This window comes from Cydia fagiglandana, chromosome 3 (assembly GCF_963556715.1).
Source record: "Cydia fagiglandana chromosome 3, ilCydFagi1.1, whole genome shotgun sequence".
Taxonomy (NCBI): domain Eukaryota; kingdom Metazoa; phylum Arthropoda; class Insecta; order Lepidoptera; family Tortricidae; genus Cydia; species Cydia fagiglandana.
The window spans coordinates 13,817,587-14,062,517 of record NC_085934.1 but is presented as its reverse complement, the minus strand read 5'-3'; the positions used below and the strand labels follow the sequence as shown (position 1 = coordinate 14,062,517).

Below are 244,931 nucleotides of genomic sequence, written 5' to 3'. Positions count from 1 at the left end.
TAAACGTTTGAAACTAATCTAAACTAAATCGTTTAGGCTAGGTACGAACATTATTGATAATGATAAGCAAGCATAGATTAAAGAGACTACCTAGTTACACATTTTTCTATGTCTGTCTAGTAAGAAAGTAGGTAACACAGTAAAATCCTTAGGATCTTGACGCATGTGACGTCATTGCGTGTTAATAGAGTTAACAAACTAAAAATTACAAATGGTATGTATTTATAAAAAACCGACTAAGTATAGTAAGTATGCGCACCGGCTGGGATTTTTTTTCTTGCGCCATTTACTTTTCGATCTCATTGATCAAATTTTTTTGTTTTTAGTTAATTATTAACTAATTGTATTTTGAAATATTAATCTAAAAAACCATTTCCATTTAGTTAATCCGCTTTTTCACACTCACAAATTCACAATGAACCACACAAATCCAAATCTACCTTTTGGGAGCAGGCAGATCCAGTCGGGAACAGTTTCAGGATAACACACGCTACCGATCACTGCTCCAGTTCACACACACTGATCCAATGTCACAGTCTATCACTTTCGTTTGCGCGGGCGTCACGGGGCGCGCGCGCTGCGTGGTGCGAATACACTGGGCGCGGGCGCGGCGTCACCTGCGTTTTATACGCGAGAAAGTTCGCCGCTGCGGATCCTATCCCGGATCGCCGCGGATATGGAGTCCTTTGATGTCATCGGCGTGGGCTGATGACATGGCTGTTTTGTAATAGAGAGATTTGTTGACGCAGATTATAATGAGTGTTTTGTTGAATCATTTGGCTGCTATCAAAGTTAACGCACGCGTGTCTGAACCTATTACGAATATTACGATCCATGGTCTTATTATAAGAGGTAATTTCATGAAGCTTAGAACTAGTTACTAACTAATTAATTTACCTCACCTGCGTTTTATACGCGAGAAAGTTCGCCGCTGCGGATCCTATCCCGGATCGCCGCGGATATGGAGTCCTTTGATGTCATCGGCGTGGGCTGATGACATGGCTGTTTTGTAATAGAGAGATTTGTTGACGCAGATTATAATGAGCGTTTTGTTGATTTGGCTTCATGCGGCTAGCGATATATCAAAGTTAACGAATTCGTGTCTGAACCTATTACGATCTTGTGGTCTTATCATAAGAGGAGGAGGATGATGTTTTTCGTAATTAATGATAAAAAAATAGTATTTTTCTACTATAATATAAATATCGGGATCAAGGTAAATTTTACCATGGAATGCCACATGCAAGTTGTCTCAGGAGGTGCATTCATATTTTAAACCATTGATCAATAAGTTAAAAGCTGTACCCCAATAAGTGAGCGATTCATAAAATAAACAAAACAAAATAACAATGGGATACCAATTTGACACTGACATAATCCATTTCGTTTCTAGATCTAATTGACGTATCATAGTAGGTATCTCGTAAACTAAGCCTAATACTCTTATGCTTCCTATAAAAGACTTCAACGAGTGCTGGCTTCTGGCTTACTTATTAATGCTGATAAAAATCTACTATTTGAACCCTTCTCCGCATAATAATACACTTTTTTTCTATAACCTTATGTGATAAAATCATAATACTTGTATACATATAAGCTGGTAACTATTGTCTGCAAAAGTGACAAGCTTTATTATGGGTATGACAATTTCACGTGTAATTTGGGCGTTGTACTTAAAGTATATGTACTCAGAGTAACTAAGTAGAATTGGGTAGGTACCTTATTTTGATAGGCTTTTGATTTCAAAAGGGATACTATTGAAAATTGCAAATATATGTACTTCACACTTAAGCTACTGCAATGCTTCCAAAGGCATTTTCCTATAATGTTGCTACAGTAGTAAGTGCTTCTAGTTTAGAAAATACTTTTACTTACAAACAAGATATATCCTCTAGCCACCCAGAGACCTATAAAAAGGTCTCCTATTCCATTCTAATTTGAACTTTCTGTTGACAAAATAACATTTCTTTTTGGTTGGCAAGGTTTGACGTACCTATGGGCGGCTAGAGGTTAAACAGTGATATTACTTAAAGAAATTAATAACTAGCTTAAATCTAAAATAGGCCCTTGAGGCATTGTACCAAGGATGCTGGCGGCATTTCCTCGCTGTATCGCAATGGTGATACCTACTGATACGTTGTGCTTTATTACATTCCCATTTTGCGCGCGTCTAAAGTGATCAACTCAGCTGTGGCCCTATTCAAAACGTGTTAATGCGAGCTCGTTATTTACCGCATCATCTGTCTGTGTAAGTAATGAGTAATGACTTAATAAAACGAACTGAAATAATAACAGTTGACTGATAGAGACACGCGATAGCGATATCACGAGCTGTAGTTAATAACGCCATTTTATTAAACAGCGCGTCTGAAAACAATTCTTCTTGATCTGGACCCCTATTCGACAAGCGACGTTTGACGTATCGTGTTGATCTCCCGTCGATGTGGGAAAAATCCAAAGAATTATATGACAAAGAACAACTCTCAATCTTCAAAAGTGTGACCAAAAATGAAATGCAAGTGTGTGCGTAAATTGTCTATGTGAGATCAAAAATAGTGATGTCATGTTACAACATATTACTAATCTGTCGATGTTTGATTGCTTTATCGACTACTTTTTCAAATGTGTTATTTTAAACATTAAAATTCTACGACATTATGACGTACAAATAACAATTGCACTGCGTTTGCCATCAAAATCGTTACAGACTTATCTTAATGTAACTCTTACTGTGTTGCAAAGTGAAGTTATCATGACACGCTAAACATGAACACCTTCAAAAAGGTATAACAATCGTTATTATTTGAAATCGGTTATAAAAACTAATATCTTAATGATGTCTTGTGAAGAAATAATTACATAGCTATTAATATACCGACAAGTTATCGATACTGTCATATGAACATTTTGTCAAGCCCTAGCGTAAACGAACAGTTTATGTTTTTACACAAAATATCCTAAATTATTGACTAATATGATAAAATATTAGCACGGAACGGAAGAAAAACTTATAATGAACTGTATAAACCGGCTTCTTACACTTTTTACGCTGTTAATTTGACACAATATCGTTATGAAAATTTCGTTCGGAATATCATAAATCCTCTGAAATGAGTAATTGCTTGGATTATTTGGCCCTGTGACACTGCAATCCGGCACACTACAAGACACCATCTTCACTGAATTACTTTATTTAATACTTTTCGTCCTAATCCGTGTATATTTTTCAATTTGAAAATTACCGTGATACGCTCTTGGCCGTCCGCGGCCGTCGTCAAACTCAAAAGTGGTTACGTTTTCTCATTGGTAGTCTGACTCTTTCGCACTCATGGGATGTTCATATACGTGATGGCTTCCCTTTCGCACACTTCAGCTGTCTGTCAAGCGCAAGCGAATCCTAGGTCTATGGAAAAATCATAAGTTCTCGAATACGTACAATGTCAAAATTTGACATTAACAATCCACAGTTAGGGTGACAAGCAAACCAAACCGAACCACCCTTAGTTTAGAGTTGAGTTTTGGTTGTACCAAATGATATTATCCACCGTTGATGGAATCAACACTCAGTATGGAATAAAATCATCTGTTGATTTGACGTGGATGCGAAATCTGACAGTTGCGCATGTCGAATTTGGCCCCTGATTAGTATCCACCCGCGACCTCAAAGTAGAAGTTATTAAGAAGGTTCAACCTCATTTTCATCCTCTTAGGGGTATCATTTCAACAATTCCTGTTTTTGTGGAGATTTACAAACTTTTATATTTATACTAGCTGTTGCCCGCGACTTCGTCCGCGTGGAATCTTATCTTCAACATTTTACATCTTTAGTACCAATAATTTTCATATCCAAGCAATGTTGAAATTAAGTACTTTTCTTTTTTAGCAAGTTGTATGAAGTTTTAAGTCAAGTGGATTTTGATGTTGGTTGCTGAAATTACTTTTCTTGTGTTCTCAAAATAGGTACCTATGCCCTTATACAAAGATTCATATCCCGCGCTCGAAAAAATGTATGATATCCATACAAACTTTCAACCCCGTTTTCACCACCATAGGGATGAATTTTCAAAAACGCTGAAATTAGTTTTCTTGTATTTTAATTTAAAACGTTTTTACAAAGTTTCAAGTTCCTTGCTTAAAATAAAATTAGCACCCGCAGACGAATTTTCATCCCCTTTTTAACCCCCTTAAGGGTTGAAATTCCAAAAACGTTGCAATCACTTTTTTTATAATCGGCTATTATGCCTTTCTAAGAAGTTTCAAAACCATTTGTAATGGATTAAAACTTTCAACCCCTTTTTAACCCTGTTAGGGGATGAATTTTACAAAACGCTGAAATTACTTTTCCTGTCTTCCAATAATATCCCTAAATACAAAGATTCAAGTCCTACACTCGAAAAAATGTTTGATATCCATACAAACTTTCAACCCCTTTTTCACCACCTTAGGAGATGAATTTTCAAAAACGCTGAAATTAGTTTTCTTGTATTTTAATAATATATCTTTTAACGAAGTTTCAAATTCCTAGCTCAAAAGAAAACTTTAACCCCATACAAACTTTCATCCCATTTTTAACCCTGTTAGGGGATGAATTTTACAAAACGCTGAAATTTTTTTTATTGTCTCCTAATAATATCCCCAAATACAAAGATTTAAGTCCCGCAATAGAAAAAAAATTTCATATCCATACAAACTTTCAACCCCTTTTTCACCACCCTAGGGGATGAATTTTCAGAAACGCTGAAATTAGTTTTCTTGTATTTTAATAATATATCTTTTAACGAAGTTTCAAATTCCTAGCTCAAAAGAAAACTTTAACCCCGTACAAACTTTCATCCCATTTTTAACCCTGTTAGGGGATGAATTTTACAAAACGCTGAAATTACTTTTCCTGTCTTTTAATAATATCCTCAAATACAAAGATTCAAATCCCGCGCTCGAAAAAATGTATGATATCCATACAAACTTTCAACCCCGTTTTCACCACCATAGGGGATGAATTTTCAAAAACGCTGAAATTAGTTTTCTTGTATTTGAATTTGATACTTTTTTACAAAGTTTCAAGTTCCTAGCTTAAAATAAAATTTGCACCCGAAGACGAACTTTCATCCCCTTTTTAACCCCCTTAGGGGTTGAATTTCCAAAAACGTTGCAATCGCTTTTTTTGTAATGGGCTATTATGCCTTTCTAAGAAGTTTCAAAGCATTTATAATGGATTAAAAATTTCAACCCCTTTTTAACCCTGTTAGGGGATGAATTTTACAAAACCCTGAAATTACTTTTCTCGTCTTCTAATAATATCTCTAAATACAAAGATTCAACTCAACCACTCAAAATTTTTTTTGATTTCCATACAAACTTTCAACCCCTTTTTCGCCACCCTAGGGGATGAATTTTCAAAAACGCTGAAATTAGTTTTCTTGTATTTTAATAATATATCTTTTTACGAAGTTTCAAATTCCTAGCTTAAAAGAAAACTTTAACCCCATACAAACTTTCATCCCCTTTTTAACCCCCTTAGGGGTTGAATTTCTCAAAATCGCTTCTTATCTCTTGTACACATTATAAATGCAATCTGGTGTGCAAATTTCAACTTTCTGGCTTTTGTAGTTTCGGCTCTGCGTTGATGAATCAGTCAGTCAGTCAGTCAGTCAGTCAGGACACTTGCATTTATATATATAGATTTATTATAGATTTATTTTTCTAAATGTCTTTAGTTTCAAAATCATATGTTCGATTTTCTACTCATGTCTTTACCTACTTAGATAAGAAATTATGTATGAAACGTCTGGACTGTGGAGTTAGACCAAAAAAAGTCTGCAGCGATTTTGATAGCCCACGCAGTGCAAATATTATTTATAAGTCATAATTTCATAGAAATTTCACGTTTAAAATTACACTTGCACTGCGTGGGCTATCAAAATCGCTGCAAGCTTTTCTTGGTCTAACTCTAATACATGTTTAAGCTTACCTCTAAAATATCTTACAGGGATTTGAACCCGCGACGGCCGGAACTGGGTATTAATAATAGGTTACTACCAAGCTACTTTTAGCGTTCAGCATTAGGATTAAATACCAGCATAGGTACCTAATTAATTATTAATCCTTAACTTTCAGAGATATTTTGGAACATACTCGTATTATTCGCAGTATTATTGCATATGTATATCTAAGTGCCCGAGTTACCATTAGGTAAGCTATGTATAATATACATATCGACGCTTAAGAATCAATACAGTCTAACTAACATTTTTGACGTTTTTTACCTTTTAATGCAGTTAGGTGCAGAGAAAAATAACGAATAGGATGCCATAATTGTCTAAATTTTAAATTATTTGTTTCTTAGACAGTATTGATTCTTAAGCGTCGATATTATATTTACCAACACTGAAAATCTTAAGATAGGTAATTAAACTTAAAGTACTTTATGTTAAAGTATTAAGTTACGTAAGTCTAGACATTAAGCAGGTGCCTGAGTGAAATAAAAGGCATTGTTACGTGGCGTACGCACTAATCTCGTATTATATCAGATCATTCACCCGCACATGTTGGGGAAAGAAAGTAATACTTACCAAATTCGTGCACCTCACAATGGGCAATTTATTCAATTTCACTCTCTCCGCCAATTTCATATTTGTGCGCGCGCGCAATTAAAACGAAGAGAATAAACCAGTACTTTGACTCAATGACACTAAATAAATAAATATTATAGGACATTTTTACACAAATTGATTAAGCCCCACGGTAAGCTGAAGAAAGCTTGTGTTAGGTATGGGTACTCAGACAACGATATATATAATATATAAATACTTAAATACATACATAGAAAACAAACAACCATGCCTCTGGAACAAAATAATATATCTGTATCATCATACAAATAAATGACCTTACCAGGATTCGAACCCGGGACCATCGGCTTCATGGACAGGGTCACTACCCACTAGGGCAGACCGGTCGTCAATAATGGAGGAGGCAAGTTTAGGCCCCATTCTACGAGGACGAAGTCGTACATCTGCAACGCAAAGGGGCAGAATTGATAATGCATCACACTCTCGCATTAAATGGCCTTTCGATACGAATTCTCTGTGAAATATTACAAAAAGAAATGTTAGCATTGAACCTCTCGCAATGACAAGTGAGAAGGTAATTTTCGTATGTAAGGATGAAGCCATTTGAAGTTAAAATACTGATATAGTATAACTGTAACGCCGTCGGCGCTCGCGCTACATAACAATGTCACGGCTACGCCTGCGCGCAGCCCTAGCAGTAATTAACAAATTTAATTAAAAAGAACTTTCTAGAAGCCCTGAGCTTTAGCATGAACATGTGATGTAACCTCATCTTCATTACGATTTATTATAAACAAATAAGCATTAATTAAATTTTACATAGGTCCATACACGATTATAATTCGTTTCCTAGCGTTTAGGGCTATTTAACCCTATTAGTTTAAGATCGACCTTCACTAAAGTGCTTACCGTACGAAAATTATATGTATTGCATCAAATAAAATACTAAATACCTACGTGTCTTAATATACACTGGAAGGGTTGCTTCGTAGTTTTGCCCTAAAGTTGATTAATAGAAAATACCTCATGGCATTTAGGTCGCCTTTTGTACAATAAATAAAATATAAATAATACCTAGGTACTAATGCTATTTCTTAACAAAACTTTCAGCTCATGGATAGTTAGATATATGTATTATATTATTTAAAGAAACAGTTTCTCTAATGAAAGTAATGAACCTGTTTAAACAATAGCAGGGGACCAAGTTTGCTTGCAACTGGCGATTCATAAAACGGACCGCTACCGGACGCCGGACGCTACGCCGCGTTGCAGGTATATGTTACTTACATACCTAGAACCAGTAAAACCCCAAAGCCAGTATGTCCAATTTGTTGTTAGAATATTTTTACCTCTAGATTTGTAACACCTCTATTTGTATAATATACCTATATTCATTATGTAATCCAACCGGTGCCAATCCGCCAGTCGGTTAAGCTTCAAAATACAAATAATGAGGTAAGTAACTATCCTGCAAGTTATTTTGAAGTACTCTCTTTCACATATACATAGAGCTCGACTTTACCAGCGTTTCGAATATAACATCTTATTTCTACGTATAGTTTGTGAATAGCGTCACAGATCGCACCCTGTTCTAGCGTACCTAAATGCGTGTCTGCGGGCGTTAGAGTAATAGCGTCAGCGCTCCAACAACGGCAGGTCCGGTTTGCATAACAATACCGTGTCACAACTTTCATAAAACGGAACAAGGCACAAATTCGGATCTGCTTAGTCACTTACCTCAGATCTGTCGTCATTTGCATAAGAGGATTATTCTGGGTCTTATCGTTAGTGTTGCAAATTTATGACAAATGAATAGAACGACCACATACTTAAGCAAAGTAGTATAAATACGGTTAGAGACTATTGCAGTACAGAGTAAAAGTTATGACGCCATATTTAAAATGCAAATTCTAAACTAATCGATACCTAAACATGCTCATGCCACCGTACGGTTACAGAACATCTCTCAAACCACCAATTTATTTATAGACTATGCAAATTATGTTTGTCACTTTCATCTCTACTTTTGTTATTTCTAGAGAGTTCGTGAGCATGACTTTTAAATACATACCTACTCTCGTTGCTTACATTACGAGTTGTTCCCATTCTACTACTTCCCATTTGTTCTGTGAAACAGTAAATAACTTATGACAGATGAGTTCATATTCGGACTGAAATAAATATCCGTTCTATGAAACTTACTATAGTTCGTTTTTTAGGGTTCCGTTCCCAAAGGGTAAAACGGGACCCTATTACTAAGACTTCGCTGTCCGTCCGTCCGTCTATCACCAGGCTGTATCTCACGAACCGTGATAGCTAGACAGTTGAAATTTTCACAGATGATGTATTTCTGTTGCCGCTATAACAACAAATACTAAAAACAGAATAAAATAAATATTTAAATGGGGCTCCCATACAACAAACGTGATTTTTTACCAAAGTTAAGCAACGTCGGGAGTGGTCAGTACTTGGATGGGTGACCGTTTTTTTTTTTGCTTTTTTTTTGTTATTTTTTGCATTATGGTACGGAACCCTTCGTGCGCGAGTCCGACTCGCACTTGCCCGGTTTTTTTGCATTAGAAATAAGGTAAACAATATTGATGTGTCTTTTAATTGAAAAGCACATTTAAAAATAAGTTGCGGCAAATATGTAACAATTATGAATCTAATACGATCATTTATATTTTTTTGCTTTCATAAATAATAGTTACTGATTTTTAAAAAGCGTTTTTCAATTAAAAGACATGTCAAGATCGCTTACCTTCTTTCAAGTTCTTTCTAATGCTAAAAAAACGAACTGTAGTGATTACTCGAATGTTAGCGAGCCTAGATTATTCGTAGATGCTTATGCAATGCGCCAAATGAAGAGTATGAATGGGTCAGGCGCCGCTGTATTATTCAATAACGTCATCGGACGCACGCGCAAAGAATGAGGGCGGATCTGGGTGAGGTGACGTCGGTGCATTTCATAACACGGACTCACGAAAGAACTTAAGGAAAGCGAGAGTGGGGCGGATGTTGGGAGAACCCCTGCGACACCCGCAGCGGTGATGTAACATCTCTTATTACTCATGTAAACTTACTCTTATTATAAATATTAAAAAATTAAAGTTGTTTTTAAATGAGCAACAATTTGAGCTCTTCTTGACGCTTCCTCTTTAGATCCGGTCTTACGCCTTGCATGTTATAAACCTACATAGTAGCGGAATTTATAATCATTTAATTGCTCAAAACTTAGTATGTTACATATTTCTCTCTTAAATCACTAATTGAATTGAATGAAATTGCATTTTCACATATCTGCCATATGTAATGCTACTTTCGCTTAGAAGTATGAGTGTGTATCAAGCCACAAAATGATTTCATTGTGTGCAGATGAGATGTCACTTCGGAGTGGCCGTCATTGTTTCCAAGCGCTCACGCAAGCTTGGGAAGCCATGTAACTAGCTTCTTCAAATACATTGTTATATTTATTTTTTTAGATAAGTAGATCTCCTAAATTACAAGCATAACATTACAAACGCACAGTCGCACATAAATATAAAGTTATATTCCATTTACACGTGCGACTTGTTAAGAAAGTTTAGGCTATTAAAAATTACGTTATATAAAAGCATGCGCTCAGTTAACGCAATGATTCTACGCTTCTATTAAATCTGAGAAATTATTGCAGAAGCTTTCTAATATTAGACTGGCGGTAGATTATTTCGGATAGGTACTGAAGTGTTGCTAATTATATCGTAGCCTCGATGAGTCATTGTTATTGTTAAAATGCGGACAAGTTGTTGCACAATGTCCCAGACCACGCACGTAACCGTTAGGGGTCCTGCAGTAATGGCCCGTATGATTCAGCTGAGAGTGAAAGTGGCACATTTTGCGCAGCCCTCAACGTGCTCGTTTACGTACTAGTTTGTGAAAATATAAGTAAATAGTTCACGTTTTAACAATAACATAGATATTGGAATGGAAGAAAGCTCTTCAGATAATTTTTTAGATTATTTAAATTTATACTATTGGTATAGCAATGCAATAATATGTTACACAACGATGGCTGCACTGGGCGGGCTTTACAGGCGGGATACATTTTCTTAGTACTTGAGACTCAAATAAGAAAAACGGGGTACCTATGTACCAAAGTCGTTAATTTTTATTGTATTGCCCACAGAAATGACGTTTTCCTTAAATGCTCCGAAGTCCTGAATCAGAATTAATTGCGTGAGAACTACCAGGTTTGGAAAGAAAACCAAAAGAGTCGCATATTCTTGGGTAAGCTATTTGTATAGGTAAAAAAATTGCGACTATAGACCACGGTCTATAGGCCAGAAAGAAACACGACATGACAATAAGAATGGACTTTAAGCGGTGGCATATATCAAATTTGTAAAAGGCCCGTTTTCGCCATTGAAATCTAAGTGAATTTGCAAGGACTGACCGACTGAATGTCAACTAAGATATTTAGTTAAATTGTAAAGGACGAGTACCGAGTCCATTGGCCATGCTGTCTTACTTCGTGAACTTGTGAACTATACGTACTTTCACTGGCTGAATACATTTTAAGGCCATTGTTATAGGTAGGTTCTAGATATATCCGTCTGATGTGAAAAGTTCAAAAGTGTCGCCGTTTTCTCTGTTAATAACAAACTTAAGTACAGTGTTGGCAAAATATCAATTCGAATTGACGATTGACGATTGAGGATTGACCGATCAATTCGAATTGACGATTGACGATTGACGAAACTAATTCTAAATCTACTGATTGAAGATTGACGATTACTAATCGTTAATTCGAATTGACCGGTCAATCCTCAATCCTCAATCGTCAATTCGGATTGACGATTACTTTGTATGTACACCTAATGTCCTTTTTATTTAGGCCATTTTTTGAAACTGACCAAATGCGTTCCGAAGCGGTGTCCGAGTTTACCAAAGGTTCCGAAACATGTTTCTGACGGCATTATGAAGGATGTCCTTTTTGGAACATTTTCGGGATTTTCCTTGAAATTAACCGATAGCGTTCAAAATCGATATCTGAGGTGCCCAAAGGTTTCGAAACTTGTTTCCGAGGGAAATATTGAGAGATGCCCTTTATTGGGACATTTCTAGAAATTACCCGATTGCGTTTAAAATCGATATCTGAGGTAGCCAGAGGTTTCTAAACATCTTTTCGACTGCAATATTGAAAGGTGTCCTGTTTCAGGACATTTTAGTGACATTTTTTGAAAGTGACTGCTTGCATTCAAAATCGATATCTAAGGTGCAAAACATGGTTTCAACGGCAATATTTAGATTCTACCAGGGACAGGAACCGGTTACCTTAACCGGGGTTTTTCATAGGGTTATTTTAGAAGCGGTTGTAAAAACACCTACCATAACGGTAACCGTCTGATAAGGTAACACTTTGATTCGGTAACCGTATCAGATACGGTTAACCTCTGTTACCGGTAACCGAAATAAAAACCCAGTCTATTCAGTTACCTCATTATAAAGTTTTTGACCAGTTCAAACGATTGTAATCTTTATGCACACTTAAATTCAAGTTGTTATTGAATAACCGAGGTTGGCATGAGCGATCTATGAAGCCTCCAGCATAAACAAGTTTTTTTGCCGTTCCTCTGTTTATCTTTATATCTACCTGTGTGGTGTGTTCTTATTATAAATCTTATTATATTATAAATAAAAGAAATAAAGTAAAAGAAATAAATAATGTAAATAAAAGTAATTAAATACAATAAATAAAATAAATAAAATAAATAAAATAAATAAAATAAATAAAATAAATAAAATAAATAAAATAAATAAAATAAATAAAATAAATAAAATAAATAAAATAAATAAAATAAATAAAATAAATAAAATAAATAAAATAAATAAAATAAATAAAATAAATAAAATAAATAAAATAAATAAAATAAATAAAATAAATAAAATAAATAAAATAAATAAAATAAATAAAATAAATAAAATAAATAAAATAAATAAAATAAATAAAATAAATAAAATAAATAAAATAAATAAAATAAATAAAATAAATAAAATAAATAAAATAAATAAAATAAATAAAATAAATAAAATAAATAAAATAAATAAAATAAATAAAATAAATAAAATAAATAAAATAAATAAAATAAATAAAATAAATAAAATAAATAAAATAAATAAAATAAATAAAATAAATAAAATAAATAAAATAAATAAAATAAATAAAATAAATAAAATAAATAAAATAAATAAAATAAATAAAATAATAAATAAAAATAAAATAAATAAAAATAAAAAGAATAAAAATAAAAAGAATAAAAATAAAAAGAATAAAAAAAATCAAGTAAATCAAGTAAATAAAATAAATAAGATACATTAAATAAATAATATATAAAATAAATAAAATAAGTACTCCCGGTCCTGTAATAATAAAATTATAGGTCGTCAGTCAATACTGACATCAGGAACATGTTTTCGAACCTCTGGGAACCTCAGATATCGAATTTAAGTCCAGTAAGTAAGTCCCAAAAACTTTTAGGGACCTATGGTCGACATCGATTACGAATATGAACTTAATCGGCCAATTTCGAAAAATGTCCCAAAAAGGGACATCAGTCAATACTGACATCAGGAACATGTTTTCGAACCTCTGGGAACCTCAGATATCGAATTTAAGTCCAGTAAGTAAGTCCCAAAAACTTACACCTTTGAAAAGTAATCTTAGGGACTATGGTTAATCTAGATTGAGAATTGATTTAATCCGAATTGAGGATTGATGCGTTAATTCAAATTGATTCAATCGGATTGCCGCGTCAATCAGAATTGATTCAATTCGAATTGATCAATCCGGATTGATCAATTCGGATTGACGCGTCAATTCGATTGATCAATCCGGATTGATTTAGTTCAGATTGATGCCAACACTGCTTAAGTAACATAATAATTAATAAATTTTAACTAGGTTCCGTAGTATATAGTTACATACAACCTCATCTGAGTTAAATCATTTTATAAATGTAGTTTCATTAATCATTAGTATAAAACACCCATTTTGTTGCTTAACTGTGGCGTACGCTGATCCTATTCAATTTATATAAGCAAACAAATATCAAATGCCTTTGCCTAGATGTAACCATTTGATCGCAGATCTCATAATAATTGCAGAAGAGAAGTTTCACATTAGGGATTATCCATAAATTACGCCATGCTAGGACAGGTGGAGATGGGGTCTAAAAACAAAACACGAATGAAAAACAAATTACGATGTGTGTCGCAATATACATCGCGATTGACCAAACTTAAAAAAAATCATTTCGCATCTACTCGTATCGTAGTCGTTCTCCTTTGTTTTTATTTCCATAACAATTTTACTTTTTATCTATTACTGAAGTCTTGTTTCAGCTTATTTATAGTTTGGGATAGTAGATGTTGCTAATACTTAAAATAAATATCTTAAATAGTCAAAATACTTAAAATGTATACATATATGTACATTTTTTGCAGTACGAAAACTGCAATACTACCTTAGGTCTTCAACTAGAGTTTAGATGGATACAAAATCTAAAAATCTTGCATATTGTATGTAATATTCCATTGGCCTGTAACATAGTATACGTAAAATAGAGGTATTTTACTTAATTTGCGTAGGTACGCTTCGTACATAATTATGCTAAGTTTACAGGTGTACAACAAGGCTTATATTACATAATTACTTTTCTACGTACATAAGCATAGGTATTTAACCGCCTAATAAATGAGTGAATTGCTAAATAATTTTACGTAATTAAGCGCAGTTAAGGAGCTGTGATTAGTCTTAATTGATTCATTTGTGTTACGAAAATTAACTATGTAAATTGTATTGTATTTATTGTACTTAATTCGTACACATATAAGTCTACATATATCATACGCTAACACACTTTCATTCATCTAACTTAAATAGAAATGGCTTAACAGTCGTAACACAATGGAATCAATTAACCTTAAACTAATTACAGGTGCTTAACAATGTACATATTTTTTGCCATTCACTCAAATATTATGTAATTAAGTCGAAAAGGAAAGTGGTGTCAAGAAATATAAAAAAATAAGTTAGTACTCTAAAAAATGCTATATTTCGATCGTTCTGCATATAAATCTTATCACAGTTATCCCTGTTTAACAGACTGGCTGTAACTGTAGGGACGGATGGGGCTGCCTTTGCCTTGACTATTGTAGAAGTTGACCAAATCCTTGACACTGCCGGGTCCAGGAGTCGTGATGGGGTTGGCCACTGGCGACGGGTTAATGGGGGCTGGTTTGATTTGATTTGTTGTTTTCGGTTGAGCGGGCGTGACGGCGGGTTGCGCTGGTTTGGTGGTGACGACTGGTGCTGGTTTTCCTGTAGTCGGTGCTGGTTGAGCTTGGGCTGGTTTAGGTACTGGAGTTGAGGCGGGTTGAACCGCGGGTACTGGCTGAGGTTTAGATGCAGGGGTCGCCACGCCGCCCGGCCGCGGCGCTGGCTTGATCCCACCTCCCTCCATATTAATAAAGTCTACGTTGGCATGTTTGGGCAGGGGGGCATACGTCTTTTTACCTGTAATTTAAAAAAAAGTTTGGTAACTTAGTTTAGTTTTTGAAAAGATAAAGACCTGTACCTATGTAATTATGCGTATGTGCTAATGTTTGTATGATTATAATTACCCTATATACAATAATATATCAAATTCTACTACTATCTACTACTTATACAGCGTGTATTTCTAATTATTACCTCAAACCGTAAACAAACGGTGAAAAATATACGAGAGAGTTGATCTCAATATGAGCTAAAAATAACATTAAGTTCATTCAAAACAGCACATAAACATAAATATGCACTCATATATATATTTATTAAGCTTAGGTATATTAATAGGAAATTAACGATAATCATTGAGGTTAGATTTAAGTACTATGTATGTAAAATATTTACAAATTTTCTTCGACAGCCTGTCAAACATATATATAACCTAAATATAAGCAAACGCTTGTTTTTCAAGCAGATAGATATTTTAAAGATGCGTTCTAGTCATGCGTTTTGGATAGGTAGGATACGAGTGATGATACAAAATGGGCACTTACATTGCACGTAACAGACGACCAACAGCAAGGCAAATATTCCGGCCTTCATTGTTGTAGCGTGGCACTTGTGTTGTGTCCAAACTTAATATGCAGACTGAGCCTATATTTTATCGAATAGCAAATTTGGACGGGCACGATTCGCTCGTCGAGGTTAAGAAGTGATCTCACGACGCACTGGCGAGCTGGCTTGCCGGTCGACCTCTCTTGATAGCTGACCTCATACGATAAGAGTTTCCTGAATCAATTATACCCTTAACAGTAAGACAATAAGGTGCAAATTTAATCGAAGGTTTGGCCCTCATGCAAATTTCTTAATACCTACCTAACATTGTTGGTTACAGATTTGTTTGTTTGGGTTCAAGTACCTAATTATATTCTTTAAATATCAGTTTCCGAGAAATATTTGTGATGTAAAAGCGAGTTTCTTTAAGTGATAAGAAAATTAAATAATACGATCAAAACAGGAATGTCGCTAAATTGGTTTTCACAATTTACCTACTTATCTAAACATACCTCTGCCTACTTAGTCGTAGCCACTTAATTTTATGGACAGTGAGACAAGTTCTAAGTTCTAATGGATAGTAAAATTAGCAAGAGTAAATGGTAGGGAGTCATTAAATAATTGTGAAGATAGCTCCAGACAAACATAATGTATAACAATAATGTAGGTACCTATCAAATGGAAAAGTGAGAAAACTACAAACCAATCAAGTAAATCGAGAGAAAACGCGCATCAATATCGCAAAATCGTGTTAAAGTTATTGCCTCTAAGAAACATGCCCGTAATTATTAATCTTATCTCCGCAAAACCAGTTAGTTACTTGAATAACAAAACGGCTTGAATGTACACAAATCTGCTAAGAAATTATATAGCGTCTATAGCAATTATTGTCCTAATAGAGAATTGTGAGCGGTGAGTGTACAGTTGTAACAGTGGATGCAGGCAGATGATGCATAATACATAAAGTAAGATAGATTTTCCCGCCTCGCGCCGGCGCACGCGAGACGCGAGTGTGCATTGCGGCTGCGCGCTCGCCTGCGACCGTATGGTGACGATGTCTCTTCTCTGCTTTCTTTTACACATTGCCTAAACAATCGAGCACACGTGGCGGGAGAAACTGTAGCGAGATTAACAACTATTACCACTGTTACTACTAATTGGAGATAGGAATTATTAACAAAACAATGTGTATTTGCTATGAATGTTTTACACTCACGGTAGGTGGCTTTAAATACGTAATTAAGTGTATTTAAATGGTGTGGTACAGTCAACTTTAAAAATATGGGTGCACAAATCATCTCAAAAATATGTCCCGTCCCTTATTGGGTATGTCATCGAATTAAGAACTATGGGACATATTTTTGAATAAGTTGGCTACACCCATATTTATACAGTTGACTGTAAGTACATAATTATGCGAAGAAAAAGGTAAGCTAAAACAGCTTAGGTATTTTTTCGAGATATATGTATATATTTCTCAAATAGTATCTAGTGAAATTCGTGCTCTCGTACCTTGGCATAAAACTGTAGTTACTTTTCCTTTTTAGGGTTCCGTAGCCAAATGGCAAAAAACGGAACTCTTATGGATTCGTCATGTCTGTCTGTCTGTTTGTCCGTGTATGTCACAGCCACTTTTTTTCCGAAACTATAAGGACTAAATATACTGTTGAAACTTGGTAAGTAGATGTATTCTGTGAACCGCATTAAGATTTTCACACAAAAATAAAAAAAAAACAATAAATTTTGGGGGTTCTCCTTACTTAGAACTGAAATTCAAAAATTTTTTTTCATCGAACCCATACGTACTTCTAAAATAAGACAATGATAAAACTAGTAAAATTATAATATTTACATTACCATGCAAACTTCCATCGAAAATTGGTTTAAACAAGATCTAGTAAGTAGTTTTCTTTTAATGTTAAATCGTAAACCGCAATTTTATTATGTTACTTGCTGCTACGGAACCCTGCATGGGCGAGTCCGACTCACACTTGGCCGCTTTTTTAAACTTATCTGAGCATTACCACACACCTTCTTGGGTCTTCTCCGAGACCACGGGGACAAAGCCGTCCTCGAAACGTCGGAGGTAAAACTAAAATACGCGATTAAGTCTTTTTCAAACACCTTTTATACCTTTATTACATTTAGTTCTTAACTAGTTACGTCGCCTGCGATTCCTGCGAAGCCCTAGCACGTGTGAGGAAATAATTACAGCCATTAACCATACAGGCTGATGCCTAACTTTCAATCGTATAAGTATTCTTCGTTTCTAAACTAATCTCTCTAATTATCAGCTAACCATGACTGGATGTACAATAGCGTTTATATTCAGTTAATTAATTTATTAAAACGCCTTAAGAGTGTACTTTAAAGGGTTCCCAAAAAGTGACAATCGGAACCCTACCTAATTGAGGAGCTTAGGTATATTCAAAACGTGATTTGTCACAAAAACAATAAAATTGAGTTAATGTTATCAGACTATAGAGCATTAAAATTAGCACCTATATAAACGTTTCCTTACTGCATAAATCTTATTTTCCTATATTATAATAAAATTTTGTATAGCTGAATCATATGCAATAATAGTGTTGTCCACTAGAATTTGCCATGCAAAAAGTGATTTGTCACTTTAGATAATCGCTAGTCTACTTCTCCGCCAGTTTGCCTGAGGAGAAAACACTTTTTGTTTGGTTTGATGTAAACTTTCTTACGTCAAACCTCTGGGATTACGAACAAAATATGATTTGTCCTTATAACATACAAGCAAAACACGAATTGTCCATTTTTAAATCTCAAAAATCTAAGTTAATTTAAATGGGTAGGTACCTGCAGGTACTTATTCCGAATAATTTTAGAATAGTATTAGTCTACAATATTATTTTGAACTAACAGCGCAAAGAGAGCGCAAAGTTTCAATTGTATCAATGTATATAATAGGAAATACTAGTTTTTTTCCATTTACTTATCTCAGTTTGACATTGCTGTGATAAAATTAAATCTCGTTTTGAATAAAAGCTCCTCAAATACAAAATCACAAGATAGTACAGTATACGAGTATAGCGCGCGCGATAACAGTATACCTTCATATATATTTTAAATAAAAAATGCGGAATATATTTAAACGAATATTCCACATAGTTATCCACCTACTCTACAAACAGCATGCATTTAGCGACAAAAAATCAATTCCATTCATTCAACGACTTCAACGTGTTACGCTCTTAATAGGTACTCCTACATTTGATAAGGCCTCGCCTTTGCAAACAAAGCGCGTGCGAACCAATACGTTTCCTATCCAACTTCAATAAGTATGTCATTAGCTCGTCCAGGCGGCGTAGCACGGTCGCGTTTTTATCCCTTGTCACCATGCCTGTCACGTTCTAACAAGTATGTAAGTGCGAAAGGGACGCCCATAGTGATAGTCGATAAAAATGGAACCGTGCTGCGCCCGCAGATATGATGAGGAATCAGGGTTGTTATTGATAGCAACATACTTAATCTTAATACTAAAGTCAGACGGGAAGTAGGATCGCATTAGGTATTCAGGGCAATCACCGCAAATGGTGCAAAAACTGGAAGTCCGCAGGTTATTGAATACCAATAACATGCTGTATCTAATGCTATGTTATGTTCCACACAACATTTATTCACAAAACATTATTCCCACTGTCAGCACCTCCCTAGTGTAAAATGAACTTGTGATTAGTAACACCACCATATAATAGGTGGTCGGACTTACACTGGTTCAGTTGAGTGTAATCGATAACCGTTACGATGAACAAACTAGGATGACGTCACCCCAGAGGTCGCGCACATCAGCGCGGAGCGGGCGCAGCTCAGAGATCACTAGTGCGCCGTGACTGTATTCGACACCACGTACTGGACCAACATGAAGTGTGCTATAGTCCTCCTTCTGTGTCTAGCGGCCTGCCAAGCCGATGACCTAGCCTCCGCCGCCGGTCAAATCTTCAACAATATCCTTCCCAATCTCATCAAAAACCAGGCGACTTCTAGTGACGGAAACAGCGCCCAAAACACTCTCCAACAAATCGGTACTGTAGTCGGCGGTGTAGTGGATTATGCCAAGACAAAGAGCTATGAAGACCTTCTCAAAACAGTGCAGGACTCCACGACGGACGAAGATTTGCTGCGAGTCAGTGAAGAGATGTTCAACGCTGATATTAATAATGCATTCAACTACATCCAAGTGAACCTGCAGGGCCAAACCAGCCCCATGTCTAAGGACGATAAGGCTCCTGCTAAGTAAGTCGTCAACGCTTCTGCCTTTCATTAGACATGTTGTTTTGTAAACAATTTAGGTATTGATTTTCAATGTATTTTTGTCTTTATAGCCTCCTAGCTGTTAGCGATAACGTTTGGAACGGACCAACTATCAAACCATTCGTGGCTCTTTTCGACAACTACCACAAGAATGTCATTAGGCCAGAGTTCGTCACCCCTAATGTGAGTAATAATTTACTTTACAAATCACTATGTAATATGCGTCTTCACCGTATCTGTTTACTAGTTTCAAGTATCACGTCAATTGAGGAAACTTAACATGAGTGATGTCATTTCGCAGGAAGAGTCCGAGCAAACTACTTACATCAACACTATTTTAGCGACCGGACCTATTAGGAGTCTTATGTCCTTCCTAGTAAGCAAAGGTTAGTGCATTCTGTATTATAAACGCAGCGCCTGTACTGCATACTTCCGCTTGATTATTCCGCAACCTAATGTACAGTTAAAATATTCTCAACAGTACGTTAACACTTCACTTGTCTTCAGTCCCGTCTGAGCACTTACCTGTCTACTTTGAAAAAAGTATGACTATTGTTATGAGGATTTTTTCAATACAGAAATCCTCCTATTACCGTACGAAATGGAGAAACAGTCTCAGACATTGCCCATCATTAGGTGTTTTTACATCGCGATTGTCAAACGATTAACACAAGATCCGGCACTTTCATTCCGTCAACTACTGTCAGAAAGTGAGGTATGCTCGTTGTATGTTTTCTTCATCACGCAAACATCACAGGCCCACTGAGCACGAAACAAAAGCAAACGCTAAATAATGGATCTTTGAGATTAGGAAGAACGAACATACACTTCGATTTCGACGCATTCCGTTCATAAATTTCAGTTTTGACGTTGCTATGAATCACGCTTACTTAAAAAAAATTTAGTGTAGCTGAAAGCACTGAAATATATTCACCTACTTTACTGTAAAAATTCCAATGTTAACACAGGCTTGACTCAGCTGAATGAATACCAGGAACAAGTAAACCTGTTGAAGAAGATTTGGTTCACCAAGTACGCGCGCCACTGGACCGGTCTGTGCAAGTGCAGTTGTGCCTTCGAGAACATCTTCATGGCTGAACTCAAGTCCAATGATGTGTTAGGTACGTATGATAGGTACCTACCTATAAATGCCTACGAACTTTCATGGCCTTGCAGTGGCGGCTCGTCTAGATTGTTCGTAGGTAAGCCGTAGCTGAATTGCGATTCCTTTTCTTCATAAGATAATGGCCCAAGAGCCTGAATATCAGACAAGCCGATGGGAATCGAGTTCTATGGACGCTCCGCCACTGTGGCCTTGTCATATCAACAGGCAGAATCGACGTTCGATCGTACCTACACAATTGACGTTTTTGCAATTAGATATTTACTTACCTTACGAACAAAGTATCTTTTGAGTTCATAAATCGCAGTCAGTAGCAATTAGGCAGCTGGAAAAGCGTTAAATTATAATTAATGATAATATAAACTTACCTATTAGTTTTGTGTTAAAAGCTATTCGTTTCTTTTCACAGGTCTGCATAGTTGGCTGTTCTTCGCTAAGCGAGAACAAGACCACAAAGCCAACTACCTGGGCTACGTCTCCAAACTTGACTTGGCTGGAGTAAGTACCAGTACCTACCTATTCAAGTATTTATTGTTTATATGTATCATATCATTCATAACTCTTATAATGTGCCACTACGTACTGCGTTTGCCGATAAGGCCGATAACAATGTAGGCTGTTATTTCTATTGTTAGGTGTATTTCTAGAAAACCTACCTATTAGCCCTTGGGGCCTATAGTACGTTTTTTTAGCATTAGAAAGAACATGAAAGAAGGTAAGCGATCTTGACATGTCTTTTAATTGAAAAACGCTTTTTAAAAATCAGTAACTATTACTTATGAAAGCAGAAGAATATAAATGATCGTATTAGATTCATAATGGTTACATATTTGCCGTAACTTATTTTTAAAATGTGTTTTTCAATTAAAATACACATCAAGATTGTTTACCTTATTTCTAATGCTAAAAAAACGAACTACAGCAAGAGTAGCAAAGTCACAATCGTGCATCGGCAATCGAAAAGTACCTAAAAATTTATCGGATATTGTATGCTGTTTCCATACATTATTTATGTTTCGATTCGCCTTTCCTATCAACGAATGTCTTCTTGGCTAATAATAGGCACCTTTAGCGAACGACTGAAACGAAGGCTCGCTTTATCAAGGTTCCACATTTTCCCATGTCAGTCTCTGAAACGGTACCATAACAAAACTATTTTTCAGCAATTTTTAATATTTCTCCTGTAATCTTTCAGAAAGGACTAATTCTGAAGCAGCACTCCATCCTCAGTGAAACGAAGGATGCTCCCGAAGTGACCATGTTCGTGGGAACCTCCCCCGAGCTCGAGACGGCCCTGTATACCCTCTGCTTCATGGCTCGCCCTGACGGACAGTGCAGGCTGCGTTACAACAACGTGCCGTTCACCATTCAGACCAAGACTCTCAAGTCGGAGAACGTCAAGCTTATAGACACCGCGTACCCAGTGTTCTAAGTGATCGTATTTATTCAGATACTCTTAAGGTCGCATTAAGGTTGACTCACGCTAGACCGGGGCGTCCGACATGTTATTTTCTATGACGGCTGGTCTGTGATCACGTGGTGCTCTCCATGGAAGCTCCGGCCCGGCAACCGCCCGGTCTAACGTGAGTCATCCTTTACACTAAATTGAAGAAATATACCCATGTGAAATGACAAAAACCTACAAACGTCTATAGTTCATACTCGTAAGATGGTCAAAAGCAAGATAAGGCATAAGAATGAACTATAGCTAAGCTTAGCAAATAGGATATTGTGTACATGACAATAATACTCTTAAATAAATATTTAAAACTATTTACCTAGAACTGTTTACAAATATAATTTATGGACGTTTTAAAGCGATTTATTTCGTTATCTACCCTCAATAACCCTGTAAACGTTGGCGCGCGTCATTCCATTATGTACCTTATTCAATAAGAAGAAGGTATATAATTGAACGACGTTTACTATCTAAAGGTCAGGTCGGGTAACTCATGTGATAAACCCAGTCAAAAGTGCGATTCGCTCAAAATATATAATTAAAACAAACAAATCTCATATCAATATGCTTTTAATGACAAACAAGGTGATGATTTCATAATCAATGCAACTTTACGACAGAGACTCGATTATGCATTATTGTCTATACCTATGGCACAATTTAAAGAAACTAAGAGTCGCATTTACAAATGTCGTATACATGTATGGTCTAGGTCTCTAGGATGATTTTATGATGACAGCCATAAAAAAATTGAGAATATTGTTTTATACAGCGTGGGCGCAAACAACCCGACCAATTTTAACCATGAATTCCTGACAATATTGGGAATTAGAAGTAAATAAATCTTTAATTGTACCATCCTTATTTAGTTACTCGGAATAAAATAAATGAATATCGTTCAGGTCTAGTTTGTAATTAAGTAGTCGTATGAGGTCCTATTTTGTTTAGGACGGGATTTTCTAAAGATAAATATTTGAAAACGACATTTTGGAAAATAGGATTTATGCCCAAAAGTAGCCGTTATACGCATTAAATATCGGAATCTATGGTTTAACTCTGGTCAACCCTACGATGTACTTAGAGTTGTAGTGCATAATTATTTTCTATAGTATTTTCACGGAAACGTACGTTGTGTCTTGTTATTTCAATCAGTCTCGGTACAAAAAGTACTGAGGTTGACTGAAGTAGCATGACAAATACGAACTTTTCCGAGAAAATACGATGGAAAACAATTATGCACTATTACATCTACAACGCTGTGTACCTAACAAAAGTACTGGGGACTAGCCAAGATGACAATAATTTACGCCGTAGCGAACGAAACGCTTAATGTCTATCAGCATCACTCTAGCATATTAGTGCGATAGACAGAGAGAGGCGTTTCGTTGTCAGCACACGATTGTCAGCTTGGCCCCCTGAACAGATAACTTCACGCATATCGCATGCAAGACTCAAGTAGAAAATAGCTTATTTCTTTATTTTATTAATTTAGATATAAAAGTAGGGGCGTCAGCGGGCGTACTTATCACAGACTTGATATTGCTACTGGAAGTTTGGCTAGTAACTTACGAGTATCTTATGTAAGGAGGACTTGACAATAAAAGGTGCAATTACCTATATTAGTTAGAAGAAGTTAATTAACAAAAACTGACATTATGTTTGCCGCGTAGCTACATACTGTTTAAACACATTTTAAAAGTTTATTCCATATCATTAGAATTATATTCTAAGGAGTCATTAGGCGCTGACAAAATGTGCTTGTATGTATTGAATATAACAATCATTAAGGTCATGTATGCGTGAAGAAATCTTCCAAAATTATATTATTAAATGTAATTATTATAATTCAAGAAAAAGGTGAACTGGCTGTCGGTATCTATAAAACATATTATGTATCAATTTATATAAAACTGACAGTATCGTACCTACCTTTCGCCTGATAATTTTACAAATACCTTTACAAAAACAAAATCTCATACAAAATGCATCAACAATATTCGTACGAACTATAATTATCAAGACGAGTATAATAATCTAAAAAACAATAGTCAAAAATACTTAACAGTGATGTTCTAGGCCCTTTAGGGTTTTCTCATAACAACTATAAATATTGCACTTGAAATGCATTCAATAATGCAAGATTGCAGATACCTACATCATTAGTGATTTTCAACTTATACAATACATCCCACAGCTGGGCAAGACATCCTCTCTCATGGAAAAGTAGGGAATCTTAGTAAACTAGATAAAAAGTAAATTAGTTGTTTCATTCGATTTTACAAAGGGTAATTGATTTGATTTGATGATATTTCTATTTAACGAGCATTATTTAAATAAATATAACAAGATTAATAAGGTAGACCTCTTGAAAACGGCTTCAACAGTTGCAGTTTACGAAAACGGGATATCGTCCTAGCTGAGTTTGCTTCAAGGAAAACAGAGAATTTAACATCCCTTTTAAGGTAAGATGCCAATCGTTAACGCTTCGTAGCGAACGAAACGCAACTGTCTCTGTCGCACTAATATGGAAGAGTGATAGAGAGATAACTACGCTAAGCTACGGAGCGTGAACGATTGGCATCTTGTCTACGCACACTGATGTTCTCTCATCACAATAAAAGTACTTTTCTATGCAAATGTCGAAAGTGTTGGAAAGTGACGTTCTAGGTACAGTCTACGTCAAACATGTTTACATTTTTCGCCTCATTACAAAGGAGTAAGGGGTCATCCATTAATTACGTCACAAAAATTTCTAGGTTTTTTGACCCCTCCCCCCCTCCTTGTCACACTTGGTCACATTTGGCAAACCCCTCCCCCCTAGTGTGACGTCACATTTTTTCTACGAAATCGCCAAATCGAATGAAATAAGTACCTAAGTATTATTAATATTTTATCAAAATATTTTTGACGATATAAATATTAGTAATTTTATAACCCAAAACAGTTTAGGAAAGAAAATTAAACGAATCAAAACGATTATCGTTTTAAAAACTTGTTATTTAAATGTACAGCGAATAAAATAATTTAAATAAATTTTCGGTTACTGATGAAGTTAAAGTGACGTCACAAAGTTTGTGTCTCCCCCCTCCCACATGTCACAATATGTCACATTTTCTTGACCCCCTCCCTCCCCGTAAACGTGTGATGTAATTAATGGATGACCCCTAAGGTGCAAAAGAGTAAACATATCTTTGACCTCGACTGTACAACTACAACTACAACAAGGAACTATAGTCAACCTCAAAGTGTGAACAACGATTATATTGTATTAAAAATACTTCAATTCCATTTCATCCTTATAGTTAAACTGAAGGAACGAAAGGAAATAAATATAAACAACATGAACTTAATACTAGTCACTAGTAAATACTTCTGACTAGAAAACATTAGTTACATACTTGCGGGTAACTACAATGTATTACACGATTATCGTAGCTTCAACAATCTAAAGGTTATAATTAACTTTTTAAATGCCTTCTATTCTCCACGTTACAGTGCGTTCTACAAAATAACTAAGTTAACGTGTACACTATAATTATGTTAATTTATTTAACAACATTTTCAATATGGAACAACAGGAGTAAAAATAAAATAGTGTCATAGGCATTTAAAGAGTTAATGATAACGACAACATCCACCTACGAAAGCTAATGTATGCGAAATAAACTAGACTAGACCGGAAAAAATGTTGATATGTAACAATATTGACAAATACACATTTGACTCGATTTGCTTTTGGTGTATTTTATTCTAAAAAGCTAAGCAAAAATGCTGTTAACATTAAATTTAGTTCTTCTAAAATGCAATATTTCATCTCGTACAAACTACAAGACAAATAATTCAAAACTTTTAACTAGCATTAACAAATATACAAAGTATCAAGTTTAAACAATTATATTCAAAAATATTTAAAACGAATCGACTCGGTGTATTTACAAATTAGAATAACTATAAATATTTACAGATTCATCATATTTGCACTGATAGTAAGCTAATTTTTCTTAAATTAAGTATATAATTTAACGTATTCAGGTAAAAGGTTAACTTTGATGTTGACAAAAAGTATGGATAAAAATATAAATATAAGTCAATTCACCAATTATTGACTGACGACAAAGTTGTACCTTTTGCCTGAGTACGTCATAATAGTCGAGCCCAGAAGTAGCGAGGTACACTACAAATAGAACTAAGGTCCAGCTAATTTTAAGCCCGACTACACCATAAATTATTCTTCTTAATCTAAACGAAATAGGATCCATATTCGTGTGGCATAACACCGCGGCGTGGATAAAACGTATGCGTTAACGAGTAGTTGAGCAGATTCCTTATATTAGACGTGTAGATGTCCGCGAAACGGAACAACCTCCTCGAGAAGTACGTGGGGTTGTGGTAAGTCCGAAACACACTGCCGAACTGGGCGTTGAACACTGCTTTGATCTCATTCCTGGAACCGTCACAACATTTCCTACAATGCGAGAGCGTGAAAGGCAAATACACATGCGTTATTGATATTAATAGCCAATTGGGAACAGAAAATAATTTTGAATAATTATAGATGATAGACTATAATAGATAATATATACCTAAAGCTTCATATACTACAGTCACTTGCGTAGCAAAATAATGGTGTCATTCCATTTCTGACCGCAGCTGCACTACTACATAGTACTGAACGCGTCGGTGTAATTGTCAATTTCCATAGTAAAATGAACAGTAATGCAGCTGTCGTTGGAAATGGACTGTCACCTTAAACCTCAAATCAAAAGACTTGACGTCGACTGTGTATAATAATTCGTTAAAAATTTTGGTACTAGTGTATACTTAGCACAATATAGCATATCATAAGAGTATATAAATAATATAGATATGTATTTTCGCATAATAAACACAGCTGGTACGTAACGTACAAATAGCCATACATCTGACGTGCCCCTTCCCCGCAAAAATCGGCAGGCTGTTTTGTACAGAAAATGACAGATAAGGCGTCTCCAGTCACTAAATGCTCTAAGGCCATTATACAATGCAAATAGGAGGCAAAAAATATTAAGCAACGAGAAAGATCACTGGCCAATCAATATAAATACATCCACCAGATTTGAAATTACGTGCCAGCATTGACAATAGAATACGGTCAACCAATGAGAGCGCTGGGTAATTCTGATACGATTTGGTATACGCTGAATTTCCGACTTGAAGTGATAAGTGTTACAAACTTTAATTTTTAAGCATTGCGGTAAATATCTATATTTTTACCGTGTTTTACAATTAAAATATAGGCACATTTACATACTCAGGTGGCGAGAAAGCCACTTTCGGTAGAACACGGATAAAAGCCCGCATGGCGTTTCGTTACGTAGGCTAGCATCATGCACATGGGTTTAATCTTGTAAATTATGGCCGTTATTGGGTCAATGAGTAGAGGATGAGACCCGACAAACAACCAGTTCGCAAAACAGAAAGTTGTTAAACAAACAAATTTTCAATTTGGCGGCTATAGTCTGACCAACTGTTTACTGTGTCCAAATTTGACGCGGAATGTAGACCATCCATTTTTTTAATAATACTTACCAGACTATTTTTCAGTTCAATAGACAGCTAGGAACTCTGTGACCGATGGTAGCTTAGCTCAATCATTAATGTTAGAAAGTTGTAATTTGGCATGGTAATCAAAAACGTCGAAAACTTGAGTACCTCCTGTACACTTAAATTGGGGAGGATTTTTTTTCGTTTAGGGGCCGGATATAGGTCTTTAAAAAAATTGTGAACTTGAAAAGTGAATTTCGGAAATAATCGTTCCGAACGTCGAATGTGACGGACAACTACGGTAGGGTCTACAGTGAGCTTGGCCCGTCACGCTCTTGGCCGGTTTTCAAAAGTTATCATACCTCAGGAAGTCCCTCTCTGCCATCCACTGCGCAAGGACCTCCACAGCCTCGGGCTCCTTGTAGTCCTGGTGGTCCTCGATGAGCTGCGTGAGCATCTGCAGCCAGTTCGCGTTCTCCTTGAACTGCTGCGTGTTCAGCGTGTTTATCTCGTGCTGGAAAATAGTTAGCAGACATGTCAAATATATCTGGATACTCGTTACTCGTACAGTCAACAACAGAGCTATGAATACAGGCAAAGTGTCTAAAATATGTATACAGTACTTTATTGCCTGTACATTAAGGTCGTGTATACATATTTTTGGCACTTTGCCTGTATTCATAGCTCTGTTGTTGACTGTACAAAAACGTATTACGGTTGTGGTGCGTTACGCAACCACTTCCATGAGCCGGTCGCGGAATCGCCGGTATTAGACACCCTTCGGCCAAAACTCTGTATAAGCCCGCAACACACAGAAAAGTTTTAAGAAATATAATTTGAAATTTAGCATGCTTCAGTATGAGGAAACCACACTCATTCCATCATGGCCTTAATTTTCCAGGTGGGTTTAAGGTCAAATATGACTTATATGAAAATGAGTGCCTGCGCCAATTTTTGTCACTTGGTTTCCAATACCAAACCCCTAGGACCCTCCGGGATATAATCGGGAATGCGGTAAGAGCAAGACGATGACTCTTTGGCAAGACGTTTGTATGAGAACCGGCAAAACTGTCCAAACTGTATATATCTAAGACCTATGTGTAGCTAATTAATGTTTTACAAATAAATCATTTCGGATACTGATGAACATGTGGTCAGAGGACTGACCGTGAGCTCGTTGATGATGGCGCCGGTCCGCCAGCCGTGCTCGAGGGTGACGTCGGCGAGGTCGCTGTACGGGTGGTCGCCGAAGTACAGCACCTGGTGCCCGCTCCAGCCCGTTAGGTCTTGTAGCTGCTTCACTGTGCCCTACAAAATAAAATATATGTACCCTAACAAAATAAAATATATGTATTACATCGATATGTTATGATTATGACCCAATAAGAATTCATACATTGTTAAAGTTTTTTTTCGCAATCGGGGTTCATAATCTAAGCCATAGAACGCTTTAGAGAGGTCACGAATTCCAAGAGAAATCTTACCTCATAACGCGTATAGCATGCAAAACCTCCGAACAACTTCGGTTTGTTCAAGTTCGCGAGCATAATATCAAACTCCTTGTGAGGTTACACAGATAAACACCTTTACAGAAAGGGGCCTAAGACAGAGCCCTAGCTGTAGCGCTCCCATTTTTACTACCGTTCCACTTGACTGATACTAATTTAAATCAACTTTATTTGTGTTTTATCGGCTTGTTATAAGGACATTAGACTTCATGCATTGTTAGACATCGTCAATATGCTAATATCCGCATTGTGGTTCCATAATCCACGCAATCGTAAGCTTTAGACAGGTCACAAAATGTTCCACGACAATTTTTACCTCATAATAAATGATGCCTTTCTCTAATGAAGTGACCTTCTCCCAGATGTGCGTGTTGGCGTTCTTGTCGAACACTCTGATGGGGCGCGACACCTCGGTGAAGAACTTGGGCTTGTTCGCGTTCACGATCACCACGTCGAAGAAATCTCGCCAGTCCAGGCCCACCAGCATTTCCATGCCCGCGTTACTGTCAAAAAGAGAACTTTTGTTAGTAACTTCATTAACAGAACAGATTCCATAACAGAACACATTTCCAGAACCAACTAATCGCATATCTATTCTCATCGTTTGGTTCAAGCGTGAAACGGTAACAATCTGACAGACAAATTAAATACTTTTACAGTACACATGGTCATTCTTTCCGTGCATCTGTCAAAAGTTTAAATGGCCAAATGTACTGAAACGTTGTACGATACACGTGCGAATAGGTAATCCTCTTTTCCCCACCTGTATCGTAAATAACTATTGTATTAATAAAATAATATATTGGTCGCGAATTACAAACTTGAGACGTTCGATAATCAGTGAATAACCTGTTATGCTATTCTTATATGCACATATATAGCGTTGATTGCGAATTTATCAACTTAAATAGATGTTTTAAACAAAAAATAGTAGCCAAGGCTGTCCACATCTATTTAAAGCAATTTTTTTCTACAAAATATATGCACAACTTTTTCAACTACATTTTTTAAATAATGTAGAGGTACACAAATATATGAAACATTCATTTAACTGCAGATTAGAGAAGAGAACCATAGGTAATTTATACATATTAATTAATCAATTAACTCACACAAAGTGGTACGGACTGTTTGTAACCAGGAACAACTTCTTATCCGATTGCTGCAACATCTGGAAGTACTTTCTGAGGTCCGGGTTAGGCCTGATATACTCTTCCACGTTCTGTGCCACGATCTTATGCATTATGGGGTGACAGCTTTGTACAGAGTTCTGGAAACAGTAATTACACTTATTTTAGGGCAGAGAGACTAGTAGCAAAAGCTTTCACAATCAAACTTATTTCTGTGGCCCCTTGTGTGTTTCGGTTTATAGAAACTTTATTTGTCTAAGAAATTACAGGAATTTCACTTATAAGACTACATAAAAATAGTTAACTTAAAAATTATAAGTTACGCAATAAGCAAGCACTTATGACAATGTTCAATAATAAGTAAGTAAGTAAATATTCTTAAATACACAGTTGCATTTGGATTTAAACTAATGATTCAAACACACAGAATAAAATTAAGATTGGACCCTAATGGTCTTAACATAAGGTGTTTTGGAAGGATATCTGCCTCTTGAGTCATCTCGTATTCCCTTGATGTTTAGGAAGATAGAAGGTTTAGTTAAGACTCCGATGTAAATTTGAAAATACGCGTCGCACGCGTCCCATCGATTGGAAAGACCCATCGTGTACCAAAATTAAAATTAGTTAAGAGTTAGACCAGGAAAAGCCTGCAGCGGATTTGATAGCCCACGCAGTGCAAGTGTTATTTTAAACGTCAAACTTCTATGAAATTATGACGTATAAATAACACTTGCACTGCGTGGGCTATCAAATCCGCTGCAGACTTTTCTTGGTCCGAGTCTAGGAATTCGTGTACAGTCAGCAATACTATTCGCTCAGCACCATTGCATAGTACAAACTTCTATGCATGGGTATCACTTTTCTCTGCAGCTAACTGTAAGTATAAGCTACTTGGTTGTAACCAATGAAGTTGTAAAATGTAAACGTTAAGGTACCTACGTTCTATGCAATATAGCCCGAGGGCCTACTGCGGTTCGCGGTAGGCCCTCTGAAAAAATATCTGCAATAAAGTATACAAACCTTGATAAGAAACTACAATGACCTATTAAGACACCTGCAGGTGTAATGATTTATGTTACACTATAGACCTGATAGCAACGATACGAGAGAAGTTAACGACTACTGTTTTACGATGCGATTAAATCATTTTTAATACAGTTGCTCAAAAAGTGCTACTTTACGTAGCTGTTTAGCGTGCGGAAAGTTGGTTATCTCGCACTAGTGCTTTTCACTTTTCCATTTTTTAAATTTATACTTGTTCCAATTCACGACTACTTATTGATGAATGTTAATATTAGTTTCCTTTAAACGTCGTAATCAACATAAAAACCTACTGTTAATGTAAGAATACCAAAAATATACATATTTCATATTTTATTATTTACCTCTTCATCATTATAGAGTCTGTGCGGAAAGAGAAGAGTCGTGGCAGAAACGGGAACTAACATTTTAAATTTTATATGGCAATCAAACCTTTGACACCTGTCTTGTAAAAAGTAAACAAACTTCTGTCAATGTATATTTTTATTAACAAAAACCGCAAGTTTTATGTATAAAATATTTTCAAAACACGATAAAACCACAAGGAAAATTATATTTAATATTGTTCGGTTTTGTCAGCGGGAAGAAAACGGCTAAAAGCCGACTATCGACTTACGAAAACTCGCGGAACGTGTTTCCGCTATTCGCGGGTATTGATGTTGTATTTAATATTAAATAATTACCTATTTAATAAGCCCCCTAAGTAACTTGTCTCCGGTACATAATCGGTAAGTATATTCATTCAAAATATATTCATTTTCATAAATATGCAGGTCATTCATGATCTTTAAAATAACTGACAAATAGTCTCGATACTTGCCATTTTATGCATATTTATATGTAATGTAATTTCTTTTTCAGGATTGTGTAAAAGTACCTACGGTATCTCGAATAAAAGGCCGCTAAGTAGGTGATATGCAAGAATTCGTAATCTACGTGCCGGATTCAAGCACATCCAGTTCAGATGAAGATAGTTCTATGAGTGTCCCTGGTTGTTTTGAAGCTAGCTCAAACATAAGTGACGTTGAATATTTTAATTCAGACTTCGATTACAAAGAATAAAACTTTTTCTAATAAAATATATCTTTATTTGTAAGTTCGTTTACTAGGTTCTGAATATAACTTTTTCTAATAAAATATTGCTTTATTTGTAGGTTCTGTTAGTTACGAAATTATATTTCATATTTAGCAGTGACTTTTCGGCGAAGTAAAATATCGTGAGATGAGAGAACCGGACATATCCCAATAAGGCCTACCTACTTATGCACTATTTTTATTCATATTCATATTTATTATTAATAATGTACACATACATCACAAGTCAAGTTTACAATGGGTGAAATATATCCCAGATAAAATTACAGTTCTATTGCCCAATTTCTACCCGATCTACCCGGTTTTAATAACTGTTGGACTGCACAGATTAGGCAGTACATAAATGAGACTATCTTGTTTGGTACTAAAATTACAGTTGTATTGGGCAGATTCTTAACTAGTTTTAGCAGTTTTGTCAATCGCACTGTCACTTTTTAGTATCTGAGACATAAAAACAAGTGTGTTTTAAAATGAAAACTAGTGCCTGCGCTAAATCAGAGGATTGAGTTGACGAGCCGACACCACCACCAGGCTTCGTTTAGTAAGCCGTGGTAAAAAAACCGGAACAAAAGGGATTCAAGTATCATGACCTTTAGTATCGTACTATAATCACGTGACCAGTGTTGTCAGCATAGCAAAAACCATAAAATAGCACTGGCGCGCCCTCAAATCCCACGACTCTTCTCTTTCCGCACAGACTCTAATACGTTTATTTTTTAATATTGAATATTGAAAAACCGTTCTTAATAAGTTGTCTGAATGGAACGGAATAGCTGCCGAAACGCCAAACGCCTGTCAAAGCATTGTCAAAGAAGAGGCGTTTTTTTCTTACTGCAAGTATGTTTTAAGTTTCCAAAGGCAACATTCGATATTGTTTTAAATAATCGTAAACAACGATACTTAGGTAATAATAGTACAATGTTTTATATTTACAACTGTTTATGACTTATAGAACATGCATTTGAAAAAAAAACTTTCATTGAAGTGGTTCAAGAATAAAAACAAAATCCATTCTAGTCGAATAAAAGCTAAAAAAAACACCTCTTCATAATGTCAAAAATTTTCACAGGCGGAAGTTCGAACTTACAACGACTTGATTTAGTTTGTTTTCTAATCTTAAGATTCCAAAAGTATCTTATAAAAATGAGTGAATCAGACTCTGAATTTGATTTCACACCGCCAGATATCGGTGAGAAAGCGGCCATTGCTAATGAGAGTGCTTTACCAGAAAAATCTAAATATAAGTATATTGCTGTTTATGAACAGTTTGTGAACTGGAAATCGGAACATAAGGCAAAGTCGTTCTCAGAAAACGTTATTATAGCCTATTTTCTAGAACTGTCGAAAAAATATCAGCCCTCTACCTTGTGGTCTAAGTACTCGATGCTAAAAACTATGATAAAGACAAAGAATGATATTGATATCAAAAGTTACAATAAATTGACTGCATTTTTAAAGAGACAATCTACAGGTTATCAAAGTAAAAAATCAAAAGTATTAACGGCAGAAAACGTGGAAAAGTTTATTAATGATGCTCCAGATAATGTATATCTGGCTACAAAGGTACGAATTCACTCAAATTTATGATTTTAGTTCATCATAAGTTAAGTAATTCATTTAATTTTATAAGTAAAGTGTGATTTTGTTCATAGGTTGCACTCATATTTGGGGTTTGTGGAGCTTGCAGGCGCGAGGAACTGGTGAACATTACGCTTAAAGATGTTGAAACTCATGGAAATATACTATTAATACAAATACCTAACACCAAAAACAAAATACCAAGATCTTTTACTGTTGATGGCCCATTTACCGAAATTGTCAAAAAGTATCAACGTCAACGATCATCAAAGGGCAAAAGTGACAGATTTTTCCAAAATTACCAAAAAGGTAAATGCACAGCACAGGTCATAGGCCTAAATAAGTTTGGTAATATGCCCAAGGAAATAGCCAAATTTTTGAATTTGGCCGATGCTGATCAGTATACAGGACATACATTTAGAAGGACGTCGGCCACCTTACTCGCTGACTCTGGTGGTGATATTACAACTCTGAAGAGACATGGGGGCTGGCGTTCAAATAATGTTGCAGAGGGATATATTGAAAATTCGGTACAAAACAAACTAAAAATTGGACAAAAAATAGCATCATCAATTAACATAAAGCCGGGCCCAGCAGAGTTTCCAACAAAGCAAGTATCCACATTTCAACTGGACAACCCTGACAGTTTTGAACCCCAACCAGGCCCCTCTAAACAGTATGTGTTTGAACCTCGACTCTCCTCTGAACCGGGGGTAAATTTTGACTTTCAACCTGATCCCTGTCAATTGAATTCCAATTTTGAACCCAAGCCAGGCACCTCTAAACAGTCAAAACCATATGTAAATTTGGAACCACAACAGGGCCCATCTAATACTGACTCATGTGCAAACCGGACTGGACCAAGTGCCTTAAAATCTGGCAAACAACATTTATTGCAGCTCAATAAGGACCATAAGGACCCAGTGACAGAATCTTCACAGACATGTGAAATTAATAACTCACTCAGCCAAACACTTAATTTGCCAGCGAAAACTTTCAATATCACACTCAATAATTGTACAAATTGTGCCATTAATTATTATGTCAATAAAAAATAAATAAGATAAACTTGGTCAAGCAATACTTGTCAGTAGAAAAAGGCGGTAAATTTAAAAATTGTAGGCGCGCAGGGTTATCGTCCCATAGAAAATTTGAATTTCGCGCCTTTTTCTACTGACAAGATTTGCTTGACCAAGTATAGAACTGTTTTTAAAAAAATAATTTTTTTAACTGTATTACAATGGTGTTACAGAATTAATAATATAAAAGTTTCGAATTCCTTACTTGTTGTTTTTCTTATTTTTTCGCAACTGTATTAAAAAACGTCGTTCGATACACGTGCGGAAATGTCATTCTTCACTCGTCCCGTGTCTTGCCACTCGCCTGCGGCTCGTGGCAAGACATCTCGGTACTCGTGAAGTAATGACATACTTTCCGCACTAGCATCGAAATGTACTATTATATCGTGTCAGACCTTTGACACAACGTCTTGTCTTTTATATTCACGGTTGCATTTTTATATCATTAACGGCTACATTGAAATGCTCTATTCCTATATGTTTCTATATACAGTGGAACCTGGATAATTGCAATCTCAAGGGACCGGCCATTTTTTGTCAATTAACCAGGTTTTTCATTTAAGCAGGTCGTGTCAATTAACGAGGTTCAAAAAATCGTTGGGTCAATTATAGAGGTTTTCATTAATAGAGGTTGCGTTCTGACAAATTTATTTTATGGAGGTGCAAATAACTATTGAAAGTAGATTTACACGCTTACGTTCTGGGTTTCTGGTCTATATATTGCTTCTGTCTATACTTGCAGTTTTACACTACATTAATTACTACTTCATTTTCTTATCATTTGGGTTTAATAAATTCCCTTGAATTGTAGAAGAAAGTTTTATTAGAATGTAAAAAGCATACTTTGTTTTTGATTTAATCAAAACTATTTTAGCTACTACAGGCTGTGATCGATACCCAATAAATAAATTGAATTCTGAATGAAGATAAAAATAAAATGGATAAAAAAAATATTGTTTCTGCTTGTCTGCCTACAACTACATTATTTCAATTACAGAGGTAATAAGTAAGACTCGTTTCAATAATAGAGGTAAAAAGAAGAGCAAAAATAACGGATTTTTTTAGCACAGTGTCAATTATAGAGGTCTTCGTTTCGATGTGGTCAATTACAGAGGCAAAATTACGAAAAGCACTAAAATCTAAATTGCATTTATAGAGGTTGCAAAATTTCAATTATAGAGGCCTTTTGGTCTCAAGGGACCGGGACCGGACTTTTGGTTGCAATTATCGAGGTTTTCCATTTATCCAGGTGCCAATTAACCAGGTTTCACTGTACGTGACCGAGGAACATATAGAAATAGTGCAGTAGCGAGGTATTAAGTTCAATCAACGCCTATAGCACTTTCGCTGCTAAGGACCCGCTAGTCGCCGCAAGAAGTTAAGACAAAAGGTTTAGTTTATAATAATACAAGAGTGAACAGGCACCTTCTGGGCGAGCTCGCTCCATCGTAGGCCACGTCTACGCCTCGTCTAGTCTGTGGCCATGAGTAAGCCCATTCATAATTTTTTTTTAAAATACCTCTCCAGTTGCAAACATTTGTCTGGCACTTACAGTGCATTATTTGCCAGAATTATTGATTAATTTAGTCTGGCAAACCAATTACGTCAGTAGAAAAAGGCGGCAACGACTGTAAAATATGCTTGCTTTTAACTCTTTGACCCTTTGAACTCCACGTCTATTATATGGTAATAACACGCCATTGTAAACCTTATTGTAATTGTTGAAGGTCTATATTACACTGACGTCTTTAGCGGGCAAATCAAAGGGTTAAAGAATCAAAACTAAAGACATTCGATATGCCACTCACCTTAACATCTAAGAAGAGGATCTCGGGATGGTAATCAATATGGTTTCTAATGAAATATTCTGCCACGTTGCATAGCAGTCCCATTTCTGGCACGGAAAACAAGTCTGCTAGATGCACCATCTTCGCTCTGTTGGCCTGAAAATGTAAACAAATCTCTTTATAGCGGCTGCTTGTCAAAATCAAAATGCTCGTGTTTTATTTTTAAAGTTGCAGCTGTCAAAAAACTTGTTTCATCTCATTATATGTATCTATCTAGTCGTTATTAATTATTTTGAACTAATTAAGGTAACGCGCGTTGCCTAAATAAACAATTTTATAGTACTTACACAAAATTAATCAATTTTGTACCGTATTCTCACACAGCAAATTCCAAATTGAAACCACCATAGTTTTCCAATGGCTGACACTGGTGTTATGAATGATGGTGCAAAATATTAAGATGAAACTACAATGTTATCTTCTATCGTTTAGTATAGTTACATCGGTTGTACAGTGTCATGTAGGTAATCAGTGCCTGTTAGATTAGACTATCTATGTATTACGAGTACGTTATCAAAGCCGTAGCAGTTTTATAGAACGATTGTCGAACATGGAAGCAGTAGCAGTTATTTACAATCATAAATCAGTGTCATGTCACATACGGCAAGGGGTTCATTTCGACTTGTTGTTATTATAGCAGGTGTAGTGATCATATATATTTTTTATGAACTTTGCTGTTTGAAATGCATCAATTTGGTCTACCCGGAATTATTTATTTAATCTTAATCTAGGTAATTTAATTCAGACTTATAATGAACTTCAATCCTCCACTCTGACCACTCTATAAACAGGAAAAAAAATTAAAAGCAAATTTATTTATCCCTGTCAGGGATCTTTTCCAGAAACTTATAGTGATATACAGAATATGGGAGCTATTATTTGATTTCTGCTATTTACAAGTTATAGAAAGTTGAATACTATTTAACATACGGTGATACGGCAAATGTCGAATTATGGCTATTTTACAAGCCATCATAAAACAATGCAGAATAGCTCCCAAGGGGTGTGCACAAATGAATGATTGCTTACAAGTGCCATTGATTGCTCTGTGTCTATGAACATTCACACATGTTGAATGCTACATGTTTATGTATGTATATATAAGCATTCAACCGGGATCTATCTTTTGGTCAGTATTACGCACGTCGCATGTTGTTTATGAAGTTATTAATAGAATCACATGCATTAATCATATTATGGTATGCTTACTATGTATAATATATGCTACTCGTATTCTCTTGTTATGTACCTATTCACTGTTCACTCTCGCTTACCCTAAGAGGGTACCGTAATTTATTAAAGCATTAACTAATCGTGCTAACACTACGAGTCAATAAAAAAATTTAGAGCCCTAATAGACGGGCGTACCATACCGGAATGCGACCTAGGTCTGGTCTGCTCATCTCTTTATTGCTTTTATTAATACCTAAGCCTTTTACTAAGTACCGCTAGTTAATAAGTAAGTCATAGATGCTGCTTAAATCATCTGTAAAGATGCACAAGGCCTAATGATGATGAAACCTAAGTTGACTACTTAACAATTGTAATTTGCAGTTTGCCTTACAGGTTTCCGAGCTGTTCAATATTCAGATGTGCCACATTATGGACCTATGAAAGCAATAAATGACTCGCTGACTGATTACTTTATATCTTATAAAGGGAATGTATTTCCTTTAATTATTTGAAACTTAATTTCGAAGTGATAAGGTTCAATTTTTGTGGGACCCGGGTATGTCCTTAAACTACGTCCAGGACTCGGGTATGTCCATAAACCACGTCCAAGACCACCGGTGGACGGGCAGCAGCGTCCCTCAAATTCGGTGTACTCGACTGCGATCGCCAACCCGCCTGCCAAGCGTGGCGATTATGGCATTCACCCCCCAAAAAAGGGGGAGGCCTATGTTCAGCAGTGGACGTCTTATGGCTGAGATGATGATGATGAAGGTTCAATTTTACGTAATTTCAGACACCCTGATGCCCATAAAAGGGGTCAGCAGCAGATTTTTTTACAATGTTTGCTTTCATTAGTTTTTATTAACATGATTTCATACAGATGTTTTATTTTAATAATAAAATAAATAACTATGTGTCTTCAAGTAGAAAACGTTTTTAACATTTTTTTTTAAATAAAGAAAGGTATTAGGGCGTTTTCGGAAAAAAATATTTGGGTAAAATATCACTGTCCTACGACTTTGGTATACTTTTTTACCATCAAATACTGTTTTAAAGTGTACTACATGTATACAAAAATTGTAAAGTGATTTATTATCTGAGTATTTATGGTAAAAAAACTGATTAAAAGGTACTTTAAAGTAAAGAAAATGTACAAAAACTGAAGAAAGGGAGATGATTTTTGAGTGTCCCATGCACACTTTGCATACTTTGGATCCAAATATTATATATCTGCCTCCTTCTAGGCCCGAACCTGGTTGTTGTGTGATAAGATCGTACCAGCCAAAATCTATTAAAAACCTTATTTTTTAGCACCTAAAGTAAAAATATGCATTAAAGTTTAATTTATTGTTGTCCTTCAATATCGACGTAGTGGAAATTTCCACCAACGTCACGGAGTTTTTACCAACTTAGTAGCAAAAATCTACTAATATCATACGGATTTTTACATGATCGTAACATTATGTTCCTATAATTACCCGGTGTTTAGGTTTTACAAGGCAATTGGGCTCGAAAAAAGCTAGTGTAGGTTGTGCGTCACGATGTGCAGAAATTTGTTTTCCACAACGAACTGAATTAAACTGAAGATAAGGAGTCAATTATTGACTAAATATTTATGAATTACGTTAGATTATTATGTGTTGTATGATATCAAATAATTATAATTAAGAAAATTCTAACGATCAGACCGCTATTTCGCTTTATTAACCAACCGGCATGCCTACGTCACATCCAAAACGTTACGTGATGTATTAGTGGAACAAAAAAACGTGACGTATGGAATGAAAATGAACGGTTTACATGCCGTCAGTTTAAGTTGCCAAAATATAGTAGGTAGAGTGATATTAAAAACACACAGATAGATTTATTTCCATAAGGTACCTTTTCGTAAATGTATGGAGCAAATACTGTTATTGTTATGTAAGTTTAAAGTGGCATAAGGGGTTAAATATAGTATTTAGTTGGGGTTTTAGGATTTATTTCATCTGAATGACAGAATTTCTTTCATATGTGCTCAGAAAAATTGATTGTGTGTTACATTAATAATAATTTTATTCTAGCAATATTCTTCTAACTACTCGACCTACTAGTAAAATATTACTTAGCACCAGTGGCGGCTCGACCTAAGAAACGCTGGCAGGCGCAGGTTATGCTTTCGACTGCAGCAGTATTGCAGTACGACAATACTGCTAACTGCAAATGTCAAAAAACTGGGCAGCAACATCTATTTTGATTTTGTAGCAGTAATGCAGTCGGCAGTATTATCGTGCTGCAATACTGCTGCAGTCGAAAGCATAATTACTGCAAGAAATTCAAAATCTGTTAAGTTAAACTACTTATAATAATAGGTATGTATTACTAAATTATTTAATTTAGTACAACATTAAGTAGGTATTAAATTAAGTAGCTATTTTCCGCACATGTAAACCCTTCATGTAGTTCCTAAACGCGATATTATGGTCCATAACGTCACTTTGTCCTACTGTGGCTGTGATTGATTTTATTAGAATTTATATTAATTTTTAGGATAATTGATACTGATTTCGATCTCATTTGCAAGAATAATATATGATAATTATTAAAAACAACTTTTTATAATACCTTTACCTTACGTTTATTATAACAAAATGATTGCAAAGCAACAATTAAAACGAAAAATGTGACGTATTGGAAAGACTTCTTTAAATAACTTTATTGTAATACTTAGTATTGCAGTTGTTATTCGTTTTTAGAAAATTAATATTGTTTTGTATTCCAATAAATAAAAACTGGTTCACTTAAAACACTCCGATCTTCACTTAAAACCTGCCTAAAACTTGTAACGTAATGGCTCGTCACATTCGCTGTCATTCAGTTTAAAGTGATTTATTAGGAATATAAATAATTTATATAGAAGCAAAGTAACATTTTCATAAAATATATAAATAGTAGATTAAATTCAACCCATTTTTAGTCAAAAAAAAATTTTTTTTGGTGGGTGGAATTCCATTACGTGACGGACTCTAATTCTAAAAACGCCCATTAAAGAAATACTTACTTTGTGAGCTCTCATGTCACCTTCCACATAAGCTATAGGAATGATCCTATTCTTGTATATCTTGAGAACCTCTTCTGTAGACACAGGTGTCAGCCCTCGGTAAACCGCTCCAAATTGTATTTGGAGGAATGAATCCAACTTCAGTAGCAGGCCTTTTTCAATATCATAATGGAGACCTCTTACGGCAAAATTTGGTTTATACTCTAGTGTTAATATTTCTGCTGGATACTGAAAAAAAAAAAAATTTTATATTCTTTCCACCATCATCAAATATGGAGCTGCCAAAGTGCTCAAAAATATCTAAACATGCACTTGAACATGTTTGTAATAAATGTTCAGATATTTGTACACATGTTGGCCGCTCTGATGAATCCCACGGTGACTGTACAAGCAATTTTAGGTTACACATATGTTTCAAAAAGCACCTTTAATTTTAGGAACCTTCCGTTACTTTTCAATAAAAGACCACAGTAAGCCCAACATTTTGCACCACAGTACCTAGTACAGATGTAGTGTAATTACAATCATATTTTGTAGAAAATGTTCGTATTAGTCATGCTACTTCAGTACTTTTTGTACCGAGACTGACTAAAATAGCAAGACACGTTCGTATGTTTCCGTAAGAATGATGGTAAATAATTTGAATGACACAAAAAAATAATATTTTTAGAACTTTGCACCTGTATGCACCAATATCCTAAATAGCTTAACAGGTTAAACTTTATATAATATCTTCTAACCTTATATTTTTCCAGCAATAAATCTCTGCCGAGGTTGTAGAGTAAATGCTCCAGGGTAGGTTTGTAATGTGCCAGTGTGTAGTCATAGTCAAATCCATACACCTGCACTTCGGAGAGATCCAGCTCATTGCAGGCGAACACACCTCGCGGATTAACATCTTGAGGGAGCTTCTTGGCTATAAAATGAAGATGAAGCGTTTCTTACTAACAAAATAGCTTTTCATAACTTATCACATTTTTTTGGTTATAATTAATGCAAAGGAGACAAATCATGTTTATATTAATTCAGTTTAGATAGCATAATATTAAGTTGGTCAATATATTTCCTTTTTAGTGTTATTTATTTTTCTTTGTGTGTTTTGGTCAATTTATTTATACCTACATGGAAAAAGTGAAACTAAAAGAAATTTGTTTAACCATTTACCTTTTCCGTCTACAAAATATAATCAAAACAAAAGAGCTCTGAATCGTCTTGTCACGAACTATTAAACATGTGTCGAATATGCTATGACAATCAAAAGTTTAAATTTGGAATTCTATAATAAGATACTCACATCGGCATTTCAATTTCGTGCGACAATATGCTTCCTTCAGTAATTCGCGCGTTGAAAACTGTCGAGTACATCTAACGTCACCATTCTTTGGGACAGTGTGAGATAACTTGAAGTTTATTCTTTTAATTACACCGAATATAGAAAGGAAACTCATGTTTGCTAATAATGTTTATCTAAAACACCGACTACATTCAGAAAACAATGTCACTTCATATTTGTTCCTATTAAAATAACTAGACTGTATGCGAGTTTTAATTAGTTGCACTTAACACATAATTATTACTTCTTATTCTATAAAAACATATATGAAAATCGTTGCATAATTTAAGTCGATTTAGAAATGTGACTACTTGTCTAGCACGCAACGCGACGAATGCTACTAGGCTTGTGTCGGTCTCATGAACGAAGAACTGTTAAGAATGAATTCCCGTCAAGGACCGAAAGGAACAAAATCTTTTTGCACGCTCTTAATCGGTCTTTAGGTCCTTTAGTTCAGTGGGATTGATGAGCGCTTGACATGAATGAAACAGAAAATAGACTGACCGAAATGGTTTACAATGACGTTGGCACGAGTGCGAACGAGATAAAAGAGTGACAAACAGTCCTAAACATGAAAAGTATGAAAAAAAATCAAATTTTTTTTTTATATTTTTTATTTTATTTTATTGTGTCTAGTCTTTTTAATGTTTAAACGTCATATAGTATCGTACAACTTGAATCGTAATTCAGTTGCCAAAAATTTAGAAAAAAAACTAAGGTAAAATAAATCGATTCATACATTCCCAGCTCTCAAAGACCGAACTGAACTAAAGGAACTAAAAGACCGAACTAGTTCGTTTGACCGATTGACCGAGAGCGGAGCGCTCTCTGTAGTGACCGAGCAGGCACAAGCCTAAATGCTACTAACCCTACCCTACCCGCTCAATGAAATGGAGATAGATCGAGAATGGAGATGAACGAGTGAGGTGAGCGATGGGCGAGTCGAGTTGTCTGATTCGTTTAACTCGAATCACCGTACAGACAAGTCAACTCAAGTGGTATCCAGCCCGACGAGACTGATCGAATCGGTCGATTTGATCAGAAATGAAATTGGCGTCAGTCTCCAATTTTAGATTTATGGTGATATTAGAGCCCTCTAAATTGAAAAAAATGCCCAAAAACGAAAATACTGGCCTCACAAATTGGTATTCTTGCGTCCGCACCTACTGATTCGATCAGGCAATTGAATCAGATTGGCGAAAAATGGAGTAATCTGGATACGACGTCATAGTAAACTTCTTCTTCTTCAGCGTGTGTTCGCCCACCGTTGCGCATACGTCTCTCCAATAACTCTCCACTTTGAGCGGTTGTTACTCGTTTGGGACCCGTCGAACGCCGTCATAGTAAACTTAAGTAGTTTTTACTAGGGGACTATCACGAAATGTATTTTAATAGTCTTAATACATAAACATTTTAATACAAATTATTAAAAAAATGCTCGGGTTAGGCGCGTTAGATTCTCAACCCTCCATACTTTTAAAGTGGCACCCCCACCGAAGAATATCCCTATTTTTCTAATGTAAATATTTTTATACAACGTAACATGTGATAAAGTCTAATGTAATAAACACCTTAGCTATTGCTTATTAATGTTCCATTAGTATATCAAACGTAAAACATTTTAGAACAAAAATTAATTAAAAACCGCGAAATTAGTAAATTCGACTTCGATTATAAATGACACTACTCTATCGATTCATCGATATTGCCCTTTTCTTGGTCGAGTAGAGACGACCAAATCTCATTCGTATTCATTCTTTCCATTCATTCATATCCGAAACGTCATACTTACCAAACTTGTCAAGTTGTCAAAATTACTGTTGTAACAACAAGAAACCGGATAAATTTAAAAATGTGAAAGTAAATAATAAATAGAAAATGTACACAACGTACTTCTTAAATAGAACTGTGATATTTATTTAATAATGCAACATATCTTAAAAAATGACAAGCAAATTGAATTCGGTCGAATTATACTTTTACTTCAGTTTATGGATTTTTGCTAATTTATTTTCTTTGTTTAAGTTATTTCAGGTTCAGAGTGGTAATTGTATTTATTATGATATCAATATTACACTTTAGTAATTTCGCTATGGATCGAAATAATACCTTTTGGCTTTCTAAATACCTTAAATTTTGGCACAAACACAGACACAGGCCTATATGATAATGTTTTATAAATTTATAGTTGAAGCGCTGACGATAATATATTTGTCTCTAGTTATAAAGAATAACAAGATACTATACAATAATAAGTGTATATATACAATACCAACTTAATTCATAATTTTGGTTTTTGTGTCCCCTTGAAGAAGCCTGTTGCTGAATCATGAACTATGAATTGACAACTTCTTTCTGCTGTTTTTTCATGCCTCAATACCTAGAATAACTTTAGATTTGTTTCAGAATTGTTTGGTAATAATGAAAAGCCTAAATGGCCAGATCTGGTGGATGGCTGGAGCTTTCTGTCCAGGCACAGAGATGTTTCAGACCTTGAGTGGAGCTGTTGGAAATTTTTCTTTCAAAGGTCTTGGTATTACCTGATATTTCAATTTGTCATATCTGAAATGGTCCGCACATTTAACATGAAATACTTGAAATATTGGTATATATTATCAAGTATTATTTACATGCTAGCATATACGGGCATTAAACAAATGACCCTTGTTGTTTTTCAACCGATAATATACCTAGCAGTAATCTTCTATGGCGGTGGAAAAACCATTCTATGGACGCTCAGTATTGGTTTACTATTTTGCTTTAATGTTATGAAATACAAAAACTTCTTCTGGGATATTTTTGATGCTGAAAATTTTTATGATGAAGAGATATATTTGACGCTAGTATGTACTTCATGGATTGAACTGAGATGCATCAGTTTCTGCATTGACTACATAGACATGAAACATAAATTGAATGTCACTAAAATCGATGTTGTGACCAACATGTTAAGTTACATATTTTACTTGCCCCTTATGCATACTGGACCTATAGTGCTATATGAAAATTTTGAAAAAAGCTTATATGTTAAGAGCAATGATATAACAAAGAGAATGAAGGGATTCATAGTGGACATGATTCTATTTTCAATATATACTTTTCTACTGGATCTAGCTTTCCATTATATTTATTTTTATGCTATGCAGAATGAAATAGAGGTAAGTTTTTTTTTTTTAATATAATTTTAATGTTTCGTATGTGCCTGCTTACCAAAATAATATTTTCTTTTTTCTATATCATTTGACCCTATAAAATAAAGTCTCCCAATTAGTCTGTCTGTGTGTTGGAGATAAACTCAAAAACTACTTGACAGAATTATTTTCATGTGAATTTGACCTGTCAATAGAGGGGTTTTGAGGAAGGTTTAATTGTAATATTTGTTAAGGTTTTGTGTAACCCATGTGAAGCTGGGGCAGGTCGCTAGTGAGAAGTTATAACCTCTAGCCGCCCATACGTCAAAGTTTGCCAAGCAAAATGAAATTTTATTTTGTCAACACAAGGTTCAAATTAGAATAGAACAGGAGACCTTTTTATAGGTCTCTGGGCGGCTAGAGGATATAATATGGAACTATTAGGGGCTATTTCTGTAAAACTTGCTACTAATTGTGTTCCTAGATTTTTTCGAGACATTATAAAAAAAAAATCCGTACTAGTATTTTATCCATTTACAACCTTATTAGTTATTTATTAGACATAAAATGTTTAAATTGTGAACTCAATTTACAGCCATACTACAGTTGGATGGCTAGTAAGGTAATTAAGCATTATTATAAAGAAATTATTAATTAAAAAATATTAAAAGGCACAAGAGTTTCTCTCTCCTGGTCATGCATAATGAAAGTCACCAACAATACAAAATGCTAATGAAGAGATTATATTTTTTTACCTGGATAATGAATAATTACGGAAGAATATTCCTTTTCCGCCTGAATAATTTTACCTTAAATAGACTAACTATATTTTTTTACCTGGATAATGAATAATTACGGAAGAATATTCCTTTTCCGCCTGAATAATTTTACCTTAAATAGACTAACCATAAAATAAATTTAGATAAATTTTTACAGTCAAGGATTGACAAAGTGCCATAAATATGTACACACTACCTTACCTATCCTAATGTATCGGAAATAATGTAGTATACATGTTCTAAAAATTATGCCACTTACCTACTTAATTAAAAATTATGGTAATCAACTCATCATCATCACTCACCTTATAGGTACATATATCATACCAATACACCTATTAATAAAAAAAAAAATCTCCAGGCCTTTTGCACGGTGATTTCCCCCACAAATATTATTTAATTAATAATGTTTGTTTTAAATTGAAAGTATTAAACAATACTTAATGTAAGAGAGAACATTTGACATTCCTGTTACTTAATTTTTTTTTCAGGCAATCACAGACCTACCTACCATGGCTCTATGCGGCGGAGGGCTATGGATGGGTTTGGAGTTCCACATGAAATACGTCATATTCTACGGCACTACGTCGGCATTCGCGCGGCTCGACAATATAGAAGCCCCGCCGAACCCGAGGTGTATAGCCAGGGTACACGTGTATTCACACATGTGGAGATATTTTGATGTTGGACTGTACAAATTTTTGATAAAGTAAGTATTCAAATATCTTCGGAGTCATTAAAAATTCTCTTATAGACCATTTAAAACCTGCTTCCATTTTAAGTGGATTTTTCTAAGTTATCACTTGACAACCTAGCTGAATCCGAAAAAATATTAACAATTTGCATGCTAAATAAGGCAGAGGGAATATATTTCCCACATGATTTTGGAGTATATTTCACAGTGATAGGGTCCAATTTTGCATAATTTCTGACACCCTCACGTTTTATAAAGGGTTAAAATATTGTGTAATGATAGATAGGTATCTATGTTATGTATGTATCTAGTTACGTTGTGTATCTACTAGTCCCACTAGCTAATAGTAACCTAACCTAATACCGAAATAATCTTGGCTAGTCTAGCCAAGCTCTTGATCTTGATCAAAAACACTTATTATTTCACATTAATTTCAGATATATCTACAAACCCAGCCTCAGCGTAATACCAAGATATATAAATTTACCAGTGACAATCCTCAAATTGACTGCATCATTTTTTACATTTATATTTATCTTTTTCTGGCACGGCACTGTCTGGGACATATTTGTTTGGTCGGCACTTAATTTTATAGGCATCACCTTAGAACAACTGGGTAAATCTGCTGCAACCACTGAAACATATAAATGGTTCAAGAAAGAAGTGTTACGAACAGATGAAATGGAGATACGATTTTTAGCTATGGTATGCACTCCTCTATTGATAATGTCGGCTATATCGAACTTTTACTTATTTGCGGGTAGTAAGGTAGCCAATATATTTTTTGCATGTTTCCTTCAACCTTCGTCGTGGAACTCTGTGATAGTGACCTTAGCAATGTACAGTTGCTGTCACGTTTCTATAGCCCTTCAAAACGTCCCTTCCAGAACATATATTGATTACGAAAACTCGAATTTGAAGCCCGCAAAATTATGCAAAAAATCTAATGACTAAATGTAATGTGCAACGTAGCAGAATGCGGAGTCACAAGGTGCACATGACAAGATTACTAGATCATTTACGATTAAGCCATTTGTATTAGATCATAGACATTTTATTTACTTTCAATAATTTGAGCGTTTGAAGGCGTTATTTGGAACAACGTGCAACGATTTCACTGAACCTGTATTGTATGATAAATTCATATTAGTTTGTTCATTATTACCTAAATTGTATGTGTGGCCTTACCTATACTCTCCGGGCTCATAAAGTGAAGTGAAACTTTTTTTAAGTAACAATTTTATTTTCGTTTAAAACAATTGTAACAACTTACAGTGTTAGAATGAAATCAACTGATATAAGTTAGATCCCTTAAGTAATAAATAGGAGTGCGTATGCATAGCCTCTATGAGATCGTTTGGGTCCCCTGCGACCCCAGCCGCTCGGTGTACTTGTATCATTTCCTGCCGAGTGAACACGTCTTTGCCTAACTGGTGCGCCCGCCTTGTCAACGCATCCAGAAATTTCTTCAACTGTAATAAAAAATTAACGGGTATTAGGCTGACAGTTCAAAAATAACAATCGAATGTCAGTCTTACTGATCGAAAATAGAACACATGTTTGAAGTGCCGTATGTGGGAAATATATATCCCTTAGCCTGGTAAAGGGCTAACATGACCTAAGAGTCTGGCACTCAAGAAGTTTAAATCAATTGTACCAACAGGCCTTAAATGATCATTAGGTAATTAGCTAACAATGTGAACGATGGTAGTAATATACAGTTATATACATGTTAATTCTTCTGTAAAAAGTGGCGATTGGATTTAGTAAGAAACTAGGAAACTTATCACGATTCGTGATAGTGCAGTAAATGACACAAAACTGTCGAACATTATGTGGTGTTCATGTTCCTATATAGGTTGTAATATTTTTAAATAAGTGCATGTAGTCTTATGGCTAATAAATAGGTACCTTCTATTTTTAATCCGACTTTAATTGTTATCTTTTTTAAATAAACATTTAAATAAACATGGACTTAATTAATTTTTAAACATGCGGATACGTCTGAAAAAAATAATGGAAAAATTACGCTTCCGGCAGGACTTGAACCCGCAGCCTCCGCAATCCGTGCGTTAGCTCTGCCAATTGAGCTACGGAAGCCTACCAGAATCTTGCGAATCTTTCCATTCCTTCCCTTATGTTTACACGCCTTTGGGCCCAAAGGCGTGTAAACATAGGTATACGGTTACATAGGTAACGATTCTGGTAGGCTTCCGTAGCTCAATTGGCAGAGCTAACGCACGGTTTGCGGAGGTTGCGGGTTCAAGTCCTGCCGGAAGCGTAATTCTTCCATTTTTTCCTTTAATATATAATTTGGAACATGGACTTACTTTATTTCTAGAGCTGACACCCGATCCATTTATTGAGCGAGATAGTTGTATATTTCCAAACTCGTCACTGAACGTGTCTATGAGACTGTGTTTCAATAAGCTGATGACGTCATTGGCATCTTGGACCGTAGCTTCTTCTCTTAAGCCTGCTCTAGCTCGCGCCTAAAAAAAATAACTATATTATTTGGTTGACTATGGTGTGGTGTGTGGTTGATGTTTTACCTTATTCTAAATAATTTTATTTAGGAGAAGTACCTAAATTAAGTAATTACATCAGATATATGAGAGCGGCCAAGGTGTTCACAAATATCTGAATCTCTATTGTCAAGACGTTAAATTACATACTGTAGAAATATTTTTGAGTACCTTGGCCGCTTGTCCGCGCCGCTCCTGACCTGATGGCGACTGAACAAGATTGGCACAGACAGACATCCTATTTAACCCTTTGAACGCTTTACGTTATAAACAAAAAAGTCACTGACACGCCAATGATAACAAGCTAATGTAAACCTTACTTGAAAGTGTGAAGGTTTATTTTGACAGCGTCATATCACCTAATGACGACTTTAGGTATTAATGGCGTTCAAAAGATTACTCAACTTTCTTCTAGTAAGTAGTCAGTTTAGGTGCAGGATACTAAAATTATCTTGTCATTTAACCCTTTACCAGGCTGACAGTTCAAAAATAACAATCGAATGTCAGTCTTATTGATCGAAAATAGAACACATGTTTGAAGTGCCGTATGTGGGAAATATATATCCCTTAGCCTGGTAAAGGGTTAACAAAGTTACGAATAATATGCATGAAGTCGAGCTAAGTTCTTTTTAAAGTAAACGGAGCATTCCATGAAATTGTCTACCGTTGTCCCGTACAAACGCGAAGTTTCTGAAGATTTAAAGGTATAAGAGTTTCCTTTTCTATGACAAATGGTCAAAAATATGCACAGAAAAATAATCGCCTGCTTTAAATGCCGAGAAAAAAGTCGCAACACAGGAAATAAAATGCGTTTGTACGGGACAGCCCGTGGAATGCTCCAAACGTACTTTTTTTTTTTTTTTGTAGGGGGGAAAATGCATTCCGCATACCACCCGGGTGCGGGGGGTGACCCGAGTGGTTATGTGGGACTCCCGTCTAGGCTAATGAGGCCCACGGTATACCCACTAAAAACCCCCCATATACCGCCTCGCCGCCCTATTGGTGGGGTTACGGGGACGCTTGCGTACTCATCCGCGACCCCACCGGCGGCAGCCGCCCACGAGCGGCTCCTTAGCAAATGCCCGAAGGCCCTTCACGCTAGGCGCGCCAGATGGTTCGACGCGCCTTCCTCCTCCGCCTCCGTTCTGCACTGTAGCGGACCCCCCCCCGAGCCCGCCACAAGGAAGCTACGGGCGCCAGAAAGTTCTCCGGTGCCCGGCGACAGATCAGGTCTATGGGTCTGTCGCAAAACCACAATTCGGCTGCAGAGGACAGGGAGAACGGCACATCGTAACACCGACACTCCTCTTCCTCTGCAGCCCCACCAACGCCGCTACAGCGGAACGGCACCGCCAAGTTCGCAGGGGATAGGGCGAGTGGCGATCGTAATACCATCACGCCTCTTCCCCTGTGATCCCACCTCGGCCGCCGAGGATAGGGAGAACGGCTCACCGCAATACCGACACTCCTCTTCCTCGACGGTCCACCTCCAACGCGTCACAAGCGGGCTTAACAAGCCCACTTGGAGCGTCCTCCTCGGGCCAGCCCGACCGTCAAACAGGCCGGCCCTGGTTGCCGCTTCGCTTCACCGTGGGTGACCAAGCCACGATTACTAAGCCCCTCCACCACGACAAGGTGAGTGTTGAGGTGAGAGCTGTGGCTTGTGAATGAAAGCAGATTCAGGGATGTAATGACCTTTATTTAGAAAACCGTCTTCCTTTTATACAAGTTTGCAGTCATGAGACGAACATAGTAGGCACATGAGAAAGAAAGAGATAGAATGTTACTGCGCTGGAAAAGGGTAGTTTAAATTATCACTATTTAGGTTTACCTTACGCTAAAAATAACAAACAGCTACATGAGAGAGACAGAGACAAAATATTGGTATAACTAAATGGGTAGTTAGGAATTACGCAATTTAGGTTTACCCTATACTAAAATTATGATTAGTGTAGAAAGAGACAAAACATAAATAAATGCAAAAATATATGAAAAGGGTATTTGGGAACAAGCAGATTTCAGTTTACCCAAAACTTAAAACGTCACTCGCGTGTAGATGTTTATGCGGCCACAGTGCTCCCCCTCAAGCGAAGCGTACCACGGGTTTCCTTATTCTTCTTGAGCGAGTAGTCTTCGGTTCTGAATCAGCTCCATCTGATAAGTCGTCGTTAATTACGTAGGCAGGTTTCAGGCGATCTATGGACACATTTACTTGTCGGCCGGGCAGCTGTAGTTTAAATACTTTGCCGTCTCGGCTTAAAACCGGATAAGGGCCCTCGTATGGCGGTTTAAGTGCTTTGTGTCCCGTATCGATGCGTAGGAATACGTTTTGGCACGTTCGTAGGTCTTTGTGCACAAAAACGTTTGTATTTTTACGTGAATACTCCGCTGCTTTGTACTGGCTGATCGTTCGTCGTAGGTTGTCAACGTAGCCGTAGTCCATCGCTTGGTCGGTGGCAGTATTAGATGCGTCGAAAAAGTCTCCTGGCAACCTTATGCTACAGCCGTACATTAATTGTGCTGCGCTGACGCCTGTGTCGCTTCTCGTAGCAGCTCGAAGTCCCAGTAGTACGGTGGGTAAAACATCGAGCCACTTGTTATGTTGCCTAGCGAGGCTTGCTGTGATAGCTGTTTTCATCGATCTGTGCCATCTTTCGATAATTCCATTCGACATAGGGTGGTAAGGTGTGGTCCTGTACTTCTCGATGCCAAGTAGTTTAGCCAGCGACGAGAAAAGCTGGCTCTCGAACTGACGCCCTTGGTCGGTAGTGATGGTGGACGGGCAGCCGAATCTTGTGATCCATTTTTCGTATATTTCTTTTGCTACCACTTCCGCCGTTATGCTACGCAGTGGTATTGCTTCAGGCCAACGGGTTTTTCTGTCGATGATGGTGAGTAGGTATTGATGCCCGCGGTGTGATGGTGGTAGGGGTCCGACCAGGTCCGCATGAATATTCATCATTCGCTCGGCTGGTTGAAACGTACCATAGTCGCTGCTTGTATGGCGCTGGACTTTGGATTGCTGGCACGGGATACAGGCTCTCGTCCACGTTGAAATATCGGAGTTCATATTTGGCCAAAAGTATTTCTCCGTCATCATCTTTCGCGTAGTCCTCACACCAGGGTGGCTGAGGTTCACTCAAAAAGCCCAAACGGAGTCACTATGGCGGTCTTCTCTATATGCTTGCTATATACAGGAAGTTGTTGATATGCCCTATTGAGGTCGAGCGTGGAGAATATCTTCTTTCCATTTAATTGATACGTGAAGTCTTTTAGCCGTGGCACAGGGTAGCGATCTGGTATCGTGATGGCATTCAACCGTCGATAATCTCCGCATACTCTTAAATCGCCATTCTTTTTAGGGACAACGTGTAACGGGCTGGCCCATGGGCTCTTGCTTGGTCGGCATAAGCCCTGCTCCATCATGACTTCAAATTCTTTCTTGACAGCAGCGTAACGATGTGGTGGAATTGGCCGCGCCTTACAGTGTAGCGGTGGACCCGTCGTTTCAATATAGTGTTCGACGGAGTGCTTCGGTGCTTCTTTCATCGACGATAGACGCGTAATGTCAGGGTAATCTGCTAAAATGTCGTGGTACTTCTGTTGGATGTCTATACTTCTTATAGACGGTTCTTGGTACTTGCAGACTGGAGTTCTGACGGAGAGACTTGTTTGTTTGTCGATGAGGGTTCGGTCGGCGACATCCACGAGTAATTTATGATGTTTTAAGAAATCTGCGCCGATGATGGGTCTTGATACCGCGGCGATTATAAATTTCCAGCGATACGGCCGTCGTAGGTTTAAATCTAGCTCCATAGTTTTCTCTCCGTATGTAGGTATAACTGTGTTGTTCGCTGCGTACAAATTGAACGTTGTCGGCTGCATTTGTACGTTTCTTCTTTTAGGTATCACGCTGATGTTGGCGCCAGTGTCGATGAGGAACGAGAGTTTGGATTTCTTATCGGTGATAAATAGACGGTATGACTTGTTGAGGGCGCTGGATCCCGTCTCGTCCAACGCTGGTTTTAGTTTCCCGCTGTTGTAGTTGACTGCTGATTAAATGTACATGGTTGAGTACATCTATATGCATCCTGGCCGAATTTTTGATGAAAGTAGCAGTACGACGAATCGAACGGTGTTACGCTACGGTGTGAGCGGAAGCCGCGCCTCCGAGATACGGAACGGCTATGGTCACGGCGCCCGCGCCAGTTGCGCTGCGGCGAGCGACCGCGTCGGTCGTGCGTCTGCGTTGCGACGAGCTGCGTAATGGCTTCAGTCAATCTGTCTATTTTATCTTCTAATATGCGATGTTTTGAAGCTGATGATGTAGATGGCGCTGAATAAGGTTGAGCGGCGGCGAAAACTTCTTGTTGTGGTGCAGGTACAGGTTGGGATTGAGAGTGAGTACTGATCTGAATAGCGGACACTTCGTGACGCGATTGCTGTTCCATCATTTTATCCGCCATCAAAGCTATTTCTTGTAAGCTTGCCTTCTCGCTGAGTGCTAGCACAGAGCTGACGCTGCTAGGAAGCTGCATCAACCACTTGCTGCGAAGCGTTGCCTCTGACAGATGATCGCCGGATAGGTTTTGCATTCTTCTCAGTAATTGTGATGGTTTTAAATCGCCTAGCTCTAGACCGGCTAAAACGCGCTGCACATTTCTTTGCTCTGATTCTTCGTAGACGTCTATTAATCTTTGCTTGATGGCTTGATATTTGTTGCTTTCTGGCGGGTGAATCAATAGGTCGTAGATCTCGTCGATATCTTGACGTTCTAGTTGCCCCAGGACTAGCTCGTACATAGCTTGATCCCCTTTCTTCTGTGAATTCATAATAGCTTCGAAATGTGTAAACCAAGCTCGAAGCTTGTCGCGCCAAATAGGTGGGATACGCAGTCCAACTGATACTCCTGATATTTCATTTCCGCTAATAATTGGAATGATGGTAGGTGCCGAATGTGATGTTGTCGCAGGTGCTGGTACTGATGGTGTCGCTGGAGCTGGTGCCAGGGCTGGCGGCTGTTGCTTGTCGTTTTCGCCCATTCTGATCTTAACGCTGTAGTCGGGGTCACCACTGTTGAGGTGAGAGCTGTGGCTTGTGAATGAAAGCAGATTCAGGGATGTAATGACCTTTATTAACCGACTTCCAAATCCCAAAGGAGGAGGTTATCAATTCGGTTGTATGTTTTTTTTTTTTTATTTTTTTTATTTTTTTTTTTTTTTTTTTATGTTTGTTACTCCATATCTCCGTCATTACTGGACCGATTTTGAAAATTATTTTTTTGATTGTATGTATATGTATACAGATTGGTCCCGTTTTTGTCAAAATCTAGTTCTGATGATGGGATCCATGAGGAATCGACGGAACTCCTCAAATCTTAAAGGCATACATATGGTGATTTTTATGTTTTTAACAACAAATCAAGCATATACATTCAAAAACGTGACATTTGATGAAGTGGAACTGCTGATGATTATCAGAACGGAACTCTTCAACGACGCATAGTTCACCTTTGGCGATTTGTCCTCTCCGTTATGTTTGTTAAGCAAGTTAAGTTTTTAAGCCACAATTTTATCAAGCTTGAGTTCTGATGATGGGATCCATGAGAAATCGAGGGAACTCCTCAAATTTTAAAGGCATGCGTATAGAGATTTTTGTATTTTCATCAGAAAATCAAGCATTTTCATTAAAAACTGTCGCATTTGATGAAGTGGAAATGCTGATGATGATCAGAATGGAACTCTTCAACGACGCATAGTTCACGTTTGGCGATTTGTCCTCTTCGTTATGTTTGTTAAGCAAGTTTAGTTTTTAAGCCACATTTTTGTCAAGCTCGAGTTCTGATGATGGGATCCATAAGGAATCGAGGGAACTCCTCAAATCTTAAAGGCATACGTATATAATTTTTTGTATTTTCATCATAAAATCAAGCATTTACATTAAAAACTGTCGCATTTGATGAAGTGGAACTGCTGGTGATGATCAGAACAGAACTCTTCAACGACGCATAGTACATGTTTGGTGATTTCGAATTTCGATTTTGACTTGGACTGGGACCCGGACTCATACCCGGATCCGGTTCGGACCCGGACTCGGACTCGGACCCGGACTCGGACCCGGACTCGGACCCGGACTCGGACCCGGACTCGGACCCGGACCCGGACTTGGACCGGGACTCGGACCCGGACTCTGACTCAGAGACCCGGAAAACCACTATGATTACCTACCATAAAATGTGGGTATGATGATGCCAAACCCCTCCCGCTCAAACTCCCGTACACCGCACCGCATGCGCCGTTAAGTGGGTTAGGTTAGGTTTGAACTGCGATCCTCACAGAACCGAACAAAAGTGGGTTAGGTTTGGTTAGAACTGCGAGTCTTACAGAAATGAAATGCTACTAGAAAAGTGGGTTTGATTAGGTTCGAACTGCGATCCTCACAGAACCGAACTGCTATCAGAGAAGTGGGTTAGGTTAGGCTAGATAACTACGACCCTTACGGAAACGAAATGCTACTAGAAAGTAGGTACTGGTTTTACCTCCTTTTCTACATAGTGCACCATCTACCATAATCTTTCACCGGGCCCCATAGAAGTCGGTTTTTTTTTCTTAAAAATTATTTAGAAAACCGTCTTCCTTTTATACAAGTTTGCAGTCATGAGACGAACATAGTAGGCACATGAGAAAGAAAGAGATAGAATGTTACTGCGCTGGAAAAGGGTAGTTTAAATTATCACTATTTAGGTTTACCTTACGCTAAAAATAACAAACAGCTACATGAGAGAGACAGAGACAAAATATTGGTATAACTAAATGGGTAGTTAGGAATTACGCAATTTAGGTTTACCCTATACTAAAATTATGATTAGTGTAGAAAGAGACAAAACATAAATAAATGCAAAAATATATGAAAAGGGTATTTGGGAACAAGCAGATTTCAGTTTACCCAAAACTTAAAACGTCACTCGCGTGTAGATGTTTATGCGGCCACAGTGAGCAACCCGCGGGGGGGCTCCAAACGTACCTGAGTCAACCTAATGCAGGCTTCAAGCTGCCGGGTAGTGATAGGCGTGCCGTCGTCTTGGTGATTGTGACGCAACTCCAAATAGAACTCCTGCAGTACGTTTGCTGCATCGTTGCTTAGCTTCGGATGGACGTATCTCCGCGCGTAGGCGATATACTTGCGGAGTAGGACGAGAGGCAGCGTGTCAATCACTTCGCCGGGCCTTAGGCGTAACCGCTTGCTAAAAAGTAAATTACATAAATATATAATTTATAAATTTAAAATATGTAAACAAATTAATGCTATGTCATGCCACGCTTGCTGTGAATCGAAATGATTAAGTAATGGTTTTATGGATATAATTAAAAAAATGTTTTCGAATGAACACTAGGTGCCTATCGTGTGAAATTGAAGAAATTAACAATTAACTGAAATTAACGAAGTAGAATCAGTTGTCAGCTGGAAAATTGGAATATTAGTCACATTAAGTAAGTGTTAATGTGGAAAATGAGCCTATTTAATTTCTTGATAAGATATGAGCGGATGTTAAACTAGCATTTATTTATATTAAAGCATGATATTCCTATTTATTTCCCTGTCAAAATTTGCCCCTTCGAATAATGTAGGTACTACCTGTAGAAAGACTAGTTTTACAATAATATTACGTACGGCTTCCAAAACTGAGATCATGGGTTCGAATCCTGGCTGTACCAATTAGTTTCTTAGAACGTATGTATTTTATATTAACCATACCGCGGGCTTGATATTAGTATAGGTATTCAAGTATGAAATAAGTTCTATTTACCTTAGAGAGGCATCATTGTCACTTTGACTGGTATTGATGGTCGTGTTTAGAACATTCTTCGCGGAATTCTGGCGTTTATGCCCAGAATGCATTGCTAGTACGTGTTCTGATAGCATGGCGTCAATTTTCTAAAACAAAAAAAAATATCCTGAGAAAGTCCAAGGAAAATACCTATTAATAAAATAAACATCTCTCAGCATGATAGAATCACGTATTTGTTCAGTGCATCTGCACTGTATAAACTTTTTTAGAACCACTTGCATTGCATATTGTATTCTCTAGATGTTGATTGATAAGAGAAACTCACCTCATCAGGTTGATCCAGCAGTATAAACACGAGGTCGAATCTTGACAACAGAGCAGAATTAAGCTTCAAATTTTCAGCAACAGTCTTGGCCCTGTAAACCATATTATTATTATATATCTAACAATTTTTGGTCAAGTTACATTTTTGCCTATTCGCAGGTCGTTGATAAACCGTTGGGCCTGCAGACCTCTGGTCCGCCTTTAACCCTTTACCAGGCTGACAGTTCAAATATGACAATCTAATGCCAGTCTTACTCATCGAAAATAGAACACATGTTTGAAGTGCCGCATGTGGGAAATATATATCCCTTAGCCTGGTAAAGGGTTAAAACAGTCAACTGCCGGTTAAGTTCGATTTCTGCCCTCCTGCAGCTCAACTTTTTTTTTTTTGACGCAGGGGTAAATGCATTTAGGCATCTCACCCCCAAGGGGGAGGGGGTGGTATGTGGGACTCGCTCCTCCCGTAACTCCCTCTGCTAAGCAGAGGGAGGGGAAGAGAATACCCACTAACATCCCCTGCGGCGTTGCCCGCGTTACCGTTATTGGGGGACGCCACGGGTTCGCAGACCATTCCACCGTGCCCCCCCCCCCTGCAGCTCAACCTACACCATTCAAGGTGAAAGCGGGTTCCTCAAAGTCTGGTTTTACATAAAAAAACCATACCGCTGCAAACAACGTACTTCTGTTTTTTATTGATGATCATTTGGTTAAATATAAGTTAGGGTAAAACAAATATACAAAAAGAGCGTAAATTAACATAAATACCATAAATATAAACTAACTTATATAAAATATAGTTGCCATTGGGGTTGGCGGCGGCGAGTACGGTGGCGCGCGCGGCCAGTCTGCATACGACGACGCCGCCCTTTTCGATGCGCCATTGCTCCATGGCTTTTAAGACTGCTGTGGTGTGCCTTACCCCCGTGCCTTCGATATGCTGTTTCGTTTAACTAGGTCTTCGCACGGAAGCAAATCAAGCTGGAACGCATTGCGCATTCGGCTCTACGCTGGTCTAAAACTATAGCTTTTGCAAGCCTTTACATTTACATTACAAGCCAGTATCACGGTCAACTACTGGTTACATGAGTATTTCCCTCCTGCAGCCTGTCAGCCTTTTGTATGCTCGAAGCGCATCTTCAAAGTCTGGTTTTGTATTATAAAAAACCATATCGCTGCAAGCAACGTACTTGTTGTAGCTGCCCCCGTTAGGGTTGGCGGCGGCGAGTACGGTGGCGCGCGCGGCCAGGCTGCACACGACGCCTCCCTTGGCCACGCTAACGCGTCCTTGCTCCATGGCTTCTAAGAGACTGATGTAGTGAGCCTTACCTTCGTGCCTTCGAGATGTCGTTTCATTGAGCTAGATCTTCGCAGGGAAGCAAATCAAGCTGGAACGCATTGCGCCTTCGCCTCTACGCTGAGCTAAAACTTAAGCCTTTGCAAGCCTTTACATTCAACATTACAAGCCATTACACATTAAAACGGTCCACCACCGGTTACATCAAAGTTTTGCCCTCCTGCAAGTTAGCCTTTGGTAAGATTGAACCGGGTCTTCAGTTTGGTTTAGTATTATAAAAAACCATATCGCTGCAAGCAACGTACTTGTTGTAGCTGCCCCCGTTAGGGTTGGCGGCGGCGAGTACGGTGGCGCGCGCGGCCAGGCTGCACACGACGCCGCCCTTGGCCACGCTGACGCGTCTTTGCTCCATGGCTTCTAAAATACTGATGTAGTGAGCCTTACCTTCGTGCCTTCGATATGTCGTTTCGTTTAGCTAGGTCTTCGCATGGAAGCAAGTCAACCTGGAACGCATTGCGCCTTTGGCTCTACGCTGGTCTAACTTTAGATTTTGCAAGCCTTCGTAGCCCACCATCAGGCTTGCTGCCCACATTAACACGGTCAACTACCGGTTACATCAGAGTTTTGCCTTCCTGCAGCGCATCTTCAAAGTCTGGTTTTGAATTATAAAAAACCATATCGCTGCAAGCAACGTACTTGTTGTAGCTGCCGCCGGTAGGGTTGGCGGCGGCGAGTACGGTGGCGCGCGCGGCCAGGCTGCACACGACGCCTCCCTTGGCCACGCTGACGCGTCTTTGCTCCATGGCTTCTAAGAGACTACTGTGGTGTGCCGTCATCTGTAATTAAGTGCAATATATTTTTACAATAAAACGTTATCAATATAAGCATATGTTATTGCATACTGTGCTTTTCTTTAACCCTTTAACGCGTAACCCTAGTGACAACGACATGCACGATTACAGTTAAAAATGAACCTTCATGTTCACGTACCTACGTATCTACGCAAGACCTGTAGGTACAGTGTCACTTCTTATTGCGCCCATACTTGAATCAATAATATAATGCATACCATATGCAGTTTATCAACTGAGCAAAATATTTTATTCGCTAACATCAAAGTACCGGTTTCTAACGCGAAGTCTTCTCCCGCTTTATGTCCAAAGGCCACGGTCAAACCGCCCGCGAAAACCGAAGCACCTGCGCGGTAGACAGTAGACATCCGAGTAATGCGATTTTCAAAACAGACCTTATCCAGTTCATCGACACAGCAAACTCCTTTATCCGCTAGCACCAAAGCCCCGGCTTCCAAAGCGAAGTCGCCGCCCGCTTCCCGTCCTAAGGCCACGGTCAAACCGCCCGCGGAGGCGGAAGCACCACATACGTAGACACCTGAGTAAAATAATATTACATTTAATATATTATAACTCAATTCAAGAAATCTGAATGATCTTAAGATGGTATTCGACCTGTCCAATATCTTGGTCCAATGTCATTGCGTCTAACTCTATCCAAGTAAAATGTGAGACAAAAATGACAAAATACACATTGGACAAGGAAAATACCAGCCTTAAACAATAAAATATTTGTTGACTTTGACTAATATAGATGCATTGGCAAGTAGCTGGACACGCAAATTGACCAACGTTGCTATGCTAAGCTGCGTACACTATAGACCGACCGCTCAACTGCGTACACCCGCCCGCACCTTCCCCGCCACCCGCACGTCGCCCCGCCCCGTCGCCCGCGTACCGCGCAGGCGAGGACTCAGTTGAGCGGTCGGTCTATAGAAACACGAACTCGTTGAAAACCATCAAATCAAGAAATTATACTTTTTTCGATAGATGACGCTGTAGCCAACCAAGCCTATAAGACTAATTTCACGTATTTGCTCCTTGTCTAGAATTTCTCCAAGCCACGGTAACACCGAGTAAACTAATAGACCGAAAAGAACCTTATAATAAAGGTCATAAGGTTCATTTGATTTCACCTCTTGGGGCAGCATGAGCAGCTGCCTGTAGTAACTGCGACTTCCCCAAGCCAGGGTCCCCGACCACCAGCACGTGGGGGTTGGCCCGCGGGCCGTCCTCCAGCTCCGTGCCCCCCATGAGCCCGAGGATGAGGCCCGCTTTCACTGCTTCGTGCCCGAATATAGCAGGGCATAGAGAGTGGACTAGCAGACGGAATACGTCTTCGGAAGCGTGGATTTCCTGAAATACAGATAAATAAAATAAAAATGGATAATTTAGTTCAAGCTTCCGATTAATGACTTCTGAGTGAGTGAGCTTTAGGGCAGTATCGAGCTGTTGTTCTAGAGTGTACACAGTGTAAAAATATGAGTGTACAAATCATCTCAAAAATATGTCCCATAACCCTTGTCAGTGAATTAATTCACTATGGGACATATTTTTGAGTAAGTTGTCTACACCCATATTTTTACAGTTGACTGTAGCTATATATCAACACTTACAAGTGATGGTGAATTCTGCCCCACCACCACCACGTATAACTAGTTTTAATTGGAATTTTAACGCGAAAATACGGTAATGGGTATTGGAGTAGAAATAGGGCTCATTAAATTAATTATTTAGACGGCGTGATAACTCTCATGGGATTTGAATTACTTTACGAAGTATTGAGGTCACTTACATCATATTTTGCCGACCGATATCAAATACCGCCGTCCTTAATGAAAATCACATACGAGTCTTCGTACCGTCTACGTCTAATCTAATGGCCCGGCGACGACCGAGCGGCGGCCATAGGTTAGAGCGAGACACAGCGATCGGATCTTTCGTTCCCATGCACCTATGGTTGCCACCGCTGCCGCCGCCAGTCGCGCAAAGTCGTGGCCGGGCCATAAATGAGCCCTAAGAGAAGAACAATCAGTTAACCAAGTTACCTGGATAGCATAATAGTCTTTCAAAGTGAAAGAGAGTGTCGGATTGCTAAGGTTCCTCTGGCTGTGTATGGATACTGCTTCTATGTATAGTTGCAGGAGCCGGGCAGCTCTCTTGTCTTCGCCACCTTTGCTTTCACCTCGAACCTGCAAAGAGAAAAAGATAGAATTTGTATGATGATATGGACCCCAGTATGTCCTTAAACTACGTCTAAAAGAGAGATATAGGCACTGAAAAGCCAGTTGACATTCACCTCAATGTTTACTCTTTTGCACCTTACACCTTTGTAATAGTGTATAAAATATATACCTACCTACATATCTTGACTGTACATTATGGCGTATTAATTAATAAGAATTAAATGATATACTTGCACTATCCCAGTTACTGAGAGCACGTCGCCAGGACACGCTGTACCAACAAGGTCTCCTTTCAGCTCTATCTCCACACTTCTTGGAATGGTTCCGGAAGCAATCTAGAAAATATAAAGATTGTGTACGCTTTGTGCCTTGCGGGTTCAAAATAGAGTCTAAATCTGATAAATCATTGTAGACTACTTATACATGTTTCGGGCTGATTGTTGGTGTGTGCACACGAATAATATTTTATTTAGAGTTATTTTCCAGAACTGTTAAACTTGGCGGACAAAAATAATGTCCTGTATAGAAACAGGCCTATACCCGAAAGGGGTCCTTAATATAGTAAAATAAACAACAACATCATAATGAAATACTATTTAAGGAAAAATAAAGGCTTAAATAAAAATAAAATAAATAGAAACAGTGCAAGATGCATACCTACTGCACTTCAACACTGACCGCACATTGTAACAGAGATATATAAATAACTACATTGGATATTAATGGAAAGATTACCTGTGATTGTATTTCCTGAATTTTTGCCACCTGCCAATCCGTAGTAATGGTGAAAGGTGATGACTGCAGTGGTTCAAATTTAGTACCACTTCTACAACTCTGGCAAAAACTGGGCGCTGAAATTCATAATATTTATGTTATTTCTTTTACAATAGTTTTCTTCCCAAAATAGTAAGATAGTTATACTGGGCATTTTCCGCAAGTCGACAACCATTGTGCCTATTTTGCGTGAAAACGAAGTAGCACTACTCTAGCCACCCAGCTCCTCCATGAAACCTAGCAGTGTCTTCAGGTTGCTAACTGCCTCCTTAATAGTGAGATAAATCAGTGGTCTAAATCACCAGGAATAATGTTTAATGGATGCATCCTCGCTGGTGTATACCTCAATTGATTAATCCCTTCCAGAAACTTTTATACTTTTATAAGGCAGATATTTCGCACCTGATTTTGAATTTTATTTCAAAATGATAGTGTTCAATTTTGCATAATCCTGACACCCTTATGCCGTGTGTTAAATAGCAGAAATAAATGACGAATGAGTTAATTTCCAAGGAGGATTGATGTTTAAAGTTTTGGAAAAAGTGCTGTTTATATGTTTCACCTGTGAATACTCCCTGTGGCTGAACTACCGCTTGCACAGCATGACAACTGGAGCATTCAAACGCCATGCTAGTACATGTCAATCCCACGCTGCCGACCCTTATGACTGTGCCTTTGATGGTGACCAGCTTGCCTTAAACAAATGATAAAATTGTCTAATGCACCTGAATAAGGGCTGATTAAATTTAGACGGCGCGAGAATTCGTATGCGATTTTAGTTACATTGAGGACTATTGGTTACATTTAATTCAGCCGACCAATCAAATACCGCAATGTAATAAAACTCGCATGCGAGTTCTCACACCGTCTTGATATCTGCTAAGTAACACAGAGTCCATAGCGCATAGGTGCTTCACTACGATTTTTTTTCTTTTCAGGCAGAATCTTATTGATATCTTTATTAGAATGAACATAGTAAACTGTGTGTGATATTTTTTGTGGTGAAAGGTCTTAATAGTGTTGTTTAGACTAATTCAATAGCAGACCATAGTTTGAAAATAGTAGCCAGTTAGAAGTGGAAATGTATGCAATTGCCACTATTAATTTCCATAAATATATAGTCAATTTTAAAATTAATGACTTTAATAATCTTCTCCTTCGCCTATAGCCTTTTTCCATAACATTTGGGGTTGGCTCTCCTCGTCATTCTTCGCCAAGCGTATCTGTTCTGGGTCGTCCACACATCTACTTGGGCTTTCTTAAGCTCTTTACATCTATATTAAATATATTAAAAACCGGGCAAGTGCGAGTCGGTCTCGCGCACGAAGGGTTCCGTACCATAATGCAAAAAAAAACCAAAAAAGTAACAAAAAAAACGGTCACCCATCCAAGTACTGACCACTCCCGACGTTGCTTAACTTTGGTCAAAAATCACGTTTGTTGTATGGGAGCCCCATTTAAATCTTTATTTTATTCTGTTTTTAGTATTTGTTGTTATAGCGGCAACAGAAATACATCATCTGTGAAAATTTCAACTGTCTAGCTATCACGGTTCGTGAGATACAGCCTGGTGACAGACGGACGGACGGACGGACAGCGAAGTCTTAGTAATAGGGTCCCGTTTTACCCTTTGGGTACGGAACCCTAAAAAGGGTCACTCACGTATTTTAAGACCCGTTTTTAATATATTTAATATGTCTGTGTCTTATGGAAGTTTTGTTATTAAAACTCTTTACATCTACTTGGGATTTCTTAATGTCTTTAATGAATTTAATAATATGTCTAAGTTATATTTAAACGAGTGTTATATTTACCAAAGTAGTTGACCTTCAAATTGGCAATGGGCACAACAGGCTGGTGGTTTAGAATTCTTACTTTTATCTTTGTTTCACACTTGAGTGCCTGAAAGTTAAATATAAAATAAAAACAAAACAGTATTTATTTTTTCTTCTGTTAGCCAATAAAATTATAACTAGTCTACACTTAAGACTGATGTTAACCTTTGGACGCCAATGACCAATATATCCGCACTGTAGGTTCAACGCCAAAGACTGATTAATCCGTCACCAACCACAGAGCAACATAGACCTACGTGCATATGCATAAAGTTCAATTTCAGAGTTCAATTTCAGTTTTGACACTTCGGTGACATGGAGTTCGAGTGACAGCCTTTATGTTTGACATGGCATTGAAAAGGTTAATTGGAGGATCTTCCTGCACTATAATAATTAGAAATTACAATCAGGTTTTACTTCTCCACTCTCTGTTTTAGCATTTAGAGAATAGAGTGTTTATTCGTGACAAAAAACAAAACAACAAGTAACACAACAACATAATGGTCACGAAATTTATCCCGGTTGCATCCTCAGTTACTGCTTCAAGTAATAATGTAATCAAGTTTTCATAATAAAGGTTGGAAATTCGAAAATGTGAACTTGTATAGGTACCTCATGTAGACAGTATTCCAGTAGAGGCAAAGTAACATCAGGCTTCTCAGATAGATCGGAATTAAATGTTGACCACCCGCTGATAAATTGTTTATCGTTCAGTAAACTTTGAATATCCAAAGGGATGCTCCGAGTTTGGTCAATTTTCTCCAAATCAAACATATTCCTGTTCTCTTCTATGAACACTTTGAAGCATTTGATGTGGTCATTGATTTCAGGGTCAGATTGATCTAAAAATACAAACCGTGAATATAAAAATACTGTAACCACAAACTTAACATGTCTTGCAAGGAGAAGGGAGTTCGTGATTACAGTACTTAATTGATAAAACTTACCTCGTGAAGGGAAGTATAGACTCCACACATTATTTCCGGCATATATGGGCACAATAATCGGCAACTGATTTGCCGGTGCTCTAGACACGGCCGAAGTGCTTGGTCGTGTTGTATTACAGGAATCGTTCAAACTTCGATTATCAGCATTATTTGAACTGCCCTGATTACGAGGACGGTACCAATTATTTCTGTATCGGCCCCTCCAATTACGACGCATTTTATTTTCGAATTACAGTAAATAAAACGAGATTCCCGCGCCTTTTAACTTGTTTTCAATTAAATTACAAAAAGCTTTGACATTGACACTATTTTGTTTGTTTTTTTTTTTTAATTCGTACTTTTTGGACAGGCTAAGACCAAAGGCCATACTGCCTAGAGACGCTATTTTGTTATCAAGGCCCCTACGCTTTCTGTTCTCTTTGACGGCGCAGCAACTAGTATAATTTCTCTCTCCTCGCTATTTTAAAAATGCCATTTGTCAAAAAAGGACAACCATACTGTTGACAAGGTGAACTTCAAATCAAGTGTTGCCTTTTTTGATGCATCCAGGCTGTGTATGTGTGCGTAAAAACGTGTATGTGTGCTCTTTTAGGGATGTGAAAAGTCGATTTTAATCATGTTATATATCGATAAACGCTACACAGCGGAACGAAATAGCTATTAATTGAAGCTTTAATCTCTTCGTTAAACATATACATAATTGAAATGCTAATGAATAATAAATATATTAGAATATAATAAAATATTTCAATTACTGCGGAACACATATCTTAGTAGGTATTTATGTATTTTAATTAAATATCTGAACTTTCCCTTGGTTATGCTGGGGCGTGACGATAAAATTGTGATCTGATAACCACAATAAAGAATAAAAGCGTTTTTGTTCATTTTAGATATCGTCAAACCTTTGAAGTAAAATTAAAATTGTAAGAAATGTCGATAGTTTATCGATATAACTTTATCGATATGGCTACAGCAAGGTGGTGTTAAATTGTTAATCGTACACTAAACAAAAGTGGCAACAGTGACAGCTCGCTGAGACACTGTCTCTATATATTATAAGTCTATGTTTGTTATAGTTGTTTTTTTTTTTAATTTTATGGCCCGGTTACGAGACTTTTAAGCCAAAGAGTATTGACACTTGACAGCTTTCCTTGGGGATACCATATCCAAAGTAAAAAGTCCTAATTTTCTACCCGATCCATTTCCTTTTAATTCTGCCTGTACTTTTAAAGCTTTTTATTGTTATTTTTGTTCGACGAAGAAGAGATTGTTATTTTAAAGTCAAAAGCTACAAACTGGGGGCCTTGCTAAAATGACAACCGTTTTCAGAAAACGAAGCGAAAAGCTATTGTCTCTCCTATCACTCTTTAATAGTACCTAGTGCGTGTGCATGTGTTTATAATTTAATTATTAACGTTATTATTTAATGGAAGATTGTCGTTTAAAATAACACTTTCACAGTGTATGCTATCAAAATCGCTGCCAACTTACCTTGGTCTATCGTTATTACAGTCTTTGTCTACTTAAAACAGGAAACCTTTGAGAGTAGAAAAATGCATGAAATAGGAAATTTATATTAATGTGCTTGTGTGTTTCATAGCTTTCTCTATGCTATTCTTCCTTTATACCGTCCTCAGTTGCCTCACTCTCAGTCACAACCTCGTCACAGCCAAGGACTGTCAAATCAAATTTGTAAATCATACAACCTACCTCGGAGTAATTAACAATGGAGCCGCCATTAACAGGCGTTCCCCTCTGTCGAAAATAGGCGGCCAATGGTCAACCTCATGTCAACCATATGTATGGACTGACGTTTATCTGACATGACGTACCTGTACCAAAGGGGATGAATTTGGCACACATTTTATTTATGATAAAATTAATAGTGGAATTTATGAGATCTTTCAACACTATAGCTTATGCCTTAGTTCAATATAAATTATAACTCAGTAATTACAAATTACCTGCTTCGCTTGTTGGTGTTATTATGTAACTTTGTCTATGAACATACAAAATCTAACATTATGATAAATGAGGCTTTAATCTGTACGGTAGAAATATGGTCATCCTTACCTTATAATTGCTTCTCACGACATGGCCCGGGATGCCCAGAACTCCAGGTTAAGATTGCAGGTGAGCAGAGCACAATGATTCTCCCCACGACCTGTTAAAGTATTAACACATTGATTCCAACCGAATCACTAAATATTTCCTAAGTAAATTTATAAGGATTGTTACATAGAGTGGCAGTCAATATAGCTATACTCTTCATCACTGATTGTTTATAAGTTACCTTGCCAAACGCTTATGGCTCGAGCAGTTCACTGACCTGGTCTCATTAGATTGCCCTATACCATGGTATATCAATCCTAAATAATGGTATAAAGCCCATACACATTAGAGCTCGTTTAAGGTCTGCAACCACCACATCTGTGAATGTTCCCTACAAATGTTTTATGGGACCTAAAACGCTTACTTTGATCTTATTATAGGCCCACTCGTCCAAGTTTGTGGTAGATCCGCGACCAGCACATCGGTGCTATTACTTACAGGCTGGCTCCAGCGGTCTACAAACGAGTGCCTATTAACTATTACATGCGAATCCAACTTGCACGTAATAACTTTATTTAATTGGTAGATTATACCTGTCACATGCGAATCCAACTTACATGCGAACAACCTCGAGGTGAGCCACATACATTTATGTGAATCGTTCTTAGTGTTCTTACAGAAACTATTTAAAACGCTTGCCCCCTGGCCAAGCCAGATGTATCATGCGAATCGTTCTTGCATGTACATTTGAATAATCTGATTTTATTGGTAGGCTATACCATCCCTCAAACCAACACATGATTTGGAATTTTAATTTAATTTGCATGCCATCTTACATGCCCAATAAATGCTTGGAGTAAGCTTTAGTGACAATTTATAACACCACGCTAGAAATTAATGCTAGAAACTTAATGCATTCAACGTATAGATACATTTTTTATTCTCTAAATACTTAGCTTGCTTTTACGTGCTGAAACCTGGAAATCCCGAGCCACTAACACTGATTTTAAGTTTAATAACTGGACAAAGTTAAAAGTACAAACCGCCATTTTCATGGTAGTGAGCAAAAAAGGCATCCTTCAACTTACCATCGACAATATATTTTGTTTTTCTTTCTATTCCGTTTCCGGACTTAGTGTTGCTATGTATGCATTCACAATCATCGCGTATTTCGCGACACTGCCCCGCCTCTTTGATAGAGTTTATTGGATAGTTGACATTAATTCTTGCGTCCATCTATGGATCCTTTCCATAGCCTGAACGGCAGCTACTCGACGTTGATCACTTGGTTCAGCCTGGTGACTCGACGTCGCTTCATCATTCATTTCTGTGTCTATGCCAGAAGGAACTGGTTCTGGAGTGGTTTCCATAATTTGTGTCGAACTTGTATTCTCCAACAACTCGCTCTGATCCATCGTTAAATCGTTTTCATTATTCTTGCTTAGTTTTTGATGATCTTTGATAGAGCTAGTAGGAACATAGACGTTACTCTCTTCAGTTCTTAATGGTAAGGACTGAGAAAGACCATCAGTGCGGATGTGTAATTCTTTATCTTCATACACTGGGGATTCTTTCGTAGAATCTTGGAATGATGCCTCTTCATCCGCTTCCAGAGGATACAAATGTGCTATGGATCTTGTGAACACACTGTCTCCCACTTTTACCTTTGCAACCCTGCACAAACCGTCTTTTCCTTTTATTAATTCTGAAATTTTTCCTACCTTCCATCCTTCTCTATTTTTGGCTTCACCCTTTATTTGTACTATATCTCCAACCATTGGACTTTCATGAGACCTCACCCTAGCCTGTTTAGGTGAATTTCGATACCTTTCCCTGAGACTTAATAAGTATTGGTTAATAAACATTTCTTTGTATTCATCCATTATTCTGTTGCCACGATTCCAACCTTCTATAAGTTGTTGTTTGATCAGTGATCCTGAAAGTGGTAGACCTTCCATGAGTACTTCTATACTTAAACACTTTCCCGGTGTTAGAAAATCCGCAGGTTTAAGTATGTGCTCTACATTTGATCCTACATAAGTGAGAGGTCTGGTATTAGTAACCACTTCTACTTCTTTGATAATCGTTAAAAGTTGATTGTCTTCCAGCATATGTTTTTGAAGCGTTCTCTTTAAGCAATGCTTAACAATTGCTACTAGCCTTTCATAAGCACCTCCATGCCACGGTGCAAGTTGTGGGATAAATTTCCATTTTATGTTAGTAATAAAATTTCCTTCTTCCGTTAATATTTCTCCTAACAATCTAAATTGTGAGGCATTATCTGTTAATATAAGAGTCGGAGCCCCCCTTGTAGCTATGAATCTCTTAAATGCCATAAGACATTCGTTAGTAGTCAGATCCTTGACAACTTCTAGGTGTATTGCCCTGATCACTAGACACGTAAACAAGCAGATCCACCTTTTCTTTAGACCGCTTTCCGTTCTCACGACCATTGGTCCAAAATAGTCCACTCCTGTATAAGCGAATGAATTTGTATACTTCACCCTTTCTACCGGTAATGCAGGAGTCTTGGGTAATTCATACGGACCTCCTCCGTGTTTCACGCATCTTGGACATTTACTTAACGTTTTTTTGGACCTTACTTCTACCTTGAGGTATCCAATACTTCTGACGTATAAGGCTTAAAGTATGAGCCACTCCTACATGAAGATTCTTTTCATGAGTTTCCTTTATAAGTTTTTCAGTCAATTCGCTTTCTTTTGGTAAAAGAATAGGATGTTTTGCGTCGTAAGATAAGTCTGAATGCGCAAGACGACCGTCACATCTTAGTATTCCATTTGTGTCACAGAATAGACCTAGGCTGCGAGCTAGACTTGTTTTCTTTCCTTGTACTTCTTCCGGAAACATTGTTTCTTGTAGCTGTTTTATTTCTTGTAATTGAGGATCTAAGTTTGTTACTGGACTTGGTTCGGCAGACAATGTTTTAGCCTTTTGATGATTATCTGTGTTAGACAGACCCTCCGCCAACAGAAGAGAAACTTCAGCACCTGGGCTTTTTGGCCAGGTCTTTGAATCCTGTCGTAAGAAGGCGGGTCCATTTAACCACCCATTTCTCTCTTTCTTTGAGGTACTTGGTCGTGTTGCAGTGTCTGCTGGATTAAGTCCAGATGGAACATATCTCACAATTAGATTTTTATTTTTTCTAATTTCGTCCATTCTTCTAGACACGAACGGTTCCAGTAGTTTGTCTGAATAAAACCAGCTTTTTACGATCTGACTATCGGTCCACAATATTATCTCCGTTATATCCAGTTGTAAAAACTTGAAGACATATTTAATAAGTCTACTTCCAATTAAAACACCTAGTAATTCGAGTCTTGGTATCTTCAAATTTTCTTGATCTTTGGTAGGTACAAGACGTGACTTGCCTATTACAAACTGGACGTTATCTCCTTGCACCAGATATACTACAGCCGCGTAGGCTACTGTCGAAGAATCTGTAAAACAGTGTAATTGTGCCTTATGTCTATTTGGCACAGTCATATTTCTTGGTAGACGTATTGACTCTATTTCTTTAAGATCTTCTAGAATACTCATCCATTTCTGTTTTGTTTCATTAGATAATGAGCTGTCCCATTTGACCTTTTCCTTCCATAATTGCTGGAGAAGTAGTTTGGCTGGCAGTACTATGGGTACACTGAATCCACAAGGATCGTATATTGCCGCTATAGTTTTGAGTATTCCTCTCTTCGTAATCTCATTATTCTTATTTACTTTGGCTCTAAGTTGGAGTGAGTCTTCCTTTAAGTCCCAATTTAAGCCCAAAGTCTTCACTGTGGTCTCTGGAGCCACATCCTGTATTTGATTGAGAAAATCCTTTGAATTAGAACTCCACTCTCGAAGATTCATTGATATCTCAGAAAACTTGTCCTTTGCCTCTTTATACAGATCTAATGCTTCATCTACTGACTCTGTGCCTGTAAGTAGGTTGTCCACATATATGTTATTGGCCAGCTGTTTTGTATAATTCCCTTCAGAGGTCTGTAGATGATGCTTTATTGTAGCATTTAATAAAAACGGACTGGAGATAATTCCAAAGGGTACCCGAGTGAATCTGTATTGTATAAGGTTGTCTTCAGTAACAGGTTTTTCTGTATCTTTCAGCCATAGAAATCTAGTCACATCTCTATCATTATTATTTAATCCAATTTGCAAGAAAGCCTTTTCTACGTCTGCAGTTAATCCTACATTGTGGCATCTGAATTGAATTAATAATCCAGTCAGGTCTTCTAGCATCATTGGACCGGCATATAAGCATTCATTAAGACTTTTCGCATTCTTTACTTTCGCTGAAGCATCATATACCAGTCTAAGTGCTTTTCCATTAGCCATAACTCCGTGAAATGGTAAATAATGTATAGGATGATCCCTTTCTTTCTTGTTAGGAACTTCTTCTATAATTTTCTTTTATAATTGATCACTTAATGTCTTTTCATACATTGATAACGTCTCTTTATCCAGTCTTTTCACGAGCCCCACAAGTCTTCCATATGCTAATCCATAATTTGTTGGTAACTCTGGAGGATAATCCTTCCATGGCCAGCTGACATGGTATCTTCCACTTTCTAGTATTGTGTTTTCGTTGAAATGCTTGATCGCTTCTTCATCTCTATTGGTGTTAGGCGAGTCGACAATTCCTATAGATTCTAAATCCCATAAGGCTCTCATAGATGTATTATCCAACGGTAGATCTGGTTCATTTAATTTGGTCTCGTATGAGGCTTGGAAGTATGTAAGTACTGATAATTCTTCTCCTCTTTCTTCTCTTGATCGACCAGACAGCATCCAACCAAACACAGAATTCACTAGATATAGATTTTCCTTTATCTCTATCTTCTCGGATAGCATTAGTGACTGATAGTAGTCGTTCCCTATCAGGATGTCAACTTGATCCTCGAGTGATCCGTCATCGGATAGAATATACTTGTTTCGATGTTCCCATTCTAAGAAGTCCTTGCTAAAGGTGGATACTTCATGAGTCATAGAGCGCACAATGTTGACATATATTAACTTTAGTTCATTAGTTTTTGTTTGCAAGCAGAGTCTGGCCAGTGGAGTCTCCAACTCACGAGGTTTATCCTCAGCAAAGGTAAATACCGTGAGATGCTGTTTCTCTTCAGATTCCAGGTTAAGTTTTTTGGCTACCTTTTGTAAGATATAACTTCTCATGCTGCCACAATCGAAGAGCACACGACATTTGAGTATTGTATTGTTTCTGCCTATAGCGTTAACTATAACTGTCTGGAGTACTGTTGGCGAATCGTCATTGATATGTAATGAGGTCGTGGTTTCCTTCTTAGGTTGTTCCTTCGTGGGTTGTTCCTTCGTAGGGCACAGTGCTCTGTTGTGTTGTCCTTTTCTTCCACAATGTAGACAAGTTCTTAAATTTCTTTTACACGTTCTTGCACGGTGACCTAGATCTAAACATATGTAGCAGCGGTTATTTAACTTTGACTTTCTGAGTTGTACTGTTTTGAACTTGGTGCACTCATCATTGAAGTGATCTCCACTACAGAATATACATGAAATCTTTCTTTTCTTTTGAATAGGTGCAGAACTGTTTCTTTCTTCCATGAACTTTCGTTTATTGGCATATGTCTTACTAAAGGCAGTCAAGGTTGGTTGATGCTTCTTATGTGTGTCCTTGCTAACATCTGGTTTCCTCGACCTTGCTCTTTTCTTGTTCCTAGACTCTTGTATTAGAAGCGTTTCTGTAGTGAAGCTTTTCTCCTTATTTTTAAATTCTTCACAAGTTCCCTTTGCATCTTGTCTGGCTGTGAGCACTACTTGTAACTCTTTTCTTAACTCTTCTATAAACTCAGGTGGATGAAGAACCTGTCTTGTCTCTCTTAATTGAATAAGAGCGTTTAATTCAGCCAGAGTCTCATCACACTCCAACTGTTCAGTTGTCATGGTTGAAATCTCGTCCGCGTTTGGATTTGTTACTATTTTAAAGTACTGATATAGTTCGGTATTAAATCTTGTTATTACGGCTTGTAATTTTGCCGAAGCAATCTTGGCTTGTTCATATTCTTCATCGTTCCATGATTTTAACAAAATGAGGATCCTTGAGTTGTTGGATAGATTCTTTATTTCCGACACAAATTTGTTTAACCTCGTCAAATATATCTCTTCCATCTTTATTATTAGGAAGTGTTGTTGTGCACTGAGTCTGAAATTATTATCTTTGACTATAATGGATGGTAAACAATTTCTTAATGGACTAAGCTATAGTCTCATCAACACAATTTATTGGCAAGTGACTTTCATATACAGGTTGTGTATTGATTGTGAATTTAATTTATTAGACCCACTTCATACCATTCCCTGATAATGGCATATAACATTTTTAAATATTGGTCGTAGCTCTGAATTGTTACTCTTGCTTAGTGATATTTTATTTTATTAAAGTTCACATCCAGGTCCCACATATAGTTCGACCTAGCCTATAAACATAGCACTAATTCTCGAACCAGATATTACTTTCATTTTATTTGACTTGGACGTGACACTACCGTGCCCCTTCTTGGCAATTTACTCACAACAGCAAGAAACATCAAGAGCATTTTCTAGATTTATTTATTCAACAAGAATAATCACAATCAAAAACACAAGCCGACTAGTTTCCATTAAACTACATTATTATTCAGGTTTAATCCATCTGAATATTTGCAGTCATTTTTACAATTTTTAATTTTGTCCAGTGTTCCATTTCGTTTATTTATCTTAAATTAATAATTAATTTATTCACTTCCACATCAACCTTAATAACCAGAAATAAACTTGTAGTACTTGACCACGCTCTACCGTGCACCTTCATGTTTCAATGAATTTAAACTGTTTTAAGTAAATTTATTTCATAATGTGTAAATTTAAACATAACTGATTTATGTTTTTAGTGTGTTTTGTTATGGAGTATATATTTATTTACCAAGTTACTACAAATTAGCAATTTTATTAAAATAAACGCTGTTACCAGAAAACAATTTACATAAATATGAATGAAATAATCTTTGTATTAAAATATTACTAATTCCTTTGTATTTTAGGAATATGTGCACAGGAACTATAAAGTTATCAAACTGATTCATGGTTATTAACAATGTTTGATGAAAAATGTTCAACCAAATATTATTTTAAATAAACAATATGACAAATAATTATCATGAAAATTCAAATTTTCTCTCAAAGTGACTACTGTTTGTTGCCATAATGTTGTTTTGGACTAAATTCTTAGTTTGTATGTGATTTATTTCTTATACCAAATGGTTTCATTAAAAATGCAAGTTAAAATTTGTCAAGGAAATCAGTACTTGTTTTTACATACCTGGCCCGTTATAGAACTTTAGTTTCCTCTGTTAAATATCCTTTAATGATGGAGCAATATGTTTTCCTCTCAATTGAGCAATAGTGTAGCTATGTTGCTTGTGATATCCACTTATAACCTTGACGTAGTACCTTTTATAAATAAATAATACAATTTTATTGTTGTTAACTTTGTTGGATATGCGTCTAAAACTCGGATCGAAGTGTACTATTTCCTTCACTATAAAGTACGAAATTTTAAAGGCAACAACTTATTTTGCGCACGCAACTTGTTCGATAACATGTAAACAAAATTGTCTGTTCTCACCTGATGAACTAACAGATCGTCCCATCAAATAACACTTTTCTTTCGTAAATCACTGAATTCCTCTTGTGATTTCGCCTTATTTAAGCTAGTTGTGAATGTTTATTCGCAAAATAGCCGGCTTTTTAACTCGTACTTGGTTGTAGCAAACTTGCAAAATGTCACTACGTTGTTGATGTATAGATGATGTATAGTTATGTTGTCTGTGGAACGAATAATGAATTTCGCAATATGTTTCCGTTTTGACTTACTCTTTAAGTTATTCTCTATTAATTATTCATAAGAATTTCATGACTAATTAACAAAATTATGAAAATATTATTCAAATAAATTTTTTGTACGATTCCGATTCAAGTACAAAATCAGTTCACCACGCCATCTGTGGTGGAATAGCTGTCACTTTTAGATTTTATGCTAAAAACGCCATCTGTCAATCACTAGATGAACTACCTGTAAATTTCACTTACCGAACTGCTCTCGGGTTCTAGAACAAGCTAACTTAAATTTTATGTGGTATTTAATACTAAAGGGGTTTGTGAAATAAAATACAACAACATTTCTTTATTAAAAATAGCTGCCCGTCTGCTTACTGACGTAAATTATCCTGAAATCGTGCCTTATTATCATAATATAGCTAGTTTCAGTGATCAATCAAGTTTAGTCTATTCCTCTACAGATGTCGCCACCGTGATCCTGTTTCTAGTTTCAGTGATCAATCAAGTTTAGTCTATTCCTCCACAGATGTCGCCACCGTGATCCTAATTTCTCATTTAATTTTATATTTTACTGCTTTTTTAAGATAGGATGACTACATTCACCGTACAGAAACCTCTTATTATTATTTACTCCTTCTTAAATAATGAATCCCTCGCATCTACACCATAAATATGTACCAACGGGGATGAATTTGGCACACATTTTATTTATGATAAAATTAATAGTGGAATTTATGAGATCTTTCAACACTATAGCTTATGCCTTAGTTCAATATAAATTATAACTCAGTAATTACAAATTACCTGCTTCGCTTGTTGGTGTTATTATGTAACTTTGTCTATGAACATACAAAATCTAACATTATGATAAATGAGGCTTTAATCTGTACGGTAGAAATATGGTCATCCTTACCTTATAATTGCTTCTCACGACATGGCCCGGGATGCCCAGAACTCCAGGTTAAGATTGCAGGTGAGCAGAGCACAATGATTCTCCCCACGACCTGTTAAAGTATTAACACATTGATTCCAACCGAATCACTAAATATTTCCTAAGTAAATTTATAAGGATTGTTACATAGAGTGGCAGTCAATATAGCTATACTCTTCATCACTGATTGTTTATAAGTTACCTTGCCAAACGCTTATGGCTCGAGCAGTTCACTGACCTGGTCTCATTAGATTGCCCTATACCATGGTATATCAATCCTAAATAATGGTATAAAGCCCATACACATTAGAGCTCGTTTAAGGTCTGCAACCACCACATCTGTGAATGTTCCCTACAAATGTTTTATGGGACCTAAAACGCTTACTTTGATCTTATTATAGGCCCACTCGTCCAAGTTTGTGGTAGATCCGCGACCAGCACATCGGTGCTATTACTTACAGGCTGGCTCCAGCGGTCTACAAACGAGTGCCTATTAACTATTACATGCGAATCCAACTTGCACGTAATAACTTTATTTAATTGGTAGATTATACCTGTCACATGCGAATCCAACTTACATGCGAACAACCTCGAGGTGAGCCACATACATTTATGTGAATCGTTCTTAGTGTTCTTACAGAAACTATTTAAAACGCTTGCCCCCTGGCCAAGCCAGATGTATCATGCGAATCGTTCTTGCATGTACATTTGAATAATCTGATTTTATTGGTAGGCTATACCATCCCTCAAACCAACACATGATTTGGAATTTTAATTTAATTTGCATGCCATCTTACATGCCCAATAAATGCTTGGAGTAAGCTTTAGTGACAATTTATAACACCACGCTAGAAATTAATGCTAGAAACTTAATGCATTCAACGTATAGATACATTTTTTATTCTCTAAATACTTAGCTTGCTTTTACGTGCTGAAACCTGGAAATCCCGAGCCACTAACACTGATTTTAAGTTTAATAACTGGACAAAGTTAAAAGTACAAACCGCCATTTTCATGGTAGTGAGCAAAAAAGGCATCCTTCAACTTACCATCGACAATATATTTTGTTTTTCTTTCTATTCCGTTTCCGGACTTAGTGTTGCTATGTATGCATTCACAATCATCGCGTATTTCGCGACAGTACCTATACATTTGATGTGCCCCTCCCCCGCAAAAAACGGCAGACTATTTTGTACCGAAAATTTTAGACATGGCGTCTCCGTTGGTTATATCCTCCAAGCAACCTACGCTTGGCAAAAAAGAGTAGAAATTAAAAAGTGGCAACACTGTAGTGTCGTCCCTTTTTCTTATATAAATTGGTTTGAAAGGGACGACACTACAGTGTTGCCACTTTTTAATTTCTACTCTTTTTTGCCAAGCTGTACAGTATATACACAAATACCAGAAATAATTAGATAGATGTAGGTACGTTTAAAGCGTTTAATAATAAAAACAAAATTACAATATAACGTTAAACAAAAATCTCATATAAAAAGTGGTTCCAGTATACTTCGATTATAATGAGCCAAAATAATCCCTAAGCGATAATACTTTATAACATTTGCCCTAGATTTGGGGATAAGCACTGCCAATTAAATTTTTGCTGCGATAGCGGAATGTGTGAGATATTATTTGGACATCTTTATTGGCCAGCTTCAGCCTGCAGTCATTATCTGCACGGGTAACAAAACAAATAGTGTAAAGTGCTATTTCCAGTTCCGGTGATGTTCCAACGAACATAGTATCAACAGGTTTGTCAGCACCATTCTGGTTAAAGTGGAGTTTCATTACAGCTCCTTTCTGTAAACATAGAATAACTAATGTAGTACTTATAGTATATAAAAGAGTACATTACTATTTCGGATGGTTTTTAGTTTAAAAACTAACAAAAGTAATATGCGAGGAAAGAAATGCCATCCGGCAATTATACTCCATCCATTCACCGATGTCTTTATTTACTGGTTAAATATTCATATATAATATATAAATATTAATATATATATTCATATACTCACGTCACCAATGGGCAAGTATTTAAGGTATCCCAAATAGTTAACCCTGTTTGCTGCCTCTTCTTTAGCAAAATAAATCCAGTTATGCAGTCCTGCACAAAAAAATATAAGTAATAAATAAAACAGTGCTGATCGTTGTCCAATTAAATGTTGGGGCTTATGGTTGCCAGAACCTTTAGCTTCTGCTTTTTTAGCATGAAGTCACGATTTAGTATAAAGTTATAAACTGTTTTTTTGTATCTGTGAGACGTACCTAATGGAAAAGAAAACATCGAAACAATTGAAAAATACTAAATGAAGTAATAACTTAATAAAAAAAATTGTGAAACAGCATAAGGTATTCTATTAAGTTCAGGCCCAAGCACATGTAAACTTGTAGGTCACCGTCTTTTATATAAGTCTAAATAAGTGTAAATATGTCTCTACATAAAAAACAAGTGTTTCTTAAATACATTAAATTTAACTATATTTTTTATCACTTTAGATAAGCGTATTCATATGATAAATAAATTTAAATTACTAAAAGACATAAACAGGAATATAAAACTAAAACTAACTACAATTAAAATAACTAAAACTAAAAATTATAAATACCTATCAAAATTTGGTGCCTTCGGGAGGGTGCCCAACACGCAGGCAGATGATTGTATTTACTTACCCAAAACTTCTCCGTTTCTTAATTCAGAAACAAAAATATGTTCAAATCCAGAACTGCTTATTTTCCCTTTCCCTCTTGAATACAATCCAAACCATAACTGCTTTAGAAAATCACGCTGTTGTCTTGGATCGGGTGTAACATATCCTTAAAAATCAAATAGAGTATTGTTAATCTTCATATTTAGGTGAATAACAAAACTTTCATAATACGGATAAAAATAAAACGATTAAAAAATACAAGAAGATTCACTTAAAAACTGTAAAGAGTTCCGTACTATCCGTTACATGATTGTTGACACCACAACATCTGACATCAAGTTGAGGATTACATATTTTATGAAGCTAGTTTATGTACCTATCTTATTTATTTATAAAAACAATAAAATTAATATTATAAACTCAGTTGAAACTTTATTGTGTTAATACTGTAAAGGAATTGACACAATAAAGGACGTAAAATTTTTTAATAGGATATGTAAAAATTACTTACCTCTTTCCTTCAAAAAGTTCATCATATGACGTATGACGGTAGTAGACATGATAGCGTCCATAAAAGCATTTTCTTCGTTTCTTTCCTGAAAGAAAAGTACTTATACACATTTACCTTCTTTTTTACGATTTCTTTGGTGTAATATATGTATATTAACATATATGTACTTATGAAAGTGGCTACATAAATAGTGTAATTTTTTATCTTTATTTAGTTCTTTGTTTTCATAAATCCATTACTTGGTCAGTTAATTAAACAGAAAAGTCGACAGCAACAAAAACAACGATTAGTACTTTATACATTAATTACGTCAGAGTTTAATTTAACCAACATTTTAACTAACCTGTGGAGTAACATATTCATTAACCAGAGTATCCCTTTCATAATTATCTAATAGAGGTACAAATTTTTGAACTGTTGGAATATTCCAGGCTGCTTGTGAAACTGTTAGTAATCTGCGGAAAAATTGTAAACAAGTCAATCATCAATCTTCGTCCTAATGATCCGAATATGACGGACAAGTTATATATATCAAATTAATTACGTAATAGCTTTAGATAAGAGAAGTGTCACAAAGTAGGAACTTCTTTAAGAAACTTCTTATAGAATATAGATTTAATTTAAGTTAAAATGATTGATTACCATTAAGTAGCATCATAAAAATAGAGATGCTATATATTGCAATGGCAATTATTTATAAAAAGAAACAAAAGACGCATAAATAGAATACCTACAATGATAATACTTACGGTAGTGGCGCCTTATCTTCTTTTGACTGGGATGTTGTTTTTTCTTGATAGTTAATAGTTACATATTTTGCCGCATTATTAGTGTCCTTCCTCAAAAGCTCTTCACTTAACGATTGAAGTTCGGCATCACTTGGACCATTGGAACTACTGGCTTGATTGTTATTTTTATTATTATTTAAAATTGCACTTGGCAATTGTGGAGTCACCGGCCTTGACGTTGGAGATGTCACTCTTGATGTAGAAGACGAAGGTTTCGTTGAGGGTTTTACAGTACTTTGTGTAGACCCTGACAAAATAGAACTGTAACTTTTGGTCGTTTGTCCTGGAGGCAGGTTTGGTGTAGGTTGTGTGACAGGTTGATTTACTTTCGTACTTCCCCAGGCCGTTATAGTGGAGCCTTGTTTAGTTGTTCCTTGCAAGATGGAGCTGTAAGATGGTGGCTTTGGTGTTACAACTCCGTTATTACTTTTACTATCAAAAAAGTTTACTAGGTCTTGCACTTGTCCTGGTCGTTTTTGATGGTGTTGACTATTATCTAAAGGCTTTGGGGTTGTGAATTTTGGGTTAACGAAGTCTCTTCTAGCAGGTGTGTTTGATGGTTTTGCTGTGGTTTGTTGCGAAGTGCCGAGTGATTGTGTTGAAAATGTAGATGGGGATACGTAATCTCTGTTTCCAGTGGGATTAACAAAGTCTCTTTTTGGCGATGTTGTAGTTTTAGCAGTAGTTTGCTGTGAAGTACTGGATGGTGATTGTGAAGAAAATGAAGGGGCTACATAATTTCGTTTCCCTGAGTTTGTTTGTGTCTGCCCTTGAATTTGTAATGACCCTGTAGCTTCATGAAGCAGAAAGTCTGAGTTTTGATTATATCGACGTGACTTATCAATCTCCAGACCTGGAAATATAAATCGGCATATAAGTTTTTTTTTATCTAATCAGTATTAAAAAAATATCGTAAGAAATGTGTTGACATAATTGTACCCTGACTACCATGACTGTGTTATAGGCAATCTATTTTACCTTAAAATATACACGGCGAAATTGAATTGGTGATCAGGAGTTGAAAAATATTAATTACCAACCTAAATAGAATTTAATATGGGGGATCTCATGCAATTTACTTCACCGTCGAATTAATTACAGTTAATAATATTGTTAATATTTAACACTGGATATGAAGTAGGTGTACATCAAGTGCCACCCCTTTGACGGGGAATTTAACAGATTTTACTTCTGGAAAGCCTCATTAGATTTTAGACAAAACCACTGGTAGGGTGACAATATTATTTTATTAAAATTTAATTACTTAAAAGGTTCTTCAAAATTACTTATTTAAAAAAAATACTGAGTTGTTATCTTTTTAAAAATTTCATCTAAGACTTACGTACGAAACAGACACCTATTCCTGATTATCTTTTAATTACCCAGCATTGTAAATAATTGTGTCTAACTGTCTATAATTAATCTACGGGTAGATATGATTTATTCGATTAGCACAGAAAATTCATATGAGTAGTTAATAAAACAATATTTCTAAAAAACCTAGTGGCATATTATTATTTTGCGTATATTATATAAAGTCTTTTAACAAAAAACGTAGTGGCATATTGTTTATATGCGTTCATTATATAAACTCTTTTACCAACAATCATTTAGTTGGCATTGATAATGGTATCAATTAGAAGTGGGTATTTAACATTGCAACCTTATTAACATATATTTGGCACTTTTTCCTCAACTCCACAAACCTCAAACAGTTAGATAAACAAGGTGAAACAACGACTCACATTGATTAACATAAAAACACAGAAATATAGTAAATATCACAGATAAATGTTTATCAAACATTTTCACTACTTATTATTATAATGATTAACTTATATAAATAATGATTTCACAGCAATTTCAATATTGTGACTAGATTGACCACTTTTGTAACCACCGTCTGGCCAGACGCTACGTTGAATGTTCACTAGACGTGTACTAAGACGTTCATAATATCTCATCTGCCCTACTTGTGGCTGCTTGTACCATAGTTACTGCCACAGACTTTTAATTCTACATAACATGAACCGTCGTTATATTATTTTTTTTTATACCGTAAAAATATGATAAATATACCCAGCAATTAATCACGGAGTAGTAAGTATTAAGATTAATGCGAACTGTTCGATTTCAATTATTTTATCATGTATGTATGCACTATCAAACTAGGTTAAGACATCACGCAGAAAAAAACAGATGGCAGCACTAAAGCCATGAGAAGAATCTTCGGCGGGTTAATATAAAAACTTCCTCTATTATATACTGAACTATATACGATATACATAAGAAAAAGTGACTAAAGTATAATTAGGCCAGTCATATCGAACATTAAATTCGCAAGCTAACGGCTAGTTCTGATTTTTTAATATGTTTTTAGGATCACTACCAGCATTGTAAATCCAAGTTTGCAGCTTCGAAAGACCTGTGCTAATTTTGCACCACTCAAAAAACCGCGAAATTTTCGTACTTTTTTTGGTATTCTCAATATAAGTCCTAAACTATGCATTTTTTATCAAAAAGGTCTATGAACTAACTAAAGTTAACTAAAATTGCTACAATTTGAGACTAAAATCAATTTTGTAAGTTCAATACTTACCGAGATACCGCTCTACAAAAATGGGCAATTTTATCCAGTATAGTGAAATTTTAACATTCGGGCAGTTTTCGACCCCGAAATCAGAAAAAAAAACTTATTTTACGGGTAATTTAATAAAACGATGTTGTAGCAAATGTAATTACCTTTAATATTAAGCAAACAATGATATCTCTTGATTGTACCGTTTACTCACTAATCTTAAAAATCCAAAAAGTGGAAAACTGCGTTTTTCGCAAATTTGCTCTGTTTAGTTCTCACAATGGTTTGAGTTGATTTAGGGCCACTTGCACCATTCCACTAACTCGGATTAACCGGTTAAACTTGGAGTTACCATGGTTACCTGTACCATTTGACACTGGGTTAACGGTTTAAAAGGTTAACTCCGGGTTAGTGGGATGGTGCAAATGGCGATTATTAAACATATTTAAAAGTTATCAAAAATAACATTAAGTTAAAGCTGTTCATTTTGAAATAATTCAGTCTGAAAAATAGGCATATCGACGTCGTCTTCAATTTCGTCTGCGATTTCAAGCAAGGATTTCACTCGTCATTTTTATTGGAATGAGCCCCTGTTTGGTCTTTTCCCATCCCCATTGAGTTGCATCGTTTATTTCCACCCCCAACTACGTCTGAATTTGGTGGTAAGTTCGGTAAGCATGGAATGTTGCACCATCTTCCGTTGGAGGCAAACGGGCCAAGTCAACCTTAGCGAAGGCGGCTGTTTTTTTTTTTTGTAGCGTAAGCTAAGGAGCATGGAGCGTAACTTTTGTGTAGTCCCCTCCATATAAAGCTACTAGGCATTTTGCTCCGGCATCTGCGATGGCTGGGTAGGCTGCATTAGGTTGCAGGAATACTTCAGCTATGATGATAAGCTCAACGTTCTTCTTAATGGCGCTCCACAGTTTGTTCCCCACATGCCAGAAAAGGGCAGAGGTAGTATCACACCCAGTGAAGGCGGGGAGAAACAACTCGAATCCTGGGGGAACTTCCAAATCTCCGCGATTAAATGAGGTTGAGGAATATTGTATGGGGCCAGAGCCACCACTGCCACTTTTCTGGAAATAGACATTCTTTCACAACCGAACCCATGTAGAAGGACAACACATCCTGGCCAATGATTAGCACTGATTTAAAAGAGGTGCTCTTGTCAAGTGCCGCCTTGACGATGCCACAGTCAGCATCCTCGACTGCCTGCTTTGTCTCAATTCCCTGGCTTTGGAGGGCGGAGCATATCAGGGCAATCAGTCGCCGCTTGTTGCTGTCGTTAGTCAATTACTTCTCCTGGGCTATTTTTATTATGGTTGACTCTTGAAAGACGATTTCGTTACACTGCAGAGAACCATAGCGCCTTGCGCGTTCGGCAGTTTTTGTGTTATTCTCTGCTCCATCCTCAGGATATCTGTCAAAGACCAGAGCAACGTTCCGTCTGAAATGATTGTAGGTGAAGCTGACGTACCCTGCAACGATATTCCTCACGGAGTTGTTACGATGCCATATCACCTTAGTAAGAAACACCCATCTACCACAACAAACATGTCGGCTCCTACTGAGATGCTTTGAGGTAGCAGAGTGAAAGCTGAGTAGAACAATGAACCCTCTTCTGTAAACAATGCCGTGGGGGGTGGAGCTAACTAAACATAGCAAATATGCGAAAAAAGCAGTTTTCCCATTTTTATGATTTGTGAGTATTAAACGGTATCTGGAACCAAAGGACTTTAAAACACTACCCATGAGCTCCATCATCCGACACATGGATATGGTGGGAAAAGCTATTGAGTAGTTGACGGATCTTCTCTAGGGGGTAATAAGGCAAGGGCCCCCGAAAACAATAAGATAAGATAAACGGTATGGTCTAGAGATGTCGTTCTTTGCTTAAATTAAAGGTAATTACATTTTCTAGAACATCGTTTTATTATTTTACCCGTAAAATGAATATTTTCCCTGATTTCGGGGTCGAAAATTTAACAAATCTTAAAATTTGGCTATACTGAATAAAATTGCCCATTTTTGCAGAGCAGTATCTCGGTAAATATTGAACTTACAGATTTGATTCTGGTCTTAAATTGTAGCAATTTTAGTTAACTTTAGTTTCTTCATAGACGTTTTTTTTTTAAAATTAATAGTTTAGGAGCTATATTGAGAATACAAAAAAAAGTATGAAAATTTCGCGGTTTTTTGAGTGGTGCAAAGTTAGCACAGGTCTTTCGAAGCTGCAAACTTGGATTTACAATGCTGGTAGTGATCCTAACAACATATTAAAAAATCAGAACTAGCCGTTAGCTTGCGAATTTAGCAATTTTTTGTGTCAAATATGACCGGCCTAAATTTAAATATAGGAGTTATATGTATTCAAGTACTTAAAAACAAGTCAAAAAATATTTAATAACATAATATAATTAGTTCCCTAGTTGAACTTTCAATTTTATTACTAAAGTACTTAATTAATACATTATTATTAAAACCACTGACCAAAATTTTCTAATTAGTGATCATCATCATCATCCTGGCGTCAATCCCGGCTGTTAGTGATATTTGCGTTATTTAATACACATTAAAATAATGAATATAACTAGATATATTATTCTATTTAAATTGGTTAACTAACATATAAAGAGCGTATATATTAAGTAGTATCATCTTGGTCCTGGTATTGACTTATGCATTTATTACGTTTTACATACCTACTACCTTGTACGCAATTGTTCATACAAGGACATATTGTAGTCAATAAATTGACCTTAATATGCTGCTGGTCGTGCTCAAAGTATTGTACCGTTTATAGGTTGTAAAATTTGTACATTTGTATATTATGATTTATTTTAACAACTAAATGTCATTAGTTTAGCAAAAAAAATTATATTATTTAGTCCATTAAAGCATTTATGAAATTTACTAGTACAAGACGATCGCGAAAACATAGGGTAAGAATTACAATTTCTGAATAGCAGAATAGTGCCTTTTTATTCCAATTCTCAATTTTCATTTCACTTCACTCGTAGGAATTTTTGATTCAACTCATGAAGAAAATTTTAAAAATCAAGAAATATTTTGGGTATCACGCAACGTAGACGAAAATATTATTTCATTTAACTAACGACTCTTTAGCGGAGGGTTAAAAACTAAACGCATAATTATATTCGTCATACTCATAATAGAGAGCAGTGTATTATTGAACATGTTAGAAATACATGGTTACTTAATTAAAAAAAAGTAAATGACATTAAAGCTCTCCAAAGGGACTCTAGGTGTTGGATCTATATCCCTACGCAAGCCTGTCAAAAGACCGGGATTTATTATAGGCCCGTGAAATCCAAAGAGATACAAAAAAAGTAAGATCGAGCAAAAAAATGCAAATAAGCACGGCCTTTAGCGGAAGCAGTTACAAAGTTGACCCAAAAATTTTTTATTAAGCTATGAGCTTCATCACATATGTTCCTTGAGTAATTCTAAGCATTTCAAGCCTGGGAGCCAATAAGAAATGTGTGTCTACTCGGATTTGTAATGGATTCAAACTTTCAACCCCTTTTTAACCCTGTTAGGGGATGAATTTTACAAAACGCTGAAATTACTTTTCCTGTCTTTTAATAATATCCCCAAATACAAAGATTCAAGTCCCGCGTTCGAAAATTTTTTTGATATCCATACAAACTTTCAACTCCTTTTTCACCACCTTAGGGGATGAATTTTCAAAAACGCTGAAATTAGTTTTCTTGTATTTTAATAATATATCGTTTTACGAAGTTTCAAATTCCTAGCTTAAAATAAAACTTGAACCCCATACAAACTTTCATCCCCTTTTTAACCCCCTTAGGGGTTGAATTTCTCAAAATCGCTTCTTATCTCTTGTACACTTTATAAATGTAATCTAGTGTGCAAATTTCAACTTTCTATCTTTTGTAGTTTCGGCTCCGCGTAGCAAAAATCTCCAACCAAATTTTTCACCTTTTTACGTTTTTCTTGTAAAATTACTATGAAATTGAAAAAACAAATATCAGCAATGAATTCTACGTCTTTGGTTTATACGAAAATGATACCAAACTTGCCCTAGTACCCACCAGGATCAGAGTAGATTTTTTTTAAAGATGACGGATGGCGGCCGTCTTTGTACAACTTCACGCTAGAAATGCTTAGAATTACTCAAATATCAGATGTGATGAAGCTCATAGCTTAATAAAAATTTTTTGGGTCATGTATGGCAGCGTTACATAACTGACTCCAGTACTTTAGAATAAGATAAATGAAAGTAATTTTGACGTGTATTATAAAAATAGAAATGAAGTTACTTGTCTCAAGTCTCTTAACTTTAACTTTTAATATAATTTACCCTACTTTATGGGTAAAGGAATTCGCTGACCACCCTCAAATACCAAAAACAACAATACCTCACACCAGAAGCAACAAATAAATATGCAGACCTGACCAAAATCGCGGTCCGGTAGTCTACGCCCGTCTTTTAAACATTTACAGAAAATGTCTATGGTAGAAATATGATTCGATATTTAAATTTGAAATTGATCTCAATTTCGAACTACAAATTATTTTTGTGTGAATGTTTGACACTTACGTCAATCAATTTATAATAGAGAGGCTGTTTGTGCATATTGCATTATTTAATTGAATTGATTTTCTTAAAGCCATGGCAGACGAGGCTGGTGGTGCGGAAGCTCCGCCTGCCGAAGGCCCGGAAACGAGTGATGACAAAAAAAAAGCGGAAGACATTGACTACACTGCGGAGAAAATTGAAAGTTTAACACACATTGCCCACCGCAAAGCTTCTTTGTTTCCGCAATCACAGGCCGCTCAGGAACGGGTTGAAGTGGACCGAACCGCGCTTGAGGCTATCCTTGACGTCGGGTCACGGCTGAAAAGCATCCAGAAGAAAAGCAAAGTTTCTATGAGCGCTTTGGCATTAGGCCAAGAGTCTTATAAAGAGAAGCAAGTAAATAAACTTTCTGATTAGACTATACTTTGTTTTATTTGTTTAGTTAATTTAGATACAGTTCTGAATTGACTTTTACTTTTTGTAGGCTAAGGCAAAGGAGGCGCGTAACAATCGCGTGGGAGGTCTGAAGACTCAGCACAGGTTTTTACTCGAGATGGCAGGCGCAATTTTGAATAGAAAGTCAGAATATATACTGGTTAGTTATTTTTATTATATATTTATGATTTATGTACATATTCTTAATCTTCTTCTTTTCTTTATTTTTGTTCTTGAAGTGACAATGGACTCTCATAACTAATTTTAAGAGGTAGGTATGTAGGTGGCTGTTACAAATATTTGTAACTATAAGTATTTAACTCCTCACAGACAGGTACTTAGTTTCTCTCTTAGTGTAAGGCCTGAGCGGACGCTCAAAGCGGAGCGTTCGGCGGTGCGTGCAGCGTGGCGTCAGGCTCACAAGTGATTTGAGCAGCGTGCACTAAGGCCGCTCCTATACGTTTGCATTTGTTTGACATGCACGTCGCACGCCCCGCCCCGCTGCACGCTCAACTCGAGCGTCCACTCGGGCCTTACACTTAAACGAACAGAAATCAGGTGAAACTTTAGAACCTAAAATATGACCTACGCTCTGTACAGTAACGAAAATTAATTCATGTAACATTTAGTACATTGTTACGATAACAATATAAAAGCCGCTAGGTATCTTACATTGTTGTCACTGTGACAAGGTACGAAATGGTAAAGTAATCAAATTTCTTGACCGTGCCTTTTTCAGGGTGTCTGAGAGATAAGCGGAGCTCTCTACCGCTACCTAGAAAACTGTACTTTAGAAAATTCTTTCCCCGGTTAACTATATTTATTTATTTATTTATTACAAATGCAAACGTATAGGAGCTGCCTTAGAGCACGCTGCTCAAATCACTTGTGAGCCCGACGCCACGCTGCACGCCCCGCCGAACGCTCCGCTCCGAGCGTCCACTCAGGCCTTACATTTAAAGTTCAAACTACGAAAAGTGTTCAAAAGAGCGTAACATATCTAAGTCTGAAAAGCAAATTACGGTGCGGCTGCTCAATTGGAAAGTTTTTATTTCAGGAAGGTGTCTACGATGCGGATATACATATTGATTTGTTGGACAGTGCAGTCGCTGAAGGAGGCCGCAACTGTATAGTTCTCTGCGATGCCTTGTTACCACCAGTAAAAATGGGTAATGATTGACATCCCTACCTAGTAATTGGGATCCTATCTCATCGCATAATAATTGATTGTCATAATGTAATGTTACGCATAAATCTCTTTTCGCATATTTTTTCTCCAGCTGAAACAGAAAGTATTTTCGAAAATATTTTGCATAGGTTGTGTAGAATAGGGTAGGTTAGGTTAGGTTTGTGTTATAATTTTTCAGAAATGTTAATATTTCCAGCACAATAACAATTATGCGAAATGAGTTTTATGCGTAACATTACATTAGGACAATCAATTATTATGCGACCCAATAAGGACCCCTAGTAATTATCTTGAACGTTTCTATTACGAGGAGCAAACCGAACATTTATAAAAAAAATTACTTAAGTAATAGTTAAATCTTGCTTTTTATATGCGCTCCAACTCTTTCTGACCACGTGTAATACGTGTATTAAGTTTACTTCATTCCATAGCTACTTCCAAACTTTTGATAGTACTTACATATTTGGAATAAAATTAACCATGTACCTAGAGAGTGTTTTTTTATCACTTAAATTAAAGTCTTGGCACCTCTGTACTAAAATCATTAATACCTAACTTCTTTTATTATTTCAGAATCCGGCCGATTTGTGCCTAACCAAAAAGGCAGGATGGAGCGAACTTATATTTCAGACGCTTCGTCTATAGGCACTTGCGGACGATGTATCGCTATGTATAGGATTAAAAACAAACTCATTGACACTAAAAATGTTGCCGACGTAAGTTCATCATAATTATTTTTGCCTCAATAGTTTATAATGGCGTGTTTGGATGCGGCGAAAGACCTAGTGTGAGTGTGATTGTGTCATTACTTATCACTGCTGCTCCGTTAACCCGTGGAGCGCCCGACTGTGTGTAGTTAGTATAAGAGTTGCATACTACTGTGATACTGGGGCGCTCCACGGGTTTTAGACATAATGTAAATAATCTCATCTTCATGTATCTACCTCTCTAGTAAAGGTTTAAACTCGACACCGGATCAGCACCGTCTCACCTCCACCCATCCAGCTCCGTAGTAAGTAGGTATTCTTTGTACGAAACACCATACAACGGCAATCGAGGTTGATGCCTATGTATACAGTTTTCATTAAATAGATGGCGACAGCCAAAGTTGCCAAATACATTGCAACATATCCTTGTTCCTATAGTAAGGTATCATCAACATAATCTGAAAATATGACCCCCAGAACATGCCCGAATAAAGGTAGGTAGGTATATTTAAATAATTCGTTTTCGCAAAGGTGTTGCGTTACAGGATTATTATTTGGTCTTCATTGACATGGACCAAGAGACGGAAAACGTAGTATCCGGAATATACAAGATGTTGATGAACGCCTATGTGCCCGCTCTAAAGGCGTGTAAGGCGTGGGGCGATATCAACCCCCCAAATCCTAAGAGCGATGATATAATAAAAACGTACTTGTCTAAAATTACCTTGTTCTTCGATTATTTAGCAAGTGAGTATTAAAATATGTATCTTAAAGTTACCTTCAGGTAACTATAAAATAATTCTAGATTAAGGAACACCTGAAAATAAGCTCTGGCTCTGTTGAGCCTAACTCAGTGAAAGTGGAGCTCAAGGAACCTCATTTAGTTTTGGAACATTAGAATTATTTTGGTTGTGCACCTAACGCATGAAACACACTAGGTATAGTCAGGAACAAAACCTGTTTAACATTTTTTTTTGTCATAAACTTGAAAAATAACTCAATTGACCAGAGACAAAAGTCGACTTGGATTGCTGCACGAGATTTAAAGTGAATGAGGTATTATATGAGCAACATCTGTCCGATGAAGAGAAAATGAAAATAGCTATTACAAAAACTTACGTCTTGGAAGAAATTTGCACTTTCGTCAAACAGTGGATGAGACAGATTACTATGGTAAGTCAAAGTTGCTAGAAAATCTTCTAACTGACGTAGATACGATTCTTATGATGTTTTTCCATTTATATTTGGGAAATATTGCTGCTCTAGACATAAGTGATCAATTGATCATATAAGTGTTCTGTGAACAGTTCTGTAAGGAACTCTAAAAATGGTGGTATTAAGATGAGGCTTTTTGAATTAACATAATTTGGGTGTAACTTAAAGGTTTTAGTACAAAGCCAGCAGCTAAGAAGAGAACCGTCCAACATTGGTCCTTTGGCTGAACTGGACCATTGGAGACGCCAACTCACTACGTTCACTTCAATCATAGAACACATCAAAAGTGACTTATGCCAGATGTATATACATACACTTATCCGGGCTAAATCAAAACTTATAAAGGTATCATCTTTTGTTTATATTATCATAAATTGTCGTATTACCTCTAGCCGCCCTGACATCAAAACTAACTAAGTCTACGCAATTTGATTTGTCAAAATAATGATTCAAAATAGAATGAATTGGGAGACCCTTTGGTAAAGACGTTGCGCGATGATTTTCAAGTACATGGAAGGTAAGCTTAGTTAGGTATAGGACTAAAACTAAGGTATCGTTCTCGCTCGTCTCGTCTCGTTCGTTTTATTCTGTATTCGTCAGTTCTTCACTTCGTTCTTTACTCGTTTTGTTCGTTTTTAGTCACTATCTTCTTTGGTCAAACTCTGTAGCTTGTCCTCTCTTAATATCTTATTCTTTTGTCGTCATGGTCTTCCTTGGTCTCATTCGTTGTTTGCAGTCCCCGTATTTCGTATGAGGTCGCCTCAGTTACGGTGGACCTTTTAAATGTTTTATTATTTAAATAACTTAAAAAGGTTCCATAATTTACAGAAATGGAAATTACTGGACAACCAAGTTACCGATTATTATAATGAAGCATATGATAACGTTAAATATTTATATGCTTTGGAAAAGTATTGCGAGCCGTTATATAGGTAAGAAGATGAGTTCTCAAATTTTGATCTTATTAAATTTATGTAAATGTAAAAAGAGTAAATTGATGTAAATGTATCTGTTTGATATTACGTTACTTTACCTATAAAATTGTTTCTTCCAGATGTGATCCACATACTATGGAACAATATATACCTGGACTTATATACACCGTGCGCATGGTATATGCTACCTCTCGTTATTACAACACCACTAAACAAATATCAACATTGCTGGTCAAAGTCACGAATCAAATCCTCAATATGTGCATGGAGTATTTGACCAAAAATGGAAAAAAGACTATTTGGAATCAAGATAAACTAAACTTTATCAGTAAGGCATTGGTAAGATTAAACAAAATATACCTACATAAAGGTTTGGTAGCAGGTACCTATAGTAAAATTGCCACTCTAAGACTTTCTACAAAAAGCTTTTAAAAGTTAAAATTTTCGAGGGTTTCGTTGATTTACGTAGAAGTTGCATAGTAAAGTGAATACAGCTTTAAGCTCCTTCACTACAAAAATATGTGATCCAATAGATATTTATATCTACCTAAATGTTATTATTTTGTCGATTTTCAGTTTTGTCTGGGTTTATACAGCTTTTACCGTGAATGTTATGATGAGACACAAAAAGAAATGCAAGAGGCAGCGGACGAAAAACCTTTCGGTTGCTCCGAAATGTACATATTCGGAAAATTCGAGACTTTCAGGAGAAGACTTATTAAGGTGTATTATATGAAATAAAAGAAAATAAAATTTACATAGGGACATTTGGTATAGTAAATAGTAATACTAATTTAACATTGTTCACAGATTATAGATTTGTTCCAAACTTATATAACTTATTATATATTAAATAAGACCACTTTAGAGGGCATCGAAGAACATGCGGCATTGTTTAATAAATTCTTTAAATCTATATCGACAAAAACCTATGACGCACTGGATCATAGGTATCTTTATTGTTACTGTTTTTGAAATATGACATGAAACTAATATGGAATACTTGTAACGTAGAAATTTATGTTTTAAATTTCAGACGGCCTGACTTTGACAGGGATTACAAGATCTATAAAGACGCTGTTGCTAATCAAGAAGTGTTATTAGAAAACTTTATGATAAATGTAAGAACTGTATTACTTATATTAATATAATGTTTTAATAATAACAACGTAACTATTTCTGGACTGGCCAGTGTTGCCAGATGAAATCTGAAATATTCAGTAGAAAAAAATCGGTTTAGCAGTAGATAGGGGAAAAAGGCAGTAGATTTGAAAAGTGATGTCTGCAATAGGTAAAATTGAACAAAAAAAATTCTGGTCTGACCTCCCATAGAAAAATTGTTTTTTTCCCTTTTTAGGCCCCATTCGCACGGGAGCTTTTTCACCGCGCGTTAAAAAAGCGTTTGAATGACACAAATGGATAAACATGTATAGCTGGTCAAGCAAATCTTGCCAGTAAAAAAGGCGCGAAATTAAAATTTTCTATGGGAAGATATACCTTCGCGCCTACTTTTTTCAAATTTTCAAATTTCACACGAAGGCGGTTTTTAAGCGCGGCGCTTTTTTATCGAGCACTGTTCACTAGACGACACGATACGACGGCATAAAGTAACTAGATGATCCGGTCACGACGAATAATCATTCCTTTTCGAAAAATCAGTAGCTCAGCAGCAAAAAGCAGTAGATCAGTAGATATTTTTAAAATCAGATAGATCTACTGCTTAATCAGTAGATCTGGCAACACTGGGACTGGCCTTACGGGCAACAAGAATGGGGGGGTATCGTCTTAGGCCGCCGCAATCGTTATTCGTCAAGTTCTTTTAAATTAGTCCTATTCGGCTTTCGTCACTCATTCTACACTGAAAGCCACCGACCATTGTGACGAATGTAGCATGAGTGACGAAAGTAGAATAGGACTAATTTAAGAACTTGAAGAAAAACGAATGGGACGACCCAAGACGATACCGAATGGGGCATGAATGGGGCCAGTAGGTACAACGGTTTATGAGTTCGCATTATGCACGATTGGCTCGAATTCGTGAGTGACACCGCTGAACTAGTACCATTTTTAGGGTTCCGTACCCAAAGGGTAAAACGGGACCCTATTACTAAGACTTCGCTGTCCGTCCGTCCGTCCGTCCGTCTGTCTGTCACCAGGCTGTATCTCACGAACCGTGATAGCTAGACAGTTGAAATTTTCACAGATGATGTATTTCTGTTGCCGCTATAACAACAAATACTAAAAACAGAATAAAATAAAGATTTAAGTGGGGCTCCCATACAGCAAACGTGATTTTTGACCAAGGTTAAGCAACGTCGGGTCGGGCGTGGTCAGTACTTGGATGGGTGACCGTTTTCTTTTTGCATTTTTTCCGTTTTTTTTTTTGCTTCATGGTACGGAACCCTTCGTGCGTGAGCCCGACTCGCACTTGCCCGGTTTATTAGTGTCCGCAAAACCCGTCCTGAGATATATTTCTGGAGTTTTTATTTTGTAGAGCGTCAACAAATGTCCCACGACTGAAATAGCTTTGCATTTGCTGAAACGCTTCGAGAATCTCAAGTTAGGTTGTTTGTATCTTGAAGATCAATACTATGATTTGATAAGCAAGTTTACAGCCGAGATTGAATCATTACGTGACAGGTAAAATATGTGATAGTAGCAGACTCTACTATTTTCTTATATTATTAAAAATCAAATCAAATCAAGCATCGTATTGCCGGGCTGTAAATGCCCATGGATTACAGAAAGTTACCAGCTAGTTATTGCTTTAAGCAAAGATCAATTGATTTTAAGATGGATAGGGTTAAGAGAACATCGTGCCCCCGAGGTTGACAGCTAAAGAAGATGGCGCTGTTTCGTGGAAAACGTAAACCTTTGACAATCAGAGTCGTTACATTCGATACATGAATTTGTGCTATCTATTGTTTGCTTTTGCAGTTTTCTAGTCCATGTGCACATATTGTGATGCCTAATGTGTTATTGTTAAAAAATATAACTAATATAAAATAATTAGAATCATTTTGGTAGGTATAATGAGGAGAGAGAGAACCCGGACGTACCTTGGAACATGCCTCCCGTGTCCGGAAGAATTATGTGGATAAGGTTCTACGATAAAAATATTCAAGGTCCCATGGCAGAGTTCAAGAAGCAAGATGAGATTATAACGCATATGGTATTCAATTCAATTCTTATATTATTTTGCGAAGATCCACGCGACCGAAGGGATTCCCTTCGGTCGTGTTTTATAATACTTTTAATTTTGAATATGAATAAATTGTATTATGAATAAAACACTAACAGAATATGTCAGGGGTCTCCGCACTAGGCTATGCGTGTATGGCGGGGAACCAGTTACAGTTAAAATTATTGAACTAGTTACACAATAAAGCTACAATTACAAATAACAAACTTAAAGTAAAGTACGTAAGAGAAAAAAAATAGCCACACACCAATAATTGTTTCATTCCAGAACACGCAGAGATGTATAAAACTTTTTAATGTCATGTACATAGTGTTTACTGAATTCGAGTTAATTTACCACAAAGCTTGGGCTGAAAATGTTGGTCAGGTGAGTTAAGAATAAATAATTACCTATGGGGAGATTTTTGAATTTCGGGAGCTCGTTTTCGTCACTCGAAAATCTGTGGGAAACGCCGTTTTTGAAATACGAGCGATAGAAATTGGAAGTCTGTACGAAAAGAGAAGACTCTTCGAACATGCTCTAGTTGTATTGACCACTTGTTTTCAATTCTATTAGTAGAAGTTAAATGCCTAGTAGTGGCTCTAAGAGTAGTGGAGATATTAAAGGGAGAACATGAAATCGAGATACTCATACTCTTTTTATTACTTTTATTACAGGTCAGACTGGGCCTGATAGCGCCACTTCTCATAAGGCACCCGACGACAAATCTGTATATCGTTAATTTCAATATTTTTATTCCCGAATGTATCAGAGAGGTCGAATATATGTGGCAATTAGGACTAAGTATGTATATGTTATTTATTTAATTAAGTACACTTCATCATCATCATATCCTTTTATCGCCTACTGCTAAGCATAGGTCTCTCCTCGAGTACGCCACTTATCCCGATCCTGAGCCAATCTTATCCAAAAGTGACCCGCAATGTTCCGAATGTCGTCCACCCAACGAGCCAGCGGACGCCAGGCACTCCTATCGTCACACACAACGTACACAAACACACACACACACACACACACACACACACACACACACACACACACACATATATTACACATCAAAGTGGTAAAAGTACCTAATACATACCAACCTTGCTAATGTTAGCAATCACTTCAGGCACAAAACAGATAGGTACAGAAGTCAATCACATGTATGTACTTTACTTTTCATACCTACGCTCGGCGGTCGCTCTAGGGTTGCGAACTATGGCTTATGCACAAAAAACTATCGTGGTAGTGGCACTCGTATCTATCGTATCGTATCTCGTATCTAGTTGTTTGATTTATTATTGAGAATGAAACGGGAAGAATGGAAATATAAATTAATAATAACATTAATAACCCAAATAGGTATTTTAATTTTAATGTCATTGTTATATTACAATTATTACAAATTTGCCACAGAAGATATCTTGCGATGATTTCGAGATTGGCGAAATGCACGATTATTATATTTTAAAGTGTAATAAATTCGCATTCACACGTACAATGTCATAAATTCGCATTCGCATTCTCTCTGAAACCACTGGTAGCTTAAAAAACGACAATTCACCGTTTAATGTTGAATTTAAACAACCGTCCACTGTACAGTTATAATAACTTTTTTTTGTTTCTCCATTATTGCACAAAAAAGTTCACAGACGCGTGTCTCAAGCGAATGGCACTCGCGCTCGCAGTGGTCCCAACCGGTCCGAGATATCGTGTCCGTGAGCCGTGTCTATGTGTGCGTTGCTCGAGCGCACTTTGTATGTAGATTGATTTCTGTACCTATCTGTTTTGTGCTTCAGGTGTACCAGATTCAGCGCAGGTCGTCGCATATTGTAAAGATCAAATATTAGCGAATTTCGAAAAAATTAAATATTTAGTGGACCGAAATAACAAAATTAGAAAGTAAGCTTTTTATTCCTATATAATCCTTTGTTTAACTTTTGTAACAATATATTTAATAACTACCTATTAATTATTTTACTGAGCATGTAAGTACGAGTATAACAGAATTGTAAGTGATTGCATAATGTATAAAAATAAACAATAAAATATTAATTTAAGTTAATATTTAGCAACTTCATCTTCCATTATGCCTGGATAAAGTGTAATAGCAATTATTTAATTTGAGCATAAGCTTAAAAATTGCTTACATCAGTTATCAGACAATTAATTAACTCTCTCAATTCCACCCCCCTTTTCACTCTCTTTAGGGATAATTTCCGACATAAAAACTATGTCCAAATTATCTCTATGCCAAATTTTAACTAAATCGGTTCAGCGGTTTAAGCGTGTAGAGATAGGAGGTAAGAATTATATGCGAAGTATAATAAATTCCAAACATGTATAGGAGTATGCCAAAACTATATCTGCCGCTGCTCCGAGCGCAGCTCGTGAAGTTGGAAAAAGCTTTCCAGCCCGGCCTCTCTACAATTACTTGGACATCCCTCGAGATACCGGCGTACTGTAGTGCCATTGAAATCGTGCTTGATGAAGTCGATTTGTTTGTTAAAGAGGTAATTAAGCATTAGCAATACATTATTTCTTAACTAAAACAATGTGAAAGTGCCAGATACGAAATATGCTGATAAAAAATGTAAGCTATCTACAAATTAAATTTTCTTGTGTTTTGGATAGGTATTTTTTTTTATTCATCCAGTAATCGACAGTAAACATCAGCAAACAGTTACCTACGAATCGCAAATATATTCAAGTCTTTAATTTGAGCCCTTAATGAAATTGAAGAAATTTGATCCTTATGTAATTTTACTTCAAGTTCAAATTTCTTCGGTAGAATATCTCGAGTTAACAACTTCTTCCCGCCGTGTACGGAATTAAACTCCACTTTGTCATTTGTTACTTTGAAATTGAATCTATTGCATTTTAACTCCGAAATTGTTATAGGAATTTACCTCAAAATACTAATGTTTATTCAATTTTTAAGGTGATAGATATCAAAGAAGCTCGAATTGATGCTATTTTGCAATCCATCGCCAAGACCTTATTGGTATTATTGCCTGAACAAGCGGTTGATCCAAATGTGTTCTACGAAGATAATCTGACGAGACGTGATGATATTGGTAAGAATACACGACATGCTCTCTGGCAAGCCCACATTTCATTTTGGTAATTTTTATTACACTCCTACTACTCCTAGCCGTTAGTATACAATTGCTAGGTATTTAATTTGTATTTACTTGAAAAAGTTGTACCTTTATCTATAGTTTGGGAATATAAGCCAGTAGAGATATCTATCTCATCAACCAATTGTCAGCGTCAGAAAATGGCGCCTTAGCATAATTTTAATTAAATTGTATAGTTTACATTATGAACCGATATACTTTCGAATAGTGATTAAAATTGAACTTCACATACTTTTACTGACAGCGACGGAGTTGCAACACAAATCATGGAATGCAGAAACAGCTGTGATTGAACTTGTCAACAAATTTCTGGACAGTGTTCCTAGCCAAGCAGTAAAAGATCTAAAGAATAAATGGTAAGTCCTTTCCGAATACTAACGAAATAATAAAGCTATTATGTACCTATCTACGTAGGTACTGCGTTTAATGTCACTTTTACAGATGCGCAAGTTGCGGAAAGTTTCGATGTTACTCTACTGCTAAAGGCCAATATGGTGGAAATATTTGCTGTCCTTGGGTGAGGTTTTGGTAGATGGCAAATGAATGGGCTAACGATCCAGTGTCGTGTATTCAAGTCTCACCCAAGACAGTGAATTTTTCCACTTTTAAATCTATCCTAAGTTTAGCAATGTTCTCAGGTATTTTTGTTTGTTACAAAATTAATAGTAAAATAGCTATGATGAATTAATTTATTGATAAACTACTATATCTTGTAGGCTTGATCCGGATAAAGCCTTGAAACCAGTTACTTCAGCTACAAGAGTATTTCCAGAAGACGCTGGTTAGTACAGACATTTTATTCGTGGTTTAGGTTTGCGTTGCTTTCTTTTGCCATGTTAAGGAAAGACATGCAATATCAATATTGGGGCAAATCCCGTGATAACGAGCTGCGAGAAAGCTGATAGGCATAATCTTGATTAATATAGGTAAAGGTGGCCACTGACGAGCCTTCCAACAGTCCAAATAGCGTGGCTGCAATCCAAAATCAGTCCGTGAATGTCAAAAACGGACAATGTTTAATATTAGGATGCCGTCCATTTGGATGAATCCATTGTAACGGCATCCATTTGGAAGGCTCGTCAGTGGCCTGCTTAAGTATGTAGTTTTAAACGTGTGAATCTAATTGCGCTGTAAGATTTGAGGTATCTTTAATTCGAATCGGGCCGTCTAACGTTGATAAATAGATGAAATGTATTATGATACCGACGTGTCATTTAAATGTGGCCGATATAATAAATGTCAACAAAATTATTATTGCAGCTTTCTTGGAGGTAGAAAATCCGGATCGTTTTGAACCTCAGCACGCTATAAATGAAAGTAACGAACTCTTTGCATATTTTGCTACAAAGTGCTTTGAAGCACTTATTAAATGCACTCGGACGAGTCTTGATTTGTTGAGACGCAGAGCTTCTGTCTCTAGGTAAGATTGTTATAATTGACTTATGTAAAACACGTAATATAAACGTGTACTTACGTATGGGTAGTAGAGTCTGTGAGAAGAGTCATGAAAAGTATTGGTTCCCTTACATTCCACGACTCTGCTCTTTCCGCACAGACTCTAATATGAAATTTTTGACCATATTAGCTATTTTAAGTGGCACAGAATATCTCTTCGAAATAGTACATACCTTTCTTTACCAATACATTTCTATTTTCAGCTTCTTAACGATGACAACTGATCCAGAAGAACAAAAGAAACTCAAACCACTAATGAAGACAATGATGTATTTACAAATACCTCGTATTTTAATTACACCAACATTAGATGAGATACAGTCTGCTTTCTCTCAAGTAATCGTTTGAAGTTTTTGCTGAAAAGAAAAAACAAATTATAGTCGATATTAGCTTCTATATACATAAGTCATATCATATCTAATTTTCCACCTATAGTTATACTGAAATGTTGCTTACGAGCTTTTTTTTTAATGTTCGTATGTAGTAACGAACGATATATACTTAAGTTGTTTCCAGAATTTGCCAACAATTTTCGATCGTTTGTTTGACCGTTTGAGTCGAAACTCGACATAATATTTATTTTAATTTAATATAAAATTTATTACACAGCATAAGTAGCATAGCAGTTTATGAAAGAACGATTTACGCAATCTTATTAAATTTGGTTTTGTTGGAATTTAAAATCGTCGCAATAAGTAGAATACCTAGTATTAAAGAAATATGTTTTTACAGGCAGTATATATTTTCAGGTCGTGTTGAATTGCATCATGGACACTCACAGAAACGTTTTTCAATGGAGTCAACAAGAACTTATACTGAAAGAAGGAGTCGGCTCGTCAACTGGAAAATCAAGTTCAATGCTATCTAAAAGTAGTATCGGTAGGTGAAGGATTTTCTAATTTAAGAGCCTGGCACGTGCTACGTGGCACGAGTTAGCTATTTTGTTTATTTTCTTTCCATCTTTGGGCTTTTCTGCGGCTCGATTTTTATTTATTCTTCTACAGTTATAGTCTTATCTAATCGTTATGTCGCACTATATGTTCCAACATATCCCCCTCGAAAGTATATTTAACCATACAAGAAAATCATGTAAGTAAGAAACTCCTTACTCTCAATTAAAAAGAAAATATGTTTCTAAATATTTGCTTTAGGTTAGTACATACATACATATAATCACGCCACGCCTATTATCCGGAGGGGTAGGCAGAGACCACGGATTTCCACTTGCTACGATTTTCACATACCTCTTTCGCTTCCTTCACTAACATTCCTCATACACGCTCGCCGGTTTAGGGTGCTCTTGGCTTTAGGTTAGTAACTGAGATTTATTCAATGCTGAATTTTATCAGGATCAAAATCAGGAGGATCAATGGTTGGTGGAGTCAAAACTTACTTCCGCATGGTGTCCGAGCATAAAGATGTTGTTCGTGCCGTTATGGCTTTACAGGGAATGATGTATATGTATAAACCTGACATTGAAAAGTTATTGAAGGTAATTTGCCTGCTTTACAATAAAAATGACGTCAATGTGTGTAATGCCTCGGACACGAAACGCACACTCCGAGCGTGCATGCTTAGCTCGACGCTGTCGCCGAGCGTCATAGACCTATATATCTTTAATATCTTTTTGTAGAGTATTTGTAATCCGCTTAAACTTAAAAATCAATTTTGTAGGTCCGTGTTGCAATGAGCTTTAATTTCTTCAGTAAGAAAAATCTGTCGAATTTTATTGTGCGTACCAATTTCAGGGTTACGGTAGATATTCTTACTTGTGGGCAGAGGATAGAGTGCAGCAAGTTCAAGAATTTGTCGATTCTAACCCGTTGAACGTTATTATCAGAGACATGTTGAAGCAGTACGAAGGACAAACGGAAGAAGTGAACAACTTACCAGAGAGGCATATTATTGGATCTATACAAATTAATATGGGTATTTGTCAAATTCATATTAGTTGCTATGATTTTATTCCTTTTGAATTATACTACTGATGTGGAAAGTTATATATGTGTCAAACGAGTTCAAAGTTTTTCTTGCATTTAGTGCCCTTTTTACAGATTTTTTTTCTTGCTCGTGACTTAAAATTCGCACTTAAAAAAAATACTACTTATGCTCTCTTGTGCATAAATCAATATTTACATATTTTATTCACCCTTTGGTATGCTTAGGAGCGGATCTGCTCTATACGAGTATAATTTTGAACTTAAAGATGTGTTAATTATTATTGCTTTATAAATGTTAAATTTTTGACCAGAGCATACGGAAGGTTACATTAACTTTTTCCATGGTACAGATAATGTCAAGTTGGGTTTACATGTTGAATCTATTGAATGGAAGAGGCTTTTGGGCAAACTGCTGAGTGTGGCCTATAAGGAGCGCGTACTTAAAATGATGCAATTCATCAACGACCGAATGAAGGCAATGGGGAAGAAGATCAAGGATTTAGATGACGTTCGTGTCGCGATGCTGTGCCTCGAAATGATTCGAGATGCATTTATTGAGTAAGTATTTTACTAATATCATTACAGGATGTTTCTATTTTTAGTGATAGGCAGAGGTCTAATAATCTAAACGTTTGGTCTTCATTGAAACTCAATATTGGTTCTACTGGCTACATGTTCTATAATTTTTTCATATTTTTTTACACCACAAAGTAATTACATTTATGCTTTGGATGCTCATAAAAGGCAGAAGATAATTCAGGGCGGAATTAAAACCATAATTCAATCTGCATTTTTTCGCTTATTTAAAATCTTGTTGAAAAAGTTCTGCTATACTTTTGGTGCCTCTGTTTTATTTATAGCATGGACATGGAACTGGATTTAATCGAAGAAAGTTACGCGACATTCCATCAATTTAACATTGACATTTCCAAAGAAGATTCTGATATGGTTGACGGGCTGCGCTATGCATTTACTAATATGTTAGAGACTGTAAGTACAATTATGATATGATGATAGAGTATTTGAAATTATATGTAGAATGATAGTTGAAATCTCGAACCGATTAGAAATGCTATTAATATAAACAGTGAAATGCATAACATTCTTAACAATTTCTTGTTTTTGAAGTGAAAACTTCTTTAGCGGCGCTGTGCACTTTTTGTGATGGGGAAAAAATGTTAAACTCGCGACAGGTCACGTGACCAACAGATTCGACAGATTGAAAATTCGTAAGACGGACACGTGACCTGATCGAAAAACTGTTACAATGTCATTGAGTTTTCACTTCTGCCGGTACTCCCGGAGTGCAACCCGTTGTTTTCTTTTTCCTTTACAATGTAGCAAAATTTTATTTATAAAGTATGTATTAAATTTTATTTTATTTATAAATAATATTTGAAAGCTATGTTTGTCCGACTGTTTAAATTGGAAGAGTCGAATTAAATTACACAAATAAAATAATTTAATGAATCATCACTTATGCAACTCATGTTATTATCTACTGAACCTCACCTCAACGCTTTGACTTGGCTTTTTATACTGGTCGTCTTAAAAGCTAATCTACTTAGTACCTACTTAGCACCTTTTTTGTATGATTGTTATTATTCTTATACTGTAAAATTATATTATTTTAAACATGATTTGCTGGTAAAAACTACAATGACAGGTTTTTTTGTTACAGGCTGCTTCAGTACAACAAAGAATAGTCGATATGCAAGGTCCATTGCAGACGGAGTTGACCTCTGGCGTATCGACTTTCAATGAAGAGGTGCTCAAGTTTGACGCTGATTACGACGCCTTTGGACCTATGACTCCGGGATTAACAGCTCGGGAAGCTAGTGACAGGTTGATCTTTTATACATTTAACCCTTTTCCAGGCCGCACCAATCTACAAGGTTTTCCCGAAAAATCCAAATATAGGATATTCCAATGAATCCAGCTTTGATGATTCATTTGAAGTCAAATTTCCCGAAAGTGTAATCTAATTTGAATCTTAAATTAGAATGCTAAAGTTGAAATTCTAGTGGCACGTATGTGGTCGATAAATCGTATTATGCCTGGAAAAGGGTTAAACTCTCAGTTTAGGTTTTTTTACAATATGCATATAAAAATAAAATATTAAAACACCAAACAATAAAAAAATATAAGCACATTATAAAAAACCTAACCTAGGGTTAGGCGCCGGCAGTGGGGCAAGGCCCAAGCTGCCGGCGGTTGGGGCCGCAGAGAGAGGAACCGAACGGAATAACCGGGCCGTGTCCAAGATCACCGCCTTCTGCATCTGATCCTTGATCTAACCACCTAGCGTCTCTCAAGATGTTGCTCGAAACTCTTCGCTATTAGACTGTTCACTGAAACGACTATCGGATCGGGACAATGATCGTCGAATCATCTTCCTACATGGCAGTTATCTCGTGAGCCAAGTTTAGGTACTTACTGGACTTGTCCTTCTCGGCTTTCACAGGTTCATTATTATTAATGGTGCGTTGTTAAGCCGCGTTTTCACTTAGTGGTCTAAACAGTTCTGAGCGAGCCTTAGTTCCTTCGGTTAATGGAGACTTGCTCAAATAGTAAATGGGAAGAGCAAACATTTTGCTCAACACAAAATGTTCTGGCCCGCCTAGCAACTTCTGCTGCTGACTGACGTCCGAGTTCTCCTAAGTACCGATATTTTTTTTTAAGGGCGAACTCAAATCGTATACTGTAACGGAACTGTAGTGGAATAAAAGAAGGCTCCAAATTCAAAACTGCAAAAAATATTATGGGACATTGGAGGAGTACAAATCATATTATTTTTTCAGAGTCATATTGTTTCAATCGAGATTTGATGAACTATGGAGAAGATTTGAAATGTATTCCAGTGGTGAAAAACTGTTTGGCATGGAGGTTAGGGATTACCCCATCCTACACGAAAAGAAAAAACAGTTCAACTTACTTAATAAGCTGTAAGTGTTATTTTCGCAAGGTGACCAAATTGTTTTATTGAAATCGAATACCTAGGTAAGTAATAAAAATAACGCTACATTTATTTCTAAATATTTGGAATAGTTAGTTCTACATATATAGGTAATGCTTCCTCCTAACTAGCTTATCTAAAATATTAATATTCTCTTGTTTTTAAGGGTTCCGTACCCAAAGGGTAAAAACGGGACCCTATTACTAAGACTTCACTGTCTGTCTGTCTGTCCGTCTGCCATCTATCACCAGGTTATATCTCATGAACCGTGATAGCTAGTGTTGAAATTTTCACAGATGATGTATTACAGTTGCCGCTATAACAACAAAAATACTAAAAAACAATAAAATATTCAAGTGAGGTTCCCAATGTTCCCATACAACAATCGTGATTTTTTTTGCTGTTTTTTGCGTAATAGAACGGAACCCTTCGTGCGCGAGTCCGATTCACACTTGGCCGGTTTTTATCATAAATTTACTTATCATGACATAACCCGTTTTTATTTTGACCCGCGTGTATGAGAGACGATATAAAAAGCAAGAAGCAAGTCCTTGCTTGCTTGCTTAAAACATATTAAATTAAAAAAAATCATTACAAAATTTTAAATATTAAATTACAGGTATAGTTTATATTTGGCCGTGATGAACTCCATCGATGGATACTTTGAAACTCCGTGGATAGCAATTGATATCGAGGCCATAATTAATCAATTGGGAGAGTTCGACAAAAGGTAAGAACTAATCTAGAAAAAAATATAACTGAACTGGAAAAAGCTGCAAAATTGCATGGTCACTTTATGAATTAATTAATAATGTGTCCATGCAATCTTGTAGCTCGCTGTATAAATAACTACATATATCTTTACCATCTAAGAAACTTTATCGATTAGTAATTCGGCCTAATTCGCAAACCTCGTAACTCCTCCGGGGGAGTATTGTATAAATATTGCTGTCCAAGGTAGCAATTACTAATTTCCTTGAAATGGAGTTACCAGGTTTGCGAATTAGGCCGACGAATATGTATGTAGTTATTGCATTTATTAGTGAGCTTCTAACCTTGAACGTCTATGTAAAGGTGTCGTATGCTGCCAAGAGCGATGAAAGATTGGCCTGCATTTATTGAATTGAAAAAAAAGATTGACGACTTCAACCAGACTTGTCCACTGCTAGAATTAATGGCTGACAAGTCCATGAAAGATCGCCATTGGAAGAGACTGGAAAAACTATTAGGTTAAATATTTAAGGTCGAATATGTAGTCTTCGGCGTCGGGACACTAGGTCTGTGGGGTAGGGGGGCTCGGGGGCTCCACAAGGAGCTCAGCAAACGCCTAAGACAGGCCACAGATGACCCTCGCGCGGGCAGCTTTCTTGCGCAAAGATTGGCCATCGCAATCCAGCGCGGGAACGCTGCCTGCGTGATGAGCACCTTACCAAGGGCGCAATATTTTGATAGGCATTTTTAATTTTCAGCTTTAGTTTTTAGTTGTAGTTAATTTTAGTTTTGTATTCATTTTATAACACTTATTTATACAATAAATGAGTTTTCTCCTCCATTAGGTTAAATTTAAATAGAAACGTAGGCCACTAACCAATTCTCTAGTCGTACCTTCTACTTAGTACTCGTACGTAATTGAAGTGTAGTACTAGAGCTTGCAAGAAAATTCACGGTCTAGATTGAGAGACATTTCTTTGTAGGCACACAAATTTGTTACGAAATTGAAAGACGGTAAGTTTATGAAATAGTGTAGGTATACTTATTGTATAATAGTGTGTCTAATTTTAATATTTAAAGAATAAAATAGTTAAATGGATTTAGCCATCTATCCTTCGTATTTTTAAGGTTGTATTTTGGATGTGGAATCACCAACGTTTACATTGGCGAACGTAATGGAAGCACCATTATTGAAATACAAAGAAGATGTCGAGGTAATATTTAAACTAATTAGTTTAACTAATTATAAATTAATTGATTCAATCAAATAAAAGAAAAGGTTCAAGTCGTGTCATACCACAAGGTTAAGGAGTTGGCAGAGGACCGGACGAGTTGGAAATTGCTCCACCGACAAGAGCACAGCTCTTAAATATAAAGAAGAAGATGAGTTTAACTAATTACCTATTACTTACATATATGAACATGTTTGTACGCATTTTGGTTTATTTTAGGATATCTGCATAAGTTCAGTGAAAGAGAAGGACATCGAATCGAAGCTAAAACAAGTCATAGTTGATTGGGCTGTTGTTGATTTAACATTTGCACCTTTCAAGAATCGTGGAGATTTACTAATAAAGGCTCAAGATACCTTGGACATTATTACGATGCTTGAAGACAGTTTGATGGTATTGAACTCCTTGGCGTCAAATCGGTACGTTTCTTAGTTGAAAATAATATTGTAAGCTCTTATTCTAGTTATTACTAATCAATTTAATAAATAAGCTCTAATCAAGACATTTAGACACTTGACAGGTTAAGATCTTATGATTCTTATGAATCTGTAGATGGTAAGTTTATTAGATGTTTTTTTTTCAAAAACTTTACAACATACGATTCAAATTCAGGGTGTTTTACAAAACACATTAGGTAGATGAGTAAGATCGATAGTAAGGAAACGGGTTCTGAAAATATCTGATTTGTACTTTGACGCGACGCTTATGCATCGAACAAAACAACTTGGCAATATTACATAAATATCATATCATTGTTTACAAACATTTACCAATGCTGTGTTGCTCTTATTCTCAAATAAATCAATCTACTTAAAAACATTATTAATCATACAGATACAACGCTCCATTTAAAAGAGATATTGTATTATGGATCAATAAACTGGTAAGCACCAGCGAAATTCTCGAAAGGTGGCTGATAGTACAGAACTTGTGGATGTATCTGGAGGCTGTGTTCGTGGGAGGCGACATAGCTAAGCAACTGCCTGCAGAGGCTAAGCGATTTGCGGTAAGTTTACATTGGACGAGTTCTGCAATCATTGTATTTCGTTCTCATTAGCTTTTCTACATTTTCGCTTCTTCACACTCATTATAACATAGATGTGTTGTGTGTGATTAGCTAGTCAGTAAAAAAATTGCATTAAAAGAATGAATAAAACTTAAAAAATTAGAAAAAATAGACTTATCCTTAATTTTAGACAATCGACAAGACATACGTTAAGATAATGTACCGTGCTCGAGACATTGTAAACTGCGTTGAGGTTTGCACATCGGATGACAGTCTAAAACAGCTACTGCCGCATTTGCTGGAACAACTAGAGGCTTGTCAGAAGTCTCTTACCGGATATCTTGAAACAAAGAGACTTATTTTCCCACGGTTTTTCTTCGTCTCAGATCCAGTGCTGCTGGAGATTCTTGGTCAGGCTTCAGATCCTCATTCAATTCAGGTATGTTAATGCTTACCGCATCGGAAGCCTTTACCTGATGATAGTGAAGTCATGGCTCATAAATTTATCAATGATCAGGCTTTTACTGTGATCGACAAAAATGTAACTATGAATTTGTTGCTTAGCCGCATTTGCCCAGTATTTTCGACGCACTCAACACGGTTGACTTCGATGACAAGGAAAGGATTGCCGTTATGAATTCTGATAATGGAGAAAAAATACCGTTGGAAAGACCAGTTGTCTGCGCGGGTGGTGTCGAGGTAAAGTTACCTAATTGTTTTTACAATCGACAATCTCTAGAGAAATTCCTTAAAAAGTGAATGTAATATGATAAAATTGATAAACTATCATAAATTAAGGTAGTTGTATGCTGAAATGTGGATCAATGCAGTTGGTATTGTAGTCTAACATACATATGTAGTTGAAATGTATTAACATTTTCAGAATTGGTTGAATGTCTTACTAGACACTATGAAAGATACCGTTCGAAATGTGATTGCAAATATTGCACAAACAATGGCTGGAGATCCAGAATTTGAATTTTTAGTAGGATTTTGGACATTCCCAGGGCAGGTACAAACCATATAGACCTTATAAATTTGTAAAATAATTAGAATGTTTTTTTTGGTATCGCTCGGTTATATGACATGTTAATTTGGCATTTTAGGCGGGTCTCTTAGGCATGCAAATCCTATGGACAAGTGACGCTGAATATGCACTTAAGAAAGCTAGAGCAGATCGTTATATAATGCGTATTACCAACCAGAAAAACCTCGATTTACTAAATGGCTTAATCGATTATACCGTTAAAGATCTTCTTCCTTTGGAAAGAACTCAGATAGAGACCATGATTACAATCCACGTACATCAGAGGTAAGAGGAAACAAAATATTGGTTGCGGTTAAAGTTCATTTATTTTATTGAATTCTTACTTTTACGTTACAGAGACATCTTTGATGATCTTGTGAAGCTGAGGATAAAATCACCAGGAGACTTTGAATGGCAAAAACAGGCTCGGTTCTACTACTTTGAGGATACAGACGACTGTCTTGTGTGCATCACAGATGTCACCTTTTTGTACCAGGTAATATATTTTTGAATCTCAACGAAGTTCCTCGATGCTACCTTTTAGATATACCGGGTGTGGCCTGTAACACGAGCAAAAAATTAAAACATATAGGTATTATATTGTATTGTACTCCTCAAACGATAAAACTTTTGTGTAACGAAAGTGTTTTGTGTTTTGAAAATTATGAAACCTTTAGACTTTTCATAGCAAATAATATTGGCTTCAATGTCCGCTAACATCATTGTGATTGACGATACTTGTCACGCTTAAGGTGGATGTCTAGGGATGGGATGCCGATTATCAGCCAAAAGATGGCGTCACTGTGCACGAATTGTGGATTTTCACTATTTCTCCCAAAATACAAAGTTTCATAAGATGTGTTGATATGTGCGAAAACTATAAAAAATACTACATCCAAATCGAGACATGTTCAACTCAACATTGTCTCATTTCGTTATTACCGGAATCCAACTGCAAAATATTGCAATTTCTTGCATTCACGCACACTTACGTACTTAAAGTCACCTTAAAGTCAGTGTCAAATGTCAGCAGATTCGTAATGTTACAGTAAAGTAACCTAGAGGGCGCAGCGGATGAAATGTTTATTGTTGAAAAAAGATTGGAAATTAAATAATAAATTCTTGTTTGAGCAACGATTAAGAATTACAAGGCATTCAGAAGCAACTAATGTTTTCGACCATCAACTGTCATGTGCTCGTGGCACCCGTAGCCTCTATTTTGAAAAAAATCAGATTGTAGCTAAGATACATGGTTCAAACCCCGACAATGCCAGTTTTTTTTTATTTTATAATTTTAGCATTCTCTTTTGAATTATTTTAAGCGTATGTTATTCTTCGAAACTAAACTTACGTGAGTAAAATATTTTCAGTATTTTAATTATTTTTTAATAATATTATGGGAAGATTTATAAAAGTATTTTTATTTTCCGGTTTTCAAAGGATATAAATAATGATTAAAATAATTAAAAAAAAGTCATGCATGAGGCTAATTAGGATCGCAGAATAGGTACATAAGAAGTCAACTATCGACGAAGTATAGCTGGTCAAGCAGATCTTGTCAGTAGAAAAAGGCGGCAAATTTGAAAAATGTAGGCGCGAAGGGATATCGTTCATAGAACATTTGGATTTCGCGCCTTTTTAGGGTTCCGTACCCAAAGGGTAAAACGGGACCCTATTACTAAGACTTCGCTGTCCGTCCGTCCGTCCGTCCGTCCGTCTGTCACCAGGCTGTATCTCACGAACCGTGATAGCTAGACAGTTGAAATTTTCACAGATGATGTATTTCTGTTGCCGCTATAACAACAAATACTAAAAACAGAATAAAATAAAGATTTAAATGGGGCTCCCATACAACAAACGTGATTTTTGACCAAAGTTAAGCAACGTCAGGAGTGGTCAGTACTTGGATGGGTGACCGTTTTTTTTTTTGCATTACGGTACGGAACCCTTCGTGCGCGAGTCCGACTCGCACTTGCCCGGTTTTTTTACTGACAAGATTTGCTTGACCAGGTATAAAATAAAAGTTTCCAAAATTTTATTGAAATTATATACCTACATGAAATAATCAAATACAACACATTTACTTAAAATAACTTTTAAAATAAGGCATATAAAATTACCAAAAAGATGAAACAAAATAAATAAATAAATACAAAAAGAAATGAGTCTTTGTTCGTGGTTTGAACCCTGTCATGCTGTTCAACTTGTTAGACTTATACTCAGTAGCTAAAAGCCACTAGACCATTTGACCATATTAGACCCGGGCGAAAAATGCCTTCTTATTTAAGTAACCCATTACTGTCAAAAATATCAAGTTTGAATTGATTTGAAATATAATTTTTCATTGTCGACTTATTGAAGTTATTGACATCCAAACGTTGCGAGCATGTTGTACTTTTAACCATATGGCAACGTCGCACGGGGAATTCTTCTGAAAATGTATGTCCTTTTATATTTTGATATTTATGGATATATGAGGATTCTTCTACTTATGTTGCAAATTGATTAAATTATCGAGAGAAAAATGCTAATGCAAAGAAAACAAGAAATATCCGTTTCATTTCTCATGCTATTGATTCGGTTAAATTGTGTTCTAATGTATGGGGAAGACAAACTAATTATAGCCAGCCTTTTATGAATGTAGTATGATACCATAGGGTATGGTGCTTTACGCACACTAGCGTCCCTTCCCCTCCCCCTGACGCAACCCCCCCTTTTTGCATGAAATATGTCCCGGTTCACAGTTTTTTACATTTTTTGAGGAAAGAATATATTTTAGGAAAAAAAGTGTCAATGAAAGAAATAATCCTTAATAAATTCTTAATAAAAAAGGTCATATTGATTTTTTTACATGATGCACATTCATGTATTAGCTTGTTAAAATTCAAAATAACATAGTTTTTACTTAGGATTCGAAACTCATTTATTATACACGGTGTAACACGAGGAAACCGAATAATTTTGACAGCGTATTCCTGATCATATTTAGAGACAAAAATGTCCTATAAACTTTTTTGAAATGCGGCTAGTTTCAGAGTTAATACCAATTTAAAAAAATAAAACAAGTTTTTATTGTTACATAGTTCAAAACGCCTTTTTGATGGCGATGTTGTTACTATGGGATTTAGTCTAAATATCCTTATTGATATGTCAAAAAGTGACCATTAAGTAACACGTTGCAAAAACTATGTTTTACGAAAAAAAAGTAAAAATCCATGTTAACTGACAAGTTTACCAATAACATTTACTTTTTATGTACATACATATATATTCAAAAAATTAAAAAAAAGCGGCCAAGTGCGAGTCGGACTCGCGTTCCAAGGATTCCGTATATTACACAATTTTTAACAATGTAATTTTTATTTTATTTATTTATTTATTTAGATATTTAATTCAGGGAACAAGGCCCATATTACAAATACCTTACAGACTAACATACATATGTATTTTATAAACTTAAAACTAAACATTATTTATGCGGAACTTGAGTGAAATCTTTAAAAAATCCGTAGGAGTCGGATCAAAAACTATAATTAAGTCCGACTCACGCTTGACTGTACATTTCTAATAGGTTTTCCTGTCATCTATAGGTATAGACCTATTTTATGTATTTTTTCAAAATTTTAAACCTAGTAGTTTCGGAGATAAAGGGGGAGGGGGGAATAGTCATTTTTTGCCTATTTTCTTGAATAACTTCTAAACTGTTTATTCGACAATTATAAAAAATATATATTTGAGATCCTTACAATAAGCTCTTTCATTTGATATGTAACATGATATAGTTTGAAAATTTTTATATTTTAATTTTTTCATTTACCCCCCAAAAGTGGCCCCCTATGTTTAAAATTCATTTGTTTACAAACTTACATATGTGTACCAGATTTCAACTTGATTAGTCCAGTAGTTCCGGAGAAAATCGGCTGTGACAGACGGACAGACAGACAGACGCACGAGTGATCCTATAAGGGTTCCGTTTTTTCCTTTTGAGGTACGGAACCCTAAAAATAATAAAAAAAAATGTTTTCGGCGAAATTGACCTAAACTCATACAAACATTTTTTCCTTCTTTTAATTTGACCTCAGAAATAAAATCTTTCGCATTTCTTGAGGACACCTTGTATAATAAGTGTTATAAAATGAATATAACCTTTTTTACTAAGAATTTAATAAGGAACTATTTCTTTCATTGACACTTTTATCCTAAAATGTATACATGAGGTCAAAAAAAAGGAAAAGATGTAATAAGTGTTTAGGTCAATTTCGCCAAAAAAAAAATTTTGTTTGGTTTTTTTTTTAATTTTATGTATGAATTTGTATATAAAAATTAAATGCTATTGGTAAACTTGTCACTTAAAATGGTTTTTTTTCGTAAAACTTAGTTTTTGCAAAGTGTTACTTGTCACTTTTTGACATATCAATAAGGATATTTGGACTAAATCCCAAAGTAGCAACATCGCCATCAAAAAGGCGTTTTGAACTATGTAACAATAGAAACTTGTTTTTTTTTATTGGTATTAACTCTGAAACTAGGCGAATTTCAAAAAAGTTTATAGGACATTTTTGTCTCTAAATGTGATCAGGAACAGAGCTCGGCGGGGGTGAGCTGTTTTCAGAGTTTGCACAACATGGACATGCCGTGTCATTCGATGGTATATGTGGTGTAATTTAATAACTAAAGAAATTATTTTTTAATACAGTTGCTCAAAAAGTGCTACTTTACGTAGCTGTTTAGCGTGCGGAAAGTTGGTTATCTCGAACTAGTGCTTTTTACTTTTCCAATTTTTTTAAATTTATACTTGTTCCAATTCACGACTACTTATTGATGAGTGTTAATATTAGTTTCCTTTAAACGTCGTAATCAGCATAAAAACCTACCGTTAATGTAAGAATACGAAAAATATTACATATTTCATATTTAATTACTTACCTCTTCATCATTATAACACGTTTATTTTTTAATATTCAATATTGAAAATTCCGTTCTTAATAAGTTGACTGAATGGAACGGAATAGCTGCCAAACGCCCATAGATATAATATACTTAAAGACGACGTCTAACCGAGCTGTCACTGTTACCACTTTTGTTTAGTGTACGATTAACAATGTTTTTCTTATTTTTTCGCAACTGTATTAAAAAACGTCGTTCGATACACGTGCGGAAATGTCATTCTTCACTCGTCCCGAGTCTTGCCACTCGCCTGCGGCTCGTGGCAAGATATCTCGGTACTCGTGAAGTAATGACATACCTTCCGCACTAGTATCGAAATGTACTATTATTTAGGCTGCCTTTCCGCTACGATCTTTACATCGCCATTAAATCAAATGAATTTTATAGCAAGCTTTTTTAGTAAACCTCTTCAAATTATATTTATATCCATCCATATGCTACTATTAAAGTTTGTTTGTACATAAGGCATTGTTATTTTAGTTTAATTATAATTAATAAAGTTTTATTTTCTTCTTCTTCTTCTTAGAAGAAGAAGTTTTATTTTAATATTTCTTTCTAAGGTGTATCTATATTAATATCTACACTTGACATAAGTGACGTCAAAATGGCTCACCCCTGCCGAGCTCTGATCAGGAATACGCTGTTAAAATTATTCGGTTTCCTCATGTTACACCGTGTATAATAAATGAGTTTCGAACCCTAAGTAAAAACTATGTTATTTCGAATTTTGACAAGTTAATACATGAATTAGGTGCATCATATAAAAAAAATTAATATGACCTTTTTTATTAAGAATTTATTAAGGATTATTTCCTTCATTGACACTTTTTTCCTAAAATGTATACTTTCCTCAAAAAATGTAAAAAACTGTGAACCGGGACATATTTCATGCAAAAAGGGTGGGTTGCGTCAGGGGGAGGGGAAAGGACGCTAGTGTGCGTAAAGCACCATACCCTAAGGTATCATACTACATTCATAAAAGGCTGGCTATAATTAGTTTTTCAAAAAGCACAATTTGACCGAATATATGAAAGAGGGTCATTGTTGTTGTAAAAGGTGTGCAGGAAATGATACGTTTCTGCACTAGAGCAGTTTAGGTTCCAATTCCAAGTACGATTTTATTATTCTTTTTACAATAAGCAATTGAAATTTGGGTATAAATGGATTTGTTATACAATTTCCATTCTGATATTTGACTCCCCATTCCATAAATTACTTTTGGCCAAATTGTTAATTGAAAATACCTACTCTCAAAAATACCTACTATAAAAATGTATTTAAAAAAACACATGCATTTTACTTTCCTCGTATGCGAAATGAAAAGTAGAGTGTTTTAACTCGGGTGAAAGGCAGCATTTTTGAAAAAAAACCAGGCAAGTGCGAGTCGGACTCGCGCACGAAGGGTTCCGTACCATAATGCAAAAAAAACAAAAAAAAAAGCAAAAAAAACACGGTCACCCATCCAAGTACTGACCACTCCCGACGTTGCTTAACTTTGGTCAAAAATCACGTTTGTTGTATGGGAGCCCCATTTAAATCTTTATTTTATTCTGTTTTTAGTATTTGTTGTTATAGCGGCAACAGAAATACATCATCTGTGAAAATTTCAACTGTCTAGCTATCACGGTTCGTGAGATACAGCCTGGTGACAGACAGACGGACAGACGGACGGACAGCGAAGTCTTAGTAATAGGGTCCCGTTTTACCGTTTGGGTACGGAACCCTAAAAATATCATCTACTAATGTTATTGTTATGCACAAGCAGAAGATATTATAGAATCTTGTTTATTTACAAGAAGATGAAATTTTTCTCCACATACCTATATATTTATGAGAAAAATATAGCTAGGTATTTTAGTTTAAAAATCATTGTTACAATAAATATAGGCTTTTCCAGAGAACATTTACCGAAACGAAAGCAGAATTCACAAGGGTTTTCGGTGGACGACCGTAACGCGAATGATTGTTTGGACTGACCTTTCTATAAATATATAAATGTATTTTATTGTGTAATAATCATAATATTTATTAAGTTATATTAAATCTGGGAATGAAATTAAATCAGAAAGGAGATTCTTAAATGAGTAGGTATACTCGTAACATGCTTTGTGCATTAAATATACCTCCCTCTATTGAGTGAAAATAAAACAAAATACACAGGTAATCTGTGTTGCGGTTTTAAAGTGCCATCTGTTACACCTTTGACAAATTAAAAATGATTACTTGTCAAATGAAGTCGCCATGCTAGAATTACACCGATACTATAAGCATCACTCACACAAACAAGCAATGAGGCAAAATTTTACCAATATTCAAAGGCTTTTTTCTTAATAATTTTAATCAAAATCTAGTATTTTTTTACGTTAAGCGAAGACAGAAATATATATACTACCCAAATATTACATATACAAGTGAAGAAACCCTATATAATAGGAGCTAGGGTGCCAAGAAAGTTGTATGAAAATCGAGCAAGGAGAACCACCTTAAAAGATATAATGCAGCAAGACCAGATATTATGAGAGCAGTGGGCGATAAAGGGCTGATATGATGATGATGAAGGAAATAATTCGCAATTTGCGTCTTAGAATAAACTTTACAGCGTAATAAAAATCAAGACACAGGTTATTTAAAAGTTGCTGAACAAATGTTGGTCAGTTTGAAAACTACAGCCTACAGTTTAATTTATTGCTCCGGTTACAGGCCACACCCGGTATATTGCATTATCGAAACAAAGTCTAATTCTTACATTCGCATTAACATTTTTAAAAGGTAGCTAGAGTACCTAGTTTTAACCATGTACGTGTAGCTATGTGGGACAGTTAGGTTGCACTCCAGTTAGTCTACCTAGGTAGGTAAAGAGCTGGATAATAGTTTAATAGTACGTTGTGCAGTGACGTGACGTGAGTTACCATATTCTTGATGATGATGATGATGATGCATTCCTGTTATCCCTCATTAGGGACATAGGGCTCGCAGAAGAATCCTTCATTTGTCACGATCTTGAGCGGCTACTTCCAGCTCTTTCCAGGCGAGTCCAGTTGAGCCAGCCTCTTTCTCAACTGATCGCCTCCACGTAGTACAAGGCCTCCCCGACCGCCTACTGCCGGCCGCATGCCAGCGGAGACCCTGCTTGGCCAGATGGCTGTCCGGCCTACGGAGTACGTGTCCGATCCAGCGCCATTTCCTTTCGAGGATTTCCCTTCCTAACCTTTACCATATTCTTACTCTCGTGGAAATAATATAGGCCTTTGTCCTTTAGTACACCTGCATGAAATAAAATCTTTTTCGAGCATGTGTGATGAAAAACTTATTTTCACGCCACTGTTCGGAAATGTAGCAATAGATGGTCTAAAACCAAGCTGGAAAGTAGGCAATAGCTGTAGCACCTGAACCACCACTACTACAATGTTTCATTGTTATCATCATCTGTCATTGGTGACAGTTCGCTACAGCAATGAGTATCATTTAAAACATAAAAAAAACAATAAAAGGTCTTTTTTTGCGCAACTTTTTCCTTCAAAAATAAAATTAGGTTATTTATAGAATCAATTTCTTGTTTTAAAAAAAAAGAAATGACAAAACCATTCACTTCATTTTTTTTTAACAATTATCCATTCAGTTCATGCTTAAGGCGTTTTTGACTTTTGTAGCTGTTTGTGGTTTTTTTAGCAAAAACGCTTCTAATTTTAGAATCGGTTTGAAGCAAATAACAGAAAAACGCCTCTTAAAAGTGGTAAAAAAAGTAAAAAAGGCGGGATCTGAAAATACTTACTGAATTGGATAGTGTATATTGTGTTTGACTAAAAAATATAAGAAACGCGTATCTACGCTCGCTATAAAAATGAGTTCTTCTAGTGAAGAAAATAATATTCTTACGCTGACGCCTACCGAAATTCAAGAGACAGTACAGGCAGTGGCTAGTAATTTGCTACCAGAGAAATCGCGGGCTAGTACTTATAGTTATGTAAATGTTTTCTTATTTCCTCGCAGTAGTCGTGAAAAGCACTATGTAATGCCTCGGCCGGAAACGCTAAAGATGGACTCGTATTATTCGAGGGCCTCCACTAACGTGTCGGCCCTCGAACTCACTCGTCCATCTTTTAGCGGTTTTCCGTCCTCTCCTACAATGTACTATTATTCACACAAAAAGCAACTCGAGTTGATACGTCATGCACAAAAGTAGTCCGCAATAAAATCCTGTATTTTGAACATTATTATCCACACAGAACGAGTATTTGGGCATCACCGAGCGGCTGGTAATCACACCTCTAACGGATCGATGCTACATAACACTATCACAAGCTATTGGAATGAATATGGGTGGAGCTCCGGCCGGGCCTGCTGGTACTGGCAAGACTGAGACCACCAAGGACATGGCTCGAACCCTAGGCAAACTGGTCATCGTGTTTAACTGCTCGGATCAGATGGACTTTAGAGGTAGCTTTTTGGGCGACTAAAGGAGTCTGAATTCTGTCTGGTTTTTCTGAATTAACACCTATACTAAAATGAGGTTTGCGAAATTTCTGGTTAGCATAAGCCTACATTAATCCAACGTAGGCTACATACATACTAAGTAGTCACCTGTAATAGTATGTTACACAACGAAGGCCGCAGAAATATCAGACACGATCTTAATTGTGGAGCCATTATAATACAGTAAAATTATACATTTAGCATTTGCGTCAAATCCGGTAGTTCTGGATTATTAAGGCCCACTTGCACCATTCCACTAACCCGGGGTTAACCGGTTAAAGCTGGAGTTGTTATGGTTACTAGTACAATTTGACACTAGGTTAAGGTGGTTCGCTTTTCATACAAAATTCAATCAAAGCTCATTAAGTAACTACACACTATTAGTACACAAATATTTCCGCATTTATCTTCTTTCGAATATTCGTTTGCGCGAAATTAACAGGAAAACAATGTTTCATACAGAAATCATGCAAAAATCATAGTTAAATTTTCATCAATTTTACGTATGTGTGTGTCACAAATGCCGTGTACAGATACATTTGCGACGTTGCCATACCATTTCCGACGTTGCCGGGCTGACCACGACTCGAATTTGGAGTGCCGTCATGTTTAGTGCAGTTTTGTTGACACTGATATTTGACAGGTAGTTAATTGACCTAAGCGAGAAGTTCGTCAGCTTAGCTAAGAACTATCATGGCGTGTTATGCAAACAGTCGCTTTTTTGCTTGCAAACGGAAGATTCCCGGTTCGATCCCCAGTCATTGTATGCTGGAACATAACTTTTTGTATTTTTGTTACACCTAAATTTCGTATTGTTTTTTTATTTTTAATTATTTTTTCTTATTATCATACATCGATTATTAAGTATGGGCTACACGTATTCTTTTATTTTTACAAAGATAATTAGAAATTATACTCTACCTAATCTCTCTGATTTTTACAATCAGGACATCCTCACTGCAATAAAAACCGGGCAAGTGCGAGTCGGACTCGCGCACGAAGGGTTCCGTGCCATAATGCAAAAAAAAAACAAACAAAAAAAAGCAAAAAAAAAACGGTCACCCATCCAAGTACTGACCACTCCCGACGTTGCTTAACCTTGGTCAAAAATCACGTTTGTTGTATGGGAGCCCCATTCATATCTTTATTTTATTCTGATTTTAGTATTTGTTATTATAGCGGCAACAAAAATACATCATCTGTGAAAATTTCAACTGTCTAGCTATTACGGTTCGTGAGATACAGCCTGGTGACAGACGGACGGACGGACGGACGGACGGACAGCGAAGTCTTAGTAATAGGGTCCCGTTTTACCCTTTGGGTACGGAACCCTAAAAAGAAGTGTATAAAATTTCCTGTGGTTAAAAATAATGGATTTTGTCTATGAATGAAAAACACAATTATTACTATAGTTTGTTTTTTTTAGCATTAGAAATAAGGTAAACAATCTTGACGTGTCTTTTAATTGAAAAACACATTTTAAAAAATAAGTTACGGCAAATATGTAACAATTTTAAATCTAATACGATCATTTATATTCTTCTGCTTTCATAAGTAATCGTTTTTGATTTTTAAAAAACCGGGCAAGTGCGAGTCGGACTTGCGCACGAAGGGTTCCGTACCATAATGCAAAAAAAAAAAACAAAAAAAAGCAAAAAGAAAACGGTCACCCATCCAAGTACTGACCCCTCCCGACGTTGCTTAACTTTGGTCAGAAATCACGTTTGTTGTATGGGAGCCCCATTTAAATCTTTATTTTATTCTGTTTTTAGTATTTGTTGTTATAGCGGCAACAGAAATACATCATCTGTGAAAATTTCAACTGTCTAGCTATCACGGTTCGTGAGATACAGCCTGGTGACAGACGGACGGACGGACGGACGGACGGACAGCGAAGTCTTAGTAATAGGGTCCCGTTTTACCCTTTGGGTACGGAACCCTAAAAACCTGATAACACTGAGTATGTGGGGGAAGCGCTGCTGGCCTAGCGGAAAGCAATTCGGAGGTCGCGGGTTCTAACCCCGGCTCGTACCAATGATTTTTCGAACTTTTGTACGAAATAGCATTTGATACCTACCTATTTATACACCGATACCTATTTTTCGGTGAAAGAAAACAATGTGAGGAAACCGGACTAATCCAAATAAGTTTACTCTCTGGGTTGGAAGGTCAGGTAGTCGCTTTCGTAAAAACTAGTGCGCATGCCAATTCTGGGATTAGTTGCCAAGCGGAGATTGAATATCTGGGAGACCGACCAAAGCTTACAAAACATAAAAACTCAAAAATGCGCGTTTTCTCATAGACCTAGCTAAGAGATCAAACCCCTTATAGCAAATTTCATCGAAATCGTTAGAGCCGTTTCTGATACCATCCAAATATATAAATAAATAATTATATATCTAATAATTGCTGGTTTAAAGGTAAGATAACACAAAGGAGAAACAAAAAGAAATTACCTACTCGCACCAGTCTTGAACCCCAATCCTCTTGCACGTATTTCCACGAACATACCGTTACGCTATTGCAACATACTTACGTTGTGTGAAATTGTCTACTACAAGGATCACGGAAACACTGTTTGCATGTGTGAGTAATAGTAGGAAAAAGCGTGACAGCAACACTCCGTCGAATTAAAAAGGTGGTTTTTGCACAATGAAGTATTCAATGTTTATTTTAATAGTTCAATATTTACTTAAAGAGTGCGCGAAACATACTTTTAAGTATACAAATACCAAGACCATTTCACAAAAAAATAAAATCTGAAATTTTGCAAAAGTGGTGCCATCTAGCGAGAGTTAGGTTTTGAGTAACCTAGGCGAACCACCTTAACGGTTTAACCGCTTAACCCCGGGTTAGTGGGACGGTGCAAATGGGCCTAATTGGGCCAACATCATAAATAAGTCTGCAAAAAATCAGAACTACCGGATTTGACGCAGAAGAAAATTCTACAGTTTCACTGGATTATTAGAGCGTGTCCCATATTTTTGCGGCCTTCGAACAGTAACATATTATTGCAGGTGTACTGTACTGTACCGTACATGACACATGACCCAGTGTGAGTAAAGAATGTTGAATTGAAAGTATTATTTTTATTGTAATCAGACAAGTAATGCTTAGAGTCTGTGCGGAAAGGGAAGAGTCATGAAATATATGGGATCTAATACATTCTACGACTCATCTCTTTCCGCACAGACTCTACTTCAAAATTATTTCACTCAAAATTAGGTTGTCAATTCTTCAGCGACGTGAATCGTAATAGGATATGAGCGGTGAACGCATATATTTAGTATGGAAACCGCCTTTAGGAACATTACCGTTCAAATTCTCGGGCCAAATTAGCACACATACAAAATTACGCCTACATTTAAATAAGACGACGCGTTTACAGAGCCTGTAATCAAAGCTGGTAAACAAAATAATAGTCATCTTTTTTACACTAATGGTACATAGCTAAGTGTAGATGAAATGCATATAATGTCAATAACTACCAATCAGCGACATTAATCCGCTAATAACCTTCTTGCTGTACGTACTGGCCGCTGAGAGTTTGCGGTTCATATTTGATTAGAATATGACTTGGACAGGGATAGGTTTATGCCATACATTGAAGAACCAGTCAAATAATACACGTATAATAATTTAATGCAGATTAAAAGATAACTAGTTAAAATGTTGTTGTGACATGACAGACTAACTCAACATAAGTAAATATATCATTGTTGTATAAATGTATTCCGCTATAATAAGTATTTTGTATATTTTATTATCAATTTGTATGGCAGTGCGAAGTCACATTCAGGTATAGTCTGTCCGTTTTTCTAAGATCAAGTACGCCATTGTAAATGTATGGTAAACTTGATCTTAGAATTCGGACTGTGGCTATACAGCCTGCAAAATTTACATGGGTACACGAATCGGGTCAAAAATATTTGAATAGGCGGAGTCACAATTAAACCCCACTTTCAGTTCCAATGGAAATATTTAATATGTATATAGCCGGTCAAGCAAGTTTGTCAGTAGAAAAAGGTGCAAAATTAAATTTTTGTATGGGACCACACCCGTTCGCGCGCTTACATTTTCTAAATTTGCCGCTCTTTTCAACTGACGGAAATGGCTTGAGAGAGAACCTACATATATGTGACGGTAGAGGGTGGATTCGAATGATCAACATTTTCAGATAATGTGTGTATTTGTTAAATTAATTCAGTGGAAGTGTATCTACATATAGAAGACCGGGTATGATTATCTCACGAGTTATATCTCATGAATAGAACATATTCTAGATATCTTTCCAGGCATCCACTTAATTTCATGTCTCTCTAATTGGACAGCTTTTTTCCATAGTTCTCTGCGAATAGCATCTTGTGGGAATCTGAATGGAAAGTAATGTAAAATGATAATATCAAATTTGATTATTAATTTGAAATAATTAGGTAGTTTTTTTACAGCTCTATTTCATGAAATAAAAAAGGAAAATACAAATCTGTAAAAAAGAATTCATTACTACATTTATAATTATATAGAAAATACCTAAACCAAGCACAAGTTAATAAAATAGTCTACTTCATTTGGCATAACACCATCCCTATTATCCTCGCAATTTAAAAAGTCGTATGTTGTTATGAAAGTCGTATGCAGATATTACGTTTTAGCTTAGCACGGTAGTATTGAAAACAAATCGTCATGTTTAAATTCCAAATTTTACTGAAGTTATCTGTTTACTACAAGTGAAAAGTGATTCCACTATCCTTGGTATGAACTAAAATAACTTCTGCACCATTTCACAACACATGAAGACATTTTTAATTACAAAAAAACGTTGTTTTTATAAATCAATTTAGCCATCCGTCGCTGACTGTCATCTCGGACGAACTGAAATTGCGAATCGAATAGTTTGTAAGCACCGCCTACAATCGAATAGTTTACGTTGGGTCATAACTGAGCGGACAGAATACTTCCATGTATATCAGTTCGCTGGATATGAGTGATATCTTGCTACCCCGTGTAGTCTACCTTTACCCATTGTAGCCGTCTATGTCACATGTTGAGCCATTGGTTGGTGGGGGGTTCAATAAATTGTAAAGCAGATTGTGGATTAGGTCATATTAGTCCAAATTAACGCTAGAATTGTGCTATAATGAACTAAATCTGATAATTATTTGTATGCCTTTCCTTAATCTGACGGTTACAATGTAAAAATTAGGCACCAAACTTGTGTTCGTCAGATTAAAAAAATGCCTACAAATAAGTGTTATATTAAGTTAGAGAAAAAGTATAGCATTAACTTGGACAAAACCGACCAAATCCACAAACCGCTTATCGATTTTTTAACCCTCCACCAACCTCCCGAAATTAAAAAAAATTGTAGACGCTTTCCGGCTCGCTGGAAAAAAACTTTATATAACTTTGTTTTCTTCTTGTCATCTAATATTTCGTTTCCAATAGGTTTGTACGACGCTCGAGTAACTACACATTTAGCATCGTCGGCTCCCCTACTATAAAACATTGTACCTATTTTTTTGGAGATAAAGTAATACAGTATATTTAAGAAGTACAGAAATGTAGACAAACTAATCAAAAAATTTAAATTTATTTACCCTATCTTTCAGGTTTAGGTCGTATTTATAAAGGCTTGGCACAGTCCGGGACATGGGGCTGCTTTGATGAATTCAATCGTATTGAATTACCTGTGCTCTCTGTAGCAGCGCAGCAAATTTACATTTGCCTTACTGCAAGGAAAGAAAAGAAGGAATTCTTTATATTCAGGTAATTCGTTTCATGTGAACCCATAGTTTCCGTTGCACCTTTAGTTCCTTTTTATCTGTTAAATTTTACCTGATACAGAGGCCCGGCCTGTTCTCGACAAGTCTTCTAGTTATATACTTGTGATAGTTGTGATCTACTTACAAAACCCTTTTATTTGGTACCCCACATAGTATGTTTAAAAGAAAATGAAAAAAAGTTAGTACTGCCGACTTTATGACGTCACAGAAACTACCCCACCACTTTTGCGCTTGTAATCTATATATATAAATGCAAGTGTCCTGACTGACTGATTCATCAACGCAGAGCCGAAACTACAAAAGATAGAAAGTTGAAATTTGCACAGCAGATTACATTTATAAAGTGTACAAGAGATAAGAAGCGATTTTGCGAAATTCAACCCCTAAGGGGGTTAAAAAGGGGATGAAAGTTTGTATGGGGTTCAAGTATTATTTTAAGCTAGGAATTTTAAACTTCGCAATAAGATATATTATTAAAATACAAGAAAACTAATTTCAGCGTTTTTTAAATTTAATCCCCTTAGGTGGTGAAAAGGGGGTTGAAAGTTTGTATGGATATCAAATATTTTTTCGAACGCAGGATTTGAATCTTTGTATTTGGGGATATTAATAGAAGAAAGGAAAAGTAATTTCAGCGTTTTGTAAAATTCATCCCCTAACAGGGTTAAAAAGGGGTTAAAAATTTGAATCCATTACAATTGCTTTAAAACTTCTTAGAAAGGCATAATTGCCGATTACAAAAAAAGTTATTGCAACATTTTTGTAAATTCAACCCCTAAGGGGGTTAAAAAGGGGATGAAAGTTTGTCTTCGGGTGCAAATTTTATTTTAAGCTAGGAACTTGAAACTTTGTCAAAAAGTATTAAATTCAAATACAAGAAAACTAATTTCAGCGTTTTTGAAAATTCAGCCCCTATAGGGGGTGAAAAAGGGGTTGAAAGTTTGTATGGATATCAAACTTTTTTTTGAGCGCGGGACTTGAATCTTTCTATTTGGGGATATTATTAGAAGACAGAAAAAGTAATTTCAGCGTTTTGTAAAATTCATCCCCTAACAGGGTTAAAAAGGGGTTAAAAATTTGAATCCATTACAATTGCTTTAAAACTTCTTAGAAAGGCATAATTGCCGATTACAAAAAAAGTAATTGCAACATTTTTGTAAATTCAACCCCTAAGGGGGTTAAAAAGGGGATGAAAGTTCGTCTTCGGGTGCAAATTTTATTTTAAGCTAGGAACTTGAAACTTTGTCAAAAAGTATTAAATTCAAATACAAGAAAACTAATTTCAGCGTTTTTGAAAATTCAGCCCCTATAGGGGGTGAAAAAGGGGTTGAAAGTTTGTATGGATATCAAACTTTTTTTTGAGCGCGGGACTTGAATCTTTCTATTTGGGGATATTATTAGAAGACAGAAAAAGTAATTTCAGGGTTTTGTAAAATTCTTCCCCTAACAGGGTTAAAAAGGGGTTGAAAGTTTGAATCCATTACAAATGCTTTGAAACTTCTTAGAAAGGCATAATAGCTGACTACAAAAAAGTGATTGCCACGTTTTTGGAAATTCAATCCCTAAGGGGGTTAAAATGGGGATGAAAATACGTCTTGGGATGCAAATTTTATTTTAAGCTAGGAATTTGAAACTTTACAAAAAGATATTAAATTAAAATACAAGAAAACTAATTTCAGAGTTTTTGAAAATTCATCCCCTAAGGTGGTGAAAAAGGGGTTGAAAGTTTGTATGGATAACAAGTTTTTTTTCGAACGCGGGACTTGAATCTTTGTATTTGGAGATAGTATTAGAAGACAACAAGAGTAATTTCAGCTTTTGTGAAATTCATCCCCTAACAGGGCTAAAAATGGGTTGAAAGTTTGAATTCATTATAAATGATTTGAAACTTCTTAGAAAGGCATAATAGCTGATTACAAAAAAATAGATTGCCACGTTTTTGGAAATTCAACCCCTAAGGGGGTTAAAATGGGGATGAAATTTCGTCTTCGGGTGCAGTTTTATTTTAAGCTAGGAACTTGAAACTTTGTAAAAACGTATTAAATTAAAATACAAACTAATTTCAGCGTTTTTGAAAATTCTGCCCCAAAGGTGGTGAAAAAGGGGTTGAAAGTTTGTATGGATATTAAAATTTTTTTCGAACGCGGGACTTGAATCTTTGTATCTGGGAATATTATTAAAAGACAGGAAAAGTAATTTCAGCGTTTTGCAAAATTCATCCCCTAACAGGGTTAAAAAGGGGTTGAAAGTTTGCATCTATTACAAATGCTTTGAAACTTCTTAGAAAGGCGTAATAGCTGATTACAAAAAAAGTAATTGACGCGTTTTTGGAAATTCAACCCCTAAGGGGGTTAAAAAGGGGATGGAAATTCGTCTTGGGGTGCAAATTTTATTTCAAGTTAGGAACTTGAAACTTTGCAAAAAGGTATCATATTAAATTACAAGAACACTAATTTCAGCGTTTTTGAAAATTCATCCCCTAACGAGGTGAAAAAGGAGTTGAAAGTTTGTATGAATATCAAACATTTTTTTCAAGCTTTCAATCTAGGAGCTTCAAACTTGGTAAAAGGGTATTAACATTATATTAAAAGTTTGTATTATAAAGTTTGCATCGATGAAAATTATAGGTACTCAAGATGTAAAATGTTCAAGAGTCCACGCGGACGAAGTCGCGGGCAACAGCTAGTAATATCATATATTTGTGTTCAGGGCATTATGTTGAATGCATCGATACCATATCCACCCATATCTGAGACGACTTGAACGAAAAATAACGTAAAGCCTGTGCAGCCGACCTTCTAATAGGATAATGAAATTTATAAATTACTTGTAACTATGCAAATTTTTAGTGATGGCGATACAGTGAGCCTAAACCCAGAATTTGCATTTATCATCACGATGAACCCTGGTTACGCCGGAAGACAGGAACTCCCTGAAAATTTGAAGATCCAGTTCCGTTCTGTAGCCATGATGGTGCCCGACAGACAGATTATCATTCGTGTCAAATTGGCTAGTTGCGGTTTCAAAGAAAACATTTTACTAGGTGAATGGTGAATATTTTACATCTCAGGGATGACGGTATTATTAAAGCAACCATTACTCCTCCTCATATGAGTATTTACTCGGTTGCTATTTAGAGTTCAAAATCTGCCGTTTTTGCTTGCTGCTTGCTTTCTTGCCAAAAAATAATCACACCATTGGATTAAAAGATCAGATAATGTGACAGTCGCTTCACATCACACATCACGCACATTTAGCAATCTTTCATTAATTAGTGCAAATATGATTTAATTTGTGTTTACTTGTAGCACGCAAATTCTTCACATTGTACAAGCTGTGCGAAGAACAGTTGTCCAAACAGGTACATTATGACTTCGGACTTCGCAATATTCTATCCGTGTTGAGGACTATGGGTGCTCAGAAACGTGCTAACCCCGACAGTACTGAAGAGAACATTATGATGAGAGTATTAAAGTAAGAATAATTACACTACTCCTGTCATAAATTTTACTCGACTAAAGGCGAGTTTGTTCGCAATTATATCTATAAGCAAAAAGGTGAAAAAAGAAACTAGTGTAAATCAACCCCTGACCCGCCTTACTGATACGAATTAATAAATGTTAAAATTAGCCTTTTGAAATATTGGAAACATCACATTATCAAAACTTTGTTTACAGGGAAATGAATGTGTCAAAACTAGTAGACGAGGATGAACCACTGTTCGTATCTTTGATCGAGGATCTGTTTCCGGGAATGAAGCTAACTCAAACAGTGCAAAGGTGACTAGCTGAAAATATTAAGTGTGAAATTAAGAAAGAAACTATTACCAAGACCACGAGCAACTGGTGGATGAGGGTAACTTTATTGATGTAATCCGGTTCATAATACAATGCCGTTCACGTCAAGTTTTTGTCACGTTATAGAGAAATGCAGCGTGCTATAACTGTGGTGACCGAACGCACAGGCCTGGTGAATCATCCCGACTGGAACTTGAAGATAATTCAGTTGTACGAGACTTCCCTCGTGCGGCACGGTCTGATGACCATGGGCCCTACTGGGTCTGGCAAGACTACTTGTATTCATAGTTTAATGGCAGCGTTAACTGTAATTGGGAAACCGCATAAAGAGAATCGGATGAATCCAAAGGTGATATTGTAGATTTTTCTAGTAAAACAGGTTGTAATTATTTGGATAACGGATATTTACCACAGAAAATAAAATCATTTATAAACGAAGTAGATGTAACTCATGATCAGACAGAAGTATTTGTGGCCTAAATGAGTGTTTGAGAAAATGTAACATGATAATTCTGTTATCGATAATTCAGTAGGTACCATACATTAATAACTTCTCCTTGCTGTAAATCACAGATAAACTTCTGAAAATACAACGTAAAAATTATCTATGTACAACGTTGAGGTAACGACATGTTGACATTTCATTTTGTCAATCACTTTTTGCCCCTAAAACTTCCATGTCTGCTCATGAGTCATGCTTAGTACATTACTTACATCTCGGCTGCATATTGCTTCAAAGTAAAAAAAAAAACTTAAAAGAGCTTATTGAATATAGTTAGGCACGTAAATTCGTTTAAAAAACAAAAAATGTGACTTTACCTTTGAAACTCTTGGCTATTTGAAAATAGTTCATAATTTTAGGCTATAACTGCTCCTCAAATGTTCGGACGACTAGATGTCGCGACTAACGATTGGACAGACGGTATTTTCTCTACTTTATGGAGACGAGCGTTAAAAGTAAAGAAGTCTGATACTACGTGGATTGTCTTAGGTAATTGCATTGCATTTACGATATAATTTATGTCATAATAATTTTACTGTCAGTTCAAATCAAATCTTAAGTGGGTAAGTTCAGATGAGACCAAATATCAAATCTTCTGAAACTTTGGTATGAATTATGAATGCATGCACCAAAAAAACATGTTGTAAAAAACGAATTTTATTTAGATGGTCCTGTTGACGCTGTGTGGATTGAAAATTTAAACTCCGTATTGGATGATAATAAGACTCTAACTCTAGCTAATGGTGATCGTATACCCATGGCGTCTAATAGCAAATTGGTGTTTGAGCCAGACAACGTCGACAATGCTTCGCCGGCCACAGTTAGCCGAATGGGGATGGTATTCTTGTCGTCATCTGTGTTAAAATGGCAGCCCATATTAGAGGTAATATTTAATTTGTTTATGGTTTCAGCCTTACAGTAACAACTCCTTGACATGTCATTATTTATTGTGTATTTTTCTGAGTATATGTTACTACCTCTATAAAAACGGTGTAGATGAGTGAGTAAGCAGAGTAATGTAGTCGAAACAAACTCAATTAATTAATACGTTCTATGAGCATTCTTTGGTTACGATATGATTTTAGACGGCCAGATCCCACTTGTGGAGAGTAGGTACTGTAATAATATTATTGATAGGCTTAGAGCGCATGCAATTTATAATTTTGTTTAAAACTTACATATTGAACAGAGCAGAGGCAAATCAATACACAGTCGAAGTGACGCGATTGTCAAAAATATCTTATTACACACCGGATTAAATATACACCGTGTTTTTTTTTATTTCCGTTAATTTCAAGGGTGCATTCCTGAGCTTAAATTAAGTAACTTTCTCAAAGACACCGATGTTCTAATTAACTCCATTTCGGAGATAATCAATAATTTATTTTTTTCCTTTAAGGTCTCTACAAGCGTGTACACTTGCCTTAGGGCTGGTTTACATATTGGTTAGTGTTAAGAATGAGTTCATACATTTGCTACTAAACTTAAGTACAATCTCGGTCGATCGATGTTCGAAATGACATTGATATGTCACAGATTTCAATTGTTTGGTTGAGTAAAATGTAATGCCCGTGTTACAACAACGCTATATGCTACATTTAATTACTTTTTAAACTTAATTTTTTCTTTAAAAATAAGCAAAAAAAAATTTTTTTTTTGAAAATTAACTATGCCAATTAGTTCACTTAAACGTTCTTAACCATACCCCGAAGTTAACGGAATTCAATAAAAACACGGTGTATACATATATACTTTTACTGCTGCCTGTACAATAACATAATAAAAATCCGTCATTATTTTAGGGTTGGCTAAAGAAAAGGACTCAAAAAGAAGCTGACTCTTTGCGTAATGCGTTTAACAAGATTTATGATGAAGTTCATGCATATGTACAACAGAAGCTACCAGCCAAAATGAAATTACTTGAAGCCATTTATATCCGGTAATACATTTATGCTACCTATAAAGTATTTAAAGTTTTATAATTGAAGGGATATTTACAAAAACAACATAACTGACTACACTGGTTGACACCTGAAACGATTAACAATGTCCTTAAAAAAGTGTCAACCGCTCTAAGCAGTTATGTTGTTTTTGGAAACATCCCTTCAATTTTTATATTAGGTAACCGGTTATTGATATTAATATTAAAAATGATATCTATTGCATTATTCAAGAAAGGTTTAGATACAAATAATTAAAAAAACCTAGTCAATTACAAGTACAAGCTAGTTATTAACTTATTTTAGTTATACTGTATATGTTTTGTTTGTAAATAAATGATTTTTGTCACTACAGTATAAATATGTAACGATTGATTATATTTTAAACAGGCAATGTATCGATGTTCTTACTGGACTGCTTTCCATTGAGATTCCTAGTGGAAGTAAGTTTTGTTACTATGTCATGCTATTAATCATTTTCCAATATAATTGTAGTTAGGCCGGCAACTCTAACGAACGAGTGTTAACGAGCTTATTTACAAAAATATGACTAACCAGTTTACTGGAAATTAACATAGTAAGTAATATCACTTTCAGAAAGTCACACGGATCGACATTTGGAACGCCTCTTTATCTTTTCCATGATGTGGTCGTTGGGGGCCGTATTAGAACTGGACGCTCGCACAAAAATGGCCGAGTTTTTCACTAAACTACCTGTTAAAATGGACTATCCGGGTGGCAAAGCGAAAGAATGGGTTATGCCATTCGAGTACATGGTCAATCCAGCTGGACAATGGCAACATTGGTTAGCTTATTTTACAATTAAAATTAGAGCAATCTCTATGCGTTTGCTACAGCGTCAATTTACGAAGTTGGTGCTAAACATATTTGTTCATTAAAGGGCATTAAAATAATAATCCGCTGTAAAAGCATAGTTGTTGCTACACTTTATTCATAATGTCCTTTTTAGGTCCGAAAGCGTTGAAGATTATATTTACCCGAGTGACAGCGTGCCTGAATATGCTTCAATTTTAGTCCCTAACGTCGACAATGTCTGTATTACATTCTTGATCGATACGATTGCTAAACAGAATAAGGCTGTATTGCTGATTGGTGAACAGGGAACTGCTAAGACAGTAATGTTGAAGGGTTATATGTCAAAATACGACAATGAGGTCAAACTTTTCAAAATGATAAACTTTTCTTCTGCCACTACACCAAATATGTTTCAGGTACATAGTTTATATTTCATGTTAAGTAATTAGATCAATTAACGTTTCGTAGCCAAAATGGCAAAAACGGAAGTTCAGAATTCAAATTTCTTAGTCCAAAAAATGAACCCTCCGCCGTATGCCGTATTTTTAAATATTACTTGATTGATACATTTCCAAATAAATCTGCAAACGTCCAAAATAATTTTGCAAGCATTTGAGATTGACAGCTAATCTATACAAAAATTAACTATGATAGGGATTTCTGTTGGACGATGGCGTTTGAAGAGACAAACGTTATTAACACATTACAATAATAAATGCTTTTTGTTTTAACAGAGGATTGTAGAATCTTATGTGGAGAAGAGAGTAGGAATGACGTACGGCCCTCCCGGTAACAGAGCCATGACTGTCTTCGTAGATGACATCAACATGCCCGTTGTCAACGAATGGGGTGATCAGGTAAAATCAATATAGTTACCATACACTTTCTGTGTCTTCACACCAATGCGTTTGTTCCTAGTTATTTTTCGATGTGTGCAATGCCGAAGAGCCATTGATTGGTAGGTGTTTCTGAACGCAACCATAATTGACCGAATGTTTTTTATTAGTTTATCCATTCACCGATCCACTCACTCTCTTCTTCCTCAACAACTACTAATGTTAATGACGCTCTGTAAATTTAATTCTGTTTTAATGAAAATACATAATTTTCATTTATAAAAAGTGTCTTTCCATCATACTAGAACAGTAGGTAATAGAGGTAAAGTTTCAAGTCTAAACTAACAAGCAAAGTATAAGTATTACTTGTCAGATATTTTTGAGAAAATAGTTATATGTTTTACAAGGGGGCAAAGTTGTTGTTTAACCGCTCGTGCTAACATTGAACCCGAGTATGCGAAAGATTCCAAAATTGGAATTGAGTAAATATGCAGCATATAAAATAGAGCGGATTTTTAATCTGATTATTTTTTTGAGTAATATTCTTGCTTTTTTAGCTTCCTCCACCCCATCGTGATCGTTCGTGATATTTTTCTTACCCCCCCTAAACGATCACATGATTTCTGGACGACCCTTTATTTCTTGCATTCACAGGTCACCAATGAAATAGTACGTCAAATGATGGAGTGTGGTGGATTCTATTCATTGGAAAAACCCGGAGAATTCATAATTATAGCCGATATACAAATGTTCGGTGCAATGATTCATCCAGGTAATACCGCAATTTACTTACTTTGATGTTGTATTTGCTTTAAAATATGTCACTTTCGTTTGCCATATTAATCGAAACGAAACATGTAACACGAATGTTTAGCCAAAAACTGATGTTTGCATGATATTTCTATGTATTTTTAATTACTAAAAGGTTAACTATCTATCTAGTATCTATTATAGGTTCTCGTGGGCTTGGTTTCTGCAACTCAACATCACATTATTCCGCCTATTTTGCGTGATGGATTGTCGGCACTATTGTTGCTAATTAAAATCCATTAAAACTAAACTGAGTAAAATTATATTTCACAGGTGGCGGTCGAAATGACGTCCCTCCTCGACTAAAGAGACAATTTAACGTATTCAATTGTACATTACCAAGCGATGTATCGATGGATAAGATATTCGGTAAGACAATTTCTAAAAACTTTAAATCAATTTTGCCCGTCACTATAAACATTATCTTTTATTGCATGATCAGAAACCATCAGTGCTGGATATTTCTGCAAGACTCGCTTCGACAAGAAGCTTGTAGAATTTATGCCAAAGCTAGTGCCTGTAACGCGCGTAATTTGGCAGCAGACAAAGGTAATACTTTATGTTGATTATACCCTTAAATGCATGCTTTTTTAATTTTGCTCCAAATTAATATAATTGTGTGTCATATGAAAAAAAATTCTAGGCCAAAATGCTGCCAACTCCAGCAAAGTTCCATTACGTGTTCAATCTTCGTGATTTGTCTCGAATATGGGAAGGCATTCTTTTTATCAAAAGAGAAGAGCTGCAAAGTATTAATACTGCTTTAAAACTCTGGTTCCACGAGTGTTTAAGAGTAATTTCTGACAGGTAAACAAAATATCGTGTATTTGTGAACACTCTTAAATCGAATTCTTACTTTAGACCTACATTACACTTACTTACTCCTCTGGCGCAGCGACCCCAAGTGTGACTTGACCTCCAACACGACTGCTCGCCACTGATCCCGTTTCTCGCCAGTTTTCAACCAGGAGCTCGCGCAGATCAGCGTCCACCACGCAGCGCCCCATTTATTTTGCTATTCAAGTATAATGGAGCAATAATGTTAAAGAATCATCTACATCGTCATCAACTATAAAAAAATAATAGAGTACCTAATATAGCACAGACTTAGAGAAACATTAATATTACAGATTCACAACATTCGACGATAAAGACTGGTTTGTAGAGAACTTTTGGAAAACTGCAGCTAGGGAAATGCCAGAATATATAGCCGACTTTCCCGAAGGACAGACATACTTTGTCAACTTCCTGCGGGAGCCTCTTGATCCCACTGGGGATGAAGATGAAGAGTTCACTTTTGAAGCGCCCAAAATTTACGAAGAATTGCCGTCGTTAGTTTCTTTTCTTTATTGTACATATTATATTTTAATGATTGGTACAACATCGCAATACACGTGATACAGAAGTAGTGCATAATCCTTTGTCATCGTATATTCCCGGAAATTTTCGTATTTGTCATGCTACTTCCGTCAACTCTCAATACATTCGTATGTTTCCGTGAAAATACTATGTCACAATTCATTTGTAGTTTAATGGACATTTATTTGTCTGTTAATCGCCCTATAATGACGAATGGTTATTACACATTTGATTGGACATAACCAAATCGCCGTCGTAATTCGTAATAATTATTTCTCCTCGGGTAAATGGTTTTATTCGGAGTGGGTGTGGCACCCACAGTATACATTTCTGTATATTTCGAACCAATGTGTGTAGATGTATGGTATTGGTATGAGTTACAATTTCAATTTATTTGTAAACTAAACAAGCTTGTACATTTTGCAACTATTTCATTACTTCAGTATGTCGCAGGGGTCTCAAAATTAGCATGAAAGATAAAAATTAAGTGAGATTATTTTCTGATCAATGTAATTAGGACTTTTCTAAATCGTGATTGTTGTTTACTTCTATCCTATGTTGTTATAGATGGGAATTTGTTCTTATGAAGTTGGGAAGTTTCCAAGATCTATATAACGAACAAGTTAGAGGATCTTCTTTGGATCTGGTGTTTTTCCTTGATGCGATGGTTCACTTATTTATAGTTTCGAGGATCATAAATACACCAAGGTATTTTCTCATTATCACCAGTAACAGTAAACAATTCATGCTTAATTATTTCTCTTAGTTTGTAGTTTATGTACAAATTCAAAGTTTTATTTTAATCGAATAATATTTTTTAGAGGTAACGCCCTTCTTGTGGGAGTTGGTGGTTCTGGCAAGCAAAGTTTGACAAAATTGGCTTCTTTTATTGCAAATTTTGCATTCTATCAGATAACTTTAACCAGGTATGTTACCTAGGTATATTATATTTTAATCGTAAATTATAAAAAAGGCCTCTTTCTGGTTTGCGGATTCAATGGATACACATTTCGCATTCCTAAGTTTTGCAGCGTGTGTCAACTGAGACCTTTCATCATACTTCCATCATTTTAGATCATACAACGTGAGCAACTTTATGGACGACATTAAATATTTATATCGCGTCGCTGGTTTACAAGGAAAGGGCATTTCCTTCATATTTACTGATAATGATATAAAGGACGAACAGTTCTTAGAGTTCCTTAATAATATTCTGAGCTCAGGAGAAATCGCCAATCTGTTTGCTAAGGATGAAATGGGTAAAGATTTTAATACTTACTATTACTTTGATAATTATAAATATTATAATATTTATTAAAATCATACTCCTACCTAACAGCAGTTTTGTCCTCTTATTGATTATTCAAAAAGTATAATACAAAAAATACAATTACAATCAAACCCTACTCTCGCATTATGATCTCGGAGGGCGCAATCATGATGAACTGCCGCGAAATCAAGCATCGGCATCGGCCATAATCCATTGACATAGATATCTAGGGACTGGCTTTACGGGCAATAATAATGAGGCATGACAGGGGCCAGTACAGCGGTGTGACACCGCTACAACGCGATTGGTTGATGAGTTCGCATCACGCGCGCGATTGGTTGATGAGTTCGCATCACGCGCGCTATTGGTCGCAACTAGTTGCGTTAGACTGCACGATTGGCTGGAATTCGTGATTAACACCGGTGAACTAGTACCATTTTTAGTGCCCGTAAGGCCAGTCCATAGATATATACGTCAATGCCATAATCGTATGATTTCACTATTTGTTAAGGCTTTCATCTCGTTTTGATACAACCTTGAGTCGTGGCATTATAGGCTCCTCAAGCGCACCAATAAACGCGAGTGAGATTTCTCTTGAAACTACTCTGATTACAATTCGCGAACACCAATCAGCTTGAGCCGCTGTTGACTAGGGTAAATTGTCAATGATATAAGTACTGGCCACTCTTTAATAACTGGCCACCTTATACTGAAAATACAAAAAAATTGCTTCTTCTTGCCACTTCTTCTCTACATTATCGAGTAGGTAATCGAGATACAAAATAAAAATATTCCGAATTGATATTCATTGCAGACGAAATGTTAAGCGAATTGACTCCCATCATGAAAAAATATGCACCAAGAAGGATTCCAGTGCCTGACGTGTTATATGAATACTTCATTATGAGATCTAGAGCTAATCTACATGTAGTGTTGTGCTTCTCTCCGGTAAGCAGTGAAATTTGTAATCTTTGTCCAAACCATACTTTATGAGTTTATATTCTTGTAGCTTTGAATGACGAATGTTTTTAATTTTAGGTGGGTGAGAAATTTAGAAGCAGAGCGATGAAGTTTCCTGGATTGATTTCTGGATCAGTAATGGATTGGTTCCAAAAATGGCCAAAACAAGCGCTTATTGAAGTGGCTGACCATTTCCTGAGAGAGTTCCATGTTAGTTATGTCATAAAACAAAAATGATTTATTGGCAAAGAAAACATATGTAATTATTAAAGCATACCTTCAGATCCACAGCGAAGGCTTCGTTATCAACTTATCATACAGATAGCTCATTCACCTCATTCACATAAATCTAAACGGAAATCGGTCATTACAAAAAAAACAATAATAATATATTATTAACCTATATCCTAATCCGGTAAGTACGTGGCACATACGTCCCTAAAATACCAGCAACGTTCCCGCGTTGAATAGCCAACGATACCTATACGCTGGACCAGGTACGAACCAGACACTAATAGGATCGCACCTAAACCTACCTAATCACCTATCTACCTACCTAACTACCTATAGTCTGTATCTTTAGGCATTTAAATAAAAGTAAACAAAATCTACCCTCAAATGATTCCTTAAGCCAGTTAAGTGACAGATCCAGGCGGTTTTGTATTTGGTTGGTTAACCATATTTAAATACCTAAAGATACAGACTATAGGTAGGTGAGTGGAGTTAGGGTCATAAAATATGTATTTCAAGTATCATAGGTAATCACTTTATCAGTCAGAAGAAGTTGCTGTTATAAATTGGAGTTGAATAGAAATTAAATGTAATGGCCGCACCGTACCACTTTGAAAGACGCCAATCAATGGGCAATAATTCGATGATAATGGTTATGTTACATTAAAAAAATTTAACAATTGATAGCGATTATAAGAAAAACTTACTTTTCCCAGTATTATCATTAAATTAAACGACTTTTGAATGCAGGTCGTCTGTGCTCCAGAAACAAAAACTATGCTGATTGAGATTATGGGCATGGTTCAAGATGACGTGGCAGAGGCGTGCGTTATGTACTATGACAGATTTAGGCGACAGGCACACGTTACTCCAAAGTCATATTTATCCTTTTTGGAAGGCTACAAGGTGCTTTATAAAGAGAAGCACGAAAATATCGCAGAAATGGCCAGGAGGTTTGAGATTTTTTTGGAATTTGATTTGTTATTTGAATTTGATTTCAGAGTATAATATTTGCTATCTTTCGAATTATTCATTACCTTCCTTTACCTCTTACTTGAACCATTTTCACATTTATTAATATTTCAAATCTCTAAATCTCAGAAAATGTTATCTTACCAAATCGACAACATTTGTCAGTTCTAAAACTTTCGCTTTAAATAATATGATTGAATTATTCGCTGTCAACTGATGAACCTCGCTAGCTTAAATGGTAGAGTGGTGGGCTGGTAATGGTATGGATGCGCGAGTTCAAGTCTCGTTCGAGGTAGCTGTTCAAATTATATTTTGATTACAGAATGACGACTGGTCTCGACAAACTGGTAGAAGCAGCTGCAAGCGTAGATATACTGAAGAAAGAATTGGAACTTAAAGGTATAGAGATTGAAGAAGCTACCGCTAAAGCAGAGGAGGTAAATATGAATATGACGTAGTTGTTACTTCTATTCAATTAACTTTATTGTCATAGTGACTTCTCATTTGTCGACTTTCGATATGTACTACACACGGTGTAACATGAGGAAACTGAATAATTTTAACCATGCATTTCTAAGGTCAAAAGAAGGAAAAAATGTAATGAGATTAAATGAATTTCGCCAAAAAAAATTTTTTTGTTTTGGTTTTTAATTTTCTTGAATGTAGTTGTACATAAAAAAAATGTTATTGGTAAACTTGTCACTTAAAATTGTTTTTTACATTTTTCTTTCGTAAAATCTACTTTTTGCAAAAAGTGTTACTTGTCACTTTTTGACATCTGTCAATAAGGATATTTAGACTACGTCCCATAGCAGCAACATCACCATCAAAAAGGCCTTTTACAGTATGTAACAATAAAAACTTGTTTTTTTTAAGTAATTAATATTAACTCTGAAACTAGGCGAATTTCAAAAAAGTTTATTGGACATTTTTGTTTCTAAATATGATCAGGAATGCGCTGTTACAATTATTCGGTTTCCTCATGTTACACCGTGTATATTGATACAATTTAGAACACATCATATTAAAAAGTTAGTTAACGGATATGTGATACTAAAAAAGTAATTAAAAACAACGAAAATTCCGGCCAGTGGTCAGGCAATTTATAGTAAGTTTCGTCTTCACCATAAACTTATGCTCCGAAATGGGTAATGACGATTGATAAATCCATTTTCTAAATAGCACCAGTGACGAATGAACTTATAGAGCTTTTTTCAAATAATTAATTGAGAGTGATTGCCGTAGGTGTTACAAGCCGTAGCAGTTTCACAAGCGGCAGCCGAAGTAGTGAAAGCAGAGGTGTTGGAAGTAAAAGATCGCGCCGTGAAGCTCGTGGCAGTAATAGCAGCAGAGACTGCCGTCGCGGAAGAAAAACTTGCAGCCGCACGACCCGCGCTCGAAGCTGCCGAGGCTGCATTACTGGTAATTCCTAGATCCTAGAATCTATTATTTGGACGTGGTCTATTTTGACCATGGCTACTGTTTGCTTTGCTCCAACATCAATCCATGTATGTATATGCTGCTTAAATGCCTTCTACTTCTTAGCAGCATAAAATATTGCCGTTATAGTTATAATTTATTATAATAATAATTTGAAATAGAAGTCACTGATGTGATATAAATAAATAGGTTGGAATTGAATCAGCATTATCAGCTTCCGCGGCTGACGCCATATACGCCCCTAGGCGGTCCCTGGTGGGCCTGTTTTCGCTTGCTACTTTGCGAGCTATATGCAGGTTAGGTTAGGTATATTTCCATATTGCAGTGGAATATTAATGTTATTTTACAGACAATTAATGCTGGTGACATTGCTACTGTAAGAAAACTGGGCAAACCACCGTTCCTCATCACACTTATTATGGACGCCGTAATTATACTCTTCAGAAAGAAAATTGATCCTATCAAGCCAGATCCTGAGAAAAACTTTTTGACTGCTTCTTGGGGTGAATCATTGAAGGTAACATTGCCGATATAACCATTATTATTATTATTATTCAAAGCCCACTGTGTCCCACTGCTGGGCAAAGGCCTCCCCCCTCTTCCTCCACTCGTCTCTATTTAGTGCAATATCTGGCCAGCCTCTCAAGAAGGAGTCCAAGTTACGTTAAGTTAGGGGTCGATATAACTGTCCATACCTAAACCTCATCGTGACAAATTAAGTTCCACTGTCTCATTCTTTATTTGTGTAGGTCATGGCTGATTCAAGATTTTTGAATAACTTGAAATTTTACCCTAAAGATGAAATCAATGCTGAAATGGTGGACTTGTTGCAACCATATTTCCAATACCCGTAAGTTGCTGTTTTAATCAAAACCATAATAAAATCGAACGACTGTCGCTTCGACTGATATTTATTTACTATAATGAGCTATCCATGGAGATCGGGGCATCGAATTGCATTTTATTATTATTTGTATCTCTTATAAACTCACGGGTATATACATCCCGATCATATGATAGGCCTGCGTGAGTATGCGGATCCAACATGTAGACGCCCTTTGGAGAAGTTTGCTGTTATGTAATACACCTGCTAGGTCCACAGGTCATCCGGCATACGGTGAGATGGGGAGAATGCACATGTCAGTCATGTTTTTTTAATTAGTTGTATAGCCTCGGGCTTTAGTCTCCCGTAGACGCCGTATGCTACATACCGCTTTAAATAAAAAAGGGTACCGGAGCGGAGGTCACGGACTTAGCGGACCGGAGTAAAATGGAATTACAGTCTTATTCAGTGCTTGCACTTGTATCCGTCTCACCGTTGCGAGTTATGCGGACCCCAGACGGAGCTTCTTCCACTCACAGAGGAAGTAATGTGAGGCTCTACTCAGCGTACGGTATCGACGAGAGACCCAGTCTTAAAGGTATTAATTATGCGATAACTAGTTTTATGTATTTTCTATGATTTTTTCAGTCAGTACACGTTTGAAGCGGCTAAAGTTGCTTGCGGTAACGTCGCTGGTTTAATTTCGTGGACTATTGCCATGGCTCAGTTTTACTCTGTGAACAAAGACGTCTTACCCTTAAAAGCTAATTTGGCTGTAATGCAGGGGAAATACCAAGCTGCAAAGAAAGAGCTCGATACCGCAGAGGCTCTGTTAGCAGCAAAGGAGGTACTATCATTATCACTGTTATTTATTTAACCCACATACTTAAAAGAGATTTGAAGGAACTGCTATAGGGGTCATTCGACGCGAAAAATATAACTGACATAATTCAGATATCGTTTTGATCAGGCGCACATTCCAATTGGCCTGTTGTTCTCAGACTGGATTTAGATTGACCCACTGTGTAAAAATAATACTTATTTATTCAATCTTACACCTATAGCACACTTTAATGAAATATTTCCTGATCAAAATGTATACTATTACTGTACTATAAATGTATACTGTAACTGTAATTGTATTTTTCTACTCGGGTACTTTTATCTGTCATTTACATAGTCACGAACGAACATATAAGGGCGTACATTATTAATACTCCTTAAAAGTCTATAGTCTATTGCCCAAAAAAGCACTTGTATCGTTTTAGAGACATTACGATACGGTAAGCTAGTGCAGGGTAGCAGGTGGCACATACCGGTACATTGCTACCAACGTGACAAACGATTGAATGCATACGGTTTTTATTAAAAAAGAAACAAATTTGTACTGAGTTCATTGCTACCAACATAATAAAAAATACTTTTATACCCTACAGCACCACGACCCTTGTGCGGTGCGGTAGTGTGTAACGGCTTTAAAAAAAAACATAACCATAGACATTACTCGTTTGTTTCTCGTTTCCCGCCTTTCCCGGTAATTTCTTGTTCTTTGAGTACTTTGCGTTACTATTTGTTTTGCGTTCATAAAAAGTGTTGAAAATGGACAAAGAGGACTACATTGTTTCTACACCTGAAGAAATATCCGCTGCAGCACAAGCAACGACCGAAAATTTGTTGCCTAAGTACTAAATCTCAGCACCTATACGACAAATCTTATGAGAAGTGCATGGCGTGGAGATTGGAGCACAAAACTTCGTCATTCTCTGAAAACGTCTTTGGTGTATTTTCAAAGACTAATTGGAAGCACCGGATCAGATCTATCTTTTAAGCAAGGTTGGTATACCTATGTTATAAAAATTTTTGATACACATTTTTAGGGTACACAGTACAACGAGCTATATTTATGTACATTTTATATTTTTGCATTGAAACTGAATATTATTTAATTCTCCTTTTTCTTGTTACAGGTTGCAGTAATATTTGGTATTATGGGTGCTTGTCGCAGACAAGAGCTACATACATATAGTAATACCTACTATCCAAAATTTACATTGACATTTTCATAAATAAAATTTTGTTTATATTTTTTTGTATTTTATTTAATATTGCCTACTCATAGAAAAAGCATTGTATGCAACGTTGTATAAGTAGTCAAAAAATGCTCATGGCGTATTTATTAACAATGTTCGCCTTCGGCTCACATTGTTACCCACGCCACTCACATTTTTTGACCCCTCTTATAAAACTGTTGCATAAAATACTATTAATCATATAAGCATAATTTTATCTATGCTTAGAGCATTTAAGTAATAACCGGAGTCGCCTTTAAAAGCTTACCCCTCTGCCGAAAACCTTGCATAGTTGTGCAAACTTTTGTATGAACTGATGTTTATCTGATACGGCTATTTGTACATAACGTATACATATTTGAAGTGCCCCTCCTCCGCAAAAATCGGCAGACTGTTTTGTACAGAAAATGACAGCCAAGGCGTCTTCAGTTACAATGCTCAAAGTATCTATGATATCAATATGGAGTGGATGTAAATGTTAAAAAGTGATACCCAGCCTTCTTGGCACCCTGCCCAAAGGCACAGAGTTGTAGCCAGTTTTTTATTTATAACTTTAGTTTATGTTGTAGTTCTAGCTTTATGTAGTTTTTAATTTTAGTTTATGATTTTTTGTTATACTATATTTAAATAAACTACCCTTTAAAATACAGCGTGAGTTGGCTGGTGTCCAGCGGCAATTCGATGAGGCTATGACATTGAAGCAAGCCGTGTTGGACGACGCTGCCAAATGCCAGGAGAAGATGGATGTGGCCACCTGTCTGATCAATGGGTTGAGCGGAGAGAGAGTCCGGTGGACTGAACAGTCCGCTCTGTTCAAGTCGGAAATTGAGCGGCTCATTGGGGATATAGTTCTCTTATGCGGGTTTGTGCTATTTTACTTCAGTAATCGTGTTAAAAATGAACAGGGATACGGTGAAACAGCATAAAAAATAGAAGTTAATAAATAATAAAAATAAGTACATAAATATTGGACTAAGCTCCATAGTAAGCCCAAGAAAGCTTGTGTTGTGGGTACTCAGACAACGATACATATAATATATAAATACATAAGGATAACCTAGGACTCGAGAACAAGTATATGTGCTGAACACACAACGGTTCCATAGGCAGGGTCACTGTCACTGCCCACTAGTATTTTTCAAACTGGAAGGGAACACTGATATATGTCAATTCAAAACAATTTTGCGGCATTTGGCATTTTTGGCATTAGGCATTTAAATATATAGGTACCTAATCACAAACAAATATGTAGGTAATTCAATTCATATTTGATTTACAGATTTTTGTCGTACTCGGGTCCGTTCAATCAAGAGTTCCGACAACTTTTAATAAGGAATTGGTTGAATGAGTTGATTAGAAGAAAAATACCCGTCTCTATTAATTTAAATATTACGGAACAACTCACGGATACTGCTACGGTAACATTTTCTGTACAATTTATTAAAAGCTCTTGCATGATACACCGGTTTGAAGTAATTTTTTTACCTTTACCTTTTTTAGGGCCCCCCCACATCTGGCGTCTTTCGAGCGTCGGCGTCTGTCGGCGTCGGTCCAGCGCTATGGAAAATGACGTCGCTGCGCAGTTGCGTTGACGCTGCGTCGACGTTGCGTCGACGTCGGCCATAGAATTGTAGACGCCGACGCTCGAAAGACGCCAGATGTGGGGGGCCCTAAGAGTTAAGTACAATGTGCGTTTCTTCACAGATTGGCGAATGGAACTTATACGGTCTGCCAACGGATGATTTATCAATTCAAAATGGCATAATCGTCACAAAGGCCGCGCGCTTTCCTTTACTGATTGATCCGCAAACCCAGGGCAAGATCTGGATCAAAAATATGGAGAGATACAACGAACTCATTGTCACGACGCTTAATCATAAGTATTTCAGGTGCGCCAAAAATAATTATATTATGGAAGTTCCGGAAATGATGAATTAGGGAATTATAAATCGAGAAAATAACAAATGTTGTGATTATGTATTATGATAGATGTACTTACTTACTTTGAATAAAACTTGAATAAAATCTACCTTTTAGCTATTGGCGCTTCAATATTTTTTGACAACATCTATAAAACACTAACTGTTAGTCCTCGCGATCCCCTTATTTTCAGATTCGTGCGTTACGTTTAACGTTAGATTCTACTTTCGTAATGGTTTTTCACAGTTTATATGTCCAATGTCTAATTTGTCGACAGTACTGTACATTTTTCCTATACAAACTTGCCAACTAATATGACGTATAGACAAAACAATATTTGATATAAATATTTTAGGAACCACGTAGAAGATTGCGTGTCACAGGGAAGACCAATGTTGATTGAAGATGTTGCAGAAGAATTGGATCCAGCTTTAGATAACATTCTTGAAAAAAATTACATCAAAATAGGTTCTACGTATAAGGTGCGTGTTTATTAGTGTCCTATTTGTACCATAATTATTTTAAGTATACATTGTATGATATTGATTGTCATAAGATTTGGTTCTTTAAGGGATTGTTGAAATTCCATTTTCAAATATCTTTTACCGGCTTTTCCTATTGCACACTAATTTATTTACCATGACGGTAAAAACTAAACAATATGGCGATAATCAGACGCCATTTTGTGAAAAAGAAGAAATCGTAATCGACGTACTTTGTGTCGAGTGGGGTATCATTTAATAGGGCTCTTAAATCATCTATAAGTTTCTTAGAACATTTTTCATTTGAAGTGACCGTTTAGGATCTATAGCGAGTTAAAGTTATTATAACAACAATATACACTGTCTGGTTTTTGTATTATATTTACTTGTTAGTAATAAATTATAATTTGATTTAGGTAAAACTAGGAGATAAGGAGATAGACGTGACAGCTGGCCATAAGATATACATCACGACAAAACTTCCTAACCCTGCCTACACTCCTGAAGTTTCAGCGAGAACCTCCATTATAGATTTCACTGTAACCATGCAAGGTACCTGATCTTGTTTATTTGTGCGATATCAAATGAGTCATCATGTAGTTTTAGAAAAGGCGCACATGGCTTCAGAACTGATTATAATTATGAAAATTTTATAAACTCAATTTATAAGTATGGGGTGAATGTAGACAACAAAATTTGTTGTAGATTCAATGGATCTTAGTTAGCGTTTGGTATGTTAATTAAGACTGAGAAAAGCTTTAATAAACTTAATGTATGCAGGTTTGGAGGATCAGCTACTAGGTCGCGTGATTTTAACTGAAAAGGCAGAAATGGAAGCGGAACGTACGCAGTTGATAAAGGACGTGACTGCGAATAGGAGGAAAATGCAAGAGTTAGAGGCAAACCTCTTGCACAAACTGACTACTATTCAGGGATCACTGGTTGAAGATGTATCGCTAATTCAAGTGCTGAATATTACAAAGAGTACAGCTACTGAGGTAAATTACATATTGTAGACATTGAACTGTTCCAGCGGTTGATAATGTTATTATACATAACAAAGATTACAATGTTAGCATGAAAATAATAAAAACTTGATTATAAAGTCCCGGTTTTTATAGTCCCGGACTGTACATCGTTGCATAGCATTGAGATGTAAAGTGTTTGTTGCTGTTTTGAAAGTATTAATTGTGATCCTATTAAAGCTTGACATGTTATTAATATATTTATGTATATTTGTATTAAAGAACAGTGATTCTATTTATAGCTTGTAAACAATACATTAACCTGCAATTATTTTTTCACATGTCTTTAGGTAAAGGAAAAACTTGATATAGCAAGAGAGACTGAGATAAAAATAAACTTGGCAAGAGAAGAATTCCGGCCAGTGGCAACCCGAGGTTCAGTCTTGTATTTCCTTATATGCAACATGTCTCTTGTTTGCAATATGTATCAAACCTCGCTGGCTCAGTTTCTAGAACGATTTGATATATCCATGGAGAGATCGCAGCCCAGTCCTATAACACAGAGAAGAATTGGGTTTATTATTGATTATCTGGTAAAAAACAATGATTATTTGATAAAAGAGTCCGAAGCAAGGTTCTCCATATAAACGTAGTTACGCTCTCATTTTAAAACGACTAGCTATATTGATTTGTATTTACTATAGGATAAGGTATATTTATGCCTGTAGGTAATTACTTTATGTAGGTAGCTTTAGATACCATAGTTAAAAAATACAACGTATTTATGGTTTTCATACAAAACTTGTTTTTGCTTTATTTTGTTTGTTTTTTAAGCTGGAGCTATCTAACTATATAAACTAATTACAGGCATAAATATATGCAGGTACCTGGTGTCAGTATGTGTAAAGTTTCATTACAATCCACCTCGTAGTTTTAAAACGTGAACGGAACTCCGTTTGTATGGGAAGTTGAAATTCGCTTGCTGCGTACTCAACTAAGTTGAGTCACAAAACAGATAAGTACAGAAGTCAATCACATGTATGTACTTTACTTTTCATACCTACGGTCGGCGGTCGCTCTAGGGTTGCGATTGTTGCAAACTATGACTTATGCACAAACAACTATCGTGGTAGTGGCACTCGTATCCATCGTATCGTATCTCGTATCTAGTTGTTTGATTTATTGTTGAGGTTGAAACGGGAAGAATGGAAATATAAATTAATAATGACATTAATAACTCAAATAGCTATTTTCATTTTAATGTCATTGTTATATTACAGATTTGCCACAGAAAATATCTTGCGATGATTTCGAGTTTGGCGAAATGCACGATTATTTTAAAGTGTAATAAATTGGCATTCTCATGTACAATGTAATAAATTCGCATTCGCATTCTCTCTGAAACCACTGGTAGCTTAAAAAAAGACAATTCACCGGTTAATGTTGAATTTAAACAACCGTCCACTGTACAGTTATAATTACTTTTTGTTTTGTTTCTCCATTATTGCACAAAAAAGTTCACAGACGCGTGTCTCAAGCGGATGGCACTCGCGCTCGCACTGGTCCCAACTGGTCCGAGATATCGTGTCCGTGAGCAGTGTCTATGTGTGCGTTGCTCGAGCGCGCTTTGTATGTAGATTGATTTCTGTTCCTATCTCTTTTGTGGTTGAGTCCGCAAATCTAAAGGGTACTTTATATTTCGAATTGGTTTTACAGACATTTGACGTCTTCAAGTATATATCCAGAGGGTTTTATGAAACGCATAAATATTTGTTTACGTTGCTGTTGACGCTCAAAATAGACATGCAAAGAGAATATGTATCATTTGTCGAATTTCAGACACTCATAAAAGGTATTTAATCATTATATCGGATTTTCTTGACTTTGAAATGATGATTTTGGATGATAAATATTTAATAACATTCATTTGAATTTGATTTGGTTTGATTTTGTTTGATATTTTACATTTAATATTGGCGTCGGGTTGGTGTGGTGAAAAATTTTGTGTTTCACTCGGGGGCAAATTTTGTTTAACCCTCGTGCTTTGAAACCCTCGCAACGCTCATTCTATTCCATTCCATTTTTCGAACCACTCGCTATGCTCGTGGTTCAATTTTGGAACCTTTCGCTTACTAGGGTATCAATATTAGCACGAGTGGTTAAACAACAACTCTGCCCCCTTGTAAAACAAATAACTATTTTTAATACTATCATAGGTGGCGCCGCTTTGGATCTCAATGCGTGTCCTCCGAAGCCATTTAAGTGGATAACGGACATGTCATGGTTGAATTTAGTGTACCTCACTGGCCTGCGTCAATTCACTAATATATTAAACCAAATCACGAACAACGAAAAAGGATGGAAAAATTGGTTAATATTTCTTTTTTATTAGCTTCTATGTTGTACGTTCTTCAGTTCTTTCTAGGTAGATAGATATTTAAAGAAAGTGGTCCTGGTAGCCGAATGGGCTAGTCCAGATACCGATGATAACTTTCAAACATGTCAAAAATCCTTGCCATGGATTTTTATTCATTATTTATCACTAGATAGATTATTATGATGGTGTGTGATGCTTTTTTTTTTATTATGAATGGGCTTACTCATGGCCACAGACTAGCCGAGGCGTAGACGTGGCCTACGATGGAGCGAGCTCGCCCAGAAGGTGCCTGTTCACTCTTGATTTGAAGGTTGCCGGGTTATAAGAACACGGAAATATAGACGCCGACAAGGAATTCCATTCCTTGGCAGTGCGCATAAGGAAAGTAGAAGCAAAGCGCTTCGTGCGAATTGGTGGAATATCTACCAAGTAAGGTGGAAACCGGCCGTGCGTCTAAAAGTCCGATGGTAGAATGGGGACGGTGGAATAAGCTCGTGTAGCTCTTGGGCACACTCCCCGAAGTGCAACCTGTAGAATACCGACAGGCTGGCGACTTGTAAGTCAACATGTAGTACCCAACTCAGTCTCGGCAAGTCCCCATGACATGTTCATTCTGCGGACAAGATCCTGTCCTGTAGCTAGTAACAGCTGCTGGCAACTTATCCTCTTATTCATCAATTAGCTAATAATCGTTTGTCCTTATCTGTCATTTTGACTTTGTATTTGTAAGAAAGCGATAAAATATAATTTAACTAAATCAGGCCCGTAATATTTTATGAAGAAGGGGGTTAGAAAATAAGTTACCAAGTGTCAGTAAAGGCGTTAAATATCGTGACGGGTGGGTATTTCAGGTTCGATAAAGAGGCACCAGAAGAAGAAACATTGCCCGATGGGTATCACACTCTAGACGTTTTCCGAAAGCTGTTAGTGGTGCGGTCCTGGAGCCCCGACAGGACTCTCGCGCAAAGTTTGTAAGTTTTATTTTAAAAGATAAGTATTCTTTTAATTTATAGAATTAGGTATTTTCAGAATGGATCTCGGGGCAGAGGAAGACCCAATCGGAGATGGCGGGACATCCTCGATACTCTGTGTGGAGTGGCGGGAGCATGCATTAGACAGAGACAAGTGACGGGAAAGAGGGGAGGCCTTTAATACCCAGCAGTGGGACACACTAATAGGCTAAAGATAAAAAATAAATAAATTGATAAAATGAATTATGTTTCGTCTAACTAATGCAAATAATATGTTTTTCCTATTATAGAAAATATGTTGTATCTTCAATGGGTCAAAGATATTCAGAAGCTGTAATTGTTAATTACGAGGTATGTAATAAAGACCATAATTAAAAGTGACACTAGATTATGGTAATTTGTTAGTCTCTGAAGATATGTAAGAAATGTTGGTTATTTGGTTTTGTAAAAATAACTTGATGGTGTACTGAAGTTCGACAATTTCAGAACATGGTTCTGGAATCCCGACCCCTGGTTCCATTGATTGGCTTCTTGGCCATGGGTTCAGACCCCACGCCGAACATTGAGGTAACAGCTAAACGAATGGAGTGCGTCTGTTCCGCTATATCCATGGGCCAAGGACAGGAAGTTCATGCTAGGAAGTTAATAGAACGCGCCTTAAAGGAGGTAAACTTGACTTGTTTTATGTACATGCCAGTTACAGTAAATTTCATATGTTAAGAGTCTGGGATAGACCGTTATTCTATTTCATGCTTACGTTGTACCAAACATTGAGTATAATGTCCTTTTGAAAATATGTAGGTATTTGTACTAAATTAGTTTGAAACAAAGATTCATTGATTGCATAAGATGTGTAAAGTCAAGATAAATTCGTGCTTCGAATTCGACAGGTGATATAGATGGCGCTCTTCGACTCCGTAAATTAAATATGTGGTACTTAACTCTGCTTGTCAAAAGTTGATGTTTAACAGTGACCACAAAACTTTTTGGTGTGGTGGTACATCATAATTTTAGTATCCGATTACCGGGCAGCCCCGCACCCACGAGTGCCAATCCCCTGGACCAATATGTTTAAATGACACTTATGTATGATTTCAGGGAATGTGGGTTTTATTACAAAACTGCCATTTGGGCTTGGAATACATGGTAGAAGTTATGGAGCAGTTTTCCGAGTTAGAAAAGGAACCGGAGAAGGTTAATGAGATTTTCAGGTATTTATTTCATAAACAAATATTACTTATTAAATATTTAGTAAAAATATTGTTTTTATTTTTGTTATTGTCTTTCTTATTATGTTTGTGAAATACTGTTTCTTACAGTATGATATTTATTTATTAATTGCATAATTTCAGATTGTGGATAACCACTGAAGTTCATCCCAAATTTCCGATTACATTATTGCAAATGTCTATTAAATACACTTGCGAACCTCCATCAGGTACGTTTCGTAGAGAATGCCACGGAAGTCACGCTCCAAGCGTGAACGCTCGACGCTGACGCATCACAGGGTCTACCGCGAACCACGTTCGACGTGTTGCCTCCCTGCCACACAAACACATGTACGAATTTATATTTGCGACAGAGAGGCAACACGTCGGACGTGGTGCGCGGTAGGCCCTCTGCTTTAATACGATTATGTCGTTACTTATCGATTATATCGTTACATTGTTTAAAAACTACGAGTTACTGCATAAATAAAAATATCTTCACCCAGGATTCCATTATGCTAAGTGTTAATATTCTCGCTGCTGATGTGTAATCCGTATAATCACTTAGAACGCTTATTCATTACAAGGTCTCTGTGTTAATTTCCTCGACCATACCCAACAAAGATTTTATTTCAATTTCTCCTAACAGGTATCAAGGCCGGTCTTATGAGAACATATGACTCCATGAGCCAGGATTTCCTCGACTACAGTGACAGCCCGTACTATCTGCCCTTAATCTACACCATATCGTTCTTACATACCGTAGTGCAAGAGAGACGTAAATTCGGTCCCCTCGGTTGGAACATACCTTATGAGTTCAATTCGGCGGATTGGTTGGCATCTTGCATGTTTGTTCAGAATCACTTAGATGGGTTGGAACAAGGCGAATATGTTAGTTGGACAACAATACGGTGAGTGTAGAACGAACGATTACTTTTTGATTGGGCTACCATGATCTTTGATGGAGTTATTATTAATATTATTATACAAAGTTTACTCTTCTCAGTTGTGATTTATGACCAGAGCTCGGCAGGGGTGAGCTATTTTGACGTCACTTACGTCAAGTGTAGATATTAATATAGATACACCTTAGAAAGAAATATTAAAATAAAACTTTATTAATTATAAATAAACTAAAATGACAGTGCCTTGTGTACAAATAATCTTTAATAATAGCATATGGATGGATATACATATTATTTGAAAACGTTTACTAAAAAAGCTTGCTATAAAATTCATTTATTTTAATGGCGACGTAAAGATCGTAGAGGAAAGGCAGCCTAAATAAAACAATTTCTTTAGTTATTGTAAATTACATCACATCACATATACCCTCGAATGACAAGGCATGTCCATGTTGTGCAAACTCTGAAAACAGCTCACCCCCGCCGAGCTCTGTTTATGACTTTTATGGGGCCCATTGATTAACAGTCCACCGGACGGTAGCCTGTCAATTGTTCGGAACTGTCAAAATTTTGTCCTAACTGACAGGCCGATACCGTCCGGCGGACTGGTAATCAGTGGGCCTGGGCCCTTTTATGAAACATGGAGGTCTCATCAGAGTCACCCACTTATTTTTTTAACAGGCTATTCTTCAGTTTAAGGAGTTACAATTACAACAAATGTGTTACCTACATGGTTGTACTTTATGTTTTATATTATTTGTGGTATTATTAATATTAATGTACTTATAATATTATGTAACTTACTAGACTCCCATTATTTAAATATTTAGGTATATGGTATCAGCGGTGCAATACGGCGGTCGCGTGACTGACGACTACGACAATCGTCTCCTTGTTACATTCTGCCGCGTTTGGTTCACCGACCAACTCTTCACTGAAGATTTCCAGTTCTACAAGGGCTATGGAATCATGAAATTTAAGAATATTCCGGAATACCTCGAGGAGATTGACAAAATGAAGACGGTTGATCCGCCCCAAGCATACGGACTGCATACAAACGCTGATATTACGTAATTATGACTTAGGCTTCCATCCAGTGGAGGGAAGCGAGCGGAGAAGAGCGAGTATTTTCTGCTGGCGTGTATTTTGTTCCGTGATTCATATCTACGTCCATTTCTTGTGCGAGAAAAAAGTCGTTATTATTCGCTCTTTACCGTTAGTCGAACATCTGTGTTTTTTTGTTAACCGCTTTAAAGTTAATTTTTAGACCTATAATTTTGATGCATTTATACGTTATAAGTGTTTGCTTCATGTTTCTTAGTATAATTTTATTGAATGCAATCATTATAGTTACCAACGGAACAAGACTCAGGCTCTCCTGGATACAATTCTGTCTATTCAACCCAAAGAATCATCTGGCGGTGGCGGGGAATCTCGAGAAGCATCAGTGTACAGACAATCCAAAGAAATGCTAGAAAAGATTCCCCCGAATTTCGATCCTTTCCAAGTAAAAGAAAGGTACCTGTGTCGTTTTTATTCGAGTGGGCTTTACTTTCTTTTTTCGATCCATATTTTAGTATGTATAGATATACATACTTACTAAAAAAAAAAAAGATTTTACAGTTCGAAATTTGCTGCTTAGTGAAGTTTTGTTTTACACTAAAGGTAGGAAAATACTAGCTGTAGTTATCTAATTTAAATGCTATTCAATATTTATCATACAAAATAATTACTTAAAGTTAATGCCAGTTAACGTAACTTTGCCTGCCGTTTTAAAATAATAAAGAGTGCCTTTCAAAGCGTGTTAAAATAATTGACATACTTTATTTCCAACTTTCCATTTTTTTACAATCCAAAATGCTGAATGTGGTTTTCGTGATAAAAACTTTGTTTTACAGGTTAAGGATAATGGGCCAGTATAATTCAATGGTCATTTTCCTTCGACAAGAAATCGACCGAATGCAAAAAGTTATTGGTTTGGTGCGAACTACTTTAAAAGATTTACTTCTGGCTATTGACGGCACTATTATTATGAATGAGGTAAAATATGTGACTTCATTATATCAAAAAAAAAGAGCAAACTTAAGTATTTTAAGGCTTGCCTGGGGTTAAAAGCAGGTTGTATGATGGTTGTAGGTAGGTACATTATATTAGACGTAAGCGACTTAAAACTTTATTTGTTTTTTAGTATTTCTATTAAATTGCTGTATATGCACGTACGTATACTTATATAATGTGTATACTTTCATTCATGATACCGCAGCCTTTTGTGTTCCTGTGTCATTTAACATTGAAAGTTAAACACTTATTTTGTCTGATACCCACCTTAGCCGCAGTAACCCTATTTTCTCAGGCGCTGCGCAATTCCCTAGACAGCATTTACGACGCAAAAGTGCCAGCGATCTGGACGAAAGGTTCATGGTCGTCGTCCACTCTCGGTTTCTGGTTTACGGAGTTTTTGGAGCGCAACATACAGTTCTCAACTTGGTGCTTCGTAGCAAGGCCGAACTCTTTTTGGATGACTGGATTCTTCAATCCGCAAGGTTTGAATATGTCCTTAAATCTGCAAAGTCCAATGAAATACACGGTGTAACATGAGTAAACCGAATAATTTTAACAGCGTATTCCTGATCATATTTAGAGACAAAAATGTCCTATAAACTTTTTTTATAAAACGCCTAGTTTTAGAGATAATATTAATTTAAAAATAAACAAGTTTTTGTTGTTACATAATGTAAAAGGCCTTTTTGATGGTAATGTTGCTACTATGGGACGTAGTCTAAATATTTTTATTGATAGATGTCAAAAAGTGACAAGTAACACTTTGCAAAAAGAAAGTTTTACGAAAAAAAAATGTTAAAATCAATTTTAAGTAGTGTCCGACCGAAGGTTCGGTTTCGGTTTCGGTTTCGGCCAGTTTCGGCCAAAAAATCATGTTTCGGCTGTAGTTTCGGTTTCGGCCAAAAAACGGCCGAACCTTTCGGCCGGGCCGAAACTTACGAAAAAAATAAGTAGGACAACAATATTAATACCTACATATTATACTGATTCATGTCTAGGTACAGAAATTAATTGGTTTATTATAAAACACAATTCCACTAATGAGGGCGCCACTGGACGGTCGACGCAGTCTTAAGAGGCTGTCAATAACTATAACGCGCACACTGTCTAATTGTTTCGGAACGAATGAGTGATTTTATCTCAATTAACTATTGGTTACTTCTTCAGCTTAGCCTTTGGCCTCGCTGCGCCGTGCTCGGCCTGCGGTCTCGCTTTTTAATACAATGGACATTGGTTGGAGTCTGTGCTCAACTACTTATCCTGAAGCCTGAAGCACGGCTTTGACTTCACATGAAAGTTTGCCTCACTGGGGCACTTCGGACTTTTAGGCCCAGGTGAAGATTGGTACCCGGCCTTGCGATATTGTCAACAAAAACTTTCGCGTTCGCGTTTTTGGTTGGTTTTTTGGATGACCCTGTATCTACATGTTAACTTGACTGGTGAATGAATAGAGTTAGACCAAGAAAATTCTGCAATGATTTTGATAGCATACGCAGTGCAACTAGTGCAAATGTGATTTATACGTCATAATTTCATAGAAGTTTTGACGTTTAGAATAACACTTGCACTGCGTGTGTTATCAAAATCGTTGCAGAATTATCTTGGTCTAACTCTAGTAATTTTCTTAAAAAACTGCTTAAGTAACATGAATTTCAAGGATATTGGGTGTTGACAGCCCCATAATATGTGTATAAAAGAGGTTTTATGACATTTTTTCAACGATTTTAACAAGTCTACAAAAGTTTCGGTTTCGGTTTCGGTTTCGGCCGAAACTAGAGCCAAAGCCGAACATTCGGTTTCGGTTTCGGTTTCGGCAAAAAAACATGTTTCGGTCGGACACTAATTTTAAGTAACAAGTTTACCAATAACATTTATTTTATATGTACAAATACATTAAAAAAATTGAAAAAACAATACAAAAAAAAATTTTTTTTTTGGCGAAATTGACCTAAACTCATATTACATTTTTTCCTTCTTTTGACCTCAGAAATGCGTGGTTAAAATTATTCGGTTTCCTCATGTTACACCGTGTATAACTTCTATGGTGGGGTCTGTGTGTTCTTCTAATCTCATTGTTTATGCCCATAGGACATGGAGAGCATTTAGAATAATTTATATAAAAAGTGGAGGGCATAATTGATAAATAAATAAATTTCTAATCTACTAGGTAAAATAGAGTGATGTAATGTTTTCACTGTTTAACAGGCTTTCTTACGGCGATGAGACAAGAAGTAACTAGAGCCCACAAGGGTTGGGCTTTGGACATGGTCGCTCTGCATAACGATGTCACCAAGTTTATTTTAGAAGATGTGAAAGCGCCTCCACCTGTAAGTAATATTTTAATTTGGGTGATGCTCAATGTATATCTCCGTAATCAGTTTTTTTAAAGTTATATTGTCCTGACTCAGTAATTCGATTCAACTTGTACAAGGTAAATCTGTTTCAATGTTTATATTAAAGGTATTAAAACCTTTGTCGTAGTAGTCCTTTTGACTGAAAACGAAACTTCACCTTTGCACTGATCTATGAGTATGCTTTAATTTTATTTAATATGGGGCGTTCGTCTTTTAGGAAGGCGTGTATGTCCACGGCCTGTTCCTAGACGGAGCGAGCTGGGACCGACGGAACTTCCGTCTTTGTGAATCTACGCTCAAAGTTCTCTACACATCCCTGCCAGTGATACATGTATATGCGATTAATTCTACTGCCCCAAAGGACCCCAAATTATATACGGTAAGTTTTATAGTTTTCAATGCATTTTTCAAGGACAATTGCATATTACACAATTATACTTCCGTGAAAGGATAGGTAATAGTAATAGGTATACTAGGTATAACCCTTCGTATGCCTAAGCACTGATCAGTGCGAACAAATTTAATTATATTGTATTAGACAAAGGATTTTAATTCGTGCGCACTGATCAGTGCTTAGACAGATGAAAGGTTAACTTAATAAGGCCAGGTTTAAATAAACTGAAAATCTTGCATCCTTGATTTCCTTATATACGGTCACGTTGTGTATGACTGCATCATTTTCGCGTGCAATAAGTATTAAGCAAAGATGATGCCGCACTAATATTTAGGCGGCCATAAGCTTTTCGATTAAATTTCCCGTGAATATTACAGTGTCCCGTATATAAGAAGCCAGTACGAACCGGATTGACATTTATCACGCCTCTATGGATGCCGACGATCAAAAACCCCGACCACTGGGTACTGCGTGGAGTTGCCATACTGTGTGATATTAAATAAACTACTGATACGTCTGGTAAAACACATTGTCCTACTGAAATACAGTATTCCTGTCAGCCTCACTTCTCACTAAAGAAACCTTAAAAATTAAGGAAGACATGCTGATTCATAGCATTATTGCTTATTTTTTCTAAGAGCCCCATAAATGTAGGTGGCCTATCTGTAAGAAAGGTACGTGTACCTAATGAAATAAAGATATATTATGAGAATTTTACTCTTTTAGAATGATATTTTTATAATATTTTATGCGGCTCTACATAAGGTTGTTGAAAGTGTGATGGAAACTGTTCATTTTATATATTTTATACGTTTTGATAAATAATATAGTCAGAATTATTTAGAATTGTTTTATTTTGATAGGAATGAAGCCATAAGTAGGTATATAATATAATCATTTAAATTCTTTACAAATGTTGTTTACTGGAAAAGTTATTACAAATCAATACTGTACACGGTATGTAGTAAATATTACATAACAATTGCATGAGTTAGATTGTTTGACAGGTACTTATTTATTTATTGGCAACGTTTCGCAAAATATACCTGGTTTGACTTTATGGCTACTCCATCGTGGTTTGGCGAAGATTTTACTTAGAATGGTGCATTGTAAATTCGTGGCACTTATTTCTTGTTTGAAAAATGTTGAAATTATTCCATGATTAGCCCTTTAAACTGTAGTCCTCCTTCCGACGGTTTCGTCCAAGCTGATTTGTAGTACTTTTAATTTGAATTTATATGTATAAAGACAAATTTAAGTGAGTCGTTTTTCTTTTGGCCAATCCAATTCAGCGTACTTGAGAATACAAAGCAATTGTTTTGTTTACCTCATAACATGGACATGCTCATATTGACCGTATGTAGTAAACTAGGTAACAGGTACTTACCTAGTCACTTAGAGGTAAAAGTAAGTTCGGGTACACGGTATTTACCTAGATGCCAGGAGTGGCCCTTTACCTATTATTTGACTTTTTAATCTATTGTTGATAGAGATAGAGTCGATAATCCTTTGGACCTTCAACGTGGTGATTCTGTGTTCTGTGGTAAACCTAACAATTGCATTGTATTCTTACGTAAGTACGCTGTGAAGTGGATTGGCCAATATGAAAAACAAGACTGTAGTAGTGTAATAATTAAGGAAAGTCATTAGTTAATTTACAACTTTAATATATCTTTACACGATTAAATAAAGTTCGCTCGATGAATTTTCAAATCAAAAATATCACACAATACACTAGTCTCCTGATGACTTGCGTCCTACTAAATTTTGACACATAGTCGTCAGGAGGAGGACATTCGAGAAGTGTTCAGAGTATATGATGCACCAACAGTCCAGCACTAAATATTCACCGAAACCACAGGGTAGGCATAAAGTTTCAGCTATATCACTTTGGCTGGCTATTTTGCAATGGCCTGCACAATATAATAATACATTTTGCTTCAAACAGGTACTTATGCGCAATTACGCTTGAAGAGCATAGTGCGGTGTGTTTTACTATTAATAGGTATAACCAGCTTTACTAGAGCTCTCCTAATAACTTCAAACTGTATCTGAATTACAATAAGGGTGAGGATAGGTATATACTTATTTGAACAATTGACATATTAACAATTTAATTGGACGGAGCTGATCGGTGTTTTGTGTAAAAACTGTAAACAAAACAAATCGTTACAGATTTATTAAACCTACGTTCAAAAGCACGTTGTAATATGGATGGAAGCATCGTCGTATTAGGTTGATTTTTACACTAAGTTTGGCCTACATTTTTGATATATACATTTCATTAAAAAAATCTCTATCGTCAGTTTAGTCTCGTATCGTAATTTTTATATCGTCTCGAAAAAAATGCTCAATTAGCAGGTCAAGTTATCTGTGTATTGTCTTGTAAATAAGAAACTGACTGTGCAGTTATTTAAATTGCAACTTCAATATTGTAGTAGGTAACATGCATAGGTAGTTTAGAATTGGACTGTCACGTTTAATCTGGTCATCTGACGTGACTAACATTTTGACGATATAGTGTACAAAATTCTGAAGTTCTTATGTGTCTTTAGTTTTCATTGTGCCTGTATTTGCCTACTTTCATCTTAGTTGTTTTTAGTGTTCCGTACAAAACTTCGTTCACGGAATATTTATGGGATTACTTCGGTCTTGCAAATCAGTTAAATGCGTTTTTCTCAGAGACCGTTTGAAGTAGATACCTAAAATTTGTAACAGTTATAGCAATTACCACCACTGATATTGTAAATAAGTCTAAACTACTTATTTAAATTATGAATTAACCTTTTCGCCGCCACGATAATGAAGTAAGTAATAAAGTGTCCTCAACGCCAAGCTACAAATTGCACGTAAACAACCCGTATAACATATGGAGTCTTGGCGTGTGGGGTACGAAATGTACAGACTTTATATCAAGTCAATGGCGGCGAAAAAGTTAAAATTACTAGAGTCAGACCAAGTTGAGATGAGAGTGAGGATATGAATGAAATGTAATTTGCACAATAAAAACTCGTAGAGTCATACATAGCACTTTTCTGTTTTGTTTTTAATATCCATTCTATTACGGATTTGTTAAGGATGATAAGTTTATAAGTCTGTTATAGTTGCGAAATTATGTCTAACTTTGGTAGTATTTAAGGTGCCTACTCAAATTAAAAAAGATCAGTCTATGTAAGATATACGAAATATCGAGTACATGTCATGTTAGTATACATTATTTAACCTACAAAAGGATCCTGATAGATACAAAGCAAATCAACGAACATCCACGAATCGTAAATCATAGTTGCTTTATGCATAGATACACAAAAAACCATTAACTATCACAACAGCTACATATTCAATATTCATTCTTACTAGCATGGTGTACACCTATCGGTTAGGTTTCAACGAGATCTAGCTTGCCTAACAAAACAATATAACGAAAAAATTACACATACAAATTACGAAATTCTATAGTAGTTTTTCATAAACATTAAACATAAATACAGTCTTATTGTAGGTCTTCGACTATATTTAGTCCTATAACAATACTTTGCATTAATGCTGTATGAATTCAACATATTATTTACAATCAACATTCCGTAATATGTATAATAAAATGATATAAAATCTATTTACTAAACTATGCATAGCTACATAAAAGCTAACATGGACATCATACACATCGCAGTTATAATACGTGTTTCGTTGGAGAGTAGAAACCGAAATATTTAACGTTTAACAACGAGAGACTTATAGATTAAGTAAATATTATAGGTACTATCGTTTAAACATAATAACTATATAGTACATATTATTATAGTATAGCAACTACGTCGCATAAGTAGATTTAACTCGGTATGAAAACAGTCATTGATAATATTACAGTACAATGATTGTTATAACATTTAGCGTCTTGTGTAGGTACTATGCGTTGAACGCAATTATTATAAAAGACACTCCTCTGAATACTATTTGAATGTTATTGTAGAAAATTGTGTTTCTACCTGCCTCCAGTTAGTTATTATAAAGAAAAGTATTGCACACTAATTAATCAAAATTCCTACGAACTTGTTTTTATCGCGGTTCTAATTCATCTGCCAAATTTCACTCCTTTAGATTGTCGCAGCGGAAATTTCCCAGAGGTTCCACGGATCTTGACCTAGGTGCTCTGAAACAAATTTTAAACCATAAATAAGTTGTTTGGAAACCTTTCTCCGACTCTTGATAGGTTAAAGTATTGATTACAAAAAACGTAACACAACATTCTTTATGGTTCGCGCTTTTACAACGCAGCTCTTGTTCTTAACTTTTACAGCCATTTATCTATAAAAATATGTAGGTAAATATGTAAAAATATAGAAAAAACAAAGCACGATACGTATGCGGGACTTTTAAAATTAAATAGCCCCATAGTTAAGTTTAGGTTAGGTTAGTTTGATGAAGATATGACGTAGGAATAATTGCCACAAAAATCAAAATTGATCATTAATAATTACCTTCTTCTTGAAAGCGTCAGTTCAAGTTTTCCTTCTTTAACTTGTTTGAAAAGCGATATGGCCCCTGCATGGCTCAGTCCACGGGTTGGCACATTATTGACTGACAAGATCTCGTCACCTGTAAAGCAAAAATATGAGCACTTTAAAGTATCGAGTAGAAATATCGTGGCAGACGGATGAGGAATCTCTATTACGAGTAACAGTAAGGTTCGCAAACTTCATTAACTCCATATCATCTATAATCTTTTGAGAGTAGGTATGAAAATTGTTTGATAAGGAAAACTCATCATGTATGTACATTGCGATGCAAGTGCGAATTAACGTTTCGCACGTGCATTGTATAACGTTTTACAGTACATATGGCCCTTTAAATTTTTGACATACGCACCTATTGTCTTTATTCCCGCCCTTAAGATTATCTTATTTGTTAAGATGTTATGTTATTGACATTATAATTACCTTCAAAGATAGTCCCCTTATCAGCAGCTTGTCCGTTAGGAAAGACAGTTTTTACGAAAATTCCCATTTTTCCTTTTGGAGAATCGGTCCCTCCAACAATACTAAATCCTAAACTTTTATGACCAGGTCCTTTCCAGAATTCTGCGATGTGCAAAGAATTGTTCGAATAAATACCACTTTGGTGACCCTCATTCTGCATTAATGCGTGTTCTTGCTGACGAGACACATGACCATGGCTTGGAGAGCAGCGTTGAGAACCAATCCTATTGAAAAATCTGCTTCTGTTGCTACTTCTCAGAAGTTGTTCAGGAATACTTTCAAATGATCGGTTTTGGTATAATCTTGGGACATGTTTTATGTAATGGGGTGATTTTTCCTTTATCTCATTTGTTGTGTTTTCATTACTTGTTGAATACTGCTCAGCCATAAGAGGCGGCCTTGAATTATGAAGAGAAATAGGTCTATAATTATTTGAATGTCTGTTTCTTGGTGTTGGTGAAGATCTCATTGATATTTCGATATTTGTAATATTTTGCAGTGTGGCTGATGGTGCCGGATAAGCCCTCTCTAATAATTTTTCGTCATCACTCTTTTGATTTAGTTGAATTGTAGGGCTATTGTTTCCTAGAACTTCTGTTTCTCGTCGTCGTGTACTATGTTGGAAATTATTGGTAGTGCTATTGGTACCATTTCCATAATTACTGTAAAATTGGTTTTCACTAGGAAAATGAGTTTCAATGGTTATTTGATTTGAAGCCGTGGGTTTATGAACGGTTTCCGAAATTATATCAGGCGGAACGTTAGATGTCGAAGGCGCTATCACATTTTGATCGCTAGTATGTCTGTTTATTATCCGACTTAATGTCACTGGAGTAATTTCATCATGGGCCATAACAAGATCAACTTGGTATTTTTGTGCTCCTTCTTGACAATTTGCTTCAGATGAACATGAGTTAACAATATGCTGCACTTCTTTTAGTGATGATAAACCTCTTAAAACTTTTCCATTGACATTAACTATTTCATCACCGATCCGCAGTCTTCCATCCCTATGCGCTATGCCGTCAAAATCTAGTTTTACCACAATATAACGTATCTCAAAATTAGATCCACTGCTATCGAAGTCTACTCTGTGTTGTGTTAAATAAACGCCGAGACTTTCATCTAATCTTGATTTTATTAATCTTAACTTTCTGAATCGCTTTGTACATGGTCCCCGTCCAAAAATATCAGTTTCTGGTACAGGAATGCTGGGGCCTTCATTGTCCACTGGTGGTATTAGAGTACTGAGATTGGGATTAGAGGAATGTTCTACTGGCAATACTTGGGAATGAAGTAATTTAATTTTTCGTGTTTCCACACGTTCGTCTAGTGTGATAGTTTTATAAACGAAAGGTATTTTTTTGTTTAATGTCTTTTTTGGCAGCGGTGGTGGTTTAGCATCATTATAATCTAGAACGTGTAATGGATTATTGGGATACTTATGAAACTGTTCCCTGTTATTGTTTACATATTCATAAGGCATGCTATTTTCTATTGGAAATAAAGCACATGGTGTAGAACTCCGTCTAGCAGGAACATGTACTCTACTCACGTTGATTTTATGGTTTAAGCTCAATTGTCTCGAAAAATTACCGTGCGTTACATCTGCAGTAGCATCAATTGGTTCCGCTCGCACAGTACCTGGCGATATATGACTCGAGTATCCTGGCGGTGAGTGGTTGCTATGTTCATCTGTCGGACGTCCATCGCTGTCATAGCCAGACTCATTTGAACTAACATAGTTGCTTAGTCGATGAGTCTGAAGAATCTCAGTACTTTCTGGTCCGAGATGTATACTTTGAGACGATGTCATAAGTTCAGTTTTTATGTCCCTCACGGACCCTAAATACGGACCATAGTCGTATACTGGTAAACTGTTTCGGTTTCTCGGTATAAGCATTGGATCGTAATCTAAAGGTGGCCTATGGGATATCATCGACGAACGTCGGTGAACGTCTTCGAGACGCCGTGCGGGGTACGTGCCATCGATTTCATTGATACTTCGCATAGAACTTCTATTGAAATCAGAGTATTCATTTCTTAAGGCAGCATTAAGCATCATGTCTTCATGAACCGATATGCTATCGTTGCTTTGATATCGTTCCTCGGAGCGAGAATTGGAAAGAAATAGTCTATCTTTGCGAAATTTTGGTGATTTTCTATCTATTCTTTCGGAGTAACTTTGCCTTATGCTGCTCGTTCGTTGTTGTGATGCCATACTGTTTTCTTCGGGTAAAACCGATAATTTAGACCTTAAAAAGGCGTACGGAAAGTTTGGTTTTTTACACATACCATTACCTTGTTCAAGATTAGGGATATTATCACAACTAATGGCCTTTGATGAATTAGCTAACGCATCTTCAGTTAAAATATTATTATTCTTTGAAGGAGACTTTTTAATTTCACTATCAGCGTTCTGTAAATCAATATCATCAGATGGATCATCAGCTTTCACATACGTAGACAGATGTGAAGTTGAACAGCTTCGATAAAGCGTAGGTCCACTTGCCACCGGATAACTGTTTTCTGATGTTTTATGGATATTTAGTGTTTGGGACCTAGATGAGTTTAACATTCCCGTTGAACCCATTCTATGGAAGAAAGATTTGAATGGGCTAGGCGATCGATCTCGGGATCCGCTTCTAATGGAATCAGTGTCGTTATCCCTTTTTAGGGAAGTAGTTTCAGAACTGCTCCGTTCCATTTTCCATTGCTGCTTTTTCTTGAACTGGCCAGATATGCTCCTCGGGGACTCCTCATTAAAGCTTTCATTACTAGGTTGTTCTTGTGAAGCTTCTTTTGCGTCAGGTTTTCTCAGCATGTCAAGTTTTTTTCCCATACGACGACCCCACGTTGCGAACACTGGAAAGTAAAGAAAGTATGAATTAATATTCATTAATATTAAATAGTAGGTATATTACGGTACAAGTGCGAAAAGTAGGAAATTCGCAACTAGTGTAGATAAATCAAAACACGACCAAGGGATTGTTTCAAATCGAAACAAGTTGCGAGACCTATTTAGCTAGATCGATTTATCGCCCCCGAAAACCCCCCCATATAACAAATTTTATCGAAATCATTAGAGCCGTTTCCGATATCCCCGAAATCGCTAAACCTTATAAAACAAAGTCCCCCGCCGCGTCTGTCTATTTATGTGTTTGTCTGTATGTTCGCGTTATAATTTGTTAACCTGTGCGAAGTTGTGGCGGGTCGCTGGTAGGTATACATAATATACCTATACAAAAAGTGCTCGTTTAAATGTATAAGGGCTGAATTAGACGGCGCGCGAACTCGCATGCGATTGTAGTTACATTGCGGACTGTTGGTTACGTCCAATTCTTTGGATGGATAAAATACCGCAATGTAATGAAACTCGCATTACGTCCAATTCTTTGGATGGATCAAATACCGCAATGTAATGAAACTCGCATGCGAGTTCTCGCATCGTCTAAATAAACCATAAGATTATATAACGCACCTTTCTTCATTTCCCTAACGTCGTCCTCCATGACCATAGCCGGTAGTGCCGTGACTAGGGTGAAGTCGTGCGGGCGGGGGCCGGCGCCAGCGGCGTCTCGGCACGGAGACGGCGCCGGCGTCGCTGCGGCTCGCGGCCCGGTCACTTCCCTGCGCTTCGGCCCGCGGAAGAGGCGCATGATGACCGTTCACGAGTACATCGCGTCGCACCGCACGCGCTCACTGCTCTGGAAAAGGAGACGGTGTCCGTTAATATTTTTTTCACTTCTCATGCTCAAAAAGTGCACCTTTATGTCGTGCGTAGACGACATAAAATCGCATTTTATGCTCTAGAGCATAAAAGTAAAATTTTCTTCTAAGACTAAGGTAATCGGTCTCAACAGCCAAACAGTTAAAACATATTGCACAATTTTACTGAGCAATAAAATTGTGTAGATGACAAAACTTGTTATATTATTTTATTTTTGCTACAATTAGAAATCCGTATTTTCTGTCATTAAATTTAGTAAATCACATAAAATAGGAGTCGATTATCGTTCAAAAATGCTCCGAAATGTTTGACTTGGCAGAAAACCAAGCGTCTGAAACTCTGATCACATGTTGTCATAAAAAAAAAGTTGGTTGGCGGGCATTGGTTATGTACCTATTATGTTCTTTCGCTTTGCGACAATTTCGTGGTGTAAATTGCCGTGAAAAATATAATTTTATATTCCTCGCAATCGAAGTGAAAAGCAGAGAGTACAAAAAGGGCATAAATGTCCATTTTTACCCTCGTCTACTATTTTGGTCTTCGCTTCGCTCAGACCAAAAAATTGCCTCGGGTGAATAGTTATGGGTCACTTTATGCCCTTGTTGTACAATCTACTATTTTAACCTGTCTAAGTTTCCCACTGCTGGGCAAAGGCCTCCCCTCGACCCGTTAATATGTTGTTGTTAAATAATTGGTTTAGTATGGGTTAGCGCATTGTTACTGGTGAATCATCAATACAACTTGAGACTCCGGTGCCGTTAAAATATGCACCTATCGTCATTCAGTAGATGTCGCTTTACGTCGTCGCCTCAAAGGTGTGTATACGAGTATATAAGGAAGGGAGATTAACTATCGCGGTAACTGAAGACAGTACTATGGTTTATTATCTTTTTCTACTCGGGTACTTTTATCTGTCATTTACATAGTCACGAACGAACATATAAGGGCGTACATTATTAATACTCCTTAAAAGTCTATAGTCTATTGCCCAAAAAAGCACTTGTATCGTTTTAGAGACATTACGATACGGTAAGCTGGTGCAGGGTAGCAGGTGGCACATACCGGTACATTGCTACCAACGTGACAAACGATTGAATGCATACGGTTTTTATTAAAAAAGAAACAAATTTGTACTGAGTTCATTGCTACCAACATAATAAAAAATACTTTTATACCCTACAGCACCACGACCCTGGTGCGGTGCGGTAGTGTGTAACGGCTTTAAAAAAAAAACATAACCATAGACATTACTCGTTTGTTTCTCGTTTCCCGCCTTTCCCGGTAATTTCTTGTTCTTTGAGTACTTTGCGTTACTATTTGTTTTGCGTTCATAAAAAGTGTTGAAAATGGACAAAGAGGACTACATTGTTTCTACACCTGAAGAAATATCCGCTGCAGCACAAGCAGCGACCGAAAATTTGTTGCCTAAGTACTAAATCTCAGCACCTATACGACAAATCTTATGAGAAGTGCATGGCGTGGAGATTGGAGCACAAAACTTCGTCATTCTCTGAAAACGTCTTTGGTGTATTTTCAAAGACTAATTGGAAGCACCGGATCAGATCTATCTTTTAAGCAAGGTTGGTATATGTTATAAAAATTTTTGATACACATTTTTAGGGTACACAGTACAACGAGCTATATTTATGTACATTTTATATTTTTGCATTGAAACTGAATATTATTTAATTCTCCTTTTTCTTGTTACAGGTTGCAGTAATATTTGGTATTACGGGTGCTTGTCGCAGACAAGAGCTACATACATATAGTAATATCTACTATCCAAAATTTAAATTGACATTTTCATAAATAAAATTTTGTTTATATTTTTTTGTATTTTATTTAATATTGCCTACTCATAGAAAAAGCATTGTATGCAACGTTGTATAAGTAGTCAAAAAATGCTCATGGCGTATTTATTAACAATGTTCGCCTTCGGCTCACATTGTTACCCACGCCACTCACATTTTTTGACCCCTCTTATAAAACTGTTGCATAAAATACTATTATACTAACATTACAAAATATAAATTATAAGACCAGATAGATTATGTACCTATGTTCCCAGAAACTTGGTAAAGTATCATCCAGGCTTAAACTAGCCTTAAGGTCTCATTATATACTGAACAGGTCCAAGTGACTCATCTTAATGAGGCCCGGTAGTAATATAGCGGTCGGTAAGCGCCGGAAATCCATGAGACCCGCCACACTCATGCATTATATAATTGTTACAGCAGACATGTCACTCGTAAACTATCGAGACGGATGAATTGTACATACATTACTACATTATAAATATTACAAAATAAAGCCCCCGCCGCGTCATTCTATCTGTATGCTTGTATGTTTCCGATAAATTGAAAAACTGCTAAACGTTTTCAGTTTTCACCTATTAATAGTGATTCTTGAGGAAGGTTTAGGTATAATTTGTTAAAATTTTGTGTAACCCGTGCAAAGCCGGAGCGGATTGCTAGTAGGTACTGACATATATATTGATAATAATAAGAAAGTGTATATAAGTAGTATTTACTTATAAAAAGGACATTGCTTTCTCCACCCCTGGTTCTTCCAGCTTCTACGGCGGTTAGTGGCAATAGGTACAACTAAGTTGACCGTTTTGCGCTTTGTTGCTGAGGGTAAACTTAAGACAGCGGAAAGATGACTATCAGACTTAACGTATGTTAACATTGTCCACCCATGCCAGCAATTTTTAACATTTTATTATAAAAAGAGATTTCTTTGGGAAAATGTCAACGATACATTGTTGCGAGTGGCGAATCGGCTAGAAATAATCTGTGATATTATACCAGTAGCCGTCCACAACCTGTTCTTGACAACTATTCCTCAGACCAGTCCAAGGTCTAATAATTAGGAGATAAATATAGCATGGATAAATATCAATTACGTAAATGTTAAGACCCCGGAGTTTGTTGGCGTTTATGTCGCTAAGCCATATTAGATCTGAGGAGTAAATTGCTGTATAAAATATCTTGAACTCAGAATTGGTAACCCATAAGTGTATTACACAATCTAACTTCCCCTCCCCCTTTATTTCAGGGTATAGGTAAACTATTTTTAATACTAATTAGGAAAATCAGTTCAGTCTGCGGGGCATATAGCAGGATAATGTGTATAAGTGCAATCAGACTATTCGGTGAATTGCAAAAAAAAATATAGGTACTTATTTAATGAGCTGTAATTAGTCTTAAGTTATTGATTCCATTGTGTTACGACAATTAATCAGCATATCTTTTTTTTATTATCTTTATTCATGTGTGTATGAATTAAGTACAATTTTGTAATATGTAAAATACAATTTACGTGATAAATTTTCGTAACAAAATGGAATAAATTACTAGACAGACCAAGAAATTCTGAAAAGAAGAAATTTTGATAGCCCACGCAGTATACGTCATAATTTCATAGAAGTTTGACGTTTAAAATAACACTTCCACTGCGTGGATTATCAAAATTGCTGCAGACTTTTCGTGGTCTAACTCTAACTTAAGACTAAGTAGGTAATTAAAGACCCTTAACTAGCTATTAATTTTATAATTAATAACGTTTATTACTAGTTGTGTACATTTTTGTATCAATCAGATTTTATAGCCAGTTTATTGCTATTTAAAATTCAATTGCATAATCGTTATATCGTTAGATCGTTACACAATTAATAGTAAATGCAAATTACTGATTCTCCATACTCGTAAAAATATCATCAAGGGTATAAAGGAGCATGTCTGCTTATCGAAGTAATCGTAGGCGATTGCTATACGATCAGGGCCTATTAGTTTCTCAGTTATTATTTACCGGAGCACATAGATTACCTCCCAATACATACTACTCGTATAGGTATAGTAAAACAATATCTAAACACCGAATGTTTTTCGTTGTTTTTTTTTTGTATGAATAAAATTAGAATAAGCAACCTTTTTTTAATTGCACAATAAGGAGAACTTAATTGGAATTTACTCAACATTTTGTCGTAAAAATATGGGTGCACAAATCATCTCAAAAATATGTCCCATAGCTCTTATATGTCAGCGAATTAAGACTGTGGGACATATTTTTGAATAAGTAGGCTACTACCATATTTTTACAGTTGTCTGTACATGAAAACCGCTACCTACACCTACCTATTATTTGCTCCTTCTGTCGACTCCTTTAACTTTTCTTCATAGGCAACAGTGAAAAAAAATCCTGTTAAATGCCAATATGTAAATGGTAGGTATTATACATTTTAATACCTTAAACCTCTTCCTGTCCCAAGCCGACAACATGAATGTACATTTTTCCAGATTTTTTGGTTACCTTCTTTTTATTTACTTGTGTAATACTGAATGCTGACAATAACGCGGTTCGCGGCTTTAATTTAATACATTTATTATGTGATAAATAAAAACGTGCTGATAATTACTAAATGCCATCATCTCTTAATCTTTTGGACGCAAATGACCGATATATCCCGACCGATATGTCCAACGCCAAAGACGGATTAAATGGACCAACAGATCAACATAGATCTACGTGCATATTCATAAAGTTCAATTTCAGTTTTGACACTTCGGTGACGTGGCATCCGAGTGGCAGCTTTTGTGTTTGACACGGCGTCGAAAAGGTTAAGGTTGATCCTGTTCACGTCTTCTGAAAGTCCTGAATCAGCCTGTGTGCTCCATCTAGAGATAAGTAGTGATCTGAGTATTTAACGCAGCTGCAGCGTAGCCTTCCGACCGTTCAATCTAATTTTAATGGCCGCCAGTTGCCAGGGATACTCGTAGGAAACATTAATGAATTAAGCCCGATTTGATTAATACCTGCCTCAGTCCTGGACAGGTGCTCAGGGTGAAGTGATCTGGGGTAATTCAGAAAATGAGATAAATTCATAAATAAATTTCACAAATGCCTAAACGGTTTTGCATGATGAGTTTGATTTTGATTTTGAAATAATAATGTTATTTTCTTACGGCCGGTTCGTGAAGCGACGTATTTCAACTATACCACAATATGTATTATGTTTAGTAGGTACTTGTAATTTATGTAAATTTTGATTATTTGCAGCATCCTGCAGTGCGGATATATCAGTGATTGGCGTCCAAAAGGTTAAATTTACAAAATTGGTATATATTAGTTTATCGGAAACATTAAATATGTACCTATACCTATTCAATTTTCAAAAATCTATATATGGTCAGTTTCATTCAGGTCCGGTTCATCTCCGTTTTATGTCCAGATAATAAAGCCATGAAAATATGGTAGAGAAATCAATTATCTAATTCAAAAATACTTCGGCATTGGAATTACCCCAAACTCCCATACTAAATTAGGCTAAGAAATGTGCAAAGACGGAAATTAATGCAGTGCGATTTATCAGCGCGAACGGTTATAAGTTACTAGCTGTTGCCCGCGACTTCGTCCGCGTGGAATTTTATCTTCAACATTTTACATCGTTAGTACCTATAATTTTCTATAATTTTCATATCCAAGCAATGTTGAAATTAAGTACTTTTCTTTTTTAGCAAGTTGTATGAAGTTTTAAGTCAAGTGGATTTTGATGTTGGTTGCTGAAATTACTTTTCTTGTATTCTCATAATGCCCTTATACAAAGATTCAAGTTCCGCACTCACAAAATATCCGATCTCCATACAAACTTTCAACCCTTTTCTCACCACCTTGGGGGATGATTTACAAAAATGCTTGAATTAGTTTTCTTGTATTTTAATTTAATACCTTTTTACAAAGTTTCAAGTTCCTAGCTTAGAATAAAATTTGCACCCGAAGACGAACTTTCATCCCCTTTTTAACCCCCTTAGGGGTTGAATTTCCAAAAACGTTGCAATCTCTTTTTTTTTAAATCGGCTATTATGCCTTTCTAAGAAGTTTCAATGCATTTGTAATGGATTAAAATTTTCAACCCCTTTTTAACCCTGTTAGGGGATGGATTTTACAAAACGCTGAAATTACTTTTCCTGTCTTCTAATAATATCCCTAAATACAAAGATTCAACTCCACCACTCGAAATTTTTTTTGATATCCATACAAACTTTCAACCCCTTTTTCACCACCTTAGGGGATGAATTTTCAAAAACGCTGAAATTAGTTTTCTTGTATTTTAATAATATATCTTTTTACGAAGTTTGAAATTCCTAGCTCAAAAGAAAACTTTAACCCCATACAAACTTTCATCCCCTTTTTAACCCTGTTAGGGGATGAATTTTACAAATTGCTGAAATCACTTTTATTGTCTTCTAATAATATCCCCAAATACAAAGATTCATGTCCCGCGCTCGAAAAAAATTTTGATTTCCATACAAACTTTCAACCCCTTTTTCACCACCTTGGGGGATGAATTTTCTAAAACGCTGAAATTAGTTTTCTTATATTTGAATTTGATACTTTTTTACAAAGTTTCAAGTTCCTAGCTTAAAATAAAATTTGCACCCGAAGACGAACTTTCATCCCCTTTTTAACCCCCTTAGGGGTTGAATTTCCAAAAACGTTGCAATCACTATTTTTTGTAATCGGCTATTATGCCTTTCTAAGAAGTTTCAAAGCATTTGTAATGGATTAAAATTTTCAACCCCTTTTTAACCCTGTTAGGGGATGAATTTTACAAAACGCTGAAATTACTTTTCATGTCTTCTAATAATATTCCTAAATACAGAGATTCAAGTCCACCACTCGAAAATTTTTTTGATATCCATACAAACTTTCAACCCCTTTTTCACCACCTTAGGGGATGAATTTTCAAAAACGCTGAAATTAGTTTTCTTGTATTTTAATAATATATCTTTTTACGAAGTTTCAAATTCCTAGCTTAAAAGAAAACTTTCACCCCATACAAACTTTCATCCCCTTTTTAACCCCCTTAGGGGTTGAATTTCTCAAAATCGCTTCTTATCTCTTGTACACTTTATAAATGCAATCTGGTGCGTAAATTTCAACTTTCTGGCTTTTGTAGTTTCGGCTCTGCGTTGATGAATCAGTCAGTCAGTCAGTCAGTCAGTCAGGACACTTGCATTTATATATATAGATAATGATCCGCGATTGCGATCACCGGATAGTGCTGGACTTGGTAGCTCGCAAACTATTTTCTTTTAGTTTTTAACTTTTTAGTTATAAGACTAAAACGGGAAGTGTTTTAGCGTTCTATGTGACACAGGGGGATGGGATCACGAAAAAAGACATAAATTGATTAAGTATGTACGCATGTGTGTGTCTTGAATCCTACGTGTAGTAAGTTCGAAAGCCATGGAAGTAAAGAGCTGATTTTTTAAAGCAGTTGATTGATATACAGTAGGGGAGAGTTCATTTGACAAATGGTATCGAGATATTGGTTTCCTTGACCGTCTTCCTAAAAAACAATTTTAACGTGAAGAAAATTATTTACTTACATAAAATAAAAAAATGCTAAAATTTAGTCCGACATAATATAATTAAACTTTTTGATAGATTTTATTCTAGACAAATCAATACTGGTTTTCTAGTACGCTACATTTTGAAGTTTTCAAAATGGTAGATCATTTATAGTATTGGGGGAATTTATAATGGGACGCGTTAAAAAATATTACATGTCGTTTGTTATATGTCGTTACAACACAAGTTTCGATACAAGTATAGTTCAATAAATAAAGTACATTCAGAATTGTGTATCGGTATTTGTCCCAACGGAGCATCGCTTTGTACGTAAAGCACGCACGTATTGATACCGTTATGAGAATATTAATAATCAGACATTACTGGCGGTGTAGTTGCGTGTACAGAAAAAAAAGCGTGGAACTAACTCGCATTGAGTCTTATTTCTTACGGAATTTTATATCTAAGTATTTACATCGTTTTTATTGTATTTATTTAACACGCAAAAGGGTTAACAGATTTTCAACACAACTATTATATTAGCGGAAGCAGTTATAAAGTTGACCCAAAATTTTTTTTATTAAGCTATGAGCTTCATCACATATGTTCCTTGACTAATTCTAAGCATTTCAAGCCTGGGAGGCAATAAGAAATGTGTGTCTACTCGGATTTGTAATGGATTCAAACTTTCAACCCCTTTTTAACCCTGTTAGGGGATGAATTTTACAAAACGCTGTAATTACTTTTCCTGTCTTTTAATAATATCCCCAAATACAAAGATTCAAGTCCCGCGTTCGAAATTTTTTTTGATATCCATACAAACTTTCAACCCCGTTTTCACCACCTTAGGGGATGAATTTTCAAAAACGCTGAAATTAGTTTTCTTTTATTTTAATAATATATCGTTTTACGAAGTTTCAAATTCCTAGCTTAAAATAAAACTTGAACCCCATACAAACTTTCATCCCCTTTTTAACCCCCTTAGGGGTTGAATTTATCAAAAGCGCTTCTTATCTCTTGTACACTTTATAAATGTAATCTAGTGTGCAAATTTCAACTTTCTATCTTTTGTAGTTTCGGCTCCGCGTAGCAAAAATTTCTAACCAAAAATTTCACCTTTTTACGTTTTTCTTGTAAAATTACTATGAAACTGAAAAAAAACAAATATCAGCAATGAATTCTACATCTTTGGTTTATACGAAAATGATACCAAACTTGCCCTAGTACCCACCAGGATCAGAATAGATTTTTTTTAAAGATGACGGGTGGCGGCCGTCATTGTACCCCACCCTCCCCCCCCCATCCCAGGCTAGAAATGCTTAGAATTACTCAAATATCAGATGTGATGAAGCTCATAGCTTAATAAAAAAATTTTGAGTCATGTATGGCAGCGTTACATAACTGATTCCAGTATATTAACTTGTTAACTTGACACTTTATTCAATAATATCGCCTCAGTATTTTTCACGTCCATGACACAATCTTACACACTGATTTTAAATTTTGTACCTTTTATTTTTCTGTGTTTGTATTTTACTAACATTTTTTTACTTAGATGAAAAAGCGAAACTCTTTAATAATAAAAAATAATAAAATTTATGGTTATATTTTCATTATTTTTTTGTAGTTAATATCTTTCTAATGTTTTGGAGTTTCCATATTTATTTTATCGGTTTCAACTTCATGTCAATTGAGTCCTTCTTTCATACATATATTTGCAGTTCATCCGCTAGTAACTATTTGAAAAACAATAGTTTTAATTGTGGAAATTACATATTTATACCTATATTAAGTATATTTGAAACAGTCATTAAGTAACTTTAATAAATTAGAAATCGAATATAAATGCAACTAGGTAAGGTAAGTAATTAAAAAACAATCAAATTTTCAGCGCCTTTGATAATCAGAAGCCTTGTCACAGATACCAAGGTTTAGGCATGTGATTTGCTTAGTTACGCCGAAGCATTGACCCTAAAAGCGTCGAGTTTTGTTGTACAAATGCCGAATAAATATTAATTAGGTTCTAATCGAGTGGTTTCATCGAATTGGAATGGTCCTGGTCAGTAGGCGAGCGGCGTAAGTGGGGTATCCGTTCGACGTAACAGAGCGTGAACGTGTCTTCGTGCGCGTTGCGGGCTCTTGTGAATTTAAGGTGCCCACTGATTAACAGTCCGCCGGACGGTATCGGCCTGTGAGTTGTTCGGAACTGTCAAAATTTTGTTCTAACTGACAGGCCGATACCGTCCGGCGAACTGGTAATCAGTGGGCCCCTTTACGTTGCACCAGCAAAGTTTAAAGACAATACCACTCTTTGGTTACCTTTAGCTTAAGATTAAAAGTAATTTACCTATTCTGTACTGTCGCAAAGAACGCATTCAACAAATATGCAAGACCTACTTCTTTACCTTGTTAAAATGTTTTTTCGAACATGCTTGGTAATATCGTATTTATTTAGTAAACCATAAACCACACGGCAATGGATATAGACATATTTACGGCCTAGGCTGGTAACAGTCCCGGGCGTGATAAATTACGCGCTATGTCGAGCTTTCAATTAGGTTTTTTTATTGATTTTGTTTTCCAACTTTAATATTTTTTCGGCTTTCTAAACTCAGCAGACAATCTCTAAATGTCTGATCTTTGACGAAACGTTTAATTTAGTAATTTTATTCATTGAACATGTAGTTAGTGCGTATTAAAATGCTAATTGCAACAGTAACAATTTCTCCGACTGGCTTAATAGCCCACCAATCAACTTAGCGAGATTATAAATTATTCAAGGGATAAGCCGTAAAAATAGATACATAAATAAATTTTAAGCAATAAAATTAAATAAATTAAGTGCTCTACGGTCGTGTACGCCTGATCTGAACATTAACGACGTACTATATAACGAAGTATCTTTGAATTACTAGAACCATAAAATATTTTTAAGAACAATATATTTTTAAGCGAACGGCCGCTCTACAACAAATATGCACTGTTAAGTTTATCAAGGCATTTCAGGCTGTTAATGTGAGTAATAAAATTCATACTTTTATGCGCCAACTTCATGAAACTCATTGTATTTATCAGTATGTCTGTCATCATATTCTTGCTTGGGCTAGCGATATGAAAACCATTAAAGATATGTTACCTATTTGGATCGTCAAATATAGCTTTTTCCAAGTTCCACGATCATATTAAACAAGCCGACATTTTAGTCAACAACAACTTCACAATAGTGTGTGAATAATTATAATGACTTTTAAAATTCTGTGTTATTCTGATAATATACCTATTAAGACGGGGCGTTGTAAGGGAAATCAAAGTATTTCATTAAGTTTTTTTAAAATAGGTGAAGGTAGTGATGTCATTACATTATGTAACTATTTCCTAAAAATATCTATAATTAAACCCATTGGGCATATTTTTAACTAGATGATTGGGCCAAGATCAAGCAGATTTTTTCCCTAAGTAGGTTTACAGTAGTAGGTCTTTGGGATGCAAACATGAGTTGAACTTAAACGTCTTAAACAATATTATAGTATCTAGCCGTAGGTTGACTTAAATGTAGCCAAGCTGCATTCCAAACCATATTAGCACGTCGTGACGCAACGCAGTGTTATGAAAAAGCAAGTTTTGTGCACATTTGAAATTGTGGGTAAAGTGTAGATATTTTTTAATCGTTCTGTCGCGGTAACGCATCATTAGAGTAGGTAGGTACCTAAGATTAGTGGTCGCTAATTGCATAATACGACGAATTCCTTGCGCGCGCTCAGCGCTGACGAACGCCACGAATGGTACTTCGTAAGGCAGGATAATAGTTTTAAATTATCCTTAGATTACTTCCCACTTAAGATTCTTAGTAACCGAGTGAAGAAATGCCGCGTAGAGTTTTACTGTAAAATGCGATTATATAAATCTACGCAGTTTATGAATGTTATCCATGTACTGAATAAGAACAGAGTAATAAACATGGTTCACTTTAAAATAAATTACCTACCTAATGTCTTTTTAAATACGCTGATTTTTCCTATTGTACTTCAGTCTATATTGATATTAATGCTAAATCCATACTTTGATTTTGTAGGTATGCAATGGTAATAATAAGATGTTTAGAATTTTAAATGAAAACTAGAAAGATAATTAATATATAGAGAAAAGTAGACCTACTCGAACAAAATGCAGATATTAAATAGGTACGTCCGAATTTCGCAAAATTATCGTTTATCTACCAAAACTTTGGTAAGTAGCATTCATTCGAGTATAATTAGACGTCAAGGCGAAAATAAAACATTTAATGAAAATTAAACTTTTTGTTAGGGATGCCACGAATATTCGGCAACTATTCGGTATTCGGCCTATTCGGCCACTTTGCCGAATATTCGGTATTCGGCCGAATGTTGCCTACTATTCGGCCGAATACCGAATACCTGTTGCACCTACCTAAAAAGAAAAATTACACAAAAAAATAACCAAAAACTAGGTATATACTTAGTGTATTCTTGGAAAGTTAGTTAAATACCATGGTACCTACGTTTTTGAGCATTTGTTGGTTACAGAATATTTTATTTTTATCATGGCTCTGATTTAATTGACTCTAACAACATTAATTGATTCTGTTCAACATAAAAATATATGTTAGTAAACGTTGTGATTTGTTGGCGAACAGTTTTCATAATAATTGCGACTCAAAATGTTCGCATTTTTATGCCGAATATTCGGTATTCGGCCAAGAGGTGGGGCCGAATATTCGGTATTCGGTATTCGGCCAAATTCACTATTCGGGGCATCTCTACTTTTTGTGTTGTCGCAGGCATCTTATGGCTCCTCTACACGATGGCCCAACGCTGGTCACTCCAAGGGACGCATTTATGCATTAGAGGGAGCAAGTGATATTGCTATCTCTTTCTACCGCATGGCTGCGTCCCTTGGAGTGGCCGGCGTTGGCCCATCGTGTAGAGGAGCCATTACGCCACACCATATGGGAAAAAGAAAACTTAACACCTAATCTCGTCGCTGCGTTAACAATCAACAATTAGCAGTTACGGATGGTAAATGTCGTTTTGTAACGCGTTGTATAAGCAATGCAAGCAATTAAGTTACTTGCGGTTCGTGGTAGACATGTGATGTGACCGTCGACCGTCGTCTTGTACTTACATACAGCTCAGATCAATTACACTAGATGGTGCATATAATACAACTCACGGCTCGATTCGGGAAATGAATTAGAGACTCACTAGATATGAAATATTAAAGATATGTGACGTTCCACTGCAAAAGGTACCTTATGGCGGCCGGCGCTTACGTCGCATAGCGCCGCGCCAAAATATTGGAAATTTGAAATTGAAATTGAATTGAAATATTGGAATATTGGAGCGGCGTAAATGATAGCATAAGCGCCAACCGCCATAAGGTACCTTTTCCCGTGGGACGTCACATATCTTTACTATATCGTTTCTAGTTAACCTCTAATTCATTTCCCGAATCGCGCCGTCAGAAGCACTAACGGGTCATCATTTTCCCAAACTAATTTAATATGATATCGTAAATGCCCGTTTCAAATGGTTTCTCACTCGTGTTTACATTTTACAACAAAATATAATAAAAAGAATGGGGATAATCTTGAGCTATTGTACTTATAAGTTGTACATAATGTACTTGTAAACTATCCGGCAATAAAGAGGAGAAATGATGATTATGATGGTTGGTAACAACTAACATATCTATACGACTATACGTATCACTACATACTAGGTATACTATAGCGTGTCTTGTATGTTAACTACCATCTAAATACAACAATATTAGTTTATTTTAATAAATACTTCTCAGAAAGTCTGATGTTGCCAGTTCTATAGGTAAAATATTTTAGTTCTCTTTTATATAAATACTCGTATTATACCTACTTAATAATTCTACTCTTAAATATTATGAGTCAATAACAGGAAATTTACGCTAAGTTAATAAGTTAACTTAATTAACGTTTAATTTACGTTAAGCCCTTCATAATGCATTGTCAGAGGGAGTAAGTCTGTGACGTTTAGTTATATCCCGTGCTATAGTTAGGGCACGTTTGACGGCCATTGACATCGGCCCAGACAGGTGCGCGCCGCTAATAGCGACTAGTACTTATGTACCTAATGATAGGGCCAAGATGCCTATGTTGTTCTTAGCGAACATCTCAAATGTACTAAGTACACGTTTTTATACACGAATCATTTAAGGGATGCAAGTGTATCGTGGGTAAATATACTTCAAATAGATGTAACGGGCCACTCTTATGTGTCATGCATATACATATTATTATTTTTGGTCTAGGTAAACAAAAAATTGTCATGTTATGTCATGGCTTTTGTTGTAAAGGTTGGTTACCTATTACTAATTAGCAAACCCCGATTATACGGGAGGAAAACTTCTGTGCTTGGACGTCTTGTAAAAATACCACGTTATTTTAGTTAAAACAAGGAAGGACAATTTTATTATAAAGATAATATTGTACATCTCTATAGGATGCCAAAAATACCTAGCAATGTTTTTGTGGATGAGTGGTCCGCATTGACTTCCGGCTAGCACGGCCAGTGATTGAATTTCATGTCAAAATATTCGCGGTATTTCCTGTTAAGCGGCTTTGCCGAAATCCGTTTTTATTTGATCAGATTCATTTAAAACTTTCATTGAGTTAAAGAGAGTTGATTATAACGTAACATAGAGAAAGTGATGTAATTAATTCAAACGATAAATGCACGATAAGATTAAAAAGATAAAGTGCACATACATTTACCTGGTTTGTTTATAAAATCATTCGTTGGAATAGAGCCAAGAGTTAAAACATCGTTGAAAGAATTTAATTTATAACACAAATATATACGACTACTATAATTCGTAAGTAGTGAGTTTTTAAGTTTATGTCCAAGTCATGATTGTAACGTTACGCATATAAATACCCTAGACATAAATACGATGTGTCGTACTTGCGATGCGTTCCGATGATTCAACTCACATCATGCTAGCGCACTGGACTGGAAGCCTATTCCGATCTTGAAAATATGATACCGTTTTTATTACTTCCACCATCAATATGTTTATGAGTGCGAGTAGGACGTATTGGATGTATAATATTCTTCTTATTCTGAATATACCTCCTGCCCTGCACATGGGACGCGGCATGGTCGCGACTGCAAACAATTTATCAGATTATACGTCAAGCGCAGCTTCGTTCGATGTAAAAGATACGAGCTCTTACAGGAAACATAACTTCGATATAAAATAATATCATTGCGCTACTGTAATCATACTACTAAGACTAGGTTTTATGTTTATTTGTAATTGAATTTCTAAACTTATCTTGATTTAATCCGCATGCAAGGAATAAAGCTTGAATAAATTGTATACTACATGCAATAAAGAGAACAAAATTATCTATTGACGACGAGAGCGGTACCTACCTACATTAAATGCAGAGCAAATTGAGAATCCTGACTGTAGCGAGGCGTTGCCAAATATAGAAATAATCAAGCGAGATACTGGTTATTTGTTACATACGGTTTTCACACCTCCTGGGTCAAATCGTCCAGAATGAAGACATACATATATTCAAAATTTTAAAATGTTTCGTTTATTACAAATGTTCAGTGTTCACATATTTGTATTTATCATGTATGTGTGTTACTAAAACGCAAGTATTTCCATGACTTCTAATGTTTTCAGACTTTAATAGCATCTGTGTATCTAAATGTATAATATCAAGGACTCTAAGGCATAATATATGCCTCACATCTCACATTAGTCCTTCATTTCAGGAAAAAATGGATTTTGTAAAAGGTAGGTGTGAAAAATGTTATGAGCTTACGTGCTACTAAAATTATGTGTTTTGTTGACATTTAATTTACGAAACGTTGACAAACACGGACTATAAAAGCTTCCCAGCTTTTGTATATTTTGTTCTTTGTTCCCACAAAGGCTCGCTTTTTAGGGTTCCGTACCCAAAGGGTAAAACGGGACCCTATTACTAAGACTTCGCTGTCCGTCCGTCCGTCCGTCCGTCTGTCACCAGGCTGTATCTCACGAACCATGATAGCTAGACAGTTGAAATTTTCACAGATGATTGTATTTCTATTGCCGCTATAACAACAAATACTAAAAACAGAATAAAATAAAGAATTAAATGGGGCTCCCATACAACAAACGTGATTTTTGACCAAAGTTAAGCAACGTCGGGAGTGGTCAGTACTTGGATGGGTGGTTTTTTTTTTTTGCTTTTTTTTGTTTTGTTTTGCATTATGGTACGGAACCCTTCGTGCGCGAGTCCGACTCGCACTTGCCCGGTTTTTAATTAATTTTTTCGCTTATTAATATTTTCGGTCTTTGATAGTCAACACGTCGCTGACAGTGATTATTTTATATGTCCAATAACCGCTCGGTTATAAATTATTTGTATAATAATTCAGCCAGCGTCTATGGATCGGAAATATAAAAATTCCATCACGTAGAGAATGTTTATCGCCATCCATCGCAGGACAATAGGGCGGCGTTGAAAGAGTGCCTAATGGTTAGACTACATCCGATAGACTTCGCGTTACGAAGATACAAGAACTTGTGATCATCGCATCGCTTGTATATGTACAGTCACCTGTTACTCTTCGAAGGCCGCAAAAATATGTGACACGCTCTTACGGGTCTATAAATAAGATCGTGTCAGATATTTTTGCGGCCTTCGTGTTGTAACATATTATTGCAGGTGACTGTACTTGGGGGTCATCCATTAATTACGTCACACGAATTTCGAGGTTTTTTGACCCCTCCCCCCCTCCTTGTCACACTTGGTCACATTTGGCAAACCCCTCCCCCCTAGTGTGACGTCACATTTTTTCTACGAAATCGCCAAACCGAATTAAGTGAGTACCTAAATATTATTAATATTTTATCAAAATATGAATATTAGTAATTTTATAACTCAAAACTGCTTAGGAAAGAAAATTAAACTAATAAAAACGATAATCGTTTTAAAAACTTGTTATTTAAATGTACAGCGAATAAAATAATTTAGATAAATTTACGGTTACTGATGAAGTTAAAGTGACGTCACAAAGTTTGTGTCTGCCCCCTCCCCCATGTCACAATATGTCACATTTTCTTGACCCCCTCCCTCCCCCTAAACGTGTGATGTAATTAATGGATGACCCCTTGTGAATTTGCACTTCGAACCCCTCAGTTGCATTGCATCCCACGTTACTACGAGTATGTACCATCAGCCGTAAAAGTATGGCTAATTTATCAATGAATTCATTCAAAATTTCTGCATGCAATTTCGCAGCTCACTGTAGAGCATTTAAAGTTTATCACGTATCATTTTTTTATCGAATTGATTCCTTTTAGAATCTATTTTCGTAAATATATAACATGCAAATTTAAGGGGACAAAATAATTTTTCAATGCCAACAAATCACAACTGTCAATTTGCGGAGTTTTGATCTTAAATTTTATAATTCGTAAGAAAATCCCAGTCGTGAGTCAGAACTAACACACGCGCATACTTTTTTTAAGCATTTTAATTAACTTCACGCATGCTCGGACCACGGGTACTGGTGAAAACTGGACTGCTCTGGATTGAACGAAAGCGACGAGTTTGTAAGTACATGGCCCATTTAGTAAGTGATCTGTGGCCTAATGGCAATGTCAGCCAGCCTATTGGTAGGTACTCACCGTCATCGTCACCGTGACATGCTAATAAACATATTCCTAGTGGCTATTGAGCTTTTACGGGCAATAAATAGATTAATAAATAAATAAAATACATTATTTATATACTGACGGCGCGATTCGGGAAATGAATATGAAATGAATAGATATGAAATAGTAACGATATGTGACGTTCCACGGCAAAAGGTACTTTATGGCCGCAATAATATTCGAGCGGCATTAGTAATAGCATAAGCGCCAACCGCCATAGGGTAACTGGTGGAACGTCACATATCGTTACTATTTCATATCTAGTGAATGACTAATTCATTTCCCGAATCGCGCCGTGAGTCCTTTACGTAATGCAACTTTCTTGAATCTGTTAGTAGGTACCTACTGATAAGCGTAAGTAGGACGGCCTTTATGGTAGATATCGAATTAAGGATGACTCGCGTTAGACCGGGCCGTGTCCGGGACGGAGCTTCCGGGGCTTACTTTTCTATGACATGACAGGCGATCACGTGATGCTTTCCATAGAAAACGATGCGCTGGAAGCTCCGGCCCGGACACGGTCCGGTCTAACGTGAGTCATGCTCAATACTACTATGAAAATGGGTATATTTTTTTACTCCGAAGTGTATTAAATACGATAATTACATATAAGGGCTATTTTTTATATTTATGAAAAATATTATGATCTTAGTATAAATACTAAATAATGGGAAAATTATACTAATGTGTAGTTATGGTCTCTATAAAGCCTAAACATAGTTTATCTACTAGAAATAACACGCCAAAGAACTGCTTTTTATAGGTTTATTCCTAGCAGTAAAGTTCCTATTGAAAACATGGCCAACTACCTATTAATATCTATGTACTCATACGTTTCATAAACCTGTACCCGTACCATGAGGTCCATGAGTCACTGTCAGTATCAAAACTGACACATACGCTAACGTATACGTAATTTACTTTCTATACATCTTGGTCGTACTGATATGCGAGTACGAGCGCGATGCATAGAAAGTAAGTTATGTTCACGATAGCGTTTAAGTCAGTGCCAAACTGATGGTAGCCAGCCACACTGCACTCTATGAGTGCAGAATGGTATAGAATGTGTAATTGTTTATGTCTATCGTATGATGGTATGACTCTTCAGTTCTCAATTTTAAGACTCTATTTAGATCTCAATCATACGCTTCAAAAAATTTTATACTACAAGCTCGTATATTTGAATCTTTCTTACCAGCTTTACAACATCCACATAGAGCATAAATTTAATATTCACCTACGTACCTAAGTATTAAGAATTTATAGCCTATCTTGCGTCTAATAAATTTGTATACTTACTTCATCCTTAGTTTCATAAAGTTCATAAACATTGCATTTTGTTTCCTAACAAATTACTACATAAGTATAGATCTTTACATTTACGAGACTAGTTTTCTTAATAACTTTGATTTTATAGGGAGTCGGTTTAGCACCTACAAACATAGTATACGTAAATCAAGTTAGAACATTTAGGAATACACGTTTGACGTTTAGATCACTGATGCTCATCTCTGCTTATCCAGGCTGTGGCTGTGTATTGGAGTGTTGTTTGCATACGCTCCGCTATTGGTGGAGTCTAACATGTGACATTTTATACCATAAAATTTATCTCAGTTGCTAGTAGTTATTTTTTTTGTTTGTTTACGAATTTTCTTTTATACAACGCGTTGGGCATTGGCCAGAGTTATCAGATAATTAGTTAAAACAAACAAATTTCACGGTGATTGGTGTGTGTTTGTTAGTCAGGAGTCGAGCTAACTCTAACACAAACAACGTTTACGGTAAAAACGACAGAGGCCGGCATTCGCCAGCAATTAAGCGCAGATGTTGACATTAGACGGGACACGGCACGCGCCGTGACGCCAGGCGCTGAGATTTACGCAATTTTCACATCTATTTTGTGATATTGCTGTCTACAGAAGTTACTTCCTAAAACTTAAACTTAGGCCAAATAATTATATTACTTACGTTTACGTTTAATATAATAAGCTAAACTCTATTTAATTTTTTTTCTAGTCGCGAATCTAATCTCGTCGCGTTTATTTTCAAGCAAAAGCTACGTTTCTGCTTTAAAAATAATTAAATTTAAGTATTTGATTTATGAAGTATGGTGTGTCATTATACCTATAAATCAAGGGACATACGTTTAATATAATTATTTATGGCAGTAAAAAGTATTTCTAGTTTTAATTAACTCGCTAGTATTTTTATATCTAACTGGTGCGGAACCTTGCGGAACGTTTTCAATTAACTCAGAACTGTGTTCTTTCTCTGTCACGTAATTTTTAACCTACTTATGGTTCTTGGAAAGTGGGGATGCTGTTTAGTTGATGTTTTATGAGATAGCTGTAGCGGAAATGTGTCAGAAGTAATTGATGCGTATAAGAGTGATAAATAGATGCCTTGGTTATAACCAGTGCATTAAGTAAGCAGTGTAAGAACTGCACAGTTATAATTATAAAACCAGGTAGGTAAAAGGTATCCCGAGTTTTAAAGGAATGGCCAGAGAATGCACAGGATCGGGAAGACTGGAAAAAGTGGGGGGAGGCTTTTACCCAGCAGTGGGACATTATAGACTCCCAATAATAATAAAAGTAGAAGGTATTTTAGTAATCTCTATCTAAAAAAGCTCTTAAATTTAATGGGTTATTATTCGTTTAACCAACGAATACAATAATGCAATAATAATCTTCAATTTATTGTAAATATCCACATAACTTATGTTGCCAATATTTTACAATAGGCATTCCCATTGGATGAGTGCCAAAGGAATTTGTACATCGATAACATGTGTTTGTGTAACCTACAGTAAAATAAAGATAAAAAAAAACTCGAAATCTTATTCAAAGTCTATCGGCGCGATTCGGGAAATGAATTAGAGATTCACTAGATATGAAATAGTAAAGATATGTGACGTTTCACAGCAAAAGGTACCTTATGGCGGCTGGGGCTTACGCTATTATTAACGCCGCTTCAATATTAAGCCGAGGCAATGGTACCTTTTGCTGTCGAACGTCACATATCTTTACTATTTCATAACTAGTGAATCTCTAATTATTTTCCCGAAGCACGCCGTATGTACCTAATGATATGCTAAAGTTGTAGGTACTAAACAGGGTAAAATACGTAAAAGCGATGGAAACATTCGCGCAACATTGTTGGCATAGCATAGGTAAGTATTATAGTTTGTAATTTACATACACAAGCACATTAACGGCAAAAATCTTTCACCATTAAATGCACAATATACAGGATGTTTCACCGCTACTCTGCGCCAGCTGATGTAGGTGTACCATTTAGAATGAGTTATTTTTTGGCAATCTCGAGACTAAGCAAAAATGTTTCATGTTTTTTGACTGATTATATCCGGTTTTCCCTGGAGCTTCAATTATTTTCAGATTGAGTGGTTATTTCCCGGTGGAAAATACTTATGCTTTTCATCTGAGTATGGTTTAAAAACATCTTGTATAATAGAGTGTCCCGTTACTTGGAATATCCTTTAGGATCCTAAGAAGTTATCTTATTACCTACTTCTCTGTGATGAGATCATTAGTATAGTGTTTCAGTCATAAAAATGCGCTGCCTACTTTGTGTACAGTTTTAGTAGATATGAATGCAATTGAAATAAAGTAAGATATTATATGCGGTATATAATCGCGCAAAGTGGAGGAAAGCAAGTAGGAAAGCGGACCCTGGCAAAGGCCGGGATAACGCTAGGTAGAAGAAGAAGATTATATGCGGTATATCAAGTTGTTGTTTTGTTGTTTTGTATTCTAATAAATTGATAATTCAAGTTTGGTAAAGTCGCAAATACTGCGAACACTGAGTGTTGGAGTTTGTTTGAACTAGCATAGTTACCCAATCTACAAATTTCAATTAATTCACAAATTACATTAGATGTAGGTATAACATCTATCACTGGTATGTGCAGAAAGTATCTATTTTATTGCCATATCAACCTGTATAATAGTGTTTTTTTAGCTGTATGATACTTGTACTACTTTGAATTATTAATTTTATATTTTATACCTAGATTTTTTTTTCTAAAAAAAATCATTAAAAGTTTTGTATAAAAAATTTAGTTTGCGATGAGCCACATTAAAAATAAATAATACACATTTAAGTGTTCGTTATCAAATGTGACAATTAGATTATACTAAGTAAATAAATCCAAAAAAATTGTTTTTGTTCAAAACATATTTTGCTGAAGTTGCGGCATGTTACCGAATTAGTTTTATATAAAAAATATTATTATTTAAACACACATAACGTAGTTTTTTTTTACAATACATACGTACTACGTGAGCCAGACAAAAGGTACATTCGTGCTCATATTTAATGTATAGGTATAATTACTTCCTCTTAAGTGCCTATAAATTTGTTCCTTTCATAAAACACCTTCACACAAATGAATGTCCAAATTAAAAGTTAGGGTCTATTACTTATGTTTTACATGGGCAATTTGTTCTGGGTACAGTTAGCGCAACAATTTATATCCATGTGGGCGGGCGGCGCGCGCGCCGTGGGCGAGCACCACTCAATGGAGATGCGCAGGTACACTCGGCAGCAATAACCTTACCGCCAGGCACAACTTTATCGCAAGAGGTATTAGATCATTTCACAGATATTTGACCGCTCTTGTTTTTTCTTTGTGGTGGTAGTATTGTACCGTCTTACACGGGTACGTTTTACGGTACCATTAATAAAAATTTAACAACTTTACAATATAATGCTTTTTAAAATCGAACAATGGTATCTACAATTTCTACGCCGGATACGAGTACAAGCGGTTTGTAAACAACTATTCATTGTAAAAGATCTGATTGCCGGTAAGCAAGCTTAAACTAATTTCTTTGTTTGGTTTCGTGGTGTTATGTTTTAAACAAAATAACGAGATAAGTCTGATAATGATGATACAATACATTATGCTTGTGAACATTCTAACTTCGTAGCTTGTGTCCCTTTGGATAGACCAGGGTTCTATACTGTCACCATCTTTCTATGTTTTGTTTGGCCCTACATAATTTTAATATTATATATGTATATTATTTGTCACATTCATTTAGTAAATACTCGTTAATGCCTCTTATATTTTCGAATCACTCACGATGCTAATTAAAGCAATAATAATTAACGGTGGAACGCAGGAATTCATCCGTGTGATAGGGACAGATTAGCTGATAAGGCGAGTTATACCGCCAGTGTCGGAAGTGAACGCTTTGCTTCTCCGCCACAAATCACACGCGTCAAGCTAAGAGACAGTAATGGCCGCAATAAAACAAACCCGACTGGCCTAACCGTCGCTGAGATTGTTTCCTGTCAAAAAATTTAATGAAAAAGAACCTTTATAACCTGTATTAATTTCATATGTGAATCCCACATCAGTTTTGGGAGCATGACTAAAAATATTCCTTTGATTAACTCTCAGTAGGTACAATAAGCTATGGTATGTCTGTTGTCGGGAAATAAACACCCTATAGTAGAGAATTTCTACGGTTTTTAACAAAACTTCACTGTCCATTAATTTAAAACACATCTCCTTTTTTATGATGAAATAATTGTTTTGTGTTTTCCTTTATTTGTTTAAACACGTTTTAAAATAATTAACACTCGGAAATGAAACTTGTTTTTGAGTAATGAGTTAGATAGATACCTAACTGAACTATTCGTTATTAATTTTATTTTTATTATTTCAATTCGCGTGTGAGTTGTACAATTGTTCAATTGAGCGTCTTTAACGCATAACATTGGTCATGCTTCATGGTCACGGAATAGACATAACTTTTGTAAAAACTTAATATGCTGTGAACATAGATGTTCTCTGTCTAAAGCCTGGGGCGAACAACCTATTCATTGGCAATGTACCTACGCGATACCAACATTTTGTACAATTGAATCTATATTATATAAATGGTTTATTTAATACTGAAAAATAAATAAAAAATAAACAAACATACAAAAAACCTTATATATGGTGCTACTATACCGCACTTCAGCGATAATTAGCACAATAGGTATTTATCATATTATATCGAAAATTTAATTAGACAAATGTTTATAATATTATAAATTATAAACCAAGGTACCTATATAAAAATTTGAAGTGTAAATCATATGTTCGTGAGATATTATTGGGAATTACTTCAACCCACCTTTTATTAATTAATAGTCTCCAATTATAGTACCTAACACGAATTTTCCCTGAAAGTTAAGAAAAATAATTTAGCATCTAAATCTCTGTACGTAACTATACGTACTCGTACAATGCAGAATGATCCAAGTCATTTTAATGTGCACCTAAAATACTACATTAGGGCCCCCCCACATCTGGCGTCTTTCGAGCGTCGCGTCGGCGTCTGTCGGCGTCGGTCCAGCGCTATGAAAAATGACGTCGCTGCGCAGTTGCGTCGACGCTGCGTCGACGTTGCGTCGACGTCGGCCATAGAATTGTAGACGCCGACGCTCGAAAGACGCCAGATGTGGGGGGGCCCTTAGGTACATAATACAACTTGTGGTTACAGTACGTGTTAGCCGTGGTCAACAAAACCCAATGAGTCGAAACTCGATTAGTGATGAATAATTTAGTTACCTCAGCGTTGCGTGATGCTTCAGTAGTTGTAATATCAAAGCTAACATAATTTGTACGTACTTAGTGAAAGTGGGTTACTTAATCGTTGTAATAGATTAATAGCCGGCGCTGAAGGGCTCTATATCGATCAATTGCCCAATCAGTGAATTTCTGCGGCAATATAACTGCATTACAAAGTAGATAAAACCTCTACTCCCCTTTATTTTCAAGGAACTGTTAAATTAATTAAAATATAAATGTCATTTTTATTACTGTCTACCAAGGTGTTCAGAATATTTGAACACGCACTCTAACACCTTGACAATAGATAGAGGTGTGTTCAGATATTTGTGCTAATCCGTTACCTTGATACTGACTGTATTAAGTAAATACGGTAGAAACGATATATAAGCACTGCTATATCGATTTATAAGAGGGTTTGTATCGATGAAAACGTGATTGTAATGCTGTACGAGTATCACGTCAGGAATGCTATCGATTGCTTGTGGAGAAGGCTCATCTAAGTAAACCACCAAGCTCAAGATATAAATACGAGTAGATCGAAATTCCGTTAGATTAATAATATGTATTTTACAAAATACATAGAGAGAAATTTAATTCATAAGTGATAAACACGATAATATTTATTTTCAGCTCCATAATTGACTCACAATTAAATCCAATCCAACGGAGGGCGAGGATTGAGCGGCAAACCTGGCACTCGATCGTCCTCCGCTCTTGTGAATCAACCATAATATACCTACGGGTAATATAACCGGCCTAACCGAAAATTAAAAAGCCGATTAATAGACTTGCATCTCGCCTCCGTAAAACCTGTCCGCTTCCGGAGTTACGCCAAACCAGTCCGACACTCACAATTTGTATTTTTTAAATTTCATCTCAAGATGTCTTGAGATATCTCCAAGAATCGTCATTTATTGCGTAATAGCGGACTCAGGAAACCACTTTGAGTTTTTAGTCAGAATCCATTTCAATAAATATATCATCAAAGGGGGCTCGGGGCCTAATATTATAAAAATAACCGGGCAAGTGCGAGTCGGACTCGCGCACGAAGGATTCTGTACCATAATGCAAAAAAAAAACAAAAAAAAAGCTAAAAAAAACGGTGACCCATCCAAGTACTGACCACTCCCGACGTTGCTTAACTTTGGTCAAAAATCACGTTTGTTGTATGGGAGCCCCATTTAAATCTTTATTTTATTCTGTTTTTAGTATTTGTTGCTATAGCGGCAACAGAAATACATCATCTGTGAAAATTTCAACTGTCTAGCTATCACGGTTCGTGAGATACAGCCTGGTGACAGACGGACGGACGGACGGACGGACAGCGAAGTCTTAGTAATAGGGTCCCGTTTTACCCTTTGGGTACGGAACCCTAATTAGCTTACATTACGAGTAGCAGGAAGTTCTTTTTAACGACTCATTTGGAGGAAGTGATAATTTTGCGTATGTTAATAACCTTTCATGTTTGAATAAAATATAAACACTGAATAGGTATTAATTTTACAAGAACGTACACAAACGCTTCAAGCGTAAACAATTTTTAATACCATTATTTATTTTCTAACCAATATTTACTATAACTGGATTTCGGATCCACTGTGATACCTTTTCACATATACTAGGTACCTAAATATAAATATTTATTAATAATTTCAATGTTACGCATTAAATAATTATACATTGTATAACTATAAGTATAGTTCTTACATAATATAAAATTAATCATTCAATACAATTGCTTATCAGACATTGTCAATAGCGAGCGGCTTTACATTGATTTTAAAAGTAAAATTATAATGACATTTACTATGAAAACGTTCTACTTATGGTGGATCACAAATTAGTTTGATTGATTGTACACATAAGTAAGTATAGTTTAGCTACTGAAATTTTACACAAATGTTTGGCGGGAAATTCAAAAAATCTTGGGCTGGTCACACTTTGTGCAGTAGGAATTATAGTTTTGATACTAGAAAATATTTTAGATTTTCTGTGCACACGTAAGGTACCTAAGGATATAAGTTAAATATACGTTGACGTGTATCAAAGTCAGCTCACATTTCTACCACTATGTAAAGTACAGTCAACGATAAACACATAATATGTTAACATTTTCCCACCATACACCATTGTAACAAGGCGACTGAAATATAGTGTAAATAAGTCCTAGCTCGATAAAGCCGTAATATTAATCCATCGCCAAAAAAATACATAAGTACTGCTAAATGCTAAGTATCAAAATATTTATAGAGCACCAACCTCCTAATTTGTTTACATTTGTTTAGGAGTTGTAAACATTGCAGTTTTTCGTTAAACAACGGTACACGTCGACTTTGCACATTGTCGTAATTATTTACGAGCTTAAATAATAGTTACCGAACATCACTCAGTATAGACATTGTTAATATTATTTAAAATAAACCCCTTATAAACCGCAAACAATTTGAATGAATGACATACATTGACAACTGACTTATAGCTTTTTTTTAAATCATAGACAATTGGTGATACAACAACGAAATATCTGTCAACAATTTTTGGCTAGCCAGACTCTTATCAATTATTAAATGGACATTCCATTTATTGATAGTCCATTTATTGATACGTGCTACATCTTTTTGAGATGTTTTTAGGTCTGCCGTCGTTACACAATTTAATATATATATATACCTATATTACAGTTATACAACTACAAAATTGTAGACTGGCCAGTAATGTTTTTCCCTTGTGCCTTGCATCAAAATATTTACAAGAATAACGTCTACGTGCAAAATATAGATACCTAACTAGAAATGCAAATTAGCTTGTGCGTGTGAACTACTGGTAGGCGTTAATGGCAAGTTATTAAATAATATAGCCTTATCTGTACCCATACTGTTATGTTAATAGCAAAAGAAATAATTACGAATGAGCTGACCAGATACGTTAGTTACATCTATAAGTAGCTGTAATGGTCACGAAGAGTTTCTGTAATGATTACTAATGAAACTAAAATAGGTATAATATAGGTGAACGTTTGGAGCGCAAATGGATGGTTATGACATTGATGGTGTGATAACCGCCTTACGTATAGCCTTTTGATATTTTATTGATTTTATGAGATGGTATCTTGCAACCTGTGTTATAATCGCTATTCTCGATTCTGTCATATAACTTGTTTTTCACACTAATGACTGCTTTAATATGCATTTATGTATAAGTATGACCAAACCTTATTTCAAACAGCGTTGGCAGTTCGCCGGTGACACTACTAAATAATTATGCCATTTACAAAACAAACAATGTTATCAACTTTAATTAGTCTATAGGTATATTGAGGGTTATTTGTACTCATTATTGAAAACATTACGTGCCAATGCGGTATCAAAACACTGAGGTTTATGGACTTGTAACGGGTTTTTAAGAGTTTAATTTGTCCTGTAGCAAGAAAGTACTAAAGTAGCATCGTTTTTGTCGTTAAGGCGCTGCGGGATGAACGCGGGAGAATGTCTCGACTCAGTTTAATTAAGCAGGCCGCGTTGATGAATTGTCCAGATTAATTCATGGGCCGAGGATCGCGTCGCATTCAGGTCACATATGCGTATGCGCTGCTGACTTATTCCCATAACTTACCTAACGTTTTGTCTGACGCTATCCAGTTTAAGTGTGATTACGAGATTCGCAAATATAACTTACAAGCAGTACCGTCTTGACCATAAGGGCACGCGGTGCCCGTGCCCATGGTTCCCATCCTCAGGGGGCCCCGAAGGATAGACAGTAACAGTATATTTGATTATGACTACCCATAACAAATAGAAGATCATATTAGAAAAAATGTTAGTTAAATTCGCTTTCTTTACTTTCCAAAAGGGCCCCAAATTCTTATGTGCCCAATGGCCCCAGCATAGTTTAAGACGGCCCTGCTTACAAGTATGGAGTTTTACTTAGGTACTTAGGAGGCAAATGCTCGTTAAACGATCTAAATACCGTGTGCGAACTGATCCGGCTCCCCTCAATGAGCTCCTATCTTAACATCGTAATGTGTGGATAACTCATACTTGGGTACTTGATAAGTATTGCGTTCCATAAATATATAAACAATGGCAATGTCGGATACAGTAATTAAACGCGCATAGATAATGGAAGCCTAACAAATTCGTAATCTGAATGAGTTTAGGAAATTTCAACTTCCTGCAGGATTTCCTACGGTCGTAAAACATTTGTTAGAGCGACAGCGATTGCATGTACCTACTTATACTAGTTACTTTATAAACACATTTAATCGTTGTTTACATCGATGAGTTTTCTATCGAAAATGATATCTACACGATTCCTTAACGGGAGCGCATCTACCATTTGCATTTTCTTGATGCGGACGCATCTATGGTTAAGTAAAAAACCCGCACATTGAGTGCACTTGCGGCTTTCTACGATAATCACTGGCATTACCGTGTTTATCATGGAAGCAGAAGCTATAGCGCACGGTCGTTAGGGATTCTCGTAAAGTGCTAGTGACTGCAGCAATCACCGATGCGCTCACGATATCGTTTACTTACTCGAGGCTCATTACGAACGTGTAGATTTCAATACAACTTATTGTTTAGTCGAAGTATTAATTTTTATAGGAATATAGGTACATACACAAATAAACTAGGGCGCAGATTTTAGAGAAATTGAATAGGGTAGGACTTTATCGATGTAACAATGCTTCATAATTCCGTCTTAATACATAATTAAAGCTTTTGAAAAGTTGTGAACAATTGAGTTTTAAACTAATTTCTCGCCAGCCCTCGGGCTTTAAAAATTTACTTTCGTTTTATTATTAATTGGAACCTATCGTCGATGAAGTGGACCTACGAGATGTCGTATAAAATATAATGTAGGTATATTAAAAATTGCTAGCTCACGACCGGGCTCGTAGTCAAGGCTCAATATAGTACTTAACGACTTTTATACGAGCTCTATTATTGCCTTTATTATTGTACGGTTAATACTATTGTGCACTTGTGCGTGTAAGTACTGTAAGTAACTTTCTGTTATTGAATAATACTAATAAAAGTAGAGTTCAATTTATTTTTGTTTAATTAAATGATCGGAAATATTCTCGTGTTCCGACAACTCTTTGACGCTCGAACGAGCGCGAGAGTAAAAATACACGCGCCTTTTGACGCTCTATCGACTTAGAATATGTCTGTTTTACACTCCGACTCCGTCAAAGTTAAAATCTGTTTTGCCTTACTCGTGATCTATTATTAGACGTAACGGCTAAGTGCGACGGTTATTTATACAAAGCCGGACACATGTTTTTTAATTAAACATGTTTAACTTCGAGTACCTGGCATAAACACCATTATATTTAATGTTAGAAATTGTTATATACCTACATTAGATCTTTTCTGTAGAATCTAAATATGGTATATTACGTAGGTGTAAGTTGTATATGTTTTGTAACAATATGCTTTGTTTAAGGCAGTTACAAATAAATACGATCGCTGTGGTAAAGTTCAGGGTAAAGTCGCGTTGATATTTACATGCCTATATTTTTCGAAAGTAAATTCATATAATCAAGGAAACTCCCAATTAAAAAGGACATTTATGCAGATAAACGTTAAAAACGTAAACATAACTTACATACGAGCTTTAAAATAGTCAAGTGTCAGCTGTCAAAAATTCGTCCCGTATTCCAAGGCACCCAATTGACAATCACATGTTTCACAACAACACTATCACTGGAGTCACAGTCACGTTATCAAGCGCGTTCGCGGATCGATCCCGAGCGTCTGAATGTTTTGATAAGAGGATTGGGAGGAGGCGCGAGAGGAGCGGAGGCCACGGTGCGCGCGACGCGACTGCGGGCCGCGGCCGCCGCAGCGCCGCGCCTCCTCCGACTCCCGTGATAACACTGCATACCGAGATAAATGCATCTCATTCATTTCATTAGGCACCTAACTTCTGCCGAAATTGTTGTGATAATATCTTGAGCTTATTAACACTGCTAAGCTCCAAACAGGTGCATACTTTTTTGCTCACTAACGTTTTTAGGGTTCCGTAACCAAAGGATAAAAACGAGACCCTATTACTAAGACTCCACTGTCTGTCTGTTCGTCTGTCACCAGGCTGTATTTCAAGAACCGTAATTTTCACTAATTTCACGTATTTCTGTTGCCGCTATAACAACAAATACTAAAAACAGAATAAAATATATAAATATTTAAGTGGGGCTCCTATACAACAAACGTGACTTAATTGCCGTTTTTTGCGTAATGGTACGGAACCCTTCGTGCGCTACTCCGACTCGCACTTGGCCGGTTTTTAGATTTAGACCAAGCTTTAGTTACATATTAACTCACATTATAGACGGGTCTAACGCGAATTATATTCAATTACCTTTATTTACCGACGTTTCGACACAGGTTTCACTGGTCGTGGTCGCGGCTGACTGATTGTCCCAGCAAAATGTCAAAACAGAGATTTGTGCATCTACCCGACGAAAAGTGTATGGAAAAGTTTGGGGTAGACATCACATTTTCAAACCACCCACCACACATAATGTTAATTATTGTCAATAGTCCGACACGCAACACTCACAATATCCACGCACCCGTCCGAAGATAGATCCTTTGGCTTTAATAATAATGTGAGTTAATATGTATTCAAAACGCGAAAGTTTAAAATATTATATTGCAAGCTTTAGTTGTCAGAGATTTCGTCAAACTTCTATGAAATTTTAACGTGAAATAAAAGAAAGTTTTCAAACAATATTGTACCTAAAGAAAACTTGAGCTTTTTAGTTTTTAATAAACGATTTAAACTTAATATTTTTATAAATATAATCAAAATTTTAGTCAGGATTTCCACAACGCAGGCTTCGTCAGGTGGCCACAAATGCAAATCCGCAACATGCTTCGTCCAAAACAAACCAATGATGATATCCGCAACAGGCTTCGTCATTTTTAGGGTTCCGTACCCAAAGGGTAAAACGGGACCCTATTACTAAGACTCTGCTGTCCGTCCGTCTGTCACCGGGCTGTATCTCATGAACCGTGATAGCTAGACAGTTGAAATTTTCACAAATGATGTATTTCTGTTGCCGCTATAACAACAAATACTAAAAACAGAATAAAATAAAGATTTAAGTGGGGCTCCCATACAACAAACGTGATTTTTGACCGAAGTTAAGCAACGTCGGGCGGGGTCAGTACTTGGATGGGTGACCATTTTTTTTTGCATTATGGTACGGAACCCTTCGTGCGCGAGTCCGACTCGCACTTGCCCGATTTTTTATACAAAGTTTTTTAATTAAAGAGTTAAATTAACTGGAACATGTTAAGTGGCGCTAGCTGCGATAGATGTGGTCCATCAATTACTGCGGTTGATCAAGTTGATGTGTCTTCAGAAACCAATTGACATATTCAATTAAAGTCATCGTCGATGTTATCTGACCTGAGGTATGCCGTTGGGACATAAAAATAGATAAAAGTGGTTAAAAATGCTTACACACAACGCAGGAGAGTAATACGATAGGTACATAATAATCTTATAATATACATATTATGTACTAGGTATATTTAATTATGTACCTGTACGATTCCTACTGAATGGTAGGATTAGGATTGGTAGGTAATAGTTGGTACTAGGTACAGTCGCCATCAAATATATCGGAGCTGCCGAGGTGGTCAATAATATCTGAACACGCACTCTAGCGCCTTGAAAATAGAGGCGTGTTCAGATATTTATGAGCACCTTGGCCGCTCCGATATATCTGATGGCGACTGTACTCGGTGAAATGTAACATGTTACATCATTCGACCAAAATAACTAAAAACTTAAATAGGATATTTTTTCCAAAACAAAGCAACGGAAAGAATACTTTTGAATAAAATAAGTATCTAATTATAAAATGAATCGCAGCAGTACTCGGTTGTTTCTAATACACTTAGTACCTAATACCTACTTTAAAGATACGGAAACTCTTCATTATACTTAACTGTAAATTATTACCGATAAGGAAATTAAAAATGTAAAGAAGACTTAACGTTAATTAGGAGAATGGGATCTCGAGTATGATATTAAATTAATTAATTGCTCTTGCATGTTTGGTAACAACCCTTGAATTTAAACCTGACAAATCTGAGTTCCTTGTATTTAATGCCAGCTTATTACACATTAATTGTCTGAATAATTACTCATGCCGCAACTACACGACAAAGTGATTCATTTGCACTTTGATTTTTTAATGATCATGTTCATTTACGCGTCCATTTTTACAGGATAGGCAAAGTTTTACAAATAACACTCGTGTTAAATTAAGATTATGTTTGGCCTTATTCTATTTTTAACTAATTTTCTTTAGGTGTACTATCGGCCAAAGCCAGAGTCGACCACCTTAAAGGCGCATTTTGTATGAAGCGGAAACATCTGTCCGAAGGGCTCGTCAGCTTTCGTCCACCAATGACCTACTGATGAGTACCTACTTGCACATGAGTACCTACCTATCATCATCATCATCATCATTCTAGCCTTCAGTCGCCCACTGCTGAGCATAGGCCTCTCTTCGTGTACGCCACTTATACCTACCTATAGCGTGGTCAAAGTTGGAATACTTACCTATCTGCTGGTTGGTGGGTCTCTAATGTCTATCGTGCTTCATTAATTCACAAGTGGTAACTTTAGCGATTTATCTCCTTTCGAGTTGGTAAATACTTAGGTAGGTGTAGTTATGTTTTGTCCATAAATATCATGTCTTGGTAATATAAAGGTAAAATTGGTAGATCACATAATTTTCAACGGGAAAAATTATTTTGTTTACTCATCTTTATTTCTCCGTCTTCCAAGATTAGCACTCATCATGCTATACAGTTACTTTACTCCCAAATAAAAGGTATTTGTTAATCGGGAGCGGTCTAAATTACCCAGTTGCATTATAATGCAAATGACTACTTATCGTTTATAATTATGATTTCCAATGCGTCCGCTCGGCGGAATCAGGGTCACTTCAAAATAAAACGTCGCTACGGCAAACCTTACGAAATACAGACTTGGTTTTATTTTAAAGCAAAACAGTTTTTTTTTAAACGGATTCGCATTGTAGGATACCTATGTAATAAGGTTTGAAATACATCGTCATATTTTCTTTTGTCGATTAAATTAAAACTAAAGAATGCTGGCCAAACTTATACTTTTTAAGATCAAGTACTTACGTCAGAGTATCTAAAACGATGAAAAACTTAAAGGAATACGTTTCATTTCATCATTAATTTTAAAATTTTCAAACGAGTTCATTAGTAACGGCAGATTTATTTAACCATGCATGTCATGAAACTGTTTGCACACATTTTGCTATAAATTAGAAGGATTTCGTTGTGTGTTTAACAATGCGTAATCACAATCAAATTTCATAATGAAAATATACCAATATCATTTTAGTGCATCCATCATGCCTCATGCACCAATGAATGAGTGCGAGCGGGGGACAATCTTACACAAACCGACCTAGTCCCATAGTAATAAGTTGAATAAGGCTTGTGTGATAATGATAAATATACTTATTTATTTAGTCGTATGGCACAAGTACATAATATAGGCAATAAATTAACAATTAAAATTACAACAAAAGAATTATTAAGTCAGATGTCAACATTCAGTGTGTTCAGCCATGCGGCTGCATGGGTTGTGAGATGAAGGAGGTCTTCCGGTGGTCCAGAGTATGAATGCAGAGGGCAGCGCTGGATAATGTGTTTCATGGTTTGGGCCTCTTCACCACATTCACACAAGGCTGAGTCCTTCCATCCCCACCTGTGCAAGAGGTAGTTGCATCGGCCGTGTCCCGTTCGAAGTCTGTTCAAGCGACACCATTGCTGTCTAGGAAGATCAAAACCAGCAAGTCGATGCGCTGGGTTAACAACTCTCGAGTCCACATTTGCGGCGCACCATTCATTTTCCCAGGCTTCAGAGACGTCAAAACCTTGCACATTCTGAGCATAAGGAGGGCGTCGGGACTTCAAGCGCTGATGTGGTGGGCAGCAGAACTCTCGGTGGATTGGTAAAGAGCTATTTGATCTGATTTTCTCAGCCTCTCTCGATAGCGCTTGCCTCCTACGCAAATGTGGCGGAGCTATATTGCACAGAGTTGGCAGCCAGGGTGTGGGTGTCGACTTGATGGTTCCTGAGATGCAACGCATCGTGTCGTTTAGTTTTGTATCCACTTTAGCTACGTGTGCGCTTTCTAGCCACACAGGAGCGCAGTATTTTAGCGGCAGAATATACTAGGGCAATGCCAGTGGTACGCAGGCATTCGGCGGAAGCTCCCCATGATGTGCCACACAACCTGTGCAGGATATTATTTCGCGAAGCTAGCTTGAGTGAGAGTTTGGTGAGATGCTCCTTGTACGTAAGTGATCTATCAAGGGTGACTCCAAGGTATTTAGGGCATTGGTTATACTGTAGCTTTTCGCCGTTGAAATACACCGTAGGTTGGTAGTTAGCCATTTGGTTACTCAGATGGAAACATGTTACCTCCGTCTTGCTCACGCTAGGAATTAGTCGCCAAACCCTAAAATATTCCGCCAGCCTGCCCAGATCCGCTGTAAGGGTTTTTTCTCCAGAAGTAAAGGATTTGCTTTGTGCGACCAGTGCTATGTCATCTGCGTAGATAAATTTATTAGCTTCCGTTGATGGTAGGTCGTGGATGTACTTATACTTATAAATATACTTAAATTACATAGAAGAAATCCATAACTCAGGAACTAATATTTGTGATAATTAATAAACACAACAAATAAATGCCATTACCAGGGTTCCAACTAGCAATGTACAAATTGCAGAACATTCCCAAAAAGCGGAAACGTTCTCGAGAATGTTCTCAGAACATGGAAATTATTGTTTAAACAAGAGAATATACTTGAAATAAAGTTAAAATAGGCATAACTTAAAACTAAATGTTATTATGCATATATTATTGTCTATTACAGTTAGCTATTTTGTTGATGTGATAAGTTTATCAATAAATTGCTTAAATTCTCACTGTGTTTCAGAGAACATTTCGACTTTCGACAATTTTTTCAAAAAAAAATTTTTGTTTTCATTAGAATCTAGAGGCCTCTATCTCCCGCCATGCCAAATCTCAGCGCGCTCGGACCAACTTGAAAAAATAAAAAAAAAAGTCGGTCATTTTCATTTGTTTTAATGCAGTTTGTTTTGTCTCGGGGCCCTCTATGACATTTGGTCGAGCGCTCCCCACCTATCACGCACCGTTTAAAAGTTGCTATACAAAATAAAAGTGGCCAGTTTTCCTGCAATTGTAGCATTATTCCAAAAAAAAAATTTCATAGGTATCTAGGGGACTCCGAGATTCCGTGACCAAAATTTCAGCGCGCTAGGACAAAATTAAAAAAAGTTAAAAAAAAAGTCGGCCATAAAGAAAAAAAATGGCGGCGTCAAAAACTGCCAGGGTCCCTCTATGATATTTGGTCGAGCACCCTCCACCTAAGTCTGACCGTTTGGCCGGGCCGTCATACATTTTTCTGACCGGAAGCCGACGACCAAAAGTCGGAATTTTCTGGGGGTAAGGACTACACCTAAACTATCGTGAATATTCATGGTATAAACTACGATAAATAAATAAATTCTCGTTCTCGAGAACATTCTCAGAAGTTACCGAGAAATTCTCATGTGGAAAGTTTCGCAACTTTGGAAAGTTCTCGTGCGTGCATTGCTAGTTCCAACCCGTATTTTGAAAAAAATATTATAATTATATACTTATTATACATTTCAGGCCAAATTCACATATTATAAATAGGTATATAAAGGAATATTTCAAAACTCACTACAGGTTAATAATTTTAATTTTAGTGCCTACATTGATCACTACACGATAATATTTGCGGGAGAGCTGGAATGCACATTAGGCGATTTCGTTATCGATAAGGCAAATACTAGATAACGGCATCGGCGGCAGTTGACTGTCGCGGCGCGTGCACGTTTCGCTGCGCGGGCACGTGCGCCAGCGCACTCGCTGATAACAAACAAAGCCTACACTTGTTTTGGACAAGAAATGCATGTGGTTAATGTTATTATTGCTGGAAACTTAAAAAGCCGGTTAGAATTTTATTAACTACTTTATAATCATCCTTAGATGTCAAGTCAATAGTCAATAAGAATTAAATGTTTTTAATAGATAAATAACGCCTGTACCAGACAAATACGTAATCACTATTCCGAATTATCTATTTCTGTATTTGTAGATAGATTTATAATCTGAAAATCAACAGTTTGTCGGTGTCATTTTTGTGTAGTGGTAATTTATTTATTTAGTCGTATGGCATTCATACAACTCAATGGTCGCATTACAAATTTACAAATTAATATCTAGGTAATTAATGCAACGTAACTACTATTTCTCAATCACTTACTTTATTAATGTAAAATGATTTTTACGTGGTGTAAAAGTATTCATATAACTGTACGGAAGCACGTGTAAGGTGTCAAATTAGATAGCAATCGGCACATAAAAACCATTTTTAACTTCAGAATTACCTAACCGTTACTCGCTCAAGTCTCATGTATTATTCAGTGCTACACTTGTGATTCTAGTTTATGTTTAATTGCGAAAAATTTAGAGTTTTGCTGGAGTGCGCAATATGATCTTAATAACGGTTCGGACGCAAATTAACTCCAGTTCAAAGTATTTTTACTCAAAATTAGAGTTAATTAGGCCAATAACCTCATTTATAGTCATTTCATTGTACATACTTACAAGGACACTAATTCATCACAATTAAGCGAGTCGATTGTTTGCAAATTTTTCTAATCACAATAACTGATATGGTCATAAAATGATTATTGTTCTTGTTTAAATAGTTTTTCTTGTTGACCTAGTTCAGGAACTATTTTCTGGGGATTTTAGTACCAGGCACCAGGACGGGGTTTCCGGCCCTGATTTAACTTTGGTAGCCTTTGTTTCGTAAATTATTAGGTTATGAAAGTTTTTGTGTTTGTTAGATTACAACATACCCATGTTCAATTTACAATTTGGAACATGTAAAGATACCATTCAGTTGCGCAGTTAAGAAAATTTAAATTCGATTTGAAAACGCGGCATCGCACAGTTTATAAAAGGTATAATTAGTAGCATATCAGTTTGTAAATGAATATTATCTTTGATGTTGCTAAACGCTAAAATCTAACTACGACGCATTTCGAAGTTCTTAACTCATTGATGTAAAGAATATAATCGCTTGGCCTGCGCCACTTACACGCATGGTTTTGAGTATAGGCTTCCATTCTTATGAGGCAAGTGCGGAGGTAGGCGGTGAACTTGCAACACTGTGATATCCTGCGACCTACAATCCTAATCTTCAGTTTATTATGGGATGCGTGCTCAATGTACTAAAAGCACGCATGCTACGTGATTGCGTTAGGTTTTCGCAGTTTTCTTCGTTTGACCATCAGGAGGGTTCATAAAAGTATTTTTTTAATAAGTATAAAATAAAAATCCTGAATTCTGTACACAGTTTGCTCACAATTTTTTTTTGTGTTATACGATTTAACATTAACGTTTCATTCTTATTTGAAATAAAATTAGTGTAACTAATAATCGGAGTGCAAAGTAATTTAATACAAATTTTGGTTTGATTTCTCACATTTGTTGGTGTGATGGACTAAGAAGTCATAATTTTGGAATTCGATTAGAGTTTAATTTTTTTGATAGCTAATAACTATTCTTATTGCGTTGATGTGATGAAACATTTGGTGTTTCACTCAGCACCAGGTTGTTCACCTCACGTACCTAAAACTCTCACAAAACTTAATACTTATTGTATTTTTTAGAATCTAGATTTCTCTTGCTCGTGTCTCAATATTAACACGAGGGGTAGACAACCACTTTGCTCCCATTATAAAAATATAACCACGTATTGCAAGTTACCTTGAGATGTGATAGTAACTGATTATGGATGAAAGATAAGGAAGATAGCTTTCGGCTTCGCCAATTTAACCTCTTAATTAATATTATACTTACACAATTCTTATGCATACTTACGTGGCAGTATAAGTAGCAATCGCAACTGTTACTACTAACGCTAAAAATCTTGCAAAATAAACTTAAAAAGTCTTCGAATGTTACAACTTGATGAAATGTAAGTAACATGTTACATCATGCGACCAAAACTACTAAAACAATTAATAAAATCTCGAAGATCACAATAGATTTTTATTAAAAACGCGGAATTTTTGCGTTCAGCGTGGGGAGTACAAGATTATTTTAAAGAAATGAACCAGACACGTTTATATTATAAATTATCAGCAGGTATAGGGTCGTAGGTAGGGTTGAAGTAGGTTAGGCACAGTCAGCCAAGAAAGTGGTCTACCACTTTTCGACTCTATTAATCAGATGATAGAGTCGAAAAGTGGTAGACCACTTTCTTGGCTGACCGTACCTACGTAGGTACGTATTAGGTTAGGGCTTGGGAAACTAGAAAAGCTGCCACTCTACCTACAGTTCGTATGATCTCACCGCGGTTGGTCTCCGATACTAAGCTGCCGTTATTAAATAAACTAGTTAAGGTTTAAGTTGTATATTTAATTTACGTGCACACATTGTAACTTAGTTATCAGTGACGTAAATTGTGACTTGCTACGTGCATAATTTAATTTGCCGACCTAGTTGCATGATCTTTTATAAGTACGTGTGACCTTAGAAAGGTCTAGGTTAACTTCCTGACAAGTTATTGTAGTTATACTTGGTTATGGTTATACCTAGATATTAACATCACGTGAATTAGTGACTCTATTGTTTGGTACAGTCAGCCAAGAAAGTGGTTTACCACTTTTCGACACTATCAATCAGATGACAGAGTCGAAAATGGTAAACCACTTTCTTAGCTGACCGTACGTCAAGTAGGTATAGTTGGAGTTTTTACAGTCAGCAAACGGCAGTAGTCAGCAGGACGTTCTAAGAAGAAGTCCGTTGCTGACTGTGAAAAATTATAACTACATAACATTAGGTACGATCAAAGGTATCTAGTTTTAGATACCAGTGTAGGTAGTAGTTTTTACGACAAGCTTGAACTACTAGACATAGCAGCCTCAGGGTCTCCAAAATAGGTAAACATTTCCGATTACTGTATAGGTACGCCTTAACTTACATAAATATAGGTACATAGTTGTTATTAATTATAACTGAATTCGTATTTCTAGAGGAAGGACAGTATATCTACTCGTATAGCAGTTAACCAGAACTAAGCAAATTAACCGCGCGGTAGTAAATGTTTGCTCAGATCAAATCTAATTGGTTTCCTCATACTTGCTAACTATTAGCTTGCTTGTTAATATTAATTGAATTCAATTTACTATGCACGCGTTTCAGTAACAATCTCGAATTATGTACGAACATCAGATGGCTTAATAAGATAACTGCAAGTTCGTATTAGCCAATTGAGCAGTAGAGTGTGACTGATATTGTTACTTGTGGGTTATGCATATTTAAAAACCATTATTTTCTATTTTAGATAGTCAAAGATAAAACAGTACCAAGAGAATGAAAGTGTTTAGGACCCATCCTATAATATACTAGCATAAGAAAAAACAGTAATGAACTCACGTCCACGTTCCAATAGGTGTGAAAGCAATTAACCGTAATATGATTATATTGAATTGTTGCCATTAGTCGCACGTTACGTATTGATGAGATAAATTAGGAAAAGATTACTTTACAAAAAATGTTTTTGTAACAATTTATTAGTCATCGTTTTATATTTAAGCAAGTTTATCTTATCTATAATCGTTATATTGCATTTTATGTTTTACTAATGTTACTTATGCGTGTGTATAACATATTGTTCAGTGATACAAAACACAAAGATAGCATCTTTTGATATCTATTGTTTGAAAAAGCTAAAGTTAGGTATTCAGCACAGTAAAACGGCTAGGTTGACAGCATATATCCAGTCAATTGTTAAAACATTGTCCATATGTGGGTGTTATTAAAACAATTAAGCACTTACTCGTAATTAGTGTTCAAAAATGACTGCATAAATGTAATTGTACTTAGTTTTGTTTTATTGGCTCAAAAGGAATGTTCGCCTACAATAAGAGTATGGGAAGCTGAGACAGGTGCTCGAATGTCAGCGGGATTCCTGTGGCGTCCGTCAAAAAACTAGGGTTTACGTATGGGAACCACTCCTCAATTAAACCAGCTGAAAAATGTCGCTCGGCGTATAAAGAAAAAATATACCCATCTCACCACTATGTACCGTTTGTATTCTACAATGTACATTTTGTAAAAAGAAATACCTATTCGAAGTTGTCCAGAGCACAGATCCGATCAACATCAACTCCGAGTATGATATACCTAACAGACGTTATATTACCAAGACGCCTCTGTTTTACAATAAGATCTTTTGTACAACTGTACATATGCTATTTGCGCTTTGAATCAGCTTAAATTATAAACAGAAATGCAGCGTTTTTATTTAAACAACATTTGCGGTAAGGCACATACATAGGTACATATACAATAAAGTACCTACATAAAAATACCCTCACAACACGAAGTAATGGCTTCCTTTATTTATCGCTCCCTTACTTTCGCTATATATTTCGCGACACCGCAGTCTCAATCTTTGGCTACACAGAGCGTGTCATATAAACTAGCCCCATCCAATATCTTATCATTTAGGCACAAATTGACACATGGGTTGCGGCTGACACCGCTCGCTCCGGCAATTTGTTTGCCGCTGTTAGTTGAAACAAGCGATGATCACGAGAACATTGGCAGAATTAGATCCAATAAAACCATTCAAGCATATCAAATGGATCTATGAACACCTGAATCAATAAAGTGTTCTATGAAAACATGATATCATGGTGATCTAAATACCTTATTGTCATTTTAAGTCAGTAAGTAGGTCTCGCAGTTACCAGTGGACGTTTCATTGCATAATGTTAAAGTTTTTCAGTGGTTTCATAAATGCGTCTGAAACTCAATTGAAAATGCAAAGCCAATTATTCTTTTTTAGGGTTTCTTGTAAAATTACATTTCAGAAGGCTCGCGTGCCGTCATTTCTTTCCCTTTTCATTGCGATCTATTTTCTTTATTATGTCGTTGGCAGGCGCGTTGATGTCCCGTGACGTTGACAAATCGAGCGGCGAACGCATTACGACGGCCAGTCCTTTGACGCTTCGATTATATTATGCAGCACGAATTAGAAAAACATGGTAGCTATCTGTAAGTTCTATAATTGATGCGAGTAGGCGAGGTTCGCGGAATTGAACATCATTACGAGAGATCATTACCTTCCTGAACAGATACTTGCTTTGTGATTAGCCTAGAAGACATAGTATACTCGTATACGACATGTGAATTTACTATTATTTAGACCGACATAAAAGTAGATTATACTAGCTGTGCCCGCGGCTCCGCCCGCGTGGAATTCGGTTTGTGTCAGTAAGCTGCTAAATATATAAAAAATAGTAAATTACATTACGCTGTATTTTTTTATTCAAAAAATTATAACCTTTATGATTTCCTGCATGATAATTTCTTAAAAGAATTCTATCTTATTGTTTCATACTTTTTAGAGCCCGATTTGTAGTAGTCCGACTACGCCCGACTCTTTTAGTATGAGAAAGTCGAAGTCGCCTAGCTTTGGACCGCGTGCAGTGCGCCACATACGTCGGGCAATTCCCGACTCTTTTAGTATGAGGGCGCCGAAGGACCCCGGCTTTGGAACGCATTCAGCGCGCCACGTGCGTCGGGCATAGCCCGACGCTTTAAGTATGAGGGTGCCTTCGGCTCCCAACTTTGGCAAGCGTACACGTGTCACGTACGTCGGGTTACGCTACGTCTTACGTAGGCGAACAACGCGCGAACGCGGCGCGGCGCGGCGCGGCGAAAGCGGCCGCCGCCGCGCCGCGCCGCGCCGCGCCGCCTGACATTCGCGTGCAAATCGCGCCGCACCGCGTTCGCAACGAGATCGCTTACGTAGGACACTTCTATGGGCATCAAAGGATTGATTTCGCCGCGCCGCGCCGCGCCGCGTTCGCGCGTTGTTCGCCTACGTAAGACGTAGCGTTACGCCCGACGCTTTGAGTATGAGGGAGGCGCCCGCCTTTGGAACGCGTACAGCGTATTACATACGTCGGTCTACGCCCGACACTTTTAGCAAAAAGAATAGATAGTATAGAGGGGTCCTGCCATTGTAAATTTTGTAGTCACGGTACATTTACTGCCATCTATCGACACACAATTAAAACTTAAAATAAAATTGAAAATGTACAAAATAATCAAAATATGTTTACGGATAAATGATTCTTAATTTTTATTGTTCCATACTGACCCATGTTCTTTCACTGATATGTGTAAAAATTTTCGAGAATGACTTTTCCTTGGCCGTCCGAGGCACGTTTTTTTCTTAGACTTTATTTATCTTATACGGAGTTATATATTTTATCTCTGCTTTTAGTATGAGGGCGCCGAAGGCGCCCGGCTTTGGAACGCTACAGCGTGCCACGTGCGTCGGGCGTAGCCCGACGCTTTAAGTATGTGGGTGCCTTCGGCGCCCAACTTTGGCAAGCGTACAGCGTGTCACGTACGTCGGTCTACGCCCGACTCTTTTAGTATGAGGGCGCTGAAGACGCCCAGCTTTGAAACGCGTACGTTACGCCCGACGCTCTGAGTATGAGGGCGCCGGAGGCGCCCTGCTTTGGAACGCGTACAGCGTGTCACGTACGTCGGTCTACGCCCGACACTTTTAGTATGAGGGTGAGCCAATCAAGCCAACGCCATCTAGCCGAGAATAGGCCAAAGGTAATGGCGCCATCTATTCGAGAATGACTTTTCCTTGGCCGTCCGAGGCACGTTTTTTTCTTAGACGTTATTTATTTATCTTATACGGAGTTATATATATTTCTGCTTTTAGTATGAGGGCGCCGAAGGAGCCCGGCTTTGGAACGCGTACAGCGCGCCAGGTACGTTGGGCTACTCCCGTCGCTTTGAGTATGAGGGCGCCGAAGGCGCCCGGCTTTGGATCACGCACAGTGCGTCACGTACGTCGGTCTACGCCCGACTCATTGAGTATGAGGGCGCCGAAGGCGCCCGGCTTTGGTAACCATACAGCGTGTCACGTACGTCTCTTTTAGTATGAGAATGTCGAAGTCGCCTGGCTTTGGACCGCGTGCAGCGCGCCACGTTGTCGGGCTACGCCAGATTCTTTTAGTATGAGGGCGCCGAAGGCGCCCGGCTTTGGAACGCGTAAAGCGCGACACGTACGTGGGGTTAAGTCCGAAGCAGTGCCGGTTTAAGATATTTTGATGCCCTAAGCATTTCTAGACCATGGTGCCCCCTCTCCCTAGGGTCATTAAGGTTACATTATTTTTAGGGTTCCGTACCCAAAGGGAACGGGACCCTATTACTAACACTGCGCTGTCCGTCCGTCCGTCCGTCTGTCACCAGGCTGTATCTCACGAACCGTGATAGTTAGACAGTTGAAATTTTCACAGATGATGTATTTCTGTTGCCGCTATAACAACAAACGCTATAGCAACAGAATACCTAATGCTACTGCAGTCGCCACCCGAATGTCACCTTTATCATATCTTAGGTCAGAATGTAATTGAAAACGCGAGCGAAGCGAGCGCGAAAATTTTTCGATATAAAAACGCAATATGATAGACCATTTTTACTTTTAGTATGGAAATCAGTCACATCATTTTGCATAACGTTGCAACAAAGTAATGCTGCTGCAGTCGCCACCCGAATGTCACCCTTATCATACCTTAGAAAGTTATTAAAAACGCGAGCGAAGCGAGCGCGAAAATTATTCGATATAAAAAACGCAATTTTACTTTTAGTCCCAACCAGGCGCGTATCCAGAATTTCATACAAAGAAGGGATAGGACAGTTTTCTATCAGCCTAGCTTCGCATAGGGCTCGATATTTAAGGGTTTCAGCGAGGTTGTTTTCATGTATAGAAGATGCAAGAAAATTATTCAATGAAATTTGTTGATGTCCGTACCCCCTCATCTAAACTTAGAGTTAATTTGGCAAAAACCTTCCTCGGTGGCTATTCATGTCACTACGTATTAAATTCAGCGCCATCTGTTAGTTTACCAGGGTACTCAATAGTGGTAGCACATATTTGAAAAAAGTTTGCCCCTCCTTCCTAAGTAGCGCCATAAGATTCAGAGGCAAACTTAAATCAAGCGAGTGTTATGGCTACCTCCCCTTTTAAGGGTTGAATTTTTATAGCCTATAACCTGGCCGGAGGTTTTCTCGACAGATTAGTAAAGTTTGCATCAAAATCCGTTCAGCCGTTTTCACGTGATGCGCGTTCAAATAAACAGACAAACAGATAAACAGATAAACAGACAAACAGACAAAAATTCTAAAAACTGTTGGAACGTGTTCTGTTATCGATTCTGAGTATCCCCAGCCAACTTTTTTTCAAATATCTTCCATGTACAGACTTTCGACCCTCTACAGCTTTATTATATGTATAGATGTTTGAATGTAGCTATTTTACGTCTACGTTTAGAACGTTTCGAAACACCCATTCATAATTAGTTTTTGTTTGCGTGACGAAAATTGTGTCAAAAAACTTTTGCAATCCGAACGGATCGTCAAAATTGTCACCCCGAATGAAGGGTCATGTTTGTGATGTCAAGGGAAGCTGACATTTTCCAACTTTATCACAGGGTATTTCTATGTCGCTATCTATTAAACTCTGTGGGGATGGATTAGGGTCGATTATTGATTGCACTGCAATAGATTTCTGCCACTACTGGGTCAACAACTTCACATAATATTATACAGGATTGTTTACACACGGACTGGGCACGTAAGAAACGATCACGCATCATATCTTTATTGACACAAATACAACGCGACTGAATGGAATTTTTTGTTTACATTGCTTATTATTTTGTGCTTATACTTAGATGATTGGAATTATTATTTCTTACTTTGAACATATTCATGGTAAAAATGTTTTATGTAGTCTTGTTTCGAGATACCTAGTTTTAGTTGGACCCTTGATTAAAGTGATAAAATTATTATTTCAGTGGATTCAATGAAGGCACAATATAAGGAAGAATAATGTGGTTTTAACTATCTGAAATGATTATATAGGTACTAGTCCTATTTGGGTAGAATTTTAATTAATTAGATACAAAATGAACACGTCGATTCATAAAGAAGGCAGCATTTTATACTGAACTGTCAATGTTTTCATTAACATTCGGTATTCGGTGTAGGTAGGTTGGTAGCGTCTTTAAATCAATCTGAAACCCACTAAATAATCATAACTAATTCATAAGCATTCAATTTCAATTCAATGACATAAACTGTCATTGAAGTGTTGTGCGCGTCCTGACACTCACGTAATGCTTCCCAAAATGGCTCGAGCGCAGGAAGAGGCCACTGACTCAGCGACCTTATGCGCTATTGTACCTTCCAACTACCCACACTAGCACCTGCCCTTTCACGATAATGAGTTACACTGACGTAATAATTGACTATCGATTTGTATTCATAGTTTGCCTTCTATGGCTGTTGATTTTTAAAGACTGTGTGGTTTGTTTTTGAAATGATAATACCATAGGTTTCTTTATCTGACTCCTTGTCTCATAATCGGTAAAGTTATCGCCAAACATTTCTATTCTTTGACATTTTCTTGCATAACACGACCTTTTTCGCTGGCAATAATACATATTCGTCGGAAACCTCGCCTAATCTAACTAACCTAAATCGCAAACCTCGTAACTCCATTTCAAGGAAATTGGTAATTGCTACCTTGGACAGCAATACTTATAGTCGCAAACCCCGTAACTCCCCCGGAGGAGTTACGGGGTTTGCGATTTAGGCCGACTTAAGGTTTTTCAGGTTGCATCTAATTGGAGCAGACACACGACTTTACGAATGGTACTTTACGATACGATTGGTACGGAAGAGTCAAGGCAAAATCGCACAATCGTGGTCGCAAAATTTAAACCACGATTCCGCATGAAGACTGTATATAATTGACCCTTTACATATTCGATTATGGTTGTCCCCCATGGGTATTGGACGTGTGGCATTATTGTGTAAGTATGGTACTAAAAGTTCGCGTGAACGACCGGCCGGCATAGTTTGTTGCACTCCCGGCCGCGTTGTCCGTTGACACCGCGTTGCACTCGATATTATTGACGTGCCCCGACGACGGCCGTGGACTTTCTACAACGATGATTCTCTCCAATTAACGGAATGATTGGCGGGTTGAGAGCATCTTTGTCTGCGCACGCGACACACTTACTCTTGTTACGAATCATGCGATTTTGTGTAGTTTTATTGCCGTGAACCGCGGTTCCGCTCTCGTTCCCCATTCACTAAACTCCATCACGCAGATCAGGCTAATTGCCACTACGGCGCGGGGTTTGATCAGATTTAGGTAGAGTATGTCACATTCGTCACATGTTTTTGTTTGTGAATTTTGTTTTAAACTGAGAGAATCATAGTATTAGTTGTTTGAAATGAGATTTAAAGTATAATTTACACTAGCGAAACTCTGTTTTTTAACTACATTAGCATTGCTGTTTTAATAAATGTACTTAAGTCCTACTATTTTGTATTGCACGGTCTTTAAAAACATATTACACTTTAATTTTGTAATAGGGAAAAATGTTGACGAGAAAAGAATCGGCGTGATTTTATGATTTAAAAAAAATTAATCGGTAACCGGTAAGTAAAAAACGTTGAAAAAGAGAGAACGTGGAAGTGTTACCATAAATAAACGTCAAATTCTTACGAGATACAATGATTCTTACAATTACACTTTCTGACGAAAAGTAGGTACAGTACAGAGTTAGCCAAAACGGACTGTAGGTAGGTAAATAGGTATATTTTTTGCGATGACAATGTCCTTGAGCGCCGTGACCCTTGAAAAAACACAAGGTTAATGCTAGGTTAAGTAAAAACATTAATAGCAGCAGTCGTGCAGTTTTCGAATTTACCCAAGCCACTAGCTACACAATCCTCTCAGTGACTATGACTTTTGCATAGTAAAATTTCTAATATTTCTACTTAGTAGAAAACGTATTCAGTTTGTGTATTGTTGCAGTGAAGACTGGCATTTGTGATACGATATGAGCTTTCACTTATTTGTATGCGTATGACATAGCAAAATAAGGGATTTGTAATTCTTTTTCGTACCTATATGTACCTGTATTAATATTCTTAAGACTGTGTTCGAGGTTTCAATGTTTTAAGGTTTATTCGTTATTATGTTTGTTTGACCATATTCCGGCGTTAATACCTATATCCACCATCCATCCATATATGGCTCCATCTTAGGCCACGTCTACGCCTCGGCTAGTCTGTGGCCATGAGTAAGCCCATTCATAATAATAAAAAAAAAAAATCTTCATAAATTATATCCATAATACACACATGTGATGTCATGCATTTAATGCATTACTTACCGATGTAACTACTGCAAATTCGTAAAGGTTTATGGTAGAGTTGAGAGAGAATTGTAAAAATGCCGTAATTATTAATACATTTTATATTTAGTTGTGTTTGTTCAGTGCATAAAAAGGTCAACCACGGCGTTGCATGAACAAGAGATTTCCTTTGGCAGGATTGGTCCTTAGGACCCAAGGATGGAATTAAGAAGTGGAGCCACCCAGATTTTTGCTGCAGGTGGGGGGTGGGTGGGGGGGGGGGGTTTAAGCGTCTGCGACATCTGAGGTTAATAATTCTTTAAGTTCAGGTTCTAAGTCAAGTTTAGTATCATTTTCAACTAAATCAAAGATATAGACATAGATTTCATCGAAATCGGTTCAGCGTTTATTGATTTCCCATACAATCCTACACCTTACCTTTCATTTTTAAGGTATTTTTTTCGGAATAAAATCTATCCTATGTTCTTCGTCGGGACTCAAACTATCTCTATACCAAATTTTATCAAAATCGGTTCAGCGGTTATTGAATCCCCATACAAATTTCCTCCTTCCTTTTCACACCCTTAAGGGATGATTTTTGAGATTAAATGTTTGCTGTTATTCCCCGGGACTCAAACTATCTCTGTACCAAATTTTAACTTAATTGGTTCAGCGGTTTAAGCGTGAAGAGGAATTTAAAAAAAGTATTTTTTTCATATTTTATGTATTTTTACTTCGGAATGGTGTCATTATGATATCAGAAATGAATTCGGCACCCCCGATTTATACGAAAACGATACCAAACTTGGCCTAGTAGCTTAAATGATACATATATCAAGATCAAGTTGAGAGCCCCCCCCCCCCCCCTAAAAATTTACATCAAAAATCTCGGTGGCTCCACTTCTTGAATCCATCCTTGGGTCCTAAGGACCAATCCTGCCAAAGGAAATCTCTTGTTCATGCCACGCCGTATGTTAGCTCCAGCGCCATCCGCTAATTATGTTCATCGATTTATACTGTCGAATACGTATATTTTAATAGAAGGATGGATATTTGTTTATATCACAAAAAAAAAATAGGTGAATTTGGTGCAGCATCCTTGGTAAACATCCGGACCCGATAAGAGTATCAATTTTGTTATCGCCTTACAGCCCCAAGTGGATTTATACCTTTGTAGTTTATCGTGGATTCTGTACCTAACTTTTACTTATTAATATTTAGTCTCTAAAATAATATTATAGAATCTGAAAATGAAGATATTATCTTATTTTCAGATTTTATGTATGTAACTTGCAACAGAGTTTGACTCTATGACTCTACGAAAGGAAAAAGGTAAGTAATCAAATATATAGTTAAATAACTACTCGATTACGTCTTCAGTCTAAGATTCTGGATTTGTATGTAGCAATCGAGCCGCTTGATATTTTCAACAATTAGGAAAAAGCAGTTTGGCACTACAACAATTTGGCTAGTTTAAGCCACGCGGGGGCAAACAGGCGCGAACGCGCGAACTATGCGGATATCGCGCAAGCGCGTGGGTACAAAGCGCGCCGGCCTTCGAGGTCGTTCCAGTTGCACCGGCCACCGCACTATTAACCATAGCCGAGCAATCTCTTCATTAGCAAACAAACACACCTGATAAGTATAATAAGCAAAGTTATTTGTTACGTAGCCCTGCATAAATACTTTTGATACAGCGCGCAGCGACTATGAAGACTATATTAGGGTAATACCTACTTACAGTGTGACATACTTAGCTATTGGTTATTTTATGTCACAGGATACGTAAGTAATATTCTGAAGCAAAAATTTAAGTCTATTTAGAGGCTGTATCTAGATTAGAGTAATTAGTTACCTATATCAGCTTAGAAACGACTAACATGTAAAAAAAAACAATATTGTATACATTAGGTACATCTAGGGTAGGTAGTATCTGTTTACAAGACATTACTTCGTTAGGTTGAATATTTGACAGTTAAAAAAAATGCATTTATCGCAAAAACATACAGAGAAAGACTAACACACAAATTACGCAATTACTGAGCCAGTGCCAATGACTTCCAAGTTCCACATCCTTTAAACTAGCAAATCAAGGCCGGGCTGCGGGGGCTCTACAAATCTAATGCCTCTATTACGGCATTACACAACTCAAGAAATAAAGTCCATGTCCAGCTTTGGAATTAACGCTGTTTTTCTATAATAGTCGCTAACAGCACTAAACAAAGAACGATTTATACAAACGACACTTAATAAGGCCCTAATGGGGGATTGTTTTTTACTTTCTCGCGGCTGCCTCGATTGGTGATCAGATGGACAATTTGTGGCGGGATAAAGGTAGCCAGTGCGCGCTTGTGTCAACTGATTGCGTTTGCAGTGAAACCTGGGTTAATGGAAGAAATATAGGTAGCTCCTGTCCCCTGGGACAGTCGAATTTGTTAGAGATAGACCAAGAAAGGTCTGCAGCGATTTTGATAGCCCACGCAGTGCAAGTGTTATTTATACATCATAATTTCATCAACCTTGACGTTTAAAATGTTTAAAATTACACTTGCACTGAGTCGGCTATCAAAATCGCTGCAGACTTTTCTCGGTCTGACTCAAACTTAGAACGAAATCAATAATATCTAACATACAATTTATTTATTTATTATTTATTTTAATCTTTATTGCATAATACACGAAGGTACAATGGCGGACTTAATGCCTTAAGGCATTCTCTACCAGTCAACCAATGGGTCAAACCAGAAAAAGATTAAGTACCTAGGTGCAGTGTCTTTAAAGTAAATGAATTTGTAACCAAGACTAAAATCATGTTTGTTTATTTAACCTAATTGAAAGAAGTCTAATTGTATCTTAGAACTTGTCTCATTTCACTGAGGTGCAATTCATTTATCATTATTAACAATACGATTTGTTTCAATTATATAAGTAATGCGAGTTATAAATCATTTCATTGTTACTGTTATTGAATATAAATGTATAATTATTTTTCTGTTCGAATAAGTAGCCCGAGCTAGTGTAAAATGTCTAATGATTTGTTGCGAAAATAAATAACGGCCAACTGATTATGAGTTTACAGAAGCGGTATCATGGTCGCATTTTTATCATCTGTCATGCCATGCATCACTTTCGCACTTACGTATTTGTAAGAACGTGACAGGCATGGTGACAAATGATAAAGAGCCGACCATCTTAGCCCTACAGGATTTCTTTTTACCGGGTGTCATTTAAGCAGGTCCCACTGTATTACGTGAATTACGTAGGAGCCGATCTGTGATGGCACGTAAAGGTAATGGCGCTTGTAGATTACCAGAGTCGCCGGCGCATCCGCCCTCGGATATACTCGTAATTGGTCGCCGCTTCCCCGAGCGGTCTCACGAACTATGGGAAACGTCGATTTAATTCGATCTAATGCTTGGTTCACACTAATCCGGGAAATTACTAATACGAGTTTTGACGTGTAACGTGATTTTCTCAAATTGAAATAGAATAGTACCTACCTATAAATATATTGATATTAATAGCATAGTGCGACGTAATATAGTAGAACTTAAAGCACTCTAATACAGCGCGACATCTACGTGCGTATCTACCTACCTAACTACGTCCTACTACCTAATTACATCCTAAAGGTGACAGTCCATTTCCAACTGCATCTGCATGACTGCCGCGACGTTACTGGCGCGACATTACTGCAGCGGAGGCGACTGCTGCTGTCGCGACGTGCAGTTAGCGCAGTCGCAGTTAGTTGCTTGTCAATACAAATTGACAATAACACCGACGCTTTCAGGCCGCTGCAGTAATGTCGCAGCAGTATTGCAGCTGCGGTTGGAAATGGAATGGTACCTTAAACTTCATTGTCAGTAGTCCGTCAATATCAGATTAATTCAATTATTTATGTCAAGTTACAATTTGCGTCCAATATCACGTCACAGGCAACTCGTATGGCTAATCAATGCAACTATAAAAAAAAACGCCTACAATGGGTTTTAGTGAGACAATGGGAAATGGGATATACATTTAATTAAGTATAGTATTATAGTATACTGAGACTCCACATTCAAACTAAATGTAGTTTTGTGGAGCATTGTATGTAACAATAAAGTTGTAACTTTTAGTATAATAAATAACTAAATAATAATAATAACACGTATCACCGGATGTGTTAGTGAGTTTTAGCTTAGTTCTTTAATTTTTTTGTTGATACCATCAAAATATTTAAAATTTAATAAAGGCCGTGTTAAGTATCTTTCAAATACGCCTTCGTATTCGTATATAAGATTTCGAAATTAAAATAATTTTACATATAAGATAACGGGTATTATTCAATTTCCAACTTTACTTAGCTGCTTACTTTATCTGTACGCTCAAAACTTTATCCCATTCAAGTGGCTGCTAAAGAAGGTCGTTTGAAATAATCTTCCAAGGCTCGGCAAAGGCCGTCGAGTTATTTTAGGAGAAGGGTAAGGCTTATGGGCTCAGGCAAGACGCGGCGTTACATTTCCTCTATTTCATTGTCCAGGCGGTCCCGACGGCGACGTGTGAACCTGAACGTTTCCGGACTATCTTGATTTACTAATATGGATGTAATTTACACCAATGGGTTTTCTATTTGCTACCTCATTTCTACTACTGTAATTTCTGACTTTCGCAGAAGCAAATATTTTCAATTATTTTATATAGCCCCATTTTAAATTGGAATACATTATTTTTGTAGCAGTAGCCTTAAAATCCCTTCTACCCCCCTCCCCAATCTTCTCTTCCCATTCATGACACAACTCTCCCCGCGAAACCTACTCACCCCATTTTACGGTAACTTTAAAAGACAGAAGCTACCAATATGTAATAAATAGCTTATGATTCGTTGAATTTTAACTAAGAATGACAATGCATGTAGACACATATTGGGTAAGGAAGTGATTCAAATGATTCTGAACTTAAAATTTTGACGCACAGGGTCTTAAGGCAATTTTATTAAAAGAGAGAATGGCAGGAAGCTTTTCATTAAATCTCCTTTTTGGTGTAAGTTAATCACGTACAACAACTAGATTCACACGAGCTGGCACAAGATTTGTAGGTACTGCACTCTCAACATTTAATAGACTGTATTTTATAGGATCATTTGGGTACCTAGTACCTACCTAACTAACTGACTCACCTACCTCACTAACCTCACCTCCTCACCTCACCTCCCTAACTCCTTACCTCACTAACTGTTTTAAAATAGGTAAGGATAGAATTGTTACATTTATGTAATTTAAGCAGCAGACGGATATGATGTACCTACCTATAATTGCATATTACACATGACCATATTCGCCAAAGAATTCTTTAGCCATAACTGAAGGCAGCTAAGATACACCCAATTAACGAGTTACCCGTTTGAAAGCTAGGCGAATCAAATTCCGGACCACATTCTGGCCGGCCCCGGAGTATCTCGAGCAATTTGTGTATAGCGCAGAGACAATACTCGCCACGATCGCGTAATTAAACCGTGGAACCGGCTCCACATCGGCTATTCATCGTAAATAGGGTCCTTGGAAAGACACTTGGTATTTTACTACACCTAGCATTTATACGGGTACTGTCAGAATCGAGAATTAAGAAGTCTCAGCGTTTTTCGGTTTGGTATTCGGGAATTGGGTACCCTTTTATTAATCTATAGTTAACAATGTTCTTTGGTTAAATAAAAAAAAGTAAAATAAAAACCCTAGTATATATCTAAACATACTGAAAACAGTAATAAAACTAACATATTGATATTTAACTGAAGAATATTGCATGTGCCATACGTAAAAGACATACATTTGTAAAAGATAAATTATAATAAACCAGTCGCCAGTTCGGTGGACGGACTACCTAACTTATATTCAGCATATAAAAGCGAGCCAGTTCATCAAGCAAGACATATTTCCAATTAGGATCGCATCATAATTAGATACTATAAACAAGAAAATTTAATTTGTTTTTGATAGCGAAAATGACCGCGGATAAAGGATAAAATATTGCGTCTAGGACAGGCAGGAGCCGATGGAGGGCGCATTCCCGATTCGTTCCCTGTTGTTTTTGCGGCTAGGGCGTACTAATGGGTACTGGTTTAGCAGAAGCGCGGTTGCGGACATTGGGATATCCGAGATGTCTTTTACTGGGTACCCCGTATTTTATGGCGAAGGCAGGAACGACGAGTATCGTTATTTTCAAGAAAACGGTCCGAAATGGTCTTGTGTAGACGCTTCATTATATATATTTTTAATTACTCATTATTTTTATAGCTTCATATTCATGGTTTAGATTTCTTATGCAAATGTCAAATATTATTAGTTCATATCTTATGTTATGTCCTTCTTCACGTCTCAAACTATCTCCATACCAAATTTCATTTAAGCCTTCAGAAGTTACAGACAGACATATTTACATTCGCATTTATAGGTAATATTACATTAAAAGGTATGAATATAAATATGAACACAACACATAATTGTAGGTATTCTCCTTTTTGGTAGGTAGTAAGGAGACATTCTTACTTAAAGTCCTGTTTATAATATAAACAAGATGATTATGATGGTGCAATAATCGTTAGTTTTCCGGCCCGCCGTAAAAACCTCGAGCCCCCGCGTGGCGACTCGGGCTTTACCGAGGGGTATGATTTTAATCGCTTACAGAACAGATGCGAGTAGAAGGCTCAATCATATAACATCATATATCATATAATTAATTCAGTAATAATCATACATTGTCATTGCGATTACCAATTTTGTACTAAGCAAAACCGTGTCCTAACGATATCACACAAATAACTTAAAGACATTTTTATCAAGCTTTATAAATTTTATAATACCTATGTTATAGTTTAGTTTTAATGATTAGTTCGTTTATTCAAGCTTAACTGTATATTATACTGTCGTTGTATGTTGTCACTGATATAATCAATTTTAACTAGTAAACAGTTAAGACGCTCCAGTTTTGACTTAAAAGAATATGGAAAATTCACCGACAAGATATGAATTCCAGGTATTTTGGAACACGGCTTAACCATTCCACCAACTTTCTGACGGCGTTTTAACTTGCTTTCCCGATGAGGCGGTACTTCTTTTATTTTGCTCTTAATATTATGCGTAACTAGATTAGCTAGCTGTTCTCATATTCCCAGATACGCTGGTTTGTTTTCTAATTGTTTGACCCGCTTAGGCTCGGTAAGTGGCGAGAACACGCGTCCAGTTAATTGTCACCTGTGTTAAAAAAGTTGCCACTAATACATGGTCCTGCACGGAGACGAGGATCAGAACCAGACTGATCGGTTTACAGTTACACTTCACATGTTTGAAGGTAGTTCTACTTAGCCGATATGCTTAAATGGATTGGAAGGCTATATTAGCGGAGTTAATTAATGAAGACCTTAAAAGTTTTCTTCAGGTATTTGTAGTGCACATAATAAGACTAGTAGCTGTTTAGTATCAACTTCTTGGAATAAGAGGGTGGATAAAATACTTAGGGGAATGATGATAAGTGCGTTTATATTTTATGAGATGGCATGTTTTTGATGTTATAGGACGTAGATTAATAGCCACTATTAACGTAAGCTATCTTCGTCTAACTGTGTGATATATTATTCTGTTTAGGTAAATAAATGTTGAGTATCGACGGCATTTATAACTACAATTTATTACTTTCTGTATAAAAAAATGCACTGCACAAACATCAAACTAAGTATATAGGTACCTAAGTAATCTTATCAGACTACAAGATAATAATATGTACTTCGCTTGAGTTCACCTACATACATAATTTTCTCTGAATGTGTAAGTTGTAAGTTTATATTAATCTATATTAAACTGGATCTACCGGGTGTGGCCTGTAATATGAGCAAAAAATTAAACTGTAGGCTGTACTCCTCATACTGACCAACATTTGTTCAGCGACTTTAAAAATAACTTGTGGTTTGATTTTTAATACACTTTAAAGTTTATTCTAAGACGCAATGTATTGCGAATTTTGTTATGTTTAAGGCGTGACAAGCAACGTCAATCACAATGATATGGCGCGGCGATGGCGTCCATTGAAGATAATATTTATTTTGTATGAAAAATAGGGAGTCAAAATACTTCATAATTTTTAAAAGTTGTTGAACAAAAGTGTCACCGTTTGAGGAGTAGAGTCTATGTTTTAATTATTTGCTCATGTTACAGGCCACACTCAGTATAAAATCCAGAGTATTAATTACTTCAATAAATATTACTTTGCAAAGTTGCATTTTTATAATCGTAACAAAATCCATTAAAGTCACTTTCCATATAGTAATATTAAAGTCGTTATGTCCATTTATTGCAATCTTAATAAGCCATTGGTTTCAATTTATGATACCTACTCAGTATTGTAATAAATAGGTACCTACACATAATTAAAGTAAGGATATGTAAGTACCTACTTTGATTTTGTTTAGAACTGGCCACTTCATTCATAATAGTTTAATGTTCTTGTCATATCATTCATAATAGTTTATGTTCTTGTAAATAATTATATATGTTGGCCTAAAAAAGTTCGTCACAATTGCTGTTGCAACTGAGAATAAAATAAAAGATAAACTGCACGTTGCTCCACTTATCTTTGGCAACAGCTTCAACTTGTTTTGGACGACAACAGGAAGTTTTGTTCTATTTCAAATTCTTCCTTTGCGCAAAAATGAAAAAACCTAAATGAAAAAAAACATGTAATCTCAAACTTCATCCTGTTGTTTAATGTTCAGAAAAAAAACAACATAGGAATTGTTTTAAATGCTTGGGCTAGATTTAGATCAAGAAAAGTCTGCAACGATTTTAATAGCACATGCAGTGTAAGTGTTATTTTAAACATTAAACTCGTATGGAATTGTGACGTACAAATAACCCTTACACTACTGTATGCTATCAAAATCGTTGCAGACTTATCTTGGTCTAATTATATCTGCCTTGGCCCTTCATACCCTAACACCGCCCGGCATTGTAATTTGACGTAATTCTTAAAGAAAAAAAAAACAGTGAACCTTAAAATGAAATACTTTACAAATGTATTTTTATTATTTTTTATTGCCGTCATAATATGGACCATAAAACACCCTTGTTTGTTTATACCACATCAAGGGCAATATTAAGAGTTTCACAAAATGATCGGTAACAACCCGCTGATTTTATTGTTAATAAATGTTTATCTCCACTGTGATCGACAGTCAATTTTACGACAAAGAAAGTAAAAGACGTATTATACCGGGTGTGGCCTGTAACATGAGCAAATAATTAAAACATAGATTGTACTCCTCAAACGGTGACACATTTGTTCAACAACTTTTAATAATTATGAAGTATTTAGACTCCCTATTTTTCATACAAAATAAATATTATCTTCAATGGACGCCATCGCCACGCCATATCATTGTGATTGACGTTGCTTATCAGGCCTTAAACATAACAGAATTCGCAATACATTGCGTCTTAGAATAACCTTTAAAGTGTATTAAAAATCAAACCACAAGTTATTTTTAAAAGTCGCTGAACAAATGTTGGTCAGTATGAGGAGTACAGCCTACAGTTGAATTTTTTGCTCATATTACAGGCCACACCCGGTATTATCTTGTCTGTCGTTATTCACTCGTATTGGTAAACCAAGTGTGTCTATAACCCAATCAGTTCGTTCATGTAATTCATTTCCAGTGATATAATTCACAAACACAAGTTAATATATAAGTATATTGATTTATTATGTATATAGAGGTAATCAAATGGTAGATGTAGGAATACCAATAACATAAACTTACTGAAACCATAGCGGAAACAAACGAAACTACCTTAACTACATATTTGGCATTCGATGATCTTTTGTTCAGTAGTTAGGTAATGTGAACTTATTAAAAGTTAGTTCGGCACACAGTAGTTATAAAGTTTGACGTTAATTAATTGTTAATGGAATAATGAGCAACAATACCTGTAAACAAAACACTTAAAGAGCTTTCCTAAAATAAGCATTTCTAATATTTTATAAGTTAACCCTTATCTTGGCATCGTAACACCCGTGATACATGGAACTTTAAAAAATCTAGCAGGTTCACTTTATTACCTAACAAAATAATTCTGCCATCAATATGTCGAGCTACCCTCCTTTCATATAGAAAAAAATAATGGACACAGGTGTCATTGTAAATTAATTAGTAATAATCAACATGGCGCCACGGAAACAACAGATTTCGCTTCGCACTGGAAGTTTTGCATTTATTTCTCAGATAAGTATATATTTTTCCATAATCTACAGTTTGATGCATTTACTATCTGTCAGTGCATACATATTTACAATGCGTTCGAATTTAAAAACATTTAATACACAGAACCTTAAATGAAACTGTTATGTATTATATTTGATACATTGCCAAGAACTCAGAAATGTACATATAGAAAGGATTGTATTACATTTAATACATTGCCAAGTTGTCTTCATAATTGTTTTACACGTTTTTTTAATTATTTTATATTTGTGGGGTTACAAAACATGTTTCAAGTATTTAATGTTAGTTGTCATATTATTTAATTGTTGAACTTTGATTTTTTTAAAGTACTAAATGTTATTTAACTGTATAATTCGTACGCTGTAGCATTATTGCTACGCCGTAGCCCGTAGCACGGAAAAATATATGTATGGGAAAAATGCCCCCAAAGTAAAAAAATATATATTATTTTTGACTTATAATTATTTGTTTACTTTTCATATTTCACTCAACTTTTTGCTGACGACTTTTTTGAAACTTTACGGGATCAAATTTTCCGCCCATGTGATCAGGTATTCGTAGATATAATTCATTTTTACATGTGTAATAGTCATCTGATGCTTTAGATTGCGTTTAATTGGCAATAAATGATAATTTATGTTGCATTACATGTTTTATTTTGATTAAAATACACATTTTTCTTCTAAAAAGTAGGCAACTATTTTGTCGAGGGATTGGCATTGTATCAAATATGATACATATGATTTTCCGAAAATGGAAAAACCTGGATTTTTTCCCTTATTTTTTAATAGTCTAGTATGCTCAATAGGTGACGAAAAACTAAAAAAATGTTTATATTTAAGATATTTTGAGCCTTGCCAAGATAAGGGTTAAGGATTTCTAATGAATTTTACCAATCTTAATCGCGTAGTCACATAACGCGAGTTAGCGATAATAAAGAGCTAGAAAGACGCCCTAGTAATGTGATTTTAATGTGACATAAATTGCTAATTATTAAAATTAAAACGTTTGCCTCATTAAACCGTTCTTATTAAGCCCTCTTATAATTTACTGTCCAATAAATAACAACAGAAACTTTTGTATTTTGGCAGTATAACTGTGAATTTCCGTTGAAATATAAGTACTATAACTAGTGTAATTATGGAGGAATTGAACGAAACGTTTCTTGATTAATTACGAAGTTGGTAAATTTTATTTGCATATCTATATGTTACATCTGAGCCGTAGTAAAACAATGTAAAAATTAATGCGCTTTGATATCGGCTGCTTTCCACAGAGTTACCGCTTCATATACGTTACTTTCTTTTAGGAAAATTGATCCACTTTCGGTTTCATATATTTTAAAATTGAGCATTAAGGTGTTATTAAGGTCCGTGGAGCAACGAACCTTGGTCCGTGACTTCCTTTTTAACAGCTGCAATGAGAAAGTGTCGAGGAATTAACAGGAGCGTGGCGAAGCCTTTGTTCTACGTCTTAAACGCTCGTCTCGCCTTTAACGACGACCTATTACCCGGACCATTATACGGCTAGAATATATTTGTTTGCATTACTATTTGAATAACGTCATGTTTTTGAGGTAAGTAGCGCACATTTGAAATTAAATGCAGGGCTTTTGTTGAATATTCATGTAACATCATGACGACCTATGTCATATTACAAAGATGACGTTCTTTTGTCTGAGTCTTTCACGTTTAAAACGTATATAGGTAATAAAGACACGACATCGTCCAAGGGAATCGAGTAACGAGAGACATTCACTAGATATGAAATAGTAACGATATGTGACGTTCCACGGCGAAAGGTACCATTACCCCGACTGAATATTGGAGCGGCGTTAATAATAAGCGTAAGCGCCAGCTGCCATAAGGTACCTTTTGCCGTGGAACGTCACATATCTTTACTATTTCATATCTAGTGAATGTCTAACGGCGCGATATCTTAAAGTTCGAATCGCGCCGTAAGTAATGTTTTTAAAGTAATTAAAGTATGACTGAGCGAGTTGATGCAGCTTGCGTTACTAACTATTTAAAATGATGCCTTTCTCGTGGACTCGCAAGGTAACGTAACTAGGTAAAGCAATTAAAAATTTTGAGTGGGGTATCAAAATGAAATTAATGTTATATGTATAAAAGGTGACTTAAAAATAAATCAAATTAAGGTTTCTGAATGTAATTTTACATGAGAAGTGATGCGTAGTTTGGTTAATTTCTAAACCATTTAAGGATGACTCACGTTAGACCGGGCCGTGTCCGGGCCGGCGCTTCCGGCGCATCGTTTTCTATGGAATGCATCACGTGATCGCCTGTTATGTCATGGTAAAGTAAGCACCGGAAGCTCCGGCCCGGACACGGCCCGGTATAACGTAAGTCATCCTTTACTTGTCAATTTAATAATTTAAGGTTTATTTTCATTATAATTATGCTTGTTGAGGCATTGTTATTCTGATGAATAACAATGCTTTGCGTTGCTCGATCACAATTGGTATTTAAGTCAAAATAAAAAATTCACCTGTTTATAAAAATAAATAATAAAATAAAAATCATTTATTTCAGAAAACAAGTTCCATAATATGGTCAGTAACTCTTAACTTAACAACTATGTTAGTTTATTTGTAATTTGTTTATGCCACTAGCATCCATAACAGTAAATGCTAAAATTACCAATCACTTTTTATAGATTAGCTTTGCATACTTATTATACAATGTAAATGTAGATGGTAGTTCTCATTTATTATGTAAAGTTGTAGAATACAACCCTCCGAACATCTGATTGGATAATTCAAGTGACAATTTATGCCTACCGAAAAATTATCCATAATTTATTCGATGTGGAAATTTGCATCTCTAATTTTAACAAAATATGCCGTAATAGTCACAAAATGCCTTTTACAGTCCTGTTTCAACCACGACACAAACATAATATTGTAAAGAAGATATTTGTCTAGGCACGGCCGTGGAATGAAAGTCAATAGGCGCAAGTCATCCGCGCTAATAAGACAGGTCCTATTACATCGCATCGCGTTATGGTCGCGGTGTGTATACCAGCGAGCAGCGAGTTGACGAGCGGGCGTTTTATGAACTCGATCAAATGTATGAACATGAACGCCCGCTCTCGTCGCCAGTGGGGAGATACTGCTGACTTCAGTCGAACTCGGCTCCGTTCGGCTCAGTATTGCTCCGAGCAATTATTAGGGTTGGGACCACTTGACTTCCTTGTACGTGCACGACCACAGATAAGATAATCACTTGAATTTTGACAACTCTATGTAGCCGAAAGGGATAGTGCCATATATTAGAAAAGGAAAGCATGATTCGACCCTGAATCGCTGTCAAACTTTGGGTTTGTAGGAAGTGTCCTTTCTGTACGGTAGTAGGTACTATTATTTCTTCTGTGTCGTCGCCCCGCTGCCTGCTGGCGGTCTAGCAAGATGCCAATCGTATATCGACAAACGCCAAACGAAAAGAAAAAAAATCAGGGTTTGAGGTGCTACGAATAGCCACGTGACATTCCGTACATTATTTAACTATCTATCGACGATTAATTGTCATTTTGGCTAGGCCTGTTCATACCATAGCGCGGACAAATAGGCATCTTTGTCGTACTTACCTTACCTATGATGTTGTGTACATTTACATCTTGTGCATTGTGCATCTTGTAAACTTACTAGGTATTTATTTACAATGCAATAAAATCAACTGATTTGACGTGGATGCGAAATCTGACAGTTGTATGTAGAAGTCGAATTTGGCCCGAGATTCCCTAAAAATTTTATTTACCGTAAAATGGGGTGAGTTGGGTGAAATTTGATTTTCAAACCTCGATAAAATTTTATTTTTACATGTGAAAACTGAATGGTGTATATAATAAGTGGTTCGGACGTTTGTATTTTAGTTTGTATTTTATTTTGGGTAGTTCCATTTCATAACTTTGACGATAAAGAGGATAAGTACCTCACCCCGTAGTACTTCGTATTTGGGGTGAGAGGGTTTTTCATACAAAGGTGATTTTGGAAGATTGTTGGATCGACTTTTTTTATATAGCCCCATTTTAAATTGGAATACTTACATTATTTTTGTAGCAGTAGCCTTAAAATCCCTTCTCATGCCCCTCTCAAACCTTCTCTCCCCATTCATAACCCAACTCTCCCCGCGAAACCTACTCACCCCGTTTTACGGTATATATTTCCTTATTCTTTAATGCAAGATTTCCGAAGTCCTCAAACACGATATGATAAAAATCTGTATATCTACTTACATAATATATGTGACCTACATATCTGGGACACATGATCAAGTCTCCCAGTGGGGGAGCAATGAAGTATATTGATGGTAATTAAGTCTTCCGTGATTGTAAGTACATATGCGAATAAATTGTATTATAATCACAATTTGCACAGTAAATTACCTACCCTTAGATAAGGTCCGTATAGGATCGTATTACATAATTAAAATCTCAATAGATAAACAATAAATGTTAAATTAAAAAACGAGGGTTATTTATTCCTGACATAGGTTTATTTGATACCTTGGAGAAAATCTTAGTCAACTCGAAATTTCTCTTTATATGGGTTAGGGTACTAAAGGAATTCTAGGCTCGGCGATACCTACATGTTCCAATATTTACATTATAATGTATTATTTATAACTAAATTGCGTTTAAATACCTAACGGTAAGCATTTATGGGGTCTCAGGTTTTCAATTCTAACTGTCCATTGCATTCAGAGTTTAATAGATTTGTTTACGCTGGTTTCTATGTCCGTCTATATTATTTACAATGTAAGTAGGAGTTGAGATGTTTTTGATCAGGGAAATCCGAGAGAAGATAATTATAGAGAATAGTAGGATTTGAACTCTCTATTCTATAAGGTGAAAAGTTCCCGCAATGTAAAAAAAAATATCACTAATGGTAAAGTGTCGTATGTTTGGCATCGTCATTCCCTCATCTACCTCGTGCAGTCAGTCGAGATAACAGCCCTCCAATACCACTCTATTAACGTGGTTTTATGCCATATCATTATACCCATCTACATTATGCAAATGATCACTAGTCAAAGATACAACGTACCTACTGCACACAGCCTAACTAGGTGCTGGTATAAAGATTTAATAACATCATTATGTTGCCTACCTAGACAAATAATTTTGTTATAATAAAATACACAAAACCACACTACTTACATAAATAATTTGATGTAAGTGTATTAACCTTAACCTTTTGCTTTTTTATTTTAAATTAAAAGCGAAAAACAAACACCATACAATTTTCAAGGTATATAGGTACTGTCTTTCCAAATATTCTCAATTGGTTTTGATAAATAATCCGAAACCTTTGTTAAAAATATCAACAATATGGTATATAGGTACTTTAAAATAATGGACAAATATTTTTGGGCCAACCTGTATACAAATACATACTTAGTCATTATGTTTTGCATGGCAGGCCGATATTTAAGCAAGAACCACGTCCAAATTAAACCTAGTTAATTTGTGAACGCTATTAAATAAACTGTTAATGTCTAAATTAATTCAGGAATCGTGACAAAGTGAAAAGAACTTAATTAAAAATTAGACACAAGAGTGGGCCGTCGACAGGGAGGGCTCGCTCGTTCATTCGCGCTAATCAGAGTCTCAGGTTTCAATTATCACCTTATTACTTTTCTAAAACCTTTTTGATTTGATTGCACCATTGGAAAACTAACTCTTATATTCACTACGCAAGCTTGCTTTGCTATTTAAGAAGCAAGTTAGATAGGAGTTTGCGGAAGTATGCGGTCGTTGTGCTTTCATCGACTCATGAGCAAAGTATTATGTTTAATGTGCAGCCGCATGCACTCCGCAATGAACGCAGATTGGATAATGCGGTCGACATCATGATCTTATTTTATTGAACGCATGCTCCACAGCTGACGAGTTATACTTTGAACGATTTAAGTGCTCGTATTTTCGCGTTTTCAGCGTGGGCCTGATTTAAAGTAGAGATTACTTGTATTTAGGTACTAATATTTTATTTAAAAGTCACGTTAGGTCATAAAATATTTACGTTTTCTTTAATACCGTAAAACGGGGTGAGTAGGTTTCGCGGGGGAGTTGGGTTATGAATGGGGAGAGAAGGTTTGAGAGGGGCATGAGAAGGGATTTTAAGGCTACTGCTACAAAAATAACGTATTCCAATTTAAAATGGGGCTATAGTAATACGCATAATAAAAAAAAATCGATCCAACAATCTTCCAAAATCACCTTTGTATGAAAAACCCTCTCACCCCAAATACGAGGCACTAGGGGGTGAGGTGGGTTTTCCTCTTTATCGTCAAAGTTATGAAATAGAACTATCCAAAATAAATACAAACTAAAATACAAACGTCCGAACCACTTCTTATATAGGTTTTCACATGTAAAAATAAAATTTTATCGAGGTTTGAAAGTCAAATTTCACCCAACTCACCCCATTTTACGGTACTTGACAGCATTTAAACTATTTTCTGTTTGCCTTTACTCCTAACACCACAATGTGGCTGCTGTTATTCAATTTTAATCATGGCAAACTTCGTATACTTACATTAAATTACATTAGATTTACCGCAAAGTTATGGTGTTTTGTAGGAACATCATAAATCAAGAAAATTTATATCTAATTAACATCGCAAATGTGACATGAAAAATTAACAATTCTAATATAGTCTCGTATGTTGTTGTATTCTGACCCACTTTAGTTTATTGTTTATGGGCATAATAGTTAGCATGATAGTTTCTTGTATTTAGTTTTGTAGGAATTTTAAACACAATTGCTAACTGTTAGGCAGGGATCTATGTTATACAAATCAGTAAATCACACACTAATGCCCCAAAAGTTAAATTAAAATGTGCTGGCACTGCATATAGTAATGGCTCCTTGCGGATGTAGTAGCGTCCCAATAAGGTAGGACTTAAAGTGCAAATTGTTCGAATAATAGAAGACTAGGAACCGAGTTGGCGAAACGCCAGCGGCGAGCGACGACCTCTGCAAGTACATCTCCCCTCCGCCTAATTTGGTAGCATTTCAGCAGCCGAAAAGCTCGAAATGAGTAGTGTGTGCTGACCGGCCGATATTTACTTACGGCGGATCGTGAGTCATATTTCGCCACTTATGCTCGCGCCACCCACGGCGTTGCATTCAGTTTTATAACTACCTACCTACAAATTTTATTTATTGTATTACCGAGCCCCTTATTACGCGAGTGGCTAATATACTTAACAAGAATTTTATCAATACACTCAAATTACTAAATAAAAGACTACCTACATTATTGCAGGAATGGAATGAGCTTTTTTTCGTTCAATGGTTTGTTTTTTAAGTCCCATCTGTTTCAACACTCGAGATTGTCTGTACCAGATGTCCCTCTTTAGCCGGTTATCAGTCGAGATAAAACGCACTACTATTTTGGGCCGTTCGCTGCATGTCAATATTATACGAGGTATAGTTGTGTAGCCGTCACAGTCTAAAAATAAGGGGGCCTTAGTAAAAAACGAACTGCCATGCTACAGTATTTTTGTTTACACATTTGTTAGCATATGGTTCCCCGTAAGAGTATTTATGACGTGTGTGTACGTGCATTAAGGTAATGCTGCACCTTGAGATTTACGATGCATGGATAATTAAAAGCAACGGGTAAACATGCGTGCACGCACCTCGTCCTGTGATAGCACAGATAACAAAGAAACCGTTTAAAATGTTCTGACGTGATGCCACACACCTCTTCATATTATGAAGAGTTGGTTTGTTAATTAATGAACACCATATTAAAATAATTTAACAATGTAGAAATTATTGACATTTGTGTCCTACCATATGTTATAAAAATATATTTATAATAAATAATAAAATACAAAATATTGTATCACATAGGTATTTGTTGTTGCTCATGCAATAGAGATACTTTGCTGCGCAAATTAAAACTGTCTATTACGGTTACTAGTTGAGCCCACTAAACGGCATATCTAAAAAAAAAGGTTGTTTGTATAACGATAAATACATGTTCTATGGACGGACGAACATTTTACTAGGTAAGTATCTATCTATTTTCACCCTTAGGGCCTCTTGCACCATAACACTAACCCACCCCAGGTTAGTGTGATGGTGCAAGAGACCGATTGTGCAAACCGGTTAAACCTGGAGTTACCATGGTTATTACCAGTACCTGTATTTGCCACTGGGTTTAATCGCCCCGGGTTAGTGGGATGTTGCAAGTGGGCCTTAGGGTAAAAAAAAAACAAAATACTACATGATAAATATTATTACTCCGAGTGTACTCCAAGAAGTACCTCGGCTCGTGTGCACGTGGAGATATAAATTAGGCCGGGACAACGTGTTTGTTCAACAGCCGCGTTATGTTTCTACTCTAATATTGATTCAGCAGCGACAACGACGCACATAACATAACGCTTATTTGAACTCATTTTTATTACCAAATCTCTTTGATATAAATGCCAGGACGTGTGCTGAATAATATTTGGAATTTGGTCTTCGAAAATGGCTTTAATTTAACCATTTTAATAAGTAATCTTTATTTTAAATAGGGATTTATATCAACCTAACTAATTAGGTTTCCTTCAAAGCTAACTCTTGTACCTACTTATAAAATACTAGCTGTTGCCCGCGACTTCGTCCGCGTGGACTCTTATCTTGAACATTTTACATCTTGAGTACCTATAATTTTCATCGATGCAAACTTTATAATACAAACTTTTAATATATTGTTAATGCCCTTTTACCATGTTTGAAGTTCCTAACTGGAAAGGTTGAAAAAAATGTTTGATTTTTGTTGTTGAAAGTTTGTATGAATATCAACAAACTTTCAACTCCTTTTGCACCACGTTAGAGGATGAATTTTCAGTTTTCTTGTATTTTAATTTAATACCTTTTTGCAAAGTTTCAAGTTCCTAGCTTAAAATAAAATTTGCACCCCAAGACGAACTTTCATCCTCTTTTTAACCCCCTCAGGGGTTGAATTTCCAAGACCGTTGCACTCGATTTTTTTTGTAATCAGGTATTATGCCTTTCTAAGAAGTTTGAAAGCATTTGTAATGGATTCAAACTTTCAACCCCTTTTTAACCCTGTTAAGGGATGAATTTTACAAAACGCTGAAATTACTTTTCCTGTCTTTTAATAATATCCCCAAATACAAAGATTCAAGTCCCGCGTTCGAAAAAAATGTTGATATCCAAACAAACTTTCAACCCCTTTTTCACCACCTTAGGGGATGAATTTTCAAAAACGCTGAAATTAGTTTTCTTGTTTAATTTAATACCTTTTTGCAAAGTTTCAAGTTCCTATCTTGAAATAATATTTGCACCTCAAGACGAACTTTCATCCCCTTTTTAACCCCCTTAGGGGTTGAATTTCCAAGAACGTTGCGATTCCTTTTTTTTTGTAATCGGCTTTTAAGCCTTTCTAAGAATTTTCAAAGCATTTGTAATGGATTCAAATTTTGAAACCCATTTTAACCCTGTTAGGGGATGAATTTCACAAAACGCTGAAATTACTTTTATGGTCTTCTAATAGTATCTCCAAATACAAAGATTCAAGTCCCGCGCTCGAAAAAATGTTTGATATCCATACAAACTTTCAACCCCTTTTTCACCACCTTAGGGGATGAATTTTCAAAAACTTTGCAATCACTTTTTTTGTAATCGGCTATTATGCCTTTCTAAGAAGTTTCAAAGCATTTGTAATAGATTAAAATTTTCAACCCCTTTTTAACCCTGTTAGGGGATGAATTTTGCAAAACGCTGAAATTACTTTTCCTATCTTCTAATAATATCCCTAAATACAAAGAGTCAAGTTCACCACTCGAAAAAATGTTTGATATCCATACAAACTTTCAACCCCTTTTTCACCACCTTAGGGGATGAATTTTCAAAAACGCTGAAATTAGTTTTCTTGTATTTTAATTTAAAACCTTTTTATTTGTTCCTTGCTTAAAATAAAATTTGCACCCGCAGACGAACTTTCATCCCCTTTTTAACCCCCTTATTGGTTGAAATTCCAAAAACGTTGCAATCACTTTTTTTGTAATCGGCTATTATGCCTTTCTAAGAAGTTTCAAAGCATTTGTAATGGATTAAAATTTTCAACCCCTTTTTAACCCTGTTAGGGGATGAATTTTACAAAACGCTGAAATTACTTTTCCAGTCTTTTAATAATATCCCTAAATACAAAGATTCAAGTCCCACACTCGAAAAAAATTTTGATATCCATACAAACTTTCAACCCATTTTTCACCACCTTAGGGGATGAATTTTCAAAACCGCTAAAATTATTTTTCTTGTATTTTAACAATATATCTTTTAACGAAGTTTCAAATTCCTAACTCAAAAGAAAACTTTAACCCCATACAAACTTTCATCCCCTTTTTAACCCTGTTAGGGGATGAATTTTACAAAACGCTGAATTTATTTTTATTATCTTTTAATAATATCCCAAAATACAAAGATTCAAGTCCCACGCTCGAAAAAATTTATGATATCCATACAAATTTTCTACCCCTTTTTCACCACCTTGGGGGATGAATTTTCTGAAACGCTGAAATTAGTTTTCTTGTATTTGAACTGGATATTTTTTTACAAAGTTTCAAGTTCCTAGCTTAAAATAAAATTTGCACCCGAAGACGAACTTTCATCCCCTTTTTAACCCCCTTAGGGGTTGAATTTCCAAAAACTTTGCAATCACTTTTTTTGTAATCGGCTATTATGCCTTTCTAAGAAGTTTCAAAGCATTTGTAATAGATTAAAATTTTCAACCCCTTTTTAACCCTGTTAGGGGATGAATTTTGCAAAACGCTGAAATTACTTTTCCTATCTTCTAATAATATCCCTAAATACAAAGAGTCAAGTTCACCACTCGAAAAAATTTTTGATATCCATACAAACTTTCAACCCTTTTTTCACCACCTTAGGGGATGAATTTTCAAAAATGCTGAAATTACTTTTCTTGTATTTTAATAATAAATCTTTTTACGAAGTTTCAAATTCCTAGCTTAAAAGAAAACTTTAACCCCATACAAACTTTCATCCCCTTTTTAACCCCCTTAGGGGTTGAATTTCTCAAAATCGCTTGTTATCTCTTGTACACTTTATAAATGCAATCTGGTGTGCAAATTTCAACTTTCTGGCTTTTGTAGTTTCGGCTCTGCGTTGATGAATCAGTCAGTCAGTCAGTCAGGACACTTGCATTTATATATACCTATAGATAAGCAAAGCCCCGTTTCGAGTAAAGCTGTGTGTCAAAAATATTTTGTATAAAAGATATGTACTTGTTAAATTCACCGTGGTGCTTACAATTGTTTTGATTTTTACTTACACCCTAAATATTACTATTCAACATAATTGAATTTAAATTGTTGTCAGACATACTAACATTGAATAATTTTACGGACACAAGTGAGTCTAAACTAAAATTATTCAACTATTCAACATGCAATGAAATAGGTATTTTCATGTTTAAAAGAACCTAATAAATATCAGTTTTAATATTGTTTTAGGATTTTAACATTGCATATTTGTCTACGTAATTATTCTTCTGGCATTAAAATACAAATACAAAAACAATATTTATATTGGAAAGACTATACGTGACATGAGATCCTGATTGAAGAAGTTTAAATAAAACATCGAAACAAGCTGAACTACTTTGGTATGCCGATGCGAAATCAGGGCTACATAAAGGAAACGTTGACGACGTAAATTTTTCGTGCGCCATTTATTTGGCCGAATAGCGCGGGTCGGGGCACTGAAAATGGGCCAGGCTCTGTGTTCCCGTAGCTTACCGAGAGCAGTTGGTACAGGATAAACAGTAGCTATAAACCTCAAGCTTCGTAACATGTATGTGTCGTCGAAGGGCCTCGTTAAAGTGGATACCCAGGCCGCGTAGCCAAGATGCCAATCGCTTACGCTCCGTGGCGATCGAAACGCAACTGTCACTGTCACACTAATATGGAAGAGTGATAGAGAGACATAATACTTTTCGTTGTCGAAGCGATAGCGATTGTAACCTTGGCTAGGCCGGCAGAACTTCGGACTAGGGGCTCGCTTGCGTTCCGTAAATGCATGGAATATAAGCCCGGGAACGTTTTCTAAGCTTATACCTCGTGGAGTTTTCTCGGATTCCGTTTTAGTTTCTATTATAATTAACATAATTATGCAATATGCATAAATTTAATTTGATTGTAACTAGCCCATCTAACGGAAATTAGCCTGAAAAAAAAATTGTACAAATTATGTTCTTTGAGGTGATTTTCTTTTTTGTTATGCCGTATCGTTTTCTAACTACATATTATGTAACTGTTACTTAATATCAATTCTCTTAATTTTTTTTTTCGACATGTTCAGTCAGCAAGACTACATGTCGCAAGACACCTTTGCACATAAACTTCTATGCAGGAGGGGTAGGTACCTTTTCTCTGCAGCTGACTGTATCTATGTACAGTCAACTGTAAACATATGGGTGCACAAATCATTCAAAAATATGTTCCATAGCTCTTATATCAGCGAATTAAGAACTATGGGACATATTTTTGAATATGTTGGCTATACCCATATTTTTACAGGTTGACTGTACCTACATATAAAACTCAATGAAGCAATAAATCATTGAATTAATTAATCATTAATCTTTATTGTCACTCAATTAGCGATCACGGATAAGGACGCCAGGCTTCATTTGAGTCGGCTTTCGATGACCTTGGTGTAATTATTGGTAGGTTGTACAGTCGACGTCAAAGATATGTATACATTTTTCGCCTTATTACAAAGGCGTAAGGTTCAAAAGTGTATACATATCTTTGACGTCGACTGTACTACACGAAGTACACACATAATTACAGTCGCCATCAGATATATCGCAGCGGTCAAGGTGTTCACAATATCTGAACACGCACTCTAACGCCTTAACAATAGAGGCGTGTTCAGATATTTGTGAGCGCCTTGGCCACTCCGATATATCTGATGGCGACTGTACGATATGAGAAATTTACTAAAATCATAAGAATCAGGATCGGCACATCAAAAACTTCTGATATTAATATTATTTAGGTGTAGTTGCCTTCTTGAGAACAAGTGATTTTATTTAATACAATACTATAATATTTATAATGCAAAGTTAGTGAACTGAAAAACCAATAATTTAATGGAAATCTGAATTATGAATTGAAGATCGATTTTTAATTGATACACTTTTTGCCTAATTTATACGTACAGCTATTTAAGTAAGCATTGTACAAAGAGCGTTTAAAAAATTAAAATACACGTCGTACTAATTGCTTATACAGTGGTCATAAGCGTTCATTAAAGCAGTGTGTGATGGACATTGTAAACGAGCTCGTGAACCTGTACGGTTACCATCAGTTTGTCACTGACATAAACGCCGTCGAGAACGTAATTTACTTTCTATACATCTCGCTCGCACTCGCATATTAGTGCAAACGGGATGTATAGAAAGTAAATTACGTTCTCGACGGCGTTTATGTCAGTGACAAACTGATGGTAACCGTACTGCTTCGTGACGATACTTCACAAGATGACGCGATTGTTTTAGTGTGGGTACTGCCCAAATACAAACAAAAACAAATGCAGTCATTCATAAACAAATACGGTCCTCTGTTTACTTTTCTTTGTTACCTGCTGCTAGTCATTGAATAGTTTGGAGATCATTGTTGTTTCTTTACCTTAAGGTTTAAAGCTGTATATGGCTTCGAATTTATCTTTCCTGTTGCCGATAGCAAAGGGTATGGAAGCACTAAATACCGGTTCCTGTACAGGATAAGAATTTGGAGGCCAATATGAGTACCTATAGGTATAGATACTTTAAAGCCAAAAAGTTTGTTCTATTTTTAATGTAGGGGACCGAGGTAGCGATAAGCAAACGGAGAATACCTAAAAGTTTTACTTTTATTTATTTTTTGAAACGAATTTAATTCTATCTGACACGAAAAGTTTTGGAATTTCAATATAGGTACCTATATTATTTTAACAATTTAGTAGGCAAATTAATATTGAAGAATTTGATGTACATTATTAAGATCTTGTGATATTTAGTTGAGTTACCCATTTAGACCACCGTGTAGGTAGTTAATTATTTCATTAAACCATGCTCGCAGAACAAAAGGTTACTTTTCTTGTCACGTTCAGGCCAGGAAAAGTTTGATCTCTTTGGCTACACGTGTGGCAATGTAAGTTATCTACCTGCCTAAGTTTGTGAGTTCATAATTATAATAGCCTAAACCATGACATTGTTTCCATAGGTATTTTGACATTAGGTACCAACTCGTATGTATGTACCGAAGAATAGGTATGTACATGGCTGTATGAATTAACCGAAACTCATCGTGTGAATAATAAATAATTGTATACATAGAAAATACCCATAGTTCACTAGAACAAATATCCATTATAGTTCGTTTTTTTTAGCATTAGAAAGAACTCCACAGAAGCAAGCGTGCAGTTTTTATCAGGCTCTTTAATTGTTAATAATTATTGAATTATCTAATGTAGCATGGTCAATACATATAATTTACTTCAAATTATTACCGCTAAAAGTGCCGAATTTGGAACCACAAGCTTACTTCTGCGAAGTTCTTTCTAATGCTAAAAAAAACAAACTATAGGTACCGGGATTTAAACCTCCAGTTTCACGGCTCGATTCGGGAAATGAATTAAATTTAGAGATTCACTAGATATGAAATAGTAAAGTTATGTGACGTTCCACGACAAAAGCCGTCAGAGGCCGTTCAGAAGTTCATTACCGACGAGGCTAGGAGGCCGTTATTTACAAAGCAGGTGCCATGTAGCTTAGTTTGTGACTTGTGACATACAAACCTGTCGCACAAGTCGCACAACCTCACTGTAGTCCACTGGCTACCACAGTAACTTATGGCGAATCGATCAAAATTTCAAGATACAGGTATATTTATGTGTATCATAATATTCACGCAGTCGTTCACCAATAAGATGGACCGATCAAGTTAAAGACTGGTCATCCTCTGCTTTGTACACGGTCGTCAGAGACGCGTTGGACAGAAACCGGTGGAGACAGTTTATCCGCTCCAGAGGCAACCCTGATACTGAACACGATACTCAGACATGAGGGACCGACCAAAGAGAAGAGATAATATTCATAATTTCTCCAATCGGTATATTAGGTTCATTAAAAACATAATTTATGTTACGCGTGCAACGCATACCTATTTAGTACGTACGTTACGTACTAAAAACTAAAACACCTTTAGTTTAATTACTTTTACCACATTGATGTCACTTATAAATAAATAGATACCTAGAATTGTATTTATATTCGACAGCAGCCACGTAAGGACACATCGGAAGGACGGCCAACGTTACATTACTTGATATTCAAAGTCGCTTCTGCAAAGTTCCCGGAACCTTTCCATAGTCAGCGGTCCTCGAGTCGTCATTGTCATACAAAGTGATACCCATCGTTACGCTGTATCACAGCGAATACGCAGCTTTTGTTTGTACGAAAATAGTACTTTATTGGTGTAGTACAATGCGAAATGTTGGAATTCAGTCTTAGTGAGAGACGCTGGCAATGGAATTTAACACAACATTACTGGCCTAGGCGACGAGGTGAGCTTGCCCTTTTACATTATGACCTTTTCTACTACTGTATGATGTTACTTTTACTTTTTATAGTAGTTGCATTCAATAACACTTTCCAAAGCTTACACCAAAACTTGAATCTTGAAGTTAATCAACTTTTCTACGGCTCATCACTACTTGTATGCATCAAATTAAACGTCGTAATAGGTATGTGAGTATGTTACTATAGGTGTAATCGCACTAATACGTAAATAATTTATAGTACCTAGTTATTACGTTGGTATTACAGCATGGCTTGAATACATATTTGGATCGAGAATAATAAAATCAATTAAAAACAATACGAGTATGTACCCGGGTAAAAGGAATGGCACTCCAGTAACAAGCGTTCATTAATTTTATTATCGCAACGAAATTCCATCTCTGTGAAAGCAAATTCATGCTAATGACGAGAATGACAAACCGATTCTGCATTTGATATTTGCGTCCAACATTATGTAATGCTTTTGGTTCATTAAGGATTATTTTTAGCCGGCTACAATCTTGCACGATTGGCAGATATAAAACGTCAATACAAGTATTCATACTCGTTAAATTTTGATTGGCGTGACTGCTAAGGAGATATTTCCATTATGGTGAACGTTGATCGCTGGAATGCGTTATCTTTATGTCACAGTGGTTTTGTGTTACGTGGGAGGTTTATAAACTTGTCGAGCCTCCTCCGTTCCGGCGCCATCGCCATTCTGTTTGGGAGCTGTGCCAATGCGAGTTCACTTTGATAAATGATCGCAGTGCTTCGTTCCCAGCCGTAGGCGCCAGGCCGTCTGTACGCATTGAAAACTTTTATGAAAACTCACTGTCACCTTTTGGATATGTGCATTACTTCTAAAAATAAAATAACGCTATCCATTTTGGCTCTACTCATCGACATAAGAAGCATTAATTTATTTCATATTAAATTCTGAACCATTTAAAACCGAGCGCGCCTTACTGGTTTTGCATTAATACTGCTGAAGAATCCAGTCTTCAAAAAGTTCTGGTTGTTAATGAACATTATAAAAATAATTAACATTGCCAATTATAATGTATGTGCTCGCAAAAAATGTGAGTCAGCATTCTCAGGACTCGAGAATGGAAGCAGCAAGAATTATAATCACTCGTGTGATCATTTAAAATATCTTGTTAACAATTTGACTCGTCATTCAACATTACATGTATGATTTTACGTTACGATTCATATTATTCTGGCAATATGCGTACGAGTATATAGTGTAACATTTTTATTCCGGCTCGGTATATTATCGGAAAATGTTAACCAAAGTGACCAAAGGGTTTCACCATATATCTGAAATGCGACTCTACATGCCGTAAGTAAATGTGCATATATGTGTATATTTTTAGCCGAATTTTAAATCGGAATTTTTTAAATAGGTACCTACATACAAGAAATCCTCAAAGGGTTTTCGTCTCGGAGACCATTGAGACGAATCAAATTTTAAAGTGGGTTCACTTAATATTTGAATTGACTAAGTATCTTTTTAGGAATACTGATGTAATCACTATTACCTTCCTTTATGGCGCTGTATCCTCTATTAAATTACTAGGTAGCTACTAAAACCTCAAGATATTACATTAACTACCTATTTTCTTTTGTGAAATAATATTGCGTACGCCTAACATGCAAACTTGAATCCAAAAATAAGTAAACTGTGGCGCGAGTTGTGTAAAATAAAGTACATGTAGTTATTACATCCATGCAGCTGCGAGAAACACCAGCATTCGTTCCATCCGCTCAATTACGTGGCGCTAAAAGTGCCTTCATTGGATTGGTTACACTCGATTGGGACAAAAAGAAATTATTGGAATATTTTTCGTTCTTTTAGCAATATCGAGAGACTTTATACAATCAAATAATGAATTTATAATATTGCTTTGGGCCATTGCATTGTAAATAGCGTCGCAATTCACAAGGAGGTGACCTTAACCATTAATAATCTATATATATAAATGCAAGTGTCCTGACTGACTGACTGACTGACTGACTGACTGATTCATCAACGCAGAGCCGAAACTACAAAAGCCAGAAAGTTGAAATTTGCACACCAGATTGCATTTATAAAGTGTACAAGAGATAAGAAGCGATTTTGAGAAATTCAACCCCTAAGGGGGTTAAAAAGGGGATGAAAGTTAGTATGGGGTTAAAGTTTTCTTTTAAGCTAGGAATTTGAAACTTCGTAAAAGGATATATTATTAAAATACAAGAAAACTAATTTCAGCGTTTTTGAAAATTCATCCCCTGAGGTGGTGAAAAAGGGGTTGAAAGTTTGTATGGATATCAACATTTTTTCCGAGTGGGGGACTTGAATCTTTGTATTTAGGGATATTATTAGAAGACAGGAAAAGTAATTTCAGCGTTTTGTAAAATTCATCCCCTAACAGGGTTAAAAAGGGGTTGAAAATTTTAATCCATTACAAATGCTTTGAAACTTCTTAGAAAGGCATAATATCCGACAAGAAAAAAAGTGAATGCAACGTTTTTGGAAATTCAACCCCTAAGGGGGTTAAAAAGGGGATGAAAGTTCGTCTTCGGGTGCAAATTTTATTTTAAGCTAGGAACTTGAAACTTTGTAAAAACGTATCAAATTCAAAAATAAGAAAACTAATTTCAGCGTTTTAGAAAATTCATCCCCCAAGGTGGTGAAAAAGGGGTTGAAAGTTTGTATGGATATCAATATTTTTTTCGAGTGCGGGACTTGAATTTTTGTATTTGGGGATATTATTAGAAGACAATAAAAGTGATTTCAGCGTTTTGTAAAATTCATCCCCTAACAGGGTTAAAAAGGGGATGAAAGTTTGTATGGGGTTAAAGTTTTCTTTTGAGCTAGGAATTTGAAACTTCGTTAAAAGATATATTTTTAAAATACAAGAAAAGTAATTTCAGCGTTTTAGAAAATTCATCCCTCAAGGTGGTGAAAAAGGGGTTGAAAGTTTGTATGGATATCAAAAAAAATTTCAATCGCGGGACTTGAATCTTTGTATTTGGGGATATTATTAGAAGACAATAAAAGTAATTTCAGCGTTTTGTAAATTTCATCCCCTAACAGGGTTAAAAAGGGGATGAAAGTTTGTATGGGGTTAAAGTTTTCTTTTGAGCAAGGAATTGGAAACTTCGTTAAAAGATATAATATTAAAATACAAGAAAACTTATTTCAGCGTTTTTGAAAATTCATCCCCTAAGGTGGTGAAAAAGGGGTTGAAAGTTTGTATGGATATCAAACATTTTTTCGAGTGTGGGACTTGAATCTTTGTATTTAGGGATATTATTAGAAGACAGGAAAAGTAATTTCAGCGTTTTGTCAATTTCATCCCCTAATATGGTTAAAAAGGGGTTGAAAGTTTGGATCCATTACAAATGGTTTTGAAACTTCTTAGAAAGGCATAATAGCCGATTACAAAAAAAAGTAATTGCAACGTTTTTGGAATTTCAACCCCTAAGGGGGCTAAAAAGGGGATGAAAGTTCGTCTGCGGGTGCAAATTTTATTTTAAGCAAGGAACTTGAAACTTTGTAAAAACTATTTGAATTAAGATGCAAGAAAACTAATATCAGCGTTTTTGAAAATTCATCCCCCAAGGTGGTGAAAACGGGGTTGAAAGTTTGTATGGATATCATACATTTTTTCGAGCGCGGGATTTGAATCTTTGTATTTGGGGATATTATTAGATGACAATAAAAGTGATTTCAGCGATTTGTAAAATTCATCCCCTAGCAGGGTTAAAATGGGGTTCAAAGTTTGAATCCATTACAAATGCTTTGAAACTTCTTAGAAAGACATATTAGCCGATTACAAAAAAAGTAATTGCAACGTTTTTGGAAATTCAAGCCCTAAGGGGGTTAAAAAGGGGATGAAAGTTCGTCTTGGGGTTTAATTTTATTTTAAGCTAGGAACTTGAACTTTTTGCAAAAAAAGGTATTAAATTAAAAAACATGAAAACTAATTCAAGCATTTTTTTAAATTATCCCCCAAGGTGGTGAGAAAGGGGTTGAAAGTTTGTATGGAGATCAGATATTTTGTGAGTGCCGAACTTGAATCTTTGTATATAAGGGCATAGGTACCTATTATGAGAATACAAAAAAAGTAATTTCAGCAACCAACATCAAAATCCACTTGACTTAAAACTTCATACAACTTGCATATGAAAATTATAGGTACTAAAGATGTAAAATGTTGAAGATAAGATTCCACGCGGACGAAGTCGCGGGCAACAGCTAGTACATATATACAAGAAAATAACAATTATTAAATTGTATTTTTTGTTGTTGTTGTTGACGTTAAACTAAAAATATAAGTGTTTATTTTGGTGTAAATAAGTAGACTGAAACCCATAGTTATTATATTATCTATATTTCCACAGAATATTTTTCCCATAATGGTATTTCGTAGTATTTTGCATGACATATACATAATACCATTCTAGTTTTTAACATAAATTACAAGCATACATACCTAATGCCTGTATACCTACTCACAAAATTAATTTTCGGCCTAATGTTTTTGAAAACGTCTTTTCAGCTAAAAACGCAAAAGAAATATTAATGAAATAATGAACAATACAGCGCTGATTAATTCACAAAGTGTTCAATAGTTTCTATTGTTAATCTATCCTTGATTACTCCCACCTACCAATTGGCTTCATGCATGAAGTTTAAATTTCATTCAAATATTTTTTATTCGGATGATTGTTACTATTATATCATGTTACAAATGCATTTCCGTTATTAAATTATCATTGAATTGTTTAAAATAATAAATAAAAAGTACAAAAATTTGCCCGCGAAAAGCTAGTGAACGAAACGCAACGCCATTGGTCGAAACGTCACGTGACGTCACTCGTTGAGTTTAGTGTCATTTTATTTACACATTAAGCATGTGACCCCATATTAGATCCAATACACTGCATGTGATATTTCTGAAAACATGAATAATAAAGATATCTTTTATTTATAATTTTTATAACCATGAAACTTTGTAAGTATCTGAACGGTTAGTGCTGTCATCTAATTTGTCATTGTCATACGAGGGATACTCAAAGCGCGCTATTTCAATTTTATCAATGCAAAATATCCAAACAACAAAGCGGTGGAAATTTAAGTGAAATAGAAAATATAAGTATTTATCAAATAAAACGACGCCACCGAGACGATGACGGACAGCGGGTTTGTCAAAGCGCAATCGGACAATCTACAACACATATGTAGATGCTTTCATGATGTCTGCATATTTCGCCAACAATAAAAATTTCGTTTCCGCTGAGATGAAAGGAAAGAAAGCTAAAAGGTAAATATAATAATATAATGAATTTTACTATGTGTGTGTGTAAAGCTCAAAGTGATAGCAAATGTATAGTTACCATAATAAATAACCTATAAACTGTGTATGTATATTTTACATTGAAAACGCAAAGGACGAGTAACGTTTTATGACCATGTATGTATCAACATTGTTGTAATTTTACAACAATGAAAAGTAGTTTTGGGGTTTAGTTTTCCTCTTTTCATAAGTTTACACCATCGTTTGCGTACTTTCGCATCTCTTGGCACGTCAAAAAATGTTTTCTCGGGTGCATTCATGGTAGTGTTTCTACACATTGGTACTAAACAATACCTATTAGAAGTATAAAATGTTTTTTTAGGTTTTTCCATGTTATTAACAACAATACAACGAATAAACACAGAAAGAGCGGAGTTGCTTGCATAAGTTTCATAGAACAGTAAATAATAACAAACGTCAGTTAGTTCACGATCCAACGCGTGACGTCATCGCGTCATCAAGAATTCGCGCCAAAAATTATGAGCGTTTCAACCGCTCAAAATTTTTCAACATTTTAAATATTTTTTAATAAAATAATGGGAAACTTTATAAAAGAATTTTTATATTTTCCGGTGTTCAAACGATGTAAATAATGATTTGCAAAATTAAAATAAAATCACGCATTGGGCTAATTTGATGACTATCAACTGTACAAAGAAGCCCTGCCAAGACATCCGATCGAGTTGCGAAGCTCGACGTCTCGTACCGTCGACTGCGGAAATCACGTTTGAGTACTTCCTTCCTCAGACATTTTGCCTTTTTGCGACGCGTCGATTCAACCCGCCTTGTGTGAACATGTGCCAAATATCCGATAGTCGTTTTGCACGACCCAGTTCTGATTTGGGATGAATAATGTTGATAGGTTTTATTTTTGTCTGGGCATCTTGTACGTACGGTCTTAAAATAATGAATATTATTGAATTGATTATTTTATTGTACGTGCGAGTTGTGAAAATATAATTAGACTACCACTTAGTCAAAGTGTAGAATGCGAAATAAACATAACACGTACTGTGTAATCCGAACAATGAACATGCTCCCGCCAGCTCCCAGGAGTATCGACTCAGACGGAGCCATGTAGGTGATGTTTCAATCTTCTCCACACAAAGCTTATTTCTATCTATCAGTTACACTACTGAGCGCAGTAGGTAGCATGGTCCACTTCAGCGGAATGTACAGAATATAGATAGCCATAGTAATGGGGAACACAGATGGCAAACGCCGTGTGGCTGGCCAGACAGACTTTTATCAGATGGACAATTTATCGTTTAGTAAAACAACGTAGTTTAAGATGTAATAGAAGCTGACAGACGCAAACTGTTACATTCCAAAGTGTAGATTTTTGTTGATGACCACGATCTTCAGTTCTTTATAAAAGTGATGATGATTTATTTATTTTAATATTTTTTTGCACATGCAGACAAGGAATCACTTTTAAATAGATACTTGGCGAGTAGCGGTGCACTAAAGTTAGTAATTAATTTAGAAACAAAAGCAAGTAGTTATATAATGAGTTATATGAGTAACAACGTGTGGAATTATGTTACACGAGGTGTGTTAGCCCTTTATAAATTGTTAGCGTAAACACCTTGAAACACTACTAAGTTATCTCCAGGGAAGGATAAGGCAAATAAATGAGACTCGACGTCTAGTAGACGAAGCATAGTTAGTGAAGTAATCAGTATCTTAACTTCACCCCGGAAATTTTAAATTGCATGTTGAAACTACCAGTAATGTTACAAACGCTGTTATTGTTGATGATTGGAGTGGTATTAACAACAACGGTCAGAATTTGTCTAGAGAAATGTACATATGTAACGTAACGTAAACAAACTTATTTTTTCTTCTATCCAGTAATTCCGTTTCAGTAATTTGTTAGCCGTGTAGAAAACCATCTTTGTTAAGAGAAAAAAAACAGAAGCACCTAATAAAATTATATCAATCTGATTAAAATATTGTCACATTGAATTATTATAATGTGAAATACCTACCTATTAAGTATATGTATAGATACTCAAAAGCAAATAAAACGGGTAGCGTTAAAAATAAGGAAATTACTAGAAATTGCGGATGGTGTATTTTATAATCATCATCATCAGGTCTGTATGGGACTAGCTAATTGCTTGCTGAACTTTACTTAATATCGCAGTCAATGTACTGAATATCAGTTTAGTCTAGCCGTCGTCGGGACCGAGTGGGGGGCAAACGGGGCAAACAAAATAAAGATCAATGACCG

General features: G+C 36.3%; 10 protein-coding genes and 1 long non-coding RNA gene across 12 annotated transcripts; 3 read left to right on the top strand and 8 right to left on the bottom strand.

Moving 5' to 3' along the window:
* Positions 1 to 14,648: 14,648 nt before the first annotated feature.
* LOC134680543 (uncharacterized) lies at positions 14,649 to 15,836 on the bottom strand. Its single transcript, XM_063539658.1, has 2 exons — positions 15,651 to 15,836; positions 14,649 to 15,123 (listed from the first exon to the last, which is right to left on the bottom strand). Exons 1-2 carry the CDS (start codon positions 15,697 to 15,699, stop codon positions 14,696 to 14,698), a joined length of 477 nt encoding a protein of 158 aa, XP_063395728.1. The 5' UTR covers positions 15,700 to 15,836; the 3' UTR covers positions 14,649 to 14,695.
* Positions 15,837 to 19,473: 3,637 nt separating this feature from the next.
* On the top strand, positions 19,474 to 22,872 carry LOC134680175 (endoribonuclease CG2145-like). 2 transcript variants are annotated; one of them, XM_063539253.1, is made up of 7 exons: positions 19,474 to 19,914; positions 20,004 to 20,115; positions 20,234 to 20,318; positions 20,901 to 21,053; positions 21,465 to 21,553; positions 22,251 to 22,525; positions 22,654 to 22,872. In XM_063539253.1, the coding sequence occupies exons 1-6, from the start codon at positions 19,541 to 19,543 to the stop codon at positions 22,485 to 22,487; spliced, it is 1,050 nt and encodes a 349-aa protein (XP_063395323.1). In that variant the 5' UTR covers positions 19,474 to 19,540; the 3' UTR covers positions 22,488 to 22,525; positions 22,654 to 22,872. The 2 variants fall into 2 exon arrangements, with proteins under 2 accessions (XP_063395323.1, XP_063395322.1); XM_063539252.1 differs by having other exon boundaries at positions 22,251 to 22,872.
* A 194-nt stretch (positions 22,873 to 23,066) lies between these two features.
* LOC134680172 (5'-nucleotidase domain-containing protein 3) lies at positions 23,067 to 43,192 on the bottom strand. The gene is made up of 9 exons (XM_063539247.1): positions 42,820 to 43,192; positions 42,266 to 42,441; positions 41,526 to 41,753; positions 37,277 to 37,411; positions 30,658 to 30,815; positions 29,862 to 30,048; positions 29,205 to 29,345; positions 28,400 to 28,551; positions 23,067 to 26,958 (listed from the first exon to the last, which is right to left on the bottom strand). The coding sequence occupies exons 1-9, from the start codon at positions 42,971 to 42,973 to the stop codon at positions 26,754 to 26,756; spliced, it is 1,536 nt and encodes a 511-aa protein (XP_063395317.1). The 5' UTR covers positions 42,974 to 43,192; the 3' UTR covers positions 23,067 to 26,753.
* A 1,474-nt stretch (positions 43,193 to 44,666) lies between these two features.
* LOC134680137 (protein-cysteine N-palmitoyltransferase Rasp) lies at positions 44,667 to 48,528 on the top strand. The gene is made up of 6 exons (XM_063539187.1): positions 44,667 to 44,718; positions 44,884 to 44,902; positions 45,265 to 46,016; positions 46,585 to 46,611; positions 47,260 to 47,477; positions 47,900 to 48,528. The coding sequence occupies exons 3-6, from the start codon at positions 45,426 to 45,428 to the stop codon at positions 48,414 to 48,416; spliced, it is 1,353 nt and encodes a 450-aa protein (XP_063395257.1). The 5' UTR covers positions 44,667 to 44,718; positions 44,884 to 44,902; positions 45,265 to 45,425; the 3' UTR covers positions 48,417 to 48,528.
* Positions 48,529 to 48,545: 17 nt separating this feature from the next.
* On the bottom strand, positions 48,546 to 66,275 carry LOC134680136 (DNA helicase MCM8-like). Its single transcript, XM_063539185.1, has 15 exons — positions 65,988 to 66,275; positions 65,653 to 65,882; positions 65,020 to 65,107; positions 63,768 to 63,899; positions 63,167 to 63,282; positions 62,662 to 62,766; positions 62,294 to 62,437; positions 61,382 to 61,601; positions 60,641 to 60,783; positions 60,091 to 60,230; positions 58,102 to 58,192; positions 57,795 to 57,922; positions 57,011 to 57,230; positions 49,793 to 49,954; positions 48,546 to 48,934 (listed from the first exon to the last, which is right to left on the bottom strand). The coding sequence occupies exons 1-15, from the start codon at positions 66,202 to 66,204 to the stop codon at positions 48,740 to 48,742; spliced, it is 2,331 nt and encodes a 776-aa protein (XP_063395255.1). The 5' UTR covers positions 66,205 to 66,275; the 3' UTR covers positions 48,546 to 48,739.
* Positions 66,276 to 67,854: 1,579 nt separating this feature from the next.
* LOC134680135 (uncharacterized) lies at positions 67,855 to 71,289 on the bottom strand. The gene is made up of 2 exons (XM_063539184.1): positions 69,131 to 71,289; positions 67,855 to 68,154 (listed from the first exon to the last, which is right to left on the bottom strand). Exon 1 carries the CDS (start codon positions 70,493 to 70,495, stop codon positions 69,245 to 69,247), a length of 1,251 nt encoding a protein of 416 aa, XP_063395254.1. The 5' UTR covers positions 70,496 to 71,289; the 3' UTR covers positions 67,855 to 68,154; positions 69,131 to 69,244.
* A 1,181-nt stretch (positions 71,290 to 72,470) lies between these two features.
* On the bottom strand, positions 72,471 to 73,976 carry LOC134680450 (uncharacterized). Its single transcript, XM_063539581.1, has one exon. The coding sequence runs from the start codon at positions 73,974 to 73,976 to the stop codon at positions 72,471 to 72,473; it is 1,506 nt and encodes a 501-aa protein (XP_063395651.1).
* Positions 73,977 to 73,996: 20 nt separating this feature from the next.
* Positions 73,997 to 77,070, bottom strand: LOC134680542 (uncharacterized). Its single transcript, XR_010100468.1, has 3 exons — positions 75,697 to 77,070; positions 75,391 to 75,521; positions 73,997 to 74,235 (listed from the first exon to the last, which is right to left on the bottom strand). It is a non-coding gene; the product is annotated as an uncharacterized LOC134680542 (long non-coding RNA).
* A 1,195-nt stretch (positions 77,071 to 78,265) lies between these two features.
* On the bottom strand, positions 78,266 to 82,739 carry LOC134680134 (endoribonuclease CG2145-like). The gene is made up of 7 exons (XM_063539183.1): positions 82,532 to 82,739; positions 80,748 to 81,639; positions 80,342 to 80,453; positions 79,999 to 80,083; positions 79,510 to 79,653; positions 78,855 to 78,943; positions 78,266 to 78,639 (listed from the first exon to the last, which is right to left on the bottom strand). Exons 1-7 carry the CDS (start codon positions 82,590 to 82,592, stop codon positions 78,406 to 78,408), a joined length of 1,617 nt encoding a protein of 538 aa, XP_063395253.1. The 5' UTR covers positions 82,593 to 82,739; the 3' UTR covers positions 78,266 to 78,405.
* A 5,200-nt stretch (positions 82,740 to 87,939) lies between these two features.
* Positions 87,940 to 156,564, top strand: LOC134680178 (dynein axonemal heavy chain 8). Its single transcript, XM_063539255.1, has 91 exons — positions 87,940 to 88,324; positions 88,413 to 88,523; positions 89,421 to 89,532; positions 90,126 to 90,268; positions 90,805 to 91,006; positions 91,269 to 91,432; positions 91,643 to 91,819; positions 92,303 to 92,406; positions 92,529 to 92,748; positions 92,986 to 93,132; positions 93,220 to 93,359; positions 93,446 to 93,530; positions 94,904 to 95,049; positions 95,437 to 95,581; positions 95,879 to 95,977; positions 96,268 to 96,394; positions 97,396 to 97,498; positions 97,944 to 98,109; positions 98,538 to 98,673; positions 98,981 to 99,092; positions 99,453 to 99,517; positions 99,997 to 100,156; positions 100,395 to 100,527; positions 100,941 to 101,061; positions 101,553 to 101,683; positions 101,940 to 102,120; positions 102,482 to 102,689; positions 102,992 to 103,121; positions 103,813 to 103,976; positions 104,933 to 105,076; positions 105,707 to 105,817; positions 106,162 to 106,316; positions 106,927 to 107,012; positions 107,250 to 107,449; positions 107,865 to 108,036; positions 108,227 to 108,475; positions 108,601 to 108,735; positions 108,920 to 109,048; positions 109,143 to 109,348; positions 109,421 to 109,559; positions 118,237 to 118,447; positions 124,093 to 124,249; positions 127,116 to 127,309; positions 127,575 to 127,740; positions 127,944 to 128,045; positions 128,190 to 128,412; positions 128,925 to 129,054; positions 129,231 to 129,448; positions 130,368 to 130,504; positions 130,896 to 130,948; positions 131,103 to 131,310; positions 131,476 to 131,737; positions 132,056 to 132,178; positions 132,812 to 132,929; positions 133,241 to 133,336; positions 133,410 to 133,516; positions 133,611 to 133,774; positions 134,098 to 134,298; positions 134,894 to 135,034; positions 135,148 to 135,252; positions 135,401 to 135,585; positions 136,411 to 136,544; positions 136,635 to 136,766; positions 137,538 to 137,740; positions 138,082 to 138,196; positions 139,005 to 139,181; positions 139,549 to 139,716; positions 139,949 to 140,049; positions 140,671 to 140,869; positions 142,742 to 142,953; positions 143,371 to 143,509; positions 143,796 to 143,980; positions 144,367 to 144,493; positions 144,910 to 145,045; positions 145,274 to 145,491; positions 145,809 to 146,051; positions 147,175 to 147,310; positions 147,675 to 147,828; positions 148,687 to 148,806; positions 149,097 to 149,157; positions 149,293 to 149,472; positions 149,905 to 150,017; positions 150,159 to 150,244; positions 150,664 to 150,925; positions 151,750 to 151,989; positions 152,270 to 152,437; positions 152,818 to 152,959; positions 153,273 to 153,462; positions 155,186 to 155,307; positions 155,552 to 155,713; positions 156,106 to 156,564. The coding sequence occupies exons 1-91, from the start codon at positions 88,022 to 88,024 to the stop codon at positions 156,229 to 156,231; spliced, it is 14,013 nt and encodes a 4,670-aa protein (XP_063395325.1). The 5' UTR covers positions 87,940 to 88,021; the 3' UTR covers positions 156,232 to 156,564.
* LOC134680165 (uncharacterized) lies at positions 156,565 to 193,940 on the bottom strand. The gene is made up of 5 exons (XM_063539236.1): positions 193,707 to 193,940; positions 164,189 to 164,414; positions 160,669 to 163,572; positions 160,210 to 160,327; positions 156,565 to 159,881 (listed from the first exon to the last, which is right to left on the bottom strand). Exons 2-5 carry the CDS (start codon positions 164,364 to 164,366, stop codon positions 159,818 to 159,820), a joined length of 3,264 nt encoding a protein of 1,087 aa, XP_063395306.1. The 5' UTR covers positions 164,367 to 164,414; positions 193,707 to 193,940; the 3' UTR covers positions 156,565 to 159,817.
* Between the last annotated feature and the right edge of the window lie 50,991 nt (positions 193,941 to 244,931).

Bases quoted from the DNA above. Each gene is read 5' to 3' on its own strand.
- LOC134680543 (XM_063539658.1), bottom strand. From the start codon at position 15,699: ATGAAGGCCGGAATATTTGCCTTGCTGTTGGTCGTCTGTTACGTGCAA. The intron at 15,124-15,650 runs GTAAGTGCCCAT...TTTAAATTACAG, and splicing joins GGTCGTCTGTTACGTGCAAT to GTAAAAAGACGTATGCCCCC.
- LOC134680175 (XM_063539253.1), top strand. From the start codon at position 19,541: ATGAAGTGTGCTATAGTCCTCCTTCTGTGTCTAGCGGCCTGCCAAGCC. The intron at 19,915-20,003 runs GTAAGTCGTCAA...TTGTCTTTATAG, and splicing joins GACGATAAGGCTCCTGCTAA to CCTCCTAGCTGTTAGCGATA. The intron at 21,554-22,250 runs GTAAGTACCAGT...GTAATCTTTCAG, and splicing joins CCAAACTTGACTTGGCTGGA to AAAGGACTAATTCTGAAGCA.
- LOC134680172 (XM_063539247.1), bottom strand. From the start codon at position 42,973: ATGAGTTTCCTTTCTATATTCGGTGTAATTAAAAGAATAAACTTCAAG. The intron at 29,346-29,861 runs GTAAAAATTGTC...TTTATTTTGTAG, and splicing joins AAGGCATCATTTATTATGAG to GGCACAGTGAAGCAGCTACA. The intron at 26,959-28,399 runs GTATGATAACTT...TGACGGTTCCAG, and splicing joins GCAGAGAGGGACTTCCTGAG to GAATGAGATCAAAGCAGTGT.
- LOC134680137 (XM_063539187.1), top strand. From the start codon at position 45,426: ATGGTCCGCACATTTAACATGAAATACTTGAAATATTGGTATATATTA. The intron at 46,017-46,584 runs GTAAGTTTTTTT...CTCAATTTACAG, and splicing joins CTATGCAGAATGAAATAGAG to CCATACTACAGTTGGATGGC. The intron at 46,612-47,259 runs GTAATTAAGCAT...TTTTTTTTTCAG, and splicing joins ACAGTTGGATGGCTAGTAAG to GCAATCACAGACCTACCTAC.
- LOC134680136 (XM_063539185.1), bottom strand. From the start codon at position 66,204: ATGCGTCGTAATTGGAGGGGCCGATACAGAAATAATTGGTACCGTCCT. The intron at 57,923-58,101 runs GTGAGTTTCTCT...TTTTTGTTTTAG, and splicing joins TGCTGGATCAACCTGATGAG to AAAATTGACGCCATGCTATC. The intron at 48,935-49,792 runs GTAAGTCCATGT...TTTTTATTACAG, and splicing joins GTGTCAGCTCTAGAAATAAA to TTGAAGAAATTTCTGGATGC.
- LOC134680135 (XM_063539184.1), bottom strand. From the start codon at position 70,495: ATGGTCGTGAGAACGGAAAGCGGTCTAAAGAAAAGGTGGATCTGCTTG.
- LOC134680450 (XM_063539581.1), bottom strand. From the start codon at position 73,976: ATGACAACTGAACAGTTGGAGTGTGATGAGACTCTGGCTGAATTAAAC.
- LOC134680134 (XM_063539183.1), bottom strand. From the start codon at position 82,592: ATGTTTGATAAACATTTATCTGTGATATTTACTATATTTCTGTGTTTT. The intron at 80,454-80,747 runs GTAAGTATTATC...ATTTTTCCGCAG, and splicing joins GAAGATAAGGCGCCACTACC to ATTACTAACAGTTTCACAAG. The intron at 80,084-80,341 runs GTTAGTTAAAAT...CTTTTCTTTCAG, and splicing joins ATGAATATGTTACTCCACAG to GAAAGAAACGAAGAAAATGC.
- LOC134680178 (XM_063539255.1), top strand. From the start codon at position 88,022: ATGGCAGACGAGGCTGGTGGTGCGGAAGCTCCGCCTGCCGAAGGCCCG. The intron at 98,110-98,537 runs GTAATTAAGCAT...TCAATTTTTAAG, and splicing joins TCGATTTGTTTGTTAAAGAG to GTGATAGATATCAAAGAAGC. The intron at 107,013-107,249 runs GTAATATTTAAA...GGTTTATTTTAG, and splicing joins AATACAAAGAAGATGTCGAG to GATATCTGCATAAGTTCAGT.
- LOC134680165 (XM_063539236.1), bottom strand. From the start codon at position 164,366: ATGCGCCTCTTCCGCGGGCCGAAGCGCAGGGAAGTGACCGGGCCGCGA. The intron at 163,573-164,188 runs GTGCGTTATATA...TTTACTTTCCAG, and splicing joins CGTTAGGGAAATGAAGAAAG to TGTTCGCAACGTGGGGTCGT. The intron at 159,882-160,209 runs GTAATTATTAAT...AATTTGTTTCAG, and splicing joins CTGACGCTTTCAAGAAGAAG to AGCACCTAGGTCAAGATCCG.